This window comes from Papilio machaon, chromosome 1 (genome assembly GCF_912999745.1).
Source record: "Papilio machaon chromosome 1, ilPapMach1.1, whole genome shotgun sequence".
In the NCBI taxonomy this organism is placed as follows: domain Eukaryota; kingdom Metazoa; phylum Arthropoda; class Insecta; order Lepidoptera; family Papilionidae; genus Papilio; species Papilio machaon.
The window spans coordinates 7,163,081-7,429,255 of NC_059986.1; the positions used below are offsets into that span (position 1 = coordinate 7,163,081).

General features: G+C 34.5%; 24 protein-coding genes across 30 annotated transcripts; 13 read left to right on the forward strand and 11 right to left on the reverse strand.

The window, feature by feature from the left end:
• Window positions 1–5,653: 5,653 nt before the first annotated feature.
• On the reverse strand, window positions 5,654–68,413 carry LOC106719777 (T-box protein H15). Its single transcript, XM_014514220.2, has 6 exons — window positions 68,073–68,413; window positions 62,659–62,820; window positions 61,138–61,297; window positions 30,381–30,654; window positions 15,464–15,699; window positions 5,654–5,957 (listed from the first exon to the last, which is right to left on the reverse strand). Exons 1-6 carry the CDS (start codon window positions 68,212–68,214, stop codon window positions 5,654–5,656), a joined length of 1,278 nt encoding a protein of 425 aa, XP_014369706.2. The 5' UTR covers window positions 68,215–68,413.
• Window positions 68,414–82,486: 14,073 nt separating this feature from the next.
• Window positions 82,487–83,783, forward strand: LOC106719960 (protein tilB). Its single transcript, XM_014514454.2, has one exon. The coding sequence runs from the start codon at window positions 82,500–82,502 to the stop codon at window positions 83,781–83,783; it is 1,284 nt and encodes a 427-aa protein (XP_014369940.2). The 5' UTR covers window positions 82,487–82,499.
• Window positions 83,784–84,630: 847 nt separating this feature from the next.
• LOC106719827 (annulin-like) lies at window positions 84,631–97,799 on the reverse strand. 2 transcript variants are annotated; one of them, XM_045682810.1, is made up of 12 exons: window positions 97,322–97,799; window positions 90,522–90,746; window positions 89,757–90,035; window positions 89,082–89,233; window positions 88,121–88,361; window positions 87,653–87,813; window positions 86,958–87,143; window positions 86,575–86,685; window positions 86,218–86,397; window positions 85,795–85,995; window positions 85,383–85,625; window positions 84,631–85,088 (listed from the first exon to the last, which is right to left on the reverse strand). In XM_045682810.1, the coding sequence occupies exons 1-12, from the start codon at window positions 97,446–97,448 to the stop codon at window positions 84,918–84,920; spliced, it is 2,277 nt and encodes a 758-aa protein (XP_045538766.1). In that variant the 5' UTR covers window positions 97,449–97,799; the 3' UTR covers window positions 84,631–84,917. The 2 variants fall into 2 exon arrangements, with proteins under 2 accessions (XP_045538766.1, XP_045538796.1); XM_045682840.1 differs by lacking the exon at window positions 97,322–97,799 and adding an exon at window positions 91,503–91,736.
• A 4,114-nt stretch (window positions 97,800–101,913) lies between these two features.
• On the reverse strand, window positions 101,914–106,147 carry LOC106720074 (hemocyte protein-glutamine gamma-glutamyltransferase). Its single transcript, XM_014514657.2, has 10 exons — window positions 106,070–106,147; window positions 105,371–105,990; window positions 104,432–105,285; window positions 104,158–104,353; window positions 103,898–104,086; window positions 103,596–103,815; window positions 103,176–103,440; window positions 102,805–103,089; window positions 102,600–102,725; window positions 101,914–102,453 (listed from the first exon to the last, which is right to left on the reverse strand). The coding sequence occupies exons 2-10, from the start codon at window positions 105,981–105,983 to the stop codon at window positions 102,301–102,303; spliced, it is 2,901 nt and encodes a 966-aa protein (XP_014370143.2). The 5' UTR covers window positions 105,984–105,990; window positions 106,070–106,147; the 3' UTR covers window positions 101,914–102,300.
• A 1,114-nt stretch (window positions 106,148–107,261) lies between these two features.
• Window positions 107,262–109,034, forward strand: LOC106719776 (transmembrane protein 231-like). The gene is made up of 5 exons (XM_045679348.1): window positions 107,262–107,400; window positions 107,685–107,851; window positions 107,919–108,047; window positions 108,326–108,551; window positions 108,623–109,034. Exons 1-5 carry the CDS (start codon window positions 107,262–107,264, stop codon window positions 108,871–108,873), a joined length of 912 nt encoding a protein of 303 aa, XP_045535304.1. The 3' UTR covers window positions 108,874–109,034.
• A 195-nt stretch (window positions 109,035–109,229) lies between these two features.
• Window positions 109,230–110,147, reverse strand: LOC106719849 (mitochondrial import inner membrane translocase subunit Tim21). The gene is made up of 3 exons (XM_014514308.2): window positions 109,751–110,147; window positions 109,491–109,673; window positions 109,230–109,414 (listed from the first exon to the last, which is right to left on the reverse strand). The coding sequence occupies exons 1-3, from the start codon at window positions 110,087–110,089 to the stop codon at window positions 109,262–109,264; spliced, it is 675 nt and encodes a 224-aa protein (XP_014369794.2). The 5' UTR covers window positions 110,090–110,147; the 3' UTR covers window positions 109,230–109,261.
• A 498-nt stretch (window positions 110,148–110,645) lies between these two features.
• On the forward strand, window positions 110,646–114,471 carry LOC106719848 (solute carrier family 66 member 2). 3 transcript variants are annotated; one of them, XM_014514305.2, is made up of 6 exons: window positions 110,646–110,921; window positions 111,415–111,551; window positions 111,847–111,969; window positions 113,197–113,413; window positions 113,807–113,939; window positions 114,277–114,471. In XM_014514305.2, the coding sequence occupies exons 1-6, from the start codon at window positions 110,719–110,721 to the stop codon at window positions 114,331–114,333; spliced, it is 870 nt and encodes a 289-aa protein (XP_014369791.1). In that variant the 5' UTR covers window positions 110,646–110,718; the 3' UTR covers window positions 114,334–114,471. The 3 variants fall into 3 exon arrangements, with proteins under 3 accessions (XP_014369791.1, XP_014369792.1, XP_014369793.1); XM_014514306.2 differs by having other exon boundaries at window positions 111,895–111,969; XM_014514307.2 differs by lacking the exon at window positions 111,847–111,969.
• Window positions 114,472–118,135: 3,664 nt separating this feature from the next.
• Window positions 118,136–150,943, forward strand: LOC106719874 (ubiquitin-conjugating enzyme E2Q-like protein CG4502). The gene is made up of 5 exons (XM_014514346.2): window positions 118,136–118,210; window positions 138,369–138,909; window positions 149,086–149,281; window positions 150,101–150,302; window positions 150,492–150,943. Exons 2-5 carry the CDS (start codon window positions 138,779–138,781, stop codon window positions 150,725–150,727), a joined length of 765 nt encoding a protein of 254 aa, XP_014369832.1. The 5' UTR covers window positions 118,136–118,210; window positions 138,369–138,778; the 3' UTR covers window positions 150,728–150,943.
• Window positions 150,901–158,521, forward strand: LOC106719894 (transport and Golgi organization protein 6 homolog; the record flags this gene model as incomplete). The annotated part of the gene is given in 5 exon segments (XM_045680140.1): window positions 150,901–150,964; window positions 154,059–156,028; window positions 156,346–156,568; window positions 156,865–157,016; window positions 158,165–158,521. Coding segments are annotated over 5 exon segments (2,727 nt in total), but the record flags the coding sequence as incomplete, so codon positions are not given.
• Window positions 152,607–153,515, reverse strand: LOC106719938 (NEDD8). Its single transcript, XM_014514428.2, has 3 exons — window positions 153,415–153,515; window positions 153,208–153,338; window positions 152,607–152,757 (listed from the first exon to the last, which is right to left on the reverse strand). Exons 1-3 carry the CDS (start codon window positions 153,430–153,432, stop codon window positions 152,673–152,675), a joined length of 234 nt encoding a protein of 77 aa, XP_014369914.1. The 5' UTR covers window positions 153,433–153,515; the 3' UTR covers window positions 152,607–152,672.
• A 269-nt stretch (window positions 158,522–158,790) lies between the features above and the next one.
• LOC106719926 lies at window positions 158,791–173,501 on the reverse strand. Its single transcript, XM_014514414.2, has 6 exons — window positions 173,261–173,501; window positions 161,234–161,379; window positions 160,382–160,607; window positions 159,856–160,120; window positions 159,587–159,783; window positions 158,791–159,451 (listed from the first exon to the last, which is right to left on the reverse strand). The coding sequence occupies exons 1-6, from the start codon at window positions 173,346–173,348 to the stop codon at window positions 159,192–159,194; spliced, it is 1,182 nt and encodes a 393-aa protein (XP_014369900.2). The 5' UTR covers window positions 173,349–173,501; the 3' UTR covers window positions 158,791–159,191.
• A 467-nt stretch (window positions 173,502–173,968) lies between these two features.
• LOC106719955 (tetraspanin-7) lies at window positions 173,969–176,824 on the forward strand. Its single transcript, XM_045678870.1, has 5 exons — window positions 173,969–174,141; window positions 175,135–175,323; window positions 175,403–175,564; window positions 176,019–176,147; window positions 176,412–176,824. The coding sequence occupies exons 1-5, from the start codon at window positions 174,016–174,018 to the stop codon at window positions 176,586–176,588; spliced, it is 783 nt and encodes a 260-aa protein (XP_045534826.1). The 5' UTR covers window positions 173,969–174,015; the 3' UTR covers window positions 176,589–176,824.
• Window positions 176,825–177,723: 899 nt separating this feature from the next.
• Window positions 177,724–180,000, reverse strand: LOC106719918 (general transcription factor IIF subunit 2). Its single transcript, XM_014514405.2, has 4 exons — window positions 179,382–180,000; window positions 179,005–179,216; window positions 178,690–178,815; window positions 177,724–178,046 (listed from the first exon to the last, which is right to left on the reverse strand). Exons 1-4 carry the CDS (start codon window positions 179,686–179,688, stop codon window positions 177,876–177,878), a joined length of 816 nt encoding a protein of 271 aa, XP_014369891.2. The 5' UTR covers window positions 179,689–180,000; the 3' UTR covers window positions 177,724–177,875.
• A 139-nt stretch (window positions 180,001–180,139) lies between these two features.
• On the forward strand, window positions 180,140–185,291 carry LOC106720058. The gene is made up of 7 exons (XM_014514623.2): window positions 180,140–180,339; window positions 180,529–180,734; window positions 181,062–181,284; window positions 181,593–181,774; window positions 182,020–182,158; window positions 182,598–182,728; window positions 182,924–185,291. Exons 1-7 carry the CDS (start codon window positions 180,298–180,300, stop codon window positions 185,217–185,219), a joined length of 3,219 nt encoding a protein of 1,072 aa, XP_014370109.2. The 5' UTR covers window positions 180,140–180,297; the 3' UTR covers window positions 185,220–185,291.
• A 921-nt stretch (window positions 185,292–186,212) lies between these two features.
• Window positions 186,213–190,170, reverse strand: LOC106719855 (growth hormone-inducible transmembrane protein). The gene is made up of 8 exons (XM_014514316.2): window positions 189,986–190,170; window positions 189,660–189,856; window positions 189,268–189,373; window positions 187,675–187,816; window positions 187,413–187,588; window positions 186,984–187,144; window positions 186,645–186,777; window positions 186,213–186,557 (listed from the first exon to the last, which is right to left on the reverse strand). Exons 2-8 carry the CDS (start codon window positions 189,847–189,849, stop codon window positions 186,470–186,472), a joined length of 996 nt encoding a protein of 331 aa, XP_014369802.1. The 5' UTR covers window positions 189,850–189,856; window positions 189,986–190,170; the 3' UTR covers window positions 186,213–186,469.
• Window positions 190,171–190,467: 297 nt separating this feature from the next.
• On the forward strand, window positions 190,468–193,536 carry LOC106719975 (nucleolar complex protein 2 homolog). The gene is made up of 6 exons (XM_014514471.2): window positions 190,468–190,672; window positions 190,764–190,981; window positions 191,116–191,299; window positions 191,538–192,367; window positions 192,458–192,673; window positions 192,985–193,536. Exons 1-6 carry the CDS (start codon window positions 190,612–190,614, stop codon window positions 193,534–193,536), a joined length of 2,061 nt encoding a protein of 686 aa, XP_014369957.2. The 5' UTR covers window positions 190,468–190,611.
• An 80-nt stretch (window positions 193,537–193,616) lies between these two features.
• On the reverse strand, window positions 193,617–225,010 carry LOC106719775 (hydrocephalus-inducing protein homolog). Its single transcript, XM_045680146.1, is given in 75 exon segments — window positions 193,617–193,748; window positions 195,599–195,779; window positions 196,037–196,182; window positions 196,422–196,643; window positions 196,909–197,133; window positions 197,495–197,662; window positions 197,796–197,948; window positions 198,104–198,239; window positions 198,635–198,780; window positions 199,137–199,269; window positions 199,604–199,773; window positions 199,947–200,127; window positions 200,271–200,514; window positions 200,599–200,786; window positions 200,991–201,157; window positions 201,482–201,703; window positions 201,866–202,058; window positions 202,250–202,542; window positions 202,645–202,813; window positions 202,916–203,102; window positions 203,174–203,365; window positions 203,444–203,534; window positions 203,602–203,715; window positions 203,804–203,981; window positions 204,058–204,167; window positions 204,297–204,487; window positions 204,559–204,731; window positions 204,797–204,897; window positions 204,976–205,118; window positions 205,198–205,519; window positions 205,914–206,205; window positions 206,282–206,461; window positions 206,542–206,784; window positions 206,929–207,128; window positions 207,200–207,426; window positions 207,689–207,857; window positions 207,932–208,055; window positions 208,329–208,460; window positions 208,595–208,760; window positions 209,028–209,151; window positions 210,299–210,498; window positions 210,662–210,732; window positions 210,803–210,847; window positions 210,923–211,084; window positions 211,533–211,765; window positions 212,072–212,253; window positions 212,429–212,656; window positions 212,724–212,885; window positions 213,096–213,178; window positions 213,959–214,176; window positions 214,266–214,407; window positions 214,625–214,764; window positions 214,914–215,123; window positions 215,304–215,486; window positions 215,585–215,755; window positions 216,022–216,794; window positions 216,875–216,938; window positions 217,140–217,325; window positions 217,467–217,909; window positions 218,188–218,453; window positions 218,611–218,804; window positions 219,178–219,327; window positions 219,534–219,720; window positions 219,978–220,096; window positions 220,378–220,611; window positions 221,077–221,297; window positions 221,393–221,460; window positions 221,640–221,844; window positions 222,069–222,306; window positions 222,509–222,717; window positions 222,964–223,146; window positions 223,240–223,364; window positions 224,211–224,389; window positions 224,476–224,694; window positions 224,915–225,010. Coding segments are annotated over 75 exon segments (13,917 nt in total).
• A 513-nt stretch (window positions 225,011–225,523) lies between these two features.
• Window positions 225,524–239,450, forward strand: LOC106719973 (E3 ubiquitin-protein ligase lubel). Of its 4 annotated transcripts, XM_045678024.1 has the most exons (22): window positions 225,524–225,913; window positions 227,912–228,101; window positions 228,443–228,591; window positions 229,390–229,476; window positions 229,573–229,899; window positions 230,222–230,555; window positions 230,703–231,137; window positions 231,222–231,724; window positions 231,837–231,971; window positions 232,258–232,506; window positions 232,655–233,011; window positions 233,083–233,197; window positions 233,289–235,259; window positions 235,344–235,840; window positions 235,929–236,126; window positions 236,201–236,428; window positions 236,567–236,707; window positions 236,812–236,963; window positions 237,157–237,352; window positions 237,441–237,583; window positions 237,738–237,906; window positions 239,257–239,450. In XM_045678024.1, the coding sequence occupies exons 2-22, from the start codon at window positions 227,912–227,914 to the stop codon at window positions 239,284–239,286; spliced, it is 6,606 nt and encodes a 2,201-aa protein (XP_045533980.1). In that variant the 5' UTR covers window positions 225,524–225,913; the 3' UTR covers window positions 239,287–239,450. The 4 variants fall into 4 exon arrangements, with proteins under 4 accessions (XP_045533980.1, XP_045533969.1, XP_045533977.1 ...); XM_045678013.1 differs by having other exon boundaries at window positions 233,289–235,840; XM_045678021.1 differs by having other exon boundaries at window positions 231,228–231,724; window positions 233,289–235,840.
• Window positions 239,451–239,543: 93 nt separating this feature from the next.
• On the reverse strand, window positions 239,544–241,789 carry LOC106719976 (pre-mRNA-splicing factor CWC25 homolog). The gene is made up of 4 exons (XM_014514472.2): window positions 241,631–241,789; window positions 241,345–241,557; window positions 240,632–240,919; window positions 239,544–240,379 (listed from the first exon to the last, which is right to left on the reverse strand). Exons 1-4 carry the CDS (start codon window positions 241,646–241,648, stop codon window positions 239,573–239,575), a joined length of 1,326 nt encoding a protein of 441 aa, XP_014369958.2. The 5' UTR covers window positions 241,649–241,789; the 3' UTR covers window positions 239,544–239,572.
• A 7,310-nt stretch (window positions 241,790–249,099) lies between these two features.
• On the forward strand, window positions 249,100–251,240 carry LOC106720034 (Krueppel homolog 1). Its single transcript, XM_014514586.2, has 2 exons — window positions 249,100–249,176; window positions 249,899–251,240. The coding sequence occupies exons 1-2, from the start codon at window positions 249,170–249,172 to the stop codon at window positions 251,020–251,022; spliced, it is 1,131 nt and encodes a 376-aa protein (XP_014370072.2). The 5' UTR covers window positions 249,100–249,169; the 3' UTR covers window positions 251,023–251,240.
• A 3,175-nt stretch (window positions 251,241–254,415) lies between these two features.
• Window positions 254,416–255,765, forward strand: LOC106719774 (putative nuclease HARBI1). The gene is given in 7 exon segments (XM_045680148.1): window positions 254,416–254,612; window positions 254,728–254,779; window positions 254,782–254,917; window positions 255,021–255,120; window positions 255,205–255,254; window positions 255,256–255,290; window positions 255,377–255,765. Coding segments are annotated over 7 exon segments (951 nt in total). The 5' UTR covers window positions 254,416–254,423.
• Window positions 255,766–255,872: 107 nt separating this feature from the next.
• On the reverse strand, window positions 255,873–256,640 carry LOC123720996. Its single transcript, XM_045677909.1, has 2 exons — window positions 256,442–256,640; window positions 255,873–256,220 (listed from the first exon to the last, which is right to left on the reverse strand). Exons 1-2 carry the CDS (start codon window positions 256,560–256,562, stop codon window positions 255,919–255,921), a joined length of 423 nt encoding a protein of 140 aa, XP_045533865.1. The 5' UTR covers window positions 256,563–256,640; the 3' UTR covers window positions 255,873–255,918.
• A 1,198-nt stretch (window positions 256,641–257,838) lies between these two features.
• LOC106713325 lies at window positions 257,839–263,831 on the forward strand. The gene is made up of 3 exons (XM_014506111.2): window positions 257,839–257,857; window positions 257,950–258,781; window positions 258,884–263,831. Exons 2-3 carry the CDS (start codon window positions 258,149–258,151, stop codon window positions 261,692–261,694), a joined length of 3,444 nt encoding a protein of 1,147 aa, XP_014361597.2. The 5' UTR covers window positions 257,839–257,857; window positions 257,950–258,148; the 3' UTR covers window positions 261,695–263,831.
• A 521-nt stretch (window positions 263,832–264,352) lies between these two features.
• Window positions 264,353–265,312, forward strand: LOC106713304 (small nuclear ribonucleoprotein-associated protein B). Its single transcript, XM_014506072.2, has 2 exons — window positions 264,353–264,504; window positions 264,679–265,312. The coding sequence occupies exons 1-2, from the start codon at window positions 264,502–264,504 to the stop codon at window positions 265,240–265,242; spliced, it is 567 nt and encodes a 188-aa protein (XP_014361558.1). The 5' UTR covers window positions 264,353–264,501; the 3' UTR covers window positions 265,243–265,312.
• Window positions 265,313–266,175: the final 863 nt, after the last annotated feature.

Sequence of the window (266,175 nt, forward strand, 5' to 3'; positions counted from 1 at the left end):
CACTATTTAGAACCTTCTTTTGATTTTGTCCTGTTGGTCACGTCTTTCCCGGACGCTCTGATGCATCACACTTGCACGCGAACTTCACATATATCAATTATCAACTCGTTCGTTCAGCATTCGAGTCGCCGACAGTCGTCCAACAAAGTTGAACTTACGAGCGTGGCGTGGCACGTAATTTAAACAAAATGATAGCACGTCTACAAGTTTCTAATTTAACGATTAACGGACTTTTATTAACGGAAGTTGAGTTTAACGGAAGTTAACGAAAGCGTTAACACTTTTTGAAGTTAACTTAAAAGTTAATCCGTTAAGCAAAATGTTAACTTCGTTAATTAACGATTAACGGATTAACGAGTTAATGCCCAGCTCTGCCAATTATTGTTAATAAATTAAAATCCTTTCTAAGTGCCAGAGACTTGGCTAATAAGACAATAATTTTTAACCTCGTCAAATTATCTGTGGTATAGATAATTTTATACTACTCTCAATCTAGTATACGTATACGTGCTCGCGATCTTTATTCAGTATCCATTCGCACTCACAGAACATTAAATCCTTCGGAGCTTTCTTCGAACCAATGTTTCCCTTGAAAACTAATCAGCGACGGCCATTATGGGCCCGGCCGGGGCGCGTCTTTACGTCCGCTAATATATCTCGAACGCTCCTCGGGCGAGGAGAGCGCACGTCCCCGAGAAATTAGCCCCGACAACTCTACAATAGTCCATAATTATGAAATGTGTTGTGATTCTGAAAGGATGTGCAATTTTTCTCTGGCGGTGAACAATGCGGGACGGTAATGAAAGGAGTCAATCAGTGGGCCGCGAGACGCGTCTGCGTTAATTTATGCACTGCAGTTCGACGGCTCGACAACTCGGCGGTTCAGCGAGTGCGCGGCCCTTGCCCACTAATGTTCCTGCCGCGCGGACAAAGGCCAATCAACTTAAAAGTGACAAAAATCTTTCAGTTTTTTTTTTGTATTAAACATCCTAGCGAGACAAATACGCACGGCATGAAATCCATTTTAACTATCGTATAATATTTCTCAACAGTAATATTATACGATATTATCGTATAATATCGTATAATATTACTCTACCATTATTAAAAAGTTGTTCAGAAGTTTCACTATAACTTATACTAATGATTTTTTCTTAAATTAAGAAAAAATCCAAAAGTTGATTCACGACTTATTGTACAATGCGGTCGAACAGGTGACAAACGGGACTTAGTTTCTGAAAATAATATTTAAATGCATTAAAAATGATGTTCGCTGTACATACTAGAATTATACGCACAATTTGCGTGGCTGTCACAGGGCGCGGTATAATTTCGCGATGGCTACAAATCCATCAATACCCGCCTCGGGCCACGGACGCTTTCAATTTGTAGGCCGCTTACATCGCCAATTACCGACAGACGGAAGGCTGATCATCATCGATATACGCTTAATAATGCCTAATGATACTTAATAAAGACGGGATATAAAAGTGTGACGATTATTTATTGTGCGTCTCGTAAATTTTAATGGTCCAACGCGTCAAGAAATTCCCGTGGGTACTTTATTTATCCTTACATTCGCGAGTTTCCCTTTTTCTGTTTTAATTATAGAATAATATGGTATATTTCAAATTTATGTGTTATTCGTTTTTACTACGAATAAGTTGAAGGATAGGTCACAATATGAATATTAATTCCTGCACCTTATTTATTCATTTAGTATTCAGAATATTATGCGTATATTAACTTTTTTAGGTATACACGTGCCTAAAAATTATATATAGGTATATTATTTATAACTGTATGGCAAAGAATAAGCGACGTTTAGTCTTTCAGGTTTCATTTAATTAATAATATTTAATTAATAGGTATTATTATAGACTAACCAATAACATGAAAATTATGCGTGGGGGCGTTGCATTCGGTTTTTTATAACATCATTTTCTAAAGTACGCAATGAAATTAGTTCCATTTCTTTCTGTAATATGACGAGCTATTTTATATTCCTGGTCTGACTATAATTAATGTAATTTATGCCCAAATTATATTCTTTTCATTGTTTAACTAATATATTAATATTAATGGTGTTACAATAATGCACAGTTATGGTTAACCTTTACGTATCAACGTGTCATTTTTCTACGGAAAAGATAAATGTTTATAGATGTGCCATTAAATCATTTTAGCTTTGTTTATTAGGGCCCATTCTGTAGAGGAGGGATCACTTTCGTTCGCTCGTAATATACCTACTTTATGTTTTTTTCGAAGTCCATAATATTTTTTCTAATCAGTGACGCGTCAAAAAATGTTTCACGTGCCATTGGTTCGCCAACCCTGCACTAGTTCATTTGTTACTAGGGTCTCATAACTCACGGGAGGTTACACATTCTGAAACTTTAAACAGGAAAACTCAAAATATTAGTTTCTCCCAATATTGGCTAATCGTTCTTCTTAGTTGGTATCTATTTAATAGTTCTATTTATAATACTTTGAGAAGTGTAAATTGATAAATAGTTTTGAATATATTTTAAGTCTATTAACCAATAGAAAATATTCAATTGTTGAACCCATTCTTCTTCTAAAGACTCTTTAACCATGATCTATTTCATATTTTGGCGCATCATAAATTTTATCCTACGTATTTATTTACTACGTCTAGAAGAGGGTTTTTTCTCTATTATTATTATACATAAGACTTTTTTCTTTAAAAAAAAAAGAAAGGACGTATATACAAGCTAAATAATAAAATAAAAGTAAAGTTATTAAATTGGTGCATGATTCTTTTTTCAATTTTTTGCGCGCTCTTTTTTTGTTTTTATTTTCATAAGAGAGGTAAAGCGCCTATTATATTTTGGAGGATATATTTTCAGGTACATTACTGGAGATTAATTGGATATTTCAAGTATTAACATATAAAATAAAACAACAATACAATTTCATTTTGTTTATTAACACGTAAGGCGACACCCTGATATGTGACACTACACTCACGCTCTGCTCACAATATACTGGTAAATAACAATACATATATAAAAGATAACCTCAAAAGATAACCAAATTATTTAAAAAATGATTTTACCAAACAAATACATGTCAGTTTTATTGATTGGGAATTTAATAAGCAATATTTTCTAATTAAATTATGACAATTCGGAAAAACGTCTACTCTTTTAATCAGAAGCTAACACTAATTTTCCTTCGATTTCAATGTTTACTTTCAGGAAATTTACCTACAAATAAATATTAAACATACAATAAAACAATAATTACTGATCATTTTAATAAACAACAATAAAAACATGTGAAGAAATACAAACACTATTGTAATGTTATCGCTGCTTAATGATTTAATTTTATTCTAAAATGTAAGTAGTTGGAAATGAAGCTTAAAAAAGAATTCGTCAAATACTATATTTTTCAATAAACATATGACATTCATCTGTGGAAAATCGTTAGAAAAATATTCATATAAATTAGTATTTATATTTGAAACAAACTATAGTATCAGTGAAACTAACAGTTACCAGATAAACCACACATGTAACATACAATGAATTTTTAATATTAATATAAAACACAAAATATCTTGTCTGTCTTGAGGTCTTGAATAAAACACGATAGTAATAGAATTACAAAATCATTCTTTGAATAATAGATATACATTTTTGTATACTATTTTAATATATATTTTTAATGGAGCAGCGACTACGATTTATATATCTACTTAACATATACCATCTCAATATATCTTATACATTACAAACCACTACGTGCCTATTTACAGTGCTTATTCTAAAAAAATAATTTAGTCGTCTACTATACAATACATACATCTTGTAACTCTATACACTAATGGAATATAAATAATCTTAAATACTACAATATACACACAAATACATTGTAACGCTGTATATTATATCACTTGGATTGGATTGCTTTATAAGTACAATATTTCGGACATACAGGATCAAAACTGGTTAAGTCCACTACATTTTTTTTTCACTTTTAATTAAAATTATATTTTAGGAATGCTTAGAAATTTTAAGTTAATTTCCAATAATATATAGGTTAATAACTTTTAATTTGATATATTTGATTTTGCATTTTATTTGCAAAATATACCTCTATACTGTTTTGAATGGATATAACCAGTTTTGGTCCTATTATTTTATTTTCTGCATGAATCACTAATTACTTGATAAACATTAAAATTAATTTCATTTAATCCCATTTATTCCATGGCCTTAACACAAAAAAGAGTAAGTGTTGTCACAGATTATAAATAATATCGATTTTATTTCGTCAGTTATTATATCAACCACATAACAAAGTTATAGAAAGTTTCCACGGCAGAATTAAATGTACAGTCAGGGTCTTTACAGTTTCCACTTACAGAAAATTGCCGTGTTCCTTGCAAAGAGATAAACTCCGCTCCTTTTTAAAAAATAAGCAATTAGATAGCAGTAAGTTGCGGAAACGGTGTCATAATAGTAAAAAGCAATCATTCGTATACCACTGACCGAACTTTTTTCGTACAGTCACATTTAAAAGCTACATCCTATTGGTTCTAAGTATACTCGTCGTCGGCTCAATGCTTACGAAACGTTCAAACGATTGTCGCTTTTAATATAGAATACCTCCAGATTGCCTGATAGTACATAAACAGTGTGTCTTTTTCTGCAATGAAAACTAATGCTTTAACAAAATCAATAACGTTTACATTATGTTTTTAGCTGTCCATGTCTTTCTTATTGTAGGTTTAGGTCGCCGTGACACTTGTATTTGCACATATTATTGTCTCTGTTCTTTCACAGATAATGCAAGGGATGGCAGTTTGTTTTAATACAAGTACCAGTGCAGTTGGATTCTGCGGTTAACATTAGGGAAAAGGTTTATTGTGAAATTAATAACGATTTTAATTTTTTTATGGATATGGAATGTATATGTTAAAGCAAAAAAATGGTTACATTATATTTTAGCAGTACAAATCTTACGTACGAAAATGTTTTATTCCATATCATGGTAATTTGATATAATAAAAAAAAAGTTATCATAAAACATGGATTTTACATAGTGAAAAATATAGAATTAATAAATAAAATTCTAGTAAAATAATCACGTTTTCAATATTTATAATTATCCATCACTTTTCACACATTATATTATCACTTGCATAAAATTGTTAGTAGGTAAAGTGTAAACGATTATTCTTTGGTTAATTATAATCTTCATTCTACCAAGTTAATTGTGAATCCGAGTAAATTATAGCAAGTCATTTATATGATGAAAACATGATATTCAAAAGATTCCCAAGGTTAAAGATCATGAACCAGGTAACTGTTGTTTAAATTGATCTAACTATACAATTAAAATTATTATTTTCTTGGGTAGGAACATTGAAATTACGCCTTACATTACTATCATTTAAATCAATTAATGACAATTTTCTATTACATTGCTACGTTAACTACGTTAAATACAATATGTTATAATACTTGTAGGATACCACATCCAATGGTCACTTACACCAATACCCATTGAATATGGACACACAGTCAGTATAGTCACAGCACTTTGATAGTTCATATAGTTCAATGACTTATATCTTCTTTCAATAACTTAGTTACAATCCTGGATAATGTCTTTTAAGAGCTCACAGAGGATGTCGTGGTGAAGGCGAGTGGTCTGGTCGTGGGTGCGTGGGGGGCGGGTAGGGGCAGTACCTGAGCGGGGCGGGGGGTTTCTGCATCCAGAGGTCGGGGGGCAGGGCGAGAGGCTGCGGCCAGGCGGGCCAGGCGCGGCCGCCAAGCGCGAGCAGCTGCAAAGCGGGCGGCGTGCGCGCCCAGGCCGCCCGCTTCTCCTCTTCCTCAGCGGCGCTGCCTGTCCCCGGCCCTGAGTACAGCCGCAACGGAGAACGCAGCAGCTGCTGCTCCATCAGCATCAGCTCCATTGGGTCTCTGAGAAAGTAGAAAAGTACAACATCAGATACAGGCGCTCATATCGGCTTTATTTTACTAATTGAGTTATGTCTCTTTATATCTACAATATCATCTGCCCATGCAGTTAAAACTGTAGAAGATTATAACAATTCAACAAAAACGGTTTTTCGCTACGAAGTTATATACTAGCTAATATACATTTACACCTATTAATAGTGCAGAAAGTGTATTTTACGGCGTTGAAGACGGAATTACTTTCTAGACTTAAATCACGCGATAAAACTTAAACCGAGCCAATTTCATTTGCTATAAGGCGTATGTATGAAAACAGAAATTATTAGAATTACACTTAAGAATCACTTGAACTACTACACATACCGACTGGCAAAAGGCTTAGCTAATGGCCTCAGTTCTCTGCAATTAGTATCGAGGCGAACGAAATTAAATTACACGTTAGCGACGCGACACGCCACGACGGACGTGCGCTCGACAACCTCATGCAACACCTCGAACTGCTTAGTGATACAGACAGACTGACGTAATGTCACGACTCGTATACATCGTGGAGAAGGCACGACTTGTAAATACTACGAAAGGTTTTCCGATATTAAGTCAACTCATTTCAGATAACTTATAACGAGTGTGGCATAACAGCTATAATGTAGCCAGAAAATTTCAATTTGAGAATACAGAAACAGAAATATAATATGATTATGTATCCTCTAAGCTGGTGTTCCGGAACGGGAAGTCGTGTCTGTGAGATAGTAATAACACGTATTTGGGTAAGAGTGCTGGACAGAATGTGCGCCTGCAAACTCGAGGTGGATTCCACGAAGCCCGTGCTGCGTGGCTGTACATTGGTTCTCAGCGGCCCGTAGCCTATAAACCCGGCTTCTGGGAACGAAGCGCCCGCCGGCGGGACACATGATGTTTTCAAATATCGTAAAACGTTATTACGGCGTATGGCTTGGTGGTATTATTGTTGTCATAGACATGACAATTACTCAGTCTTATATAGGCTGATATATATATAATATTTTCTTAGGGGCAACCAAGTGTATGAATTATAAAGTGGATACTCTGAAGAGAAGTAGAAGCAACTATTGTTGGTAGTCGTCGGTCGGATACATAAACTTTCATAGAATGGAATTCATATGTAGGAAAAAGAATTGTGACACCTGATTCAGAACCATAGACTATAAGATGTAGAATGTGGTGAAATACGTGTCTGGAGAAAAGAGTTCGAAATTTAAATATATTTAACTGGATTTTACGCATCAAGCAGCAATAGTTTAAATCTATAAGTTGGTCAGTTCGCGACTATTGTTTCGTCGAATCAGATTTACGAGTGCACACAGTTTGCCGTTAACGAGGCGAGCGGCGCAGGCGAGTAGCGCAGGCGAGCGGCGAGCGGCGGCGCGACTCGGCGGTTTTATAGCGACGCAGTGGCTGATGGCCTTTATCGGTTCCCGGAGGTCGCGCGACCGCCGGGGAGCACGCTTCCCGCTAACTCGCTATTTTCGACTCTCTACGAAATAATCGTCCGGCGCACGCGTGCAATATGAATCTTGCACGCCCGCTCTATAGAATTCGTTAGTTAGCGACGGCCGGTTTTGCACGAGTTGAACTGAGTGGTTATTAACGTGTGTCTTGAAATACGAGCGTCGACGGGCGCGGGCTAAACGAGCGTGACGATGCTCCGGAGCGAACGCGAGTCGATCGGCGTGACGTCTCGAGATGCCGTGACGAATTTAATCTATCACCGGGCGAGAGCCGCGGGCGCCGGCGGCGGCGGCCCGGCAACACAGGTAGTGCCCCGCTAGTCGCCCGCCGTCCGCCGCTCGCCGCTCGGTGCCCACACACGCCAACCGAAACATAGATTTTTTATCAGGTGCTTAATTTCCACAAAAACGTAATGGTCGGCACATTATCATCGTAACCGTGTATTATCTCACGAATATCTCGACGTCAAAACAACTTCACACGGTCGATTCAATTTGATTATTATGTTATTAGTTGAAAAAGCGTGTTCCGTTTATTATAAATCGGAGATGGCCTACCATTTTAACGGAGATTGCGTCGCAGCTGAGACTCTAATGTGTGAAATAGTTAATATCCACAACGAGGCAATAAACCAGAACAAATCTTAATATGCATCAGGTGTCTGCATGTGACTAAGCTTTGACTTTCAAGGTTCCACTTTACGGTTTTATAGATAATGACAGTGTTAATTCGAAGAAGTATTGTGATAATTAATTTTCTTACAGCTGTGCTAGAAAATTATATTGGAACGTTTTATATTGTAGAGGTTATAAACATCACCACTCATAAATATTAATACTTTATTATTGAAGTCGGTCCTTCTGTAATTATTGGGTATTAAAATAACTCCATCATCTCAAAGTATACGGTACAAGTTTACAACCTAAAGGTGTACTAATGGGGTCATCAAAGCTCACTGCTTACCACTAAAGTCTTGAAATCTTACTTAAATTATAAATGCGAATGTACATATGAATGGATTGATGTTTGTAATTGTATATCTCCAGAACGGCTTCATAAATCATAATGCAACTTGGTATAGATGCAGGACACAGTTTGGAAGAATACATAGGCACCCTAAATCCTTAAATTATATACGGTTTCCGAGAGATATACCGTTTTTTACATATTAACTCGAAAACTCCGCAAAGGGTTAGTCTATATATCTTCTATCTGTACAATTATTAAAATTGATGAGTCTGTATGTAATATTAAAATGTCATAGGTATATTACTTATGAAAAAAAAACAAATTTCAAAATTCGTGTCTGTCTGTCCACAAATCCACATTTCTAATCTTCGAAACGGCTGCACCGATTTTAACGGGACGTTTAGGTATTGGACGGTAGCATAAGTGTGCTTTAGTTTAGACGAAATCGCGGGAAACCGCTAGTTTGTCATAAATATGGTAAACTTTGTAGTAGGTACATATGTACGTATGTATGTATGTTAGCGTTTTCATTAGGACATACGATATTTATTGGTTAAAAAAGTTTTAGATGAATGCAATTCACTCAACTTTACCGACGCATCATATAAAATTCCCCCTATATTTTGAATCTTATACAAAAAATCTTAAAACTCTATATGCAAATTCCTTACAACACTGAGATTCTTCTAATAACATAAATAACAATTCCTTACGTATCGATGGTGGTGCGATACAAGGCGTTATACCGGGTGGTTATGTCGTTTCGGGTGCTGCGGGGGCGTTAATGGCGTATTTATTATGATCTCGGTATCAGCAGTAATAGCCAACACTCTGCGCCGGCAAATTACAGGGCGGCAGTTCTAAGAGGCCTGCGCTAGACGCGCGCCCACCAGTTATCGATGTTACGATTGCCGATCAAATCGAATACGCGAGCACCTCGGGTATCGATATTACAATACGATTGCTGATCGAATATGAATATCGATGAACGAGCGCACGATGCATTCGTTCATCAGATAACTTTGAAACATGATTTCCTTTTCACGATACACAACATGATTTACTCGTACAATCGACTATTTTATTCAATACAAAAAATATACCTTACTACGAACTAGTAGAGAATGCTTAGAGTAATGTATAATTATGATTCTACCATGATTCAAAGATGTGCAAAAAACAAAGGAACACATCCTAAAATACGCATGGTATTATTCAATTACATTTATTTTATAATACCTATTATATACGAATGTTAAATATCGATATATTAATTAAAACATCGACAGGTTGGTCCATCCCTAGCAATAACACTCACATACCGGACAGATTAGCAGGCATGTAAGGAGATAAAAAATTTTAATGGTTGTTCTCATGTCCCTTTAACAATATTTTAGCAAAGTGTATATTTATATTTTTACACTTAATCATTCCGAAGTTTTATAACATGGATAAATTATCACATAGGTAGTAGCCGTGGCTATTAATAATAATAATAATTTTCGTAGATTAAAGTGACTTGTGACTTCATGGGTGTAGTTTGTAAGAATAGAGAAATGTTTTTGGAACGAAGTTCCTTATCGCGCGTTGTGAAAGGGGACTAGACGGAAAAAATTCTTACGAAAAGTTGTCACGACACTTTTTCCTATATCACCATGGCAACGACTTGACAATATATAACGAAAATTCAATAGAATAAACATTGGTTCCTTCACTAATTAATTGAAAGGAACTTCGTTCCATCCGGGTGTCCCTTGACACCTCTCAAGTTTTTTATTACTACCGAAGCGACTGCTACCATAGACATCCGAAATTGCAGATGCCTTAATCGACGGAGGAAGGGACGGACAGCAAGAGAATACTACTTTCTATGCGTCCCCTCCTCAGTTAAATCTACTGCCCCTTAAAATTCTGGTAAGGGAAAGATAACTTAAATTAGTCCTCCAGCACCGCACTCATTACTTCAACTTCACGCTTGTCTTCTGTGTGGTCGCGGCCGCATCGGTCGTGCCGACCCATTCGTGCAACAGATGTTGTGCTGGCGTGTACCATTGTTAAAAAGTTTTTGTTTACACATGTTATATCAACATATCGGTTTCGACCTAATAACTCGGTTATAATACCAGTGTCAATTCGAAATGATTGGTCAAATATTCCAAGAATAGAGATAAAGACGAGAGAAAATCTATCAGCGTACCTTGTCATATTGAAGTTTCACTAAAATTTCTGACTGTAGAGTATAAATTACATTCGAATAATAGATAGAGGTATAGTCAAATTAACCAGTTGTATATCAGCTACGAACAATTGTCAAAAAAAAATCCAACTAGCGGGAAAGTTAATCGCAGGTAATCAAGGCGGAGGTGCGGCGAGGCATAAATATAACACGTCCTAAACAACTCGGATTGAGAGCGGTCGCGGTGGGTTGCGGGGGTCGCGAGAGCGCGGAGGGGGCAGGGGGCGGTGTTGTATTAATTAATGGATGCAACCGCTATGCCGTGCTAATAACACCGTCCTCTGATTCCCACACGCCGCCGATTTATCATACTTATTGTCTGGCGATTTCGGACGTCAGCAAAGGAAGTCATTAAGACTCTACTACATTAGTTGAAGCGTTTATACTTACTTGTGTGTGGAAGTAAACTAAAGCGGTGATTAGTTTTCTACTTTCGGACTCTTTACTACTTCAAAATTGTAATTGTCGTTGAATTCGATCTTTAAAAAAGTTCTTGTAGTTTTTGAAGATTATACTTGATCTATATTCAGTGCGTATATTCAAGCTATGTTAAAGGTTGTAGGTATCTGTTTTGAACACTTAAAAATAGAAGAAGTAGTGTTAAAAAACTACGTAATGAAGCTTTTGAACGATGAAATTACCGTGTGGCATAGTGATTAAAGTATACATCTATGGGATATATAGGATTCGAATTTCCACATACAAACTTTTACTTTATCTACCATAAGAAGAAAATTTGACAATGAATAGTAAATCTATCTTCAAATTCTAGTGCTTAAGATGAAATAAATTGTCAACTATCTTGTTTGGAATGGAACCATCCATGACTTATCATTGGTTTCTGAGACCAAAATCCTTGTATAGAAACATTTGGTCTAAAAAACCAGCGATTACTTATATACTTAGAAGAAACACAATCGGCGATAAGTGCTAAATACCCAGCATGAGAATAAACAACTTGTAATCCGTCTCTACTTATTACATTTAATTTTATATTAAAATATTAGTGGACCGGTTTCTTAAATCTTGACATTCGAGGAGCGGACGGTAAACGATGTGACAGATGTTAAGTGTGGTCACTTCGTGAGATAACATCGTATTCGTTGAACTGAATTTGATCGACACTTGAGTTCGGTAGCCGATGCTGACATCTATATACGAAAGAGAGTGGCCATAATTTCTAAATTATTATCGAACACGTGGAGTTACTTGTTTGAATATCATCAAAGTAGTAGTACGTACAAAGTAGTACAAAATATTTCCATTTTGTATTATCCGCAATTCAATTCTTTTGTCTATCCCTTTTTGTATAGACTGATACCGAAGTTAATTTTTTTGTTGCAGATAGCAGTTTTCACAAATGGGATAACCCATTTATCGCTCTTCTTAATAAAATAACCATTATATTAAAAGGCGTGTTTGAGTTGCGAGGTGAGGCATGCGGGAAGCGGGACGAGAGGCGGCCAGCTAATTGCCTTGATAACATCTGGAATTAGCCTTCAATCACTCGGCGCTAGACAATCAACGCCGCTTCCTACTACGCCGACACCGACACTGATGCCGACACCGACTACTATCAATTAATACAAATCGGTAGCCGTGTACTGACGCGTTCCCAGATTGAATTATTAATAGATTCGATAATTTTTCCCATCACGTTAGCTACGGATGTAGCGTGACTCAGCCTGTAATCGGGTTGAAATCAATGTTTGTAATATTATTGAAGTAATATTAAGGCGATGAGAGACAAAGACGTAAAATTCTGATATGTCACTAATACTGTCGTTAATAAATAACTATCTTGGCATTGGACATTTTAATTATGTACTAAATATGTTTATTACTAATAACGACGAATGTATTAAACAAATAAAACAAATCATTTCAATACGAACTATAAAAGTCACCGTAATTATTTAGCTATGCAGATAACAGATAAAGCGATGTAATTAAATACACAGCAATATCAAAATGTTATTCGTAGTGCAACCTAACTGTGAATTAATATTTCGAATAGTCAATAAATAAATTATACTAGTCTGTATCCACATTCCTGACAAATAAACAAACACCTGATAATTATATCAACGGATATAACTAAAGGCAATTTAACACGTCATTGAAGGCTCGTCGAAAATTACCATGAGTTTTCGACACTCGACGATCGAAGCGAGAATAATTCGAGTTGAGCGTGTTGGCAAGATGGCCGCAGGCGAGCGGTCCGAGGCATCGCACCGATGGCCGGATAATAGAAATGCGCTTTAATTTGTCGTTTAGGGCATAATGAGCGCGGGCCCTGTGATTACGCGCCGACGCCGCGGGCTCGCACCTCCGACCGCCCCGCCTCGCCGTGCCCCGCACTGCCCCGCGACCAAGCCGAGACGTGTCCGGCGAAATATAGCGCCCAACCTTAAATTAAAATTCACACAACCATCGTCCGTCATGAATGCGCTGACTTATTTTGGGAAGTTAGTCTTTTATTTAGTTATCGGTACTCATAAAAACCAAACTATGTCTTTTGCATGTTATACATTTATATTTTCGTCCATAGTAAATTTCGATAAGTGTTCATGTAATATTAAAAAATTAAGCGCTTGTTACCACTTTTTAGTATTCCTAAATATTTACGCAATATCTGTTTTTATTTTTATTTTTTTAGAATTTAATGGTTGATAAAATTAAGCGCCAGTTGCATGTTAATGTTTTTTTTTACTTGACTAGTCTATCGTAGTAGTGGTAAGTGTTTGTAAAACGGCTAGCGGCAATCTCTCGCCTCTAGACCTCGACCACCTTTACATTTAATATGTAGAAAACGGTATTTTGCTACATTATTCTGCACTTGTAACTTGCATATTATTGAGCAAAGAAAACAACCAACAACCTATCAATTACCTTACGCATGAAAATAATATATCCGTAATTTGTATAATGTTGTACCGTTTTCGATTTACCTAACAAATAACAAATAATCGTTCGTAGTAAAAACTAAAATCGTTTATCTAATAACATTCGTAATAGTTATAATTAGAGGATATAACTTTACGGGGCAGATAATTTAATCAAAAATTTGCCGTCAATATAAAAAAAATCCAAATTTTGTTACATTTTTACTTTCTAACATTACGTAAAGAAATGAGAGATAGGAGTCAAAATTAAAGAAAAAAAACATTTGTTCGTTTTATATTGTAGTCTATAACTGTATCTTAATCTTTAATTTTGTAAGTCCATCAAGGCTTTCAATGGTTAAGAGTTACCGTTTAACCAAAACTACGCTACAGTAGCGTTGCATTGCTGTGCTATCACCGACGTCATTTCAACCGCTCACCTCAAACGACGTATTGGACACACATTTTATTAAAAGCTTAGGACAGAGAAAACCACTATAACTACTTATTTTAAAGTGGTGGGTTTCATTTTACTCTTACTAATATTATAAATGCAAGTGTTTAGATGGATGGATGGATGGATGGATGAATGTTTGTTACAAGACATCTCTCCAAAACGGCTTAACGGATCAAATAGAAATTTGTCATAGGTATAGAGCATAGTCTGGAAGAACTCATAGGCTAGTAATTGAGTTTTTCCTAATCCCTTGCGGACGGAGTCGCGGCCGACAGCTAGTTTTTAATAATTTGGGGGATATCATATACTACTGTTACATTAAGACACTCATAAACGGGATAAATAGTTCAAATAAAAAAATAATATGAAGAAAAAATATACCGATTAATGTATTTAATGCGTACGGTAAAATATGTATTATTTTAATAAAATCTATATCTATATATATAAAAGAAAGTTGTGTTAGTTACACCATTTATAACTCAAGAACGGCTGAATCGATTTGACTGAAAATTGGTGGGCAGGTAGCTTAGAACCAGGAATAGGACATAGGATAATTTTTACCCCGTTTTCTTTTCTTTTTTTTTTTTTTTTATTCCGCGCGGACGGAGTCGCGGGTGAAAGCTAGTATTTAATGTTTTTGTATGTTTTTGCCCGATTACAGTTAAAGTTACATTCTAATATTACTTTGTAAACTATACGCTTCATTAGACGTTATCTGTTATTGGTTTGCAAGTTGTGGTTGTTGTGGTTTGAAAAATTGTATAACAATACTTTGATGTCTTTGTGCTAATTGACATGATATGTTAAGATTTAATTGTAATTATATTTTAACAATCTTAACTATAATATTAATTAATATAGATTTATAATAATCATAAGCTCCTAACGATAGTAATTAGGGATCATTTAACTATTTTGTTTTCTTTAAACACATGCATTAACATTTTACAAAGAAGTAACGCTATAAAACTTTTATGTCATTGGCATTTCAATGCATTTATCGTTTTAATAAAATACACAAGATAATTAAGTATATCATAACAACCAGTAATAAAGTATGCATCTATTTAACAAATTAATAAGAGAATAACATTGTATTAAGTTAAAGGTCATAGGGCTTTTCTTACGACTGTGTGAATATTATGTCCTGTGATCAGTTAAGAGTTTACTGTTATTTCTATGAACGATTTAAATTACGATTGAATCATTTATCTCTAAGTTAATCATTGTTTAACATAATTTAGGTTAGTTGGCATCGTAAGTTAATCAGATAATTTAACGATTATTACGGTTAAATTAATAGCAGTATTAGTTGAACAAAAATAATTTCAAATAAACACAATTCAGTCCGGACAAATGCAAATAAAATCGTTTAAATGTACCAAAATTAAGTGGACTAGGTATACGTTTGTGGAGTAGGTATACCTACGTTGGTAGAATAGAGTTTTCTAAAATTATATTCAATGTTTACCTGTCGAAATCGGTGAGCCGAGAGGAATCTCTGAACCCTTTGGCGAACGGATTGGAGTCTATCTTGAGTTTGGTGATAAGCTGGTTCTGGTAAGCGGTAACGGCGGTGAACACCGTCTCTGGGAACACGAAAGTTCTGTGCTGCTCGCGGGACAGGTCCGTGATAGGTCCTCCGCCCTCTCGCACCTTCACCAAGTGGATGCGAGGCTGGTAACGATGCATTGAGTTCAATACGATCTGTGGAATGTTAAATAGTGTTAGAATTTAATGTTTAATTTGCGGTATGCCATGGAAAGGAGGTTATTGAAAAGAAGAAATGCGTTCCGGAGGCCTATTTTAGTCCCCTTTTCCTTACCACCTTTTTCTTATAAGGAATGGATGGGAAGGGGAAGTAGATTTGACGGAGGAGGGGAGGCATCGTAAGGGAAAATATCCTCTTTCTGTGCGTACCCTCCTCCGTTAATTAAAGGTAGGCAACAAGTATGAAATTGCGGATGCCAATGGGCATGGTCGCTTTGCTATTTCGGCATATTTAGGTGGCCTTTGCTCGTTTGAGACCTTATTTCATAAAAAAAACGTTATTGATACCGTACTTTTAAAGACTATTATTATACTTTCAGTTTATTATTAATTTAGTACCTATGAAAGAGTAAATATCATATTTAATTATTCCTCAGTACAGTCGCACTCAGCAGTGCATTAGTACAGGCACAAGTACAGGTGAGTACTGGCATGTGGCCAATTAATTACACAAATGTGCGCACAGGTAACTATTATAATGATATCGTCGGTGATTTCTCATCATATTGTTGTAATGAATTGTCGGCTGGGAGATGAGACGAGCCGATACGCCACTTCTCGCCGCTGATGATATAATTAACCTACCATAATTAATTCTCATTTTTAAATACGTACCAGTGTTAATTTCGCCGGCTTCCCTTTTTGGATCGTCTTGTCGGATGAGATAGATAATTAACTATATTATAACTATACAAGGTGCAGTTACAGTAGTAAGTGCCCATATAAAATTTTAATTATTTTTTATAGTTAAATCAAATTAATTTAAATATTGTTAAAAGTGGAATTCTTAAGTAAGGTTTATTTTGAAATGTAGAGTAAAAATAATGATTTTATAATTGTAAAATTAATGGAAAGTTTTATCGAATCTATTTGCGGAATTTGCAAAAAAATTAGATACCTATTTGTTTTGCTTGTGAAATGTTTATATGTAATGTAAATACATTTAAAAATGAATTGTTTTGGCATCAGAGAACATAAATAATAATATGATTTATTTATAGAATTAAAACCGTACACAAATCCGATCTGGCTTTTCACGCCCTAAGGTTTCATCAGTGCATTAGTAAAACAAGATTTGCCTTGTTGTGTGCATTGTATGAGTTTACACGTAGGTATTGGCAGGTGATTACACGGCAAAAGGCTCGTTTACGTATCGATAACTCCTTGCTGTGTAATAAGGCATGTTTTAAAAATAAAATAAAGTAGATTATACCAGTTCTATTTGGTAGTGTACAACTTAGAATGTTGAGTTCAAGGGTAATAAAATGATGTAACATAACATGTAAATAAATATGTAATAAATATTTGAAGCCTTAGTTCTTGTTGACTAACTAAAGTTATGGAAATAATTTTTGGATGTATCATGACGTAGAGGGTTCATAGAAACGTTGTCATGCATATTGTCACACCGAACACGTTTGTCGATCACGAACCATTTTGGTTTTTTCAAAATGTGTTTTGTATACATTTGGTTCACACAATTTAATACCAGACTATAACTATCTAAAGATAAAGAGAGATATATATTAAACAATTTTTTTATATAGAGGTGGCTTGTAAAGTCTATGTGATGTCGTCTTGCAGTACATAAATTTTAAAACTTTCGTTTTTTTCTTTTATGAGGATTCCATTAGCGGTCACGCTTCGCGGATTGTCGGTCGCGGTAATCAGACACCCGCACATACTAAAGCTGCTCAACACTAGCACTACAATACAATCAGTTCAATTAAACTCACATTACACAATATGTTAACACTTTGTATGTAAAACTGATGAAAAGGTGAAAACTGAGAATTGTCGTCGTTTAGATATTTATGTTAATACATGTTCATTAAATATGTAATGTTGAATACGAGTTTTGAATCGATTATAGCTGTGGTACCATTGTATTTTAGTTATGCTAGTCTGTTCTGACTAGAATCTGAGAATGTGAACTGCCACGCACTGCGTCGTCAAATGATTACTAAGGCCCTCTTCTCTTGGTGTAGATTTCTATGGAACATCTAGGTACACTAAGGCACTGTTTAGTAACCAAATAACTCTGAGTTTAGCAGGAAAAGATACTTGGAGATATTTTCTCGGATAATCCTAAAAGACAAAAAGGGACAACTCCATCGTGTTACTTATTCGCTCTTTTGTATTTAAAAAATCAGATTTTTTTTTATTAAATAAGATCTTAACACCTAAATGTAATCCACAAGCTAAATACATCCCAAATACTATTTTCGATAATGTATAGATATACATATTTTGTGTATGAGTGCAGCGCGGCCGAGGATTCGAACGAGTGCGGGGCGTGTCCATCGTCATTACCGCGCCTTTCTAATTTCAGCACCTGCGCCTAATGAATTATCACACGCGCTGGGAGTCTCGTCTCTTGGTTTATTTTTAATATTCGTAATTACCACCTTGATGATCATCTAAATTACTTACTGATAAGGTTCATACGATCAGTGTTAATGTGTTAATAAAGATTTTTTTGTCTATTCAGGATTTCATGCTTAGATCGAAAGCAATTAACAAATATCGATAGGTACGTGTAAGTAGTTAAGTTGTATGTTAATTAACTCGTTAGATCATTTAATAACATTATTGAAGTTAAATAATTTGGAAAATCTTAAAGCAATGAAATAAAATTTAATACTTATTAGCAGATGCAAATGAATTTCACATGGGTGAATAATAATATTTACTTATATTTATACGTAGGTATCGTTGATTGGAAGTCTTTTATTAGTCCCAGGCTAGTTAGGACTTGCTACTTATTGCTACAGAGTTAATGCGGTATAACTTGGATGAACTTATTTGATGAAATATTAAAAGAACTAGGTACCTACTGAGCGATGACACGGCTCTGTAAAGGGATGAGTACAACCCACAAAGCTCCCTCTTGACAAAGTAATTAATGGAATGTAATCTTTAAAAACTTAGACATAAGATAACATATGGCTTGATGATGTTAGGTCGTTCATAGACTTGGTGCGGTGGGGGCGTTGGGTGTGACGTAGGGAGGAGCGGAACATGGCCGACGGTGGGGCCAGTCGGCTCCCGACCGTTGGACTGTTTACACGTCTTGCACGATTCTCTTCACGACAATCATTTTTTTAATTAAAAAGTAAATGAAATTGCTTCTCGAATAACTCTGACAGTACCAGTTTAGTGCTATTTATCAATAGTCCAATATCTTTGATTGTTCATTATTCAGAAGGAAGTCTACAAAAATAATTAAATAAAAAAAAACATGGTTCTAAATATTACATGTTTTTTAGTCTATATAATTAATCATATCTTATATCCACCCTTATCCTGATACGTTACCATGTGAAGACTTATTTTTAAAAGTAAACTGCAAACAAATATATTCAACTACATTTACCACAATTTGGTTTAGGTAATCATTGCGAAACAATGTTTAGACAGGCCTTGTTGGGTTTTCGCAGCGATAGAGTTTTGACGGGCTTAAACAGGTATTTGTAAACGGCCACCAAGCGACGGACGAACGGACGGACGGCTCGTCAATAAGCCCCGTGGATGTTTCGATTAGCGCGCCGGCCGCGGATTACGAAGGATTTTCGCCTGCGCGCCGACAAATTGCCCCCCATTTGTAGCCACCACGCGACGTGTTACCATCCTCTATAGCTAAAACACTGAATAAACTTTCCATTAATTTAGATACATATTTTTCGTTCCATTTCAAAGTCGTGTGTCCATTTCAAATTAACGTGACTACACCTACTTATTCTAGATACCTGTTTGTCTACTCACTTAATAATTAATTATAATATACAAGATAAATAATCAATGCTGTTTTATAAATTTAACTCTTAATTATTTATACCGCAAATTTTTCGTTGAAGTTAAAGATAAAATCAAATTTATCGATATCGTTAATCAGTGGAATAATAATTGAAATCTGACTGTCGCTTACCTACCTATTAATAAATGTTATACAAACAGCGCCTTGCTTGTGTTCTACATGTCGACGACACGCGGCGGCTGCGGACTGCGGGGGCGAGCGAGGACACTCGCGCACGTAAAACTCAACATTTATTGGCAAAAGAAACATCATTCTTTACACTGATTTGTTCTTTACTATCAATATCTCACAAACCCTATTAATCAATCTTTTAAGCGTAAATAAAATTGTATCTATGTTTAAAATTATAATTCTTTAAAATGTAAGTAATGTTTTCAATAAAATGTATGCTATAAAATACATTCAGCAGTAAATATCCAAAAAAATTACAATTTCAGATATAATAAGCGAACCGAAATAGCCACAAACCATTATCAAATTAAATTGTGTCATAATTTTATACCACAATACAGTCAAGATCAAAATATTTTGATCGTCAAAAGGATTAGTAATATGTGGGCAAGCTTGCATTTAATTTAGCTAAATAAAATATTATCTGGAATTTATCTCTTAATACACGTCGTGCGCGACTGTCCCTGTCATTGACTAAGTCAACATCATCGGTAAACGATGAGAAACGATGTCTTAAAGTAGCGGATTTCTCGCCTTTATTCCTCCGTTGGATGAGATTGCAAGTGTAAGACATCGACGACATAAGTACCAAAAATATTATCCTTTAAGCAAATAATAAGGATATATTTTATGGTATATTTTGCCATTTTTGTTTCTCAGTTATACTCGCAATGTACTTGTATGATGTTTCATTTATCCAACTTATTTTTAAAGTGTAAAACTGTGAATTTGTATACTCTTTTATTTTTTGTTTATATATTGTAGTATAAAATGATAGACATTTTATTTAGCTCTGGTTTACAATCATGTGTGAATCGCAAATTCAAAGATTTCTAAGAGCTGTAAATTCTTTTATAACTAAATTGGATCCGAACTATGTAACTTAGTAAAAACTTAAATGGAACAAATAAAACATTTACTTTTATTGGGTGGTCGCCTTATTCTGGAGAGCGCGTATAAAATCCCGCTTTTGCGCTAGGTTTTTTTTTTTTCAGAAGTTAGGAGGGATAAAATAACGTAGCGGTAGGTAAGCCACATGTTAGGACTTTATTTCTAAAATGGCCGGATGAAAATTAAATTGAAAAATAAATCGTTTAACGAGTAATTCTCTCTAACAAGTCAAGTATTATTATTGCATGATTTTTTAACGAAATTTAAATAGTAATTGGTAGTCTATTGTTAAAAATAACTACGTGTCATCAGCTTTTTTTTAGCAAAGTGTATCTATAGATAAAGAGAGAAAATTACGGTCGATATCATACTGCATAGACTTCGTTAGCCGAAGATTTAGTCTAGTCTAGGGGAGGAATTCTTATTTTATAAAACTAGTTCTATTCTGAGATACATGTAAAATATAACAAAGAATCTATTTTTAGATGTTAATTGTAATAATAATCTAAATCTAATTTAGAATATTCTAACTTGAATAAAAACATTTAACGAATTCTAACAACGACGTTTTTATGATAACTCACATAACGGTTCACATAACTCTGAAACATCGTAAATACTCGCATACAATTTATAAATAACCCCACGAACGGTAACCTTTAATTTTATATTTAATACCATTTTATTATTTAACTTCCAATAAAATCTCAAAGAAAAGAAGCGAGTGGCGGGTAAACGTTCATCATAACCTAGCTAACGATAAAGTAAATACAAATAAAATAGTAAGTCGTAAACAGAGTGACGCGGGCAATGAAACGAAGACCTGGACACGACTGCGTCACCCAGGGTGCCGCGATAAACGTCACTTAAGAATGAAAAGAAAAAAAAAAAAGAACGAATGGTTATAAAAAAATTATAACCGACACCCGATCGGAATGAATGAGACGAGAAAGAGAGAAACAAACAGGGCCACAAATTGAAGTGAGAAATGCGTTGTCGCTGCAGCGGCGCGGCGCCCCGCGGGCCGTCCGCTCGCATTACGGCCTCGTGGCGTCTTAAGGTATCATTACAGCGTTTGATTAATACACAAACGCCTATCATGCCATCGCGTCATACCACCGCGCAGCGACCATAACTCGGCGCGATCACTTCTCCAACTTAAAGACATTTATTTGCATACAATACAGAACTTAACGAGACCAGTGATCAAACCGAACCGTATTCCATCATCATGTCCATTGCCCGATACAGTTTACGTTAACATTAGGCTTCAACTTTTGTATTAAACTATGACCATACAATAGTCTAAGCTCGAAGAGATGAAACTTGTATCACTTATATATTTACTTTATTATATATTTGAAATGTTTTTTACATATTTACCACAAAAAAAAACTGTAGTCAATGCCGGTAGTACACTCATAAATTGGCATAATATATCTGATAACTTTGTAGCAAGCGCATAAATAATAAGATAATTTATCATCAAGGAAACTGCGTATTATATAAATAGAACTATAAGTTGTACAAACATGTTTGCTTAGATAAATATTGAGTACGAATGAATGATTTGTGGGTCAGTGTTTTGTCGTGAAGTAACGACTTGTCATTTCCCCGTGGGCCTCAATAAACAGTGATACTTTAGTACACGAGCGCCGACAATGGAGGTGACAACAGACTGACTCGTAAACAAGGAGATGTACGTGCACAAAACAAACAAACATAACTCAAACGAGACTTAACAATATTCATAAGTCGGACGAAGATGAGGTTCTATTATAACCGCGACCGCCACGACCGTCGCTTAAACTGGATTTGAATGAAAGCGAGACCTCAATGGTAGCGGCTGATTTGATATTATTTTATATTAATATTATTCAAATATTTTGTTTCAATCATACTTTGTTTTCATAACGAAAAAGTAAATGATGGCTGTTTGGTTTATTTGTTATGACTGATAATGATTTTATTACTGTATAAGATATTTTATGTTTTAAATTCTCTAATGTAATAATAAAATTGTAATACAATAATAAACTACGAATTAGGAAATAAATTGCTAAGTAATCTATTCATATTTATGAAGAATCTATATTAGCCCGTAAAAGGAACGATTAAAACGTTACTAATTTTCGAATTTGTCTCTCTTTATCATCTTTCCCTAACAATCAATGTCATAATGCACTTCAACTTTTTTAATTTTTTTTCCGTTTTAAGGGAGTAAGTTCATTAGTCGATAACTAGATCTTTATCCCCGAGTCCCGCATAACTAATGAAAATGATCGATCGGCGATAAAGAAAACTAGAGACGTAACGACTAATAAAATCGGTTTTCGCATCCGAGCTCTATGGCATGCGTCAACAGGAAATTTCTAGCACCACGCATGCGGGCGATAACGGCTAATGAAACTGCACCCTAATGACGATAGTTGCTTATACGTTTGTATTATTTGCAGCTTTTAAATTTTATACCACACTATACGTTTAAGTACAACCACAAATTAGTACGTTTTCTTAGTCTAAGGCTCTCGCTCTATGATTAGGAGTCATCCGCCGCAATACGCTCGTCCGACTAATAACAAAGCTTGCAACGATGAGAAATCATGAATGCTCAGTAAATACGAGAAATTATCCAGTTTGTGCATCGAGTTGGTTGTTGTGAGTCGTATAGTCAACTTGTGACTGAAGTTTCAATAAAATTTATCAATATTTTGTTGTTACTTGTAATAAAGTTCTTCATAAATAACTTTCCGAATGTCTAAAAAATATTTTATTCTTTTGAATTAAGTTAAACTTTTGGTATAGCTTAACTTTTTTCTCTTACGTATCTAATTTATTATTTTAGTCACCTGTTAAGCTGTATTAAAGTTATACAACCAATAAAAAATTTCATTATAAAGTTAATATTGTTTTCATTATTACAATCAATTTGTCTCTAAAAGAGTTAATCATTAATCTTACATCGTATCATTTAAAAACAATGGTTGCATGGTGCGTAATTATGGCGAAGTAAACGGTTTTATAAATAAGTTTCCAGGTGTCGAAGGCCGTTATTCTGGTAACGAGCGCCTGTACGATCACAGTGCGATCACTCTGCGGCCTTATAAAAACTAAAGCAACGCTCTCGATCGCACGTAAATGATCAATTATAAGCAATAAAACCACTGAACATAACTGTGCGCAAACATTTCCATAGCCACACGGTAAAATTTAATACGGATATTTTTTTTCTTTCTATTCTAATTAAATTACGAATTATGTTTATTTTATACAAGGCTAACATCTTGCCTGCGCAGTATATTTTAATTTTTAGAACTAAATACATAAATAATAAGTTCATAAATTCAAATTTCTATCTACCGAGCTTAACTTTGAGTATGTTTTTTAAAAATTCATACAAAATCTTTAATACATTTTTCTAAGTAACGGCAATGAATTAAACTACATGTAAAATTTGATTTCAAAACTTAATAGAATCAGTTGAAATAATCTCACGTATTTTATTAGTTTAATTTCTTATTCAACATCAACCCTCACCACCAACTATTAAGTTCATTATACCGAGGGATATATAAACATTTGGTCACCCCAGTAAATGAGCACCGGCCGCTTCCGCCGCGGCCCCACAGTATCCCATCCGATTGCCCTTATTATGACATAAAAATAATTCATGGGATCCTCTTCCCACAATGTATTAACAGCCGTTAACCGTGTTTGAGTTGCAAGGCACCGCCGCGTTCGTGTCCGTACCGACTTTTGTTCATTACGATACATTGTTATAAACTATAACTTGAATCAACCGCATGAATAATAACATATTCTTCAAGATTGTATTAAGCCCGATACACACCCTCAATTTTACAGTACGTATGTAGGCATAAAAGTTACAGTTAAAACTGAACGCCTATAGCGAGCTTTTTGCTTTACATTAAGTGTTTCGGCATTAACATTTAGTGAAAATCTAAGTTAATTCAGTGTATTAGTGTTACATAACTTGGTGTTTAAAGTCAAAATTAAATTTGATACAAAAATTGACTTTTTCCACGAGGGCGATAGTATGTTAAGGTTTAGTAAGTGATTTATAACCACTTTTTATGTTACTTATCAACTTAGGAAAAAACTAAATTCTAACTATATTGCAATATACGACATTTTCTAAAAAACAAATAATGCAATGATTTATTAATAAAAAAAATATTAGGATTCGTAAAGAAATTCCTGGAGTGGATACTTAGAGGCTTTAATAATAAAACGCAATATCCTGTAATGTGGTAATTTGTCGGACTTTGGCCACCAGGCGGCGTCGCCATCGCCGCTAGAAGTAAACCTGATGACACGTAAACACGGGTTATTAAGCCCACTTTACTATTGCTGCAAATGATCGGCTCACATACATTACATCTTAGTACTTTACACTTAAGTACCACTGCAACAAATTGTTTTGAAAGTTGTTTTTGTAATTTTCAAAGAAAACAAGCATTAGATTATTTAAACGTGCATTTCCACTGCCGAAACACTTGTTCAAAAATATATCGTCATCGAAGCGATCGACTGTACCTATATATGTTTTTGTACAGGTGTATCGCCAGTGGAACTGCACTGTCAAAAAGAAAAACCGCCGTTTTTGAGCAATAAATGCAACTTCACTTTCGAGCTAATTCATAAATAAAGTTTCATTAGACATATAATAAACATAAAATTCAACAATAATAATGGCAACAAATCTCCTTTTCTTCAACCAAATCAGGCCTAATTATTTTGGTTTTTGTCGATGTTACTAGTTAACAGAATGTGAGTTTACTATTTCTCCGCTTTTTACAAGAAAAGTCAACACAAGACCTAAGTTGGAATTGGAAGCAAAGTCTTAACACAACTGTGATCATAATATTGAACACAAATATTATAAAATATTTTCATAATCCCAAAACAAGTTCTATCGAAGGTGATCAAATTATTATAAATAAATATATACGATGTGTATGACATGCAGCGATTATAAAACGACAGTAAAAGCGGGTCCATAAGCGGCTGCGGGGGCGGAATCCAAGCGATAATTGGTGTAAGGTAAGCGCAGTCGCCGCGGGAGGCCAAACAACGGGATAACTTATTAATTTATATTACGCTTCTAGACTTATTCACTACCAACAATCACCTGCCTTTATTTGTTTTTATAATCTTTGTACGAGTTAACGACGTGAAAATATCAGCGGCGATAATTAAAAATATAAACGATCGGTACGAATCGTTTATTAAGTCGCGAGTTGGGACGCTTTTAATTTCAATGAGCATTGAGAGCCGTGTTGCCGTAATGATTGCGATACGGTGATGTGATAAAATTATTGCAAATGTGATTACATTGTAAGTTAAATCGATTAATATTTTATTGTATACTATGTATAATGTATATATATATATATATTGTATATAAGATAGGTACTACTGTTTTATTTTTAACTTAGATTGGATCTCTGTTTGAAAGAATCTAGTAAAGACTTTTCATACAAATTTTTGGTATCCTGTTATTGTTTTTTTCTTCGGTAAATAAAAATTATGAATAAAAAGATTTTTTATCAAATTCATTTAGCAATTTTAACGTCGTAACTTATAACAATCTATTTGCTCGTTTATATAAACTTTTACGCTTATATCAGTAAGAGTTATCAAGAAGTCATCAACATTTTTTATCTTACATTAAACATGAAATAAAAAATTGAATAATGCTCCCCCGCCCCCATGTTTATTTCAACGTCTTTAATTATTTTAATAAACGGTCGAAAAGCTTTCATAAATCATCGCAACAGTTAGTCATTAGTATCTGGCCGCGAATAAAACCAACAATTAACATATTTTCATTAATTTTAATATGGGGTACAATGTACGGAGCACTTAATGTAAATACATTTGAACAGAAACGAATATGTTAATAATCGCAGGTTAAATTGTTGCATAACTTGTTTATACCTTAGCCTCGGTTTCCACTACTGTTTTTCACTATCTTGTTATTATGCTCTTGCTTCGAAATTAAAAATTCAACGTTAAAATTGTCAACGAATCTATCAAGTTAAAACTTTTAAGGATAGAGATGTGTTTTATGTACATTTTTTGAAATTGTTCTTAAAACGCGAAAAAATTGCATTTTACATTTTAAAGCATATGAATTCATATATCATTCAAATACTTACCGGAAACAGATAATAAAAGTTTTATGAGGAAAAAATAACTTAAAACTTAAATATTAAAGTAATTTGTTTCAAAGTTGTAAAAGTGTGCTCGCTACGCTGAACATGAAATATATATTTATTCTCAAATTATGACATAAGAAATCATAAAAATTAGATGTACAGATTAACCACTACTTCGTTTTTTTTTAGAAAATTTAATGTCTTATAAAACATGTAATATTGCCATGATTTTTTTAATAGAATTGTCGAGAAAATAAAAAGATTTTTATTTTTCGATGTCACAGCAACTATTTTTTTATTTTAAAACATACATATATCATGCGCAGTCTACTTGTGAGATACTGATGAAACTTGAGACATCAACTTGGTCAGTGGCTTGAGGCATTTCTTCGAAACTGCTAAAAGTCAAACGAGGGAACAAAAGGTTACAATGTTGACGAAAGTTAGTGAACAATACTTTCATTTTTTTGAACAAAGTGTTAAACAAAATACGCTGCAAAGTCAATTTAAGGTTAATTCTTATTAAAAATAAGTATTATCGTACTATATTTGCCTGTACAATACAGGGCCGTCGTCGCGGCGCTTTCGTGAGAGTTGTCGTGAATTGTTCCGCTCTGACCCTCAAGTAATCGCACGAATACTATTAGCTAGGTTTCATTTAACCCGACAATATGAAAAATGGCCCCACTTTATATCAATCATTCGCCGCGACTAGCCCTCTTTCTTTTAATACAATAATTGGCAGCGTTAGACGCATTACCGTACAGTCGAATTAATAACTTTGTTAGGCCTTGTGATGGTTTCTGACAAATATAGTATGCAATTAAAGATACTCTTACTGAAGGATTCAGAGAAGAAAATCTACACTAAGGTAACCCTTGACTAGTTACAACACTGAATGAGACTGTCATTCTTATTTTTAACATGAATAGTGTTAAAGTCTTCAAATTTTAAATAGATTATTTCATTTAAAATCGAGTTATAATTTAGGTTTATTTACCACAGAAATAAAAAATAATAACTACGTAATTCAATTGCATTGATAAATAAATCATACGACTAATAAAAAGCACTTCGAAGTAAGATCTAGGCATATATTATTGAAAGTTATAATCCAATAAGATCATAAAATGAATCTCAATTTAATGCTGTCGATAATAAATATTTGATTGTGTGTTTAAATTACTGTTAATTTAATATTCGAGCACGGGGGGAGTCTTGAAACTAATTTATAAATGATTAGCATTTTAATATAAAAGGTACGACGTATCATCAATAGGTGCTTTTAATTTTAAATATTAGTCAAATTCCATTATGAGTTTTCATTATAGTAAAAAAACCTACGTTCATTCACGCTGGTGAATAGTAATTGGAATAAGATTTACTTTAGTTGAAAGATGATTGACATTTTATTAAGTATAATTAAGGGTTGTTTATCTAATTTTCATAATTAACTCTCTTAAAGACGATAAATTGTAACGATGCTCTAAGCGAGAACTCTCTGGGTTTCGGTAACAACTAATGAGAATTCAGTTTAAGAGTCTTGTGTTGTATTACACAGTTAATGAATGTGGTGCTTATTTTGGTATTCGTTTATGTTACCCGGTTAGTGATTAATACCTCGCTTTCATGAAGTTTTAGTTGAACAATTAGAACGCGAGTGCGTGTGTTAGCTACTCGCGTGAACTTGTTCTATACGATTTAAACTAGTGAACGAACCTCGAAACCTTGCCCATTTATTTATTGTTAATTAGACATTCAGTATATAAATTTTCGGGTACCTTTTCGACACTTTATGGCGGAAAATTAGTTATAACTAACGCGAGGTTATTAAATTCTTTAAATAGAATGAAAATGATTAATTTTTGTATTAATTTGATATTTCATAAGTTACGTTTCTAAAAATTTATGTTCTTTTTTTAATATAATAGTTCCTGCTACAATAATTGTTTTCTCAATTTAAGTAGGTTCAAATAATAAAATTATACGTCGTTAAGAAGTTAAGATGTTAATGGTAAGAAAATTATAGTTTTTAATTAATTTTGAACATTATGCCAATTTCAAATGTTAACATTAGTTTATGTAAATATATTCCTTGATTTAATTTTCTCATTAAGTCACCAGTATTTTTCTTAGAAATATTGAGATTCAGTTAATGTGTCTAATAGTAATCTGAGATCCAAGGATTTATTCAACTAGCTGTTTCCGTGCGTAGCTGTTCCGTCCATTCGCGTGAAATTACATAAACTTTTGTAACGGAGAAGAACTTTGCTTTATTGTTACATTGTGTAAAACCATCTTTGCTGTTACTGGTTTCCATATAATAGCCAAAAGCGTGTCATAAGTATAGGGCTTTTTAATACAAAAATAATTGTTCAAATATATGCCGTGATTGCGACAATCCTGCGTTATAAAGAAGTGTATGTTTACTCTATAATTTATTAGTATAGATGAAAAATTAACAACGATGGCTACCTCTATCTATTAAAATGGAATAAAACTATTACGTGAATAATTATTCTTACTCATCATTACGAAATGCATAAATCAAACGTATCGGACGTTATCATAAATGCCATAATCTCATTTCGATAGTTATTAACCAGTGTTACAGCATACGTGGTTAATGAGGCATGAATTACTTCGTGCTCATACATCGAGAGGTCAACGTAGACTGGTCGGCGTGACATTTGCACGGCAAGCACACCTGCGCTGCGCCGGAGCAGGTAGCCGCCGGCTGTGCGACATGTGCGACTAATTTGTCGGCAACGCGTCCGTCACCGCCCCGCGACGCCCGAAGTGTCCACCAAAGCCGACAATTTCACCCGTAATTCTATAAAATTACCACACGCAAGATTGGTGTGGCGGCATTATGATGTACGGATATGAAGATGTCACGATTTCGAAAGTGCGCTCTTTAATGTGAGAGTTATAATGTTTTTTAGTTATTAGATACGCTTGTACGGTAGAGGCGTCATCTTACCCACACGTGAATCAAGACCTTTATTAACAAATGACATTCGAAGCAAAACGTATCCAGTTTCTATACTTGTAATATATGTACATAAAATTAATTATAATTAAGCTGATTGTAATGAAAACATTGTCTCATATCTTTCAGTAAATCTAAAATACGTAGTTTGCAACTGATGAAAAACAAAATAATTTCACATAAAATGCGGCAGCGATTGCTATCTTCAATCGGGTTTATGGTCATATTAAATTAACTTCTTTTTTTTAAATAATACGCATTCTTACGAGTAATTTAAGAAAGACGTATCGTACACGATATCGCATCATCGACTTGACGAGGTGTCCATTCGTTTAATTAAGTTTTGACGCATGCTTTATGAAGTTGACTATAAAATAATAGATCAATGAATAATGTTAATCACGCCTACTGTAATAAGAAAATTTTATACGTAATTATGATTGATATAAAATGATTTATCGGAACATAATTAACTGCAGTATGTCTGCAATTGTTACAACTACCTGCTTATCTTCTTATTACGGTTAATCAATAACCGATATCGTTTTTTTTAATATGTACTGACCTGTCCGTTTTTGTCCATTTCGTTGTTGGTGAGCTTGACCTTCTCGAAGGATACGACCTGCTTGCGCAGCTGGTCGCCGGCGAAGGGCGAGTCGGGGTGCGGGTAAAGGCGCGCCGGCGCGGGCGGGTCCGCTTTGCCGGCCACCAGCCATGAGGAGCGGTGGTATGCGTAGCGGTAGCGCTTGCCATCCACCGGTACCACGTCTAGTAGCACGGCGTAGCGCGCCTCCGCGCGGCAGCCCGCAAATGACACACGCACTGTCGGGAACATACGTCTGCAACAACAATAACATAGTAGTTGTGAATAACTCAGATAAAATTGATGACCTGTAAATCAGTTCACAGTTTGTCACTCATACAATTGGTCACTCTGCGACTTGCCGGCTGACTCGCAGCTCGTCGTACATCGCGTTGAGCCGTGAGCTTCTAATTTAGTTATTGAGCGGCAGCTCAACGGTTCAAGCCTATGTGAGCAGAACCGGTTCAGACCTGATCTACAAACATACATTACACTGCCGTTGCTACAGTGCCTGATATAAGTCTCCCACATAAATCGCAACAGAGATTCTTTGCCGCTTTTCTTAATACAATAATTGCTTCCCACGCATTTTTCACTGTTGAGGTAAACTACAGTCGATCCATAGGTTCTTCTTGATCCCTAACAAATGCAAGTCCCATTGTAAGTACCACGGATTTTATGTAGAGTTTTTACTAATATTTATTAGGTACTCAAAAACAGAAACTTTAACTGTTTATTATAAAAGAGAGCCGTAAAGCACCAAAAGATTTATAGATGTTGTAAAACATTATGACGTCGTCGCTAAGAAAGTTTAACCTCGTTGCGACGAATTGTACGAAAACAAATTCGACTTTCGGTCATAATACGCTACTGACCCGAGCGAGTGACTCAACGCACTAATGACCCCGAGGACCGGGCGAAAACCAAATTAGATATAAAGACACAAAAAGCTTATAACCTTCGAAAGTGTTTTACGAGGCCAAAACATATGCGCATAATAAAAAAAAAATGATTAATGCACACTGACAAGAAACCACCGATGATCCCGAATACGGACGGTGACTTGTATAATTACAGGGTGAAACGCGAACTAGGAAATCAAACAAATATGATGTATTCGATTTTAATGCACCCCTAAATGGGTCGGAGCGCTTCCTGCCCGTCGCACCGCGATACCATCGCCTCGCCTCGCCTCGCCGCCATTTATAACTTCGCCTTTCTTAATACCAATTTTTTTTTCGTACATTTTAAACGGCAGTTTCATAATTTTGATAACCAAACAACTAATAGATAAGATAATCTCGAGCAGCAATTTGTCCGGTCGCCGGTTGAGGCCGGACCTCATTCGTAACGCTACAGTTGCTCCTATTATATTTCCAAACATGTTAAATGATATACACGAGTTGGTAGGCGCGTAACGATCGTTAGGGATTTATTACGGAATGCCTTTAGTAATAAAACGCGGGAGTGAAAGAAAGAAATATTGGCGTCAATAAAACACGGGCGCAGTGTCAACCTTCCTATAACACCGGTATGATAATAATAAATACATGAGATCTATAAAATTCTCGGAGGTCGAGCGCAAAGGTAACGATAAACTCGGGTCCGGAGTTAAGCACATACCATAAATAAATCGTATTAAGGTGTGTGTTTGAACGGTCGAGTATCGTGCGCGGGGGATCTCGGACAGTCGACAATAACTGAGGCCCGAGCGCAGTGTGCGCAGAGATGTATGTCGCGTGTGCGCGTGCGCGTCGTCTGCTGTAATGAGCTGCATCCTTCAAGGACGACAGCCGATCGACCACCGATCCCATCACCAGCTCGTCGTTGACAGCCTCTATAAATTACTCATATTATCTGCATAAAAATGGCTGCATACCACGGACGGTGTTCCCAATATCGGGACAAAAATCATCACAACATAAACAACACAAATTTTCTAAGTTAAAAATTGACATGACTTATTAAAAGAAAACTAAAATACGTTTTTGAAACGTATTCAAGATAAGACCTGCATGGGTAGGCAAATAGGTTAAATAATTGTTATATATTACCTATATATAACAATTATTTAACCCATTATAATATAAATAAATATTTTTACTCGATGCTCTAATAAAGTACAAAAGAATTCTTTATTCCATTAAATTTGAAACAAAGTTTCTTGAAGTTAAAATATGTTCGCGTATAGAAATTAACTTATTACTAAGTACATACTAATTTTCTTTAACTAAAAATGCAGCTATAAAGTTTAATACCAACATATTTTGTAATAAATATGCGCTAAGCTCACGATCGCGTTAGCATTTTTACTCCGCGAAATATATTAAATTTCATGCAACTTACGTCACTTGCACCTGCCACTGGTGTCTTATTAATGAGCCTTAGATGTGTTGATAGGTTAAAACCAGGGTTGTCCAAAGCGCGAAAAAAAATCTTCAAGATTTTATAACTCTACGACATATTGCAGCTTGTAATTTAAGTGTTATAATTGTCATAATTTCGGTCGTGCAATTTTGAAAAATTATTTAATTATAAATACCATAGCTATAATTCAAAATTACACTCAATTAACTTATTATAATAAATGGTCGATTATATTTTATAACCGCAACGAAATAAGCATGATGATCAGCTGTTTATAAATTGAGTATTTTGCCTTCCAATAAATAAGCAATATATAAAAAAAAAATCGTATTTTTGGATACATTAATTTTGACGAATATACGAATACAGCAATATTAAGTCAATATGACATTAGACTTTGAATAAGTTTTGTATAGTATAACAATATAAAATATTACTAATTTATTTATCAATAAATACTTGATGATCAACCGCTCCATATTAATACAACCGTTTAGCAAAACATATAAAATAAACATTTCAAAAACATCCGTTGCATTCCGGACGTCTTCCTAAAGAATTAGCTCCATTAATTTGAGTGAATAATTAAACATGCCGACATAAAGGTAACAATAATATATTAATGCATTTCACGTGTAATAAAGTCGGCAGAGTTATCCGCGAATGGCCATATTTGCATAATTCATTAATACAAGTCCGCGATGCATTCGATAACTTGAATACTGAACGTTATCTAACACACACGTCTAACATTTCTATCTCTCAGTCACTACTGCTACTGACAATAAAACAGGAATATAGCCTTATAAAGAAGGTTTCTGCGAATCAATATTTAACACTAATAAAATGTTAACTGGACTAACTATAGATTATTTGCTCTATGTTGTTCAGAGATCAATTCATGATAAGCAATTCCACATCGCTTTGTACTAGGAAAATATAACCTAAAGCGTATTACGGTAAACGGTAATTATCAGGTACTAAATGATCATGTAATAACAATTTACATATAAAACAGCCTCTACAATGTACTTTAATTAATTATTTACATTCCTTCGATATCATTGCTATGTCCTTATATGATTTCAAATACAATAACGACAAAGTATAAGTGACGACAATAAAACTTTACGGGGACCGACATATTAAAAGATACACACGAATAATAATGAATAACTAACTTATGTATTATTTACATTTACTATTTTGTTACCAGTAATAAATATGCATGGTTGAAAACCGCAAGTGGAATAAAAAATGAATGGATTATATTTTCTGTTGTAAGAAGACTGCAATTACGGTCAACCACATTGAGGGAAGGCGCGAACTTACTTCGTCTTTGTTAACTAAAAATAAGCTTTTGTATATAAAAAACAACGAAAAGAGAAAGTTCAAATTTAAATTTAGATGTAAAATATTTTAACAATATTCAATATATCGACAGATTTAGAGATATTTTGTAACATTATGTAGAAGGTTTCTATAGAGTGTCGGAAAACCGAATTATCTTGAAGTTAAAATTTAATTAAAATATTTGTCGAGAATGAATGAATGTCAATAATCCTTTGAAACATCATTAAGATAATTTTAAAACATGTTCGTCTTTTACCTAGAGACAAAACGGTGCTCTGAACTGAGGAGCTAAAAATAACAACTTTAATGAGAGAATTAAAGTTTTTGTTAAAATTAAATTGTGACCTTTACGATAATTTCGATAAAATAAGAAACTTTTCGAATATTTTATATACAACATGGTTAACAATGTCATTTTGACAGGGATGTTAAGAAGTTTGGGTTTTTTTTATAAAACATTGTGAAACCTTAATTAAAGTGCGTTTAAAGGAATGACTCGTTAAAGAAAGTTTTTGCAAAAAAAAACAACGAAATGCGTAAATAATAAATTCTTTAGATACTTTCTAAAATATCAAGAACATCATTATCATTTGCTTCGAAGATAAATATTTATACTCTTGCAATTATTCCGCTACCATATTTTAATATTTTATTCTTTTATAATATTTATTTAAGTAATCGTAAAAGTCATCAAAGGCAGAAGTTGAATTAAAAAAATGACCGGGATATTTCTTTGTTCCATACGGTTTCCATATCAATGGTTCAGTACATTAAGCAAATTTCCCTATAATATTCTGAATTGTGTGAGTGTTAATTCATGAAAGTATTGAGTGGGCTCCTCGTTGAAATGATAATGATGAATATTTCAGGCAATCCTTTTCCTTGGATTATTATCATAGATATAATGATAAACAAAACAACTGCGAAATAAAACGAGAATGGTTATACACAGTACCATGCTGTACATATTTTTAGTAGGAAACTAATGTTTATTCCCTAATTACATGATATGGTATTATTATTGGCATATTATGAGGAGCGAAGAATCGCAAGTGACAAGGAGAAGTTTAATTATGAGTGTGGAGAGATATACTGTTAGAGATATGCCTAGGAAGAGATGAATAGATGCATAAAATGTGACAATCAAAAATGGAGTGACGACATAAATGACAGAATATGACTGAAGAACCCTGGTGTACGCGAGTGGGATAAGGAAGATGATTATGAGTTACATTAAATTACAACAAATACCAATCATTAAAAATAATGAATTATATCAAGGAATTATTGTTATACGATCGTCTTTCACTTAGGCCAAAAATTGTGATGAACTGTGAAGGAAAAAAAACATCGAACTTAAATTTCACCTTTAATTATGACCTTTACGTTAATTGCCAGAAAATAAAGTTTTGAAAATATACAATAAGCATCGTTATTTTGACAGGGACGTATAATAGCTGGTTTAAATGTGCTCAGAGGAACTTAATTAAAGTCTTGTATAAAGGACACATAATAAAGAAAGTAAACTCTAAGAATATCGAAATGTATAAATAATAAGTAGCTATTAAATTATTCGAATATTTTTCAAAATAACAAGCACGTCATTATCACTTCCAATCTAAGATAAATATTTATGGATATTGTTTAAATTATTCCATTCCTTTCTTTGATAGTTTATTCTTATAGTGATGTTTCTTTTCGTCTTAAGATGAAATTTTTAAAGTTGTCACTCGATATTCATTATGTACCTACCTAAGTCTACGACATGTTCAAGATAATTTGTTTTTTATTTTTCAATATTATGAAGCGATCGTGTACTTATTCTGTTATTTCCGTTTTCAAATAATTTAATTAGTACCTTTATAAATATAATTAATAATAGTGTTGTCGATAACAGAAAAAAAAACATTTTGTGCCATCCCTATGAAAATCATATGTAACTTAAACAAGAAGCGCAAACAAATGTAACTATCGAATGTCAAGCCGGCTATAAAATTAAAGTAAAGCGACAAATATTTATTGTGTATTATAAATGAAAGCATGTTGGAGGAATGCTAACAGGTCTAGCGACTGAGCGGGGTTCCGTGAAATGGCAGCCGGCAGCGGCGCGGGCGCACGCGAGTCATTCGAACCCCAAGTATGTTCTCGTAGTTACTGAATATCGTTTACACTTATTAAAGCCTTTTAACCTTTTAACCACTGTAACAAAAATATTTGATGTCTTAATTTCACTTAAACGTTTGCCAAATTGCAATGAAAAGTTGACTAATCTATGGTTTCTGAGCAAAACATAGCGTCATTATCTGACATTATCTTTGACAAAACAGAGATAATAATACATTTTAAACTGTTATTTTGGTCTCAGAAACCCACGAATAGTGCTAGTTGATAATTAGAGTTTAAAGGCACCTTTGTATAAATGTTTATGATATCTTGTCAGTTCTTATAACGCTGCGCAGAACACAATTTTAAGTTTAGCGAGGCGTAATGGGATGCTGGAGGAGGACATTGCGCAGCGCGCTGATGACTTTGAGCTGTCACGATATTTGAAAATAGTTATAAAAGTAAACAACATATAGAAAAGTAGTTTAGCATTGTTGAAATACGAAACCTAACACATACTATCTCAATACCAATACAACGGGTATATTCTGGTGAAACAACGCGTAAAATAGTATTTAATCCTTACGTCACGTGTCGCGTCAGCCGTCTGTCGTCCCGGTCTCGTTACGTCGCCACGCGTCGTCCTCAGAATAATCCCGCCATTAGACACTACGAGCCAACGTCAGATCGGGCCAACACAGTTGCCAGTAACAAGGCATCGGTATTACATTACAAACAACATTGGTTTGGTTGACAAATGAGGGACCTTCCAAATTATTTTTAACAAATATCTTTTTAATTTTTATTTAGTGTATTTACAAAACTAAAATGTTCTTTAAATACAAAAGTTGTACGATCGATGCAAAAACATGTTTAGAAGTTGTCATTTATGGGTTTAAGCAAGCTGTTGCAATATCTTCAATAAAATGACAAGTATCCATAGTAAGTAGAATTTTAATGCTTAATGAAGAACCTAATAACATAAAATTATTCAAAATGGATAATTGTATTAAAATACAATTTGAAATGAGCTAAAATATCATATTGCAAAACTAATAAAAAGAAATGGGATCATTCCGCACGATTACCCGGGAGACGACAAAACATGTCAATTGTCAATTTGTATAATTTAACGCGGGAATTAAAATAGCGGTCTGACAGAACAGATGACAGTTGATATGACGGCGGGTCCTCTGCCGAGAAATAAACAATTAAAGTGGCTTGACTTAGTTGAACTTAAATATTGGCTTTTGTTATTTAATAATGTTATAATGTTACTTAAACAATTACTAGCATCAGAATAATACACAATATTATAAACATATCGCTACTCCTTGCAACATTTAAATATCTAAACCCGAATAGGGTTCTTTATCTCACTCTCTAAAAACCATTGCCTCACTACTTAATTTACACAATTATTCCGTTTTGTACTGTTTGTACGGTGAACCCATTACAAGTTGTTGTTTAACTACAGTTACATATTTTCAAATATCTGGCTAATATGAATCATTTTCAGTCGCCTAATACATCACCACAAAGTAACAGCTATCAGCAAATAAATATTTTACGATGTAGTTACATATGAAAAATAATGGAGACATAAATATAGGAGAAAAGTGACGTTTTGTTAACGAGGCGCGCGCAACGTGCGTAAAGTGGCAGCGCCGCGGGGTGCCCACTAGCGCCATAGTTACGAAGACTCGGCGCTAATTAAAAATATACTTGAGTTTTTGCTCCCAGATCGTAGTTGAGCGAGAAATATTTAATTATAACGACATTGAACTTGTAACCTGGTAGTCAAGGTACTTAGTTGTGGAACGAGAAAACACGCTAGTGTTTCTGACCTTAATAACAATTAGTGCGTAAACATTTGCAACTGTAGAAAGAAGGAAACAAATAACGTATTTGGACTTTGAAAACGTTTTATTTTGTAAAATCGCAGTAATTTGTGGCCATGTTTTTATAGATCTTTGTACCATAACGTACATATGACGTACGTACGGTGAAACTTAAAATCAAGTTGACGTCCATAATACCAATCAGCGGCGGTCAGAGTTCAAACGCGTGTTCAAATAAATCATTTCTAACTAATTATTTTGGGGTAATACAGATATTGTTTAAAAGGTATAACGCTTTTTGAACCATGGATAAAATATGTCTAGATGGAGTGTTTCATATATGTTTAAAATTTAATCGTAAGACGAATTTCGAAATGCCATTAATGTGCATAACGCAAAAGTATAACAGTTTATTATGAATCTTGTTAAAGTTGAACATGAGCAAATATTTTTTATCCCATTGTTTTTATTGTATGACCCTTCTTTTATCACTTATTCTACTAATCTACTTCTAAAGACTATGAATGAGGCTTTGAAAATTGAAACAAGTCAACTTCATCATAATATTTAATAAACGTCGATACACAAATTTTCAAGTTTCATTCTTGCAGGACATTCACCGACAACGAAAAAGTCGTAAATTTAACAAATACATTGACGTTTTAGCACCGCTCTACACCAGCCGATAAATTCTAATAAAATATTACGGACAGAAAACGACTTATTTACACTTCGCTTGTTCAACATTTTTAAAATGCAATCGTAATGGCTGCATATTACATGAAGTTTCATTTACATGCATAGTGGCAACATTAGCACTGTAATAAAATTATATTAGTAGCGGTGAAAAAGAAAATTGTAAGCCAAATAATAAAATAAAAAAAAAACTTGAGAGGTGTCAAGGGACACCCGGATGGAACGAAGTTCCTTTCAATTAATTAGTGAAGGAACCAATGTTTATTCTATGCATAAAAAACTTAAGTCTTCACAAGAAGTACATTTAATTTCTATGAATTTTCGTTATATATTGTCACGTCGTTGCCATGGTGATATAGCAAAAAGTATCGTGACAATTTTCGTAAGAATTTTTTCCGTCTAGCCCCCTTTCACAACGCGCGATAAGGAACTTCGTTCCAAAAATATGACTAATTTTAGTCGCCATTGTAAGGCTCTTACACAAAGTTTTGAAACCCGACAATTTTAGTCGACAGGCGACTTATTCAAATTAATGTCATAGATGTAAACTTTATGTTCTTTAGTCGCCAAAATTAATCGCTGGTATCCAAGATCGTCGTCAGAAAAGCTGCTGCGATTTTCAAGATGGCGGAACAAATCTATGTTTCAAAATCTACAGTAGACACACATTCGCTATGCCTGTACCTACTGACCGAATAGACGCCTCGCGTTGACATTACAACCTTGTGTACAAGGAGCGCTTGCAACGCGATATTCGCGACGCCAGGATACAATATCAGTTACGAATATTTACGTTGCCTTTTATTTATGAAGGGGTTAAAAGTTAATCATAACGTATTACCTCAACAAATACATCAAGCTTTTATCTTATAGAAGTGTCAAAACACCATCGTAAAAATACATTTAATTAGTGTAAGTTAGTTTAAAATCTTAGTAATCCAATAACTAAAAACTCTCAAACATTACATCTTTAATTTTCAGCAAGATCAGTGGATGTGGCTAATTAACGTCAAGCAGCTATTATAAAGCAGTTAATATTAACAAGGTGCTCTTTAATTGTTTATAGTCGGAGCGAGGTGGCTGGCGAGGTCGGTTTATACTTCCGGTGACCGCTCCTCGTAAACCTTAACCCGTATAGCCTATTGTTAATAAGCAACATTCAGCGCTATAAATCATTCGGGTTATGTTCGAATTTGACGGCGTAACTTTGAACGAATCAGATAGCGTCGGCAATAAAATGCGAACAACGCATTCCTGTACCTAGTATGATCGTATTACTTGGCGCTATAGGAATATTAACCTAGAATTATATTTTATTTCATAAAGTTAGCATATAAGTATCACGACTGCTTTAATTTTATTAAAAACAAATGAATGGTTATCCACCAGATTGCGCATTAGATGAATTTACTTTAGGCAAAGGTGGATTTTTTTTCGAAATTCCTTAATATTTTTGTGACCACATTTATAAGCAATAGAGATAATTGATTCACTAAACTTTAAAAAAGTCCTACATATAAAAACGCAAAGCTATCCATATTTGAGACTATAGGCTGATACAGAAACAATGGCAGAAACGTTTCGTAAGGGAAACGAGTAATTTTATATATTGCCCAAACTTTTCAAGAATAAAACAAATAATAGCAAAGAATTCTCACATGTTTTATATAAAAAATTTATGAATTAAAAATCATTAATTGTGGTGAAGTTGAGGAATTGTTACAAGCGCAACATTCCGGGCTAACATGCCACCGTAATAGAAACAAACGAAGACAAATTACATCGGGACACGGAGCCCATATTAAGTCTTTACAATCGAAGTATGGCAATATTTAAATATAAATATTAATATTCTAACAACACTAAGATTTATGAAGTCGTATTGAAATAAATGATATCGTATGGAGAAATAAACGTTGAAATGTTCAAAAATATCAATCAACACCTTCCCAAATGCCAATCAACATGACGTGTGCATACAGTTAACATATTTCTTTAAAAATATTTTAATGTAAAGGATTATTTATGACTAATCGTGGGTTTCTAAGACCTTATCTCTGTTTTTCCAAAAATAATGACAGGAATGACGATATGTTTTATACAGAGATTATGGTCTCAAAAACCAATCTCGTTTATATGATGTTCAGTAAAATTAGGTTTAGATGCACTAATATTAAGTCTTAAATCTATATACATATTGTGTATTACAATTGTACCGACGGGCGTACCTATATTGTACGTTAGTTAAAAAAAACAAACCATCTGTCGATATGCTAGTTAATTTAAGTAGACGTTAGGAAGTTGGTTTCAGTAACATTAATGTAATGGAACGTGATTAAACTTGTGTTCTTTAACTTTTGTAAGTTTATAATAACTTTGTTTACTATTTTTACATTATGAACTTTCAATAGCTTGAATCAAGGATCATAAGTTTGCCTACGCATATTACTGGCAAGTTTACTAAATTCATTACATCGGAGCCGACAAACAGGTGTAGCGAAAATGAAATCACATATTTCAAGTATCTTCGGTCGAATCGAATTATATTTTATCATCATTAAAGTAGAGAGTGGGGAGTCGATGGCGGCCGCGTGAGAGTCGGCGACTCCTCGAGACGAGATTACTCCGCTGTAATTAACTGTTTTACACGCTCTTAATGGCTTCATTTCGCTAATGACCGCCCCGTCTCGACCTTTTTGCTTCTATCTTAACCCTTTATTACATCACAAGCTATTTTAAACTTTACCCCATCTATATTAAGCACAAATTTACTTTAAACAGCTATATTAATTTAGGAACGTTTACTATATAGTAGTAATTTTAGATTGATTACATCAATTTTGCCGGAGATAATAATAATTGTTTGGGAAACGGGAGAACATCGATAAGGGGAACTTGTGCGTTAATCAGTTCCTTGGAATCGCGTAGAGTTTTATTGAAAGCGACGTGCTATAAAATTTATGCGGTGAAATTGTCTGGGTACTGTCGGCGGCTGTAATTATCACATCAACGTAGACAGGACTTGCCCGATGTTATCTCGGCCAATCATTACTGCATTAGCGAGGCCAAAGATACTGTATTAAGACCTTGGCATTTTATGATAATTATGTTAGTAAAATTAATTTTAATGTTAATAAACACTAACATATTAGTCCTAGATTTAATAGTTGTCTAATAAACTTTACCTTAGTCTGTAAAAAACTATTAATAGGACTAAAAATTCAAATATCCCCTGGCAACATTGGATTATCGGAATGAGCTGAATATTCAAGAAGAAATTGAACGTAAATTTTTGTAATAATTTTGATTTTCTTTTAAATAAAGTAACATATCTACTTACATTGAGATAAAACAACACTTAAAAATTTAATACGCTGTAAATGTGTAATTTAAATCGATAAAATTATGAGCGAAATAAAACGACGACTCGTTTTACGATTTTGTCGCGGTGAAATGACCATTTACAAAATTTACTGACGCCCTATTGAAAGCTGAAATTGTTCATAAATACCTATTAAAATGATATTGACATACTTTTTACATTATTATAAGAATTTAAGACAAAAATGTTTAATTAATATTATTATCTCTATATATATAAAAGAAAGTCGTGTTAGTTACACTATTTATAACTCAAGATCGGTCGAACTGATTTAGCTGAAAATTGATGGGGAGGTAGCTTAGAACTAGGAGACGGACATAGGAACTTTTTTATCTTGTGTGCATTTTTTTTATTCCGCGCGGACGGAGTCGCGGATAAAAGATAGTTTTACATAATTTATATATTAAATAAAATAACAATAAAATTAACTCGAAATCCATGTTATATATAAAAATTGTATTCTATATTTGTAAATATTACAATAACCATAGTTTCATATTAAAAACCACAGTAAAGATTTAAATCAATTACGCATAACGAAAGTATTTTCTCTTATTCATAACGCTATTAATTTATATTCCTTAATTATAGTTTATTACAAGCTTTACCGTGATGATTATTTTCTTTTCTTTCAGTATTTTACCTAATTATAAGCGTGGAGCATTTTGTTAGCTACAAGTTACAAGTTAAGTGAGTTAAGATTGATATCTGCACTTAGCTGCATTCAGCTGCTGATGTAATTAGCGTCTCACTTAAGGTGTATGTCTTGGAGCTCGTTTTTACATCAGCTGGTCATGATTATTGAATGTGTGGAAAATTGCAAGTTCATCGTATCCATAACATGTTACAACTGTTTCATTGATGGAACCACAGTTCACAATATTGTCTTAAAAAGATGTGAAATTTCTTAGTAACATCTATCTGTTGAGCTTAAGTTTTTACTGATCTTATCTGTCAATACGACCGATTTATAATCATAATTAAAGATATTCTTGAACCATTAAAAGAAAAATCCGTCAAAGCTGAAATAGAATTGCTAAATCTTGAAGCTAGTTAAAATTTGTTTAATAGATAATTCAATGTATCAATTGGGAGTCTGAGTGGTGTGTACGGAGGTGTGCGGATGTGTGCGGAGGTGAACCGCTCGGACGGTAGAAGTCGTTAGTGCGCCATTACTGATGATCGATGAGCAGCCACGGCGCCGCGCCGACACCCGACAAATTTAATTTAGACCACTAATGTCCTGCGAGCATCGATTCATCTACATAAATACAAATTACACTTCTTGTAACACATTACTTGGCAAAATGCTAGTCTCTAGTATCCAAAGTATCGTAATGAATTAAAAAATGCGATTTCTTCGCGTTTATTAAAATATCAAGTAATCGAAACTAGCCAGTTTTAGGTTCGATTTTCAAAACAAAATAATATAAGTAAACGAGCTTTTGCCCGCGAATTCGTACGCGCGGAATTTAAAAAAAACTTTATAGGTTGCCCATGTGTTTTTTCAGACTATGTTCTACATCTTTGCCAAATTTCATCAAAATCCGTTGAGCCGTTCCAGAGATACCTTCAAACAAACATCCATCCATCTTGATCAATCTTACTAATATTATAAGTGCGAATGTTAATATGGATGGATGGATGGATGGATATTTGTTTGAAGGTGTCTCTAGTAAGTTTCAACTTCGAATAGTTAATGTTAGCGAAAACTTGGTTTAAGCAATCTATATATAGAACATTATCTGTAGCCCTATTCTGTTTATTATATCGTGAGACGTTTCATGATTACAAAAACATAATTCCGAGCGTATAAAATGTTAATTATTCACGAGTGTATTACAAAAGTGTATAAATCTATTTTTTATTAAGACAATAACTATCGTTGCGTAGTACTTCGTTTTGTAGGAAACATTCCATGGTAATAGCAACACAATGTTTGGTAATACTTCAAGCATTAACGCGGCTACATCGTACGCACATTAAATTTATAATGTAATTCCGTTTTTAATGAGCACAAACAACATTTACAGGTCGCTCGCGAAGTGATTTAAACTGCTTTAATTGTAGCAATCAGAATGAGCTCTTCGAAATGCTATCAACATAGCCAACAAAACATGGAATGTTTCATGAAATTTCGACAATATCTGCTTGTTAATAAAGATATTATATCCTATATGTATACGTTACCGTTATGATTACATGAGAATATATAATATTACTAAACAGGTTGAAGTAAAAGAGTCGTGACAGAACGTATAAAAACGTAAATTCCTAATTTCTTCAGACAATTTATAAAGCTTTAGATTTAGATGGTTTTGGTTATGTATTTTGAGTGTTTATCACAACTTTCATTTCGTTTTGTTTCAAAAAATTGCAGAAATATGTTGAGGGTTAGAATAGATGTTGGACAGGTGGGAGGGAATATGACAGGGGAGGCGGGTGGTAAATGCAGTCGGTCGGGGCGCTAACGTGCGCGGGGTGCTGCGCGGGTGGACGGGCGGGAGATACGGGGTGCAGGGTGGCGAGCGGGGAGCAGACGTCGTCGAGGAGCGTCGGAGGCTGCGATCGATGAAGCGCGGACACGCCTCGCGCACGCCACGCCGCCCCAACCCCTCGCTCATTGCTCATTCAGCCGCCGTCTCCGCTCAAACTTGCGCCTTACATGTAAGCTCCTCGGACTGCTCCAGCTTCCACTTGTTCTAGAAGACTTACTTCGTTATTGTATCCGCCAGAGAACAGCTAAATTCTATTTGAGGATACAGTTGCACTATAACGTTTAAACAAAGCTTCAAGGCGTTAAGTTAGTTTTTTTACATTTTATTACAACCAGTAAGTAAATCTTGAAAGCTTCTTTTCTCAAAATTTATATTTAGCACGATGCTCCTCTTCATATACATTTCATTTCTAAACCTCTACACCATATCGCCTTTGACGCTGCATATTTACTTCATGCCGTTAAAATTCTATCAATCTTCAGTGTCGTGGCTACCATCAAACTAAGCCACGTTCCGATGATCAGCTCATTGTTCGGATTGTGAAGGTAAGTTCACACGACGCCCAAAACGAATCTTAACGCGACGTCAGACGAAGCTGTCAGGGGATCATCCAAATGCGACGAGCGTGTTAAACGGAGGTATTGTGCCGAGCTGTCACTGTGAGGTCGGTGCCTTTGACCCGCGTCGGAGATGTTATCGCGCCTGCAATAGGAAGCGTCAGATACGATGCCATCTTAAGATGTTTAGAACTTGACTATCGATCATAATCCTTTTATCAATATTAAGAAGGTAAAGTGTAACTAAAAAGGTTAGGATTACAGTTCATAATAATATTTGTTTTTCATAATCGCTGTGCACATAAAAAAATAGCAACCTAATAATAAAGGATAGTCGAAATGTCAAAGAAAAAATTGCGTATTTATATGTTTCAGACGCGGCAAAGAAACTTTAAGTAACAAAAATTAATAAGAAATTAAGTAGTGGTATGGTATTACGTTATCGCTACATCGAAAATCTTGTCAAAACGGTTAGCTAAGCGCGGGATTAGGCGACGAGGACAAAACGACCAACTTGTCACGCGCGAGCGAACTGACGCATCACGCATAAACCGATAAAATTAAATATAACTACTATAAGAAACCATAAGAAGTACCACATAGGGTTGGAAATTCAATAATGCTCACGTGAAGTGGTGTACGAACTATTGGAAGATCTAATTCGAATTCCATTTGATTTCAAAGGGCTTGTGATCTGTCGCCGATAACGGCCCAGCAGCGACTGGTGACAACTCGGATGTCCACTTGTAATCCGTGAAAGCAGACCCACAAAAAATATTAATTGCTCAATTCTGATAGATACGATCAGTTTTTAATAGCAGCATTTACACGATCTTGTAACCAGAAAAAATATCCTCAAAACTTACTGCCACCGTTTTAACTCTTGTAACAGCCTAATATTATTTAATATACATATTCTATTAAGAAGTCCCTGTGATTTTTTTTTGCGAAATAATAAAAAGTTTTTATGATTAAATATAAATAATGATTATATAATTCTTGTTTTAAACAGAAAAACCGTGTTCTGATCTTTAAGCCAGTCTGTATCTGCGCGAAGTACCGGCTCGCACGCGACAGCATAAAAACTTATCGTCAAACTCATAGTTAATTAGGTCCCTACTAATTCTACTTTATAGTGGTACAATAAAAACACGTCGCCATCACCACTGAGTACATATTTTAACACGAATTAAAAACGTTACCTCTTTTTTAAATTAGATATTTTCAGTACTTTTTTTTTGTTTTTGACATTATTAATTGTTATTTTTATATAAGAACTTAAATTTGGCAAACTCTGTGGCGATGTGGAAAAAAAATCCACAATTTTTATTAAAAATAATATAATTTACAGTTTTTGTTTTGTTTTCTACCTCAAAATTTAAATTTCACTTTTTAAGTTTATTATAACACTTTACAATTTAACAAAAAAGCGCCACTTTATCATCCCTTGTTCGATATGTTAACAACCTTATAAAGTCAAAAATAATGATTAGTATTAACGAGTGAAACTGTTGTCTAATTACATGTTTTTTAAGCTACCAGTCGCAACAAAACAAGATAGTATCAAGACGTCAAAATTCCCAATAGACGAGACATTCACCTGTTCAATATCCAAACGTTCTATTTGGGCCAAATGTAAATGAATCGTTCCGAATTCGTAACCTGAGTCCGCACCTGTCCTGATATGAAATAATTTTTATTTACGAAGACCGCCGGAGATTATGATTATTTGGTAGATATCGGAACCATCGGAGCGCGTATTATGTTACGGAATAATCTATGACCCTTCTATTATTTACGTGGAGGGTCCTTCTATCAAAAGTATTTTAGTACATATTTCGCTACTGGATTTATATGGAAATGCTTTTAACTTGGTGAATTAGCTTGAATTTGCACTTTCTTGTGTGTACAAGTGTAATTTATACACAGTCTGCGAACATTTTAAAAGAGCTAAAAACAGGAAGTAGGCACTATATATTTTTTTCTCTTTTTGTGAAATTGTTTATATTATTTTGTCGACACTTCATCATTTTCATATCGCTGATTAATAATAGCACAGCAAAAGCAATAACTTAACGAGCATATAACATTCAAGTAGAATTCATACCGACATGGAGGCGTACGTAAGACATTTTTAGACACGGTATTATTCACGGCGCATGATGAGTGTCGGGCTGGCGAGGCGGCCGGAGCTGCGCGGCGGAGGCTACGCCATCAATCACGAGCCTTCGCCCTTACCCCTGCACCCCCCGCGCTGCGCCCGCGGCGCCCCGTGACGAATGCCAAGCCAAACACCATTGTGGCCAATGCCACACACGACCTGCCCGCGAATACGAATTTAGCGCAGGTGATTTCTGTTATATTTCCATGCGTAAAAAATGTTACAGAAATTTTATGGTTAAAATCAACTTTCGATGCCTGTCTCACATATTTTTCGATTAAGTTTAGATTGTAGGTATGATTTATTTATAATATTAGTTCCTATGAATAACTTATAATAGGTTATCCGCGTTAATATTTTAGTAAACTGCACGCTACAAGTATTTATGGTAAAGTAAAATTGCCCAAAATCGTTTCAATTATCACTAACATTATAATTTATTCCTCCAATATCATTCAGTTTTATACTCGTACCAAAAGAACAATAAATGCAACCAAACAATCAAGGATCTTTAATAACAAAAATATTTGCACAAAAAACATTAATCACATGCAAACAGGAAACGCGAAAAGACGTACCCAGAAAACACTTGCTAATGTTGCATAATGATAATTTCGCGATTAAAAAAATATATATTGTTAAATGTTAACAATATCCTTCCAACGACCACAACAAAGCTATTGTATTTATAACTAATGGTCAGGTCTGCAGGTCGCTTTCTCAGAAGACCCCTGCGGAGATGGAATAACGACTGAAAATTTAAAACCTGTAAATAGATGAAACCCATTCACATAAGTACCACACACGACGTGCCAGTATGTGCAATACTTAGGAATTCTTTGAAACTACAAATATTCTTACATTCCAGTACAATTTAAAGTATAACAATAATAATTAAAAAACAAATAAACGGAATAGGAACGTTCGTATTCTCTGCACTCTTTACTCAGTATTAAATGATACAAATTACCCCACTTATTTAAAAGACCTCTTCAAATTCCTGTGTGAAAATCACGAGCTTTCTTCTCTTCTTCGGTCCTCTGATAATCTTTTACTATCCACGCCTATTCATCACTCGTCCTTCTTGGATAAATCCTTCTCTGTGACAGCTGTTAGACTGTGGAACGATCTTTCACCTAACATTAAAACAGCCTCCTCCAAGAATATTTTCAAGCGTCTGATTCGGCATCATTATGTTATGAGACTCCATTCATAAGAAGCCTTCTCGCTATTATTGTACTTATTAATCTAGAGTTTGTATTTATCTTATTCTCTTTCTTTTACATATACAATATTTACAAATTTAAACTTACTTTTTTTCTAATATATTTTTGTATTACATAATATCTGTATTGGTAAAATAGTATCTTCAATTCATAACTGCCCTGCACATAATTAAACTTTCCTCTCATATACCGGATGACTGGTAGAGAAATCCTTTAGGCATTAAGTCCTCCTTGTACTTATAAAAGTGCTAAAGAATAAATAAATAAATAAATAAATAAATAAACTTGTTAAAAACAAGCTTTTACTATGTCCTCGGTAATTAAAAACTGAAAATCTAAAAAAGACAAACTATTCATCAAGACGATTTTAATAAGCCCAAATTTGATGAGTTTGTGTAATTTCTTTGCAAAGTTCCTATGGCCAACTTCCAGCTCCATCATCAGATCAGAACCATGTCATCATAATATTACATTATCATGCAATTTACACATGATTGCAAAATTTCAGCCCAATCAATAACTGGGAAGTGGATCAAATTTAATTTGCAAGATTTGATGACAACCATCGGAACAGGTGATACCAAATAAAAGCTTATAATGATTCTGCATATAAAAACATGATACATGATATATATAATCAAGAATAGAAAAGTACCTAAATGTTTTACTTTTCTGGTAAACATATCGTCAATAATTTAATAAAGTAAAACACACGAACTTAGCTAAGAAAAGAAAATGCTAGATTGGACGAACCGAGTGTCTGCCATACACAGCATCTCAAAAATAGCAGTCTTTGTTACTTGCCTACTTTTATATTAGACATGTTCATTTGATTGCCATATTATTTCCTAAAATTGTCACAATTCGCTACCGCAATATAAATTAACTCATATAATTAAGCGACAGTAATTTCCAATGCGTTGTATATTTGTGTCGATTGAATCGTAACACACAGCGCAGCGCGAGTAGCACACCTCTGGGAGCGGACGCATGTGCAATTAATTGGCTTATCGTACCGGCTTATTGATTCGGTAAGGCGATCCGTTTTAATTACCGTCATCGCTCATTTGCTGCCGATTGGAGAACGCAGCGATATGCTAATGCAGTCAACTATTTCTCAATTCGATTTATTCGAGTATATTCTATGTTATTGATAACATTATTGAAGATTACGTAAAGTAAATCATTCCTTTTGCAAAAAAAAAACAATTATAACATTGATTTTGTAATATATTTGTATCGAAAATAATAACATTGGTACATATCAGAAGATAGTCATAACTAAGCGTAGATGCGCTTTCCGTTGAGACATACTGGATAAAAATAAGACTGACTGCACAGGTAGTGAGAGTCATTCTCTCGCTGAGCATATGTCGCAGGGAGCTATTACCTCTAATTGACAGACGGCACACGCGCTACGACGCTATTGAATTTGTCACTCGGTCGCACTAATCACACCCTACGCCTCGATACAACACAACCCATTCAAAATAAACAAAGACGCTCTTATGACAAACATATGTTTTACTCCATCCAAATGTTATGATGGCCTGGTAATCGATTTGCAATATGTCGTGTTCTTTAAAACTGCTAAGAAACCTGACAGCAGGTCACATCGCTATTTCATTTCTGACGTATTATAAGAAAATAGGCCTTTCTAACAATAGTGAAGTTTAAGTAATCCTAGCACAGGTTGTAGATTCATCAACAAGGCTTATGCCGATATCAAATACGCAGTGTATACGATAGTCATACCCAGAGTTAATACCTATATATTCAAGATGTTTTGACAACCAAAGAATCAAAAACAAATAGGTTTATCGTTACATTAACTATGATATTTCATTGGAACTATCGATACCCGGCGTGACAACTGACATAATAAATGTAACGTCCCCGCTCTAGCTACCGTGTCCGACTTCACCAAACAAAGTTATCAATAATCACGATTTCGTTAATCGCCCGGAGCGGCCGGCGGGTTCACTAGTCTCATAATAAAGATATAATATCGCCGGCGGCGCTCTCCCGAGGGTGACGAATCGCTCTGCCGATTAACTCTTAAACGACAAATAGAGGAACTCCCTTCCCGCGACCCTCACGCGGGGGAAACTAAGCCACGACTTCCGCTAATTATTCGGGGGAGCGGTTCCGCAAACATCGCCGTCCCCCTCGCACTCCGCGTTCCGATGCACATCTCCGCAAAAACTCAGTGAAAACCGAAAATTTTCCCTTCTCCCGGAGGGTGGCCATATTTCTTCCCTCTCGCTCCCATTAAGCGGGCCGTAAACGCTTTCCTTTTTTCACGCCCTCGCTCTAATAGAAAGGCAAATTACGAGCTTACGGGCGCGGACGGGTGGCGATGTACGAAACCGCCGCGGCGCGTCTCGCGTCCCGCTTGCTCCCGCTTGCCCTGGCTCACTCCCTCTCGCTCGGGAGTGTGGGGGTCGCTATGTGAACTTTCAGGTCATATGTTCCGTACCTACCCGGCTCCGACCGCCGCCACAACACACCGAGTAGATAAATGTTCCAGCCCGTCTTTGCTGCCCTTACAATACAACAATATAAGACTTGCATATAACTCGACTTCACAAAATAACAGTATGTCTTACGTTGGTTTAGAGATAACAAAAAACTGGTAGACACCCCCTAAACATTATTGATAATAACAGAAATAGAGATATATAACAAGTAATCAAAGACAACCTAACAAGTAACATATAAAAAATAAAAGTTGATAATTAGGATTGGCGTATAGCATGTTATTCGGCATTAAACAGGCATGTCTGTCCCTGAGTGAGTTGTAAGGAAGTCGCATCGGACACGGCTGACGAGCGGCTCGCGTGACGTGACGTGTGACGTCACCGCCGCCCTAGCGGTGACGGAGCTTAATTAAATAATAATACATGTATAAGTGCTACTAATTACACACTCGTAAAGATAAAGTATAGTTATAAAGATAATTTAATGAATTCTTTGAAGTTATAAGTACAATAAAGATATTGAATACATCAGTTTACAACGAAACAATTTTATTCGCTTTAAAGATTTTTTTCCTACATCTTTGAGTTATTAGCACCAGTTAAAGGCTAAGATAAAATGACTGCATAGTAATAAAAAGTGCCTTTATTTACTAACATACTAAGGCTTCTATTTTTTAGTTAAATATTAGGAAAATTTTATTCACTTTCTATATTTCTTGTTATTACTATAGTTAAATTATGACTTACCATTAATTGATTATCGATGTTACTTGTAATTAATATCTTGCAACATAAAATGAATTAATTAGAGAAAAAATTGGTAAACGAAGAAGGCGGTTAAAGGTGGTTTGATATTAACGGGAGTCATTTTCGAGTTATCGACTCACCCCCGTCAAGGAAATGGTAATAATGACTTTATTGCTGGTCGCTACTAAATCAAATTTAGATGCATTAGTCGCTATTGTAAGGAAACTTTGTATCGAGCCTATTACGTCATTTTACTCGTTCCGTTTTACGTAATTTCTTTGTTTGGTTACAATAATAAATGATAGTTAAGCAACGACTGTAAAATTACTATGAAATAATCGTTTTAATTAAATTAAGTTACTAGAATTACATTATTGCATTATAGTAATTTAAAAGAAATTGACCATTACTCTTGGATATTAAGTTTAAAAAAAATTTCAATTCATCAAAGCATCCTGTATAGTAATAATTTTTAATTTCTATATTTGTATGGCCGAATTTTAATAGACTATTTAAATTCGGCTTTGATTGCTACAAGAAATTTAAGCAATTTCAATCAACATATAAAATTTTTACAAAAAAAGCTTAATTACAACTAATAAAATAATAAAAAGTTACCAACGATATGTCATAAAAAGTGGTAGAAGCAACAACATCTGCTGATAGTTTATTAAACTCGAACGAGTCTTAACCAGCCCTCACTTCCGCGAGCTACGTCAAATGAGTGACTTTTTTTTACATCAACTACCGACACGGCCACCCACAATTCACATAAATATAATTTATCCTACCCGACGTGTAATACTACCCGAAAAAAATCACACCCTATGACTAAATCTAAGCGTTTTATCCCTTTCTAATTGGTAGCAAAAGAGTGAGAATGTAATAGAGTTCTTCTTGGGATCGCTTTTACATGTAGCAGTTGTTACAATTAAAAAAAGTCACGGTACAACTGTACTGTTATAGCTATCATAAGTTTGCGTTAATGAACCAGAGAGTTAATTAAGAAATAGATAAGCTCACAATAAAAATTGTGATATTAAATAAATCTCAATGTAACAAATAAAGTATGGAATTTTATCTTAATATCTCCATATAGAAAGAACAAGATACAACTTTTCTACCTTTATAAAAGATACCGATACTAAAATATTTTTATGCATATAATAATAAAACAAAAAAAAAATTGCTACATGTTACCTCAAGGCGTTACATTTTAAGATTCAAAAGCCGTACTTGAGAGACATGATCCAACAATTTTTGTCCCCACCTAGATTTTGTCAGTAAACCAGCATGGCGTATAAAAGTGCGTATAAACTTTGCAATAGAAACGTTTTGAACCTTTTGATTCTTACTAATATTATATATGTGAAAGTTTAGGTGGATGGATATTTATTAAAATGGCTAAAGAGATCTCTCTGAAAATTAGCATTGATGAAAAACATAGGCTACTAATTAAGTTTTTTTAGTCCTGTACGGACGGAATCGCGGGCGACAGCTAGTTAGGAAATAAGAAGAAGAGTGAAGGATGTAGAGAGTAGAAATGGCAACGGATTGCTAACGAGATTTCCGGAGTGTAGAGTAAGGTCGGAACGTTCAGTAACGAGCCAAGGGTCGCGGGCGCAACAATGGCTCGTTTGGGTATAGTGTACACCGCGCCCCCTCTCGGTCCCTCACGGTCCCTGCAGTCCACTTCATTACGCGCATTGTGCGATGGATAGTCGCGGCCTAGCAACCTACGTTTGGATGTCTCCTGTTTAAACATACCTACGTCACTTTGGCAAAGTGACAGTCTTTTGTTTTATGAAAAAAAGGTTGCGACGATTTGGGATTGGCTTTTACAAATCTATTGTAGCGAAATAATTACTATAATCAAGATCTATGTTTCACAACCTGATCTATGTTTGACACAGGATTCGCTTCCTTTAGAATTTAGATAAATATGTCTGTAAAATTTGTTATTTTATTAAATGGACTGCAATAATTTTATAAATGGGATGTCATTTATAATAAATTAATGCACAAAGATGTTCAGTGTAAACCGGTCTGAAAATGCGTATTCAATTATGAAATCTTAAAACTATTTAGAATCATATAAACGTATAAAATTAATCTCGACTATAAATTAAATTCGATTTCGATAACATTAATCACTATCAAGCCCGTATGCGAATAGGCACGTTGTTATTCATTAATATATAAAATTAATTATCTACGCGACCTATTATTAAGACAGCATTCGAATTGAATAAACAGCTACTAGTATTAGTTACGATAATACAAACGATACGAAGCAATCAATCACAGTTAGTCGATTCCGAACGAAGCTAACGGTTATTAAATGATTATTTGAACATCGAACGTTGGGCTAATAGTGGAGATAACATCGTTGAACCGTGCGAGCGCAGATCACAATGGGCGTAGGTGTAAACCAACACGGTGCGCCCGCGCATTACTTCGCTCGGCTCACAATAGCAGGCTAATTGTGCCGACAGCGCGGATAGAATCCCCCTTGTTAGTAACAATACCACCGGCCGGCTAGCGCGGACACTATTTTATACGCGAACTTGGTGGCCGACGCCTCCTTTCACCGATTACGAAAGCTAAAATCGTTCAAACGTAATATTGATTTGATACCTGTTTATTTCCACGGCCGCTGGCTAATCTAAATGCGTTGTCGACGAGCTGTAAAATAGATGATGATTGCTCTCTATGAGGTTCCCGAAACCCTCTGATCTCCATGATTACACAATTAATCTCCGTCGAGGCCTCGCCGTCAGCCTTTCATCGAGCGCGTGCGCACCGCACTCTGTTCAATGGTCTTTTGTAAACTTTTTACCTTAATTATTTAACATTCTGTATTGTACTTCAGTAATAAAAATGAAATTAATTATGATATAAAATTAACAGAATAATGGCGTGTGTGAGAACATATTGTTCGCTTTACACACTTTTAAGTTTTAATTTAGAAACGAATGCCCTTACTAATAATATGCTGAAAAGAAACCCTTTACTTTTTTTATTTATTATTATATAATACGGGATACCGCTGTATAACCTTGAAGAAATATGTTGAAATTTAGTATCTTTTTATTTAATTCTTTAAACGGAAGCGTGTTGATAGATAAAACTATTTCCATGTAGTCATCTTAGATAGCTGGTTGCAATAAGAAATGAAATTAGCGATATATGATACTTGTACAAATACTATACAAGACAAACTTTTTGGTGCACTGTATAACGTTGTATTAAAGTTTAAATTCGCAATGTTTATTATCGGTGTACGGTAGCAGATGGTGTCAGGAGTGGCGAGGCGATGCGACACAGCGGCGTGGGCGCGTCCTTTGTACGCCACAATTCACTCGCTCATTGCGCCGACGCCGACGCTGAAGGCAACGCACGGTAGCGACTTGTACCTACATTAATCATTGTGAAGCCTCAATGGTGGTTTTGTTATGCGAATAAATCAAAATATTATCATGTTTACCTATAATTTGTGTTTATTATAAACACCTTCTTTTAGTTCAAGTAACATTCAGATGTTAAAACTGTTTTAAGTTACAGTTAAAGAAAACAAGCAGTAAATAATTTGAGTGTATTATTAGCGGTTCAATTTTTTTCAGAAAATTTTACAAAAGAAGCTCAATCACTTGCGTATATTAAGAACTATTTATTTATTAATATAAAGTTATGTGATCGCAGTCCATATACTCAGCAACGACGAACTCCAAGTACCAATTATGTCCAAGCATTGAGGTACAATAACATTTTGTGCTTTAAAATGCTAAGCGTATTTTCGTTAATGCATTGCGAAATATATACACTAAAATAATAATAAATCACATTGATGAAATAAAATATTATGTAGGTTAATATTAATATTTCATATACTTGGGAACAAATTTTATTTAATAACTTAACTTTAGTTCTAAGGTTGATACGCAATTTTATTTGAAAAGCAGTGTTAACGTTCATCAATAAAGCTTTAAGCTCGTGACGCGCGTTGAACTCTTTATTATGAAGCATTGCGCGGGAGTAGCGCAGTTGTCCGCTTGAAAGCTGCAGTAATGCGAAGTAACACGTAGCCACGAAAATTTCAATTAACTGTATGCACATGTCGGTCTCCCCTCTACCCCCTTTGTTTCCCCTGTCCTACCGCATCCTACATAACCCCGAGAACGATTCATTAAAATCGTTCGAACAAGGCGGACGAACCGGATTCGCGGTTTTTATTGATATTTTATTGATTATGAATATATAGTAAACAAATCTAACCATTGAAAGTTTAGTTTTGCCTCCTTTGTCCTTTCTTTCTATTTGAACATTACTTATGTTAGTTTAAGCCGTCTATATTAAAAGACGAAAAACCAATTGTTAAAATTTTTATATGCATATCTGTCAATATATCTGTCAGCAAGGCCGCATTTGTTCCCAGTACCTAATCTGCGGATCGGCTGAACTGATTTTAATGGGAAGTTAGCTGATTCACACGGACATGCTAACGAAGTTGCGATCCGCTAATAGTTAATAAAATTCTTCATAAAAAACAAGGTGTCAGTGCCGGCTGGGATTTAAACTCCAGCTGAGATATTACCATTACCTATATGAGCCACAACAAGACCAGACATATAACGATTGAAGTAAATGTACACGCACGTAATATTTCCATGGTGTAATCCAATGAGTTACTACTCAATTTCACGTATACGCGACACCTGTTGCCCTCCTCGAGAAAAACCTGCATATTAATAACTAATAATTATCAGTTATGATTATCATTGCCTATCATAACTGTCAAATAGCACTAAATATTATTTGTTAAATGTCATATTTTTTATAATATTTTTGTAACGGACACCTTTGACGGGTTACAAAGGAGCGAACACGGCCAAGATGGGCCAGGTGCCCCTAATTAATGTTACATTTAACAATTTATGAGACCGGTGTGTAAAATAATCAAATTATATTAATAAAAATATGCTGCCAATAACTGATGTCAGTAATCGCAGAAGTTATAGATTTAACACGGACATTGAAAGTTATTAACTTTATAACGTTAGAAAGTGAAAAGCGTTGAAAGGTATTTTTATGTGAACGAATTCATTTTGCAAACTACGAGCAATTTTTATCACTTCTTTATATTTATATTTGAGTATTTAGAATACATATAAACTACATTTATTGTACTAGAGCCCCATCAAACTAAAAAGCTTCCGTTGAGAATATTCACCAACAACTTTTCCGAATGTAGTATTAAAAATACCTTTTTTAACGCAAATAGGAAGTTATATTAACCCTGATTTAATCCATACTTCTCAAGCTTAGTTCTTTAAAACACCTAAGTGAAAGTGATAGATTTAGTTAGTTTCATTACAAATCAAAACTGTGTTATTCTTTTTAACAAGAATTGTATTTCGTTCATTTTGTGTTACACGAATCGATTACGCCAAGACGACCTAAATATTTCTAAACTTGTTGTAAACGTCACACCAAACGGATGAACAGTCGACGCATAAAAAGCGCTCGTTATGACAGCCTCCAAACATACCGGACGGACTCATTGTCCGGAAAGGTCAACCGTACATAAATCGTCCGCCAGTTAGTTGCCTCTAACAAAGTCCACTTGGCAGTAAAGTGGCTGCTTGTAAATCAAAACGACGAATCGAATAAAAAAAAAAGTATAAACACGCCGAGACGGACCGACATCGCACACCAGTCGGCGATAGTGACGTCAACCGCTTAATGTATCGATAAAATCAAAATGTTAACTTTGAACACAGATTTACATAAGAAAAAAGAATAAACTATAATAATTAAATGCTGATACATGAATTTTAAGTAAATCTTTGTTATTAACACAATTGTGGGACAACACAAGACATCCCATGGAATACTGTACCAGTATGCAATGTATTTTGCAATGTATTGTACTAATTTTGCTATTGTACGTCCCCTTATATTTTATCAATTTGCGCTTCATCGTCTGCTGTTATTCCGCTACTGGACATAGGCATTAGAAAATGCCTTTCTCAGTATTATCGCTTGATTTTAAACAACTGTTTAAGAGCCTGGGAAATTATAAAAAAAAATAAGTTGCATGCAATCTACATAACACGAAACCTTCGAATTTAGAACATCTAATATAAAATATTAACATAACAATCCCACCATCAGCCAATGGTATACTCATATTATTCTTAAAATTTTATAAGCATTGAATACTTTTATCGATATAAAGAGTAAAGTTGTCTCTACATGACTGGAGCAAAGTATAAAGGATTCTGCAGAGCAATAAAAAAAGATAAGGCGTATTACGGTACGTCCGAAGATAAAGAGTCGCTTTATGTTTTCATATTAACTTCGATGTAAAACGAACGGAATAACTGACAAGTGCCAATGGACGTGTGTGAAGTTTTACTAATCTCTGCACTCGACGGTGAATTTTAAATTCAAAGATATTGCGACAACTAAGAAAAAGGTAGGATAAACAAAAGCAAAGCAAGTTAATTTCCAGGCACTATTATAAAATAACTCAATAGTGCAAACGTTTAAACGCGTTCTTTCAAGGTTAATCAATATAAATTTAAATCCGCAATCTTCGTATATTCGTGTAATAATTATTAAATGTTATTGCAGAAAAAAATAAAACCGCTAAGGTTTTTTTGCAATCCACAATTCTTAATTTTAATGCTTAGCACTATTAACGAGTAATATTAAGAATGCTTGCAGAAAATAAGATTATGCAAAATAAGCTTCTATTTTTCAATGTAATACACGCCTCATAAACATCGTATTTAAAAAAAAAAGCAATTTAAGAACTGAAATTAGTAAAAGATAAGGTGTTTATGTTTAACTGCATTCAGAGTTGTTAAAATGTTTCCCTTAGTGAAGTTTTAGTACGAGAAGGCTACAATAAGGGTTTCCCTAAATGACTTATTAAGAACTCCAAATGCGGCGTAGTGGTTTATACTAGGTCTGATATAAAAAGCATAGGATATGAAGCCTTTATAAAAAGAGTTATCAAAAAATTAATAGAGAATGCATTGTAAAGCAATTTAAGCGCACGCTCCGCCGCCCACCCTACAATAAAATTTGTCCCTGATATCCCATTTTGATTGGACGCCTTGATTTATCTCTTGTTTAGGTTTTTATGTGGCGATCATGTAATGTTGATACTTTTTTTTAATATTAAGAATTTATATAAACACAACATTTATTTTTCGTTATTGGTATTAATTTGAAATTTGCAACTGGCTCTGATTCAATCATTTCACTTACATTTTGATGGTAAATTCAAAGAACATTGTAACATTATGTTAGAGACAAAACAAAAATGTAGACATTTCGATGGTTTTCAATGAGTCATTGTAAGCATAAAGCCCCGCATACAGGATGTCCTTTATTTAGTGCACTTGTGAGGCTTCTCAGCCCGATTACATTGAAACAAACCGTACCAAGTTTGACTAAATGCATACATTGTTTATGCAAAAAATATAAGTTTCCAACGCAACACAATATAACCTATAAGATAATATGCTATTGTAGTAGACGTCTGTAATTAAATTACACTCAACATTGTCATCTTCAATTAATATCGCAATAATTCCTAGATAAATCACAACAATATAATATACTAATATAAATTTAGGTACTAATAGTCTTAATATTTTTAGTCTGTGTCACTTGAAGCAAGAAACAATAGTATCTTTTGATCAACGTATCAAAACGGCTCAGTCGTACAACAATGTGGAACAACAGAAACATGTCCCCCGGGACAAAATCCTAGGAGCGCAGTGATTTAGAATAAGTTCACTTGTTGCGATAGACTGGGGTCTGTAACGCTTGACATGGGATTAATATGTCGATTACAAGTACTCGTGTTGTTTTAAATTGAAATTACCCACGTCGTGAAACAAATATGTTAGTTGTTCTAGAAAGTACTATGACGACAATAATAAAGATATTAGCTGTTGCCCGCGAATCCGTCCGTAACAAGAAGCCTTGTTTTCTTCCAGATTATGTTCTACATCTGTGCCAAATTTCATCAAGATCTGTTGAGCCGTTCCGGAGATACCTTCAAACAAATATCCATCCATCTAAACATTCTCATTTGTAATGTTAGTAAGAAGTAAGGTGGGAAAAGAGTTATGTGAGTAAAGTCGGAGCTTCTTAACCTATAAAATTTACTTGCGAAATATAAACAAGAAATTATGAGGTATTAAGGCAATACATTATGCTTTTATCAACAATACATTTATTGAGGTTTAGCAGTAGCATCTTTGTAATATTAACCTAAAATCGTTTATGGCAGTTTAATTTTTAATTTTAATTATAGAAACTTAATAATTATTTTTAACACAAATAACAATTAATTCTTTGGACCTTTGCAATTATCAAAGGACATCAAGTAATTACAATTTTTTTTCTTTCATTACATCACTACAGTACATGTCTGAAGGTGGAATAGAACGTCAACACGCAAACAAATCATAAATTTTAGCAAAATAAAGGTTATTCTACACATTTGTTTTCAAATACGTAAAAAAATGAAATAATACTAACGGATTACTTCAACGATTTCTTTTTTAATTTAGACATCTATTTAAGTTTAAATTCTATCAAAAAAAATGAAAAATCATAAAAAATCATTTACAATTTTTTTTTTTAAGTTTAGGGACGATTTAGCGTAAATGTCAATGTTGTGTTCGCGTTGTAAAGAGGGTCGACAGACATGACAAAGTGCAGCGGGGGCGAAGCGGAGGGCCCCTCTCTACAGAATGCCAATTTTCCGCTCACCGCCACCGACTGCGCAATTATTTAGATAAACCTCTCTGCGTGACTATAAAAACATCTTCCCCTCCCCCAACGGCGTTTGTTGTCTTTGGGGCTTTGTTAATTTATTGCCCGGAGTTAACCGGGACGGGACACGGAAAAAATGTACTTTTAATTTATCTCGTTAAAGGGTTGAAGGACGAGCGGGTTCGCGAAGTAATTATTCCGAAATTGGCCACTTTGGCTGATGAATCCATTCCGTTGAACCCCTTTTTTCGGAGGGCGATCGTAGAGTGAATTAATTCCTCGGCGATTTCGGCGAAGTGAAAGATTAAGTTTCGGAAGATGAGACTCGACGTAATTAGACGCAAATAAGTTGTAAGCTCGTCGCTTCTTTAACTGCTTTTGTATTACCAAGTTTACTACGCAAAGTTACTTTTAAATCTAATTGTAATTGTTATAAAAATACTGTTATTTCTTTACATCAACTTTGTTTTCCTACAAACAGTTAGAGTTAATCATCCACCTTAAAAAATATTGCCAACTTTTCTCTTACCTGCCAGTCTTGGTGATAATCATCTCGGTGCCGAGGTCGTGGAACTTATCCCACAGCTCCTTGGTTTCGAGCTGACAGTCCACAGTCAGCAGCTCCTCGCAATTGCAGGAAATGGCTGGTAATGGTCGTGCCGGAGACGGCGTGTCTCTCTCACCCAACTCTGCAAGTATACATCTACCTTAACAATTTGATAAGTTATAGTCGAATTTAAGGGAAATGAGAAATTATAATAAACCTATATAAACATTCTACTTTTATACGAGTAGGTAAGACTGTGATCACAAGGTTACTAAAAACAGACATGTTTGCATCACAAATTAGAACGTTGAAAGGTTCATTAATAATTCCATAGACAATAAATCGATGGCTCCTACGAATAAGGGTCAATATGCAAATAGACAACTTTACAGGAGAAAGAGGCTCTCAAAAAATCAACCATATAGGAAAATATGCCGCATAGGCCCTTTTACTTTAGCAAAAATCAAGTTTACAGCTGTATATGTGCATTTATGTTTAGTGCATATTGTTAACTTAAGTAAGAGGTAGCTTTTAACATAAAAAAGTAAAAAATTATTTGTTACTTCGGCCCTTATACATAGGACCCATCGAAATGACATTGTCAGCTAGTAACATATGTAAATATAATGTCTCATTTCCATTGACCATACAAATCTACATTATCTTTCTTTTGGATAATATGTGAATAAAGATTACCTTCAGTTTTTTAACAAACTATTAATGAGTGAACAACTAACCACCAGAAACATATAACAGACTATAATCACTTATCTGGATTATGTTCATGAATCGCCTATAACTCGTACTAAGTTTTGTTTTAGAATCCAACATAGTGCCTACACTTAAAATAAACTGCGTTAAAAATCAAGTTTGTAACACAATTGAACATATTTCCCATAGATTCAGAACTACATCATAATAACTAAGTTCTTACAGTTAGAATAGTTATGTCAATGCTATAGTTACGTATGTTATTTAAACGTAACCTTTATGAAGACAGTTATTCGAAACAGTTATTAGTTATTAATGTTACACTAAGATCCCGACATTAGTCGCCTGCTCACGTGCAGTCGATGTGAGAACGCAATGTCTGAGAAAGTTTATTTAGTATGATAATTATCCAGTCAGTAATTATGACTTCAATTTACTTTTTACCTCGCGATAGTACTACCAAGGTATTGTGTGTCAGATACCTTATGCAGTTACAGCAATATATCTTCGTGTACAATACTTACTTAATACTTGAGGCGATAATTAAAATGTGTAGTAGTGAAAACTCTTATAACTGTTTAACCTATCCGAGTCCATGGACCTATTTGTGCCGTAAGTTGCTACCGTATTTTGGCGTTAAGTCTGGTCACATTATATCAAATATTATCAGGTCGTGTTACATCTCATATAATAAAGGCAAAGGCCTCTGGAGGTTTTCAAATCTTTCTCAGGCAGACTAAGAACACTGCTTCGTGTTCGATCGGATCGCTGGGCGCTGGGCGCTGGACATACCTGAGGACGGCGCCGGCGAAGGCACGGCGTGGTCGGAGGCATCTCGCTCGCCGTCTGAGCACTGCTCCACGTCTACCTCAACGTCTTCGTCAGGCGCTGGGCTGCGGCAACTGGACGCCGCAGAGCTCAACGACGCCGGCGAGCTCTGTCGCGACGACACACCTGATGATTATAGTCATTCATTTACGGAAACGTTTTTAATACTAATTCATGCTTCACATAAGGACAAAACAAGGAAGCACAGTATAAGACGGTGCAGTACTGCTTTTTTTACCGCCTAATCAGTTAACGTTTCGAAAAGAGTTTAATGGTAAAATTTTCAATAAAAAATGAAGTTCACCCAACAATATAAACAAAAAATTATAAAATATAAAAATAGTTTGTACGTTTTACGACTCAGAAAGGAATAAAAACAGCAATTAATAATACAGAGAATGTTACAATTAAAGTATAAAATGAAATATAACTGCATGCTAACAAAGTCGCCATCTAAAACGCAATAAAAATATAGTTCAATATAAAGGTGTAAGTGTAAGGGCCAGGCGAGCGGTGGGCCGGTGTCGAATATGCTCGGTTCCGCACAATTAATCCTAAATAACGAACGCGGCCGCAACCCGACGCCTGCGCCCGCGCAAACCACTCCAATTAGTATTTGGAACCCCCACTTTTACCCGCCAACGGTCACGCTTAAGGAAAATTTTGATTTCCACATGTTTTAAGAGAGTTACACAGAAAATAATACTCGAACAACTTTAAGGTTCACTTTATCTTTCTTGGCGTATTAAAGGTAAATATTTTTACCAAAAATCTCAAACATGGTCCCAATATTTACCCTATGACGTAGGTACAAAGTGGGGAAAACCTTACTTACATAGATAAGCAATAACTATCACAATGTTGTAACAAAACCGTTAATTTTATTATTATTTTAGTTCGGAAAACAACATAAACCCAAAATATTATGCACAAGCGTAGCGGTTGTTGACAGTAGCCACTACTATTGTAAGTTTTCAAGTAAACAGAGGTATGTCAAATGTCACACTTGGCGGCCATTTTATTGATATATGACTTTTTAGGTATTTTGTAAAAATTGTGAGATCATATGAAGTGATATTGTTAAATATGAGTAGGTAATGTTAAATAGTTAATTGTTATGTTATAAAGTGTTTTTCCCAAAATATTTCGTAAATATCATACGAATTTTAGCTTGCTACGTAAATTTTAATTTTCTATGGTTTTGGAATGGAATCTGGTATATTATGTGATAAAGTTTCCGCAAATAATTTAGAATTCACAAAGGTTAGTGACGAATAACATAGAACTTTACCGGAAGCAGTTTTGGTGATACATATTTAAGGGTAAAACGAACGTTTTATAATCACATTGACGTTCATAATCATCAAAAGGTTAATACACGTGTTTAACTATTATAAACTAGCTTTTACCCGCGACTCCGTCCGGGCGGTTTAAAAAAAGAAAACAGGGTAAAAATTATCCTATGTCCGTTTCCTGGTTCTAAGCTACCTGCCCACCAATTTTCAGTCAAATCGATTCAGCCGTTCTTGAGTTATAAATAGTGTAACTAACATGACTTTCTTTTATTTATATAGATAGGAGAGTCGTGACTGTATTTTTGGAGTAATACAGTAGGTCTTATGTTGAAATTAACCATAGCTGTTTTAAATGTTGAAAGACGTGCATTCTTTTTTTGTCGTTTTGTTCATTTAGTCTGCAATTAGTAACACCCTGCAGCACTTTATACCATAAAAGAATAAAAGTACAGACAGGCACATAACTTTATAGTGAAATGTCGTGACAGAGTTTAACACGAAGGCAGATATGTCTATCGTGCGCGACTGTACAATATAATATTAACCTACACCCGAAATGGCAGAACTGACTACAAAAAAAAACATGAAATATAGTTAAAATCGCGTTTTAATTGAACGCATCAAAGAAAAATGACAATTCCCGTACGTAAATTGCCATTTATTCATCTAATATTTTGAAGAGGAAAGATTTGTATTTTTAAATGTAACGTATAAACTCAAAAACTATTGGACCGATTTCAGAAATTCTGTTGCCATTAGAAAGCTATGTTATCATAAACATTGGGTACATTTATAACTAAAGTTTAGTAAATATGAATAAACGTCATATTTCTGTACACCTTAAAATTTGTCTATTTTGGCTTACGTAGACTCAATCGTTAGATTTATAAAAAATGGTGTATGAGACTTGTAAATCCCAAAAAGTGCTACAAAAAAGACGGAATTGCCATATTCATCTATCTTTTACGGTTTTCACACAATATAAATTTTTTGCTTTGAAAAACGCTAATTAAAATCACACTTTATTTACGGCGGTGGTATACCAACTATATTTTATATATTACTAGCTGTCGCCCGCGACTCTGTCCGCGCGCAGTTAAAAAATGGGGGGGGGGTTATGAAAAATAGAAGTTGGCCGATTCTCAGACCTACTGAAAATGCTCACAAAATTTCATGAGAATCGGTCAAGCCGTTTCGGAGGAGTAGGTACGGTGACGAAAACTGTGACACGAGAATTTTATATATTAGATATTTTGCAATTTGTTTTTTAGTTTTAGGTTCTTTATTCATATACAATTTAAATAATAATAATAATATTATTGACATCTGATCTTTTTCTATGATATTTCGTATAAAGAAAAGTAAAGTTTGTAAGGCCTGAATTGGACAATTTTTTTGCTGTAAAAATATTGTTACAACTCTGGATTATTGGATTTTACTCTGGATTATTACTCTGGATTATTGGAATACTTACGTACTACTATACATTACAATTTAATTGTTTACAATTACAATTGAGACGACGCGGTGTAGAAAATAAAGTTAACATTTAACAACGGCAAATAAATTATATTCACGACATTTTTGTTTAAAAATTAATGTCTGGCTGATGTTTAATATTCAGAATATTAAAATTAAACATAAATATGCATGAATGTTCATCTTCTAACAATTATAGATGATGATAGCATCTTAATGTAGTTTAAATTTCCGTGTAGACGAATAATAACATATTTATTGCGAATAGAATAAGTAGGTACTAAATCAAAAAAAAAAAACTTCGTATATTTAAAAGATTTACAAATCCTTATTTTAATTAAGAATTAAAATACCTACTTTGACTAACTGCCCATGTTAGTTTATAATCGAGCTGTAATCAATTTTATCATACCAAAATATTAGTAAATTTTATTTCTTAATTAATTTTATGCCACGCTGTTATCCGACACTACAAAAGATCCAAAGTTCTCATAGTGAATTTTCGCCCATTTTGGACAGCTTTTGCCCGCGATTCCGACCGCCCGGCACCAAAAAAACTTTGTATGTATATAGTCTATGTGTTCCCCCAGACATATCTATACCAAATTTTATCCAGATCCATGCAACCATTCCGGAGGTACTTTGTAACAAACATCTGGCGATCTAAACTTTCCCATTTACTCGTATAATATTAGTAAGGAATATCTATAATTTGGCTAGGCAAACATATTTATCCAATTCGATTCGATTACCACGTCCAAATAATTTATCAGGTTTATTATTTACTAGCTGTCGCCTACGACTCTGTCCGCGCGGAATTAAAAAAAAACGTAATAAGTGGCCTATGTGTTCTTCCAGACTATGATGCTACTATGACTTTGTATACATCTGTGAAAAGTTTCATCTAGATCCGTTGAGCCGTTTCGTAGATACCTTCAAACAAACATCCATCCATCCATATTTACATACGCATTTTTAAAATTAGTAACATAATAGTAACAGGGAGACACAACAACTGAAGCTGTTATGAGCTATTCAGCGCATAACTTCACGAAAAGCAATTTTAGTTCAACACATTCTAATGATACAAATAAAACGTATTTTTTCTTATCACAGTGATTAGATGAACAGGTATATAAATTGCACCGTAAAATAAAAAACAATATTAAAGATTTTGGTTCCACTTACCGACTTCTTCCGACAAGACAACCTAAAGATTAATCATGAATGATCAGAAATTGAACGCATGGAGCGCATTCATTTTTATTTATAGACTAGCTGTCGCCCGCGACTCCGTCCGCGCGCAGGAAAAAAAAACTTAATAGCGGTATGAATTTTTTCTCGCCTATTTTTTTAAACCTTCCCTAGACCTCCACGAACATTTCAAGACTAAGATAAGATAAATCCGTTCAGCCGTTCTCGAGTTTTAGTGAGACTAACGAACAGCAATTCATTTTTATATATATAGATATATTACAAATTGCGAGTTAACTACAACGCACTTATATTACGAGTACATCTAATGATTATTAACATTAACAGTAGATTAATTCTAATAAGAAATGTTCTTGTTAGAAAAAACTAGCTGCAATTTTTTGGTGTTTTGTTGGACATTTTAACTTGATGTAAATTTCCATTGATGTTCATTTTAATTAATAAAAAGTAAATCATTGTAACAATTTAGTAGAAAAGATATTCCATCTCTTAAATTCCAATTAGGCTTTTTTTTAATTTTCATACTTCACTTGTAAAATTTATAAATATTATTAAGCAAAGACAAATGTTGATTACGACGGCTGTTGATTTAACCGTTTGGTTAAATCAACAGCCGTCGGTCGGCAAGTGTATTATAAGATATTTTTTTATTAAATAGTATTTTTTTTTACTTTAGATTAATAAAAGTTTTAACTGGCAGTATAAAAAATTATAACAATTTATTTTGTCTTCTTATGAAGCTCCTGCTTCTATAAAATGACTAGGACATTTAAGACATCTAGGAGACTTGAAGCGATAGGTACCTATTATGCGTCTGTTTTTTTATCACGGTGGTAAAATTATCATTGTCATATGACAGGCATCATTTGAAAACAATTTTCTTATCTTTTATTCGCTAACTAAAGATCGCTGGCGGATTTATTGAAAATAAAATAAATGTAGGTAATTAACCTTTATTAATTTATATCCTAAATAACAGTAGATTCTGAAAGCATTAAATCCACATCTATCTAGGTTTTTAAAAAAAAATTAATGTTAGTTAAATTAATAAAATTTTGTAGAAATTATAAATAAATATAAATATAAAATTTTATACTCATCTATCTGAAGTAATTTAGTGATTCCGTGATAAATTTAAAAAATAATTCCAATTTCAAATTGTAAACATAGTCAAAATAAAACAAATATAGCTGCTATTAGTGCCGATAACTTCTTAAGTTAACATTATATTCATGCTTAAGTTAGGCCTAACACAATTAGACTTAAATAGAATTCACGTAAGTCCCAGAAATTCTACCTTTTCAAGTGTCCCAGGATAATGTCACAGCTGAAGAAGAGAAAAGTAGGAAAATTCCTAATATTAGGTAATAAAATTTAGGCCTATCTAACCGTTGTGAGTGGGCGAGCTCGCGCCCGGGCTCCGGGGCTCCGCAGCACTGCGCGCCATGATGGCCGCGATGGAGAAGTCCGTGGCCCTCGTGCGGCCCTCCTCAGCCAGCATCCTGCCGGGCCGCGCGCCTGCCACCGCCATCAGCAGCGCCCGCAGCCCGCGAACACCACCAACGTCCGACACATCCCGGACGGCCACTAGACGGATATATTACAGTTTCCACACAAGATCACTATGTTCCGACGAGGACCCGAAAAGGAGCCTATTCGTACTAGGGTCGGTATGAGCGCGTAGTGCGTGCCGATGCCGAGCAAGTGCATGCGCGATGCGTTGCGGTGCGGCGGCCGGGCGCGGACTGAGCGCGGCGCGGGCGCGGCGGGCGCGCGCGGGGCGGAGCGCGGGCGGGGCGGCGCGCGCCCAGTACCGGCCCGGCCCGCTGTCGCCGCGCCCCGCTGCACCCCGCACGAACCCCGCACGAACCCCGCACACCCCGCACACACCCGCTCACCCCAACTAAGCTCATAACAATATCGCATTATTATTTAATTTGTATTCCATATCATATCGCTCATTTTTGATGGAGTCTAGTTGGCTTACGCACCCGAAACGTTTACTTCTCCACCCCTTATATTTGTGAAAACGATTACTATTATTAAACAAGAAAACATTACATGGTTTAGATTTTGCTTTAGATTCTATCAGTCCTACTAATTCCCAAGTGAAGCTTAACAACTTGCTTTAAATATCCTTCTACATGCTTGCTTTTAATATACAATTTGCATCTAGTCTGTTTAGTTTTAGATTAGTATTTTTACATTTTTATTAGAATATCAATTGGCTGAATTTGTTATACGTGCGCCCGCGCATTCGTACCGCCCATTATAAGAGATCAGTAGATTAGAGCGAGAGAACGCTATATAAACGAATCAAACATCCTAACGCCCGAAAGAGATCAACCGATGTCGCGGTACTCTTATTGAAATCAAATGAGATGTGATATTTAACGGAAAATTCAGCGCCAGAGACGACACAACTAAGCAACGCGTTGATTTGTTAAACAATTCGCTCGGTTGCACGCTAATACATCATGTCTAAAGCAATAACAACATTCATCATCAACTACGAATTGGGTGCTTTCAGACAATAATTAGATGCTTTGCATTAATATACAAAAAAGTATAAAACAAAAGAAGTTACCTTACAATGTGTCCTATAACTGTGGGATATTATTATCGAAACACTGGTATAAAATAATTTGTCATCATTTTAAATCTCTTTGAAAAAAAGAGACATCTATATGTTCCAATACAAGTATCGCGTCAGTGGAATACCGTATACTACCTAATAAAGCTAATCGTATTATTACGTAATCGTAATCGTAATCAGACATTTATTAAATTTAAAATGTTAAGTGTTCAGTCTGTCGATAACTGAAAATGTTCTATCCTTTAAACAGTTTTTCCATTCCATTCCAACTCCATTATATATTTTGGGGAATTTTCGGTACTTATATACAGGTCTATCTACATTATTTTCACCAACTTCAGTTAGGAAAAAGACATTTCATATTGGTGAGTTTTGAGTGCTCTTCGCATCGCATTTGTTACTAAGTCTTCTATTTATTATATTTAATAATTTACGAAGCGTTTGTTGAGCATCTTCAGATATTTAATAATTCACTGCCTTTTAGGTGAAATGAGAGAAAAAACTTTGTGAGCGTTCACGTATTGAACGTGTCTAAGAAATATTGCGAAGCCACCCTTGCTTCTATATCATCTCACTTCACTGACTAAATGAACCACAAAATACAAAACAACATCTCAAGATAATCATTAACTATGTCAAATAATTACTGTTTAAAAAATAATATCTATTAAACTTTGTTTGTGTAAAATAAATGCGACTTAACAACTACCATTTCAAGTTGATACCGGAAACCAAGACGTATTTAAAGAGTCAAAACATTTTACAACAAATCGGAACACATATAATTCATTCGTAAAGTCAACAATACTATAAAAAATAAAGCATAGACGAATAATACTGTGAATAGGAACACAAAGTGTAAAGCATTGTTACTTTAAGTAAAGTCGCGTTTAGACGCAAAACGCACGCCATATTCGATATTGGCGCCCACTTTTTCTTTATGTAGGTGTAAAAAAAAATCGGTCGACAAAACTTCAATGAGGCATCGACAAATATTTGTTGGAAACGGAACGCACGTGGCGTGGCCACACAGGACGCCGTGTCGTGCCGTGTCGCATCGTGTCCCGCATTGTGCAATATTAGAAAGCTGAAAGTTACGACTTTTCGTTTTAAATCTTACGGTAATCAAATCAGCGAGAGATCGGTCACACGTCGACCGTGAAATGAGGTGTTCGCTTTGAATGTTGCTTCAGAAATCAATTTTCTAACGTAACACGCGAATACCCGAAGCGGAAACAATCGAGAACATTCCATCTGATTACCAGTTATGATTGCTGATTTATCAACGATTTTCTTACACCGTTATCCTGTACACCATACACGATTTGAACCATAATTTATATTTTGTTCAATGCACATAAACTTACGTACAAAATGCACTGAACAATTTTTAAATCTTTACTACTACTCTCTTAAGCTATTGGAAATGAAAATCCACGAATTCTGAACAATGACTATGATACGGAATCTTTTATCCATATATCAAAGATGCATGATGTCTTAGCCAATTTAATTTTATGTTAGTTAACACAACATGCCGAGTGTAGTCGCACTTCAAACATACAAAGCTCGCTACGCACCATATAACCGCTCATTCATCTCGCTGCTGTAGCCATAAAATGTCATAAAAAATATTGCGAAAGCGAAAGGAACGTTGAATATTTGAATAAAGAATAAGTGAACATAAAAAAGCTCGGCTGGCTGTACGGGTACGGCTGTAGTGAGGAGCAACAAATCGCGCGCATTATAAATGACAAATGTAAGCGGCGGAGCGCGGTGTCGTGTTGCGCCCACCCGCGCGCCGGATTAGTTTCAACTTACTTCCCGCTCTACACCGCGCGGGCTGCGCAGGCGCACCAAAATAGAGTGCGCCCTTTGCCCTGCGCGCACGCCTCGCAGCCACCGATACCAACCTTACTAGCTTTAAATAGAATGCTTATTAAAACTCAACCAAAATAGAGTACTCCTTCCGAAATAACCACTTTAATACATACGTAAATAGCTTAATTATCATGGATAGTTGTAAAATCAATAAATAATATCAAGGACATATGCCCCTGTTACTATTTCAGCACATTTTAATAAGGAGTCAAATCCAGTTAATCCGAATGGTTATGTTATCTCTAGGAACCACATAGTAAGCTCTTCACCTTTTATTTATGCATGGCCGTGATTATGTGCTCACAACAGAAACAATACCGTTTTCTTTGCAGTTTATTGATCGTTAATAAAGTACTTAAAATTTGATTGTAGCACTTGGAAATAGAACATTTTATTGTGACTGTCGTATAGTATGTTGTTGTTAAATGTAGTTAATTACAACTTATCTGTTATATACATTCGGTCATTGTCGATTACATGGAGTAACTTCATAAATGACATCGCGTAAGATTATAAAGGCAGTAAGAAGCGCGGTCCGCCTCCGCGTTGCGTCGTTGCGGCTGCCGGTATGCCAGTAGCAGCCACAATACAGTCTCAACAACGCATTCAAAGCTGTTCATTGAATAATTTCCAGTTAAGAGTATTTAAGCTTTTATCGAGGCACGGCCATAAATCGCTGCGCGGGCGCATAATCCCCGCCCGCGCCCCGCCGCCGGCCATAAACAGAAGTCAACGTGTCGGACTTATAAATCGTGCTCTTTACTATTGTATCTCACGCCACAATAATGAAGTTAGCTCGTCCGGGAAGAATTACGGGCCCCACGTGGGTGGCCGTCTCGTTCCGAAGCGAATCTTTACAGATTATTGCGTACGAATGTGTTTAGATGTTTTTTTTCTGAGTAAGTTGGAAGCGGGCCGTCGGTCGTCTATATCCGAGGTCTCACAGCCGGTGAAAGGTCACTGAAAAAACAAACCTCGGTCCCGTAGCGGTGTGTCACTAACGCGGTGTCGGTTTACCACGCCTTCGATTTATGTGTTCTTTACGAGTAGACCCGTCTGAGGTCGCATCGATCCGAAGCAATAAATCATTTCCTCGATACCAACTAGACGTCACTCGTTATGTGCGACCATAAACGTTTATGAAGAAACTCACGCCAAAATGTCTTCGAAAGCAATAGATTTAGCATGGCGAAGGTTCGTACCAGGAACGCATTACAGTTGAAGCTGGGTATCATTTTGTATTTCGTAATAATATTTAGCTTTGAATAAAATACCTTCTGCAGAAAACAAAACGATTGACAGAACTATACGACACATTAGCATCACTTTCCGTTGTGTGTTTGCGAAATTGTCTTGAAAACCACTATATTACTTAGTTTACTTTTGTAACCTTTACTTTGTTGGATTTTCTCACATGGCAACTGCCCCCATAGTCCCAAAAACGAACTTACAAGCCCCCGTTTACACGATGTATAATTGTACAATTTCTTTAAAATAAAAAAAGGTAAGTATAACATTAATCGCATAGATAACAAATACAGTTTAAGCTCTATAATAATATTGTTGAGTGAGCGTTTCTAATCCACCATATAAACAAACATTCCATCTGAGCACTAAAAAACTGATATATTTCAACAAACTTTTATATCCGTTCGCTCTAACTTAAAATATATTACTTTTCTTTAGCACCTTTTGTATCTTTTAGTGCGTTGTCCCCACTTTTATGGGTGCGAGGCGGTCCGTAAATCATTGTAGTGGAAGTAGTGTAACTGGTAGACAATGCACGCGCCGCGGGGCACGGACGCGGCCATGTGTCCCCAGCCTAACGCTGTGACGTTTTACGCTAGACAAATTCCTTTCAAGCCTATTTAAATTTAATTTCAAGTATATTAATTAGACCGGTATTTGTTGGCAGTTAACCCTAAAATATAAAAGCTGGTTTTCAGATTGGCATATCCTGAATGTTAGCACAATTTGTTTTTAAATAAAAACATATGTCCTACTATTAGTGGTCTATGTATGGATATAAAAAGGTCCTACTGTAAGACAGTTTCCTTCTAGTAGTGGTTTACGTCAAAAGGAACTTTTCGTTTTTGTTTGTATTTCTTTACCTGTATTTCTGATATCGTAGAACCTAGGTTCCTTAACTTATCAAAGTGCCATTTATATAAAGAAATATTTAATGAGGTCACTAACATACCATCAAATAATTGTGATTTTGTGATTATAGAGAACATTAGCGAAGGAATTACTTGTGTTCTTTTCACATTTACAGCTACTTCACACTTTTTGTTAGTAGTATATAATGAATTTTGTAATTAGTGACGTGTCTAAAATGTTGAGTCGCTTGCTATTGGTTCGCCATTCTTATCTTAAAAAAAATCTTTATTTTTTATAAAAATTATTGATTAGAGATGGAGAATCTTCACGCGATATATGTGACATTGAATGTACAGGGAATATAGATACATGAACATTAAGAAATAAAATAATAATTATTATTATTTGTACAATGAAAACAATTTTCACTTCGGAGCTGAATGTGGACATTAAATTACCGATAACAGTTAATCTGAGACGCGCCAGCGTTGTAAATTAAACTTTATATCATTTTTAACGAGCACCTCGAATTGTGTTTTGATTGCAGCGGTCCGGAGGCGTCGACAACTCGACATGACGATAACACGACATCGGACAGTTGCCGCGGCACAAAAAACGCGCGTTTTATGGCCACACTCGCGCCGAGCCTCGCCGACCACGCGACACCAACGTTTTATGTAGATGCCTACATCACAACACACTTCCATTTTACGAGGCGCACACGCATCGACCCTACGTTACGTGGCCATCAATATTTTTAAGAGACATCGTTAATTGTTTATAAAACTAAATAAATCCCTTGTAAGTACTTCTCACATTTAAAAGGTACAAAAATTTCAAATAACGATACAAACGGAAAAGGCAAAAAAAAGCTTTCACAAAAATAGATTTTTGTGCTATTTTCACGCTATATTTCTTCCTGATTTAGTTTAATTCCTTCAAGTAGTTAGTAATTATTCAAGAAATGTGACAAAGTCTGTAATACCATACCGTATCGAATAATTATTTTCTATTATGTTTCTGTTATTTAATTATAAGGCAAAAAATTTGTCAAATAATAACCCACAACTAATTTGTTTAATTTTTTGTTAGTTTGTCTTATTCAAAGCAATTATGACTCGGATTGGTTTGTCTTTGTTGTCATTATATTATCATTATGCACTGATTTAACGCTCATCGATGTTTAATCAGCTTTATGTGCCGTGAAACGAGGCCACAAAACACGTAAAGAGCGTCGAGTGATAACAAAAAGGGGCCATTAATCTCGTATTGTGTTGCTTCGTGACGCTTCGGGTTTGTTTGCGGACTGGTCCCGTCTAGCTTTTGTGGCAAACTATCGGGTGTGAGCTCATACAATACAACAAAATGCCATTCAAATTATATTTTGACTATTCGTAAGTTATATACACATCGTAAATTATGATGAATTGAACTAACGATTTTGTATTTTTTTAATATACTTTTATAATAAAATAAAAAATTAAAAACATTTAGGCGTCGAGGCGAATCCAAAGTAAGAATTAAATAGCGAATTTTTGACGTGCGAGTCTTAAGATTTTTGTTATGATTGAATTAGTTAGCTAGCTAACTAAAATACTAGAGTTTTGTAGCAAGCCAAAGCAGTCCTTGACCTCCAACTAAGTACAAAGATGTATGTACACTGGAGCATTTTTCAAGCATTTCTATGTTATGTAACGTAGTTGTTGTAGTTTCCAAAGGACGTCAGTTTTGTGAATGGGTAATAGAACATATCATAGAGCAGTTCCTTGTTCTGTTACAAGTAAATGCTCTAGTCTTTACCCACCTTAACACTTTAACGCAGCCTTGAAGGAAGAGAGATACACTTTTGGTGACGGAACGCAAAGCTATATGAAAATTCCTAGGACTATTGAGATGAATCGACGACTTCTGACCTATCAGTAATAATGAAGAAATTCTATAACTAGTTACTTTACCTATCCATAGCTCTAGTATTTATTCATGCCTTGTAATAACTTGTACGTTTACAATTTTTTTTTTCGAATTCGTTTTACAATGTAAGCTGAACGGCGGCAACAATTAATCTCAAAGCACTTAAGCTGCCGGTGTTTACCATAACGAATGTAACGTGCGTCAGGAGAGCGATCGTTCATCTGCTAAACAACACGAATTTGTTCGTACGAACGTTTCTTTTGAATCGTTTACATCGAACGCTCGTCCCCAGAGTACGTGCTAAGTTCACCATCAGTGAGGAGCTTAGAGGGATAGTCCATAATTTGATAGAAAATTGTATTCATAATCATTACAGGTCATATGCAAGTATGAATTAATGAAATTAGTTTTGATTGAGAGACCATATTTCAATTTTGATAGAGTTACAATTATATGAGCATAGTTTAAGAATAAACGGAGAGAAGTAAAAAGAAAATTTTTAAAACAATTTATAAATTATAAAACAAAAATAGCAAACTAATTAATTTTATTTTGTATTGAAAACTTTTTTTCTGTTAATAGATAGATAAACACACAAGATATAGATATATCTGAACAGGTGTAATGTACTGTAGACAATATGTCGACAATAATCAACATCTTATACTTGATCATTAGTTTCATGCATATTGACATTTCTTATCCCATAACAATTTATCCCTAAATTTATATTTGACCATGGTATCACTATCCCGAGCCCGCTTCTCATGCTCCGTTTGACAGCGGCTGACGTGTGACGTCCATTGTCACTCTGACATGTTGACACTGTCAAAACTTGACTTCTGTCCGGATTCCGCATGTAAATCGTAAATACGGAAACATGAGCCGATCAATGGCAACCATCTGCACAATGGAACTACAAATTAAATAATAGAATAATATAGTGGACTTTTCGCATGTTACCGCTACGTTACAGCTGCCGTCAATACTTATTATTTCTTAGTAGATGTTCATTTATCAATAAATATAAAACAAAATACGCATCCACTCCAACCTTTGGTACATTGATTGAATCAAAATTAGCGTGTTTCAACGACAATGTTTGGGTCCAAATTTTGATCTTTTAGCTATCGTTTAAGATAAGGCAAAACGAAATTGTTGTCATCGCTTATTTATAATGCAAAAGAAGTTTTTAAGATAATTTTCGAGGAGACACAAAGGATAGAGTGACCCCTGGTGGGCACCCCTGGCACCGCAGACCCAGTCTCCAGCGGCGATTCTTTCACTCAAACATGGTGACAAAGTGACAATTCAAACATTCATTCCTTAATGTTGTTTAGGAACATTGTATGGTCGAACGTTTAGATTTATTTATGATCCTCTTGTCAGACCATGGTGGGCGTGCAGTGCTGCTCTACAAGCTGTATCATTTCCGGACTTAAAATTGCTCGTAGTTCGTAGGTAATTACGTAGGTGTCTTTGCCAATAATTTAAGCTAAGTTTTGTGGTAAAAATAACCTTACATTTAAAGTATGTATTATTTTAAATCAATGGTGTCCTTAAATATTTTAACGTAGATTTTAAACGAAACTTAAAAAAACTCTCAATTCTTATTAAGATATATTATTATTATATATTAAAAACACAATTGGAATTCTGCAGAGCAACAATTTTGTGTCGGTTCTCTACAATCTTTCCAGCAAATGTGTTGTTTAAATCATAAAGAGAGCTATATGATTTAAACAACACATTTGCTGGAATCAATTCAATGAATTTACGCTATGCCAAAAAAATTCCAATTCGTTAACAATAAATTATTGTCTTGAATGAAAAACGAGACATTTTCAAACGCATTTTGGGGCTGAGACACGAACAATTCGAAATAAGTTACAATAGTAAGCTCCGTCTCGAGTTAGTGTTACTTTAAATCCCTCGTAAGTCACACAATTATTGCATGTGTATTGGGGCTTGGGGCCCGCCCCTACCATTAGCTCGAGTCGCGACTCACCCCTCAGTCCGCGGCTAATCCGGTGGGGAAGTGACTAAATATCTTGTGCAAATAAACATTCGGTCCGCGTATTGTGATCACAGCGAGCGAGCTGTAACCGATCGGATTATGTGGCTCTCGCTATCAAATCATTCCCGTAATGAGCTCCAACAATACAAGATTTGCGACGCAATCTGCGGCCATGTGCTGCTCATATTTTAATGCCGTGTTGTGATTGCTTTATTTGTTCTAGTAGTTTGTTTTGAGGGTGTAGATGTATTGTACATTTTGTGGAATGAAACCCACTTATTTGTTCATTTTACGACAATTTATGTAAATGTGTGTTCTTCCAGACTATGGTCTACATCTTTACCAAATTTCACCAAGATCCGTTGAGTCGTTCCGAAGATACCTTCAAACAAAAATCCATCTAAACTTTCCCATTATAATATAAGCAAGATATAGGCGATTAAATACAGAGTGGACAATTATAAGTTCAAATAATGTTTAATGTAGTGAAGCGTAATATTGAAAAACAATAGGTAGCTGTCACAAACTGTGGAAAACAAACACGTGTTCGAGAGGTCTGTAGTCACAGCCTCATAGCCTCACAGCCTCACGCCCACGCAGCGAACAATACCAGTCTATTATCATTGATAGACAGATCCACGCCCCCTACGTCTTGCCTACCATACCTTATTATGGTAATATTAATTCTTGTTGTATTACTAGCATATTGCAGACAAATTATGCATATTAATGGCAAAGAATTTTTATTTTAATTTTAAGTATTCCTTTAGCAGTAATACTCTTACTCAATTCCTTGTAAACAAAATCTATAAGCTTAAAAATATAACAATGTGGCGAAGGAACAAAATGTTGGGTGACTTTGGCAAAAGAAGTAAACTTCATGATAGAACATGATACCTATAACGACAATACAATTGCTTAAAGATTATAAATTAAAAACAAGATTGCTAAAATTGTTTTTAATTTTTTTATCACAATTAATTTTCATATCCTTCCTTTAAATTAATTTTAAATTATGTGTATTCTTGACGAAAAATTTCTGTATAACATGCATTTCAAACATGGATACAATGGTACGGCTAAAGGCAAACGGTAACACATTAATTCCGATCCGTTGAGCACAAAAGGGGGTGGCATAGCGCTATATTAGCATAAAACGTGTTGTTTTCGGAGGCCCAATCTGGAGTGACGATGCAGTCCGCAGCGGAGCCGACATGACTATTCATGAACCCCGGCCCCGGCTGCACCTCAAATTTGAATAAATACAATTAACTTGTTTGTTTAACTTACTAACGTTACATTCCTGAACTACCTAATGTGTGCATGACCTTCCAATATGCTAAATTCGGTTGAAATCATTAAAACACCACACAATCTTACTATTATTATAAATGCAATTGTTTGGATGGATGGATGAATATTTGTTACAAGGTATCTCTAGAACGGCTGCCTAGATTTCGAATAAGTACACACGCTAGGTTTGATTCACATATTTACACTATAATTCCGCAATGGTTCAACACATCTTATTGAAATTTGGCACATATATAGAACATAGTCTCCAGTAAAACACAAAATACAGCAGACGAAGTCGTAGGCAAAAGGTACTAAACAATAATTATCTTAAAACAGTCATAATCAACTCGTCATATCAGTCTTCTGGACTGTGGCCTGATCTTACCTTTCATAAAATGTCCTTTGCCTCACGAATTAACTGTCGTGTTCACGTGAAAATTCAGGTGGCAAATGAGCAAGCAGCTATCTGAATTCACCGTAATAGCGAAGTGACCGCTGCTCATGGATTTAATCAGCGGAGGAGGGGACGCACAGAAATAGGACCCTCTTCTGCCAAATCCACTTCCTCTTCCCATCATTTCCTAATAAAAAAAGGGTGGGACGAGAAAATGGACTTATATGAGGCCTTTCGGCACACACAATCTAAATATAAAACTTGAAATTGGTTCCACTTCACGCCTGTCTTCTGTATGGTCATAGTAGTGACTCGGCCCATTCGTGCATCCAACAACTATTGTTGTTGCGGGATCTACCACTGTTCTTGTTCTTCTTTTACACGGCTGATTGTTGTTACTTATTGGAATTGAGATGATGAAAAACAGTCGTTTGATATAAATTTTCATTTCACTAATCTCATTTCATTGTAAATTGTAATAAGTAAAATGAATCTTTTTAAAAAGAATAACTCTTAGCAAAACAACATGGAGCTTAATGATCCCGATCTCATGCGAAATTGAAAACTATTTCGCGGACGTATTCAAATTGCAGTCGATAGATAATATTCGGCGGCGGCGGCGGCGGCGGCATAAAGGTGAGTCCGGCCCTGTTATTACCTCAACACCATCGCGCTCTCATCTAACATATTCCTTTTTTAGCAGACGCCTCTCTCTCCCTCTGACAGGTCTCGGAAGAGAGAGAGCCTCGCTCGTTTACACTAAACTCGTCTTAAGGGCGTTCCCTCGACGATTTATCATTTAGCGTCGCCTACAGACATTATTTGAAAGGCATTAAAATTGCGCTTGTGGAAAATTTGTCGGCATCGAAATTAGTACTGCGGCGGCGAGTGAATAATTTATCGCTTAGACCTCGCACCCCCCCCCCTCTCCCCCCGCTACCAGACCCCGAGCCGGCTAATTACAATCACATCGACGTTGATGATGGTCTCACTAATAAATCGACCTCATTAACGTCCTCCCATCTGTTGTACGAATTAACCAGAATTAAACAATTATAACAAAATAAAATGCACAAATAAAATCCACAAACAATTAAAATACCTTCATATATTTTTTAAATACTAGCTGTCGCCCGCGACTCTGTCCGCGCGGAGTAAAAAATAATAATAAGTAGCCTATGTGTTCTTCTAGACTAGACTATGTTCTACATCTATATCAAATTTCAGTAAGATTTAAAATAGTCTCTTTGCCTCGTTTCCTTATTCGAAGATAATTCGCTTTTCAATAATTGTGTTCGTATTATGTTTTTGAAATCAAAAAATTAATAAAAATTTAATTCAATAATTTCGATCAATTGCAAATCAATTTATTTACGTTATATCAACTTTTGATATCGTAAAAATAGTTCCAACAACGAAACAAGCATTAAAATAAGCATCAATTGTCTTCGAGGTGCGCTAGGTTTGCTGAGGAAGCTGTGAGGCGGCACGGTGATGAGTAGGTTCGGAGCACGGAGCCCGCGCGCCTTGTAATTTGACCTCCGACGGTAATTATTTACGTGAGAGTGCTCCGCGCCGCCGAAACGAATCGTTGATTGCACGCGTGCTTCGATGCCGCGACCAGATTGCACCTCACGCTCCGCCAGTCGGACATAGAACGTTCAAAATTCAAAAAACGAATGTCGGATTTCTAAAAGCGAACATTGAACATTGTGAGTCAAAATGTTGAACATTGATGGTTCACTGTCAACTCTCGTCATTTCTAAAGATTATGCCGAAGAACTCTTATAATGTAAGAAAATGAATGAACGTTGAACACTTAGCCAATTGAAGATCTTAGAATTAATACGTACTTTACGTAATTTTATTAACAATAAAACAGATGATAACTTTAAGGTTTTTACTCTTGCAAACATAGAATCCAAAGAAAGGATGAATAACAAAACAAAAACATAAGTGTAACAAAATTCTGCAGCACATCATTATAAATTAACACATTAGCAAACGCTAATTGCACGATATTGATCCAACAGTTCCCACAAGTAACGTGAATAAACGAAAAAAACTCATTTCATATTCCCTCAGATATTGCGGAGTATAAAGTTACTGAGAAATAAAAACATGCGAATAAAACGGATAAATCACATCTTATTAGCACGGCAATTTAACACAAGATAAGAAATAAGTCGAACGCAGCAGCGACTACTTATGAGAAAACTTTTTTTTTCAGTACTATAGTGTCGGAGTGACGACGGTTGTTTTGACTTGGCCTGACACTTTCGCGTGCAGCCACTGGATCGCTCTGCCCGCATTCGGAGCCGGACGACGGCGGCCGCGGCCTAGCAGACCGCAAAAAATCGCCAAAGTATCGTAAAGATTTCTGTCACGATTAGCGCCATCATGTTTACCGAATCAAATTATTCGGAAAAGATTAAATGACTTACTCGAGCGGTTAGGAAAATCAAACGAATGTGTTTTTCAAATAAAACTTTTTATTTTACGTCTTCAACTGAAGTTAAAGTACGACATGTAACGCCATCTGTTGGTTAGATGATGAAACATGAAGATGTCTATGGTCCGAAAGAAACGTTTTAATGCGCATACCTGTATGAGAATGCGGACACATTACATCGCACGATTTTATTTGACTATATTAATACAAGTTAATAAATTATGAATTTATTTTCAATAATCTCGTAGGCCACTTACGGTTGGGTGTTTGTTTAAACAACAAAATGTTAAATTGGGCGCTTTCAATAAGTGTGCGCTGCGGGTGTGTGCGGCGGCGGCGTCCCGCAGCGCCCCGTTGCTGGGCCCACCGGCCTAAACACACGCAGACCGCGGGGCGCCTCGCCTCGCTCACTAATAACACCGTCTTTCCCTCTGTCATGCCTTATTTCATCTCGACGTGTCTCGTTTTTTCCACGGCACGGTTTTTTCCCCGTCCCGCTAACCGACCCCGAACAATAACAATAAAACGAATCGCTGATGATAGTAATCCTTCATCCTCATTGTCTTTTGGCAGTTTCGTGGAATAAAATATGTTGCGCTCTCGCGACTTGATATCTGAACGTCATATTATAAATGGCGTCGTTTAAAATATTTTAATACCCGCTACGGCAGGGCGATATTAATTTAGTACGGTCGAGTTGAGCGGCTTCGCTGCCACTGCTGTGCTGGAATGTTAAATGACGGATTACCGACCTCCGAGATCGGGAGATAAGCGCTGCCGGACATCTTACAGATTCTATCGCTATCCTCCGCTTTCCATCACACTCTACATCTATCCTCTATTTACACAAAATTCCATATATGAACTGGTTGAAATCAACTATCTAATTACCTTTTAAACCTTTTCAAAAGGATCTGATGTAAGCTGTACAAATTTTGCTGAATTTTGTCTTAACATGCAGGATTTTCCCTTCAAACGTGCACTTGTATGTATCTATATGTACTCTATTATTTAAGTCATAAACAAAAGATGACACGGTCTCATTAAACATCTCTCTTTTTAATCTGCATTATATATGACAGTCGTTGCTAAGAGACTGTTATTTCAATATTTGCCTCAACGTTACCAAAAGTCGAAAGCGTTTTGGAAACCAAAGTGAACTAAGTAAAATGGTGAAAATAAGTGTAGAAATGGTGCGAAAGAAAGCGGAACATCATGACCGATTGTTAGCTCCTCTAGAAGAAATTTCTTTACATCAAGAAAACATTGAGAAGATCGAGTTTATTCAAGACTGGTGTCCAAAACTGAAAATACTTCTCTTGCAAAGCAATTTAATCGCAAAGATAGAAAATCTGAATAAACTCAAACACCTACAATATCTAAATTTAGCGCTTAATAATATTGAAGTTATAGAAAACTTGGACAGATGCGAATCTTTAAATAAACTAGACTTAACTTTAAATTTTATCGGCAAAATTGTGAGCATCGAATCACTGGTTGGGAACTACAACTTGCAGAATTTATACTTGACTGGAAATCCTTGTACTGACTTCGACAATTACCGTGATTTTGTTATTGGAACTTTACCCCAGCTTGCTACGCTTGATGGTGTTGAAATCGATCGATCGAATCGCATAATGGCGCTACAAAACCTTCCTCTTATAAGATCTGATATATTATTCGAACAACAAAATTATATATGCCAACGTCAAAAGCAAAAGACGAGACTACAAAATGATATTACAAATAAATGGGAAAACGAATACAAGGACATGGATCCGGAAGAAAGGAACAAAAAATTTTGGGCTGAGAAATGTGAACATGCACCTGAAGTTAGATATGAAATAGAACACATGCGGCAACTAAAACTAAAGAGTGAGGAACCCGAAAAAAAGGAAGAAAAAAGGCCCATTAAGTTATTTGCTCCCGATGGCAGACCCTTTAACATAAATCAAGCGAAAATAAAATTTTTGTTTAGCGATGCGGAGCCTGATAAATTTATATTAGATTTGGCCGTTTACAAGCATTTAGATAGTAGTCTTCTTGATATTGACGTCCAAGCGAATTACGTTCGGGTCACTCTCAAGGGGAAAATTTTTCAACTCCATCTACCGGAAGAAGTTGAAACTACCAACTCCATAGCTGAACGTTCACAAACAACTGGCCACTTGGTCGTGACGATGCCCAAAGTTAATGGCTCCTTGAAATCAAAGATGGCGCTGAAATCAAATTCGAAAACTCAAATAGACCAACAATGCAAAGAAAATCAAACCGCTATTACAGGACAAAGTAAAAGGGAATTTCTGGAGATTGGACCAGCTGAAGATGTTCTTGACTTTACTAAGATTACTAAAAAGACAAATCCTACATACATAGACACGCGATTAACACTGGATGAAAAGAAACCGTCACACAACTTTGTTGATGATCCTGAAGTTCCACCACTTATTTAAAGAAATAAAACAAATTAAATAAATATTAATTTAAAAAAGATTGGTGATTAATTAAAATACATTCTAAAACATATAATACTTTTTAATAAATAATTTAATAGTTTTTATACATGTAATTATATAAAAGCTTTGTCGTGGTTTAAATCAACTCAAAGAGTAAATTCATTACAGACAAGCATATATAAATAATTTCTTATAATCTACATATGTTATTTACAAGGTTCAAATGAAATTATTTTAATTAACAATAGGGGCAGTAAACACATTCGTTGTCTTGGTTGTCACAGTTTGTTTCCGAACTGAACGACTTATTTCCTATCGTATAACGAGCGAAATTTTCTAAACTCTAACATACAGGTTTCCGAATTTGGAAAGTTTCAGTAACAAGGAAAAACGAATGTGGGGTCGGCCTAAGGTGAGATAGAATAGAACGGCTTTACATTAAAAACTTAATGTGAAGTAGGTAACCTCAAACTATGCGAGTTAACAAATTACGCATATGAAACATAATTATAAGCATTCATCATATCCTTATTCAAGATTTCAAATTCTGTAACCCTTATTTTCAGCTAGCATAACACTAAAATTTTGGTTATAAAGTTATATTCATCTAAGTAGGACTTCAAGTAGCTTTTGTAATAATCTAGATATCGATGGATCCTATATAAGGGCCAAAGTAACAAATTGATGATTTTTTCTTTTTTTATATTAAAAGCTACATCTTAGTCTAGTTAACAATATGCACTAAACACATATACACATTGACAGGTGTGAACGTGTTTTTATATTGTTATAACAGGGCCTATGTGGCATCTTTTCCTATATGGTTGAAACTTTGAGAGCCTCTCCTGTAAAGTTGTCAATTTGCACATTGACCCTTATTTGTAGGAGCCATCGATATATAGCATAATCCTATCCAGCACATCTGGCAGATTACCTTTAGCGGACAAAATACTTGATAAAAACAGATACCTGTTATTGCAGTAAAAGCTCAAGGCACTAAAACTTGGCTTTTAAACATAAAATTCAGATTTTAACAAATCAAGTTTGGACCGTTTCGAATCAATATAGTAATTATCAAAATTTGGGTTCAAATTGAAGCTAAAATTCTATATATTTAGTTATTAAATTCGGTTATGCTGATGTTATTCCGTTTAGTTCCGCCGGTGCCGCGACTATGAATGTTTTGAAGCCGTCAATATCTCTTATCTCCTTGGACGTGAACTTGGCCGATATCTGGTGCCGTCCGCCCCAAGGTGGTGTGAGCTTGAACTGAGCTGTCGCGTATTCACCTGGAGCCACATTCTGCAGAAAAACAAAATTATATTAGCACCTAACCAGTTCAAGTTTTGCTAAAAGTTTATTAGTTAACTTAATACAGAAAGATTAATAAAGTTACTTCATGATTTCGAGAAGTCGTTTGGATTGGAAACAAATACAATATTATACTACAGTTTTAAAAACAACGTTCCATGATATATCTCGAATTGTATTACGCATAAGCGTACAATGTACAGATGTACCTTTCAAGAGGGCCTAACACTGATACTGTTTAATTCACTTACTTAACGTTGTCTTATGTTAATAAGTTTTATTTACCTCATTTAACTCAATCTTAAGCTGTTGATCTAATCCGGGGCCTTGTATGTAGAACTTTCCGTTTTTCAGCGGTATCGGCAAAGGGTTTTCGACTTTAACGGTTACGTTCATCTCTTGATGAGAAATCGGTTTTCCATCAATCTCAATCTTTATATCAGGATTTCGTACTCTGAAGTCGTCTTGTGCGAAATAGTCAAACTGCTTATCGACTATTGTCGCTAAGCACGCAATGTTGAATGAAGCCTATAATTTAATATAAAAAAACATTATATCATTAAATGAAATGACTGAACTGAACTTATGATCTAATTTGATTAAGAATTAACGAATTTTCATTTAAATACATAATTTTTCTCGCTGTCAAATTTTATCATACAGTATTTGAAATATACATTATTAGAATGCCACTAACCTGATCTACAAGCTTCTTGAAGTAGTCATCAAAAGTGACCATTAATGTAACGACTTCTTTAGCCTCAGGCGACAAGTTGAATTCAAACTCTTTCCTTTTGACGCCGTCTCCTGTTTTCCCAGTGTATGTGACCGTGTCCACTCGCAGCACACCCTTCACCTGGTGTGGAGTCACCATCGAACGATTGTGTATATGCAACACCTGTAATTATAAAAAAAGTAGAGTCAATAGGGTAGTGACACCGTTATTGATAACCTCGGTAATGAATTATAATTGTGATTCTAATCAAACGTTGATTAAATGATGAAAACGTTGATCTTTTTATTTAAAGACTTTAAAATATAGGTTATGTTTCAAAATGTGATAAAAAAAAACAATCATTTATTTCTTTGTGCATTATATATACAAATTTAAAATACTTACGACACTAAAATCTTGACCAATTTTAATGTCATCTCTCAATTCGAAGTCGAAAAGTACGTCGTTAAAGGCATCGTTGAGGTAATATCTTGCAAAAATACTTTCAGATTTTCGAAGAGCCTTCTCCATCGTCTCCCTCTCCTCCCACGTTCGCTCAGGGTATTTATATGAGTCTGTAATATCCTGGAATTGTAAATCTTCAACGTTAAACAGGCCATAAATCACAAAACGCCTGCAAGATTTTAAGAGTAAATTTTATTGAAATTACATTTTAAAATATTACGTATTATGTTACGTATTTGAGGATTCCTCATCTCAGATCAAGAGCTGTGGGCAAATAGAGTAAAAATGTATGCTTACTTCACGTTCCATAGTTCCAACAGCCTTGGTAGATATGTACTGGCCAATCGACGTCGTATCTCGGGCCATTAACTTCAAAGGTTGAATCTCACCAGAGTATTTCCATAACACCTGTGATAAAAAAACATTAAGATAATATTCGTTTTTAATAACTGAAAAAAATATCTCCGTAACCGGGTAAACTTTTTAAAGAATAGCTCTCATTTGAACACGAAATTTTATGTCTATCAGCTGTATGCAACCTAACAGAGCTACTTTATTCCTTTGAATAAATAAATCTTTCTTCTTCAGTACTCTCTATTACTCACTCTCCATCTCTCTCTGTCCCTCTACCCACTCTCTCTCTTTGACGAACTGAGAATCGTTAAAAAAAACATTCGTACCTTATCAGCGTTGACTTGGGCGAAGACATACGACACGTCATAGGGTCGCTGTAATTCAGCCTCTCGCACTGCGCGGAGTGACGCTGGCCCCAGCCGGTAGATGTCTTCCGACGTCTCTTGCGGTGTAGAGTCGATGGCTTGCCATCCACTGTACTCAGGTCCTAAGTCTGGTCGCTCCATCCATACCTTGGAAAAAACAGATTAGGTGATAATATAGTAACCTTTAATGGTCGTTTAAAAAGTGGATGCGTCGAAATCTATGTCTGACTCAAGAAAACAATGTCAAATACACAGCAAAGGTGGGAAAGATACACAAAAAAGTTTACGCATTGCACCTACCACGTAACATCCGTTGTCTTATCGAGAAAAATCTGGTTTCAAGGTTGACTGTCCAAATTTGACGTGGCATATTTTGCAACATATACATATTTATATGTTTTATTAGATAAATATAGTTTTCGTCTATCAAGTGACCTTATGAGGTCAAATGACCATCACATACATATTCGTAAATATGTAAGTGCTTTGCATATTTGTCTCAATTTGACTAATAGTAAAGCTTTGTAGATGTACTCGTATTTTTACTAGCATGCGCTATACCAGATGTTCGAATAAAATACGAACTTGATTTCAGTATATTAAAGAGTTTTACAGCCCATTTAGAAGTGAAAATAGATTTAAGTAGGACAATATACCTCATTCCAGACATGATAATTCCAAACGGAGTCTCTGGTAAATTCTTCCAGCGTGTTACCATCCTCATCTTTGATTATATCAATGGTAAGGCTTCCCTGACTATCGTGTGCTGCGTCATAACCGGTTACAGGTCTGCAGGGAATGCCAAGAGCTCTGCAAACTGAAAGGACGTAAGTATTATTAGTAAATTAGTAATCGTACGTATATAACAATGTAGAGAAGAAAGCTATCAAGGAACAATTCCGTTCGGAGACGATTATTTCTAATCATTCAGAACCCTTGAGTACAAACTTTTTGTTTTTCTGAGTGAGAGATTATTTTCGTCTCCGAATTTCCTTCCTTTATCTTTCGTAGAATAACACTGTTGCATTTGTATGAAAAAGTATTTATAGTCAAGTAGTCATTAAACATCATAAGATCCAATTATTTATTAACTTTAAACTGCTATTAAGACCCAAAAGACTTACTCGTTGTCAAAACACCAGCGTAAACCCAACACTGCGCATATTTGACAGGTTTTTTCTTTTCATAGAACTTTTGCAGGATGGACAGGGAGCCAACCCACTTAAGAGGATGTGTGCCTCCATTGTAGTCGCTAAGCTCCGAGCCCCAGTTGCCGAACAGTACTCCATTGTCGTCTTGTACGTTGATGGCCGCGGAGAGAGCTCGCACAGTTCTGATCGGATCGCCTCTCGCACGACCTTTGACCTTCATTTGCATAAGTACATTCAGTTAGCATGTTGGATGACGTTACTCATACTTGATGACTAATTGTCAAAATAGCCTTCTTTAAAGAATTTTTGGATTTGCATACGTTGATATTAAATCTTAGTAATATTATAAACTAGCTTTTACCCGCGACTCCGTCCGCGCGGAATAAAAAAAAAAAACTGGGTAAAAATTATTCTATGTCCTATTCCTGGTTCTAAGCTACATGCTCACCAATTTTCAGTCAAATCGATTCAGCCGTTCTTGAGTTATAAATGGTGTAACTAACACGACTTTCTTTTATATATATAAGAGAAGAGATAGATTTTAATTCCGCGCTGACAGAGTCGCGAGCGAAAGCTATTTTTTACATAAAATTTCGATGTAATAATGAACGTAATTAATTGTACAAAATATTCCAGTCAAACTTAGTTTGCTTATAATACACGTAACTCTGAATTACAAAACCTTGTGTGGGAACGTTCGTACTATTTAAAAATATTCTACGTTAACATAATGCTGTAAATTAGCTAACAACTAGTATCAAAAACACTTGTAATATGTGTATCTATGTGCTTACGTAATAAAGGAATAACTTAGACATATATAAATCGCTTGTACATTGATGGAATCCAATCCTCCTACATGCAATTGCATTCAAGGTACAAATGTTAATATTAATCTATTAAGATAACCATTTTCTATACAAACAATACCAACCTTACCAACTTCCCTGACTAGATACAAAGCACAGTCTAGAATATCCTTTTCATACTGGGCGTAGTTCCAGGGCGAGGGCTTGATGCGATTGTACACACCTCTGTACATCAAACCGCCGTCTTCCTGCACGTATTCCTCGCGGTGATTTGGACCTAAATAATATAGAAAGCTATGAAGTAAATTAATTATGTCATAAACAATAGATCGCAAACATGAGACTTGCCCGTGATGACGTCATAACGAAGTAGGTTTACAGTGCACAAAAAAGTTTAAGTAAAATATAATAATAAAAATAAAAAATAAGAATATACTGCACTCTGAAGGCAGAACGGCAAGTAATATATAAGGCTTTTTATGTTGCCCGTTGCTTATTTAATTGTTTGATCAAATATAAATGATGTGCAAAGAAAAATTTAATTTCAGGGTTTTTTGTTAATAATATCAACAATTTTAGCCAAAAATAACGCAAGTATTTATATTATTTTAATTAATTAGATAAATACTTGATATGTAGCATATTTTAAATAGCATATTTAGGTACTTACTTGAGATTTAATTGTGTAGTATTAGTGTAGTACATAAGGACCAGTGCAATCTAACTTTTTTCAGTTTAATTAGGATGACGAGGAATATTGAGTTAGTTGTCCTATAGTTCGAAAATTTTATTTGACTTACCCGGCATGTATACACTGTCGTTCAAGCACCAAGGATTGAAGAGGATGTACACTGGCTGTGGATGCGTGTAACTCAGTGACTCTCCGGTGACAAGCTTTGTATCGACGTCGATCTTCCACGCGGCGACAATGCAGTCCACGGCTGGGGTGACAACTACCATCAAGTGGGAGTCCACCTGACCCTCGTAGACTGCGCTCCACGAGCCTAAAGTCTCCGAACCCTTCTCCAGCAAGGCCACTGCTGCTGATGTGTCGTCTGACGGCCCACGCTTCTCTACATCTGTTCGGAAAGTTGTATTGAAAGTGAACGAACGACCGTAGAAAGGATGTCGAAGATGAAATTGTAAACACGTTGCCAGATTTATTCTATTTCCATTCTAAATCAACCTGTACTTGCACGTGGTGTAAAACAGAATTATTTTAACCCTCAACTTCCTGTTTTATATCCATTTACCTAAGTCTTTCCTCTCGCCTTTTTCTCGGATAAATAAATAAGCGTAATTTATTTCCCCGCCAAAAATAAAAACGCCTCTAAATAATTATTACACCATTGGCGCTTCACTTGATAAAGATTACCATGAAAAGTTAGAACACAACATTATTTTTAGCAATTAACATTTGTTTCCCCTTGAATTAGATTCTCAGTATAGAATACTTAATATTTTAGCTCAGAAGAATATTGGTGGAATCTATCAAACTCTATCTTTATATCTTCGGTTATTACATTAGAAAAGAAAAATCTCGCATAACAATGCAAATACCATACCTCCCACGTAGAATATGAAGGAAATAGCATCTCGAGTCGCATCGTACGGTCTGTTCATTAATATGTCGAGTTTGAAGGCCTGTCCTCGTCTGACAACCAGACATCTGTCAACATTCCTTGTCATCAAATTGAACTTGCTGGTATGATGGTTTTCCCCGTTCGTCTCTATGCAGAAGTCTATCCCTTGCACCGCGAGCACGCCTTGTCTAGTTCCGCTGATGACATCTGAATAAACAAACAGGTACAGTTTTAATGTATACGTAATATACGAGGTAGTATACAAAACAAAATAACACAAAACAATTGAACATCAGTTCTTAAGTTATTAAAAATATGTGAGTTTTTTATTAACATTGTATCTTAATGTAAGGTAATTGTTTCATCCGCTTTATTTTTTAGTAAATAGTATAATAATAATATCATGCAAATATCAGACGTCTACATTTTTATAGACTTAAAAACTAGTAAAAATATCTTAAGAGAGTTCAATGATATATAATCTACATAATCTCTCTTTAAATAGCTTTAAATGTTGACTCACTAACTAACTATAAATAGGTATAGTTGGTACTTATGCCACTTAGGCATTTCATTTTTTTTTTATATTCTATTTTAAATTAATTTAACAATCAGTTAATGCCTATTTAAAGCTTACAGTAATATTACGAAGTATTAACAAAATTTAACCCTTAGTGAAAGATCAACCTAATTTTATTTTTTATAATATTCGTAATAAGTATGTTAAAATTGAATTTACTTATCAATAACATTCGAGATTACAAGTGAATAAAAGTTTGTAGTCAAGAATAAGGAAGCAAAAAATTTCATTCATTGCTAAATCAACGGTTAGGAATTTTTGCGCCTCGTAGTTGGCCTCCTGCCAACTTATTGCGCCTCAAAATACCATTTTTTTATACAATCTTTATCCCTAAAAGGCAATAAAATACGATCCGAAAAATTTAATAAATAAAATAAACAGACCTGGCTGGAACGGTACAATAATGTACTTCTGTTTCCTTCCGAAATAATATCTCCATAAATTTTTAAAATACTCCATGATTGGACACTGTTTTAAATCCTAAACACTTCCTAAACTAATTTCATTACACGAGCAACATATCTGTACGACTATAAATCGAATATTTTAAAGACTGGTCGAACTCCTACTTTGAGGAGATGCTAATTGTGTGAGCAAACGTGCTGTTCTTTTTGTATGCCGTCATATACTGTGTTTCCCGCCTTCGGAGTCGGATATAGTATACTTGCTATATCTAAGTCTATCGGTGATCTCATAACATCAACATAGTGGAACCAATTCCTCAGTTAAATTGACGAGGGATAGTTATCATTTCAAACTTATTACACATAAAACATACTAATAAAGATCTAAATTTTATTATCAACATATCTATGTTTACGTTCGAGTTAAAAAAAAAAAAAGATTTATGTCCATGAATGATATTATTTATTTAACCTCCAAATAAAAATACATTTAACGTAATATGTCAAAGTGTATTCTCAGTAATGTATGAGCAATTCTACACTTGGCGACTTATTCTGGTTCAGGGACAATGACTAGTAATCGAATGACTGCATTCTCTATGTAATTTAAGAAGTGTTAATGGCAATAGATGACGCTTTAGTCGTGAGTCCTTTATCCTTAAAGTGTTCACTACTATTAATGAATTGATTTGTAAAAAATTATTAAGATCTAAAAAAATAGTTCTTTTTATTGTTTAAAATATCAAATGCTTACGATCAATCAAATAAGAAAACGTTAAACCTTACGTGAGTGCGTATTACGGTATCAATTATATCACGTTCTTGACAATAAATTATAAGGTCAATTAATTGTTACCGTTCCCAATATGACAATTACTCGCTCTAGGACCCTGTATATGAATTGATATTCAAACATGTATCCTCACTTTTTTAAATTCGGTTATTGTTTGGGTTGCAAGAGGTCACAATGGGACGGACATTCATACATACTACACATTCATTTATTCACAGTACATACTTTATTACAAACTGCATCACTTGTGCATTACTTAATGCGTTACCTTCTCGTCAATCAAGTAGAAAACATTTCCAAAATATCTTTATCAAACAGCTAATTACTATGTAGGTAGCGTTACAAGGAAAAGTTTTTGCTTTAAGCTACCATTTTTTTCGGAATTCCACTGGATAACACACTTGGTCAGTACAAATACCTTATACAAATATCGAATTTGAGGGCGCATGCGTCAGCGTTTCTCAATATAACCTCTTACGGCGCACTCAGAACTACCATAGTATTAGAACGAGAGTTATTTAGAGCTGCGTCTGAGAAAATGTTTTTCAATCACAGTACAGTTGGATATTTCATCATGAGAACAACGAGGGAAAAAAATTGCGTCTACATTTATGTCCGCTATACGTTTTCTTTACTTTCTTTAATATTCTACATAATTTACCTAACAGTAACTACTTAAATATTACCAAAATAAAGCTTAGGCGTCCTATTCGTTTCGATTTTGGCATTCCAAACAGCGAAAATTATAGGTTAGGCTTGAGACTTTCGTGGTATTAACTAATATACTGTTTCAGCTCAAATAGCTTAATTGTGGTAAGAATCCCGTTTCTTACGAACAGTATATTAGGTTAGGCTCATTTTACGATTCAATAGAGTTCTGTTGCTTAAATGAAAATCAATGTATGAAATATAAATAAATACTATTCGTGGTAATATAGAAGGAAGGGCACAGACAAACAAGGAGATCAGATCAGTAATTATTAATGTCCATAAATAAGAAACTGATATATGCTTACAATTTATTCTATCTCCATCTTTTATAGATAGAAACAATTATGGCGGTAAATCTTTTGAAATCACTTGATTATGTAGTTTTTAACAAAAATGGCATTAATTAGTGTAGTGGGTGAGAGGTTTAACTATAACGAGATCTAACATGGCCTTCAAATGTTTTCCCACACAGACAACGCGTAGGTTTCTCTGCAAATATATGGTCATCTTAAACGCAATCGCATCGAGTACACAATCATTCCTCACTGTCAGTCACGGTGCTTTTCATTCATTTACTTCTGTTTGTCATCAGTTTTATATTTAAAAGAGCCAATTACTAATACCAATAGTTTTAAAGTTGTGTGGCATATCTCTGCCTTCATTTGTAACTTGGCGATAGATCACAGATTGACATAACCTAATTATACAATCATATAAAAAAAGAAATAATAAATGTCAAAATTTATATGTAAGTTTACTTTGATAGTATCCAATTTATTAGATAAAATTTTTCTAATAATATATATGCGAAAGTTTGGATGGCTGTTTGTTAATACAACGACTTAACTAATCTCGATGAATTTTGGCACATACGCAGAACACAGTCTGGAAGAATGCATAAACTACTTACTTAGTTTTTTTATTCCTCACGGACGAATTTGCAGGTAAAGGCTAGTACCTAATGAAGCCAAAAAACCATGAATTTCAAATGTCTTTACACTGGTAGAATCTCTAGCTATCTCTGTTTATTTTTTGCTATCTTTATCCTTTTTTTTAAAGGTGACAATATTATAATACAAGTGTTAGGACATTTATCAAAGAACACCGTTAAGGTCAAACGACCTTATATTTGTCTGTCTTATTCATGTTTTCCTCATCGCTCATTGATATAGACGTATAAAAAACAAATTGCCATTCATTTTAAATGCTATGAGATTTAATTCGAATGTGAATTAAATCATTTATTACTTTAACATTTTGTCATTACAATTTTATTTCTATCTAATCTTTTTAATATTGTAAATGCGAAAGTTTAAGGCTCCGAACAGCTCGGTGGGAACGTATAGTGAGCTGATGATAATGATGAAGATGATGATGATGATGATGGATGACGGATGGATATCTGATAGACGTTATCTCCAGAACAGCTGCGTGGAACTAGATGATAATTTGGTATAGATATAGAACATTGTCTGGAAGAAATGATATAAAGAGTTTTTTTTTTACTCCGAGGATGAAGTCGCGGGTTAAAAATGGTGGATAAAATAAAAAATTATGAATATATAAAGTAGGTACTTAGTTAGTAAAAAGTACTTGCTTATGTACACTATGTTTCATTTCATACTCTGAAATCGAATCTAGGATTTACGGAAAGTCAATTTACCTCTACGCTATCAGGTCTTTTCATTATTGTTTGCATGTTACATATATATTGGTAATTTAAATAAACAATCTTACTACGATAAAAAGTAAATTCTCGTCCATTGTCCTTTTATTACAAAACTTATGTAATTGTGATACAGAGTTATTGACGATATCAATTAGTATCAAATTATTGTAAAGGTCATTCCACACTGACTTTAATCTTATTATGATTCAATTCTTAATTTCCTTGCTTTTGGTTTTTATTAAGAATTGTATTATTTTGTACTCAAAGGTTAAAAAATATAGAGTAACTACTATTGAGAAAACAAGTTACAGCTACTTAAAAGTATTAATCTGTAAATTGTATGTTTGCTAAAATATTATCTAGTTTGAACCACTTCTCAAATAATTAATTTTTAAATGAAGATCAACTAAGCTAGTTAATTTCTGAAGAAAAATATGATAAAATATGTAGAGACTTTACTAGTGTTTAGTATCTGTAATAATGTGACACTAGTTTGCCTTGAATATTGAACGGATACTGTAAAACCTCTCAGCTGCTTATCTGTTGTTTTTATTTGTTATACAAAACGTAATCTACAAGACTTACTTTGATGTAAAACCAATAAACTATGCTACAAAATCATCTATGATGAATTCTATACAAAATGTTGAATATTTTTACTAGAGAGGGAAAAAGACTTAATTTAATTTAAGAGGACTTTTATGAGCTAATTGTAACGAACATCATTTAATAACAACGCAACAAAAACGCTTTTTTTAATTCCGAACATAGTCGCGAGTATCAACTAGTTATTACTATTACAAAACTATCGTTTTCATAATCTACTTGTCTTTTACTCTGAAACGACACATCATTATTTATGTCGATGTGCGCTTGAAATTAATGACATACAAACAAAACAGATTATTTTGTCTGCACAGTTGTTAGAGATAAATTAACAGCAAGATATTGTACAGCACATGTCTCATTCCTCATAACAATTCTAAAAATGACTAAAGAAGTTATATCAAAAAGATTCTCATGTCAATTTTTCTTTGTTTCATTTCAAAAACTTTTGAAAAAAACATGAAAAACTTAATATTTTACATAAATTTACATAATATTTACTATATATTAATTACTATAATATTTCGGACTAAGATTGAGCCTGGCCATTCAACGGGGAAATGCCGGCAGCCTCTTGGGCACTCTACCCTGCGAGCACAGTGATTTGGGGTCGATTTTTTACATTATCTATTTTTATTTTTAGTTTGGTATAAGTATAGGTATATAGTTTATTTAGTAGTTTTACCATATTATTTATAGTTTTTAAATAAAGCTGTCTATGCCGTTAAAAAAATTGCTATTTATCCCATTTATATAACAGCGTAATAATTCCAAGACACTATTAATAAAGTTTATAAATAAAGGGAACACGTTACACTAGTATTTAATTTATTTATAGCAATATGTGTAACATGTAATGAGTCATTTAGTGACAAGCACGGGGAATCCTCTTCCCACGCAATTCAGATTTCAGTGCCTGACTTAAATACATTACAATAGTTTTACGATTGATAGAAATAATGAAAAGGGATAGAATTTTTATTGTAGATATGTATGGTAGATGGATGAATGGATGGATTTTTATTTGAAGGTATCTCCAGAACGGCTCAACGGATCTTGCTGAAAGTTGGCTTAGATGTAGAACATAGTCTAAACGAACACATTAGCTACTAATTATATATTTTTTTTAAAGACGGAATCGCAGGCGACACCTAGTTTTATAATATATTTAAGAAAAAATAAACCCGCAAGCCGGCTGAACCGATTTTGAAGTAGAAGTAGTTTAATTTATATTCTTCCTCGGTTTATCGGTGTTCAGTCACGTCTGTTGGTTTTATAAATCGATAGTTGATGCAATTTGACTAAGCTATAATTAATAAGTACTGATCAACCTGCACTTGACTATCGAAGGCTGGACCGGTTTATATCTTACGCAACAGTTTGCATTCCTAAAGCGGTAGCATAAATAAATATGGAAACAGTAACGCCATCTTTGAAAAGACTTTTATTTTTAAATTACTTGTGAAGGAAGTAAGTTCATAAATTTCGTTAATGTTTGTAAGTTTCTTTATTCTCTAAACTTTATGAATTAATTTGGAGCGTGTTTTTTTTCTAAATCTATATAGGTATTTATACATCGAAAATTAACTGACTTCGTGATAACAGAAGATCTTGAATAATACGTAACATTGTTTCTCTTAGTATTTTTTCACATATTTTGTTGGTTTCAGGATTTATTTTTCCTAATTTGTTTTAAATTTTGAGGTAAACATTACTTTAAATTAATAAATAACAATGAAAAGGAAATACTTAATTTAAGTTTTTTTATTCTCAAATGTATATGTAAGTTGCATTGGTTACGTTCCAATTAACAAAGATAATCGGTTTTTAACGAGATATCATTAAATAAACCAATAAAACGCTAATTACAGATTTTAGGGTTAAAGGATATAAAGAAATAAAATTGTTTGTTATTGTTTTTGTACAGTTGTTTCGGCAGTGGAAACCCAAGTAATACCTTGCAGTTACTAAAATAAATTACTTATTATCATTATTAATTAACATGTGACCTTGACCTACCATTTGATGTATCAAGTAGCGGCGGCCGTGGTAGTTTCTTGAGGTCCCAGGAATCTGACTTACTGTCCAGACAACAAACGCATCGAGGGGGACAGCACCCATCCAGCTTACTTTTCATCGCGCCCATCTTCAACACTCACTAACAGTCATAAACGAACAAACACAAGCTCTAAACACAAGATCCACTTAACAATCAATTATCGCACTAGAAATTCAAACGCCGAACGATTTCAAAAATCTCTCGTTTGTTTACACAGTCTGCCGCTAGGTAAACAGTACGGGCGCCTTACTTCTTAAATTAGAGGTTCACCAGATCTTAAGATGAACCGTATACAATTACGTAACCCACTCACACACCAAAGAATAAATGATTTCCGATTTACTATTTTAACAAAAAAAAAATCTGCGCGTGCGCACCACACAGCGACTACAATTCGTCTAATGTAAGCGCGCGTTCGCGTTTCCCTATAGGGGAGATGATACGTGACCTCTTATCAGACTCGCAAAAACCCAGGACACTTCGATCACTAAGCGGTACATCACCCTAATGAATAACTAATGAATCACTTACGTTTAAATTACTCACAATTCTGATGGATACAATGTTAAATATTAATAGTGTCCTACTTACGTACTATTCTTGTTAATATAACACATTTTATTAATAATCATACGTAACATTACTTAAAACTTACATTAAGGATAATTATAAAGAAAACAGTTTAAATCTTTGTGTTCAACTCTTCCAAAATCTTGTGTATTGCAAGACCTGACAGTTGATAACCTTTAAGCACTATATTTTATCAATAATCATCCGAAAAAGTATTCAATACGTAATAATTCTGATCAAAATGTTTATATCTTAGTCATTTCATCGAACAATTTCCTGTCGTATCTAAAAAAATACGGATGATGTTAGTAAATATTGTAGTAACACCGGTTTTTGAAATATCTCAGTGCGCATTAGTTATCTAATACATTATAACCTAAAGTTTGTAAACAAATTGCACTTATCGTTGGTTTCCGAGACCAACATTTCTGTAAAAAAATGTCGATATTCCTCTTATTATCTTTGACATAACAGATATAACTTTATGTTTTGTACAGGGATTTTGGTCTCAGAAACCAACGATTATAATAATTTAGTGAAATGTGGTAATTTGATAATCTACTATTTGTAGATGGCTGAAAAAACATGAGTATCACATAATAAAAGTGAAAATATTTAACCCATTATTAAACCCATCTGTCAATTTAACCCATCTGTTAACATTGACACAGCTGGTTTATAATTTGTATGCTTAAATAGGTATTTTAAGAATACAGTATCTTAAGATACAAGACCTCGGTGCTATTTCTAGATAAAGCAAAATCTATTCTATTATTCAACTCATGGAGGCGGCAAACACTTACATTCTTATGATGTTAGTAAGATGCATTCTTTGGCCCCGGGATGATGGAAAACTTCATTACCCGAAATTAACGAGATTGTGTATAATGTGTGAAACGTCATGTTATGTGACTCTTATGACATTTAACGTTTTGTTTTTTAGATTATTTCGCCGTCTTATCTTGTACCTAATTGACAAGCCATGAAAAGGATCTCAACGGGTCTTTAACTAGTCGGTACCCAAACAGGGACTCTATACGTGAGTCAAGTCGTGATTAGAAATTACTGTACTGTAATGTCTCACGAAAGATTTAATAACTTTTTGTCTACCCATTTACGTTACCGTCGTAAATGTTTAATAGTAAAACAAAGTACATTTTCCAGTCAGCCCTCATTCATTCATCTGTCTTTTCAAGGACGAAACACACTGACGATATCGTAGAAAGTTATTTTTTTTAATATGAAAATTTACTCTGACCTCTAGATCCTGTGACATTGACCTAAAAAGATTTCGTTATAAAGTAAAAATGATGTATTAAAGAACATCATTTTTTTAAGTCAATTGTAAGGTCACTTGCTATGTAACTATCTACTGCTAAAATAGTTTTCACTAACCATAAGACTACGTTTTAATTTGAATGACAAAGTCTCAAAATAAAGGCATCTACAGCGGTTATACGCTTGATCAAACATTTACGTCGCTACAGCCTTCGTATCACGCCTTATAAATTAACATCTTAACAAAACACTGTTACGTAGAATACGATTATGATAATATAGAACGTGTGACATCATGCGTAGTACTCGTATAATAAACGGCACAAATCCTTTTGATATCTGAAGTTAGTAGTCGAACTGACGTGAGAAACAACATTATCTTTCCTCGTTAAACATATGGCTGTCGTATAACATCATCTCGCTCACTCAACGTAAAATGCAATGTTCGTACGCAAACTTCACATTATCATAGATTTGCTACGAATTTTATACTTGGTACAGACTTAGATTCAGTCTGATAGTGTCAATGGCAAATTGCGTGAGTCGAAGGTCTTCCACTTTACGACATTTTTTCCTTTGCTTTATACGTCAATGAGTCTGTTATTAAACAATTGAATTGTATGTAACATTCTTAGAAACATAATAGTGACTTCAGTGGTCGAGTGATGAATTATATACTTTGAAATAATTGTTTAAATTGTGACATATATAGATCATTAAATCCTTGGAAAGACTTTTTAATCTTATTGTTCTATAGTCGGCTTTAGACTATTTATAAGAAGCCAGTATTCAAAGAGTTTACAAAGTTATGTAAAGCTCACGACATGTTTAACCTTCACGACTCCATATTTCGGATCTGTGTTGGCCAAGGCACGTACAGCTTGTATTGTTTGTTAAACCAAAAATATTCTGATTGAACATAAACAGTATTAAATTGCAATTTTTTCCATAAAATCGGATATGTGTAAGTTTCAGACAACATGCATTTATTAACAAATGTATTATGCCATAAATATATAAAAGTAATCCAAAAATACATATCAATTAGTAAGATCTAAATAATTCAGAGGTTTGAAAGTAACTTCAAGAAGAACTACGATTGCATTTATTTTTGTATCAGAACGGAATTAAACAACACTGTTTTATGGTTAGTATGTCATGGTCATTCGTTTGGGTTTTCTCCAAAACGCATCATATTGATTCTAAGTATTAATGCGTAAACATTTGAACTGTATATATACGTCACTTCCACAAATACCACAAAAATGTACGGAGAAGTCAATCACATCCCATTACGGAACGGAACTTTTTAGACAAAAAACTCTGTATTTGATAACATAGATGAAATTATAATTGTAAAAAAGTACCTAAGCACTGTGTAATATTAGAAGCGCCTAGCGTTAATATCCTTATGGTTATGGATACGAACCTACATGATCCTAGGTTTAATTACATTACACATTTATTGCGAATGAACATAAGCTTAGAACTTAGTTGGAATGGTTAACAATTTGCTTATAAGTATAAAAAAAAACTTGAGAGGTGTCAAGGGACACCCGGATGGAACGATGTTCCTTTCTATTAATTAGTGAAGGAACCAACGTTTATTCTATGAATAAAAAACTTAAGTCTTCACAAGAAGTACATTTTATTTCTATGAATTTTCATTATATATTGTCACGTCGTTGCCATGGTGAAGTAGCGAAAAGTGTCGTGACAACTTTTCGTAAGAATTTTTTCCGTCTAGCCCCCTTTCACAACGCGCGATAATGAACTTCGTTCCAAAAAATTGAAAACTCCTAATGTGTCTGAAGGAAATTATCTTTTGACGTCGTTATTCTGGATTTTTTTTGCGAATGACATCATATTTTTAAGGTTATTTTATAACCTATTTTATTGAGAGCACTGAGATTATTGACCTATTGAAAAAGCCCCAACCACATCCACTCATCGCATAAGTAGGGATGGACAATGAACAATTGATTTGTGGCAGAAAATGTATAATTGATTTAAAATCTAAGTATGACCAATAGATCTCTACGATATTCGACATGCAATGTCAAATTATGAGCCTCTTGAAAATAACCTATCTATCCCTACTAAGATTCATAATAGAAGGAGGAATTTTCAGCGTGTTTAAGGTAATAATCCTTACCAATATAGTAAATGCGAAAGTAACTCTGTTTGTTACGTTTTCACGCCAAAACTACTGGATTGATTAAAATAAATTTTGGCACACAGTCTAGAGCCTGAGAAAGGACATAATGCTATTAATATAAGGCAAACAAAGGGTTTGTAAGATTTCAAGTTGTTGTTATTTTGGTCAAATGCATTGCCGATCAATGGAGCATGTATTCCCGTTTTCAATTTAAATCGAAAACAGTATAACAACGAAACAAAGCAACTAAATCTATAAAAATATTTCACCTTTTTTACTACGGATGTATTTCAAAGGGGCTCGGAACCTCCCCAAGTTAGGGGTGTTAAAAATTTAATATATCTTTCGGTATTCGAATCAAATAATACACTTTTTCATATGCAATGTTTTATTATTTTTGAGATCCCAAAAACACACAAACACAGTGCATCACACTTTTATATAACTTCATAACAACAATAATGGAATAAAAAATATAAAACTTATTATATACCTTAACGCTATAGTCATAAAAAAAGACCTCAAAAATAGTAAATGGCACAGGAAGCCGCGGTTTGGTCCTTACAACGCTAATAATAGTTTAAAACACACGTGCAAAAAGTGATTGTTATTTTTTTTTATTTTTATATTAATTAATTAACTAAGTAATACTCAATCCGTTCAGAAAAGCCAAGTCGTCGTCGTTGATTTGTCCGTTGTAAGATATTTAAAAAAATAATATTTGCTCACCCCGCTAATGAATTTTGAAGACAATTAGAATTATAATGTTTTCATAATGAAGAATTCTTCCTCTTGTATATACAAGCGTTTTTCGGGCAACAGATAGGATACGTAGGAGTGGTCGACTTGTAAGGCGGGTGGCGGCGAGGGCGCGCGCGGGACGTGGGCGGGCGCCGGGCGGGAGCGCGGGGACGCCCGGGGCCCGGGGGCTAGCTAGCCGCGCACGCTCACCGCCGCGCACCCGAATATCTCGTCCATTTGTCGCGAAGAGAACGTCGCCACGATGTGCCGCTCGCCAGCGCGTCGCGGCGTCATCTTGTCTTGGAAGTTCACGAACTCGCCTGGCTTCACGTCGCGGAAACGAATCTGCCCAAGAAAATTATCATCATTATATTCAACGAATGGGACGGCAAACAATAAAATAGAAGAAAAGGAGAAGACCTAAAACATCACGACGATTTCTTCTCCATTTTCGAAAGGCAATCAAATAAAAGAAAGTTCGTTGTCCCTACCTGACGCGGTCTTTGTATACCAGGTCCTTCAACCGTAAAGTAACAGTCGGTGAGATGCACGGTCAATGGATTCTGGAAGCCGAAGGTCACGCTACATTCCTGGCCCACACAAGGTTGGCTTCTCACCTGTGTACAAAATCAATGCATAATATGTTACCTCGATTGTTGTGAATTACGAATACAACTTACATGTGCATGATTGTACCTGCACTTGCATCCTTGGTTTATTGAGCGGGAAGTCGTCCTCTTCAGACCAAGCCTGGCGTGTCTGCTTGACGTAAGCCATGGCGTGCACCTTCACCATCGAGTGATCAACCAGCTTGTCCATGTACTCTTGCGGAGTTACGTGCAGCTTGAGTACCTCACGCTGTCCGGCGCGCACAATAAACTCGCCCTGAGCTCGACGTAGCCTGGACGCTATGGCACCAGTGTAGTAACACGCGGATGCAGTCAGCACACATAATATCGTACGGTCTTCGTGAGATTTGTTCTAAAAGGAAGTTAGTAAAATTCACACCTATTTTCCCATTATACGAGGCATGGGCCTAAGTTTACTATAGTAGTAAAAACATTTACCTGAATGTTCATGGTACAATCGAACGGTTGACCGTAAGGTACGACATCGATGTCCATTAGATCGAAGTAGACGTCATCGAAGTTACGATCAGGGTACTCGTAGTATTGCTGCAAACGTTGGTAGCCGCGACACGAGGCGATCACAGTGCCACGGTCAGGGCCCGAACTGTCCACGCTCTTGTACTCGTGGGTGATCTCCAGCAAGTCGCCTTCACCCTCATCATCATCACGACTAGGGTTCTTGGTTAGGATCTTGCGACCCACTCTGAAAACATGGCCAAGGAACCATCGTAATTTTAATTTGAACACATGAAAATCCAATTTTTTTTTTCGGTTTTCAATGGAAATCATAATTTTCCTTATTTCTGTTTTAAAGAAATAATAATAACACAGCCTCATGGTTGATTCTAATTTACTTACTGGCATTGATTGGACGCCATCCTAATAAAGCCCCAGTCGGAATTCTCTTCTTCTTGGAAGTGACAGAGCTCAGAATTGAGCTGGCCATACATGAACGGCGTGTCGTACTGGAAGCCAACCTCCCCACGGCGCACGGCCTCCACGCTGGCGGGGCCACAATGGTACACTGCCTCAGCCTCCTCTTGAGGCGTTGCATCGATAATTTGCCATCCACTGTATCCTGATGTATACAAAAATGATATTTTAAAAACTTTTAGGCCAATATCGTGTAAGCATACTTAATAAACATTTTTTAATTTTACCTTGCGGCAAATCCGGTCTCTGCATCCAAACATCATTCCAAACATGGAAGTTCCAGCACGAGTCAAAACAATCCTCGTCAGGGCCATTGGGCACCTCATTACCGTCTCGGTCGAAGTATTTGTCGACGGTAAACGTGCGGTTTGTATCATGCGCCGATACATAGTTGGTTACGGAGCGACAAGGTATTCCTAGAATAAGATGAATCGTTCAGCTACGAGTTAAAATACCAAAGACAACAAAAAAGGTAAAACCTAATTACCTAGAGCTCGACAAATTGTTACGACCAATCCCGAGAAAACCCAACATTGGCCGTATTCCACTGGGCGACCGCCGTTAGTCAGATAACGTTCCAAGATGGCTACCGAACCAGTCCAAGCATGAGGCGATACTCCATCTTTATATTCCCCGTCGTATCGTCCCACCATGAGACCGTCATCGTCTGCATTAGCATTAATCTATGCAAAAAATATATAAATATGTATATTGACTAAAAAAAATAGTAATAAATTCACATTGAATAACACCCAACTTACAATCGATGAAATAGCGCGACAGACACGAACTGGATTACCGCGCTCCGAATGCTCGAGTCCACTGCGTTCCAAGAGGTACATGCACGCCGGCAGCACAACGTCATCGAATTGGCCGTAGATCCATTTGCGTCCTTTGGGCTGGCGCCACGTACCGCACCAAATCTTACCCTGCTCATTTAGCACGTATTCTTTTCTGAAAGCGTCATTGTCCATGTACACAGAGTCCTCGCGACACCAGGGATTGAATAAAATGTAGATATCCTCATCACATTTGTAATCGTGACGATTGTCGCGCTGGCCGGTGCGGTTCGTTTGCACCCAGCAGTTCCACACCCCCACGGGAGCAGTAGCCGGGACGTGCACTTGGAATGTTATAGTATTGCCATCTTGGCGTTGGACGCTTACGTCCCATTTATCCATTTCGTGGGTCATGGAGGTAAGATTTTGCGAGGAGCCATGGCGGGATCCGTGCCGCGAGCCGTAACTGCGGCCAAAAGATGGATGCTGCGCCGTAGCGCTGAATCGCTCGATCGCCGGCCGGTCCATGGGTCCGGGTGGGCTAAGCGGACTGTGCTGCAGAGGCATCGTTTCGTTCCCAAAAGAGCTGCGTCGCACACCGTACGTAGTGGTTTCACGCATGCCGCTCATAGGGCCCATGGTGCCTATTGTGCTCACCGTCGTCATCGTGCCCATAGTTCCGATGGTCCCTATTGGTGCTATGGTCGTGGTAGCTTCTTGCATCCGTGCCATCCCCAATCCCATCATATCACGGGAATGTTGAAAGACCCCCTGCTGTGTGTTCAAGTTCACAGACAAAACCACTCGTGTCCCTTTCGTTACGCTTGGCTTCGGACCTGCAAAAATTATTTTAATTTACATATTATTGTACAATCAAAATGTTCGTATTTCATTATTTCCATCCATCTTATAAAAACTTACCGAAGCAAAATACGATGCGGATTACATCCTGCTGCTTGTCGTACGTCCTATCGAAGCGAACTGCAAAGAAAAAGTTCTGTCCCCTGCGCAACACGGGATTCGGCAAGATGTTGTCGTTCACGAGCTCGTACTGATCCGTATGATGATCCTTTGCATTGTCTCTAGAATAGAATTCAGTTAATTCCACTTTAAGCGGCTGCTGGGAATAGTAGCTCTGCGGTATCAACTCCATGGTGTCGTGGCGTCGCCGACGTTCATTTTGATCGGCCAACTTGCAGATGAGATTATGAGTATACTGGTTGTTTGGACTGTTGCGTGATGAATGCTTCATGCGGTGCAATGCTCCGGTGCTGTGCGAGCGCCCCGGTCGATGCTGGGCTGAAGGTCCTGGCCGCTGCATTGCACAGCGGCGCGTAAGTCCCGGCCGGTGGCAGAAACTCGAGATATTATAGGACGCCGATAGTCCCGGAACATAATTAGACGGCATCCCACCAATCGTTATTTGCTGTTCTCTAACACAACTCAACGTACTCATCCCGGAGGTCAATCCCGTGATGCCTCCGAGTCCCATCCCGGTCATACTAGACGTCATGCTCGATGACATTCTGTCCATACTGGATCTGCAAACACGTAGAAAAATTAGAAAATTACAATTAAATAAAATAGAATCTTTACTACGTATAGTAGATAATTAAATACCACAGTTTGCTCTATGCCGACGACACCAGAGCGAATGATGGTGCTTATTTCCAACAAAGTTTATATAGTGATCCTGTAGGAGAGAGATCGTTGTCGGATGCGGTGTCAGGTGTCACGCCAGGCGCCACACTCGCTGGTTTCGGGCGCGTCATTGTACTTGCTCGCTGACTCGAAGACGTCGGGGCACGTGCCATTGTCTCACATATTGTGAACTGCTAACAGTAACTTAACCGCGTTTATGAATAGAACGTACAAAATAATTAAACACTTTTTCATCCATTTTAGCAGTTTTTTTATTGTATTGTTACATAATGTTAGGCGAAGTTATAAAAGCTTACAGCCAACGCTTAATATAGTATAACTAAGTCTATTATTTTCTGCAAAATTTTCCCCAAAACACCGAAGGCTTGTGAAAGCACCAGTAGCTTGTTTCATCATCATAAACGTTAACTAAATTAGAGGTCAACTAAACGAAAACTCTTTATATTTTTAACTATTTTGTATAAAAGGAAGGATATTTCTATTTCTTTTCTACGTATTAAACTTAAGTGATACTATGCAGTTCATTGTTAACGCTTACTAACACTGCAAATGCATACAATACCGAGCCTTTTGTTTTAGTTCTTTGCTCCTTCACTTAGTGAGTAGTTAAGCACGTTGATATGGACCTAGAAAACTATCGCATCACAACTTGAATTCGTAGTATTAAAACTGTAAAACAAACAATAAATGCTATATCCAAAATTATTACACGTAAAGTAATAAATGGTAATATTCGCTAACGAAGCTAATCCCATAGTTTACTTTTTAAAAACTTTAATCAAATGAAAAATTAGTTTCATTTTCCTTATCTTTTTAAAAATCACAAAATTTGTGTAACGTCATTTTATTCAAACGTGGGATTTACTATAGCTTCAAAACATACATTTTGTTTTAACCCATAATTAAAGTTGTTCGTAAGTTTGTTTATGAGATAACAAGAATGAAATAATCGACTAACAATAGTACGACAGTTTTCTGTTCGAAAATCAAGTTGCTAAGCAACGAAATATGATAGTAAACAAAGGCATTGCAACTTCAGCTATTGCGAATATTAAGTTCAAATAAATTTTAATCTGAAGTGAAAAAGTACCAAAATATTAATTAATAAATATATAAAACTTGATCCATAGTCTGCCTTCAGCTTTGAACAATGGGACTTTATCATTTATATAGTCACAGTGTTGAGATAAAATACAAAAGTTATTTTCTATCAAAAGCGACTCTATTCACATTACTCATTACGGCTTTGAATATAATTTTACCGTTTATTGTGGCTTATAGGAGTAGAGGTAATAACTTATTTTAAATATTTTATCAATGTATATTTAAAATGTATGTAGTTGTCATGACAATCAATCTCTGTTCTATATCTTTATTTCATCTATCTCTTTTCAATATGGAGCCGCAAACTCTGCGTTTCATTTTCGTTTTTATGTGATACTGGTGTTCGCTTGGCTAAGGTTCCGCTTTGCTTCTGCGGGTTCATGCTGTAGCATATTTAAGAACCTGTGAAAATAATAGCAATATTTAACATGAAGATTTTGAAAAGATATTTAGGAGATTTCTTTTTCAGGATTTTGGCTCAAGTCACATAGTTTTTATGAACAGCCAGTTGTACGTCCTACATATGAGTACTTATTGGTAGCCACAACCCTGGATCCCAGTGAATTCATTATTTGTGGTGATGCTACGAACTTAAAACTGGAAAAATGGAATGATGACAACTGTGCGGAAACTCAAGTATATTATTTTTTTTATATTTTTTTTTGTATAAGATGTATTATGGGTAATATGACTTTCCTTACAGATCCAAGATTATGATTATAATGCTGATGGTAGACCAGATATGCTACATTTTCAGTTTGCCCTTAATGTGCCACCAAAATATGTAATAACATCAATTGTTTTAATTTTAGGAATAGATTTACAGTTACAGGTAAATACACACTTGATTTCACAATCTTTCTTGTACTTAAATTAAGAGGACGGGTAAAATTAGCTGTTTTCCATATTTATGTTATTGCTATTTAAAAGCTACAGGGGTGTTGATTCTTTTTAAGCAAAAGGAGGAATATTTTATATCCTTCAATTCTCATAATGCTATATGGCAATAAATACACTAAAACATATTATTATGTTTTGGGAGGCAACTGCAGGAAAGCATTCATTCATGTTCATTGGTATCTTTAATTTGTTTACTCTATTTTTTTTTAGACAACTTGTGAAATGCACATGCAAGCATTAGCAACAATAAATAGGCAATTTACAATACCACCATCTAGATTTTACTATATTGGAGACCTAGAATTTTATCAAAAATCACATCTACCATGCCTAAAAAATGTTATAGATACAAGTTATAATACCTCATTATTTAACATTCCTTATAAGCAAGGCGATTTTATAGAGTACACATTGCAAAAATACTTCAAAAGAACAGGTAACTAACAACTGAAATAAATAAATTGAATGTAACAAGAAAATAATTATAAAAATATTTGTTTTTTTTAGCAATAACACAGGTGAAAACACTATTTTCCAACAGTCATACTGGCAACACTGAGGTCTTAAATATAATTATCAATTTAGAAGTACCTGAGATGAACATCAGATATCAACCAAGTATAATGCAAGAATTAAAATGGGCTTGGCCACAATATCTTTCGCTTGTGGCAATATTTTACTGGTTATTCAATCAAGTAAAGAAGTTTGTATTCAACAAGCGTCTATTAATGGCATGGGAAGTTGTGCCATGGAAATAAAGATAAGAAGATTGATTAGTATAATTATGAGCTATCTACATAGTCATGACCTAATTAAATCTGTAAACAGAATGATGGACAAGGTAACAAGCTCAGTACCACTGACTCAACTACCAAATTTGACAAAGAACATATTGATTTACTTCACCATACAATGAAGTAATGCAGGCTTGATTAACATTCCAACTTCCAAGCTACCATTTTAATAATAGAATTATAAACCAAATAAAGCTTCAAGAGATTCCAGTAAAAAATAGTATTTGGTTAAGTAGATGTTAATATGCCTTAATAGCATATATTTAACTTTTTTATGAGAAATAAAAGAAAATTAAAACTTGAAATACTTTAATCTACATTTCTATTTACAATTAACTTTAAAACAACACAATTATTGTGTCAAAGTAAGGGTGGGCAGTTGGCTTCCGAAATCTGATTTTTGATGGTCTAACTCAGCTCTGTTATCTTCTACAATAAATGTTCTTCCAGTGAAGTCATCTAATTGTACCAATAGATAGCGACACATGTAGTTCCCATATTCATTCTGAAACAAGTTAACATACAGTAATAACGAGACACAAGCTTTATCAAGCTGTTAAATAACTAACAAGTTTTATTACCTGTTTCATATCCAATTCAACAATGCCTTTGTTCCTAATGCCTTTAATATAAAACCTCATCCTCATGTGCTTAACCCCATCCTTTTCGTAAACAGCATGGCTAACATGTGTTCGCCGTCTTCTTGTTGTTTCCTCACCATAACCTTTAATAGGAGCGCCTAAAGCATCTTCAATTCTAGGATCCTGTAAATTTTAGATTGTTTTGGTTTCATTTTATGGTGAATTTTGTTAAGTATTACATGTTTGTACTGTATACCTACATTCTTACACTTTTCGAGAGCTACTGAATATATACTGTTAGGGCTATTGCTGGAAAATAGCTCACGAAATACATAGTAGAATATAACGCCGGTTACTCCGATACCGGCTAAAATAACACCTGTGTATGAAACAGTTTTTGTAGTTTCTTTTATCTTTTCTCCTAGAGGTCGAACATCTGTAGAAACATCAGCTCTTTCTTGGCTTTTGGTTAAACCGCTTCCTTTATCAGTCGAATAACAACGGATATAATTAGAATTCGAAAGATTAACTGTCGTAGGAATTATTTCTATACACTTAGAAACTCGTAGAACTGGGTAAATCTTAGATAAAATAGACATATTACAATTAACCTTAACGTTATATAGAAAAGTCGGAATTTTCCGAAAAAACTTCAATTTGACAACTCAAAGTTAAACAAATGTAAAATGTAATGTGTCAAAATCATCTGTTATTATAGAATAACAAAAAATCATTTAATAGACATTGTATTCAATTAAGGTCATTGATTTTTATTTATAAAAATTAAAGGATTTTTGTAAGATATGCTTAAACTTTAATAACTCTATCTAAATCAATTCAATTCAATTTCCAAGCAGTGGCTTTTAGGCGTGTCAGCGCTTTATCTACCTATTTTTAATTTTTTTATGCGAACAATTTTAGGAATAGCATTTTGTTAGTTGGCAATTTGGTAATTTCTTGTCATCTTAATGTCAAAATGTTGGCAGTTCGCACTTCAGCAAATGTCATTTTGATTTGTCATTCAATTGTCATTTTGTGATCGTGATGATTGATTGAAGTGTGTTTTATTGTCGTCATCATTGGTTTGTTATTTTCTTGCTTTATTTCGATTAGAATAATTTTTTTGTAAATATGAATATAGTTGTAAAATACCACTTGAATTTTACATACAAAATATACGTGTGAAATTTATATTACAAATACAAAGGAAGAAAATACAATCTTAAAAATGGATTGGATAATATCAGATGAGTTGGGTTTAACGGTGGGCCATTTAGTCGGTTGGGGTGCAGCTGGTGCCATGATTATAGGTGGAGTGGCCCCTTACATTCCGCAGTACAGGCAAATTAAGAGAACACAAGATGCAGAGGGTTTTTCTCTTTATGTTTGCTTAACACTTCTAATAGCCAATACATTACGTATTTTATTTTGGTACGTATTATCTTTTATTACTTTTAAATTTTATTATAATCTTTACTACAATGTTAACCCAAAATCATCGTATTGTTACACATCGCTTTTATGTGAAGGTTTTTATTTTCATGTTTACACACTCACAGCTGTTTTGTTCCCATATGTTTTAGTATGCAAATATATTATATACTGTTTAAGAAAACATTAGGTAGTCTAATGAAATGGAATGAAGATAAAAACTGTGTGGTATCAAGGTCGTATTTGTTAAAGCAATATTAGCAGTAATCATTTTGTAATTTCATTAAATACTTTTAAGAAAAGCACTGACCATCTCTATTACAACACAATGTCACCAAGTTCAATGTTGTAATAGACTTAGACTGGTTGTGGTCATAACCTAGGTTTCATCAAAACTTGGGTGTTGGTTTAGAAACTAAGAAGAAAGATTATAGTACAATCATTAATATTTATTTATTTAGGAAAATATTTATTGTATATTTATTCATTCCAGGTTTGGCAAACGATATGAACTGCCTCTTTTAATTCAAAGTATTGTAATGAACATTACAATGTTTGTAATGATCCATCTATGTGTTACTGTTCGTAAAAAAAATCAAATTATAAGAGCAAGGGAAAGAATATTCACAGGTTTGTATCACATTTACCACCAACATATACAGTAGCTTATAAATTTTATACTCACTTTTATTAATAATTATAATAACTTTCTTCTTATTGTATTTCTATTATTACATAGCAATTTCATTCTTTCAATTTTATGTTATTATTTTTGTATTAGTACAATTTCTTTTTTATTTGATTTTACTATTAGCTGTATTTGGTATAACTTATTATTTTATTTTGTTACTAATTTTATTTTTCTTTTTATATTTTAACATTATTTTATGTTTTGTTTGGTGGTCGGTGTTATTGGTGGCATTAGGTGCAATATTCATGTTATATATACTATTGTGTTGTGTGAATGGATCAGCTCAGCCTGACGATACGGCGCGCTGGCTGGACCAACGCAGCAACGTAGGCAGGGAGAAGCCACGACGCTTCTATGGTGAGTCAACGTTGGATGACGTTGGTTATATTGTGACAGTTTGAACACTCGGGCTATTTTGTTGGCATTGTTTGTGTTGCTGTGATCAGTTTGTTTTCTGCTTATCATTTTGGATTATTTTGATATATTTTTCAAGTCATTTTATATTATAGGATGCACCTTATATTTTCATGGTATTACTATTATTGTATAATTTACCTCTACATTAGTTTAATTTTCTTATTTTAACACATTATTGATTTTTTATCATTTAATATCAACATAATATATGTTATTTCTAAAAATTTAATAAACATAATTGTTAACACATAGTATTCTAGGCTAAGTAATAACCAGATAATGTTATGTTAGATAAATTTTACGATGGTATGTGATAATTTTGCTTTTGCTTTAGTCACAAGAATGAATTTGTAAATTTTTTTTTCATCAATGAAAATATTTAATCTTCATAGCCTGTAATTTTTTTTTGTTATCTTTTTGGCAAAGGTTTTATAATTAGGATTACGTAAAATTTTCAAGAGCATGTGATTACGTCATCATACATATTTCGTCATTACATTTTAATATAAAGAAATATGAACTAATTCAGTTGTTTTCAACTTTGTCTTGTTTAAATTTTATAATTAGAGAATAGCTTGAGTTAGTTATCTTTCTTTATATTACTAAAATGGTTCATTGGCCCTTGTTATCATAACTTGACCATTATGATTGAGTTAAACACATTAATTTTATTTATCTCATCTCTGGAGCAATGCTGGGGTCATGAGTATTTGTACTTTTGTTATCTAATCATGTCAATTCATTTATATATTGTATAAGATTTCCTACTAATAGTGTTATTTATTAAACATAATCATATATGGGTTAAATATATGTTATATATTATTATTAGGTTAAAGATGATATTGAAATATGGTAAATAGCAAGTATTACTAGGGTTTTCCATATTTGAACTTTTGTGTCCAACAAAATTTGATACCTTTTGAATTTTAAAAATATAACTTTGATGGTATTAAGTAAATATGCTGATGTGATTGTTTTATGAAGGTTATTCATGAGCTTCATTTGTACAGTCAACAGCTTATGTAAAGTTTATAATTGTGCCTTTTATTTGAATGTTATGTGTTTTTTATTTTAAACAAAAATCGCCAGAAACATATTTCCAGACCAGAAATTTCATGACTTGTGCAGTTGGAACTAAGAGTGGCGTGTGTTTTTCTTTTTCAGACATGGACAGAAAGTATTTTTGGGCATGGACCGACTTCCAGAGTTATTTGGACTGTATGCTAGTATTCTCAGTATTGGGTGCGGCGATAACCTATCTATTGATAGAGTTCTCACCATTTGTAGAACTAATTGGCTTCCTAGCTGTGTTCACTGAGGCGATGCTCGGAGCGCCACAGATAGCTAAGAACTATCAGAACAAAAGTACAGAAGGAATGAGGTAAATCAATTGCATTTTTGAAATAGACAAACTTGTACTTACAACGCATATGCACACACTAAATCTAATATATAGATATAACCTATAGATTAAGTGTTTCACAATTTTGACGTCTAATCGAGGGGCGATTTTCGAAATGTCTTTTTGTATTGTAAATGACACTACTAAGGTGTATTAACCCAGTAAAAGGCCTCTGGAGGCCTCTTTTTCGCCTCACTATTGCGCTCCGAATATGATATATACCTAACTATAGGTTATATATCTGCTTTTCAGATTCACCATGTTTTCTAATACTGAAAAACTTGTACAAAAAATATTACTATTGTTTTTCTCTCGTGAGATGACAATATGTATAATTTAGACATCAGTTTACTAATATTTTTTATTTGCCAGTTTGAGTATGGTGATTATGTGGACGTGTGGTGACATATTCAAGACTGCATACTTCGTGATCCGCGAAGCGCCTTCGCAGTTTTGGGTGTGCGGTGGACTTCAGGTCTCATTAGATATTATTATTCTATTCCAAGTAAGTTATAATGGTTTATATCACGCGTATATGCTGTCTTATTGCTAACGTGGTTTTTAGAAGTGGGCAAAGTTATTCGAAAAGTTATCTTCGTTAATTGTCAATTCGTTAATCAAAAAGTTTACCTTGTTAATCGTTAATGCATTAAACACTCGAAAATTTAATCTTTAAAAGTTAACCATACCAAAATTGTTTCATAACTGGGCATAGATAATAACACGTAGTGTCTTTATTAAGACTGCTTAGGACTGTGATTTGATGAAACTTAAATCAGTGAAATTATGCATATGACCCTTAATTATTATTTGTAGAAAATAGTTGATGTAATACTTTTCAGGTGTGGTTGTACCATGACAACACTGCGGCGGCTCGGCGATTGCGTAGAGGTGACTAGCAGTGGTCCGAGACCGACTTATAGCGCTCGCCTCGCGCAACTCGCGCGCGCCGCCTGTTGCTGCCACGAACCTGCCTCAGATATTTATCATGATGTTTAAATATCTGCAAGAGGCTCTGACTACACTGGTTAACTTACATATCCTTTACGATTTGTACTCTGTACAATCTGTATACATTTGTAGAAATTTTGTTTTGTTATAATCTACATTGTTGAGTAGGCAATTTGACGTTTGGATATTATAACCTAAAAACGTCATTATTGAAATGATTGTGTGCTATTTGTACATTAGGTAATTTTGACATTTATAGTGGCAAATAAAAGTGATGTCTTTAGTGTTGCCTTTTGGTGGAGATTATCGATGCTAAAATTAATAGGAAATCAATAACTGAAAATGCAATAGTGATGTAATATGAAAATCGATGTTGCCCAATGTGCACAGTTAACTCGTTCATACTTTTTAATGCGAATAATTAGTTTGAACAAGGTCAAATAATCTGACTTAAACTAGTGTAGATACATATCCCAATTCTATCATCGTTTTTAATTTGGAACCATGTCTAGGATAGAATTTTTTATATATTTGTGACAACACTGATGATAGTAGAACATACATATAGATGTGCGATTTTCACACGTAAGGTGCTACTGGCTGAATGTAACAGCCAAAGAGGCTAATGTTTTTTAATCATAGATTTATAGAGTTATGAATAAATAAAGTAATTTAGTTATCGTTTAGCTTCCATATTTTATAACAATATCTTAGGTATGTTTATGAACCGATTTTTAAATTGACGGTTAAATTAAAAGGGATTGTAGAACGGATTGGATAAATTTTATAGTAATTAACCTTTTTATTTATAATTTATAAATTTTGGTAAACATTCAAAGTAAATACTAGTAAATTGTTGTTCATATGGGGCCAAAACTTTCAAAGTAAATATATGAATGTATTCTTAATACTCATATGAAGTGTAAAATACGGCCAAAGTATTTTGAAAATTAAAAAAAAATTAAAATGTATCTAACAATTATTTTGAAATTGAAACTTTAAATTAGAAAAGATAAAAGAAAACGATAGAATGAGTCTGTGATAGAGCATTTAACTTTTATAACGTAACAACTGTTAATAAAACTTCCCTTCTACTAAAAAATCCTGTATAATTAATATTTATTTAGTCTAAATACAAAAGTAACGCACCTATATTTAGTAGTTTCTAACGCACCATTATTCAGTATTCATACCAGATAAAAGGCATTACAAGATTCAAACTTTATGACGGTTTGACGTCATCGGTAATGTTAAAAACCACGCGGAGAAGTGTGCGTATATAAAAATGTGTTCTGCACAGTGTCTTATACGAAATAACGAGCCGCCGTAAAGTTTGGACGGCATTATACAATTGTTGTTATACGCGTCAGTTAGATTCTTTACAATATTAAGTTTTAACATAAAAGATGCAAGTGAAGCTAGTCAGGGATAATTATGATCGATTGTACTGGTTAAGAAATTTTATAAGATAAGTTATAATGTGAAATAATTATAACTAAACATATTAAATTGAAATACAAAGCAATTTAATATTATATTAGAAAGAAATCAAATTGTTTTGCTTGTGAGGGAGATAAACGAATACACACATATAGAGGAACAAAAAAAAACATGTTTCTCTAATGTCTCTGTATACCTTCGTTTGTATCAGTTTTTAGTATTTAAATGTGATAATTTAATATAATAAAGATTCTAAATATTACATCTATATGTTCAAATAATCTTTAGCCTAATTTTGTTGACTCGTGTAGCTATAGAAAACTTTTTCGAAGTTTTAAATTTTATAAATGGTGCTAAATACATCAGATGCACGTTGTGGGATATATTAATCTAGTCTTAAACCTCTAAAAGTTGTTAATTTAGATAATTAGTAAATTAATTAGTTGTTAAATAGTTAACAAAATGGGTTTTGTCGGAAATTTGTGAATAGAACATATTTAACTTTGTATTAAGTAAGGTTTAATTTTTAAACTTTGATTGTCATTGTGAATTTGAGTATTCCATATTATTTTAATTTTTATTTACTGTTAACTTCGAAGATTCCATCGTATAAGTCTTTCAGCTAAAAGTGGTTGTAAATTTTGTCTAAGCTAGCTATTTCTAATTTAAATATTACTTTTAAACCAAAAAAAAATCACGACTGCAGTACAAATGTATGAACTGTTATTGTGCCAATATTTCTTTTTAAGTAAACGCTATTTTAAAGAATTATTTTATTGCAAGTAGATTATATTTTGAAATGCATAATTTTAATGTACAAATATCTTATTTTTGTATTCGTATTTTTTTAAAGAAGCTTTAACAGTTCTATATTAATCTGTTGTTGAATGAGTAACTGTGGGTTATGACTGCAGTAACACTTATTTAAATATAGTTGTCTCAATTTCGTCAAAGTGAACGAAAGAGATGACAGTATGTGTCAATTGTGTTACTACAATCAAAACCCTCAGTAAACCCTCAATCGTACGGGCGTTTTTTTTATCGCGCGTTAAAAAACATTCAAAAAGAAAGAATGTGTTTCCATGTGTCTGTTCATACAGCAGCGTTTTTTAATATGAGCGCTGAACGAAAAAATAGTAATTTTAAAGCGTCTCTCAAGCGCCGTCTAACTGGCGTAGTTTTAACTTTGCGTTTAAAAAACGCCCGTGCGATTGAGACTAAGAGATACCGATGTTACAGTATTTAGTAATTATGTACAATAATTGTTGTGTAGTCATTTTTGTGTACATATTATTCCAATAATCATTTATTTAGTAACAAATATAGAAAAGAGTTATCTGATATATTCTGAGCAGAAATAGCTAATGTTACGAGTTTTTTTAACTACCTAGTTTAATGTAAGGCTTCCAATAGGGGTTTTGTTTTGTTATTTCCTTATATATTTTTCTAATGTATTTTTTTCTCTATCGTGGTTGTTTATTTATTATATATTTTAACATCAATTTTCGATTCAATATATTATTTTTTTTATAATTGTGACATTAAATCGAATGTTTGAAATTTTTGCTTTATTAATAATATAAATTCAGTTTTTTTTAAATTTTATTTTTGTGATAAAAATATCACGTTCGTAAACTGACAAATAAAATTGACATTGTCAATTATGGATACAACCCTTTGAAGTGTATAATGTGATTAACCATTTCGTATACAAAATAAAATTATATTGTTCGTTTAAAATATTGTTTTAATCTATATAAATCAGACTCTATGGCAGATTAAGCAATTTTTTATTAAGACAAGGAGAGGACTAACAAAAAGGAGAAGTCTACTTTTTCTATCCATCCCCGTCCCCTGTCAAATCCACTTTATTACAATTGGGTGTTGAAAGATTATAATTGGGCCTGTTGGAATAGTTTCCAGCTCTTCTGTCCACTATATATATTAAATGTATTTGAATACAAGTAGCCTAATGTATAATAACTCTTCAGAAAAAAGCCGCAGGTGAGCGTTTGTTATAAAACAGATGGAACAAAATATTCTGTTACTATATCTTGTAAGTTAAAACTTAATTGGATTTATGCGTATACTTAAAAGCTTTAACATTACTAAGCTACGCAATTTACTTCATAGAGATTGCTGTCGGAAAATTCTTCAGACAACGAATTTAATACAAGCGAATATAAACCTTATGACTTTATAAATAAAGTTCAATATATATGTAGGAGGTGGTGTAAGGGTGGATCGATGGATGTAGGAGCTTTTTCGTTGTGTATGCCCTCTGGTGGCTCTCGGCGGCTTTTGTCAGTGCGCGGGGTTCGCGGAGATCGCGCGGTTGTGTGTCAAACATTACGGTATTCCGCAGCCTCCGATATTGGGAGCGAGGTAATGTATCTTTTATTATTATTATTATATTTAAACAATTACATCCCATAGACATCACTGCTAAATTGTCTGGTTTAACAATGTTTTTGTTTTTTCTTTTTGAGTGGTGAATTTAAAGCACAAATAATTATCTTTTCAAACTATCTTACCATTATTTATGAATAAAGTCACAGAAGCTTTTAAGTTTAGGATACGATGGTATTTTAATTTGGACCGATCGAATGTAAAATATAACTTGAATGTAGAAATTGTCTTTCTTACCGTGGGTTTCTGAGACTAAAATATCCGTTTAAAACACATTGTTATCTCTGTTTTGTCAAATATAATGACAGGGATGACGATATGTTTTATACAGAAATTTTGGTCTCAGAAACCCACGGTTAATGCGTCTTTTTAGATAAGTTACTTTTTCGAATAAGAAACTCTTTTGTTTTGTTTTTTCTATTATATATAAATCGTAATATCCTAGGTTAAAAACAGTAACAGTAGTTAATAAAGGAAACAACTTTGTCGTATTCATTAATTTTACTTGTTATTTAAATAAATTAGGAATTTAAAATAGAAATTAAATTGACTCTATCATAATTACTTTTAAAAATAAATAAATTGATGCTAAAACAACAATAATAAAACGTTTCTTCGTTATTTTCCATATGCAATGTTGTTGATCAAGGCCTATTTTCTTTGTATATGTCGTCCAATGGCTTGGCATCTAAAGCTTGTAGTTGAGGTCGTGTTCTTGCACTGCACAGGGCACACTAGAATGCAGTTCAGTTTCAAGGTGACCGCGCTACTCCAGTGACGCACCAATCGAACTCGCTTCCTGTAAACTAGTACACTAACAATAACATTTATATATATATCCAGTCTGGTCTAGGATTAAGTTATCGCTGGGATTATAACAAATTAAAAGAGTACACAATATTTTATAGTTAAACAAAAAACTGTAACAATGGTGGGTGAATTTTTTATACAATTAATTACTTCATAAGTATGACTTACAATTATCAAATGATGACCTGAATACCAAAATACACTCATTCGCCACCATAAATCTCCAATGAAATGCCACAAAGGTAGTGTGCATCGAACGGAATGTCAAGTAGGTACTATCGGTACTATATCTTGAGTGTGTACGAACTGTGAGTGCGTAAAATATTGTTTTTTTTTAGACCAAACAACTAAACTTTATACCAAGGCAACCAAGCTTATGTTGCGTTACGTCACTTAAAACGCATTCAAGTATTAAGATTGGAATAAACATATTTTAATTAGAACTGTGTTCTTGTGATCTATTAATTAATTGATTTTTATACGTTACAAACTCGCTTGCGTTCGATATTTAATATCAGTGAAATTTAACTATATAATAATTAATAGACCACGTTTTAAACATAACACAATGAAATGGCGATTTGTAATTCCGTTTAATATGTTCATGATAAAGTTGTCTTTTGTACTAAGTTTGTACAACACATGCGCACTACCTAAGCACACTACAAACATCGAAATAACATCTTGAAAAACAAGCATATAAACATGGGGCCGCTGTCAGCTGAAGACAAACGACGCGGCTCTTGGCGACCCACTTGACTTTCAGATTGCTAGTTTAAAATCAAAGCTCTGAATGAAATTTAATTCATGTCGGTGAGTGTCTCTTGCCCCTCACCCCGCACGCTATTCATATTATATTCCTCGAATGGCATGACCAGTTAAGAAACTTGCTAATTTAACTTTTTGTTTATCTGATTATTTCGGTACATACATGCAACAGATCATGCCATCCAATAATTATACTTTCAATTAACAATCCGCGATATTTTTGTAAAAAATTACATAGTTTGTCAATGTTACTTCCTGATAGTACAGCTTTGTATTGCTGGCAAATTTTTTTAAACCGGCTCAGCATATTTTGAGTTTTTCCAGTATAAATAAATAATCAAACAATTTGTATCTTAGCAACCAAATAACACACGGCAAATATGAAACTGCACTTAAGTAAGCATCTCACATCTATTGGATCTCAGGGGGGAGTGAGGCATTAAGCCGGGGTCCATGCTCTGGGCGGCAAGTTCAGGGGCGTCAAAATTATCAGTTTACAGAATAATCTGAACTGATAATTTACTTCACTTTCATCATATAATAAAGGTAAAAGTAAAATAAATGGGCGGGGGCGATATTTATAGTTTTTGCCTCGCCTAAAAAATTGTAGATCGGGGGCTGGAATCAAAAAAATTACATCGAGTAAGGAATGTAAAATTTTATCCATTTTGAGTCATTCGGTTGACTCAATACGCAACATGTCTCGAATGGAATCTGGAATAACGGAACTCGTGTATTGCTTTAGTATGTTGAATCTTGTCTTGCCTTGTCGAACTAAGTCGGTTATGAGTCATCTGCATTTTTGCTGAATTTATAACAGCTACTAACTGCACAAGTATCCATAAATTAAGCTTCAAAAAATTTAATTTCGATGTCGTGTGTTGAGGACGAACATAAAAAAATTAATTACATAAAACAAAATTTGTTAACGACAAAATATTCTCATTTAAGCGGGTTCCCACTCAATTGATACTTGTTATCGAATTCTTTTTATTTATTTGAATCTTTTGAAAAGATCTTTCATTACAATTGTTGTTAATTAAATTTAATTTCCGTTTCAATTCTCTAGCAAACTTTTACGCCTTGAAACTGTAAACTACGGTTCGATACTTTCGTTCATAAGTTTGCCAATTTAACTTGTCTAAAAAGTTTCATTTAGTTATTGTACTAACTCTTGTCTTGTGTTTCGCCTATAATATTTGTTACAATCAAGTAAAACTATTTTTGATTTGTCCATTTTACTGTATATTATGGTCTCTAAGAAATCCTTTGAGATTTTTCTTTCAAATAACCTTAAAAAGTTCCGCCTAACCTAAAACAATATTTTAGACATATACATAGATTAAAAAACGTTTTGGCATTACATCACTAATAGCTGTTGACCGCGACTCCGTACGCACGGGATTAACAAACTTAAAAGTAGCCTATGTGTTGTGCAGTGCATGTGTGTTATGCCAGAATATGTTCTACATATGTGACAAATTTCATTAAGACCCGGTCAGTTGTTACGCATATACCTTCTTACAAACATCCACCTATCCATCCATCCATCCATCTAAACTTTCAGATTTATATTATTAAGATTTTATCTGTATGTCAACAAGCTTCAGTAAAATTAAATCTGCGAAATGACGTTAACCGTTAAAGCGTCACACTGTCAGTACAACACACCACTCCATATGGCAAGTAAGTAGTTGAACAGGAAGCGAACGCTCGCAGGTGGTTAATTTGAACGCAACGTGATTAGATACCTTTATATGCGTAGAATAACTTGTATTATTAATAAGGAAAAAATTACAAATTCCAACGTGACAAAAAGTCAGCCTTGTAATTAGGAATTCGTTCACATTCACAACAAATAGTGTAAAGACTTCTTTAGTTTTATTTAGCCAGTCGGCTAAAGAAATCTCTATAACCGACTGGCTAAACAGAAAATCTTGCATTACAAAACATATTAAAATACATGACAACTCTTATGTTGATGATTTATCAAAATTACGAAGCGATTGTACAGCAAAGTATGTATATGAGCATGGTAGTAACACTATTAATGTCATATCTAATTTAAAAGTCTAGTCATGGTTTGTAGACTTTTTATGAAGATTACCTAACTACTTCCATTTAAAATATGGTGTCGTAAGTTGTTTTCCTAAGCATGTCACATACGTTATTCATTTTGTACTTAAATCCTTAATTTATTATGATAATAGGTACAATTCGCGAAAAAGAAAGCAAGCCAAAAATTCTCTAATCGTAACAATAATAACTTCTTCATCTACTGGATTGTAACTTGATATAATAATCTTATTTAGAATCTTTCATATAATAAACTCAAAATCTACTAGTCTTCAAGTTACTTATAAAAAATTAAAAAAATGGGACCCATCTGCAAGCACTACCTTGCGATTAAAATAATTTTTATCAAAATCGGAGCACCAGGAGCGGAGCTTCGCGGTAACACACAAAAAAATACAGTCGAATTGATAACCTCCTTCTTTTTGAAGTCGGCTTAAAATAGATCTACATATATAGTGTTTTTCAATCACTTTCACATACTTATAAGCTCAAGGTGAGCTTTCTATAAGATACGAACTTAAATAGGCTACAAAAGAAGCTTGGGTGATCATCTGGAAGACACTTTGTTACGCGCTACTGGACACCCGCCTCAAGGTCGGACGTGACACAAATAGATATCACCATATAAATACTCACTTTTATATCATCTTATATGCTTTTTTATTAGTAACTGCTTGAAACTAGTGAGGATAATTAAAATGAATAATGTTCACTATTGAATCGTCCCGACTTCACACGGGAAAGTCCAAGTCAGATGATTCGGGTGAAACGCAAGCTTGTATTTTTTTTCTTTATTATCGAACAACTTCCAAATACATGTTTTTATTTTTTAAATATGTTAATTGCCATTAAAATCATAATATACATGACAACAAACAATCTGACTAACATGAATGCGAATGTTTAGATTGATGGATGGATGGGCGTTTGTTTGAAGGTATCTTCGGTACGGTTCAACGTATCTTGATAAAATTAGGCACAGTTGTAGAACATAGTCTGGAAGAACACATAGGCTAATTACTAACTTTTTTTAATTTAGCGCGGACGAAGTCGCGGGCGACAGCTAGTCAAACATAAAAGAACAAATAAAATAGTTTTCGTCTTCTCTTTCCTTATTCATGCTTTAACATTAAAAAACACAAATAATTAATTACCTTAATTTTGAAGTCGATAAAAAAGCTGCAGTATGAAATAAAAAACAAAGTTAAAATATTGGGCATGTAATGTCTGACAGTTCAAATAATTAATTACAACACTGAAACATTTGACTATAAATAAATTAACACTTTTATATTTCTACATCTGCTTACAAAATGTTTTACACTTTATTTCTATAATTACGAGTATGCATACTGAAATAAAACTTATATCAACCCTCATTGCAGTGTGAACATTTTAATGCAGACTTACTGTCGTACTAAGTGGTATAAGACTGCTGTGACTTCTTTATGGATACATATTTTCATCCCTCTCGTTCTGTTTGAAAAACAAAGACAAAAATAATTTAATACAAATGTCGCGGCAGTTCATATTATTTTATATGACTAAAGTAGTCATTACTGCAGTACTAGCTAGACTCCGTCCGCGCGGAATTAAAAAAAAACAACTTAATAAGTAGCCTATGTGTTCTTCGAGACTATGTTCTACATCTGTGCCAAATTTCATCAAGATCCGTTGAGCCGTTCCGGAGATACCTTCGAACAAACATCCATCCATCCATCTAAACATTCGCATTTATAACATTAGTAAGATAGATGGAGTGTTTCATACAACTTTGACGTCTAATCCGTAGTCGATTTTCAAAATGTCATTTTATAAATGTAAATGGCATACGGTGGGAATTTTCCCCTACAAAAGGCTTTCGGATTCATTTTTGCCTCACTTTTATGCTCCTGGTAAGGTTTTTTTCAGTTGTAGGTATATATTATATGGATGACTAGTACAGAATATATTTTTCTAATAAATATAAAACATGAGAGTAAAAGTAACTTTAACGACCATTCTAGAATCTACTTGAACATTAGTTTATAGTTTCCAAAAATAATTTGTTAATCTTATCATAAATTAAATTTATTGTTTGCTGCGGGCAATCAATAATTTGTTAATTATACTAAAGTATCATTATGAGTCAATTACACAATGATACTGTATATCAGGACCACACAAAACTACATCAATAATAATAATGAAATTTTACCTGTTAATAAAATTTGTATTATGTTTCCTGAGATGTCCGAAGTCCTTTATGAGAGAGTACATCGCTTCATTCCTTCCGGTGCGCCCCAACTCACGTCACGTGACAGTTCCGCCAGCGCCACTGCCGACATCAGCGCCTCTAGCGGACCTAACCTGCAACTCCAAAACCCGGGAGTACGCCACCACCTTGTCATTGTTCGACTCATAACCGAATTATTTTGGTGGAATAACCACCAGAAAGCCCTTGTCTGGACTTCGGACATCTCAGGAAACATAATACAAATTTTATTAACAGGTAAAATTTCATTATTATGTGTTCCGTTCGATGTCCGAAGTCCTTTATGAGAGATCTGTTTGTTATCTTCTGGTGGCTTGTGAAATAAGAACGCAACAATGTGATAAAAACACTTAATTTTTGTTAAAAAGATCGTTAGAGGTATTTTGATCACTAATCGCAATTTAATCGATTCGGATGATTTGTATTACTAACCCGAAAAAAAAGAATATCTTGATACAAGTAATTGAAAAAGCGATTGCTCCCGGCTATGTAGTACACATATGCTTAGCCTTTTCGTGGCATCATCTTCATTCTTGGGCTCGGTGCCCACCGTAAACTAGGGACGACTATGCCACAGTCAACCGCCTGGCCCAGTTCGGCTTAGTTGACTTCACGCTATCTTTGAAATTCTATGCAGATTTTCGTGGCATCGAATTTCCGTTATGCAGTTGCCAGCACTATTTTCATTACATAAATAAACAGAAAACGTCAAAGTACTATCAGATGCAATTTAACTTACACCAAGATAAACGTGTGAAGCTGTGAAGCTCTTTCGACATATTTAGCAAGATAAGTGGTCCTGAATCAGTCTTTATAATATATTATGACTTAACATGACAAAAAGAAAAGAGAGAACAAAATAAGATTTTGCAATGTTTAAAAGTCAACTGATTTGACTTATATCCCCGTTTTGATTATCTGTTCAAAGAGTAGAATAAACTAACTACATTCCAACTGTTAGACGGGGAATTACAAGATTGTCGGTACTTAGCATAATTTGTATTATGAACAAAAAATTAATTTCAAGTTAAGCGATTTAGGACATTCCACTTTCAGTTAGCTTATTTTAGGTAATGAAACGGCTAAAAAGCAATGAAAACATCTTATCAATATAAGAACACCTACGTGTATGTTTTCTTATATGTACTATATATGTATTTCTTATATGAGATCATATCACAAAATAAAACGACGTTCAATCTATGAATCTATCAAACGTTACAGCCCTTCTAGGGGCTAGGTTGGCTCATGACAGTGTGTCGGTGAAACTGACCCAGAGGGCAAACCATCGAAAATCTTTTCTTCTTCGGATGCTTGAAAGGTTTCCATCCAGAGGAGTGCCACAACATATAATTTTTTTTTCCGTCACTGTCAAGTGTGTTAACGTATGGTATAAATGGCAGCAGGGAAAGCAAAACTTTTCCTGACGAAGTCGTATTCCAAAATCTATTGAAAGAGTCGCGACAACATCTATTCGAGTGTAATAAGTCGGCTGTATTAAAATTTGTTAAGTAGCGAACCGTTATTACCGCATCAGCTTTGCTGTTGTTAAGCTTAACATGCCCTGCGGAGCCTTATTGGTCTGGTGAGCGGTGAGGAGCCGTGAAGTACTGTTCAACTTTGAGGGACAAGTACGATGTCTAAAACTTTTTGCTAGAACCGGAAAATACTTTGTCAATCCTGAAGGCTCTACAATTGTACTGTCCTGTTTGAGGGAGCAATACGTGCTATCAGGCCGTTCACCAGTGCAATTACACTTGTCAATCTCTGAAGGTATACATAACGTAATACTGTCCCAGTTTGGGGGAGCAGAACAATATCTAAAGCAGTTCACTCGTGCCAGAAGTACGCTTGTCAATCTAAGACACCTTAAAGTCATACTGTCCTAGCTTAAGAGAGCAGTAGGAGCTTCGAGGTGCTTGACTAGTGCCTGAAGTAAGCTTTTCAATCGCCGAAACGTCGCGAATACTACTGTCTGGGATTGGGTACTGTCCCAGTTTGAGGAAGCAGTATGAGTTTCCATGCTTTCTTTAAGGAAAAACAAGCGTCTGTCGCGCTGCGGTTATTGGCAATGCAACTTTCCCCGTGGGGTGATGAAAGTCGCAGAATTGAACATCCTAAGAGGCAGGGCCAGCTCAAGAAGTCAATTGCCAAATGCTAAGTGATCCCATCTCATCTTGTCCGCGGGCAAACATTTTGGAAGTCTTGACTTGTTTTACGCGTCTACCGAAACACCGTAATCGTTTTAAATGAGATTGGCTAATGTTCTTCTATAACTGTCAAAGGCGACGAGCTTAGGCTACAGAGATATTAAAGCTACTATCGTGTAAAAGCGCTTGAGCTTGCAGCGATACGCGTACGTTATGTAAAACTCTGCGTTTATTCACAATCAAGAAGTCGTTCAGGTATTTTAGTTGACGTAAACCGTGGTTGCGAAAACGGACGACCGGCAAAATTGACAGATGTACACAGCATCGGTACAACTGCAGACACGTCATTCGCTAACATATGTGACGTAAAGGATTAGCAGAAACGAAGGTCAAGCTTCAATGACAAACGTATGTCACCCATATACAACCGCAATGCACAGTACAAGTTCATTACAACGTGATCTTAAAATATTCACCTTAAAAGCCGAAGTGTGCAGTCTGCGCGACCTTAGCGCCATGAAAATATCGAGCCATCGATAGGCGACAATAAATTTGTAGATATCGAGCATATCTGTAAGGAACCCGAATACTTAGTACCACAAACTATTTCGTATCAAAATAAAACTAAAGGTTGAAACTCGATTAATTGACAACATAGTATTATGATAATGTTCGCTTTGTCTGTTGTTCTCTGCTACTGAGTGTACGGGTAATAGCGGGTACTTATAAAATTGGAGCTACAATGGCATGACTATCGCTCCATATTTTTTTTTTTTTTTTTTTTTTTTTATATTTAATTCTTACACAAATGTGTTCTAAAACTAGTTGATATGATTGTATCACTTCTAGTACAAAGAAAAATCTATATATATATATATATATATATATATATATAAAGGAAAGTCGTGTTAGTCACACCATTTACAACTCAAGAAAGGCCGAACCGATTTGACTGAAAATTGGTGGGCTTAGAACCAGGAAACGGACATAGGATAACCCTCACCCAGCCCTCTACTTTTCACTCCGCGCGGACGGAGTCGCGGGTAAATGCTAATAAAAAATTTATTAAAGGTGATTAATAAATAAAAGGTAATTAACTATGGTTGTTATTAAAACTCTGGATTTTACATGGTGAGATTGCGCCAGACAGCCACCACAAATAACCTATAGTCACCTTGTTTTATCCTAATCCTATTTATTGCCCCTCCCCCTCTTTCTTTTTCAATAATGTCAATATTCGCGACTGTTTTGAGTTTCACACTTGGTACGATTTAGAACAATAACTTCTGAAAGGGGGGTCCAATGACAGCCATTAAAGGAATTTTCATGCAGCCATTCTTAGCAACACTAAACCGGGTGGCGACTCATTGCATGGCATAGACGTACAAATAACTTATTTACGAAGGTTAATAATTTGACCGCACTTTGCTAAAGTTATTACTATGCCTCTGTATCAGGCGTATGAATCATTAGACAGAAATCTATTTAACAATACGAACAGCACGTACGCGGTACGAGTTTAAACAGCTACAATGACAAGAATGTGTAGCGAACCTAAGAGGGCGTGTCGTGGTGAGCACTGCCAAAAAGGTATCTTGACACACTATTCTATAGCTTCGTATATCGTAGCACTTAAGGTTGAGTGTAATCGACGTACTAAAATTCGTCCAGCACAGTAAGGATTATCAATTTGAAATAAATGTATTTCAATAAATTAACATCTTGGAAACATATGGCACGTAGAATATATTTAAAAAACAAAAGACATGTTAACGATCTTGGTTCATTACAAATTTCGTTATTAGACGATTATTACACATGTACCTTGTAATTTTCTTTTTATTTATTTATTTATTTTTTGCTAAGACGGTGTATACTTTTTCGGTTTGAACAAAAGAAACACTATGAAATAGCCTTTTCGATTAAGATTATACTGTAAAAACCAAGAGAACAGTGAACATTTTTACTTGTAATGACATTTATTTAACTAACTATTCTATAATATATATCGAACTATTTGCGAGGTAGTTGGCTTCGAATTCGGCAATTCGTACGGAGTTTGACACGTCCCAACGATTTCCCGATTGTTACAATACGCTTCAGTAATCTCATAATGTACTAATTGACACGTACGCAACATAAAAATAATGGAAGTATTTCAAATAGGTCAATGAACTAGCGTTCCGTAATGTGTAACGTCAACATAAGTATGTAAAACGACATCGATAACGATATAAAATTTCCATTTCCTCCATGATCTTTAATATGGAGATAGCGAAGCTGAAGCCGCAGCTCACGCAAGGTTCGAGCATCGCTATCGTTAATGCTCGAGCTGCATTTGGGTCTTCGAACCGCACAAACGTCTCGAGGCTCCATCAGAACTTACTCGTTTCGTCCATTTGTTCTGCAGCATTCGGCAACGACGACTTTCCCCGTAGGGTGATGAAAGTCGCCAAGTTGAATACCCTAAGTGGCTGGGCCAGCTAGAGGGTTCAACAGCCGGCTGTTAACGCTGTTATACTCACGACCGTCGAAGTTTTCTTGTAGACTCTTCTAATATCACGTGACGCACTTCTTCAAAATGTTTTAACTTATAAGTTTGTAATAAAGAACTTTTTAAAGAACTATTTGTTTGAAAACCTAGGGACGACCGTTCGGTTTGAAAAACGACGCAACAATGACAAGGTGGTGGCGTACTCCCGGGTTTTGGAGTTGCAGGTTAGGTCCGCTAGAGGCGCTGATGTCGGCAGTGGCGCTGGCGGAACTGTCACGTGACGTGAGTTGGGGCGCACCGGAAGGAATGAAGCGATGTACTCTCTCATAAAGGACTTCGGACATCGAACGGAACACATAATATAACACTTTTAAATTTAATCTTTCCTTATTTCGTTTCATGCTGAGCATATTTTTAACATTGGTGTTAAGTATCAATTGAAAAAAGAACAAAATCATTTTCCTTTATATTAATATTGACTAAAGTAATAAACTATTCTACACCTACACCTAAAGACAAAGTTGTGACGTCACAGAAACCGAGCTTACAAGCTAATTTCGCGAATTAGTTGTCCGAACTATAATTGAATGAAACTTGATCCTTGTTAAATGAAAGCAGTGGACGGACGATCTTGATCCGTCTTTGTTAGCGTACTTCAGACAATGGCAGCAGCGAACAAAGGAGTCTAAATATCATCAGTTAGTTAATGTTATAATGCATCACTTTTCTTTGTTACACCATCGCTAATAGCTTGGATAATGCACTCCCGCGCTATAATGAAGGTACGTCTTTATTACAGTGTTAATTTTCTAAGATATAATCCATCTCTGTAGAGAAAGCGGCATTGTTCAAAATAGTGTGGGCGAAAAATGCGTTACAATAAAATTAAAATCAAAGAGTATACACGTTGTAGATAGTACAAAGACTACTTTCTATTTTACAATCACTTGCGATCTTAAATTATCTACTCTGTGGTTGTGACGGATAAATTTTGTACCAATTCCATAAAACATTATTTATTTCCTCGGCCCTAATTTTCGTAATGAAAATGATATTGCTTGGTATAGTAATTAATTAATTATTAACATAATTACAATATCTAAGAATAACATTAAAAATAATATTCAATGCAAATGCTATCTGCATTTCAAAATTTATTTTTAATTAAATATAACCTCAAATCGAGGTGAAGACTAGGCTTTGACCAGCCCCCGTATCACCTGTGGCCCTGAAATATTAAAAAAATACTTTTGAGTCTGGGCACATTGAAATTAACATTTTTATCGTCCTAAATACATATAAAATATACATATTTTTGTTTTGATCTTTAGTATTTTTAAATGATTTTGTAAATTCGACCTTTATAAAGAGGTAAAAGTATTTGTTATAACTTTGGAGCATAAAGATTTAAATGTGGTCTTGATAAGGTAAGGTAAGCCCAAAAATATAGACCAAGTTATCACGCAGTTAAATAGAATAAAACATAACATTATGTCCACAGGTGGGCACAGTTAATCAAAAAGTTAACTTCGTTAATCGTTAATTCGTTAATTAAAAAGTTAACTTCGTTAATCGTTAAAGCGTTAAAATCTCGAAAATTTAACGCAAGTTAAAGTTAATCGTTAACAGTTAACCATACCTACTACATAATACAATTATACATACTAATTTCACACTTATTGTGGCGACACTTGTTTAAAATTACACATTAGTATTAGAGACAAGTATGAATGCATTATAGTATATTTCACTACGAGTGCGGAAAGCCTGTTATTGCAAAGAGTTCCGACTAATGTCTACAAGTTGACAGTTGGAACAAGTTGTAATGACAGTTTCTCACGTGTACTAAACAACTATTTTTGATACAGTTGCGAAAAAATGAAGCAATTTAATAGAATAATAAAAACACAATAAACTCAAATAACTAAAATGTTTGGAAAATGGCGCCAACCGTAAAATAATACTAACAGAGATTTTTTTTTGTTTACCCATTCTGGGTAGGCAAAGGGAACTATGCCCAAACAACCAAGTCTTCAGTAGATTATTTTTATTGATATGAAATTTAATGAGATGAAATAAAATGAAAACTAACCTAATTCATTGAATCAAATCATTAAATCTGATATTGTAACAAATTAGGAGCTTATTTTTAGAAATATTTGCATGAATCATAAAAACTTCAATTATTTTTTTTTGTAAAAAATTCGTGGTTGGTTTTTCTTTTTAACAGACATTATTTTGACAGTTGGGAAAGATAACGCAGGAGTTTGGAAAAGCTAAAAAAAAAAGCACAAGTAAAAAAATGTTTTAATACAGTTGCTCAAAAAGTGGCGTATTGCAGGGACGGAGAGCGTTCTGAATGTGGGCTATTATATACTCGTAATGAAATATACTATTTCGAACCTTCTATTGATTTTGTCCTGTTGGTCACGTCTTTCCCGGACGCTCTGATGCATCACACTTGCACGCGAACTTCACATATATCAGTTATCAACTCTTTCGTTCACCATTCGAGTCGCCGACAGTCGCCCAACATGGCTGAACTTACGAGCGTGGCGTGGCACGTAATTTAAACAAAATTACAGCACGTCTCCAAGTTTCTAATTTAACGATTAACGGACTTTTATTAACGGAAGTTGAGTTTAACGGAAGTTAACAAAAGCGTTAACACTTTTTGAAGTTAACTTAAAAGTTAATCCGTTAAGCAAAATGTTAACTTCGTTAATTAACGATTAACGGATTAACGAGTTAATGCCCAGCTCTGATTATGTCACATATTTAGGTCTTTCAGTAAAATGGTGTTATCGTAATATTTATAAATGAAACAGTAAAATATAATGATTATTGATTATTATTTCAGTAAAAGGTAAATGTGATAATTCTGGCCAGAGACAGAAAAGTAGGGCTCTATAAGAGGCTTCTTCTGATCGGCATCTGCAGTCATCGCATCTGCAGTCCGACTGGTGTAGCGGATGTCCACACGCGTCGATGATCACCTGGGCTTTCCCACCACTCGTTTCAACCTTTCTCTTATTAAAAAAAATGGGTAAACATTAGTTTGAAAGAAGAATTATGGAACATAACCTGCTTGTAGTGTGAGCAAGTATAGGTACATGTAGGTCGTTTAGAATTTTGATGGACTATATGCAAACTTACGGTTCTTTGTGTACAATATGAAATGGGACATAAATGTGTATATTTTATTATAATTAATGGAATAAAAAAATTCAAATATGAACTTTGCCGTCCCTTAAAGCTGGCTCCGTTTGATGCGAGGGCGACCGCACGATTTGCATAAAACATCCCCTCAGTTAGATGGGCTCCAATTACTTTTGCGAAATTTAATTATAAATACGGTTGTTTTACATTAAATGTTGACGATGTTCTTTGTTGATGTTCTTTGTATTTTTTAATTTAACAAAACAATGTATCAAGGGTAAATCCTTTATAAATTTACATCATTACAGTAATCATGCGCAATGTAATCAGTTCATATCTTGTCTATATTTACTGGCGATGCGTGTGTCAAAACATATGACAATTGCAGCAGTTAGCAATGAACCGTTCAGATTAGTCACCAAGCATAAAGTGAAAACATTATTCCAACGCATAAAAACATTTACGCGTATGAAAATCATCTAAGTATTACCATTTTTTTTTTTTTTTTTTTTTTTTATAGTCAGGAAATGCGTTTACGCACGCCTACGCCGGGCTGTGCAATGGCGTAGGGAGTGTGGGACTCGCCGGCCACAGAAGGTGACCGGAATACCCACTAAAACCTGACTGCCCTCTAACGCATTATGGCGGGCGCCACGGGAACGCTTTTGCTTTCTTCCGTGACCCCGCCTGATCTAAGTATTACCAGGTTTAGGATACACTCCTAAACAATTATAGATGAAAGACACAACAATTTATAATTTTAAGTTAGTTTTTTTTTATTAATGTTGCCACTTTAATAAAAAAACAAAGTTTACAATGAATCATAGAACATTTCTCTAATTTTTTAACGTCGTTACAATCCAATTCTTCACAGAATCACTTTAGAAAATGCTGTTCTAAGCTATGAGTAGCTAGATTTTTTTTTGTTTAAAATGATAAAGTGATGTAATGTATAAGTGGTCATTGTATAAACCGGAAGTTAATCATTAATAGTGCATCATGACGTCTATCAGTTCCCTCTTATGAAGCGGAAGCAATTAAAAGTACCACTTTGAACCCCCACACACTGAAAACACTATAAAACGTATGCATAAATTTTACTAGTTTTTTCTCGTTGTTTTCCTATCTCTAAGAAACAGTTTTTTTTTTTCGAATAATTTATAAACATTGTCGTAATTTATACATCAAACAATGTGATTGAAAAATTTCACGATGATTGATCGATATGATGTGAATGTATAATATACAAAACCTTCGCATTGTTTAATATCAAAGTTTTTATTTAAGTAATAATTAATGTGTAAACAATATCTGACAATAGAGATTGCTTGGTAATACATACACATAATTATAGTAAAAATGTTTATCACTTCTATAATGTTTTTCCCGTACAGAATGCCGGCAACACCATACTTACACAATCAATAAAAAGCTAGGAATGTAAATATATTTGTAACTATAGAAATAACTAAGGACTTCTTTTTTATATACGAAGATTTTCTCTTTGTTCATCAGATTCGCTTAAACAAAAAAGGGATGCGAAGCGTTTTTCTTCAATCCATTGAATCAGACATTTTAATCGTATCAATGATTCTAAATACATTTTTTAAAAAGATAAAACCAAACGTGTAATGTAATTTCGCGCTCGTAGCTTTTCCTCTTGTACGAATTAAATGGTTAGGGGAATAAACAGGTTCGAAAATGACCGTGGCGAGGTCAGAATGCGCAATGAAGCGAGCGCCCTAGCCCACTGGCTCATTACAGTCGACCCACACGCTTCAGTAAATACCTCATCCCTAATGCTTTTATACAAACATTTTATGTTTCCCTCCAGATAAAAATATATTTAGAACAAAGTAATATTGAACGATAAACCTGAATGTGAACTGAAAAGTTATGGATTACGCGAAAATGGCGTGCGTGTCTCTTGAAGTAACAAATTTTCAAATAGAAAAATATTCTGAAACATACTCAAGGAAAACATTAAAAACATTATTGTACCGAGCGAGTCTAAATAAATTGGGATCATTGTAGAGAGATGATAAATCCCTGAAGCGGTAGACCCTTTTTGTCAGTACAGTTATTATTTTTGTATTAATTTTAATTATTATCATACGGTTAGGCAATTCTCGCCTGGCCGACCTTCGCTACGGAATGTGAACTATGAATAAATTAATTTGATTACTTGTATTTGTTTAACTGTTGATAGATTTAAATGTAGATTTACTATAAATTGAATATTTTGTTTTGTTACAAATAAAATTAATAAAACGTTTAATACTACCATAGTAATAAGCACAACAATAATTGCACAATCCATCCAAATAAGAACTTCGAGAACAACCTATAGTCAAGACTACATTTTATTACAATTGTTAAATTGCAGCAAATTAGATGCAGAAATATTCCATTCTTTCTTAACCATAGATCAGCTGATATACTTTTGCAACCTTAAATATTATTCATAGAAATATCCTTCGTAATTCTTGTAACATTCTTAGAAACGGAGAACTTTCTGTTTGACTATCAGGTTGTTTGTTCAAAATAGTGGTACTCAGCGTTTCTAGTTTCTACTGCGTACCAATTTCTCAGTAGCTTGAAACTGACACCAGATGTTTTATGTGATAACGCTCATGTAATGTAATACAATTGTGTTCCACGTTAATGGACTTTGGAACGGTTAGACAAAAGAAGAAAATAACTTTCCTTGAATGAACTACTTTTCTTTCTTCTTAGCAAAAGGTATTGATTAGTTGCATTAGCTGTTTATAATTTAGTTTACTTTTTAGTAACATGAGTGATTCTAGCTGCGACAGTTACCCCTAGTTAGTCCCAAAGATCATAGCGTGATCGTTAGATAGCTTATAAAAATTGTCACTAATTAGACCGTGAGATATAAAAAGAACTATTAAAATTCTATTGGCGGTTCTTGACGTTAATAAACTATGCATTACTATAATGTTTATTTTATGAATAATCTAATAAATGTAGTCGACAAATTGTGGTTACTGAATTAATCGTTCAGTTTTTGTCATAACATCGTATGAATAAATACATAGAAATGTAAATTGGTCATTATCTACGCAGAGAGGACAATTTTCATAAATGTAAATTGCTTGTATATCGTTATTTCCGCGTGGGGGCGCAGGCGAGACTGTGACGTCACAAAGAGGGTCACCCTCACAAACCACCCGCAACATCTCTTTGTAAACACCCCAAGCTGTTACTTCAATGTAAAATTTATTAAACGAGATGTTTACATATTTTAAGGAAATATTTTTATACGTCCTTAGATTCTACAGAGGTAAGATTTATTCGTTCTTATTATGTGAACTTTATAACTACATTGAAATTTCTTTAGTATTCCAAATTTTCATGATAAAAAGTGACATGGACTAAATTTTTCGTCGGATGCAAGCAGATAATGTAGAGTCCATAAACATTGTCTTTTTTGATGTCACATAAGTTACATAAGCTATAATATTACCTTTGATACGTATTATATTTATTTTGAGATCTATATCATTTAACTAAAACTTGTTCATAGAAACAAGAACATTTTGAATACATTATAAAATAAATTTTATTTGCATTATGTCTTTGTTCCATTTATAGTCGTGGTCTAATGTTCCTCTTTCATTCTAAGTTTTATCTATAGACATTTCTGTAGGTTTAAGTCAATACTATGGATGTAAGTTCCTACACTCTGTTGTATAGGTAAATAATAAATCAAGCTTTTGTACTCTTAATAAAATTAGTTAGTACTTGCACTTTAAATTGTTTGCACTTTTCAATAAGTGCAAAGTTCGGGGACATTTAATTATAAATTTTATTTGAAAGAACCCCTAAATTGGTTGTTTGAAATTGCAAAGAATTAGAAGTTGTTAGTTTTTATAAAAAACTTATAACTTTTATCATAAGATCCATAATCTGTGCCTAATTATCTCAAAAAAAAAACTTTCGCAAACGCAGGCCGCGTCGGGGCGTAATTATAAAGTTTCGTAGAGCTTTTTATAAAGCTTTCATCTTTCCGTATAAGCGGCGACCGCATTAATTTTCAACGCCGAGAAATATAAAACGAGGATCCTTCAGGAAAGCCAACGTTTCTCAATTACACCGCCTTTCAAGTCTTTTTACCGCCACTATTTAAAAAAAAAGAAAATTTATTTTTAATTTGGCACAGGTGAGTCTATGTATTATTCAGCTCTTAAATAACAACATGTTCAAAATTAAATTTTAAATTTATACATCGTCAATTATGTCAAAATTAGTATGAAATTTTTGGTATACTTCACACCTGGTTGCACAAAGGCGAAGGCGACTGTCACAAATATTCGTGCTAGGCCCACTGTAGTCTGTCTCTAAAAATAGAACATGTATTATACTTATCTTACAGATTAAAATATATGATAATTTATATCATGAATCATAACAAAAATATATTATTAGTGATAAAATAAAGCGATCATGATTAATGTTTGAGACGCGACGCCGACCACTTGATGAGATAAGCGCTAAGAAACTCATCAAACTGTAATTTTCTAGTCTCTTCTTTAACCCAATTTATAATATTAAGGTTATTTCAAAGATAAAAAAATTCAAACTTTTATAATGTTTTTAAAGTTTAAATAATTCAAATACAACATCAGTGTAAATAATTTTTTGACCTCAAAATTAGGGTTGTCAACCTCTTGAATAAAATAAATAACACAAACGTTTCATTACATTTCTTTAGTGAAAGCTACATCAAAAAATAAATTTCCTCTGAGAATTATGATTATAGGAAGACATTGGCAAACGTGTCGATATGTAATATTATAAGGAAAAACCGGATAAGAGGGTAGTGGTGAGTCGTAGGGGATGTATATAACTTTGTTAGCTATCGGGCAATTTGCCAGCCCGTGTTCGCTTTGCACTCACTCGTCCTTCGTCGTCAATATCATATCAAGGTCACAGGACGGTAACCTTATTAAGTATTCATCTTGTACAGCTCCAACTAAATTGTCATCGTGATCATATTGCTTTCTCAAGATTAATTTTGCATGATCACAAATACACTTTATTGATAATAAAGTAGTTTTGTTTTTTGAATAAAAATTATTACATAAATTGCATTCATTAATACAACAAATAAATTAAACCACCGCCACGTCCACGTGCCGAATTGTCTGTCATACAAGTCTATCTATATATGCAGATGTATCCGAGCAAATGTGATGTGGTTAATGTTTTGTAAAACATTGTACAGGTGTAAGCATTACACCTGTACAATAGAGGGGCCATTGCGATGACGTACAAACCACTTTATAATATTTGCATCTCGCCTCCGCAATCACGATTAAGCAATCGCACGGCTGCAACCTGCAACATTGGCGGGAAACGGTTTGTTGAATGATTTAATAACATACTCTTGTATTACAAATATTATTTTTATTTATTCTTTAATAATAGCAACTTATCTTCAGCTTTGAAAAATAAATTATCTATTGTAATATTTCTGATCGTAAAATGGACTTTAGTTTTCTTAAATTGTTTTGTTAAATTGTTCCTAATAGAATAGTAGACGAAATAGCTCGTCTAGACAAAATATTGCGATAGCGTTTGTTTTAAACTCTAAAATGTATTGACCTGACCATAAGTTTTCTAAGTAACTAGAGACACCGCGTCAAGGAGGATACCTCAAAAAAGAATATGTTGATAAGTGCATTCCAAAGTATTATTGTCGGACTAAATTATATTTATTTCAGCTCATTGACTTTCTCAAAAGTCGAGCATAGCTCTGCGTAAAAATTATTCATTTCGATATCACAGAGGAATTTAAAAGATAATTTATTAACTCAACCACTATATTTCTTGATTACTTCACATTTGGTTATATTTAGTTATTATACAAGAGTCGGATACTCTAATAAAAACTATATAATGGTGTTTGATGCATAATGGTGTGTACTTAACTAAAAACATTCATACATAATGGTTATACAAACTACATATTTAGTAATTGAATATTTCTTTAGCACATATTTGTTAACACAGGTTGACCCACTTTCGTGTTCGGTCAACATCAGTTTTCTAGGTTACCGACGATACTAGTGACAATAATAATTTTTAAGCGGGAAGTTTTTATCTCTGTTTCAAATTTTTTTAGACAACATTGACACTTTCAGGCCCGGTTAAATTGTAATTTCCGTTTCTACCAATATTTTAGTGCGGAAAATTACGTTTCTTTCAATAAACGCATTTACAGCATCAGCTCACTTAGGGGCTCGGAGCCTACGGAGCACTGCTGTTAAACGCATTTGTTATAATTTATTTAATGATAGTTTAATGTGTTCAATGAAGTCATCGGTCATTTAAAAATGAAGAGTTTATAATCTGTTGTAATTATAAAGTGAGTACTAAATTAGTGTTCTTTTGTTGCAGTGCGGAGCCGTCAATTGGTTCTGCGTACGGACTGGTTTCTAGGGCTCAGCTCGGTTCATTCACACGCGAGCCGGCGCGACGGAGAGACGGCTGCGTATGTGCGCGCTGTCATGACTGACACATTCCTTTCCTCACCAGCCGCTACGCATCCGAAGTGCGATAACCTAGTGAGCAGCGTGCCAAGTTTCGATTTCATCGTCGCAACGGCTGCGTGAGCGACCACACGTGTTCTCCAGTGATGCAAATGCGACCCGGCAACGAACAACACTAAAGTTCCAAACTCAAATTTGACGTTCCCGTCGATATGACAGCTGACGCGCGAATGTAAATAAATAGTTGAGCACGTAAACATTTTGTGAAAAATTGAAAAGTTTAGTGTTCAGAACCAAGTGCAGATAAAAAGGTGGAAAATGACGTCCCGCTCGAAGGAAAAAGTCGCTGCCGCTTTTCGGAAACTGTTCCGGTCTCCAGAGAAGCTCGATAACGACGGCGCTGGGCCGAGTGGCTCGCCCGCCAGGAGGGGACTCCTGCGTCGACACAGGTATTCAGAATGTCTTAGCAAATGAGATTTTAATTGATGAAAGGTCAGGATGACTCGATACAAATGTCTTCTTACTAAGGTTTATTCTTTAAAAGATTCAATCCTTTAAACAATAATGTTTTTGCTGTGGCAGGAGTAACAATAATACTGTATATATCGCAACCTATTGCAAGAATCGCGTAACGTCACCTCTTCGATAATTCTGTACACATGACAATTAATAAAGCAAATAATTAAACTCGATTATGTTATCTGAACGGTCTCCTTTCTCATAAACTGTTAGGTGAAATTATTTCATACATACTTCTGTTCTATGAAATTAACATTGTCGTGTCGTAAATTTTTACTGCATATAGGTAAAGCATAATGATTAATGTACAGATTGTGAAACGTCTACTTTCCGAATTCACTTTATAACTTACGTCTTCGCCTTTGGGTTATGGGTTATGTGTAAATAAGCAATTTCTTTATTTAAGAAAAAATATATTTTCAAATTGGCTGAGAGGTTGGATTCTGTTCAGAAACAAAATAAAATATAATCTAAATTAATTAAAATCGACAAGTGTACGTAAATTTTAAGGACAAGGGATCTCAGGCGTAAAGTTACCTCTAACATCAGTTACATATGAAGGCATCGACCATGAAAATAGAACATAACCTTACATAATTAATTTAACTTAACCTTGCATTGAGTTGCATTCAAATATTATCACACGATATTCATAATTAATTTTACCTTTGCTTAAAATAGTTTTCTTACGTGAATTATAATTTTATTTTCAACTAGCTTTTACCCGCGACTCCGTCTGCGCGGGGTAAAAATTATCCTATGTCCGTTTCCTGGTTCTAAGCTACCTGCCCACCAATTTTCAGTCAATTCGATTCAGCCGTTCTTGAGTTATAAATGGTGTAACTAACACAACTTTCTTTTATATATATAGATTTAAATGATATCTTTTAACTAATCATTGTATGTAACGTACGTAAATTGTGGAGTTTATTCAGAATAACTAGAATATACGAACGTCCTATACTTACATATAAACAAACAAATCAAGTTCAAGGCATTCCAATCGTTACTTTCCTATAAGTAAGATATATTGATTCATTAGCAAAGATACTTATAAAGTAAGTTACTTTAAAATTTGCCGGATAAAATGTATGTAACAAAAGATGTATGTAGTAGAAATAGTATCTAATTATAAACGAAATTAACGCACTAATAGAAACTCTATCGATATGGTTATCGAGTCTGAGAAAGCATATGCTGCTAATATCACAACTTGCGTGCAGTAGCACGTTCCTATATATTCTTACTAAGATTTTTCATTATAGGAAAACCTTGAAAACGTATAGTTATCTCTTTTTTTCTCGAAGGGAATTATAGGGATGACAAGTTTTTGTACAGGTTATTCGACATTGGAAACTAAAAGTTATATGTGTCATTGCAAATTGAAATATTTAGAGTTCATTTTTATATCGTGTAATACATCTTTGTTCTAAATTTCAACTAGATCCGTTCGGCCTACTTACACCTATCTGTGAAGAAATGTAAAGATATGTATAATGTCAACCAACCCGCACTGGGCCAGCGCGGTGGACTAAGGCCTAGTCACCTCTAAGTTAGGGTAGGCTCTGAGCTCCGTGTGGAATCACCGTCCTCAAATCCGTGTTTCAAAATATATTGCATATTTATTTTTTATTTCTTCGCGTCGAAATATTTTAATATGCTTATATTAATACACTTTACCTATTTTATAAGCATCTGCAACCTATTATTTCTTCCATATTATGTCCTCGGGCACAAGCCACTTCGCTATATTAGCGAAGTCCACTGCCTCTTGCTCGTATGCCATCTTACACCTGATATGAAAATACAAATGTGAAACTTGGAGATAGTAATGCAAACTACGATAATTATAACTTAGCAAGTTTGCTCGGAATGTGAGAGTTCTCGGAATACGTAGGAAATGAAAGTCCTGAATATCCGCCTATGGCCTTGAAAGCGCCTAGCTTTTATTTATAAAGATCTTCCATCTAAAACAAGAGAAAAAGAACAAAGACAAATCAGTATTTTTACCCTGTTTGTAACAAGTTTTATATAATTACAACTTGTTTTATGGTAACGTTTCGGCATACGAACTTACCGTTGTAAAAACAGATTAAGTAACTCGAAACGTAACCAATTATGTTGTTTGTTATTCATTGTTTTCGATGCATTGGTGTGTAACTCGCGTTCGTCGATTTTCAATATAATTTGTATCGATGTAGAGTGGTCATGTTTTGACCCCGCGCACAAAGACATTGTTTACTTTGAGCGGAGTTAAACAGCGCGGCCGCAATTTGATAAAACGAAGTGATCGGTGTATAGGGCTGCAAATTCTTCGGGTTTGACCCTACCTCTCTGGGTTTGCGCGGTGTATATTCGTGCAACCGGTTAGGATCCATACTGGTCGGAGTAGTTTGTGTGAAACAAGTCACTATAAGTATATTTTTCGTTGTCCGTTATACATCAAAGGTTTCAATCAAGGCAAAGGAATTTCTTCCTGTTGTATGGGGTTCTATGTTTATTCAAACTTAGCAGCCCTGCTGGCAGTCACAAATATCGGCGCGGCCGAGACGTCTGCAGCGACAGTATGACACACTTTATCTACATATATGTCAAAGTTATACACAAGCGTTTAATGTTTTATCCGCAGCCTCTCCGTCAATCTTACAGCTACATCTGCGTATATAAGTACTAGCTTATCATAACGGACTTAGTCGTCCGTATTGAATATTTTCTATTACTATAAAATAAGAATTACTAATTTAAATTTGAATAACGTAGTCTTTCATTATTTTAGAATAGGTATCTAGAATAAATAACTATCGATTTGCATTCTTATTTCATCATCATAACCTCACTATACGTCCCCACTGAGGGGCTCGGAACCTAACCCAAGTTAGGGGTGACTAGGCCATACCATAGTCAACCACGCTGGCCCAGTGCGGATTGGTTGACTTCACACATATCTTTGAATTTCTTCTCAGATATATTGCAGGTTACATCACGATGTTTTCCTTAACCATAAGAACGTCGGATAAATGTACATATGTAAATCGAGAATCGAAAAAGACATTGTAACATGGCGGGATTCGAACACAGGACCTGCAAATTGCAAGTCAAGTGCTTAACCACTGAGTCACCGACGCTCTCAGTCTTATTTAATACATATAATTAATTAATATAATTAATTATTTAATATATTTTATTCCATTTACAAGTATAATCAAACTAATTTTCTGGTATGATTTTAAATTAAGCCAACGAATAGCCAATAATAATGTTTTTGTAGTCCTGTAATGTTTTTATTCTTACAAACGTTTATGTTATTCTCCAGCTATTGTATTTAAATAACAAAGAGCATATTTATATAATAAAAATTTTGGACACTACATCTCTTCTTATGTTTGTAATTGATAAATCAAAATATAACAAATAATTTGTATAAAATAATACCAGATGTTACACTATAGCAACATAGTTCTATTATCCCGTTGTGGATGAATATTTTTAATCTTAGTTTCGAAAACATATACATATTTTTCATTTGAGTGCATTATATATATTAATACATTAGAATTATTATTTAAAAATATTATAAAAATTGTAAATTCTATACAATATGGTTTTGGTATTGAAAATTTACAGCAACTTTACGTAATAAAGGGACAATGAAACTTGCGAATGGGTGAACGTGATTTTATCAATGTATCAAGACTATTTTGCAACATTGTCGTATTATACCCAGCTCTTAAGTTGGCACGTCGGGCCAAAAAGTACGCTAGTTCTCCACGTGCCAAATCAAATAACGGCTACCATTCACGGCTAAATTTGGCTACTGTTGAAATAGTTTGACATATTAGTGCTCATGACGTGTTTTATTACGTATTGCATTTTTAAGTTTCATTTTCTAATCAATTATAAAACTTATCAATTGGCAAGTGTTTTATCTAATTCAATTACTTTCTGTTGAGATTTCTTATCGAAAATGAAGTATTGCGAAGCGAAATAAACTGTAAAAGTTTATTGATCCCCATTCTTTATTTTACTATGTAACTCGAGTCACATTGACTCGTTTAATTCGATAAAACAATATTTTTATACAAATAAAAAACATATCAGAGTGATTCATTTTGTACAGACATGAGTTTGTACGGACAGCGATAACGGGATAAAAGACATTATATCGATAACTTTAAAAAGAGAAATTAATCTTTCTATTATTTTATACTAGCTGTCATCCGCGACTCCGTTTGCGTGGAATAAAAAAAAAAGCAACGTAATAAGTAGCTTATGTGTTCTTCCAGACTATGTTTTACATCTGTGCCAAATTTCAATCAAGTCGTTGAGCCGTTCCGGAGATACCTTCAAACAAACATCCATCCATCCATCTAAACATTCGCATTTATAATATTAGTAAGATAGTCACCTTCCAAGCCCTAAATTGAAAACAAAATATTTTAACATGCAGCCGTACAATGCTTTTGCATTTGTGTACTTGATCAGCGTTTACTATTTAAAAAGTTTTCAATTCCTAAGATTCCTCCGGTGGGATTTTTATAAATTAAAGCGAATATTACCATGAATAATTGTGTTTATTATTCTCTTATAGCAGTTATAAATAATCATCGCTGTGGCGCAGTCAATAAACATATTATATAAAACATGCGGTCTGTACTGATAGAGAGGTCGCGACAAGCCGGCTGCTCCGCACGTGGACATACACGGACAAACCGCAACAATCATATATTTATACTATATTGGACATTCACTGCACTAACATCCCAAAACTACTCCTTATTTTATAGCTGACATTGGAGGCAATGTTATGATCGATCAAGCATTAAACGTATAATTTTTTCAAATTATATTTATTCCAAACATGCTCCGATAAGCTGTAATTTAAGCTAAAATATTTAGATAGCCACAATATATAGATAGGCAGACAGTGTCAATTAAATAGATAGAAGTTAAAGGTTTTACGGTTCGCACTACTATTTGTGAGGAAGAATGAAGTCAAAATTTAGCCAGAACAATACGAAACAGCTGGTCAGAGTACAAGGTGCTATTTATTATTAAATCATTGAATGCATGTTAGATGCGGACGCGGCTTAGTGCTCTCAATTCTTTTATTCGACCGGTCAGACCGTAGACGTTCCCTCTGATAGATAAATTGGATATATCCTCATTGATTATATTAGTGGAAGGAAGCGGTATTGTAACGCCTTACGAACTCACTTAACGAATAATTGTTCTGCCGTTGTTATTGTTACATAATTTGATTTTCAAATATAAGAAACTAGCTTTTACCTGCGACTCCGTCCGCGCGGAATAAAAAATAGAAAACGAGGTAAAAATTATCCTATGTCCGTTTCCTGGTTCTAAGCTACCTGCCCACCAATTTTCAGTCAAATCGATTCAGCCGTTCTTGAGTTATAAATAGTGTAACTAACACGACTTTCTTTTATATATATAGATAAGATGAGGTTCGATTGATAAGTAGTACTTGGCAGCAAAGTGGTTTTTATTCTTTTCGATGGAATCTATGACACGTCTTTATATTATTGATTTTGCAGAACTGCATTAATTTCAGATTACCTTTCCCTTTTTACTTACTTGCTTTATTTGGTCTGACAATTTGCGCTTTATTTCTAAACATCCCAATAATTTTGACGATATTGGCCGAAAATTTAATAAAATAAATCTTTTGAAATATATGAATTCTTACACTAAAATAATATTACATTTATTATTTATTTATTTTTTCTTAATCGCATAGAAACCAGAAGTAACGCAATTGATGTGGAAAAAATAAGGCCAATGATCGGTCAAGCATTTATTGCACCTTGTTTTCTTTGTTCTAAACAAAATGAAAAAAATCATATCTATAGTATAGTATAGAATATGCGTAACATTACCTTATGCGATATGAAATAGAAGTTTATATTCCCGACAGTGCAGTGACGTGAATCCTTTGTTCTTGTAAAAAGCTACTGCGTACATATTTTGTCCTTGCCATATGTCTTCTTATATAAAATGTATCTAGAAAGTACTGATTAAAAGGAATCTTAAAGTACACTCGACTGACCTTTGCTTTCTTATTCATTTATAAATATAACACAACAGATTTCTGATGATACAATTAATTTTCTAAAAGTACTTTCCACCATTTTAACTAAAGCGCATTTTCGGTATGGTCTATAACAACAACATTCTAATAGCATATTCTTCATGCTTCGTAGTTCATAAATTTAGGAGCAAATCACGTATATTCTTTGCCAAACTAAAATCTGCAAAAAACAGCAAGCAAACATAAGCCTAGCAAAAAACAGTACCTAAAGGTAACTGTTTTTTTGCTAGGCTTATTTTTACGCATTAAAACTTTATAACTGACTAATTATTTAATAATTATCCCATTTAAGTTTACTTGAAGTGCAACTTGTTTTGAAAAGAAATTAAGGTCATGCTTGAATAATTACAGAAGGGAATCATTAATGTAAACTCCGAAGGTTTTACGTCAGCAAATTGTTTTTTTTGCGTATTAATGCTGACGAAATCATCTACTACTAACGTAAACGGTCTTGTGAAACTTGATGTGTTACTTACCCAGCATCAGTCACGTTAACTCAGCAAAGGTCACGCCATAATCGGATGTTAATTATATTGAATGCATTCCTAAGCAAGATGCCACATGAGCTTCGTCGCGCCGCCGCCGAGAACGGCGAATGGTACTCTGCAGACAGAAGTAAAACCTCACATCTTCGGCAATTCGGCAACATGTCATGTTTCGTTTTCACCAGCGATGGAGAATAGCTGTAGTTTTATCACAAACCTTATAATTTTAATTCCAAATAATATTGATTTACTGTTTTTCTACTTTCGCAGTAAAGCTAGCTGTACGGCGCCGCCATTGTTGCTTCACTTAGTCATAATCTCGCGGCTGTTACTCACCTGACAGTCTCATATGTGACGCATCATCCCTCGACACTTAGCCGTTATGTCACCTACGTCCTTGTCCATTCATACCACTCCCAATATTGCACTCCTTTCTTATATTTCAAACAACGGTAAACAATGGACTCTAGAAATTTCTAGTCTCTCCTTTTGTTCTGAGCTTTTTTAACAATAGTAAATCTAGATAGCTTTGTCATAAGTATTGAATAAGATCGGTAGATGAAATATTTAAAACTACACAATAATTCATAACAATAATACTTTTAACAATAATGTTATGTTGTTCAAAGCTCTTAATAAATTAATTTCTGATAGAAAGTTTATTAGTTATGGTTCTGTGTATGTTAGAAAGTTTTCGAGAATTCAATATTCAAGTTTTTATAACTATTAAAATAAATTTATCTCTATATATATAAAAGAAAGTCGTGTTAGTTACACCATTTATAACTCAAGAACGGCTGAATCGATTTGACTGAAAATTGGTGGGCAGGTATCTTAGAACCAGGAAACGGACGTAGGATAATTTTTACCCCGTTTTCTATTTTTTATTCCGCGCGGACGGAGTCGCGAGTAAAAGCTAGTAATAAATACAAAAAACGGTAAAAGTTTAATCGTACAGTTAAATTTCTATCACGGAAATTGTACATTTTTATAGGCATTCGTTTATAGCCTAGCATTATAACCCGTTGATTGAACGTAAGTTACGTTTACATTTGCTATATACGTAATCTGTTACGTCATGTTTCAATGAAAAAAAACGCATGCGTATATTGATACATTGTAAGTTGTAACTGAGACTCAGAGCGATTCTCACCACCTTTATTACAATACTAATCGTTGGTTTCTAAAATCAAAATCTCTGTATAATATATATCGTCATCCATGTTATTATGTACGACAAAACACATATGTTTTAAACTGGGACTTTAGTCTCAGAAACCTTCGATAACTAATGTGATAGCTGTTATTTTTAATATTTTTTTAAAATACAATTATACTTAATTCTACCCACATTAATGACTATCGTAATAACTTTGAAAAATCTTTGTTAGTGGTAGAAAAGAAATATTCTCTGATTAAAAACCCCTAGATCATACGGTAACAGTGATACTCGACATTTCAATAGCCAATTAATAAGAAATGTAAATTTTTACTAACCTCACACTTAACTTCAACCACGAAATATGACATCTCCGTTAGATTTCAACTAATAAACTTATGTAACATATCCCTTAGATTTTAAGCGAACATGGCAATATTAAATCGGAGACAACGGTTCCCTAAAAGGTTATATTACTCGATACAAAACGAATTCGAATACAAAACAAACGATTCACAATACATAAAAAATATACTATGAAATTCAACCTGATGCCAGCAAAAGTATGAACGATGATATCCACTTCCCTTGAGGATGTTGTGACTTATGATGACGGTTTTTAATTACGAGAAAGGAGTATGCGAAAAATGATATACGTAACGGATAGATGAAAATCTATCTATATATATAAAAGAAAGTCGTGTTAGTTACACTATTTATAACTCAAGAACGGCTGAATCGATTTGACTGAAAATTGGTGGGCAGGTAGCTTAGAACCAGGAAACGGACATAGGATAATTTTTACCCCGTTTTCTATTTTTTATTCCGCGCGAACGGAGTCGCGGGTAAAAGCTAGTATTAGATAAACAAAATACAAACGTTATTAAAAACAGGTATTAAAAATTGTACGCGACAAGCAAAAATTGTGTTGACTATATATTTAAGAATTTTTATTTGATTTTTTTTTATTTCAAAACTATATGTTGATTTTTGTTGTGTAAACTAAAAAAAATACAGAATCTATCTTTAATCGAGTTGAAATATCTTCTATTATATTATAACCCGGTCTATGTTACTTTTTACATCTTTATCTGTACCCAAGAGAGTTTGGGACGATTTGACTAGCAATAAAATAAATGCAATATATTTTTAAACGTATTTCAGATTCAAATCTTTGTGTTTAGCAAACACGTTTCATATAAATTGCTATATTATCTTCGTCTGCAAATACATGTAGGGCTATTATCATAAAAGCTCACAGACACGAATCCCAGTCATTTTGTAATGCGTAGACACGGCGCGGCGTGGTACGAAGGTTACGAAAATAACAAAGAAACTAATGTTTAAATATTAAATCGTGGCGTGTGTGAAACGACTACGATTTGATTACAACTCAGTATTCCATATTTCTGACAACGTATTTTATGTTTTTTATATTAAACTACTCCGACGGATCTATAATTACTTCACTTGAACAACGATCACCCCAATGTTGTAGTAGTAGGTAAAATTTGCAATATTGTAATGGCGACTTACGGGCTCCTCAATAAAGATCTAACTTGGTTAGTGGTATCTTTTTAGATACTTCCTAAGATATATGTATACTTGTACTTCGTAAGACGCAAAATATTTACGATGAATTAGAGAATGCCGACGTATTAAGAGTTCAAATACAATGTTTCAAAAGATGTTTTATTTCGAAAAGTGAAGGGGATTTGTTTTAACATAAACATTTACAAGCGTAAGCAATGTAATCCATCATAAAATAAAATATGTTGATCAATTGTTCAAAAGTTATTTATTATAATATGGAAATAATATTACGATGTCTGGAACTTGCATTAAACAGTTGTACCCAAAATAACTTTTGATTTTAATCATTTTTATTGATGTAAGGACACGTTTTCGGTGTTTTATTCGCAAAGGTCAACGGGCACACATCAATAATACATAACAAAACAATGACTTTAACATAAACGTGATAGCTTAAATGAACAGACCCACGTGAATGGTCTACGATGTGACATGCATGTTTAATAACTTGCGATTTATACAAGTAGGTAACCTTATAACTTATAATTATTTTAAAATTATCTAAGGTTCCTTAATCTTCATCTTTGAAATGACCAAATTTACATTAATTTTTAATTATATTCCTATATAAAATATTCCTGACTTTTTTTTTCGTTTTTTATAAACTGCCAAAACACATTTCAATCAAAGTAAAATGTGACAAAATTATTTATAAACTCTGTCGCTGCACGCAATTTCCTTTTTTCCCTGAGTTCTTAGTATGTCTTGTTTTACTACTTGGTGTCGTTTACTTCAAGGCATTAAATGATAATAAAATCCACAGAGACGGCGTAAGCCCTGCAGAGGCGGCGGCGAGCTTGCCCTCGAGTCCCGGTGCCACGTCCCTTGTGAAGAAGAAGGGTGGCGCGGGTGCGGGCGAGGTTCGAGAGCGCGCCGCAGCCGTACGCACGCGCAGACTCATGAAAGAACTCAAGGAGATACAGCGACTGCAGGAGAACAGACCTGACCCTATCTTCACGGTAAAACACCTCTCTTTATCTTAGTATTCCTAGCTTTTATCCCATATGGTGGTGGAGTCTACTTTGCTAGTTTCTTTTACTTCGCTTTGTTCGTCATTATATTTAGATAAACAATTCTCAATTTGTTGTATGAAGAAATTAAGCTTTTTGTATATAATTTTGGCCGAATTTCCGCTTTCATCAATCTTTGAAGATAAGAAAAAATTGTAAAATGTAATTTCTGGTAGTATATGTACTATACTCAAACTTAAAAGCTAACCGTAAAAGAACATAAAAAATGCTTAGTTTTGATACAAAATCTTCAAATATATCATAGAGGAAATAAACTGAATCAATTTAAATGACATAATATGTGAATCTGAACAAATCTTTAGAGAAGTTAAATCTTGTTCTATTTTTAATGTGGATTTTTTGTAAACGGTCGTTCATCGGGTTAGTCGACCTACTTTCTAAACATATATAAGTAGAATAGAGATTTTATTTTCAGTAATTATCGTCACTAAAAAGTAAGTCAGGGTGTCGCGCTGTTGACCTTGTTTCCGGGTCTTTAAGTTTAAGGAAATGTTATTATTTCTGGTGTTACATTCATATGTGGACGAATGATACAAACACGGTTAAATAAAATGAATATAAATCATTAATGCTACAGTGAACAAAAGAAAAAGTTAACGTTATTTTTCACAACTTATCTGAGCGTACTCAAGCATGGTCATGGAATATAGGTGCGTTTGTTTGTGTCAAATAACTAACTCACTCTAAATATCGATAAAAATTAAAATTTTGTTGATCAGTTGACTTAGTATTCCGATATGATTTCAGGTGGAACTGGTGAACGACAACCTGTTCGAATGGCATGTGCGCCTGCACCAGATCGACCCGGAGAGCGAGCTGGCGGGGGACCTGCGCGAACTGCACATACCCAATATCCTGCTGCACCTCATCTTCCCGGAGAATTTCCCCTTCGCGCCGCCCTTCATGAGGGTCATCGAGCCGAGGATAGAAAAGGGTTTCGTAATGGAAGGTCAGTGTGGGCGACATAATTACTGTTCACATAGAAATAAACAACGTAACTGTGATGTTACGAACGAACGTAATAACTTAGTTTGATCTTTATACTTCGAATACAATAAATTCGCCAGTTTAGCAGTTTAACTCTTTCTGTTTTAAAAATGGATACTGGATTTATCGGTGTGATCTGTTTGTGTAACAGGCGGAGCGATATGTATGGAACTGCTAACACCTCGCGGCTGGGCCTCCGCGTACACTGTAGAGGCGGTGGTGATGCAGTTCGCCGCCTCCGTGGTGAAGGGTCAGGGGCGAGTGGCGCGCGCGCCGCCCCGCCACTCGAGGGAGTTCTCCCGCCGCCGCGCGGAGGAAGCTTTCCGCTCCCTTGTCAAAACACACGACAAGTACGGCTGGGTCACACCCGCTCTCTCAGATGGTTGAAACATCGTAAACCCTGCGCGGTCAAACGCCAATGTATAACTCTTAAATACTCTAATTCCGAAGGTAGTGTATGTGTTGTGAATATGTGCATGTGCCATCCTCAAATATAGTTTTAAAGTTTTAAGAATAGATTATAATATAAAGCTTTCGGATTTTGTTAAACGTTTCACAATAACGAAAAGTACTTGTAATCTGACATTCCAGATAAAATTTGTTCCCCTAATATGAAATATTTGTGTCTCTGATGTTTTTATAACAATTTCGCTTCTTTGTAAAGCAACTTTTATTGCAACGTCTATTGTAAAACAAAATAAAAGATATGTGAAATATCTTTAAACATATGTGTTTGTGCACATAGATTTTTGAAATGTACTTAGTTTAGTGGAATGGACATCGTGGATGTTGTATGCAATAGGTTATTTTTACAATTTATTAATGTAGTAAGTGACATCTACATTATTTTAATATATTTGTCTACATTTATTTCTTATCGAATGTGTACTTTACCATAATATATGTAAATTAGGACTTGCATATTTTAGTATTAAACCAACTTTGTGAAAGTATTTGTGCCAAAAATGCTCATTTCTCTAGGCATTTTTACCATTCGCTATATTTACTTATATCGTGATTTTTTTAAGATTTGTCTAATTTTTTTTGCAAGATTGCTCCTTGAGTTATAAATAGTCCAATTTCTTTTTTATTAATTTTATTCAATCTCGATTTTTAAAAGGAATATATTTCCGTCCCAAAGTCATTTAAATCATTTTAATAATATGTAAATACATATATGTATAACATAGTGTATTATGACAATGTTTTGTATAAAAATGTCATAATTAGAAAATGCAATTGTGTCATCTCTTTTATTATTTGTTTTTAAATTAATTGAAACTTGCGCTTGTTTTAGACGCATGCGCATAGTTAATTTATACGATTCAAAGAGTATAAAAATGCTCAATTTATTAGATAATTGTAAAAGGCTTGTGGCAACATTTAAATATAAAATAATCGATATTAAATATAAGTAATTTAGTGACTCGATGTTGTTGATTTGTTCGGTAAACCAAAGATGTTTATTTTTATGTAATTTCTGAATTCAGTGCAAAATGTGTATTTATACCTGAATTTAATGTACAATGTTATTGATGTAATAAATTACCTGCTCAAATATTACCTTTGATTCATTCATTAAAAGTACCCAAAATTACTATGAAATTCGAAATATCTATACTATTAGTAAAACTGGAGTATCTGTACCTAATGTCGAAAAAAAACACAGATTCCTCGTATGTGGTCTATTTGCAATACATTTTCGTTTCATGTATCGCAAATACACTATATTCGAGAAATATGATTTTTTTTTCAATCCATTTTTAAATTTTCTGCAAACATACCCTAGATCGATTTTTAAAGGACTCGGACTGGAAAATAGCTGAAGTGCTACCTTTCTTACTTTTAATCTGCGTTGAAAAGGCGCGGCGACCGCTAGTTAAAAATAAACATAATCTCTGGTAATGGACCTTGTGTAACAAAGTTGAAATCGGATTTTAAAAACTTGGGCGAGATGTGGCAGATAATAGGTAATAAGATTTTTCACATTATATGGGACTAAGTACGAAATATCTACCTGCTATAACATCGACTTTTGGAGTGTCTACCAAAATCTCATCACAATTTGTCTAGTGCTTTTATTTTTATATAGGAGATTAACAATAGCGAAAATTTGAACTAATTATTAATACATGTACTGTTGTTTTTCTTTATTCAGTCTTTACAATAAACATAGCAAGGGACAACAGTGGATTTATAAAAAAACTTATCAGCTTCATTTAATTTGCATTTAAACAAACAATTATTTTTATTTATGTAATTGTGTTTATTTTATACACAAAATGAGAAATAAAATTAAGCAATTATAAATATGAGACAATGATCACAGAATTCACTCTCCCCCTCGCAGAGCTAACACCAAATGCAGCACTGATCCACCTTGTACTTTGTAATCTTGCGCTGTTTTCTCATCATTCCTGTAACCAAGAATGTGCTCTATTAAGCCAGTATCCTTGAAATTAAACATGAAAGAGGTCAATCAACATGAGAAATTCCACTGTAGTTCCACTTGAATATAAGCATTTTAGTCTATAATCACAAAACGAAAAGGAATAAAATCTGTGTTTTGTTCATTTAAATGGAATTAGGCCATATAGAGGTAAATTATTGACTCCTAAATATACTAAATATTAAAAAAAAAAACGTGTCATGGTCGTGTCTAAATTTGAACATTTTAGAAAAATAATGAATCTAGGCTCTGTGTAACATCCCACTATACAATCAATATACTGAGAACTATTTACAAAATAGTCCATACATCACACTAAGTTAATAGTAAGGCGCGCAATTTGCTAATTACACGATATAAAATAACGGTTTGAAGAGCATAGATGTGTTGGTGTACAATAGTTAAAACAGATACCTACATTTGTTTACCGGAAAAAATAAGCCGCTGTTGTTGCGGTGGAATGCCTTCTTTTTCTTCAACCCTTTCTTTAATCCTCTCCACTTTATCTGTTGGTTCTATGTCTATTTCAATCTCTTTGCCTGTGAGTGTCTATAACAAAAATAGGTTATGTACAAAGAAATCTAATGCAATTATCTTAGAACTGATCTTAGAACAGTAAACATACCTTGACCTTGATAAGCATGATGAAAACTTAGTGAAATAACAGCTATAATCAAAATCTTAATCGAGTTTTTCTTAAAGTAAATCCAAAATTCGGTGATTTCATGTATCGGAATACTAACTGTCACTGTCATTAATTGACATTTTTTCAGTTTTCCACAGACAGTTATTTTTGTTTTTGACGCCCGAGAATCAGTCAAAAGCTAGATAGAGCCATTGAGGTTTTTTTATGATCACAAAAGGAATTTAAATAATGATAACAACTTGAAAATAAATTGAGTAACTTGTAATTTTCAATTAATTAAAACATGAAACTTTAATTCTAATGTTTTAGGGTGTCGCACTTCCTTTAGCTTAAATTGTGTTCGGATTTTCTTTGTTATGTTCTGTCACTGTCAGTGTCAAAAAACTGTAAAACATAAAACACAAGAAGTAGAAGGTTAGGATTGGTTGTTTTTTAATATTATAATATTAGAAAAAAAAGTTAATTACTAAATTAAACATTAAAATATAAAATATTTTGAAAAGTTATGGAACAAATTAATGTTATATTTGAAAGAATAGAAAAAATTACAAAAATTGGTGGGTAAACAGCTATTAACATTGTTTTTCATTTTATATTATTCTATAACAAAACCTTACTTTCAGATGATTCTGGGTCCGTTCTAATGTTACTATACAATGTCGATACAAATAGTAAAGATAAGTATACCATTTTTATCTCCAAAAAGACTTTTCTTCATAAAATTTTTAAGGAAATAGATGATTTAGCATCTTATATTAAAAACGATGATACTGTGCTTATTAGTGTGAAGAATCAAAAGCTATTGAGAACTTGCTTTCAGCTAATTGTTTCTCTTGGCATTTCACCATGTTTGGTGCCCGGATTGGGTATCAGTTTATCTAAAAGATCAACATTAGCAGCCACATTACCTGCTACTGATTTATCAGATGAGCAAAAGTATGAATTACTAACCGAGTGTACAGATTTCTTTGTAAGAAGTTATTCTATACCAGTTTTAAAGAATATAATAATCAGTTTTCATTTATCAGACTACTTAGCTGCATTAATTCAGCTTTCTTTTGCTCCATTAAAAAAGCCAGGAGTTTATACAAATTTTACAATGACACGAGAAATGTATGACAAATTAAATTTAGATAGAAAGAAATATATCAAAGTCTACGATCATTTAGTGAGCAATTGCTTTCAACCTATACTTATGAAGGAACTTTTAGTGTTACAAAATGTAACAGATAAGACACCTCCTGCATTTGTTAAAAGAATTATCACAAAAGAGTTGAGTTGTCGGCTTATTGCACCTGGAGGTTTGCTAAGTCTAATCAGATGTTTTATGGATAGTTTAGAAATTGACTCAGGAATAGAATGGAAAAAAATTGACATAATTTGCAAATTGATTGCAACAAAACATGGTGACATTTGCAACGATGAATATGTACAAAATATTTGTAACCAATTAAAGCAAATTCTTGTATTAAATAATACAAAATACTTGACAACTGCAATAGCCTGTCTAATAACTTTAATAGAAAAGTATCCGGAATCAGGAGCAGTTACAGCTTTAACAAAAGATGTTTTTGATTCATTTAATTTTGAAAATGTATCTGAATCATATTTACCAGGAACAATAATATTTACAACACAACAAATAGAACACAAAATACAAACATATCATTCTGCTTTAAGTTTATCAAATCAAGAAATTATAATAAAACTTATTACTCCAAATATACCTGTATTATTTCTAATTGGTATGAAATGTACCAATGAAGGAATAAAAAATAAATTAAATGAGATTTTAACTAAATGTATGGAGAAAATGGATGAAAATGAAATACCTGCATTTCTGAAATTGCTTTTATTTGGTGATACAACTTTATCAAAGGTTACAGTTGAAGAATTTCAAGCAGGTTTAATTTTAAAAGCAATAAATAATAATACTTATCCTCTAGATGATGCACTTTTTTACTTTATAGAATTATTCAAAAAGACATCTGATTATAATTTTAATCAAGCTGTTTTAGAAACATCTTTACAAATGGTAATTGAGTTTAGTGTGAGGAGAAATGAAGTAATGGAACCTCTTTTAGCACCAGAAGATGAACCAATTTTACTAAGTGATTTAAACAGACAATATATTAATATTCTTCAATTGTTATCTGTGATATCGGAATCATCAAAAATAAATGAATGTTTGAAAAAATCACCTCAAACTGTTTTCAATTTTATAGAATATTTTCTTCAGGAAAATAAAAATAATAGTGAATGTGAAACCATTGCTTTGATTCTGTTGAACACAATTTTACCAAACATTAATGATTTGAAATTAACTATTAGATTAAAAAAATTAATTCCAATATTAGAAAAAATATCTAATGATGAGTTAAACACTAACAGTATTTTATATAACGAAGCAATATTACTAATAAATGGTGGTAGGATTAATAAAAGTAATTCAGCTTATGAAAAAGCCGTGTCAAATGCTTTTGACAATTTATTACCTACAAGAGGTCATGGTATTATAGAACTCACAAAATTAATTGATAAACAAGATGTGGAAACAATATCCAAACGTCATTTGGTTTTTTGTTTATTTCAGGTAATCTCATTTAAAATATACCAATGTTATAAACAGAAAAAAAAATCGAATGCAGCAGATGGACTTTGTTTTTTTTTTATAATATAAGGTTGCAAACAATAAAAAGGCCATCTGCTTACTTTATTTTCCTAACTAACCAAACAAAACTGCATTGAATAAATTATGAACGGCTTAACTGACGTGTGATCGTCCGGTGCCATCACCGTTCTTAATTAATTTATTATTATGTTGAATCAAAAGTTTAAACAATTTAAAAACTACATTGTTTTAGTAATAAAATTTAAATGAATTTTACGTAACTAATTGCAAAATTTCAGGAACATTTGAAAGATGCAGATTCATATATATACTTGGCTGCAATAAATGGTATCGCCTCGTTAGCTATGCATTGCTCTGAAGATGTACTAAATGTGTTATGCAAAGAATTTCTTAATATTTCCACTACATTTGGAGGTATCGAAACCAGAAAAATGCAAAATAAAACACAAGAGATGAGATTAAAAATAGGTGATATAATTGTGAAGGTAACTAAAAGACTTGGTAAGTTTTCTGATGTATATATAGGTATATTTTTTACAAATTAACACGTAATTGTACTGTGTAAATAATAATTAAAATATTAATAACCTTTATCTATAAGTCTTTGAAACCATCATTCTGTGCAATGCCAAATTAAAAAGAAAACAAATCAAGTATAAAAAGAATACAAATATAGTAATAATGATTCAAGCATGTGGTAAAAACAAACATTGAATTTTAAAATTTAAATTACCTTGTAATTAGTAATTGTTGAATCCATTAATGTACTTAGTTTTATATAAATTATATATTTGCAGGAGATATGAGTATAGTTCATAAAACAATTCTATTGAATACAATGTTGACGGCGTGCAGAGATCACGATCCCTTGATTAGGGCATCTGCGTTATCCAACTTAGCTGAGATAGCTTTGGTTTTGCATTATAGGATTGGCTCCATCATTTATGAGGTAAGTTACATAGTTAATCATAAAAAGTTAGGTTACCTTACCACAAAGTTTCCAAACCTTAATGTTTTTTTCTTTTTAAACATATAAAATAGTAGCAGTATCGAATAATTTTAATTTAAAAAATGTGTATTTTACTGGGTTAAAGCAATTAATAATAAACAAATAAAAACCATTTGTTGGAAATAAACTTCAATTAAAAATATCCTTCGATATTATAAATGATCTTATTATTTTGGTGTACATTTAGTTGATTAGAAAGTGTTTATATATTTTTCATTGCTATTCTTTTCTACTTGTAAATTTATTTAACTACTAGTTATCGCCCGCGACTTCGTCGGCGCCAAATAGAAAAACACGTAATAAGTAGCCTATTTTTTTCTTCCTAACTTTATTCTATAACATTCCCAAATTTCATCAAGATCCGTTTAGCCGTACCGTAGATACCTTCAAACAAACATCCATCCATCCATCTAAACATCTTCAATATCAATACATCTTTAAAACTACGCAACGGATTTTGACGCGGTTTTTTTTAATAGATAGAGTGATTCTTAAGGAAGGTTTGTATGTATAATAAATGCATAATATAGTAGAGAAACACTGATAAATTTAAAGTTTTCTAATGTGATGTCGTAAATAAGCACGTTTTTTTGCGCTTATATTGCAAACGCTGGCTGAACCCTACGAGATAGACCAAAATAATGTACTACAGTATTGTTCACCTTAAAAAGTTCAACAAAAAAGTCGGCGATGGTATATGTCTATCTCTTAGGGATAACCCAGCATAACCATTTTTATTCTTTTACGAAGTGATTTTAAACAATACAGCATTAATCCTTATCCATTTAAGTACCTTAAATAAATTGTGCATTTATTCTGTAGTAGGTATATTTTGCATTGCACCCGTGCGAAGCCGGGGCGGGTCGCTAGTATATATATAAAAGAAAGTCGTGTTAGTTACATTATTTATAACCCAAGATCGGTCGAACTGATTTAGCTGAAAATTGATGAGGAGGTAGCTTAGAACCAGGAAACGGACATAGGATAATTTTTATCCCGTTTTCTATTTTTTTTTCCGCGCGGACGGAGTCGCGGGTAAAAACTAGTTTATAATATTAGTAAGATATAGTAAGATAAATGTTTTCCAGGTTTTGCTTTGCATTGTGAGCATAATAGAGACAGACAGAGCTATGGAATGCAGGAGGGCGGCTGTTGTGGTCATATCAAGTTTACTTAAAGGCCTGGGGAAGGAAACATTGATCGAATTGAAAGAACACTTGCTCCCTCTATACAGGACATTAAATAAACTATATAAAGACCCGAATGAAGATCATGCAGTGAAACTTCACGCACAAACTGCTCTTGAAGAACTCAATGATATTGTTTATCAGTTTTTACTTCCTAATATTGATATGGAGAAACCATTTTCACTTTTAGATGAGCCAAAAGAAATTATTTACAAATAAAGTTACTGTATATGTTAATTTTTTTTATTTTTCACTCATATTTTCTTATCCTAAACTATAATTTAAAATATAATCTTTGTATGGCCATTATAGCATCGCAGTGCAAGTGTCCAATTATCTAGAACCAAGAATAAAATTAATTTGAGACCATAACACTCTACAACCTTTCTTTCTAATACTCTGTACATTCACTACTTCTTGCTACACTCATACAACAAAATTGCTCAAGAAGCGAGCGTATCACCATCTCAAAGGCCGGCAACGCATTTGCGATTCCTCTGGTATTGCAGATGTCCAAGGGCGTCGATGAACACCTTGGTGTTCCCGCTGCTCGTTTGCCCCCTTCTCTTATAAAAAAATATATTTATCAACCATAAAGTAGTCCAGTCAAATTAGCACACAAAATATTATGTCTGTTTTTACGTATATTCGAATATAACTAAAAAAATGAGAATCATCCTAGGATTACATTTAAATAAAAATAATGAAGCATAATTTTGCATGTTTTGCTTTAAGTTTTCTTGTCACTTGATGATTGATATCTTTTGGGTCAACACCCAGGATCAAAGGAGACTTTCACCTATAACGGTATTCCTGGCGTCAACAATATCAATTCGCCAGAATTTACGTAAGCTACTTTGACCGACTTACATCACAATATAAAACAACACAACACGTGCAAGTAATAAATAAATCTTATTCAGTAAATTCACGCCTCAGACGTATTATCTCCTTCATTACTTTTCTTCGTTCCTTCTTTTTCTGACAATGTTATTGAGTATACAGAACTTCTATCGGAAAATCTATCCCTGTTCCGTCTTCCGAATATACTACTGCGCATCGATGACATTGTTGTAATAGAAACATTGTCTTTGTCCGTCTGTGGTACCATCTTCCATATCAATAGCGCAATGCCACCAAACGCAGCGACTACCAAGAACATCACTAATAACACTTCGCCGAATGCACCTGAAAAATTAACAACTTTAGTAACTTTGAATCGTTCAAGCTGCAGTCGTTCAATGGTGAATCAAACTTCTTCATATACATCACATTTACAACCATCATTAATGCTAATAATTGTACGTTTTGTACATAACATACTTTGTTGACTTTCCTCCTTGCGCGCTTCAAGCCTGGCCGGTTGAAGGTCATTGTAGTCCATGTCCTGGTTGTCATATGGTTCCACGGAGCCAATTGGCTTTGTCTGATGCAGCACGTCCCCTGGGTCGGCTTTAGGTAAATTAATGCCAGCTCTGACGGTAAGAGTTTCTGGTTTATATGTACATAAAACCAAAAATCTGCAAAGAAAAATTCAATTATATTACTCGATCGCTTTAAAAGGTATATTACATACTTAACGATATACATACCGGCGTGTGCTATGCGTCAATATGGGAAGATTCTCTTGAACGATGACGTAGGTAGCGACGGTGGTGTCGTTGACTTCGGAGCCGCACTCCCGGTGGTGTATCCTGAGGATGTAGGCGTCCTGTGCACTGCGCGGGTTTCCTTGCAGCGCGCACCGCTCGGGCCCGCCATCCGCCGCCTCTACAGCTATGCGCCCGCCGAAGTACGGCCCCGTCGATACTTCTACTTCGCTCGCGTGTGGCAGGCATTGCGTCGCACGCGCTGAAACTGTTAATATTCAATTTAGATAAGGTCATAATGGAATATAAATTACTATTATTTTTCTGTCGTTCGAGCAACAAAAAATAAAATACATATAGTTTTAAAGTAACAAGTCTAGTCTTAGTACCAGTTGCTTAAGCAAAGTGCTGACCTAAGCTTAAGAAGCTTTCGTTGTAAATTTTTGAAATCGGTACAGTACTTTTTTGCGGAAGCATAGAACAAACACAACCAAATCTTTACGTTATGACTGTAGATTAGGGAACATACATCCTTTAGTAGGTACAATGATGATCTTGGACCCGATAGATTGTGGGTCCGCTAGGTCGCGTGCGTCTCTCCTCACAGGGCGGACCTCGAAGGAATACGTGGTAGCCATACGCAGGCCGGAGATGTGAGCGCTGTACGCACGCCCGCGACGACCGCTCGGCGTTGTCGTTGATATGTCGCCAGCCCGGCTGCGACCCGCCTTTTCGCTTTCATCATTTTCTACTACCTAGGATAAATACTTAAATAACTTAATAAGTGTGGTAGAGTTACGTTTTTATGTATTATAGAGAAAGGAGGAATTTGATAATCATGAAAAAGTCAGATAATACTCTACGTTAGGTACTTTTTTATCTTTTTGGAAGCAATAACTATTCAGTTAAGTCGATGTTTTCTCATGAGTACTTCGAGGTCGTTATCTTGGATCAAACTTTATACTAGTAATCCCATTGAAGTTTTTATAGATAATATATACATCATTTCACTAAGATTATGGTAATTTATATTTTACCTTAAGAAAAAACACTAAAGATAAATCATTAAACCAGCAATAAATCTTCTGACCGCTTATTTTACAGCGCAGTAAAGCACCTGAATGTAATAACGAGCATTAGGGCGGCGGCGGATTGTGGCGTCACGGTCACGCCTTGCTCCGACACCGCCATTATATCCCGTTCTATGCCAGATACAGAACCAGGCCGACCCTACTGATTCCAATTCAGATATTTTAATATATTTAATATTCAAACTGCTTTCTTATAAGCATTTTGAAACTACTAAATTCACCGAAGCTTTCGCCACTCCTTACAAGGCGATTGTCAATTACGATTATCATTTTTTTTCCTTTGAACTCACTTTGGTGCGACACCTGTACTGTCCCCAGGCCTGCAGTTCACAGTAGTGCACCTGAAAGGCGAGCAGCTGCCGCTGTTCCTCGCTGCCGTACTCCCAGCGCAATCGCACGTCGCGGAAGTCCGGCTCGCCGATCAAATGCAGCACCTCTGCACAAAACAACATACATTAGATAACTATTAGTGCACATTACTTCCTTCACGGTATACCGGCACATATCTACGAAGAAATTCAAACAAGTGTGTGGAATCAAGCAATTCATACTGTGCCAGCATGGTTAACCAAGGTCTAGTCATCCCAAACATAAATAGAGCTTCGGTGGGGAGTACAGGTGCATTAGGAACCGTCGAACGCAATGGTACGCGCGTTTTCATAGCGCCCAATGTGTACTAGGAATAAACACTTCCATTTTCACGCTCCAACACTTCGTTTTCTAAAGCGATTTGTGTAATTGACTTCCTCAGTCTACCGAGACGCTCGAATGCGTCGGCGATGTAGTGACCCGATCGCTCTATTGACCTAGAGACTTCGCTACAGAGATTTAAATTATATTCACTACACTCTGGTAATAAGCACGTATGTTAGATGCAGTACGCCAATCACAGAACTTAAACGATACATATAAATTAAAATTATACATTTGAAAATGAAAACATCTAATGAAACTTTAATTTTTACTATGGACGCAAAATAAGAAAAGCGGTTTTAGAAAAAATTCTACTTGTAAAACTTCTTCTCTATTCTATTTAAAACATTTGTTTTTGCTTGACATTTGTAGCAATAGATGTCGTTGATGTCTTTTGTCTGTAGAATATTGTAATGTAAAGATGGATTTTCGGTATGATTAATGCGACGTGGTATGAAAAATATCTATTGAACCTGTCTTAGAAAGTCTTGAGAGGTATCTATAATTTAATTAACGTTTAATATTAGTGAAAACTAGCACATCGTTCAGATTGACATATCGCGCTACCGGCCGCCCAGCTCAGCCTCCACTGCCCACTAACCACTGCTGCACTGTAATGAGCAAATTATCTAAGTAGCACAATAAACAGATACATTGCGAACACTACTAGGGGTGCGATCACTTACACCAGTTAAAAAAAACTATTAGTAAGTTATCCTTAATAGACTTCGGACTAAAGTAGGTTGGATTTACCCAGCATTTTTTAGTATTTTTGTGTATCTGTTACCTTAAATTTCGTTTAATATTTTACAAGTAAGAGATTTAATTATTAGTCAGTAATACTTACTACACTATCATAATTAACAAATCTATAAAAAATAATAACTGACACTCGACAAAAATATGGAACCATTCGGTTGACTAATTGCGCAGCGACCAAAGGATTTAGCTCGCACAGATTAAAAAATATCTACATGATAAAAAAATATTTTATGTACAAAGATGACAAGTTGAAGTTATCTATCTAAATAGAAAGCGTTGCAAAACAAAGTCTTTGGGTTATTTGCATAAGTCTCGAAGAGTGTCCACTCCCTCACATTGACATTGACCAAATACAATTTACATATAAAGATGAATGAAACGGCACTGAATTTCACTTGTTTTAATGTAATAGTTACTCAAAATAATAAAGGATCAAGAAGAGGTGAGCTTACCCGAGAATAAATATTACCCATTTCGAAATAACTAATGTAAACGCAACCCTGTTGAAAATTTATGTTCCTATTATAAGTTTCTCGCGGGCGCTAATCCATATTCATTTAATAGCGTTGATCAGGTTATAGATAAAGATGTCTCGATGTCTCCTAGTTTATTTAAAACTGACATCAGCTATCTAATGCTATATTGAACGGTTTTACAAATTTTGTTTGAACTTTTATACAAGAGATTTATTTTTCCGGGTTAATATTCGAAAAAACGACAGTTTGACTTCTGTCCCCACTTATAATAAATATATTATAACTCTTGTCATTTAATAATTTCCTGCAAAAAATCTAACACATCATTTCCAATTAAAGCAAACTGCAAATCCACGCTTTTAAAACACGTCTTAATAATTTTGCAATACTTTTGAGTTAAATTTGAAATCAACTTTCAATTTTAACTAAAAGTCGAAGGAAGTGTTAGAACGGTATCATAAATATTACAATTTCGCCGACCTAACGGATAGCAATTTATGCCAATGGGCTTGGCCCGGTGCCAAATTAATATCGAGGTTAGAATGACCTTGTTTGTCCTTTGACTTATTCGTTATTAATTTATAAATATATAAAATTTATTTTTATTTAGGCATAGGGAAACAAAACAAGCAAAAACAAAAAATAACGATACTAAATTCATTTATTGCACAATAACAAAAATCTAAGTAAGTAATCTAGAATTAAAGTAAAGAATCAAAGGACACACGGAAATAAAGATTTAATTACGTTGACCTTCTTGATAACCTCCTTGCTGGCTTCTTCATTTCTTGATATGAAACCTTCTTTTATAGTAAAAATATTTTAAGTATACGTTACTTCCAAAAATATTCTTTATTTAGTACACTTACATAGTAAAATAACAGTACACTAGTACATAAGCTCTGATGTTCTAAACTACTTAGAATTGGATAATCTGATAGAAAAGTGAAAATATTCATTTCAAATTTTAAGAATGTGTACCGATATGAGTACATATTTCAACTCACTTTATATGTCAATCACTGAGATTTTGAAAATTGGCATGTTATTAATTTCAAACTTGTAACATTTCAATTAAGATTAAATTAAAGTTAAGATAGTTTCTTAATAATTCGGAACAAAGAAATAAGTTTAGATAATCTAAATACACGACTAAACTTTCCTTTAGTCAGTTTAATTAACTTTTTACTCTTGACATTCTTGACTCTGTACATCTTGTAAATCGTCTTACCAATAACGAAGAAAGTGAAAGCTGTCTATTCTGTAACTTTAGTAATAGCTACATGAAACCATTTAATACTGAGATTAGGCTACGGTTATAAGGCGTAATAAATCAACACTAAATTATAACGTACAAGTACAAATCAAACTTGAATTCTCTTCTTTAGCAACGCTGTACAAGTTTGATTTGATAATTAACAGGCTTGTTTATTGCATTTGTTTATTGATTTTGACAGTATGTTTTCATTGAAGCAATAAATGTTCATAAAAAACACATTGTTATCTCTTTGTTTCAAAGTAATTGAGAGAGATGACAGTTTGTTTTTAAACAGGTGTTTTGGCAATGGAATTTGGCAGTGAAATACAAAATTTTGCGGAGGTAAAGGTACATCAAGTTATTACGCGTCCTATTAGTATTCCATTGATGGACAGAATACGTTTATGATTAATAATATCGAAACAAACTAGTAATCTGATCCGATATAATTAAGAAATAATACATTAGGTAGTAAATTATAAAGCAAGGCCTTTGCGTGGTCATTAGTTAAATCAGACAGCTACATGATATATAACAAACATAAAAACGGATGTTACGAGCAAATATAATAATTGTAGTCATCATACGAAATTCCTTTATATTCGCATAAAAATAAAGTTGAATTTGCCAATGTTAATGCTAAGTTGTATTTACGTGACTCATACAAAACGGATGTGGATGTTCCATGCGACGATTTTCAAGAGGAAGTAACTAAAACCAGTGCTATTTCGACACGGTTCACGAGCCTGCAAATTTAACAATACAAGAACAATTGACATTGCTATAGGTACAATAATAGATATCATTGAATCTTCAGTATTGTAATATAATATCAGATACGGTTCCGATACAATAATTGTAAGGTCTTCTAATACAATAAGCAATAACACATGATGGACAGACGGACCTTGTCAAGATAACGGAAGTATATTAATGAAGGATGTCGAAGGAGGAATCTTTGTAGGCGACATACACATCTTACCTTATTCTTTCAGTATTTGATGTCTTATTTTTAAGCTAAGGATAATAGGTGCTTTAACCATTTGGAATAAATTATTTTATTTGTTCTTATAATCATGAGTACGATTGCTTTGAATGCAAGTCATCTGACTTCATAGATTAGCTAGGAAATAAAGCTTTCACTTTTTCGACTGGTTATTCTTTATACGCTACGTAAATACACCTTATCAATCACAAACTGTCTTCATCTCATGGTGGTTACTGTTAGAAATGCAGAAACGGTGGGCGCGTCTTGTGGACACTTGAGGCAATAAATCATAATACACGGAGCAAATGACTTTTCAAGTGGCAATCATAAAAGTATTGACTCGTTCGAAATAGACTTGAATACCGTTAACTGCCATCAAAAGGCCGTAAGAAACTAATGCCTTATATGCACTAGAGTGCAACGATTACTAGATTTACCATAATTGTAATCATTACATTATGATTGCCAAGTCAAGACGACTTGCTCCTCAAGCATCACTCAACTACGCTCTAGTTTTTTTTATGATGTATCATTTCTAATTACAATGCGTAATCGTTTCATAACAAGTCCATAAAAAATATATCATTCACTAGACATCTACTGTTGTTTGTTGGAATTATCACTCGTTTTATCATAAAAAGGGCTTCATCCCCTTTTTAAAAAAAGGTTTTTATATTACCTCTTTCATAGAAAAATATGTAAAATATTATGGAGAACGTATTGTCGGTTCTAAGAATTTTATAGTCATTTAACAGTTATGTTATTACACCAGTCTATGTTTGTGTTGTAAATTACACAAAGTAGGCTGTATGTAGGTATAGCACGGTATTTGAAAATGATCCAAAGTGTGATTTTATGAAGTTAACAAGGTCGAAAATAATATTTATGTTAAAGTTTTCACCCGATTGACAGGATTGGTTATTTATAATAATTGTACTGGGAATTAACGTTACTCTGTCAATTCCAAAATACCTTTTTTTAGCTATCTATAAACGCGTCGGCTAGAGCGATTTTATGTGTTTTTTTATTTGTATTATTTTCCGTCTTAGTTTTTTAAATTAGTACTTTTTTTAATTAGACATCAGTTTTTTTGTTATATTTTTAAAGTACCTACTTTATAGAATATGCGTGTTTATTGTAATGGGTGAGTGATGCGAAACGGCTACATACATAACAACAAAAGAGCTTCACGCGCCGCTCTTCCTGTGATCGCTTTATGAGGCCATCTGATTTCATACAGTCATTTGAACACACATTTAACACGGCCTCTGTTCCAGGAACAAACACGAGCCGCTCTGTTACTTGGTGCGGCTGACAAACCACAGTTACATCATTATACATAGATATTATATATGTATCCGACATAATAATCGCATTATAATTATTGTATAACAGTTATTTGTTCCATCGTTCGTTCTATCGAATCTCATGAGGTAATATTCATACTCACAATCGTTTTATCATTAAGTATTGAATGGAAAATACAAAGGAAATAGACCCATCTACAAACCTCAATAAATCACAATAACAAATCTTCAGGAATCAATACTTGAATTGTATCACCGGGTTATGGTCAGAACAAAGTAGTGCACAAAAAGTTTTACAATGTACAACTTCAAATGTGGACTCTAAATACGTAAAAAGCAGAAGAGCTTGTAAATCCAAATCTCATTGTCAGTTAGCCGTGCGTGTATAATCACCGTTTCTGTCGAATTCAATTAAAAATTGACCTACTGCGGCCAGCGAGTTAGCAGACAGTGTCTTTGTATCTTCCGACTTTACGTACAGCACGTCAACAACGAAAAATTGTTCATGCTGTGCTGATGGTATGTGGGACGTTCACAACTGGCTCACGGTTTAATTTTGAGACGTCGTCTCATAAAGTAATTAGATTAAACGGTTGTTAGATACCAACACATTGTACACAAATAACATTGCGTATTTCGTACGCGGCGCGAATCACTAATGATGCTTGCTGAACTAAATTCTTTTCTCAAAAGATGTCGTTTAGTTTAGAGTAACAGTGCAGTAAAGTAAAATTTAAATTGTTTACAGTCGCTTAATGTAGATTTTTCATACTAAATCTACACTAAGCAGCTTGCTTAATGATCATCAAACGACATTCAGTGTACATGAAAACGTCTATAACCAAAAAATTGGTTAGATATTTTTGTTATTCACATCTCTATTAGTTACACTGACCAATAACTAGCCTATAACAGACTATAGTTACCGTTTGTTTCTGAGACCAACATTTCTGTATAAGACATATTGTCATTCCTGTCATTATCTTTGACAAAACTGACATCACACTATGTTTTAAACGGGGATTTTGGTCTTAGAAACCCACGGTTACAGTTAAACAGCACCAGTTAGGCCAGCTTTATAAAATTGTATCATGATATTAGAACATCAAAAAGCTTGTTAAGATTTCCACGATCATCACAAAAGCCGTTAATGACACCGCGCTTGCGTAACTTCAAGTAAGACCTGTCACACTGTAATTTAGAAGAATAGGAGATATATGAGGAAAATACAAAGAATTACAGAACAGAACCAAGAAGCTTACACTAACAAAATTGAAACTCTTTTTAATGAATTAAAATCTTACTTATTTTAAAAAATTATTAATTAAATAAATTTAAAAAATAATTTAAAAGAAATGATTAATAATACATGACTTTATCTAATTTTGTGTATGTAAGTAAATGAAAGAAGAAGAATATTTTTTCCACTTGGAGTTACATCTTAAAAGTGGAATAGAAATTAGTTAAAACTAAAAACGGAACAATGAGTCACTTTAGAAACGTTACGATCTTAAAATTTTATAAGGCAATTTAGTGTGGGCACGGTACATAAATGAAAATGGCAAATTCGAAAAAGTTCATCGAACCGTTACTGGAGTCGTTTGCCATTCTATAAATAGTTAGGATAAAAGACAATAAAAATGTCATAAGAAAAATGATACGTCCCATAAATATCAACGTATGTGATCAATATTTGTTAACGGCGGAGAAAAAGTGTCTGAATTAATTAACAAAAACGTGCACAATTTAATTCGCTGGAATTTAAAAGACCACAGTAAAAGTAAAAAATTGTTCGTGACTCATTTACAGATAATCTTTAATCGCGTTGCTTAATTTTTATTTTTGCAATATAAACAAGAATTCTTGTTTAAAACGCTTTTACCTCTTTAACTGAAAGTTGATTTTAAGGTGGACATTACGTTGCTTGTTGTGATATCAGTTACCGTTTTGATATAAATGAACCGTTCATGAAACAGTAGAATGCATAAAAAGTAAACGTAAAATTCTGCCTGGGATATTTTTGGAGCTAAAAGTTTTTTTATGAAACGAGTCTGAAATCTCACGAAATCAAGCAGTTAATAGGATACAGTTAATAAGTAAGCAAAGTATGTTTGCTTTTATTTCAACTTACAAGATGTAAGTTACACATGTTGTGATATGAATCATCATCTCTCTTAGGCCTCATCCCAATCACGTGGAGTCAGCGCATGATACGATACGAGTACGGGAGAAAATTCCATATCTTTGGTTTCGGATGAGTTTTTAATGTCCTAAATAGAATTAGTCGATTATCGTCAATGGGACATAATTTTTCTACCTTTATACCCGTTGTTCTAAATATTTCTTATATAACTCAATGCAGAACGGATCGAAATCTTTTATATCGGCCTTTATACTCAGACGGTTTGACAGTTGACATCTGTCAGTTTAATAAATAAAAACTATCAGTTGATTAGTGGCATGAATTGAAGCGCGTCAAGTGAAAGCATAGTTTCACACATGTCCTATTTAGCGCGCAACGAGAGCAAAACGAAGCATCATATCTGTATCAATCGGCTTAGCATTATCTATGCAAATTTACGTATTATTGAATCCGATGAATATTAGAACAGCATTAATATTGGCAATGTAGGGTGTCTCGCCGCAAGTGCCGGCAACCGTTACCGCATGCATAATGCTAACCGCGCGCTGCCGCTGGCCCACTGACGTAATGACATGCAGACAACTTCCTCAGGCCACGGCCGCGTCTACACAGATAACATTTAAAAAAAACATAAGATACAAACAAACCGGGTCAACGTCAGTAGCTGTACAATACTGAACGTACCGAATATCGGCGACGCGTGGTCGTGTTTACTAAATATTCGCACATTTAGTTCAAGCAGGTATGTTAACGTTACATCGACGGAGAATGTGGTTCAACGCGCGTTTGTCCCAAATGTTTTTTTTTTTTACACAAATGCTGCAGCACAACACTGTTGCTTTCTAACTTTAACGTTCAATTTAAGTCCATTTTATTTATACTGCTGTAATAGAATAAAAAATTGTGACGAATTTATATTCTTATGGAGCTATATAAATATTTTTTGATCGCATCGTTTCTCTAAACATTATTAGAAAAACGGTCAAGTTTAGTTCGTTAAACTCTTTTCGTTGAAGTTAATTTTCAGAAATCAAAATCAAAGCCAAAAGATAATCAGTTGAGAAACGCCTATGTAGTACGAAGTGTAAGTACCAATATGACTAACGTCAGTACGGTACTGCTTAGAATTTTTTTATTTCAAAATCCTGTATAGCACCGTAATGTCAAAATTAGACGACAACATCAGGTGAATGTCCTGTCCGTTTCGTCGCCTGATGATAAAAAATACGAAACTTTAACACCTCATACAGTTGACTGGAATGTTGATTGAAAAACAATTATAAGAGATACCAACCTGCAACTACAGTTCGAAGCGATATAAGAATTCTGAACATAGCAACTTTTCCACTCGATTTATTCGTACTAAATTATTTATTAAGTAAATACGTAAAACAACAGTTTAGAGTTCTCAATTGGTATATAATTCAATTTTAAATGCGTCAAAATGTAGTACGTGTAGTGTGCATATATGTATATATTTATATATTTTTACTTGTTATCATGTTTAAGCTCTTACATTACCTACAAATAACATAGGTAATCCGTCAATGTACTGATGGGCGAACATTACGAGTACTGTATCTGTCAGCAGCCTTCCGGCGCTGCTATTGACTTGTCGCTGTACTCTGTACACAATAGGTACACATTTATCATCGTGTACACTGCACAACAAATTATTTTCATGTATCACAAAGGTTAAACGTGAGGTTATTTTTTTTGTAACTAGAACAAAAAGAAATTATTCCGCTCACGCACAATATTATATGACCTGTAACATTTTTTAATACATTTCAAAGTGTCAATAAACATGGAATTTCTCAAACACATGAACAATACAGGTGGTGCTTAAAAATGTTGAAATAATTAGATTAAAGACATATCTTAAAGTTTATCAATCACCTACTAGGAAATATTTAAAAATGTGTGTAATTTAAAATAATCATCTGTAGCTCATTTTAATCAGAAAATAAGTACTAAAGCCGTTTGATCTTAAGTATAACGACAATTTTTATGTTGTTTGACCTCACAATTTAGTTAGACTAATGTGAACTCGTTAGAGAAATGCACGATATTTTACCGTACTTTATTAACTGTCTATAAAAAAGGACGTTCGAATCATATTCTAAGTTTCATGAATTTTGTTTTTTGATGATAAATGAGAGAAAAACAAATAAAATTAATCAAGTAAATCAATTGAAATCGTACAATAGCGTAGCAATGAAATGGAGAAGATGATCTTGTTTTGTTATTTGTATAAATCATGAGGACTGAAGTATTCACATTAAATGGGGACAGCACGATCGTTCCTAAACGGGGCATTGTTTAGAGAAATATACTCAGTTAATTTGATCAAACCATTCACAATGATCGTAAGATTTGTCGTGGAGATATAGTTAAGTCGGACTTAGATTCCACAATTGTGATAAGGAATACAGATAATGTATCTACGTTACTAGTTAAGCCATACCTTGACTACGCTGTTGGTGGTCTTAAGGGAAATGAGGTAACCGTTACTTTAGCCTGAAGGCAGCCATATATAATCTACTAAACGTCGCCCGCGACTCCGTCCGCACGGAATTAAAAAAATAGGAGTAATAAGTAGCCTATGCGTTCTACGTAGATACGATAGCTTGTATGCAATATGATTTAATTTTTTATTTTAATAATTATTGTAAGCGTAGGAACGGTAAAACGGAGTCATGTTTTTCTGAATCAGTTATTCCAAAGGTCATTTTCCGTTCCAAAGCACAAAGTTCAATTCATTCATCATCAGAAATTTATTCATCAAAATGTTAGTCGAAATTGGTAAAAATAATAAAACTTTTACTAACATTAATTGTAACAAAATTACTTGTTTTATAAATCGAAATCATATTTATTCACAGTTAGTGAGCTGTCGTCAAAAACCGAAATTTTTTCGAATTCTTTGCAATTCAAGCTAACTGCCCCGCTTACACTCATTTAGTGGTCTGTTAAGTATTCCTTAAGATTTTTTTTTATATTTCTCATACTAAGCAGCACCAGTTAAAAAAAGGAAGAAAATAGAATATGTAATCATTTGTCAACTCTACTGCCATAGTAAAATGTGTATAATGAAGTGCGAAAGCGCCGCAATCGAAGTCGCAGTTAGCAACATTGATAACGCCGCGATGAGCCGTTAGTTTGATGTAATCTGGCAAAACCGCACGCCTCCGTGTCACATTGACTTGCGGTAAAAAAGCTTTGTTGTGCCTTCTAGATCAACATTGCGTAAACGAGGTGCGTGCGCCACTATCGAGATGCTCTTAAACCGGACATTTTCAAATCAAACTTTTTTTTTATACACAGTTTCTTTGTTCGTCGATCTGCCGTTAATTAACATTATCTTATTGTAAACAAGCTGACCTAATTAAAATAAAACATTAATATAATTAAATATTGGATTTTTACTAAGTAAACGAAATATATATAAAAAATGTTATTGCACTTTTCTTTTTTCCTTATAACTTACTGACATTAAGAGTACCCGAAACCGACGTAATACCATATCCATAGATGTATGATTTTTGAAAAAGCGAGAGGTGTGTGGACCGCGCTAAATGGTGGTCCAGTGCTAATGGTCCGTGGTCTCTGTCTATCCCTCTGAAATACGGTCGTGAGTTGTTGTTGTTGGCTGACATCAACATTCGCAATTGTATCAACTTGCAATATGTTAGAGAATTTTGTATAAAACATAATAAGGTTGAAATATTTTTATAGCTACTGCATCACGAAATACGACGAAAGAATTAGTATACGCTAATAACTTATCCAACACAGTCTTGACATCTTCAGCATATGCTGCATATTATGTTTCTAATTTATTTTTTCTTGACTTAAATTAGGAGAGATTAGGCAGACAACTATGCAGGCCCGGTGCTTGATACACATCTTTGCCTTAAGTCGCAGGTATTACAAGTTTTCTCACGATCTTTTTCTTTATCGTAAAAACGTCGAATATAATAGTAAATTCGAAGACATTAGTAGAGGGGATCTAACCCAGGACTTCTAGACAAGCACAGTGCTTAACCGTGTGTGCAATTTCATAATTACTTTATCTCATTCTATTTGGAAACGCAGAGAATATAATTTTTCTATATGTATATACGGGTGTGTTGGCAGTGGAAGCCGACGTTAATTATGTATTATGAGATTATATAACGCGGTATCTGTTAAAAAAAACAAATGAAGTCGACATCATACGTTTCGTTAATTTCGTATGCACCTAGATAAAAAAATAGCTTTTAGTACCGTTACAAATAAAAAGAGGATCTACTTTGGTTATTAATTATTATCATTCACAAGGGAGCGTTAAATGCGTTTAATGTAAGAATTATCAGATACAAATCCACTTCCATAAATCTACAATTAATTGACAGGTCTGAAATCTTATTATTTAGTAAGTATATCATGGAATTTTAAATGAAAATTTAGCAGTACTAAAGTACTGCTAAAATTTCATACCCAAAGCTTCCTGAAGCTAATAAAGCTATGAAAAATGTAACGTTGAAAAAATTTCATAATAAATCAACATTATAATTTTTTCATATTTATATAACGACGGACGTAAGTCTTTATTTTTGATAGAATAAAATAATATAATTAAAGTAATTGATATATTGACCGTATAAATAAATCGATTAGTTATATTGTTATAATTAAATCATCTCACCGTCGTCCGCTTCTATTTCATCGATCGGGGACACGGATGCAATTCGGCATAAAAGTCCAATCAGAAATAAATTCAGGCGATAAAACATTATGAGAAAATTAAATTAAAAATTGATACACAATTACGTTATATAACTTAGTTGAATTTTTAAAAATTGTTGTAATAAAAAAAAAAATTTGCGTATTTACGTAAAATTATATCGGAACGCGTTCGGGCGGCGTTTGTAAACGTCGCGCTTATATTGCGGTCTTCAAACGACTGACGAACGGACGATGTGATAAAGTGCAGCCATAGAGCTTGGAACTGGCTAGGCTATTACACGAGCATACACACAGTTAAAACTTCAATGCAGTCGACAGTAATCAATTTTTAAGACAAATTGAATCCTAATTTCTTAATTTAGTATAGGTTTTGCTCCTATGATTTATATATTAACACGTATAGCGAAAATTTTGGATGATTTCTTACGGAAATTGCGGGAAAGGATGAACGTGAATTTTGACACAAATATAGTTGCTTAAAAGAAGTACAAAAAGCTATTTTTTATAAAAAAAAAAGCTTTGATTATGAATTATCGTCGAATTTCAACCATTGGGCGACCACTAGTTTAATTTTAAGGTCTTAGTACACTGTATCCTGTTATAGATTCGTTGATATTTATAAATGTAACGATCGCGCATGCGTTGCTACTTGCGACCCTGACGCGCATCTCAGCTAGTACATTTCGCTTTCCCAGACCCAGTGGAACACCAAATATGTTGGAAACAAAAGAAGATTTGAAAACTGACAACGAAGGTTCTTTCATGGAAATTTTGGACCGTAAGGATTTGGCCGTACCAGCGCTACAATGGACCCTTACATGCTTTACTATTTTTTACTGGGTTCGTATACAAATATTATATCTAGGATAACGTAAATGTGCGGAATGACAATTTTGAAAATGATATTTATTCAAGGTTAGGTGTCCTACTATTTACCTCCTCAGTATCCCCCGTGATTTATATACCTACAAACATTTTGAAAGCGTGATTAAAGTTACGTGTTTTTATAGTAAAAGGTTGCAAACGACAAATCAACCATTTTGTTTTGATCCAGGTTAGTGCAAAGGAGTCAACTGAAAACCGCCGCAGGAATGGTTTAATCTGTCCCTGCATACGCTGATTTTATTTATTTATTTATAAAATACACACAACAGCTAAAATAATCATATATTTCTACAGAAAAAAGTATACCTACACAAAACAGATAATTTTGCAAGCAACAGGTATTCACCACAGTAGCTATCTTTTCCCATATTTTTGTTCTTTTGTTACTTAAGAATAAGTTGGTATGTAGGTACATAATAATGTAATTTTTTATCTTTTTTGTCTCAATAAATATTTTTACTTTCTTCCTTATTTTCTTCAAGCGGTCACCTGAAATAGCAAAATGGCCGCTGCACATAAATAGAAAAAGTTAAAAAATTTAAAATGCAAAGGATTAGAATTTGGCCTGCGGTACACACACTCATCAGTCGTAACGCTGGATTACTTCCATATTACAACTGTTCTCTGTGGAATCTGTGTGGTCCAACGTCATTCGTTTTCACGAGTGCACAACGCATTTAATCGAAACTTATAAAATCTTTCGTGGGTGGTGGTTTTGCAGGCATTGTATTTTGAGATAATAGGCATCTCCTGTATAGTAACATAGTGCTCGTAGATAACTGATTGACTGATACCATATTTATAAAAAAAATATTTCTACTCTTAACAGTGCAATTGCAAGTCCATTTATGTACGTAATAAATGTAAGCGTTATTCAATTTATTTTTTTGAAATGTAAAGATGAAAATAATATTACTTTTAAATTTATCTCATAAGTTTTATTTTCAGGTGATGGGGATAGCGATGGTGTGCGGGGCACTGTGGGGGATACTTGAACTGCAAAAGTACGTGGATTTGCCGTCAGACATGTCCGGAAATGCTCCGTATCTGTTGATGGGCCTCGGGGTATTCACGTTAATCATCAGCTCTTTCGCCTTCTCCTGCATCTACAGGGAACAAACGCTGTTGATTTACATTGTAAGAAAACTTGTATTGCATATTAAAACATATGTAACATATATCGATTTGAATGTACGATTCTGTTATAAATTTTCAGTATGCAGGTTGTTTAGCCTGCGTGTTCGTGATAAACATAGGACTGATGGTATCGGTGGTCTGCTACAAGAACGCGTTGTATAAAGGCCTCTTCGACGGACTCACGCGGACCATTCATAATTACAATCCAGACACAACCAATTTTGACTTTGCTCAATCAACGGTATTGAAAAACATTTTATTTTTAACTATTTTTTTTTTTGTTTTTTGATGACACTAAGGCGCGGAGTTTGGGTTGAATCTGTTATTTAGATTAAATAAAGTGCTGATTTTAGTTATAGCCTTGCAACGTCAATGCCCAAGGCGATCATTATATACGAATTTTTAACCAAAAACTCAACAAATTCCATCGAGTGACTTATTCACCAGATTTGGTTTCAGCTGACTTTGACCATGCAATTTTGTTTATGACTTTCAAACTCATATTTCGTATGTTATTGAACTTTTCCCGTTACTTTCTTGACACAGTTGTATATTAAATTATTTGAAGAAAAGTGCTTATTATTATTATTACTGTGGTGGTTTTATTAATGCCTTTTTATTACTTTATGTTTTTGTACTACTGTTTCGACCGTGAAAATCTACGGTTACAAAATAACATACGTTTTAACAAACAGTTCCAGTGCTGTGGTGTTACAAATTACACGGATTGGATAAAATCGTCGCCAACGAAGGTGATCCCGACATCCTGCTGTGTCGACCCAACCAACTGCGTCACCGCCAACTACGGCGATGTATACACCAAGGTAATACTTTACTTTGACGTTCTATTGTCAAACTAGTGCAATTACAGTAATTACATTGAATTAACATTTTGAATGGCATTTCATGGCGGCTCGCCATATCAAACTGTACGAATCCGATTACTAACAAAGATATTGCACTACTAGATTCTTACCTCAATCGTACCTTTATTTGGAGCGTTTACCTTAACACTGTTGACACACTTTTAACGTACGACAGTCGATGCAATCTCTTATATGCTTTCACTCATTATTTTTTAATTGCAGGGTTGTTACGCCTTGATAAAGGAATACATAGAGAGAAACATGCCCACAATAACGGTTGCGACGGGGGGTTTGAGCACGATGCCGGTCATAGGCAGTCAAATTGCCTTCGCACTCGCCCAGTACACCTCTCACAGCAAGATGTACACTGACGCGCAATATGCAGCATATTTCACCTAATTCTCTAAGTCTTGTACAACAAAAATGTCTTTTTAAATAATTAGTTGCCGCCTTCAAATTACACTTCAACTATGTTAATCTCCTCCTCTAGGCGTATTGCTCATGCCTGATGTTCATGGCCATCACTATCATCTCTACCTAAAGTCTACATAAGTTTAACCAAATCTATAATCTTCCAAACATTTGTTTTTTTTATTTATGTCTAATTGAAATAATATTTTCACTCCTCTCCTTCACTTTAATAAAACTGAAACAATACTGTGCGTGTGAAGTGGAAATTCATAGAAATATTGTACATAGTTTAGTCTGTAACATAACCATGCGAGCTAATTTGTGGGCGACAACTATTATCGAATAGATATATGAAGTTATCTGATATGTTACATTTCCTTTTAATATTTTTAAATTAAATATGGTATTCAGGTTTTCAAATATCTTGATGACTCGTAACATCGTAAGAGTTGTTGCGCAGACCACAATGTTTTGTGTTAGGGCGTAGAGATGCGGGGGGAGAGAATTGCGCAGCGCGCAGTTGATTTTGGGTTGCCACTATATTTGAAAACACGTATAATCACAATGTTAATACCTATATATATAGTTTATTAAATGTATACTTTATCAATTTTAATCTGTATAACTTTTTTGCTCTTATTGTATTGTAGTTTATAGTATTTAGTTGGTAGTGTGTCTGAAGAATAAAAACAGACGTTAATAAAATGCGAACATATATATGAAGTTTTTCTATTTACCTACTAGCTTTTAACCGCGACTCCGTCCGCGCGGAATAAAAAAAAGAAAACAGGGTAAAAATTATCCTATGTTCGTTTCCTGGTTCTAAGCTACCTGCCCACCAATTTTCAGTCAAATCGATTCAGCCGTTCTTGAGTTATAAATAGTGTAACTAACACGACTTTCTTTTATATATATAGATATATCATCCGTCAACTGACAATAGAAGACTTACAAACGGACAATGGTCACAATCACATTGTGTTTTTTAAACATCATCACATTCATTAGTAATGGGATCAGTCATTTTTAAAAATAAAAGGTCTTTTTTTGTTAACAAATCATGTTGTCATTATTATATCAAAAAAATTATTACACTTTTAACATAATAAAGAGGAAACGGTTTCACAATACAAAATTCCACTATTTTGTCGTGTCTCAACTGAAACTATACAATAATATATTGTCATCCTTTTTTTTACTCTTTGTAAACAGAGAGACAAACAATAAATTTTTGTACAAGTGATATTGTATTAAGACTACAATATAAAGTCTTTGCTAGTCACTGTCCGAGCTGTTTTTGTCGGCTTTTGGTTCAACGGGCACCTCTTGCTTATAATGTCTGTATTCTGGTTTCAGTTCCCACATATTTTTGTGTGGATTTTTCAAATTATAATTGCATACCTCTTTCAGTATATCCTTTAAGTACACTATTGGTTGTTTGGTTATCTGAAATATAAATAATTTCTGTGAGTTTTTACTGTTGACATACTTGTAAAAACATTATCATCTCTACAGACAGCAGGAAATTCATATTTATTAATATAGTATAGTTAATTATTTTTTATTATAAAATACAACTTCCTAGATTAATCTCATATCTGACAAATATTATAAACTAGCTTTTACCCGCGACTCCGTCCGCGCGGAATAAAAAAATACAAAACGGGGTAAAAATTATCCTATGTCCTATTCCTGGTTCTAAGCTACCTGCCCATCAATTTTCAGTCAAATCGATTCAGCCGTTCTTGAGTTATAAATAGTGTAACTAACACGACTTTCTATTATATATATAGATAGATGCGAATGTTTGAATGGATGGATGTTTGTTAGAAGGTATCTCCAGAACACCTCAACTCAACTCAACAGATCTTGATGAAATTTGGCATAGATGTGGAACATAGACTGGAAGAACACATAGGCTATTTATTACGTTTTTTTTAATTCCATGCAGAGTGTCTGTTGTGAAAGCTAGTACAACATAATTCTAATGTCTATTACATCATAAATAAACCTTTTGATGTATACATATGGTGGTATATGACTATACATTCAATCATATATTTAATAACTATTATGTGTCAATCATTACCTTTTGCAAATCCTTAATATTATAATACTGATGTTTTTCAAAAGCAGCAAACAGCATATTGAGGACAACATCCTTGTCATCACGAGCTTTCTTACCCTCTGCTTTCTTTTTCTCCAGAAAGTCAATCTGAGTGAAAAAAAATATCATTAATATTTTACTTAAATCATGATTCACAAATAAATTATCAAAATTACTCAAAAGTAAAAAGATTAAAACAATATCTAAATTTACAATCAATCACAGTGCATGGCCCACCTTCATTACATTCGTAGAAACTAAAAATAAACCATAGATAATTATAAATTAAAAACTCACATTATGTTTGTGATCAGAGACTGGCTTAAAGTTCTGCACAATTCTATCGAGCTGCTGAACTTGCCTTTGAGGCATGGACGCTTTCCGTATTGACTCTGACTTCAGCTTATAATATGTATTGTCAGCGTATGGCCTACATTCTAACTTCTGAACTATTCTACCTTCCATATAAAGTTTTTCAGATTCAGGAACCACAGCATCTGAAGTAGCAGCTAAAATACAAGAAAAAGTAAATGATATAGCTAGCGATTTTTGGATTTAATAAATATTAAGAATATGACGATATTTTAACATCATAATAATCACGAGCAATGTATGAATAACAAAACATAGCTTCTACGACACAAAAAGGGTTACAAACCTAGTGGCGTACTTACGAACAACATGCGAGAAAACACCCAATGACTGATGAGTAACATTGTACACGTCAAGACGATGAACTTTTGGAATGTTTTGTTCACCAGGCTCTTTAAGGCAAAGAACTCCTTCCGAAAGATAAAGTTGTACTTGTGTTTTTTGCCCCGGTGCACGCGAAATTTTCAGTTTTCCAACATCAATATTACCAGGAGCTTTCTCCCATTTATTGGCTATGTATTTAGGAACTTTAACAAGCCAGACTCCTCTTCCAGAGTTTGATAAATCCAACTCCCTATCGATGTGAGGATGAGCGTTTGGAGTTGTCATTTTAACGTCGTTAATATTATAACAATTAAAATTCTTTAACTTTGCAACGAAACAAAAAGTTTGTTTCAGTCAACAGGCAGTACAGTACCGCACGTCAAATGTCGATGTCAAATCAAATGTCATTTCTAAATCGCTTGTGGTCGTTAAAGAGAAGACAAAACTCATCACATCTCAGCCAGCTGGTTATCAAATTATTGTGGACAACTTTTGTCACTATTATTCGATGTATGAACAGATTTCAGATGTATGACCAGAATATTCCTTAACTGTAAATTTTCTATTTAATTTGCTTAAAATGTTTAACCCTCGGTTGAAAAACAGCTTTTAAAACCAATCATCACCGTCAGAGAAAAAACTACCACACTCCAACCACTTTAACTAAATCAGAGAGAATAGTTTTTCTTCTATCAGTGGTAGTCAATGTCACTGTCAGTGAGACTTTTATCGCCAGTTTTTGCAACTTGATTTGCTTTAGCAGCAATTACTCGAAGAATCGTGTGTTTGGTTTTGTGATATATTTCAATTAATTATGTCGGTTTCTGTATTCACGAATACGTAACACATTATCCATTCATTGTAATAACTGAGGGTTATTAGTAATGAGTAAAGATGTTTGGCTATAGCAAAGAAGCAGTTAGAGTGAAAGTCAAGGTTTGTATTGTTTCGATTCATAGCATATTATTAAACGATGAATTTTACTGAAATGCTTGCTAAATGAAGGGTCAATCTTGATCTGTAGTGCAGCTTATTTTTCTGTATATGACATTTATTTTTATTCATAGTTTTACGTATCTAATTTTTTATGTCAAACGTATACTTAGAACCTATTGTTTTTGGCAGAAATGTGAAGGGAAACTCCAACCGGAACTAAGAAAATTTTCTGTGGATCCACAGATAACTTCATTAGAAGTTTTACAGAGCATTTTAATTAAAGCATTTGATATTAAGTCTGATTTTACACTGTCATATAGAACCTTGGATGATTATGGACAAGATATTTATTTACCACTTCTTTCTGATTGGGATCTTGATGCAGCTTTTCTCAAGTAAGTAATTGAGTGGTCGTTAATTTTTTAACAAAAATCATTAACATTTTACATTGAATTGAAATAAGCTTGAAATAATTAATTTAATCTGGTTAAAGAAAAGTAAAACTTCATTTCAGTCCAGATTTTTAGATGCACATGTCATCCTAATCATCCTATATATCTTAACTATAAGATTAGGTCAAATTCCTGTCATCTTTTTTTTTAATTAGCTTTTTGTTCAAATTTCTTTAATTTCTGATTGAGTACTTGATACTTTCACCATTGTATCAGTTTATTTACAGAATGCGAGTCATTAGTAATTGTTTTTTTTTTTTTAATAAATAGGGCTCATAATATAGCTCAAAGTCAGAGATCAGAGCCATGTGTTCAACTCAAAGTTGACATGAAACCATTTGCGGAAGCATCGGAAGATTGGGAGCCCCCTAGTATTAGTCCAACATCTATAGCTCCACAACCAAACAAAGAACAACCATCTGTTTGTCCAGCACCACAACAAATTGATAAACAAGAATCACAAACCGGATTTCAAGGATTAATTATGAATCAGGTATTTCTACTATAAATAATACAACATATTAGCTGTAAGTTTCAAAACACTTATTCTCTTAAAAAATGTTTTTTTTAAAATTGGTAAGCCCAATGGGAAACACCCAATATAACACAAACCCAACAGTGTATTATACTTGTTTGTGTTTTTATGAAAACTCTTCCAAGTGGCAACATTGAGTATGTTAAAACCTTACACTCTACATTATTTTTTCTATACCTATTTAAAAAATGATTATTAGATGATAATTTGTAGCAGATTTAGAAGCTTTTACTAGCAAATTATATAATTTGTAATGTAATTAATAGGTAGAAAAAACATTCAACATAGTATCAAGGGCATTGAATTTATATGAGGATCCTAACACACCACCTCGGGCACCTCTGAATGACATTGAGTTCAGGTCATTCCTGGATGCAGTGGGTCAAATAACAAATACTTCAAAGCTACGAGAGGTTATATACTGCGGAGGGATTGAACCAAGCTTGAGGTATTTATTTTATAGCTGTAAATCTGCATTTTGTAAAGAAAGATTATCTCAATATTTGAGAATGTTGAGGTACAGGAAAAAAAGATTACAAAAATGAAAAAGCCATGAGATCAAAACCAACAATATGAACGATTCTACTGCTGATAACAATTTGATGAGCTGAATTACGTTATTTGGATGACTTAGTTTATTAATCTTGCAAATAGTATCAAATGCATAATTGAAGATGAAATATTTAATTTCAGAAAGGTTGTCTGGAAACATATTTTAAATGTGTATCCCGAAGGTATGACTGGGAGGGAAAGGATGGATTATATTAAGAGAAAAGCCAATGAATATTATGCACTTAGAGCTCGGTGGAAAGACTGCATTCAGAGAGGAAAGGTAATATAAAATTATATACATAGCGACTAAAACTTCAATTAACTAATTATGCTGTGCTATAATGAATACAGGTTTTGTATTAATTTTTGAGAGCGTCGGTGACTCAGTGATTAAAAACTTGACTTGTAATCTGCAGGCCCTGGGTTCGAATCCCGCCATGTACTAATGTGTTTTTCGATTTACATATTTACATTTATCGGATGTTCTTACGGAGAAGGAGAACATCGTGATGCATCCTTAAGGTAGGTTCCGAGCCCCTCAGTTTGGACATATAGTGAGCTGATGATGAATTAGTTGTAAATTAACTCTGAAATTTTGAAATAATTCCATAAAAACATATATGTGAACCGATATTATTTATAAGTACACTATGATGATGCATAGCCTGCCATAAATGGCTATAATTTATTTAATTGTTTGAACATGACAATTTTTGTAGGTGGACGCTGACTTAGCTTATGTTACGAGTATGGTGAGGAAAGATGTGTTACGTACAGACAGACATCACAACTTCTATGCCGGCAGTGACGATAATCAAAATATTGCATCACTTTTCAACATTTTGACGACGTAAGTTCTTACTTTACAGATTTTTTAAATTATGTTTCAATCTAATTTTTTGATATTTGTTTAAAAAAATAAGTGTTAGCATTTTGCACAAAAAAAAAACGATAATTATCTATATCTAGATTTGCAGGTAAATGTTGGTACCACTATTTGTCTTACTCAATTAAAAAAAAAACTAGTTTATTGTACATTTTACAGGTACGCATTATATCATCCTACGGTGAGCTACTGTCAAGGTATGTCAGACCTGGCCTCGCCGCTGCTGGTGACTATGGGTGATGAGGCCCACGCCTACATCTGTCTCTGCGCTCTCATGACCAGGCTCTATCCTAACTTTCTCTTAGATGGCGAAGCGATGACCTTGAAATTTAGTCATTTAACTGAATCGTTACAAGTATACGATCCCGATTTCTACAATTACTTAAAATCTCAACAAGCGGACGATCTTTTGTTCTGCTATAGATGGTTACTACTAGAAATGAAAAGAGAATTTGCTTTCGACGACGCTCTCAGAATGCTGGAGGTTCTGTGGGCTTCGTTACCGCAAAAAACGCCGTCATTTGAATTACCTCTCAAAGAAAAGGACTTTAATCCGGAAATAGAAGAAGAAATAAACCCGCCTCCTTTGAGTCCTATGGTCAAAGCTCCTCGAGAAAATGCTTACACCAAAGTTTGTGCGATAAGAAGACAGAGCTCTAGCTTCAGTTTAGCTAATATAAAAGCGCCCAAACTAGTCACGATCAAGCAAACGAATCATAGCTTAGATGAAAACTTCACTCGTAAAGTTTTAAACAACACGTCACTACAACATGCCAAGGAATTTCAAAGTCTAGACGACGCCATACTGCACACTCGGAAACCACAAAATGAACATCTTGAAAGTATTAAAGATGAATGTAAAGAGCAAAGTTTAAGCAAAGACGTAAAATTGACCGTTAACCGAAATATGTCTAGTGTACCTGAACATGTCAAGTGTTCGGACAAACAAAACCCAGGAGTTTCGGATTGGTCGAGCGCTGAGAACTTAGTGAACGGCACCTCACATACAGATGTCAAGGAAACTCCGCTGGGAAGTCAAATAAGATTACTACGTGATAAAATTTCTATTCACAACAACCGGTTCTTTTCATCATTAGATAAACTTGACGACACAACTGTCACGGATGTAAATAAACCTAAGATTAAGATGATAAAAAATTTGAACGAATTTCTAAACTTCGCTACCGGAACTAAACCTGGAAACTTTAAACAAGAAAAGCTTCAACGAACTCAATCCACCATAGATAATACAACTTCCAAAGACTGTCCAAGAATTACTTTAACGAAGACGTCTTTTGATGAGAACGATCTAAAGAGTCACAGAGGCCACAAATCATCTAAACCTTTTCAATTAGATACAAACGACGGGAGCAGCCCTGACGACTCCCAAGAATACTATCCCATGACGACCTCTATGACGAGGGAACTGAGACTGGAGCTGGAACATTTAGATCGTCAGGTCTTCGGATCATCATACGTAAACAGACGAAGTATGATTAGTGACTCTCCCTCTGACTCTACAAGCTCCGAAGAGAGACCAACTAACAACTATACCGAGTTAAAGTCTGAATGCATCACCGCCTTAGAGATACAAACGGAAAATGTTGAAGCATACGAAACAACGAAGAAATCGCCAGTGTTTGAAACTATTAAATCGAACGCAAGGAGTGCAGAGGATATTTATCTATGGGAAAATCCTCTTCATAGAAACACCCCCACGACTCGCACCACCGCCAGCTGTCCGCAGACTCCCGATGAACAAGCGGAATTAGATTTCGATGGAGATACTGGGGAAATTTTCGAAGAACATTCCGGTAAAAAATCAGTGACACCGATACGACTATTGCGAAAGAATCATTCCTTAGAAGCACAGGACGTATGTCGTGACAATAATAAACATTCCGAAGGACATTCCAGCGAGACAGATTCCTCCGAGGGAGACGGTGTCGAGTCCACCAACACTGGTACTCTCAAGGATAGCGATAAAGAAACAACCCCCAATTCTAAATCGCATAAATTCTTCTCCAACATGTCACATGAACTGGAAAATGCGAAAAGAAATTGTGAATCGATTTTGATCGCTAAGCAGTCCAATTTACATAGCGTAGCGTCGACCATTAATAACTTTCAGAAAAAATATGAAGTATTTAAGCCGCCGGTTCAAAAACCGGTCATATATTCTGGAAGCGGGGAGAGTTCTGCGAAGATAAGCATCGGCAACCTGCCGGCCCCGACTGTGTTCGGTGGCGGGAATCCCTTCCTCATGTACCTCTGTCTGACAGTTCTGCTGCAGCACAGGGACTACGTGATGAGGAACCGCATGGATTACAACGAACTGGCGATGCATTTCGACAAGATGGTTCGCAAACACAACGTAAACAGGGTATTGAATCAGGCGCGACAAATGTACGCTATATATTTGAAACAACAAGCGCAAAAGACTGCCGACACTTGATTAGTATTATTATTTTAAGCACCGAGATCTCTTCAATTTGCTCATAAGAACGTAATATTGTAATAATTATAACACCAGTAGAGTATAAGATTACTTATCTACTAATATCTTTAGAATTACCTTCATTAATCAATACTTGCTTACTATATTTTACAGTATTCAACTATGTTATTTCTTGTCTAAAATTATTATTTTAAGATAAACCTCTCTACTAGTTATATATTATAAAAGAATAGGCCCGTCGACAGCCATCTCAAACATAAACATTAATTTGAACAAGGACTAACTCGAGAATTTCTGGTAATAACCACGTCTACGAACCTATTCTGAGTCCTGAAATTGAATTGCGACAGTCGCTTCTTAAACCGCCGTGTATTGGAGATTTACGTAGCCTTGTCTAAGAAAGGCCTTATTCTATTTAAAGAAAAACTAAGATAACAATGTTTGTATAGCCAGTAGAAACGCACCCTTATACATGACAAATTTTAACTTCAGTTCATACCCCCAAAGATTATAATTGTGATATTACCTGCATTTTTTATTTACAATTTTAATTATATATAATTTATTTAAAAAAAGTAACATGTACAATATAATTATAGCACAATCCTAAGTAATATTACGAAATCATTTGAATATTATTTTTAAACGATGCTTATATTGTTATATTTAATTGTAAAGTATTATTTATTAAATCTAGATAATCATTATACTCTTCAAGAATAAAAAAAAAATTGAAAATAAATAATATAAGCTTGCGAGGCTTTACAGTTAATATTTAAGCCAGCGCGTATCTTTTCAAACTAGTTCCATATAAAATAGTACCTTTGTAAATAAATGAATTAACACAAATGTTTGTTTTTTATCTTGAAAAAAAGCTATCATGTTGAAATTTCTAGAATAATGTGTATTACATTATGTATTGTAGTTTGAATTTGACAGCTATTTAATTTCTTCAGAAAATTAGGAAGGTAGAACAAAAAAAACAAAGTTTATTTGGGATGATGTATTTCCACAAATACTATTAATTTAATAGATCTCAAACCTCGACCAACTAAAACTTAAACAAACTTAACATCAAATCTATCTTATATATATTACAGTACCGTATCACATTACTTCACAATTTTAACTCGAAATAAGATACTAGAATTTTGTAGTTAACATATACAACGCTATAAACAATAACGCGACTAAAGTTGTTGAACATAAGCGAATAATTTAAATATATGGATATATTATTGTGTTATTTACTTCCTCCTGTTGCCACCGGAGCCAGACAGGATCATAGCAATGCGCATGAAGATGTTCAGAACGTCCAAGTACACTGAAATGGCCCTGTTCATAGGAAAAAAAATATTAGTTTAGAATTACAAAGCCAATCAGAGATAAAAAATCACTACCAATGATAAATACTTTACTTACGAGTTTATTGGGTCATAAGGCTGGAATCCGTACATAGGATGAGTCTCGGCGCGCTTGATTATAGCCTGCGTGTCGTACAGCAGGAAGCCGCTGAACAGTATCAAGCCACCGTACAGGCTGAGCGAATATAACCCTGAGGCAATACCATAAAATAAGAAAATAACCTATTTGTAACTAGCTAAAATTAACATATTTTTGCTCCACAAACAAATATAAGAACTAATATTTAGATTACAAAAATATAACTTCCATAAATATTAAAATACTATCACATTTTTATGTTCAATTCAAAATTACTAGAGCTTTTAAAGATAACAAATTAATTTGTATTCATATTACCTGCTCCGAGTGCAGTAGTGGGTGGCAGGAACATGCTACCGAGCGAGGCAGCGAACACGGCGCCCAGACCCATCGCGAGCGGCGCACGCATGTTCAGAAACTCACCAGACGGCGCGCACAGAGCAATAGTACTCAGACCTCCAACCACACCAGCTGTGTACCTAGGTTCATAATAAGCATTCATGTAGTATACAAAAGTAAATACAAAAAAATCTAATTCAAATAAAACAAGTATAAAAACATTGTCATGCACCTGCACCTATGTGTGAAGAAATTCAAATATGTGTGTGAAGTCAACCAATGGAAACTGAGCTAGCATGGTTGACTAAGGCCTAGTCAGCTCTCACCTGTGGTAGCCTTGAGCCCCTCGGTAGGGACATGTCTGAGCTGATGACGACAATGCATAAAAATATTTGTTGTTATACTTACATAGCAGCACGGGTCAGTATAGGGCCACCAAGGAAGCACATTGGTGCTATTACTGCACCCATAATACCGGTGTGCACAATCCAGGCTAGCTGCTTGGGTCCAAATCCTGGCTTGTACTCCATGCCACGTACCACCATTCCAGACCCAATCATAAGGCCAAGTGTGATTATGATAGACTGAAACATACATATTTTTCAGTTTATAAAATTTTGCATTTTTATGTGAAACCAAAGTATTTTTAGAAAAATAATGTAGTACATACCATCCATCCATTACGTGCCACTAAATTAAGTAATGCCGGGGTTCTAAACACTGTGATAGCACTACCAGCAGTCAAAACTAGAGAGCCAGCAATATAACCATATGTTGTCTTGATGCGATCTTTCACATATTGCGGCCAGAGACTAAAAAATTAAACATATCAAGTTATTGTTAAGTAAGTGGAGGGAAAATCAAACATTCTGGCGGCTTGAAACATTGCACAAGTTGCTGCGCAGAACTAGCACTGATAGCATAGCTGATGAACCACCAAAAGTATTTATGTAATTATAATATTAATTCTATATGACTTCTCACAAATTTAATTATCTTATTTTTTATTATTGTTGATTTAATTTACAATATATTTTCAATATCAATTTAGTTACTTTTTTGGTTGAAATATACATTATTGACGGTCGAGTTGGCGATTGTAGCTTTTATGGCGAACACAATTATATCTAAGGACTTACTATCCAAAGTTAAAAGTTGCGGAGACTGGTAGTTTTTAATAAATAAAATCGTACTTAGGTTAGTTATTTTCACTACTTTTGACGTAACTTTGACAGTTTTATTTTATAAGTGGTCAAAGGTTTGTATTTTATACAGCCATAAGTCATGTATGCTACTAAAATAAATTAAAAAAAAAATAACAAAAAAAAACATATGAAATAGGCAGAATTTGATTTGATTGAGAAAGAAATTTGCAACGTCTCCGGCGCTATGGGATGAGCAGCCCCTCCGCCCTAGCGTAACAAGGCGCGGGTGCCTATACTCGCCTCGCTCCCCCTCCGCGCCTCCGGCTTTTCATAAACACTCTAGGGGTAGGGCAGAAAGTACCACGTGGTGTCGGGGTTGACTGATTCGGTTCTGTGACTCATATCCAACCTTACAATACAAATTTACAAAGAATTTAATACCACAATGACGCCACGCAACTGAAAAACCGTTAATAGATAATGCCAAAGAGTATGTAAACATTTCGCTAGTATACTATGAAATGGTTACATACTCTTTGCTACTTCGTAGTTTTGCGTTCCGTGTCTTCAAAATTATGAAATAATTAAACAATGTCAATGTCAGATTTTTATTATTTTTAATCAATTTAAGATACATTTCGCAATAAAAATTAAAATAAATAATACGTTTGGTTTAAAAAACTTTAATCGAATTAAATAGAGTATTTTTTTTAATTTATTTTGGTAGCATACATAACTTACGGCTGTATAAAATAAAAACCTTTGACCACTTATAAAATAAAACTGTGAAAGTTACATCAAAAGTAGTGAAAATAACTAACCTAAGTACGATTTTATTTAATAAAAACTCCTCTCTCCGCAACTTTAAACTCTGGATAGTAAGTCCTTAGATATAATTGTGTTCCCCATAAAAGCTACAATCGCCAACTCGACCGTCAATAATGTATATTTTATCCACTTTTTTTAACATAAAGTCTAAAGGTGCCATTCAGATCAGTAATATTTTAAATATCTCTAACGAGGTGTAAATAACCTACAACTTTATCTAATAGTTATGCAAACAAATATCAATCAAAAAAATCAGTACATTTGGACATTGTTAGAAAACATTGACTCACTGTGACTCCTGCAATGTGCCAGGTTTGACTCCAGATCCATAGTAGCAAAGAGCAACAATACCCACGGCTGAGGCACCCGCCAGTGCACCTTTACCTAAGCTGAATGCTGCAAAGTGAAACTTGATTAACACTTTCCATGCCACTATGATTCTTTCATATGAAAGTACTCTTCTGTGTTGAATAATACAGAAATTGTATTATGGTAGAGCATAATTATTGATTTTTAATATACTTTATACCTACTGCCAAATTGAAAAACAGTTTAAAGTAATGCATAGTTGACAAAACTTGAACTTGGATTATAAGCCCCTAGAATCTTATAGCTTTTTAAAATTACGTCATACAATTAATAAGCGATAAAAGGAACAAAATAAGTTATATATGGATCATACCATTAGGGCCAGCTGGTGCCATCAACCTTTCCCATAGGGTTGGTTGTGATCTAGTGCTAACACGGGTACGGGTATCACGTGCGTAATTCCTAATGACATAATTTTTTGGAACAAACTTAGTTGGTATCGGAGTTCTTAATGTTTGTTGTACATTTATTGTCGAACGAAGAACGCACATTCGGGACAGCATGATGCAACTGAAAGAAATAACGTTACAATATATATAAACGACTTTTCTTTATTCCCGTAAAAATATGTTCAATAACCGTAGAAACAACAGAAAAACAATACTTTTCCACAAATAAGTTTGTTTTACTCTCACTTACATATTTCGATTTTCACCAGATTACGAAATGCAAAGTTCACCGGTTAATGTAAAAATACTGCTGCCTATCTTGCCAGAGGACGTAATAGATGTTAAACTGCGCAAATTTAATTTCGGTGCAACAGAATTCGATACTGTTCTATTATATTCTTGTTGTTCTGGAAAATATTTTTTTTTATTTGATTAAAAATGTAGTCTTCTATACTCTATGATTGGATTTAAGTGCAGGCATAGACAAATTGTTAAATGTTTTAAAAAATAAAAACCAAATTCTGGGGTATTTAAACAGATGATGCCGGAAATCGGAAAATCGAGTTTCAATACAACTGCAATATTCAAGAACGTAAAGAAGACAGTTTATGAAATAATAAAAATCAAAATTCATAGATTGAAAGGTAAAGTTTTTAGGAAAAATTGGTTGTGGACTGCATATTTTTTTGACAGATTTGCGTAATTTATGGTTTATGTCATTGTCAATGTCAATTGTCATAACACCGATTCACGTGGGGTTGTTTCCCATGCGGTATTAAATTATTAAACAATACTGTTAAATACATTATACAGCTAGGAAGCGAAAACGAGAGATACAGCTTCAAAAGACCAAGCTTTTTTGGTTTTACTAAAAAAATGAAAATGAAGAAATCCAAAAAACCACCACAAAAATCTGAAGAGCCCCATGATGATTTAGGTAACATTTATTTAACATTTGTATTTATTAATTTCAATTATTGTCTTAGATATAAGCTTAACTTAAATTATTTCATTATTAATCGTTTCAGATTCAGAAGAAGAATTATCCCCAGAGGAGCACAAAAAATCTTTAGAGAAATTGAAAAAGATTGATCCTGATTTTTACAATTTTCTTGAAGAAAACGATGAGAATTTGTTGAACTTCGGTGAAGATTCTGATGATAATGGCTCTGAAGGTGAAGAAGATGAAGAGAAAGTACATGAGCCAGGTCCTCTCAAAGGTGATAGTGATGAGAGTGATTTTGAGGTAGTTATAATTTTCATAAATTTCAAACAATCTTTTAATCCTTATCCTTGTATGACCCAATAATTTGTCTAAGGTTTATAATAAAATAATATCTTAGAATTCAATAGAACAATAAACTATATTATTTTTTTTAGGATGAGGATGCAAAACCAGCTGTAGGGAAAGTGAACCTTAAATTAGTTAGTCAGTGGCAAGCAGAACTGCAGAGTGAAGGAAAAATAAAGCTTCCCACATTGACTACTGTGATAAAAGCATTTAATGCAGCCATGTTGAGAGTGGCAGGTGATGAAAGTTCACAGGGAGAGTTCAAAGTTGAAGGTAGGAAATTCATTTACAATTGTAGTAATAAGCAGCTAAGATATTATCACCATCATCATCATCAGCCTGTGTCAGTCCACTGCTGGCCATGATGACACACTGACAGTTTATTTGTGCTTGTTTCAATATAATTAGTGAGATTTAAAATATTTAAAGAAGTTATTTGAATTAGATAATTGTTTCAAATTTTTGATTTGTGATATTTCATTTACAATTTAAATAACTTTTTTCTTTTTAGGGTCTTCTGTATTCAATGCAGTCATACAAATGTGTGTTTTATATTTACCTGGTGCTATCAAGAAATACCTAGGTATGGAGCAATCTGGAAAAGATCCACAGAAGTGTAAACACTTCATAAAGATCAAGGGCCCATTAATGTCATATCTAAAAGATGTATTGAAACTTCTGAGTGGAGTTACATCTGAGAATATTTTGACAGTGCTTCTCAAGCACTTGCATCAAATGTCTGTATATGTTGCATGCTTCAGTCGTATATCTAAACAATCTTTAAAAAAACTTATAACTTTGTGGAGCACTGGTGAAGAGACTGTGAGGGTGTTATCATTTTTGTGCATTCTACGAATAACGAGAAATCAGCAAACAGCTCTACTGGATTTAGTACTAAAAGCGATGTATATGACTTATGTAAAAAATTCTAAATTTGTAAGTCCATCAACCTGGCCCGGAATAAACTTTATGCGAAGGTCTCTAGTGGAAATGTTTTCTTTGGATTTGAATGCTGCATATCAACATGTGTTCCTCTACATAAGGCAGCTGGCAATACATCTCAGAAATGCAATTGTAGTACAGAAAATAGAGAACAGACAAGCGGTTTACAACTGGCAATATATAAACTCTCTACATCTATGGGCTGATTTGATAGCGGCAACATCTAATAAACCTCAACTCCAACCATTACTGTATCCTTTAGTGATGGTTATTACAAACACAATAAAGTTAGTCCCAACGCACCAGTACTATCCACTTAGATTTCATTGTGTTGAAATCTTAATAAATCTTTCTAAGGAATCTAATACATTTATTCCTGTCCTGCCATTCTTAGTTGAGGTAAGTTAATATTCATTCAGTTCATTTATTTGTATTAAGGGTAATCTTTAAATAATATTACACTTAACATACTATTTTTAATTTTTTTAGGTGCTAACAACATATGACTTCAACAAAAAACACAAGAAAGTTTCAATGAAACCTTTAGATTTTTCTTGTATCTTGAGATTGGCAAAGTCTCAATTGTCCGAGAATGGTTTTAAAGACTCAGTTATTGAGAGGGTGTATGCACTTTTATTGGAATACACGGCAAATGAATCGCACAACATTGCTTTCCCTGATATTAGCTTACTTGCAGTTTTACAGGTAATTCCTAATTTTGATATTTTTGTCAAAATTGATCAAGATAAAAATCCTTTGCATTTTATACTTCTGGTCCTTTCACATTTATATAGGATCCCAAATAACATAAGATCTGTTTAGTTCTGGAATCTCTTTTTCACAATCTTTTTTTTTTTAATTTTTGCAAAATTATGTTTTGCATTTTTAACTTTGGGTCTTCTCGTTTCGTTGCAAAAATCTAAATCGGATGTAATTAATGCCATAACCAATTTAATGTGTATTTGTATTCTTTTCGTTTTATTTATAAAAAAATGTATTTAATTTTCTGTGTTCAGATAAAGCAGTTTTTAAAGACATGTAATGTGTCAAATTATACAAAGAAAATGCGACAGTTGATGGAAAAAATTGAAGAAAACTCCCGATTTATTGATCGCGAACGTTCGAAAATCAGTTTCGCCTTAAACGACGAAAAGATGGTGACCGCCTGGGAATCTAATATTAAAGCAAAAGGAACTCCATTGTACACCTTCTTTGAGAATTGGTCAAAAATCAATAAAATTCAGAAACGTAAGAAGGTCTCTAAGAATGATGAAACAGGTGTCGAACTGCCAATGATAAAGAGACCCAAAATACTTGATAGTGATGAATTAAAAACAAACAAAGACAAAGACACTGGCCCTATGGAGTTATTCCCATCTGACAGTGAGGATGACACTGCCAACTTTAAAGTGTCAGATGAAGAAAATGAAACAAGACCTAAAGAAAAGAAATTAAAGAAAAAGAAGAAAAACAAAAATAAAACAAAGTCTTCTAAAGAGTCTGTACAAGAAGAAGACATAGTAGACAAAGAGGATGTTGTTCAAGATTTTAGTGTCAGTGATTGGTAATAAAACACGTTTTTGACATGATTTATTGGTTTTTATTTGAATAAATTACAAAAAAATCATAACCTTATGGATTTAAACATTTAAGGTACGCCTTGTAGGAAGAAAGTCCACTGAACTTTTGGTTCGCTCGGCTCATGGGTCTCTATGGTGAGACATCCAGTAGGAACTTCGTCATCTGGTGTTTGAATAAGGTAAACTGGCATATATAACTCCTGTCAAATACAACAAGTAAAAAATAAGTACTCGCTGATAAAAGGCGTCATGTTCACCAATAAAAGCTAAATATGACATGGGTAGTGTATTTTTAGCGGACTTCAAAAAGAAGGAGGTTATCAATCCGACTCATTTTTTTATATGTGATTAATTCTGTCGCGTACTTTAATATTCACATCTGCAATAATCAAAATTATTACTGACTAGCTATTGCCCGCGGCTACGTCCGCGCGGATAAAAAAATCGTTATAAGCCTATGTGTTCTTCCAGACTATGTTCTACATCTGTGCCAAATTTCATCAAGATCAGTTGAGCCGTTTTGGAGATACCTTGAAACAAACATCCATTCATCCATCTAAACATTCGCATTTATAATATTTGTAAGACATGTTAACTATGTTACTAAAATAAAAGTGAAAGAGGGAACAGCGAGATGTGATAATTAGATGGGAACTTTTTTCATGAAATCAAAAATATAAAGTAAGAAATGTAAAATTACCACAGGTGGGCACAGTTAATCGAAAAGTTAACTTCGTTAATCGTTAATTCGTTAATTAAAAAATTAACTTCGTTAATCGTTAAAGCGTTAAATTCTCGAAAATTTAACGCAAGTTAAAGTTAATCGTTAACAGTTAACCATACCAAAATTATACATACTAATGTCACACTTATTGTGGCGACACTTGTTTGAAATACGAGTAAAAAAAATGTGAGCCGTCATGGGACGCCTGGCAGATGTGAAACATCGTATGTGTACAAGTAATATCCATAAAATATTAAATATTATCATCATCAACTTGCCCTTATCCCTATGGAGGGTCGGCACAGTATGTACTACTCCTCCATACATCTCTATCAGCCGTCATATCTGAATTTACCGCCTTCTTACGCATATCCTCTTTCACACAATCCTTCCATACTTTCTTTGGTCTTCCTCTACCTTTATAGCCATCCACATTCAATCTCATTACTTTTTTGTTTATATGATTATCATCCCTCTGCATAACATGTCCAAACCACGCTAACCTTCTGCTCCTCAATTTCTCGATAACTGGCGCTACTTTCAAACTTCCTCTGATATGCACATTCTTAACTTTATCTTTTCTTGTACACCACACATCCATCTTATCAAATATTATAATTAAATAAATAAAAAAAAATAAAAAAAATGTGTGTCGTCATGGGACGGTGTGGTTATATGTGGTTAAATATTATAATTAATTAAATAAATATATAAATAAATAATAATAATAATTTATGTATGTATAGTGTGTAATTTAGGTATTATATATATGTATTTATCGTAAATACGTAATTTTTTGGCAACTGTATTAAAATAGTTGTTCAGTACACGTGCGGAACCATCATTGCAACTTGTACCGACTGTCAACCCTCGCTTTCGGCTGCGCCTCGAGTCGGGTAGACAATTGTCGGAACTCCTTGCAATGATAGGCTTTCCACACTCGTAATGAATTAAACTATTTCGAACTTATTTTGATCTTGTCCTGTTGGTCCCTTCTTTTCCGGATGCTCTGATGCATCACACTTGCACGCGAATTTCACATATATCAACTTGTTCGTTCACCATTAGAGTCGCCGACAGTCGCCCAAAATAGTTGAACTTACGAGCGTGGCGTGGCGCGTAATTTTAACAAAATGACAGCACGTCTCCAAGTATCTAATGTAACGATTAACGGACTTAATTAACGGAAGTTGAGTTTAACGGAAGTTAACAAAAGCGTTAACACTTTTTGAAGTTAACTTAAAAGTTAATCCGTTAAGCAAAATGTTAACTTCGTTAATTAACGATTAACGGATTAACGAGTTAATGCCCAGCTCTGAAAATTACCTTCTTTGGTTTCACAGTTTCGTATACTGATTTTAAATAAAATTCTTCTTGATCGACACTAAATTTGAAAGTTCTCGTGTCCATAAAGACGTTTTTGAACGTAATTGTCGTGAAATCACCTCTTTTCACCAAGTACGGCCCTTGAGGTTTCGGTTTCGTGCCAATACCTTTTATATTGTACCTGCGATATTTTAAAGTAGCTATAATTTACTAGCTTTAGCATAATAAAATAATGTTTAATTACAGTTTTTTATTGAATTTATCTTTTAGCTAATACTTGTTGAAAACTTTTTGTACCCTGGAATATTTTCTCAAATATCTGTGACGGTATTATTTTGCAATTTTTCTTTTATCACATAGGATGCGATATCCCGTACACTCATCATGTTCGACATGTCGTATAATGTATGGGATGTTAATAAATCATAATCTACTTACACAAATTCCCCTGCAGTAGGTGAGTTCAAAGAAACCCTGCAATCTTGGCAGCCAATTTCAATTGGCTCGAACCAAGCCTGGACTTTACCTTTCTCAAAGGGACCAAGTGCGTATTTTTCATCAATTATAATCGAAGGATGGGAAACCTAAAATGCAAAGTCTTAAATCAGGTGTCATAATAATTTGAACCTAATATTCTTATGACACTTAGGAGAAAAATACGAATCGAATTAAGATCTCGATCCTTAAAATTCGTCGAGCCCTTTATCTTAAAGGAAGTCACTAAGGATCGATCTTATATTGTTTTCGGAAGAATAATGAAAGTGGTCAGTCGACAGTGATTATTGATGATTTAGTATTATATCAGTAACTATTGTTTCCCTACCGTAATATTAAACTCCGTTTTGAGATCTGTCTTATTCTGCACCCTTAACCTAAGAGGGACGGAGGATCCAATTGACGTCGTAAATTCTAAATTCTTTTCCTTAGCTGGCAAACATATTAGCGTCACTTTGTACATATAAGCGCCGACTAGTGGGTTAAAAACTTGTAGGTATTCCTCCGTTTCACCCACCACAAGTGGAGCGTACGTCAAAGTTATAGGCGCCTAGAAGAGTGGTAAACAATAATCAGACTATAGGGTATCTTAAAAAAATGAGATCAGTTGAGTCAATTCAATAGTTAAGAATACGAAGTACGAAAAGGTTGTCTTAACTTGAATTAGTTGAGTTTAGGCTAACTGTTAGGGGCTAAGACACATTTCTAGTCGTTGCCTCACTCTAGTTAGTTAAAATTAAAAATACTCACATGAGCGAACTAATATTAATGCGAAATAAATGATTAAAAGCGTGTAAATGAATAGAAACACTTACTTTAGAATTCCTGTTAATCTTAATCACTTCACAGCTATCTAAATTTTCACAATGAATGTTGAACTCAGCCTCTGTACTAAGAGGGTTGAAGATCGACAGCTCTTTCTGCACAGACTCCCGCGCGCGAGACTCAAATATCATGGTTCCCTTGATTCCACTAGGTATCACTGTTATTGTAATGTTATAGAATTGATATTCGCGTGTTTCTTCGTTTGTAAATGTAACCTACCAATACAAAGTTTAATGTAAATTCGCAATTTTCGATTAGTTTATAAAAACACGCATTTGCAATTTGCATCACATTAAAAAATTAGTTGTAAAGAAGTTATCCAATTAAATTTATTAATATAGTCTTAGAAAAATGTGTAAGCCGTAAGAGATAGTCTATAGACTAACACCATAGCAGTTTTTTTTAAACAAGCTAGCGGCCACCTGATTTAGCTGAAATAGATTCGACCGCTGCCAAGCATCTATTAGAAGTTAAAACTTTGCAGATGAGCTGTCTACCTTTATTAGATAGAGAAGGAAACTTGCAGGCTATAAGTAAAAATTTAAATAGAGAAGTGAAATCAGAAGTACATAGTACCTTTGCCTCCATTTCGCATTGTTCATAACAAACAAAGGACCAGCGGCAGATCGCCGTCGCCTCGCCCCACACCTTGATGGTGTCCGGATGTTTTATCTCATAGTAGCCCTCGTACTTATCCGGAAAAATCTTTACAATTTCCGACGTAACAATGTACGATTCGGGAAACTAAAATAGAAAAGTTTCTTTGGATTTAAATAACACATGATTGGGTTAAAAATCAATACTACGAGTACTACGAGATCAAAATTCTTCTGAACCGTTTTATTACTCTTAAAACAATGGGTAAATATCAACTTACCTCTGTAATATTATAAACTAACAATTCTTCAGTATGCACATCCTTTTCCTTGACAATAAGTGATAGATTCCCGTTGGGGTTCGGATGTGTGGCGATACCGATGAGATTGATAAAGAGAGCGCTTTCTCCAAGAGGTGAGTACAAAACTTGACCCTGAAGAATTAATACGTAAAAAGGATTTGGTATAAATTGCAAAGTTTCGTAATTAATTTCATTTACAGAGTGATTTTACTAAATTAAAAAATAAAACATGTATCGATATAGACAAACAAGATAATTTGAAATTAAAAAATATCATCACCATTCACCTCATGTTTCCCGAAATATTTGGGCTTGAAGTAAATAGGTATATCGAATGTCGTGTTAGCTTCAACATTAAACTCTTTAAGCGTGGTAAATGCATCCCCTGTCACTTCCGACAACACCAGCCACATTTCATCCGTTCTAAGCAACAAAAATATAAACATTTTAAATGTTAAAGCTTATCAATGTATTGAAAATATATTTTACATAGGAATTATTTAATCGACTTAAACTCGGGGTCTAGCGCGAAAAATAAAATTAAATTTGTCGCCAGGCGCAAAGTGCAACAACAAATCTCATACAAGTTTCGACAAAATTTGTCGATGTCGTTACGAATATTTTCTCGTACATCTTTGGGCTAGGTCTCTGCTGTCCGTTCCATTAACTACCGTATATGTATATACATAAGTCTGTCATTTGATTTGTAGCGTTCTTCAAAATGTAAAAGGGCCAAAGAGTTTATTCATTTTAATATTATATATGTAATAGTTAGGCCATTAATAAATGATGCATCAACAATGCTAATGTATACATACGGGTTAGTGACCACAAGATGTTCAGTCTGTATTTCTCTGACGGGACATTCCATGATGATAGTCTTATTCTGCACGGCTCCGGCGTCAATGCACGTCGCGTACAGAGCTAGCTCTAAAGGCTTGTAATTTTCAATGTTGCAACTAGCCTATACATTTTATAAAGATTAAATTAATATTGAAACTAGAACTAGCTTGACTACTTAGAAAGAGGACTAAAATTAGGCCTCCGGCACCACGCTTATCAGACTATACGCGGAATTACTTCCACTTCACGTCAGTCTTCTGTGTGGTCGTGGTATTTCACCGGACGAGCTGGCCAAATTCGTCCAACAGATGTTGTTGTTGCTGGCGTCTACCATCGGTTTATTGAACGGATCGGTTTATTGAAATGTTAAAAGCCTTAAATCATTGATTAATCTGTTTTTTACATTAAGTTCGTTAACAAATTAAGCCAAAAATAATTTAGTAAGTGTAGATAATATAATTAATTTCAAAATCTTACCCAAACTTTAATAAACGGATTATTGTTTGCCGGCCTGAAGGTAACAGTGAAGGTAACATCAGTGCGCGCGGCGATGTTACCTTCTATGGGAGATATCGTGAATTCGGCTGTTTTCAGTGGCTGCCACCAGAACCTTATATTATAATAGGTTTTATTATTCAATTCATAAACTTACAAACTTACCCTCATAATGGTCCATACAATTCTTTTGAACTTAATTGTGCAAAACTTACACTTAAAATGTATCAAATTAACGGTTGGGATTCAATTTTTCACTTTCTAAACTTTATAATTTGTAAATAGGTGGCGATCTTAGTCCACTCCGATTTGTAAAAATTTACATATTTTTGTCTTCTTTTCAAACCATGTATAATATACCGTAAAATATTGATTACTTTAGTTTCAAATACTAAAAAACTAAACTAAAATAAACCTAAAGAACAAATTAAAATTTCACTACATCTAACCGAGCGCTAAAATCTCCTTTATTCTGTAACATGACTTTCAATATTTTGCAGCCTCGTTTACGAACGCGGCCGAATTGTAAAGAGTTCTGACTGAGGCAAAGGCTCATGCCCGTCGCACTGCCGCTCAGTTGTACCAAAGGACGTTCGAAATGAAACACTTTCATCATTAACTGGAAACAAATAATATAAAAAAAATAGTGATTCCTATCTAGGTCATAAAAAACCTTTATTACTATTAAATGTAGTCTCTAGTAGGAAAAAACAAACTCAAAACAACTCAAAAATTATAACTTAAATATTGAAGAAAGTGAAGTAATGGATAAGAAATAAAATAAATTAATACCTGAACGTTCAATTTAGTCATAATCCCAACAGGCTTGAATTGTATCTTCAAAGGAACCTTATGGTAAGGTTGTATGGTGCATTTATTTGGTATAACTTTTAATGATGAGAGTGCATTCTGGATATCTAAAGCTATTTGCTCTTGAATTTTATCCTCCTTGTAAGCTTTTAGCATTTCATCCCTGTGACCATACATGAAATATCAAAAAATATTATTTTATATATATGTATCTAATCTGGACAGGACTGGGCATTATTAATATTTTCGATACTGGATTAACAAAATTGTCAAGATGTCAAATTAACGAAAAAAAAATTCCCAAACCTATCATGGCCAGGATCGCTTCCTTGAACACTGGCTCTGAATCCTAAACAAATGCTTGTCGCCTCAGACTTAGTCGTATCGTCGACTAAAGCGTACGTGTCTTTAAAAGAGAAGCTCGCATCTATCGGCACTTTACTATGATTCATTACTTCTATTTGACGCACTATCTTATCACCAACTTTAACAGGGCCCAAGTCAAAGCTTTTCTGACAGCCATCGTATAAATCAAACAGCAACGGTACGCCTGAATCATCAAAGAAACAATTTGAAAATGATAAATAATATAAGTATTTCTTTTAAGACACCAAAAAAAATTTTTTCGGTCTACCTTCTCCTCTAATGGTAACAATTTCTTCACATAACGTATTCACCCAGAATTGTAATTTGAATTCATACACTTTGACTTCTTTGGGACGGAAGTAAATAGATATTTTCATACGTCCTCTAGGCTCTACCGCGTACTCTTTGTTATACTGCACGTACAGCTCCGGTAAGTTTGCAAAGTTTAGGTCAATGCTGTAAGAAAATTTAAGTACTAGTAGAAATTATGTTTTAAATAAACACAATTGATATATAACGAATAGCCAAGTATGTATATTATATTCGCAGTGGGTGGTTGATTAAGGCTTAGTCACCCCTAACTTAGGGTAGGCTCAAAGACCTCGATGAATATAATGAGCAGACGACGAACATGTTTAAGTCAATTAATTAATATCATACGTTAAAGGTACTTCATCAGAATTTTCAAAAGCAATATTTTTCTTATACGTAGTCTCCGGGGCATTTACTATACATTTTCCAAAATCAAATTCCATACACGAAAAATGATATTTAGGCTTTTCAATTTCCGCATGAAGATAAATTTCGTATTCTGGACCGTCTACTATCTAAAAAATTAAGAAAAATCTCATCTAAAATTCAAATAACATTTCAAATCAACGAACGTGCACTTTAAATTCAACAAACAAGTGCAAAAATAATCTTATATATATAAAAGAAAGTCGTGTTAGTTACACTATTTATAACTCAAGATCGGTCGAACTGATTTAGCTGAAAATTGATAGGGGGGGTAGCTTAGAACTAGGAGACGGACATAGGAACTTTTTTATCTTGTGTGCATTTTTTTTATTCCGGGTAAAAGCTAATTACAAATATAAAAGAATAGTATTGTACCTACATACTTATGATAACGAAAGGTGTCAAAGACTTACAGACAATGTAACAGGGAAAGCATGCACAGGCACTTGTTTAAGATTAAAATGCAGAATGCACTCGACTTGGTTCCCGGGCGTGACGTGACCGATGCTCGGTTCTATGTCAACTTTCAAATACTTCTTGACCGGCGTACTGGAGTAATGCCACTCGAAGAAAAATGTCGCGGAACCATCGTTTTTTATCACGAACGGAACTGTTCTTTCATAGGTTGATGCAGTCTAGTTATTAATACAGTTATAAAGTTAAAGAACATATTGAGAATATAGAAGTAACGAACAGGAAGAAAGAAATTAATGGAAAGCAATGATCACTATCTTGGCCTTGGTTGAACCGTTTACAAATATAAAGATATATATCAAAAAGGCGATTGTTATACTTACTTTATCCAAATGAATATTCGTAACAGCTTCACTCTTAAGCGTGTGCTCATTACCAATAAGGTAATACGTAACTATAGGTTTTATAGAGTAGCTTAGAGCATTAACACACAATGTCAAGACTTTCGTCAAATGTTTTATACTGCAGAAAATCTTAAACGATAACGGACCATCGTATATCGGAGTATAAATAATACTGAAAACATTAGAAAACACGCGTAGTTGTCAACTTTGTGGTAGCTAAAACTCAAGAAGATTTTGTTTATAATAAAATAGATGAATAACAAATAGAAAAGAATCGTGAATATAAAAATATATGCAAAAATAAGCAAAACTATGAAGTTTGATATTAAATACTTTTAGATTCAGTAGTAAATTTTTACTGACTTGATCGGTGTTTCAGAGTGTGGTTTTAATATTCCACGTTCGGGCATTATCACCACAGGCGTTTCTCCGGATTCATCACAGAGCGAATTCCCTTTAAATTCGAACGTTAGACATTCGTCCTCGTTATTCTTTAATTTAACCACGTTTTCACTTGTAAATCCAACCAGAGAATTTCTTATCAATAAAATCGTGGGTACGAATACAACATTCGATTCCCTTACAAAACCTACAACTAGTAAATTTATTACCAGCGAATGGATAGGAATTATAAATTTCCATTGGGATTCGTAAACCTGAAATTATTAAATAAGTATGAAATTTCGATATTATAAACGTTACTTCTAATACTTATATAATAAAGGAAAATATGAATGTGTTATTTGTATGTATAATACCCCAGGTGCTGGCGGCGAAAATGAAAATACTACGTCAGTGGATGTACCGCCCTCCACATAACCTTTCAATTTATTGCAATGGACGGGAACAAATTCTTGCGCCTCCGACATCACAACTTCGAATATGAATTCATACGATTGGCTTGTAGGATTAATTACACTAAACGATCTGCAGGGAAAAAAATCTATGAATCAAGTTAAGTGAGAAAGAGATAAAAAAAAATAGGAGCGATGACAAATCTAAATAATCAACTTAAAAACAAATCGTTACTTTTTATAGCATCCTGGTCCAAGGACTTTAAATTCTAACACCATTGTATTTGCGGGTAACGCTCCGGTCGCCTTTCTTTTCCCCGATGTTAAGTAATCACTTTCTTCAATATCCAGATGTACGTAAGGGATAAACGATCTAGCTGTCATTTTGCAGGTTATATTTTGATCATATGGATCTAAATTATCTGAAAATTTACTCTGAATTATAATACCCTAAGACTTTTGTACGTTACTATAGATTTATTATGGTACTTACCTATAGTGCTTTGTAATCTAACTTTAAATAAAAATGCATCTTGCGGTGAAAAAGTTACTTTGAAGATTTGATTTTCGTTAGGATTCAAACATGCTTTTTCAGGTTCTATGTGGAACGGTAAATCAACTTCGAACCAAGTATCCACACTGTCCCTGCTTAAACTACCGCTAAATAATGTCATCTTGCTAGGATCTGATAGAGCAATAAAAATTCATTTACGGATAAGGAATTACGCTATTGAAAATAATATATCTGAGTATGTATAATTACCATTATTAATATGTTCAAAAACTTTTTCTACAACACCTGTGTCTGTTTCATTCGTTATGTGTAAACTTTCAGAAGACCCTGTCGTAGCATCCTAAAAAAATACCTCATTTAATATGCTATTTACTTTCTTTGCTAATACGGATATATTTAAATCATACCATCAAGGCAGACTTCTTGATTCTAACAGGAAATTCGTCATCTACAATGAAATTCCATAAAATTTTCATAGCCACTCTTCCTATGTTTTCCACTTTGAAATCAAAACTTCTTTTCTATAAATGATAAAAATGAATGGAAAGTTATAATACAATTAAGAAATAAAAATAAAACAAAATAGAAAAAAACCGAACGCTAATTAACCTGGTAAATAAAAGTGTCTTTTAAAGTTTTTTCTTCTTCTAAATCACATTTATATTTTGTATACTCAGTTTTGACTGAATAAATAATAACTATTGTTATATTTCCGCTTAATTCGTTTGCTATTGAAGAAGTTTGATCTTCTATTATTGTGTCACATCGTTCATTTATTTGTGCATCTCTAAAAAGTAACGATTATTAAGGTTTCGTACGTACATATATTTGTACATACATTTGTATATTAATTTCACTATTACCTGTTACGATTAAATATCGTAATAGTTTGTCTATTATCCCATGTTAGTTCTCTTAAATCAGCCGTCAGAAAATCATCACTGACTACTGTTAACGAACAAGTCACAATCTCCTGAAATTGTCAATAACTACATTAATAATTAGATACACGGAGATATAGTAGGCCAATAAAAGCATAAAGAACCAAGCGACGAACAATGACCAAGTCATAATTCATGTTATAATAAATTAGACTAGTTACCTTTTCAAGATCAATCGGTTGAGAAGAATAGAAAATAACTTCCAAGTCTTTCTCTTCGCCTGGAGAAATGTATCCCGTAGATGGTCTTACAATAACATAGTCGCAATCAACCCAAATAAATTTGTATACTTTTTCGGAATTGTTCACCATTATTATTGACCTCTTTTGTGTAAAACATAATTGACAGCCACCTAATTTTAAACGGTATAATTTTTTATTAGTACTTAAATATTTTAGGCAATTTAATGTTAGATAAACATACCTAAGTCCAAAAGATATTTAAGAACAGGAGTTTCTGCAAAAGATTCAGTTTCACTATGTTTAATAGATGCTTGAGAAACTTTTTTACTTTTCTTCGGGTCGCTAAATTTCAATTTCTTTTTATCTGACGAAGATTTGCTTCGGCGCCTCGTATCCGTTGTGGATACTGTTGATCTGGAAAAATCATGGTTTTAATTTGGTCTTAAATTATATTTATCTCTGTAAAATTTTTGTTCTACCTTTCTGAATATTTATATGTTTCTAGGTCGATGTCCATCGAAAGCATTTCGAGTCCCATTAGTATGACATCTTCCATAAATGCTTCAGCTTCACATAATATCTGTCGGTAGAGCGTTAAATATGTTATATTTTATTATTGAATAAGTTCTATTTTGTTTCCACATATTTGAATTATTACCGTATACTTTTCAAATGGATTATTAACAACGGAAAGCACGATATCACAATGCGTTTTCCCTTTTTGTAGCGGACTGAAATGCACGTAAAGTGTTACAATTTCATTCGGTTTTATTGATATTTTCAAACTGACATTCACATTATCTGTAAAAAATCACAGAGTTAAAACATCTATTTAAATTTATATTTAATTTTGATTTTAATACTACATTGTTCCCGTTACCATTGTTTCCGTCGAGGACTACAAAATGTGTATCAGGTGCCGCTGTAAGCCAAAACAATGGCCGCCCTTCATCAATTGACGAAATAATATCTGCAATAACTGTGGCATTCACAGGACTTATATTCTTAAACGATACATGTCGACAAGTGACAGAACCCAAGCATGTAACTGGAAATTGCAGTGTCGTAAATCTGTTACTTTTTACTTTAGGCGTCACTAGTTGTATTCTAGGTATAACCCCTTCTCCAATTATGCATATCCTAAAGCTTTGATTTTGGCCCTCCAGCTTCTTTAAATTTACTTCCAATACTGCTCTGTAATCCTTTAGAAATAAAAGAAGTAATTAAATACATACTACAATTTATATTCGAATGTCACAATTTTTAATGGTAATTTTTTACCTCTAAAGCTTTCGGATTGAATATAATGTTCAGTTTTTTGTGCATCAATGGTTCAATGTGAGTTTCATATTTGTCTAAGTAAAAAATTTCTTGGTTGGTATTCTTTTGGTAATGTAATTTCATAGTTAAAGCGCAAGGCACTAAGCCACTGTTATACAAGTCCAGAGCTCCGGTGTGACTTGTGTTCACGACAACGCCATAGAAATATAATGTAACAATGTCTTCAACAAAAACACAATGAGGTGACGGCTGAAATACATTAATAACATTAGTTAACATTTTCAGAACCTATTAAAATTACGATTCTAATATTACCTCTGGGACTGGATACTCTGATAGATTTTTAACAATCATATGTTCTCTAAATGTCGTTTCCAAATTCCAAAAATCGAGTATTGGTAGAGCTCCAGTTCCTACTAATCTTAACGGAACTCCATTGGCTTCTGCGGGGCAAGTATCGCTGACAACGAAATGTATGGTTTCTACAAATTTCTTTGGCGCCGTCGCTAAAAACTGTATTTGAATAACTCTGCTCGTGGAAGGAGCGAGAAGATTGTCTTCGTTCATTATTACAAAGTTTCCGCATCTCAGAGGTGGATTTTTTATTCTGTGAATAGAAATTTTGTACTTAATCTATTGAATTAACAGATATAGAATCACATACTTGAATTATCTAGAATTACTTGTTATCTTTTAATTTTGGTTGCACTGCGGAATCGGGATCCACTTGATATTCAGGTGGCAAAATAATTTCATAAATGAACGGACATTTGCTGGTATTGTTGAGAATGACGTCTCTTTTTACACCCTCTCCAACTGGTAGAACATGGAAATTCAATTCACCCAATGGAAAAAGGGTAAAACTGAAAACGATGAATAAAATAACAAAGAATCTTTTATTAAATTATTTCAACATCTTACTTACGCAGTAAATATTACTTACGTGTTATAAAAGGATGCAATTGTAACACAGATAGGGAATTTAGCGACAATCATTTGAGTTTTGCTACCATCTAACAATGTACAAGTGTAGGCAGGAACATTAACTAAATTCAATGAAGCTGTAGGCGTGCATTCAAATTCTACAGTAACCAGTTTAGTTGCAGCGGGTAACATTCCACTTTCAGGATTAGCTTCAAAAGACTTCAACAGAGCTGGTTCCGGGAAGTTCTTTACTTTCTTCAACCTTCAAAATTTAATAGACTTTAATAAACATGATGGTTATAATTATTATAGATCATGTAAACATACATATATAATATCTTGTGTTGATGTCTTTAGTATTCATAAATAATTGCAGGCTTTTACCAGCTATAATCTTGAAACTTACTTGTAAAAAATATTGTATTTCCCGCGGTTGAATAGATACATTTCACGCGCAACTGTCGAATTGACTTTAACATTTCCAAAGTTGAGAAAACTTTCTGCTACATTTTCGTAAGCGCAGTCTACCATCACGTCGTAGCATTCGGCCGAGAGATATAAGGAATCCACGATCATTGGGTCGCCACGCCCTTCTGAATCATATATCTAAAGAAATACAAAGTATTTTAAAAAGTACCATATTTCTAAATTTAAATCCATACTATTCGAATACTTACATCGACAGTCAACATCTTGTGTGATATGACTCCAACTTGGCAAGCGATGTAAGTTACAGGCACTACTTGATTATCATATCTAGGTATGATACCAGACGTTTGAGATATTATAAAATCTTCCAGGAAATCGTCAGCGTTCCTTATTTTCCATTTTATTGGTAAAATGGAATCGTTCTTGACAATAAATCTGTCATCTTTGCGACGGTAAAGTAAATGTTTACCGTAATCTGCGAAATTGAGTTGTTGTAAATGTTTATGTTTGGTTCACACATCTGTTCATACATAACTATCATTGTTATTTTCAATGTTAAACTCATTAATTTTACAGAAAATACGATTAACACTGCCGCTTATTCTGTATGGTATAGCTAAATTTATGATTAGCCGAGAAATTTTACTTACGATCTAGGTAATCTAAGTACCATAGAAAATAATCGTAGTTCAATGAGACTTAAAAACGTAACATCACCAATGCAAACAATACTTTACCAATAATTTTGGTACTCGGCAATACTTCAACTATTGGGATAACTCCGCTACAAGCTATGTTTACTGTGACAATCTCCGGATTGTTCTTGACACAAAACATGAGAACGTTCTTATGCTCTCCCACCTCCGCCGGCGCAGCTGATATTGTTAATTTTCCTCGACTTTCAGGCTAAAATCGTTTTTTATTGGTACGAAAAACTAAGAAAAGGAAACTGCAATTTGTAACCTAATAAATTGTGTTACCTCTAACGTTAAACGGCGCTGGTCGAAAAGGAAAACATCAGTTTCCCCCAAAAATTCCACCTCAACATAAGCGGTGATCAAGGAAGAATTCTTCAAATCAATTGAATACGTTTCTTCGTATATTCTAAACGGGAAAAAAATTCAAAACTGCATAAGTGAGTTATCCAGTAGCAGCGTTTACAGAATATTATCTTAGTGATTGTAAATATGGGCGTCTATAGTTATATAGAGTGACCGTTAAGTTATACTTTGTTTTAAATTTAAATGGTTATTTAAATTGCATTCATTTTATGATGTATGTTAAAATAGAATCGAGGTAAGTTTTTACTTAGGGTATGCCATTAAATATTTTACTAGAAGCTTTGCGCAACATAGCAACATAAAAGGAAATATTAACCGATTATTGCCTGTGAAGATTGGACCAAATTGAAATATTTTTGCATCATCTAAATATGTTACTTTATATATCTTATCTTCTACTGTTCTCCTGACAAAATCTTTAAACATTTTTTTCGGGCGACTGTCCAATCTGTAAAATTTAATTATACACTCAAAAAATTTTAAGGATAAACAACGCTATAGTTTCAAAAACTAAAATGCGTTAAAATTAATGTTTTATTTCTGAATGATTAAAAACAAATATTTGGTATTAAAATATCCGACCTTGGTACATCACAAATGCCGCTAACAGTAATCACTACTTGAGATGCCGGCCATCCTTTAACTTCAACATATCGTTTTAAATTAAAATTCCCTTCAACTCTTGGGCTAAAGGTATATTTACACCTTACTAAATCACCTGGTTGTAATATAATGCGATGATCTCGATCTAAAATAAAAATAAATGAATAAGGGTTACCATAAGATGGATACAAATACGGATAATATCGAACACGCCACTGATTAAAGCGGCTACGTAGGAGAATTGCGTAGCATGGCGGTAAATCTCGTAGCATAGCGTTTAATAGCGTAGCATAACGACAAGTCGCGTAGCATGACATTAAACTGCGTCCCGCCGCGTTGCCACGTTTAAAAGACAATGAATTAAATTAAAAATTATTCATACACATGAAAATATGATAAAGAGTGAACTGACCAGTAGTTGATTTAACTTTTCCCAAAGGTAAAGGATAAAATACATCTATATCGCTTTTGTCTGTGGATATTCGTGTTGATGATGTAAACGGTATCTCAGTTGTAGATGTTTGAGATGAAGTCACCTAGGTTATTACAAATTGTTTTTTTTATTAATTAATCTTTGACTTTGTACAAGAAATAGATCGTAAAAATCCGACTACATTAAATTAATCCCATATATTTATTATTTCGAGACTCATTTGTTTGCAATGTCTTTATTTTTTTACTATTACCTTTTTACCACAAGTGCAGTGCCATTTTGATAGTATATTTAAAACATTATCTTGACATAAATCATCTATCATACTGAGATCATTGATAAGATTGCATTCACATTTTTTTATCTGGAATTAAAATTAATTTCGAGTATAAGCAGATTTTTATTTGTTGCCATATCTCCCGATACAAAGACTCGTGGATTTGATAAATTATATATTTTAGTAATAGAACATGGAGATCAATATTCACTATTTATTATTTATTAAATCAGTAAAGAATTATTGAGCGTTATAGGCTCAGGGGTTAAGCTCCTGACTTGCAATCTGCAGGTTCTGGTTTCGAATCCCGCCATGTACTAGTGTGTTTTTCTACTTCCGATTTACATATGTACATTTATCCGACGCGACGTTCTTACGGTGTAGTTCAAAAGATATGTGTGAAGTCAACCAACACGCACTGGGGCAGCGTGGTTGACTATGGCCTAGTCACCCCTAACTTAGGGTAGGCTCCAAGCCCCTCAGTGGAGACTTATAGTGAGCTGATGATGATGAAAAGCATTATTATTCAGATTAAGGATTAATTCAGTCATTCCTTGTAATTCTATGAGGTAGGACGTATGTGGACAATTTTTCTAAAAAATATAGCTATTTATCAACTTACTGCTAATTCATCTAAATAGCGCCATGTTAACGATTCCTCATGATGAATTGTCGGAAAAGATTTTGGCAATAAAACTGTATATTCCTTTTTCTTAATTGGATATTTAAGAGTATCAATCATTTCTTCTTTCCTTAAAGCCTCTCTCACTGTGTCGGAATTAAGGAACATGTTAATCAGAGCTTGCTTAGACTCTGAACAAGGACACATAAGTATCGTCAGTGGGAATCCTCGTCCAGTGAATGATTCTTCTGATGTCTGTAAAAGTGAACTATTTGAATGAAATTTTTGTCCCTATTGAACTTGGAACAAAAAGTATTTTACAAATTCATTTTTATATAGGAATTCAAATACCTGAATTAACAATTCAGATTTCTTTTTTATTTTCTTTTGGCTCGATTGTACGACCTGTCCGTTAAGGCCAATCAGTGGGTATCCCATGTCGCACTGATCTACTATCCAGTTATTTGCGATATTGAATAAATTGTCGTAGACATTTTTATTATATTCATTGTATTTGACATTCATTGCCATATATTCGCTGTTCGGTTTTACTGTAACAATGGAATACAGTCAACTTCCAATTTCAATTCCTACCCCATTTTTTTCTTCTATTTTAACTTGCTCATCGACTATATTTGTTTTTTCACGTTCCACAAAATTTGTTAAGGATGAAGGTAAGGGTAGAAGTTGTTGACTGTTATGTACTGGGCTTACCTTTTACATCTTCCTTTTTTGCTTTCTTCTTTGCCTCGTCGCCACTCATCGTAGCTAATAGAGATCTGGCACTACGATCTGTATAATATTTTATTATTTTTATATAAACATATGTAAATAAATACAAACACGTAGTAAAACTAACCTTTTCCATCTTTATCTTTCTTGATAATTTCATCAGAGGTTCTGTAATTAAATTAATAATTATGATAAAAAAGAAGTAACGTTTCACGACCACAAGTCAAATATAATTTTACTTGCCCTATTTTTAACAAATACTTTTTACGTCTCTCTTCCAAGCCATAGGTAATGTAAACAGATTTTAATTCATCGCTCGCATTCTCATATTCATCATAACTCATATTTTCAAATTCTTCCACTATTTCTTTTATTTCCTCTTCGGTATATACTTTTGGTACATTTCTAAAACAATAAAACATTTTCTTATTTTACTTATTGATGTAAAATTCAATATATATTACATATTGAATGTGGATGGCTATAAAGGTAGAGGAATACCAAAGAAAGTATGGATGGATTGTGTGAAAGAGGATACGCGTAAGAAGGAGGTAAATTCAGATATGACGGCTGATAGAAATGTATGGAGGAGTAGTACATACTGTGCCGACCCTCCATAGGGATAAGGGCAGGTTGATGATGATGATGTAAAATTAAATATCCTTGTTTATTTATTTAAGCACGAACTGAATTTGACTATTGAAGTATCGTTACTTGCTACATTGGACTAAGTGAACCGAAAATTACGAGTAACAATTATGATTTACAAAACAGATGAAAATCCAGTCTAAAACTACAATGCAATGGTTGGGTGCAACAACATCTAGAGAGCCTACTTATAGATACGACTCACTCCTCCAATAAATCTTCTTCTTTTTGCGACTCTTCAAATAGCTGAGCCCATTTGGTAAAGGTAGAGTGACATAGCACCAAGTGTATATCCGCTATTGAAGACTTGCATTTAAGAACGGTTGTGAGCACAACCGGAGGACTTTTGAATATAAAACTTGTTAATGAGTCAATAACAAAACCTCGATTGAATCTAGGCTGATTAAAATAGTCAGTCATTAGTTCTTGAATTAATTCCTGAAAATTATAAGTTATAATACAAAAGCCTTCTTAAATCATAGTTTATTTATGTTAGAGCACTAAATGAAAAGAAATGTTTTGTTATGAACATAATAAATTCATAATAAATAACTGATTTAAGCCAAGGCGGGTTGGCGACAGCCAGGCGAGGTCGTAAAAACTTAAGCCCAAACTTTAAGGTTTATAAAACCTTATGTGCCGACGCAACGTGAGTGGGAAAAGGCCAGTGAGATGATGAACTGATTAAAGCCCACACAAATCAATGAGTAATTTAGTTAGTGGATAAAAGAGTAAACGTAATACCAAATTAAACATCGTAGTAGATCCCATGGCGTCCAGTAAGGTTTGCGACACAAAAGACGAGGCTGACCTCTTCTTCTTTTTGTCACTGACTTTTGATTTTGGAGTTGCAATTGATTTACTATTTGTTATAACGTCAAGCTTTTTTAATAACGTTTCAAATTCATCACCGGTGTCAAAAAATTCTTTAACAAAAAAATATATAAACAGACAATGTCGTCACTATGTAAGTATCAACTAACTATGTATAATATAATTACGTTTCTTAATCATTTCAAGGTTTAAAATCTAGCTATTGAAAGTTAAATACTTGAATGAGATGCAAGTACTTCTACGTTACGATGAAAAATATATTTATACCTTCCATATCCATTTCTGTTTCCCCTCCATCTTCTTTCCTCATTCCCATTCTAGAAATCTCATACATTTCATCAATAACCTTAACCAAAATCTCTTTGACTGACGTATTGCTGATGCAAAGAGCCTCAACAAAACACATATCAATACTTATCGTAGGTAATTTGAGGTGTTTTCCCACTGAATATGCAATTTCTTGACATTGTCCTTCTAAAATTATAATAATAACATCTTAACATTAATAAATAGTTGATGTACGACTCGTTTAATGGTCACTTAAGAAGTCGCTTAGTTACACTATGACATCAGTGCCACAATAATTCACCTTCGGCTGGAGATCCGTGGAAGAAAACAATAAGGCCTTTAGTCTGTCTTTCAGTTTGCGTATCCTTCGCAGTATGTTCATGTAAACACTCTTTTAGTGGATCTATTTTATTTTCTTTCATTGAACGTAGCTCGTCTAAAAAAAACTTAATAATTCACATTGAATCTAAAACGGTTTTGCAAATTTTATCGTGGTACAAAGTAAATTCCAAACGTCAAAATAATAACTATCAATAAATGCGGAAAAGTCCGTCAAATAAGCTCAATTCGCGTTCCCGTAACATTTGTAATAATAACAGTGAAGTTAAATAATTCAATGATCACAAGATGAAATAAGTTTACGAACCTGCCATCACTTCAGCTTCGGTCCTTTGGCGTTTTGGAGATGGGTCGTTTTGTCGAAGTGCTTTTTTCGGACTTTTTATTTTTCTAAGGTAAAAACATAGGAGAGAATATTTTTTTGATTTGTTTTAATAATTTAAAACAAAAAAAAACAAAGTTTAAAATATTGTTCGCTGTGGGACCACGAAATATTTAAGTTTGATATTGGATAGAAAAACAAAACATAAAAAAAAATGTACTTAGCCGAAACTGCCTTGACTCCGGCCGATTTGGAACCCGTAGCTTCCTCGTCTAGATATCTGAAAATTTATTTCAATTAAAAGTAAATAGTTATCAAAAAATACTCTTGTTAAATTTAATCATACTTTTTCACTTGTTCTTTGACTTTCTTATAGAAGTTTAGTATTTCCCAAGGCAGCTCAGCGCCGGGTCTCATTGCGGGAACGAGCATCTCGTCCGGTTTGTTGTAATATCTTTCTAACATCTGATAAACTTCCTCTTCTTCTCGCCATTTTCTGCAAAAATATTATAAAAGAATTCTTATATAGGTAAACATGTACATTTTCTCTTAAAGACCACTATTTACAATTATTATTTACAGCTTTCCACCAACTATGCATAACACGTATTATGGGAATATGATTTATTCGGAAGAAAGTGAACTCGCAAGGGCAAGTCGGTGACATTGAAATATAACCTTTTTCTATTCTATTGTGTGGACTCTTGGAGTTAAACTAACAGCATGCACATTACTAGATTGCCATTTATCCTTCCCTAAGATTTCCCTTTATGTAAGACCAGAAGACGTTTCTTATACGTAATCTATTCATCTTTTCTAATGTACTAATTTTATTATTATTAACTCACATATCGCTATGAGCTATAATAAGTTCAATCGGAAACGGACAAGGATTCGTAAGACCAAAGAAATGTTCCGTAGTTTCAGCCCACGGTAACGTTGGCGGAAAACTTATATTCGGTCCGATAACATGGACCTGCGGCATCACACCATTGCCTATGAAAGGTATTGTCATACGTTTTGGATTCATATGGAATCTAAAGATTATTAAACCTTCGAATGTCATCTGAAATATTATAAAATATAGAATATTTTAATATTATACAACACAGTATTATATTATGCACTTTTAATAATATTATATTAAAAACAAACCTCCACTGTGGGCTTAAAAGCAATACTGAACCAACCGCTCTCTCCGGGTTCGTATTTCCCCGAAGTGTCCAATATTGTTATAGGATTGATCCCGGGGGTTTTGAGCTTTAGTGTAGCGTACCATATGCATACAGGCTTCCCTCTGTGATAAACCAAAAATATATTTTATATCACATTGGTGTACGTACTTATTCATATAAGTAATAAGAAATATAGTTCAATAAACCCATCAATTTCAGGAATACGTATTTGGTATTCATAAGATATATAACCACAGTATATTTTCGTTCAGAAAATTGCGAATTGTTTTTATATATACGATAATTAATTGATAATTAAATATAGGTTAATCAACTTACACGTTTTTCAAAGGTATTGAATAAATAACTTTATTGCCACATTTAACAGAACCAAAATCTATTGATTGAATACTGGTTACCAAATAAGGAACTGCGCATAGTGCCTTGAACTTCACTGGAATCGTAACACCGTACGGTACCTACAATTAAATTATTGTATTTTTAGTTTTGGTAGCGAGCCGAAAACTGGCTCAAATAAATCAAAATTAAGTAAGTATGCGAAAAATCACTCATTTTTATCTCACATTTTTTATAAAAAAAATTATTAAATATTACGTAAATTAGGTACCTCCAAGTTAATCGAAACTTCAACATTCTGTTCCGGTTCAGGAAAATGTTCACTGTCAGAGTTAAAAGTTATATCAATATATCCGACTTCGCCCGGACTTAATTTTCCACATAATTTCAAAATTAACCAATCGGGAACGATAGTGTTCTTGCTCAAATGCAGTTTGGTGACCAAAGGTCCGTAGTTAAATACTTCAATAGTGTACTCAACCTGGTGATGTTACGTACAAGAAATCAGATGAAAACTTAGATTCTGTTGTTGCCAGTCAAAATTGTAAATTATTAGACTTACTTTTAACTACTACACATGAAAGAAATTAAAACATTAAAAATGGATAGTAACATTTTTATCGCATGTTTTTCGTATATAGTACCGTAACGTGTTACTTACCGTACATCCAGTAATAACTACACCGTAATCAATAACGTAAGGAACAGTGTTAAATCCTGCGATCGGCCTGGTTTTACTAGAAGACGTGTGCGCGGCGAGTACTTCTGGGTGCAACCTTAGATAATTCATTACTAATATCCTTTCTATTGCCATTTCTATATCCATTATAGATGGATACGCGTCCTGGAATTATTCAGATTTTGTTATAATCTGAACCCTGGTGAGAGCGACTGGAGCGGATTCTTATAGCACGACTACAGTTTCACGATTGTTTAACTAACCAATATAGAGCACAAATGCCAGTCTTGTGTAAATATGGGATCTTCAAAACATCTCTCAATCAATGGTGAGTTTAAATGTTCAGATATGGGTTTCTTAAACATTGCATTAAGAGACTCGAGATATCCATCTGTCAACATGGCGATTGCGATGTAGCCCAACTCCGGATCGGCCTGACAAAATCAAACGTTCTTCATTATTTGTTCACCCAAAATGTATCAAAAATTATCAGCAATGCCATATTAGATTCTATTCAAACTTTCGTGAGACATTATCACTAACTTATATAGAAGAAAGAATCTGATGAAGGGCCCCCGAAGGGCTCGAAACTAGTCGGTGACGACACCGGATATATATACGTGAGTGTTTTAGCCGTTTCTATATAAGTTAATATTAGATTCTGTTATAATAACAATATTTACAGCAATATAATACTTACTTCACTTAAGAAAGGTCTCGGGATTGTCAAATAAATTTGCGGTATGACACCCCAACCGTAAACTTTTATTGGAATCACAGGCAAATGACCTATTTCCAATAAAAACTGTCTCTTAAAATATCCCAGTACTCCAGGTCTGGTAAATACTTTTAAATCGGTCGTTTCTTCCGACTGTAATAAATTATCCGCGGGAACGATATCCAAAATCGTACCGTATAGATCGTTTTCGAATTTCGGCTCATTCAAATAAGTTTTAAATTCAAAAGGCAAAAGTGCTTTATTCATAATACGCAAGTATTCAAATGCATTTTCGTGGAATGATCTTATTTTCATATTTATTTTTGTAGTACTAAGAGTGTACATTAAATACGACGATTGTCCAGTCACGGTTATATATTCCGTCGGTCCTCCTAAGACTTGGCATTCTATTACAGCTCTGACGTTCATGTTGATCATCGGTCGGAACATTACATTTATATACTGTACTTCATTCGGCTTCAATTTACCCCTATGAGGTATCAAAGTCAATATATTGTTAATAAGGTCACCTTCTATCTCATTCGTTTCAGGAAATTTGTGTAGCCATTTAAACTTCGGTTCTAATTGTTCATCTAACATTGGTAAAACTGTTTTCATAAGGTTCTCTTTAAGTTTCATAGTGAGTTTTGGTTCTGTTTCTGTTTGTATTGTTGTGGCAATTGAACTATTAGTATTATTTATTTCATAAGAAAATATTTCAGATCGATAAGGTAAGTATGTACTGGAAATTGACGCTGGAATAACAGAATATATTTATTGAATATTTTTGAATAATTAATAACATAAATGCTACATATATCTATTTTAAACTTACGGCTTAATTCAGTTTTTATTGGTATACCATCAACTTCGTGTAAATTAGTTGGTCGAGTCATTGCCTATAAAATTCATATTTTTGATTACTTATTAATTTACATTTAAAGGTTGTATAAAAAATAGCATTTACAGTAAATAAGAAACTTGTACAGTGGGTGATTCAAGACGAAATATTTAAAATAGCTAGATATAAAACAACTTTGGTGAGTTCCTAAATTATGAAACAAATTATGATTGAATTATGAATAACTTTGAATACTTACAGATGCAAACGGTGTTATTAGGATCTTTTTCCAACTCAACTGATAACAAGCGATCAGTGGAGTTACGTTTTGTATTTTTATTGTCTTACCCTCAATGTAGTCGTTTAGTAAACATTGAAAATCAATTCTCGGTGTTAAAACAAGTATATTGGGGAAATTTATTTTTCCCACAACTTTTACAGAGTCCTGTAATAATTTTATCTATATTAATATAACTCATTCTCAAATAAAAGATTCAATCACATAAAGATGCTCGTTGTTGATCTTTGTTATAAGTAAGTATTTTTCATTAGTTTTGTTCTAGAACTCTAGTATCTATAGCCTAACCTTATTTTTGTGACCCTTGAACTTTATTTTGATAGCGTCACTATAGATTCGAGCCTTCAACGTCGCGTGTTTCGTTGTATCAAATAAAGCTTGGACTTTCATCATTTCTTGATCCTCCAAGTGTTCTTCAATGACATGAGTCAAATTGAAAATACGTTTTATTTTATGAATGTCTTCAAAAAACTGCAAGCTTCCCTGACGCAATGGATAAACTGGTTGCAGTGTCAAGAAATCTATCAATTTAATTGTCTCTTCCCGGCTATTGTCGGCTGTTATATTACATAATTTTAAATCAGACTCCGTATAAGTTATACAGTGACAAAAATCTTCTTCACCCGATATAATTTTATATGAACTCTGCTTTTGTATTAGAGCAAATGGTGGTTTGATAGTAATCTCTAAATCCAGTGGCAGTGTTGATACATTTTTTATTATGAGAATGTCTGAAAATAGAATATATAATGTCATTCCGTCATTATAATAAGCCCTATTAGAAATTAAAAAAACGAATAAAAGTCGCATAAGTTTAAAAATGTCATAATTTGCAATTCAAAAATTATTCCAACACCATCAGATTCCACAACATTTTCTGATGATTTCCCGGTTATTTGATATCCGATTGTAGGTCGTAACATCCATAATTAAGTTGCATTACCAACATTCAATCAGCTTTCTATTACTACATAAAATATTTTAAATTAAAAAAAATACATTTATATACCTGTTAATCTATAATATTCATTATAAGGACCATTATCATACTGAAAATCCATTGAAGGCGTAGATATTTCTATTTTGGGATCAACAAACTCTGCTGTAATTTTGCATTCCAGCAACAGTTCTTTCTTGTTGACACCTTCGATGCTGCCAACTAAATACCATATCTCTTTCACTACGGTCACTTTGTGCGAGAGACCAGTTATTGTCAAGTCTAATTGTTCACTAGCATTTATTTTAAAAGACCTTGGTTCTAGGTTAAAAAATGCTCTGAAAGTAAAATAAATCGCACATATTTTTTAATACATCAGATAAATACAAATGTGATCGTGCATTTACACCTTCTACCTTCACCTTTAACACTCCAAATAATTTAAATTAGGTTTTTAATACAATTTTGATGGTGGCAAATAAAAGATATACATACACTGCTTGCTGCTTGTTTTTCGGCGTCTTGTAATGTTCGCTCCACTCCAAGGCGTGAAGGCGTGTGCCGCGGTTTTCCATCATTATTTTACAATTCAACGGAATCCTTGTGAAATGGTGACCGAGCTCAATCCTGTCTCCCAAATCTCCTATCACTATGCTTGTACCCACACCCGTTACCGTAACTGGAACCAACTGAAACGTTGTTGATGAGTTAAATCTTCATGATTTTATTTTTAATACAAATTAACACAAATGCAAACACACTAAAAGTAGATTACAGTATTAAAAATAAGCTGAACTACGTAGATTTATAGAAACTATTTATAAAACCATACTACACATTTGTACGTGCAAAAATTAATAGAAACAGTTTGATACAAATGGTTTGTTCATGTCCTAAAGTTTTAAGAGAAGCTAATTGCATTGAAACTCGTATAGGGTTTTTAAAACCTAAAGATATAATTAAAGTGAAACAATTAGCACTGATAATCCTCGTCCTTCTCAAGTTTGAGGCGAAAAGCGCCAACATTTAAAACATAGTAAGTGATAAATGCTTATTACTCACGATATCTTTCATATCTTCCAATTGTATGACCACTTTATTGTTATACGTTTCAGCATCAACCAGAGTCAAACTAACGGTCAGATTTATTTCCGATTCCGCTTCTACTACACCTTCTTCGGGTTCAATTTGCCATTTACACTCGCGGTTAAACTAGAAAATAGTTTTAATAATAAACCGAAAATCGATTTCCACAAAAATGTGTTCAAAAATGTACTGTATTTTAATTATGTATGAATAAATAGATATTATTAAGTTAACGCCACAGATAGGTTGTCACTTGTCGTTTGTAAGTTGGAGGTTTAAGTACCCGCAGATTTATTGACGTATTCAATTTCTCAAAGTTATAGCGTACTTACCCAAGATGTCTTAAAATTTACTTCAACTGGGGAATCGTTGCAAAGAACTAAAGTTTTTTGTGATTTCTTAAGCAGTTTGACTTGGCCCCAATGTAGAAAGGTCGGACTGCAAGTTACTATCGGACTGACGCCGTAACCCGTCACATAACATATTTGAATCGGGTCCGGTACACCGAAAAGACGTAAGCTGACAAAATTATAAACCAATTCATGATTTTAATACAGTTGAATACCAAAGAGATACAATTATTATCACAACATACAGAGTATACATAAATATTAACTCCAAAAACAAGGCTATTAATAAAAATGCAACGCAACATATCTAAAACTATTCCACCTAGACCTCTTTTCGTTATGTTTTATGATGTATTTTTAAAGAATTTAAGTGGGTTAACTGAAAACGACTCTGAACTATTGCAGTAAAAATAGCAAACGACTAACCGGAGAGGAAATTCATGGGATCCGAGAGCAGTAGCCGTTGTCGTAAGCTTAAAACATGTTGTGCTGATCGGTTCTATATAACCTTCCTTTAAATCAATTTTAACGTCAAATATTGATTCCTAGAAACATAAAAGTAATATATAGTAAGTAGTTAAAAACTTGTGTAGTCTAAGGTTTCCAAAATTTATAAATCATTAAACTAACAATAGATAGACGATCGAAAAAGTATTTAAACCTTAAATGTAACAGTTGGTTTCCCTCGACGTTCGTCCAAAAACACATTGTCTTACCTAATATTCTCCTAAAAAAACTGACAGAACTAATATCACTAGTTTCGAAATTCACTATTTAAAAATTCTTACATTCACTAAAGGGGAAAATATCTTTCAGAATATCTTACCTCGGGTTCTTCAACAACAAAGTAGCCTAGGAAATTGTTGGACCGTATGTTTATATCATTAACATATGGGAAGCCTCTAAAACATGCTCTCAAATGTAAATCCGGCGCGGGTATAATCTGTGGCACCATAGCATTGTACGTCACTGGCAACACCATCGGTCTCTTGTCCGACTTCTCAAACTCCAACTCAAATGATGTGTTATTGTTTCTTATCAAATTTGCTGTCAAAGTAATCTAAAAAGATGATCAAAAATTTACTAACAATCACAAAAATGTTGCTCAAAGTTAGTTTAACTGGAAAACATGGAAAATCGGATATAATGACATCGCAGGAACAGGAATTCAGTGGTAATAATCATCAGTCGTTGTATACGATCATACGTCTATATATATAAAAGAAAGTCGTGTTAGTTACACTATTTATAACTCAAGAACGGTTGAACTGATTTAGCTAAAAATTGATGGGGAGGTAGCTTAGAACTAGGAGACGGATATAGGAACTTTTTTATCTTGTGTGCATTTTTTTTATTCCGCGCGGACGGAGTCGCGGGTAAATGCTAGTTATTTATATATCGATATGATATGATAATATTATATATCGTTGAGTCGAGACATTTATTTCGCCTTAATCAATTTTAGTTTAAACCGATGTCGCATACATGCACATATTCACTGGTATAAATACATACAATATCAAACCTTGACTGTAAAAATAGATTCCGGATCAATTATTATTTTCCTAGGTTCGATTTTAAATTCTTTCGGCGTTGTTGGCAACTCCGGTTTTGGGATGTCATTTACAGCGTAATCTGTCAAAGTAATGCTTCTAATTTCCAAGCCGTCTGACGGTATAGAAACGGTACCCGAAACAAGTACATTGGATTCATTTATTATGTCCAGTGATAGAGTTTTAGGAACACCTGGAATAAAAGAAAAATATACAAGTCAAGATGAAGATTGTTAATACATTAATACATAAGTTTAATAATATATTCAATTAAATGTGATAATTTACCTAGACTGACGTCACCAAAGTCCAATGATGGTACACTGAATTTTATTGACGGATAGATAACAGTACCTCTGTAAAATGTCAGTAAATAAATAAATAGAATGTTTCAAAATATAATTATAAGAATTTTTACTTTCTTACACTTATTCTACACTAATGGTGGACCATAACATCCATTAAACAAAACTTAGCGCGGCAGTTAGTTTATATTATGTTTTTTTAAGTTAAAAAATTAAAGACTGTCTCTTACTTTAAGTAAACTTTAAGCTTTACATCTGTGTCGCGTATGACAAAATTAATTTCTTCGAAGAAAGGTCCAGGGTTAGAATTAAAGAAGGAAACGACGAAAATGTCCTTTTCTCCAGGTCTCAAACACCGGTACTCCGGAGTACATGTTATTTTACTTCCGAAGAGTGTTACCACATCTTTGTATGCAATGACGCCATTTATATGACCTATTAAAATAAAAACATTTTATAATAAAGTAATAAAATGTCGTTTTAGTCAGAATAATTGTTTTCTCGTCGTCATCTTATCGACATTGTAATTTAATTAGAGAAAGAAAAATTATGGCAATGCATTAATTTAAACAAAACAATAAAAATGATTCTATGCTGAGTTGCTGGCTGAACTTATATTGTTATTTTTAATTGGAATAATTTTTAATATTAAAACTAACCTTTATTTATTGCAATTATTTCGTAGTTATAGAGTATATTTATATAAACAGAACTCATATCTAGTGTTTCGAGATTCAAATGTATCGTGGGTGGCAACGATGTCCCGGTTATCTTCAACATAACTCGATCACTAACGCCATCTATATCTAGATAAACTAAAGCTTCTAGGTCTCCTATTTGTTTGGGCGCGAATGATAAAACTATTTCTGTAGTTTTATTTGGCCATAGCTGACCTTTCTGCAACGTGAAAAATTTATTAAACCTTTAAAATTTTTGGCTTTATGTTATTGAAAAAGGATGGGAAGGTGAAATAAATTTGGCGGGGGAGGTAATAGTCTCCTCCTCTGTTACAACCTTAAAACTTGTTGCAGATATCTATGGATCGCTACCCAGCGGTCATTTCGTTGTATTCGCGAAATAAAAAAATGGTGTTACTTACGATAGGAGACATTGAGAAATGTGTATTCTGAAATAATAAAGTTTCATCTGCGACAAGAGCTTGTATCTCATCGTAGAATATTCTAGTGTAAACTCTGTCATGCTCGGCGCTGCTCAGGACGTCGTAGCGAACTAACTTTGCACATTTAGCGGCCTCACTCTCTTTCATATTGTAAAAGACAGTCGCAAGTTTGATTTTGTCTTTAAAATCTAAAAATATCATTGTTACATTAATTGATAAAAGACGAAGACAAAGAAACTCTCCGTGTAAGGTATAAGTACTAATGCTTTTTATATTCTACCTAATAATGTTTCTTTCGTCGTTCCGTAACTCTTATTTCCACATAAATGATTTAAACTACAAATACTAGTAACCCTTTAGGTTATGTTTGTTACGAAGTCATTAACATCACAACGTTATCAGTTGTAATAAAAAAAAGAATTGTATAAACATACCATAATAGACGGATTCATTCTTCATACAGACATAAGTAAGAACGTAGTCAGATTTGTTGGTAATTTTGAATGTTTGTTGACGCACCATACCGTTGTATGTATCGGGAAATCTAACTATTTGCTTTTCTAATATTACATTCACAGTATGCGCTGTGCCCGATAATGCTATTTTAAAAACTTCTCCTAAAACAAACAATAACATTAATAATAATTAATAACGTTCATTTAAAAAATGTAAATTCAATTTGGTCACTATTATTATAATTCAATTATTACCTGTTTCAAACATAACGCGCAATGTACCTTCAACATTTCCCAAGTGCATGGTTTTAAAAGAAACTTTAATTTCAATTTTCTCATCACAGTTTAAATATGCTGATTTCGGTTCTACAGAAAAAGGACTGGAACGAATAGAAACAAATGATTTTTATGAACAAAAGCTTTACTTAACGTTAACTTAATTATTTTTCCAAAAAATTTAACCATGTCATTTATTAATCGTTTATTATAAAATAATTTATTTTGCAATCTGACAATAGTACTTTGTAATTAATACTCAAATTAATTTGTCAATACCAATATTTAGTTATATCAAAGTTAACGGGACTGGGTCGGGACGGCGCGGGATCGGAGAAAGTGGAGACTTTTGTTGTCAGAGGCCAAGGCCCACTTCGGATCACTATGTCACCCTAGCTAGTTAGTTTTTTTATCAAAGTTAACTCACCATTTGGCATCTAAAGTAAATCCGGCGGGTACCACACCAATGTTACAAATTGTTAGTAAATAACTACTTTCCACTTTCAAAGGGGCCTGAGGGAGAACTAACTCGTCCGGTAAATTAAGAATAGGCTTAGGACCCATAGCTGTAATTAAAAAATATATATTGTTATTCCATTCCTATTCAATATTTATGTTTTATTAAAACTACCCTTTGTCTTCGACTTATAATGCGCGAAAATGGCAAAACTTTTAAATCGGTCCAGTAGTTTTTGATATTCTTTACATAAAAATATTTCCTATTTATATTATTAGTATATTTTTATTAATATTATATATATATTTTTATTAATATTATACAGTAATTTTATATTTTATGTGAGATTTTTTGAATTTTAGTTCAGTGATTTAAATTGGAACGCAAGTTAAAATGCCCGCTATTACGTAAAGTATTTAAGCTGTTCCTAAGGGCTAATAAAACTTTTTTTTAAATATTTGATATATACAAACCTATCAATGGTAAAACATATTGATCCCTGTCCGTATAAAATACCACCCTGTGAACGTAGTCCTCCATTTGTGTGGGTACAAAAGTGACGACATAAGCAATGTTCATGCCGGGAGCTAGTCTAGATACAGGCTGTTCCCGGTTCAGTTTTATAGAGAAATAAGAAGATTCTTTAAACACCATTTTTAGGTAAGTCGGAGTCTATAAGATGATAAAAATTACATTAAATACTTCATACATTTTTGTGTGATGTTAATAAATTGTAAAATAATTTTGTATTTACGTACAGTGCTAATATTCTTGACGCAGAATTTAGCAATTATTTTTTCGTTTGGCTTAAAATTTTGGAATATTATGATTCTTGGTGTGAATGACAGTATAACGTGCTGTCGTGTTTTCGTATCGTTGTCTGTAACGATGATGTTATCAATCAAAATACTATTTAAGGTTTGCAATCGTTCAGCTGTACTCATCCGCATTTCTCTTTCATACACAGATGGTATAATCTAAAAAATAAAAAACAAAATCAATCTTCAAATCAGCAATCACTGATGTCATTGGATCAATATTAAATTATTAGACAGGGCTTTAAAAATACATTATCTACAATATATCAAGTGTTTCAAAAACCCTCCACCACTCAGAAAACATATTCTATGTTTGTCGTCTTTTCTTTGAATAAGTATACTTTATAAGTTAAAATATGTGCGTAAGTATTAAACATACTGCTTCTGAAGCATCCACAACTCTTTTCTTCTCAAGTAAATGAAACAATTCAGGTGTAAAATATCCATGTTGTTTATATTTTCGCAATATTTCCATATCGTCTCCTTTTCTATCAAATTCAATAAAAATATGTCAATCATTTGACATTTATTTGTTTACATTTTGTTGTTACAGTTACCAGAAAATTCAAATTTAGAATTCGATTATGTTTACATGATTAATTAGGATTGACAGGTCAGCTGATACACTTCCTTCATGTTTTCCATAGATGGCGCAATGTGATAGAAGATAGAAGAGAAAAATATAACAGGATACGCATTTTTAATATTAGTAAGATGATGCCCCCTGTGTATTCATTGCCATTAGCAAATATTTAAAAAATGCCTATAAAATAAAACAACAAAATTTATGTACCTTCTTCAAAAACTAGATACATAGCTAGTAAATAGAAAAGTTATATTTATCTGGTGGTAAAAACTAATGAGCTATAAAGTACTAGTTTTAAAACTATTCACTACATTATATGGCTTAAGATAATTATAGTTCTTGACTGGAGATCGAGTTGGCATTTTGTAAAATGTTACGAGTATATCTAATATAAACTAATTCGCAAGACGCTCAGCGGTGGCGACGGCGGCAAGAGGGCGCAACGAGTCGGTGCGGAAATAGCTACCGATCGTAATTTTAGTGAAATCAGGGCAACGCGGCCGCGGACAGAAATAGAGACTATGGGCGGCGCACGCGTCTTCGCGCTGTCAATTTCGTCCGGATAGGGCGCACGATTAGCACTGCCGTGGACCGTGGCGGAGCGCCCGCTCGGGACCGGAGCCCCCGCCTTCGCGAGTGTTCCTCCAGACCTCTGTTGTTGCGTAATTTTATGGATCCTATTATTGTGTTAATTACTACTCATATGATGTATTGTTTGTGCCAAATTGAAAGTGCATACCACAGTATTTCACAAGTGGAACACCGCTAGAGGACTCGACGTATAAATACAAGGCAAGTATTATGATACCATTTCTTTTCATGTTAATAGAATTGTTAAGAATTAGAATATAGAGAGTTATTAATAAAAAAATACAAGTAACGTATTAATATTGTGTGACCCGGATGAAATATAATAAGTATGTAAATAGTTTCGATATTTTGGGATATGAGAGGCGGAATAAATGGGTCGAAGCGGCGTCGGTGTCGGCAAGTCGACAACGGCCGCCCGCCCGTAAGCCCGGCCACAGCTGCATATTACAATATTTCTGTGCAACTGCTTACTGTGCATAAAACTGTTATTGAAATATATATACACACAGCTTTTCCTGGTTATAAAAATATAGTAAAGCATGAATTAAACAATCAAATATTACTTAAGAAACAAAACAAACAAGTAGTCGATGTTTATCAAGAATTCCTGAAAGAAACATTTTCAAGTTCCTTATGTTCGTTTGTTAAAAAAAAACTGAAGAAAATGATTACTGAAAAAAAAAACATCAATTGTAATTGTAATGTATTTATAATTTTCGAAATCGGTTCTTCCTCTTATGTTAATTACAAAACCTGTACAATAACATATGTTTTTTCAATATAGTTTAGCAAAACATTGTAATTAAGTCAATATGAACTTAGACGTAATAAATAATCAAGAAAAGAGTTTAGTGAGAATTTAGTATTACTAAAATTCGTTTACACTTTAAGTACATGGATTGCTTGATAACTCACTATATCATAAGAACATCTATGATTATTTTATAATTGTAGTGTTAATTATTTTGTACTTTACTATTATAGCTAGACGCAATTATCATTAATCCTTTATGTGCTGCATTATTCAAGATTACGTTTATTTTTGCTTACTTGCGGTCGCCCGTCCCGGAAGCTTCAACAGCGCAGAATTAAAAAAAATAACCTGTAATATTTCCGCGTGCATCAGTTACCTTCCTGTCAAATCCCCGTCAAAATCGGTCCAACCGTTCCGGAGATTACCCGAAACAAATGCAACCTTGAACAGACAGATAAACATAAAATAATTGTTTTTTCGTTTTTAGCAACAAAAATGCATTCATTATATTTACGAAATGTTTTTACACTCTAATTTTATTAATACGTAAAGACTAGCTTTTGCCCGCGACTTCGTCTTAACTATTAAAAAAAAAAAAGGTGAAAAGTATCTCATGTGTTACTGAAAACTATGTTCTACATATATATGTGCCAAATTTCAATAAGATGTGTTGAACCATTGCGGAGTTATCGAATAATAATGTAAATAAAACGTATCGCACGAGAACCGTACAATACGTATACCGCCATAGGTACGTTTTCTTTCAGAAAGTGTTCTACCTCTATATCAAATTACATCAAAATTTCATACCATACAGTCGTTCTGAATCCATACATACATTTTGTTTTTATTAAAACAAACACAATTTCTCGATGTAGCTATTTGTGCATGAAGTATGACAATTGGCACAGTAGTTTAACCTTCATCCATTAATAAAGAACACTTTTTTAATTAGTGAGATATCGCCTATATCTTTTAAACAATAAAAGTGCCGGTGATGAAGAAGAAAAGAATTCTAGAGTTTGTGATATAAATAACTGACCCGTGTTCAATAGAGGACATTGCTCTATATCTTCTGCCGTCAACACCACTACTGACACCCACGGAATGTACACACAGTTTATGTGCAAATAACAAATTAATGACAGACCTATTTACTGAGTAATGAAGGCACCATTAGAAACTTGTAATTCTCAATTTGTTATATTAACATCTTTATTCCGTGAATTAATTAAAAAAGGTAATAATATTATTCTCTTTTCAGTACAACTGAAAATCATCAAATAATTTTTCGCTTTCACTGTTGTGATATTTGCTGAATAAATAATTAGTGGTCAGATTCAATCATCAAGCAGGTCTGGAAATTTTCGAGGTTTTACGAAGAAGAAATTTCAAAGAAATACGCAGTTATTTTGTGTATTCACGTTGTATTTAATTATCTATAGATGTTGAAAGGGCGAGGCCGGGACCCCAGAGCTGCGGTGCCTCCCACGCCGACGATGTCGATCCGCTCGGTGGGTCGGCCGCCACTGGCCAGGCCGGAGCCCGACTACGAAGTGGTGGAGTTCCCTGCCGAGCAGTATGTCAACGCGAAACTCCAGCCCCCGCCCCCACCGCCGCCCAGACCACAGACAGGTGCGGATATTTAAATTAATCTACTCATTTTTAAACTGTTTGCTTCCGAGTATAAAGCGTTCATAGATTATATTTTAGACCCACTCTTCAGCTACAATTTTGATTACTCAAAAACTGTGTTAATTTTTTGTCACTTTACTTTACTTTGTTAAAAATTTTCTCGCTTTGAATCTTTTAGTTATCTCCAATCACTGTTCTTTTCATGTCCATACGTTGCGTTGCCAGATTTCAGATGTGATGTGCAGGGCAGGTCATCCCCTTGTTTATTACATTTCAACTTAGTACGCTGGGAAACTATAGGTTTTCTTGTGTTGAAAATGTTATAAATAATTGTTGATCAGGTCACCCTACGGAGGCGGGCGCGTCGTGCGGCCTGTGCGGCGGCGGAGGGGCGCGCGTGCGCTGCGCGGAGTGCGGCAGGCGCGCGCTCTGCGCCTCCTGCGACGACATGTACCACCGACACCCGAAGCGACGTCACCACCAGCGACAGGTCTCGTAGTGTCACGTGGTGAAGTACAAACTTTACGGCGGCTCGTAAGTTAGCACACCACAATTTTGTGTATCGTCGGGACTTGGAGGATTGTGGGGACGGGGCACAACCCATGTGCAGGGTTGTGCCTTTCACATCCACCTAACTACGAGTAGCCGTAAAATTTGACAATTCACAATACTTTGGCCAATATTACGATTAAGGCTCCTTCAAGATAAACTGTAATAAACAATCATACGCTACATGAGCGCTATGCAAAAATTACTTAGCGAATCTTTTTCTGAATTAATTTATCCAACGCATAAAAGGGGAGGTACCAGTAAAAATGAAATAAAAATGAATGAATACATGTAATATTATACAAACGAGTTAACTTACATGTAAAACAACAAAAGCGCATATTGTATACAATGCAGTGTATAGAATATTGGCTTCACTCCAAGAGTATAAATATTATAGCCATAATGTCGCAAGTAATTGACAAAGTATTTTTAAGGATCAATCGTAATAGTGAAATAATTTAAAGACTTCATGACGTTGGGATTTAGCCAATTCACAAACCCATCTTTAGGACTGATATCAAGAAACATAAAAATATTAATCATGACATCCTAATTAAATTCTCTCTTCATAATTTTTTACAACCGCAAGAAAAATATCCCACCTGTATAAGAACCAATAACTTGTCTGCTGTATGCGAATGAAATACGCATTAAATCATCTTTTTATTGAGCTAATTATAAGTATTGTCACAATAATACCAAAAAGAAAAAAAATAAAGGTGCTTTTACAATACAGGCGTTATCGCAGTCCCAACTTCTTGACGAGCGTCCACCGTTACCGCCGAAGACAGGCCCGCCCGTGCCACCGCCGAGAAAACATAAGGTACATAATGAAAACATACATATAATATGTAGTTCATGCCAGTTAAAAAATTACAAAAAACAAACATCATAATAATGTTTTATTACAACATTCTAGATCTCCGGCGACAGATTGAGCGCAAGCCCTAGATTGGCGACTCCGGATCAGCGTCGTGCCACACTGACATCGATATCAACCAATGATGTTCCCGTCCTGCACGGCCCAGCGGCGGCCAATCCGAACCACTTCACGGCACGAGCGCAGACACACTTGCCCGCGCCGCCGCCGCCGCATCTCGGCAGCATGCCATACCTGTCAGCGACCATGCAACACGCACAAACACCTGTCGCGCCGACACACGAACAATCCAACACACTTGGACACGTTCCTAACGCATGGGGTCGACAACGAACATCCCTTCCGGGATTTGTTCCCCCCAACATGGTACAATATTTTATAATTCTCTACTCATTAAATAAATCAATTTTGGAACTCCAAATCTTTTAGATCCCGATGTCTCAGATGCATAAATAGGAACAAAAACTACTTAGGATGCACGGAAAAAGATAACGATAAATATAGGACAGACAGACAGACTGACAGAAGGAGGTATAAAGTGTTCAGCTGTGGTTTAATATTAGGATTAGGTATTGTACACTCTAGGGGAGGTCTTTGTTTGAAAGAATCGGGCAGAAAGATTTTGAGACATTCTTTGTGACATTTTACGGTTTTGGTACTTATGTTTATAGTCGCTTTAACTTTTTAGGTGCAGCCAATGCCAGTAGGGACATGGGATAATTCAAATGGGCCTAATCCAACACAATCTTGGGGGCGGCCCTTGCGGCGAGGCACCTCCGTGATGGAGCTGGGTGTGGGGCCGCAGGGCGGCCCCGCCGGCCCCTCCTGCGCCGGCTGCCCGCACTGCCTGGCGCAGCCGTGGCGCTACGGCAGCTGCGCCAGCCTCGACCACGCCTGGGCCCCCCACGCCGCCTGGCCACACAACTACTGTCCCCCCACCCACCAACCGCACAACACAGTACACCCTGCATATCCGCACGCCCACCAGCACCCGCCTCAGACTCCTCAGCCATATCGTAGAGGTAAAATTTTTATGTCTACTCTCACCTCTGCTTTCAAATTAAAGATTTTTCGTTATCACCTTCGAGTTCTAAATGTAACATTTGTTACTCTATCGCTTTTTTTCAATGACACAAAATTATAATAAAACTCATTTTTGTGTCCTCTAGCGGAAAGTCGAGCAGTATCGAGGGCGGGATCGCGCGCTGGTTCCCGCGCGCCGTCGCCAGCGATGAGCGTGCGATCCCGCGCCTCACGGCGGCCTAAACACCGCACGCCGTCCCCGCCGCCCCTGCCCTCCAGCGACGCCGACTCGGAGAGCGAGTCGGAGAGCGACCACGGTCCCGCTAAGGAGCAGGAGAGTGAAGAAGACCTGCTAGGCCCGCCGCCCTCGCCGCCCAGCGCCACCTGGCAGTGCGAGCACTGCACCTTCGTCAACGAGCCCGGCGTCCGCGTGTGCGTCGTCTGCTGCCGCACTCCCACAATCAGCCCGAGAATTATCAACCCGGCTACTATACAAAACGACATGAAGAAGCTTAAAATATCCGGTGACAGATCTACATCTGTAGTAGGATCCAATGGAGATGGAAGTATCAGTAAACACGGTGAATATATTAATCGAATGTAATAGTCGAAATACTGCAAATTTTACAAAACTAATAAATGAATATGTAAAATTCATATTTTAGTTACAGCAAAAGAAAAAACGAAAACGAAGAAAGAGCGTACGTCGACAGCTTGTGGACCTTCACCGCCCAGAGAGGATCGAGCGACTCGCAAAGCTGTGAGCCAAGTGGCGACACCGGCGAGAGAGACGAGTTCCGCGGCGCCTGCACGCGCGCGACACGACATGGCGGTCGGGCCCTCTCCTCCTAAAGAAACACAAACAATCCCTAACTTAACACAGACTGCGACAATCCGACCGTCGCCGATGAGAAGTAGCACCCCACGGGAGTATAAAACAGAAAAGCACAGTGTGTCGGTTGGTCCTTCGCCGCCACGCGATGTCAAAGCACCAACACAACAAAACTTGTCACAGAATTCGACAAGCAACCAAAAAAAGTCCACTGGCACGTCCCCTCCGCGGGAAACCCGAATTGACACACCGTCGAGTCTGCTCTATTCTACATCGAGCCGCGCTAACGTCTCTAACACCGGTACTTCCCCGCCGCCGCAGAGTATATCTACGCAGGTAATCATTTAATCATATTTTAGATTAGAATTTGTAGATGACGTACCTGCATGTCAATAATACTTAGTCTTATCAGGATTATTTTGATTATTATAGATGAACAATCTTTCAGACATACGAGGTGCCCTCGGGTCGGGAGTGGGAGCGCGCTCCCTCTGTGCCGGTGTCGCGCGCGCGCCGCCGATACCGCGAGGAGGGCCCGCGGGAGCGCTCGCACAGCCGGCACTCACTCTCTAGTGATACACGAGTAATGCTATTTCAAAAACTATTTTTTTTTTATTTTGAAATTATGAATACACTAACTGTCGCCCGCTACTCCGTCCGCGTGGAATTAAAAAAAAACTTAATAAGTAGCCTATGTGTTCTTCTAGACCAAAGTGCCAGTGCCAAATTTCATCAAGATCCATTGAGCCGTTATACCTTCAAACAAAGATCCATCCATCTATTCATCCATCCATCTAAACATTCGCATTTATAATATTAGTAAGATTTAAGATAGAAAATCTAATGGTTTTATTTAATAATTGGTGTAGGATAGCGAACGCAGCGTGCGAACAAGCGGCGGGGGAGGGGGTGGGGGCGGGGGTGGGGGCACGTTGGGTCCGGGGCGGTGGGAGTGGCGCGACCGCGAGCGTGAGCCGCGCGACAGCAGCCCGGGCGGCGAGTGGAGCGGCAGCGAGCGGCGCCGCAGCACGCGCCTCACGCGCCGCGCCTCGCACCTCGACCTGCGCCGCACGCGACCCTCGCGCCCCTCGCGACGCTCCAGTATATATGGATCTGAGGTTTCATTCATTTTATAATCCACACCATAATGTATTGCGTCTATTTTAGTCACTATTAAGTGATTATAAAATCGCTCAATCTTATCTTTGCTAAAAGCAATAATTCATTTCAAAACAATTCTAATTATTTAATCGTTTTATTGTACAGGCACCGTCTCCTGAACCATTTACCGGGAACAGGGCAGTATCCCTCGAAGCTCTAGCGGGTGCGGGCGCCCGGCGAGAAACCGAAAGAGGGTTAGAACTAGCGAGGCTAATGGGTGAAGCTGAAAAGCTCGGATTTAGTGCGGCGGAAGTGCACGCAGCTTTAGCCCAGAACCCCGCGGCACCCATTGCGTGGCTGAGGGAACGCTGGCCGAGCCTGTGCGCGGGCGTGCGCGCGGCTGCAGTGCGCCTCGCCCCGGGCGCAGTTATCAGCGAGCGCGACGCTAGAACAGCATTGGCCCGCCATCGCGGCGCCATGTGGCCCGCTGTCACCGATTGCGTTGAAAAGTGGCGACGACAGGTAGGCATCTCCATTAATATTAAGATTTTTAGAGCTATCTTAAATCGCTGTAACCGAAACGTTTGTTGCAGACGGAATCGTTAGGTCTGGGAAGTGAAGGTCGTCTGCGAGGACACGTATGGGGTTCACCGACCGGTGTGGAGGACGACGCGGCTCCTCCGATGGACCGCTCACACCGCATTCGCGGTAATCTCATAAAGAAACCAACCTAGTAATTTATCATTGAACCGCCGTTTCGTCTCATGACATCATCATAACCTTCACATTTACATTTCAGCCGAAGAAAGTTCAGATGAATATGAAATCAGCCCAGCCGTGATTCAAGATGACGACTGGATGTATTTACCTCTAGAAAACGTCAATAACAGTTATTATGAAAATTATCCTACAAACGAACAAATAGACTCCCCAAATCCCGAAACAGAAGACATAGCGTTAAAGTTAAAATCCCTCCTAATACAAGCTGGAATTCCTAATATTAATGAGCAACTGTTATTGAAAGGGTTATTGGCGAATCAGAGAAATACTGAAATGGACACGCACTCAAATACACAAAATACCGATAATAATCTAAAACAAAATTCTAACGACTTTGTTCAATCAGAAAATGATTTCATAGATGCTTATAATGCTTTAACTAGATTAAGTCCATTACCTAATATAAGTAAACCAAATGACATTGCACACACTGAACTGGAATCTAATGATAATAAAGATAGTGAAACTGTTTTGAAAGAACAAGTAAATACCCACGACTCCAATAAAAATAACAAACCACGAAAAAACACAAAATCTATACCATCAGAACAAATTTTAAAAACGACACAAAATCATCCACAAACACAACAGTTGACTAAAGACAATCAAAATGAGTCTGTTGAGAAAATTCCACAACACAAACATGTAACCAAAGTCAATTTACAACCAAAAGTAAAAACGTCGAAATCACCGAAAAGAACTACTGCGAAACAAAATCAGCGGGTCAAGAAGAAACTGGAATCCAGTGATAGTGAAACGCACGAAGATGAAGAAAAGCGAAACAATTTAAGTGATATGGTTGATAATACACAGAGGATAATACAACAAATGAAAAAAGAACTAAATTCCGACATGAACTCACTCGATAGCAGAAGTAACAGTAGAAGCGAGAATGATATTAGCTCTAATGATTCTGAATCATCATCAGAGAAAGAGTCGTCATATAATGAGAGATCGGAGAGTGAATCGGAAGACATATCTTCTGATGATAGTGAAGGTGTAACGTCTAAAACAGAAAACAATAATATGGTGAAGGCGACAACGGTTACCCGAACGAGTTCTGAAGATAATGAGCAATTTGAAGAAGCTATTGATCATTTAGAAATTGAAATTGAGAACACAATTCCACAAATTGACAATTTAGAAAATCCACATTTAGACTTTCAACAAAGAAACATAGAAATTTTAGATTCAATAGCAAAAAGTTTGCAAGAAGAATATTCATCGGTGCAAGACCAACACATAAATATGCCTCGAAATGACCATCAAGATTTAAATAATAACTTATTCAATACTGTAAATTCTTTTGAAGAAATTTATGAACAACTAACTGAAAGCAATAATTCAACAAACGGTAATACAGAACAACCAACCAAGTCAATTGAAATTGATAATGCTGCACATTATTCCGTAATTCAGAAATCCTATTACAATAAACAAGAAGTAAAATTTGTTACGTTCAATCCACAAACTGCGAATGCATATTTACTTTCAGATAACAATGTAACGTTACATAATGCAATTATTGAAGATATTAATAACGAAATAGAGATTAATGTCTATGATTCATTAAATAGCACTGTTGCTAGTGAAATATTAGATTCAAATGAATATCAATCTGAAGATAATTCTATGGGACCAAATGAACCAAAAGATAATAACATTATAATAAACCATAACTCAAAAGAACATGAAACTTTTACAGAGAATGTTATGAATTCGAGAACATCTGTAGATAATACATACATATCCACTCCACCTGACAATAATTCTACCCACACAGAGAACATTGAAAAAATAGAAGACTATGAATTAGAACTTAATTCAAACATTAAAGAAAAAAATGAAACTGAAGTAACGGACAAGATAACCAAAAAAGATAGTAAGTTGGATGATTCAGAAAACACAACGGTAAATAATAAAAATATTCCAAATACAAACCCTAGTAAGGATGGGACACGAGTTAAGACCAACTCATCATCAAATAAAGGTATTTTTAACAGATCAAACATACCTAAATTAGTAAAAGCTTTGCAAAATAATAAATTAAAAGTTGAAAAAACTACTCCAAAAGTTTTAGGATCGAAAGTGCCAGTACGACGTACGTCAATTAAACACTATCCTGCACCAGCCCCCCCTAATGGACATTTTGGAAATGTTCAAAATGGAAATGTGAAGCAGTTACAAACTAAATTATTTAATAACAAAGTTCAAAATTCAACAAACATGTCGACTGAGGTAGAAGTGAAGCCATCGACATCAGCAACGTCCACACTTAGTAAGAAAAAGCCAGCTCCGCTGCCACCAACCACCAACCACGTGGAACGCAAACTTGAAACTCCTACGGAAGAAGTGCAGGATAAGGAAAAGGAACATTATTTCCGCGAAACTTGTCGCACAGAAGACGAGTGGACGGACAGTGACGCAGAGGAACCTCAAATACCCGTTTCAAAGGAAAACAACGAACCGGAAGCGGTTCCCGTATCACCACCTCCTCCCATTACAATGCGCCGCGTGTCAGGTCAATTAGTTGACTTAGCTACGATACGGCTACCCGAAGGTTCACCAGAGGTAATATATTGAATAATTGTGTAATATACAAATATTACACAAGAAAATTATTGCGTATAAACGCGTTTTTTTTAAATGTTTTTTTCAGAGGCAAGCACGTATGTTACTGGCAGAAGGAGCAACAGAAAATTGGGAACAAGCTCAATTAGCCGTAGAATTAATAAAGAGAGGGATAAATCCTCCTTCGGCTCTTCTGGCCGCTTTAGAATGTGTCGATCTTGACTCCGCTCTAGCGTACTTACAACAAGATTGTGAATTATGCGCATCGAGATTACCTGAATACGAAGTTAGTATTTTCACTTAAGCAATTCTAATTAATTTTAACTATTTTAGTTGAGTTTTAACTATATTCGTTTTCAGATGGTGTCAATGTTGCGTTGTACTCACAGATGCTGTAGAGAGTGCGCGCGTCATTACTTCACAGTGCAGATAACAGAGCGTAGCATAGCTGACTGCGTGTGTCCGTATTGCAAGGAGCCGGAACTGGAGAACCTGCCTGAAGATGCATGGCTAGAATATTTTGCACATTTGGATATATTGTTAAAGACATTACTTAACACTGATGTACACGAACTATTTCAGAGAAAGGTATACGTTAACTATTTTTTAGAGATACGATGTTGGTTTTTCTTCCAATGAAGGACGACAATATCCTAGTTCTCTTCCTTTCTTGTTTTGCACGGTTTTGTCTCCTATTTGATGTGTAACATCAAAAGCAATTTTCAGCTAAGAGACAGAACTCTCGCTCGTGATCCAAACTTCAAATGGTGCGTGGAATGTTCTTCTGGGTTCTTTGTACATCCGAAACAAAAGAAATTACGATGTCCAGAGTGCAGATCTGTGAGCTGCGCTTCCTGCAGAAAACCGGTGCAGTATTTCAGTTAATTATTTTGTCGGAATACTTTGATTATACGCACACTGCTATTAGTTTTGCTAGGAAAAAAGTGATAAAAATTATATCACTTTTTCAGTGGTCTTCAAATCACGAGGGACTTACGTGTGAACAGTACACAAAGTGGTTGGATGACAACGACCCCGAAAGGTCGGTGGCGGCTGTGCAGCAACATCTCAGAGAAAACGGGCTCGAGTGTCCGCGGTGTCATTTCAAATATTCACTCTCTAGGTATAATGATATTTTATATTTTCCACTTTCAAATATGAAGCAAAAAAACCATAAATTATTGAGTTAAATCACAAATTATAATAGTGAGACAAACCCAAATAAAAATAACAATTTTTAAGTATCGTTGGTTAAATCTCATAAAACGAAGTTGTGCCAGTCGCGTTGTAATTACCGAAATAAAACATTTTTTCAGAGGTGGGTGTATGCACTTCACATGCACGCAATGCAAATACGAATTCTGCTACGGATGTGGCAAGCCGTTCATGATGGGCGCGCGCTGTGGGCTCAGCGAGTACTGCGCCAAGCTGGGTCTGCACGCCCACCATCCTCGTAACTGCCTCTTCTACTTGCGAGACAAAGAACCACACGAACTACAAACTCTGCTACAGGTATTCAAACAAATTATACGTGACTTTTATAAATTTTTACAATGCAAACCACACACGATACTAATATGTGTCTAATGATGGATTGCAGATGAACAACGTTACTTACGAAACAGAACCAGGTCCGGGCAGCACGGGCCGTTGCCCCGTACAATTGCAGAGGGAAACTCCAACTGGCCTCGTTGATGGTGCTTGCGGAAGCGAATCCTCACCGAATAATGCTGGACTTTGCAAGTGAGTACGGTTTCATAGTTTAGCACTGTAAAACACCAATCCACTAAAAATACAACCAATTTAATTACGCATAATAGAGGCCGAATGCTATTGTAAAACTTAGGCGTGTTTACGAAGAGGAGGGAGCGGCGGTGAGCTTCGGATGTGCTTGCAGGAATCATTACTTGGAGTATCTGAGCCGGCTGGTGAGAAGCCGGGAAGTCGACCCGCTGCCCATCCTCGGCGTGGACGATCTCGAAACTCTGGTCCGGCGCGCGGCGTTGCGTCTTCCGCCGCGGCCCTACGGCACACTAGAGGGTCTCTACAAGAGGGGCCTTATCGAGGTGTGTTTACGCCCGCTTTACTTGCAGGATGCACTACGTGGAGTACCTGGCGGGGCTGGCGCGCGCTCTTGACCCTATCCCCATCATGGACGTGAGCGAATTAGTGGCAGAATTGCGCCGGCGCGCGCTGCCACTCCCCGAACGTGGGCCCTGGGATACGGACCCCATTTACGCAGGAATGTGCGCCGAGGTAATGAATACATGTCGATAGAGCCATGGCACTGGACGACATGTCAATGGTTTGGTGTTTTGAAAATATTAAAGCAATGTAACCTGTTCTAATACGCCGTTTAAGATTAAACGCACAAGTGACCACTTGTAAAGTGTCATATTCAAATATGTAGGTAGATCAGGATTAAAAATACCTAATATTGACTTAATTTTTACATTTCGTGACCCTGTCAAGTATAGAAAGTAAATTTGTTTTATCAAGGTCCTAGTTTGCACAACTGATAATTGTTTATAATTATGTATAATTAAATTAACATTATTTTTAACATTTTTAAACTAAATTTCCATAGATTATGGTTATGCCGAATCCATTAAGTCGCTTAAAATATGCTTGTAACAATTCTTATTTGTTATTCGGAAAATTGTTAAAATTAATATAATTGCAAGATTTTAACCAATAATTTTGCGGGTATTATCCAAAGTCATCAAATTTCATTTATAATTAAACATTTTTTATTTGCCTTATGTATTGATGTTATTTAAAAATACCAAATAAGCTAGCATATGCGTATTCCTTAACTCTTTATGAGTAAATAAATCTTGCTAAAATTATAAATGCGAAAGTTTAGATGAAAAAACATGAACATGATCTCCGAAACACCTCAACTGATCTTGATGAAATTTGGCAAAGATGTAGAACATAGTCTGGAAGAACACATAGACATTAAGTTTTCTTTTAAATTCCGCGCGGACGGAGTCGCGGGCGACAGCTAGTATGACTTATTTGTAAAAAAATCCGTTTCCTATTTTATCACTATTTACCATATCGCACTCCTAAATGAAAACTCCTTTAATTCCAAAAAATCTAATTTGGAGTTAATAATCTTTTCAAGTTCCCGTTTCGAATACCTACACATGACTCATGTAATAACTACTGGCAACCGTTTTTACCGCAAGTTTTTAATAGTTAGTAAATAAATAAGTTAATCCAACATGCTCTACAAAAACTTTTGAATATGTATGTGTTATTTTTTTTTCGTTCATAAATATTTAGAAATCAGTTTTTCTCCATTTCCGAAAAAAATGGTTTTTTGAGTTACCAGAGTCTTCAAGCGATATTAACCACCTTTTTCATTTAAAAAATTAAAGATAAAATTAACCAATTTACTTATTTTGCAGATCGTGCGAGAGAAGATTCCCCTCGATTAGAAAAATTATACAAGCCTAAACTTCACATTCGAATTTTGATAAAGTTTTATAAAGAGAAATAAATTATTATGGACTTGAATATTGCATTATAAGCATCCTTACTTTATAGTTATTACAAAAACCTTTTTTACCAACAACATAATGATTAGGAGTGGATTTTTAATTGTAAGCATTTTGTAGATTTTATTTATTACTTTAGCAAAGTACTCATATTTTTAATTAACAAATAAATGTATACTTTACAGAGATTTGTTTTATTTTAGAAATATTAAGGTAACAAGATATGCTACCTTCGAGCAAAGTGTTCATCCATGTGCTTCCGATCACGCTGAATGTAATGTCTGTTAGAATGAATGCGGCTCTCAAGGGAGTCTGGGAGAGCACGCGCTTCATGGCGGGAAGATCGAGGAATATTCGAACTCTTTTCTGAAGCCTCCTTTTCCGCCAACTGTTCAGCGACGCGCCGGCCGCGCTGTAACTCACGCTCCGCCCCCGCAGCGGCCATTTCCGCTAGCTTGGCTGCCTTTTCCTCTGCACTCATACCTACCCGCCCTTTCCCTTTATGATCTTGCCTTTCCCTCTGTTCTCTATGGTTATCTTTATGAGATGATGTACTTTGTTTGGAACTCCTTTTATAGTCTTCGTTGCTTAGATCACGATGTTTCTCTCGGCTATATCTACTATCTATGGTCATATCCCCTCTGTGTTTCTTTGTTTTATGTTGGTCATAATCATCATAGTGTTCAGACTTCCTCTTATGTTGTATTTCATCAAATTTATAATCTTTATCTTGTTTTCTGACATGTCTCAAGTCGTTTTTACTTTCTTTTTCAGATACATCAGAATCAGAATTGTTTTTATTTTTGTTTTGCTTTTTACTTTTCTTCTTCTTCTTTTTCTTTTCCTTTTTCTTTTTATGCTTGCTCTCATCTGATGATGATTCGGAGGAAGAATCATCACCTGAAGCAAGCAAAGTTTTTAAATCAACCCCCTTTTTTGCACCTAATGCATTTAATTTTGCTGCTAAAATATTATCCAGGTCATTGTGTTTCTTCTTCGATTTCTTTTCATCCTTTTTCGTCTTAGACTGATCCTTAAAAAAATAATTAATATAATTATCATTTATTAGTGGTCGACCGCGACTTCAAGCCCAGAATAAAAAAATAGCCAACTTAGTCCCACCTTAAACTTCCAGTATACATCCATGGTTCCCGTGAATGAATTTAATGATGTGCATTTGAATTGAGGTACATTCTTTTTTAGTTAAAAAGTATTGTACAAAGACTTATTAAATTCAGTAATAGGTGAAAGCGTTAGCAAGTCAAATATGATCACAATTACTTACTTGTTCTTTCCTTAACAACTCTGTCAGGCGACGTCGCTGGAGAGGATTGTTCAAAAGTGCTGCCCTCGCAGCTCTTTCTCTCTCTTTTATCAGCAACAAGGGATCTTCTCTAAGTTTCCGAGCTAGATCAACTTGTGTATCACTTGACATGGCCGTCATGCTGGAGCCAACGACTCTCCGAGCCACCGCCGGGATAACATCTTGGTTATCTTTAGCAGTCTGATCATGACTAGTGTCAATAGATTTTCCGAGAAGATAGTCTTCTTGTTGTACCTTTTTATCAGGTTTCTAGAAAGATACAAAAAATATTTTGACATTATTTACAGTTATATTTAAACCCAGAACTTACATAGTTATGTTATAAATTAATAAATTACAATGCTAAAATTCCCATAACTATTTTTAAAGTTTTTATAACTAGAAAAAAAGTTGAAAATGTATTTAGTAATGAATGGACCTTTTATTATTAATGTGTTAAAAAACCTGAGCTAATGATTAAAAAGAATGTGGAAGGACCAATTTAATAAATCACATTTGAAGTGACCTGCTTAAAAATCAATGTTTTTTATTCGATTTTTTTGTAACATTCCTATTGTGTGAAACGAAAACGGTTTCACTAATAGAACATTGTAAATATATATTATCTATTAAAAAGACTTTGCAATAGGTAGATAGACTAAACAAATGATTAGAAAATACAAAAAGGTACACACATCATACATCCAGTGTAAACGATTATCGTTAGGCGAGCTGCCCCCGCCAGCAGTACGTTTGGCTATTTCGTTCAACTGCTCTCTGTCCCTTTCCTCGGCACGTTCCCGCTGCAGTTCCGATATCCGTTTCTTTTCTTGTGCCGCAGCTTGCTCAGCCTTCCAAACACGTTCTTGATTTTTATAATTACTAGGGTGCCAAGCTTTCTTTGTATTCTGCCAATGAAACCAAAAGATATAAGTTATACTGGAGATAATTCATATAGACGTGAACAGTAAATAATTTTACCAAGTCTCCGCCACCCATGATTGTGTGTTTATTGTAAATTGACTTAATCTATAAAAAATCGTGATAAAAATATCTCTGATTTAAAAATTCCACACACAATTAAGCTCAAACACAATTTTTTGTAACCTATTCCTATTTAATTTGACATGAGTTGACACTTGACGATTTGACATTGACACTTGGCGTTTGACAGTTGCGAGTAAATAACTGACACTTTTTTGTCTTCAAAGACAATTGTCTTACTTAAACTTTATGACACTGTAAAAATTGTAAAATAAAAAGTTTAAATAAACATTATTTCAGGGTGTTCGAAATAGTCGTATAGTACAGAAGACAACAAATACTTTGGCCAAAATTATAATGATTGAACCAAACTTATCTCTGTCCAAAGTTGGTTACTTTGGGCGCTAGAGGGCTTCAAAGTTTATTTTGCTTATTTTCAATTTACTTATCTGGAAATTTTTATTCTCTCGTAAAATTTTGATTTGGCGAACTGTTTTATTGCAGAATAATATTTTCGAAATATAGGTATTATACCAATTTTAAGAAGTAGTTGTTATAAATTTTAATCATAAAGCAACTTACGTACCTATGCGTTCTACTTTTAAAGACCCAGGATTTAGGTCTTAATATATTACCTACAATATATTTTGTATTACAGTAAAAAGCGAGGTCGGTCATTCAACCGTCTTGACTCTATTTCGTCTTCCCCGACTAGACTGGCGTGCCGCCTTGACTGTCAGGTCAACGACTCCATTCTTACTTACATAATTTCTTTTATCATAATAAGATATGTAAGTACTACACGACGAAGCTGAAGAGCTAGTGCTGCTGCGGAATAATCACTAATTGATCTTGAGTAAAAAATATGTCACAAGTCATGAAATGAGCAATAAATAGGTTATCGGGACGACGTAGTCAACGACTTTCAATACATCCGTATAAATAACAACGTGTTAAAATATTTTCATTACATGTTCTAGGAAAACAATTTGTTGGATAAGCCTCTATGTTTGTTATTCCTACCCAATCTAACTCGTCGTAAGCTCATGACACCGTCAAGGGCTCTATCCAACTTTAAGTTAGGGTTGACTGTTTCTTACTTCATACTGAATATTATATATACGAAGATTTGAATGGATGTTTGTATCCAGGATATTCTAAAACGGCTGTACCGATATTTATGCACTTAATAAGATGGATAGAATACAGTCTGAAATAACGTATAGGCTAAATATTTTCGTCTCGAATAAATGAAGTTACGGTTTCCGTGAGATAGATTTATTTTTATTTGCCATATATATATAGTAAGATATACCTTTTTTAATTTCGCGCAGACTAAGTCGCAGGCAACAGCTAGTAAAAATATATTTTATTTATGAAAAAGGAAATATATGACATTACGAATACAAATATGTACTTCTGAAATATTTTTAGGTATAGGATACCTACCTATATTACACGAGTTCGACGCTATTTAAAATATTAGGTCCTTACATATGAAATTGGCGTTTTTCGTACTGGCCACTTTAATCACGAATTTCTCCTCTTTGGTAAGGAATTCCAAATTCAAATTTGTACAGCTATAGACTCATGTATTTATGGTTCGATGACCGTCATTCATTTGTTTTTTTTCTTCTGTTTTTTTCTGTTTGCGTCACTCATTTTACAAAATGGAAAACTTAAAATATCGCATTATTTACGAGTACGAGTTCCGCCGTGGCACTAGTGCTGCGGAAACGACTCGAAGGGTGAATGATGTGTATGGCGGTCGTGTTGCAAAAGAAAACACAGTTCGTTTTTGGTTCCAACGTTTTCGTTCTGGAAATTTCGATCTGCAGAACAAGCCCCGTGGACGGCCTGAGACTCAAGTTGATAATGAAGAGTTGAAGGCTATTGTGGAAGCGGATCCATCGCAAACCACGTCCGAGTTAGCTGCAGGCTGCGATGTTAGTGATAAAACTGTTTTAATTCACTTGAAGCAAATTGGGAAGATTAAAAAGCTTGAAAGGTGGGTACCTCACGAATTGACTGAAGCAAACCGGCAAACGCGCGTCGACTGTTGCGTTACATTACTAAACCGGCACAATAATGAAGGTATTTTAAACCGAATCATTACTTGTGATGAAAAATGGGTTCTTTACGATAATCGGAAGCGCTCAGCGCAATTGTTGGATCCTGGCCAGCCAGCCAAATCCTGCCTCAAGCGAAAATTAACCCCAAAAAAGTTACTTGTAAGCGTTTGGTGGACTAGTGCCGGTATTGTTCATTACAGTTTTCTCAAATCTGGCCAGACTATTACGGCTGATGTCTATTGTCAGCAATTGCAAACCATGATGGAAAAGCTAGCGGCTAAACAAACTAGGGTGGTCAATCGCTCCACGCCACTGCTGCTTCACGACAACGCTAGATCACACACTGCGCAACAGACGGCTACTAAATTAGAAGAGCTTCAATTGGAAAGTCTAAGACATCCTCCGTACTCCCCGGACCTTGCTCCAACAGATTAGCATTTTTTTCGAAATTTGGATAACTTCTTGCAAGGGAAAAAATTCAACTCCGATGGGGCAGTCCAAATCGCCTTCAAAGATTTTATTGATTCCCGTCCGACTGGTTTTTTTAGTAAAGGGATCAATGAACTACCTATGATATGGCAAAAGTGCATAGAAAATAATGGTTCATACTTTGATTAATTAAATATATTATATTAAAAAATATTCGACTTTTTGTTCCTCCCATACAAAACGCCAATTTCATATGTAAGGACCTAATATTAAAAAAACTTGCCAAGAAACTTGCATGAAAACCTTGACACCACAATAATTGTGGCATATTATTATTATTGTAGAAGACGCCACGTGTAAATATACAACCAAGTAGTTTTAAGTAATAACTTTTATTTCTCAGCTCTGTAGGTAACTTCATAGCTTTCTAATATTATTTTCTACTAGCTTTTACCCGCGACTCCGTCCGCGCGGAATGAAAAATAGAAAACGGGGTAAAAATTATCCTATGTCCGTTTCCTGGTTCTAAGCTACCTGCCCACCAATTTTCAGTCAAATCGATTCAGCCGTTCTTGAGTTATAAATAGTGTAACTAACACGACTTTCTTTTATATATATAGATGATAGATAATATATAAATATATCCATGATAATCACAATAAATTGTAATAATTAAAAAACATTATTTTAATAATTAAATCTTTTTTACAAATTTTATTTTTACAACAAAAGTTAGTGATCAATCTAGTATGGTTACTGGTGTAATAAAAGAATTTATTTGTGCTTTATAATTATTGTCAATGTAAAATACAGGACGGCGATGCGCGTTGCGCGTTGAGTCGGCGCACGGCTACACGAGTGAGGCGGTGGGGGTCAGCTGCGGTCGCGTTGAGGAAGGTTGAATCGGGCGCACGCGCCGGCGGCCTCCGAACCGCGGTTCCGAACGTTCGCTGACCGAGCCGCGCGTGTCGCCGCCTCGCCCGCACTCCGTCCCGCTGCCGCCGCGCTCCACCTCTCCTCCTCCTCCACTCCACCCCCATTACACAAAGCACCCTACACCCTCCGGCGACGCCCATTTAAACTTTCATATTCTCATTTCCTACCTTACTTAATACTCTATTGTCACTTTATTTAATACCTATAAGAAAAATCTGTAACATTTTATTTACAATTATATTTATATACAATTTAGTTTACGTCTCTATTGAACAAACTCTGCAGAATTAATTATGTAAGTACATAATTTAAAAAAGTCCGATAAAGAGGTGTCATGTATTCTTCTCCGATGTGTCACAATACATAAAACGATACTTTCAGTTCAGTAAAAACACTATCCTTCTGTCAATAGATCAAATAATATATAAATTCTGATTCTGCGTTGATCTCCAGTATTCCCAGTCGGACGTTCTAGGTGTCGCTGCGAGGATAAGGTAGTGATGATCTGCTGAAGCTCTAATCTTGATACTTGTGTAATGTCGGAAGCCAATGCCCACTATTACTCATTAGGTAGTTTGATCAAACCAAGATCAAGATCAAAGAAAAAAAATTACGTTTAAGAAATCTAGTGCTTACTAAATGTATATGTAGGTACCTATGTATTTATGACAATACTGGCCTTGTTCTGATGCAATACCGGCCACGTGTAACACATAAAAATAACGTTAAGCATTTTCATTACATTAAAATTAATACTCTTATATTAATTAGATACCAAAAAAACAAAAAAAATTAGGTATGTAAATTTTGCTAATTATAAAATAACGTTCCGGTTTCTAATAAATTAATAATAATAATAATTAAAGTATTAAATTAATATGTGGAATAATACTTAAAGTTTTTTGTCATTATACTTTTAAATTAATTTTTTAATTGTAAATCTGGAACTCATTTGAATTTTTGGTGACTATAGTAACGGAAATAAACTTTAAATCGTATGTTTATTTTACGCCATCATCCACCGAACTTGAGCATCTTTATATTGTCATACCAAACAACTCTATGACTAGTATATTTAACGAGTCGATATTTATAACCAGTAAAAGTTAGTTTGCAGATAGGTATATCTCAACATACTGTTTCTTCGGAAGCTTCAATTTTTTTTATTCGACTGAAAAGAGTAGTAGGTAATGTTGTTCGCGCCTATATAAGTTTGTTTTTATGTTTTTGTTGTATGTATGTGAATTCCTTCGTGACGACGCAGAGCCTAATAAACGAGTGAATTGGTTTTGACAAGTGAAGTGGCATTCGATTCATGATCTTCCCCGAAGTGTCGTAGGCAATATTACATCGCCACCTTCACATATTTTGGAAGAAGGAAAAATTTAAAAACGACTTCGTATTTCACTATTTTTGCCTTAAAAAAACTTTTTTTTTTCGATTTGTTCGAGTGTATTCTAAAATAGAAAAGTATTTTGTGTAAAATTGAGTTTAGTTGGTTAAATTAAAAAATTGTGAAATCCAAAATTTTGTTTCAAAAAAGACCATAGCGCTATCTTATTAGAACCCGTCACTTAAATTTTCTGACTTGTTAAATTAAGGTCTTGTGTTTTGATATCTTACGAGGACTTTTAATAAATATACATCCAAACAAAGCAAAAACTTAAAACCGGAATCGCAATATTGAACCTATGTTAATTTTCAAATTTTTTGGTTAAAAATCTGATTAAAAAGCAAACATCGTATCAAGACTTCTGCCGACATGTTTTTGGCGTCACGCAAATCTTATATGTACTTACTTATGTATGTACTGCTTGCTAACCGGTGGCTAACACCAATTCAAAACGCAATACCTCCAATCACAACTCCCATTGTAAATAAAACATTCTAAATTATTTTCAACAAGCCTCAAACAAATACTAGAATTATCTCTGATTTTACGCAATATAGGGCTGCCACTTTTTCGAGTTGACCCAAGTCTACTTGTAATACATCGAGCCATGGTTTTAACATAGATGTCTTGGAGGCAGCAAAGCGTTTGTTTTTCATATTCAGCTAAAGGTTAAGGGGGTGTCAAGTCACCGAGTGTTATTTTTTTCGCAGATGCCGTCAATGTCTTTTATTAAATAATTTAATGTTTATATAAGTGCACTATCAGTAGAAATTTCTTTCAGTACTAATTAAACTGGGATGTTTAATGTTTTCTTGTAATCGAGTCGAGTTTTAAATTTTTATCTTTATCATTTGATACTACAATTTTGTGACATCGTTATCAGCTGTTACGGGGAACGTTATGCAATTTAGTTATATAAAACCCGATTAAATTTTGTCGATATTTGTGCAAAAATATACACATACATGTTATCAATTTTATTTCCTTTTATAGGTACTATCTACTATTTTTTTAAAAAGCGCTACTCTATGTTTTAGTTGCATCAAAAAAAAATACAAAGATATTTTCAAACAAAGTTTTTTAAATTTAGTACGAGAATGCCGGGTGACTTATCATGTATCTATAAACATATTTCATATGTATTTTTTTATATTTAATTTTTACAATACGTTATGTTACTCGCAATATAAAAAATATATTACGAACTACGTATTCAAGTAAAGATTACTCTAATAATAATTACGGTATGCGGAGCCGGGCATCATAAGGAATTTTCGTTTGGATCACATCGACCTTTATGCCATATACATTGCCCTAGACAGGCAGACACGAAGTATAAGCACGGGCGAGGCCGGGGCTAGAGGGACAAGAGGGACGGAGGAGTCACGCACGCGCGCTGCTATCGAGAGTTCACACGCGCTGCGAAACCGCGGTGCGCCTCCACGTGGCGCGCCCGCTCGCCCAACCTTCAGCCGCGGCAGTCTGTCGCGTTTACACGTTCCACTATAGCTATACATGCATTATTATTGTTCCTGACCCAACACCAGCGGCTCCGTGTAAAATACTTTTTTAGTATATTATGTTTTTAATACATTTTTTTTTGTTTTATATGATAAAAATATATAACGTATTTGTACAAAGATGATATGTATGTAGGTACCTACTTCTTGATTCTTTTATGTAATTATATAGTTATATATGTAGTTTTTTTATTAATTATTGTCCCCCTTGAAAATATGAAAATTTGTTATTAAAATTAGTAATTAAATCTTATAAAATATACATATTACATACTAGCTGTCGCTTACGACCCCGCCCACGCGGAATTAAAAAAAACATAATAAGTAGCCTATGTGTTCTTCACTATTACATCTATGCCAAATTTAATCGAGATCCGTTGAGCCGTTCCGGAGGTACCTTCAAACAAACATCCATTAATTCATTCAAACATTCGCATTTATAATATTAGTAAGATAAAATTATGATTTAACTTTTTGATTAGCTAAGCCTAGCCTAAGCTATTGATCCTATTGTAATGAAAATTTGCAAAGTATTTTGAGTACTGTTTCTGACCCAAAAAAAAAGAAAAAAAAACAAGTGTGTAGGAAAATACTTTTCTTTTTTGTTTCATTTAAGTATTGCAACAAGGGGCTGGTACAGTCAGAACAGAATGAAGACAACAAACTATAATAAAATCCTGCATTGGAGATAAGTATGAATTGCATTAGATTCAAATGAAAACATATAAGGTACAAAAACATATATATAGGTACACATATAAGTTACAGTTTTCGGTGAAATTCTAGGTAAAGAAGATTTTTTTTACGTTAAACAAACGTATTTTAAAACGATTTGTTGCAAACCTAAGTAATTTATATTATTGGGGCACTGAAGATACTTTTGTGTCGTTAAATTCACCAAAGCTATCAGTGGTCGCTGCACACACAGGCACAGAGCAAGCGTGTCGGTGTCGGCACGAGCAAAGCGTGGTGGAGGCATAGTGCGGCGCGGTGTCCGGCTGTGCCTGTGTGCGCGGCGTAGAGGAGAGCGGAGGACACTTGCGCTGGCTCCGGCTCGCGAATTCCGCATTCGGCCGTGGACCGTCAACGAGTGCGCGCCACCCAGCGTTTGTGTCGTGGTACGCAACCTACACCAACACTGACGCCATTGAACCGCGCTTGACGAATTATCAATAATCATTGCCTAATGATAGGTGAGTTCTTTACTATTGCTTATTATTCTACAGTATATTTTAAAGTTAGTTTATTTTAAGTTATTTTTCTTTTATAATAGGTATAATATTCTGTACTTGCCTTTTTATTTGGTGCTTAATTATGTTGCGAATTTAAAATGTGCCGTGTGTTCTATTTTTAATACATATTTTTACTACACGTTTTACCAACATCTCGTTACTTATCATGTGTTAAAAACATAACTATCATATTTATACTACTATATCCATATAATGTAGATCCAGAGTAGATGTATAAACAGATAACATGAATTAGGAAAACCATACCCATACACTACACATATAATATTAGTGTATTGTACGAGTTCACGAGTAAAACGAAAGTGGGGAGAGTGCGGGGTAGCGGGGGGAGGGGCGGTGCGGATACGGGGTCGGCGGCCCAAACACGTGGAGGCGCGCACCGCGGCTCCGCCGCGCCGAAACCACGGTACCGGCCTCCACGTGCAATCGGAGGACATTCACTCCGCCTCGTTCCTCGCTCCTCTCTACCCGTTCGTGCCCCTTTATGGCCCCGTATGTGCATCCTGATTTTCCTGATCGCCGCATGCCGTACACAACAGACATTGCACTGTGAACGGTCGTCGCGTTTGAACGCAAGCAATAAAATAAATATTGTATAATAGCCGTAGAACAAATAATGAGTTATGCGCAATCTCTTGAAATCGACATTATTCGTTCGGCAGGTGAAGAGGAACGCATGCACCAGTGTGGGGAATGCGGGCTGACGCTGTCAACCCGCAGCGCACTCACCGCCCACGCCCGCTCGCACCGCGTCGCTGCCGATGCCCACCGCTGCGACGTCTGTCACAAGACCTTCGCCGTGCCGGCGCGGCTCGTCCGCCACTACCGGACCCACACGGGCGAAAGACCTTTCGAGTGCGAATACTGCCACAAGATGTTCAGTGTTAAGGAGAATTTGCAAGTTCACCGAAGAATTCATACCAAGGAGCGGCCGTACCGCTGCAGCGTTTGCGGCGCCGCCTTCGAACACTCGGGAAAACTTCATCGTCATGCCCGCATTCACACGGGCGAGAGACCACACGCTTGCCAGCACTGCCATAAAACCTTTATTCAGTCCGGCCAGCTAGTCATTCATATGAGAACGCACACAGGAGAAAAACCATACCGCTGTCCGGCGCCGGGCTGCGGGAAGGGGTTCACGTGTTCGAAGCAGCTCAAGGTGCACTCTCGCACCCACACCGGCGAGCGGCCCTACACTTGCGATATCTGTCTGCGAGACTTTGGATACAACCACGTGCTCAAGTTACACCGCTTTCAGCACTACGGCGAGCGCTGTTACCGATGCACGGTCTGCGACGGTACCTTTAACACGAAGAAGCAAATGGAAGCTCACATATACAAAGAGCACGGAGCGGAAACACCTCGAGCGGCTGCATCGTTATCTACCGTCCCTGTTGCCGGCAACGGCAACCCGATGTGTGACCTCGTGAAGGTGGCCTTGCAGCAGATGCCACCGACGCCGCCGAGCTCGCCGCCGTCGCCGCCTTGCACCATCACGGTCGTTCCTGCTGCCGCCGCCTCGCCGGCCATCGTCCCTGCAGCCGACCCCGCGCCCGCACCCATAGTCACCCCAACCCCAGCCTCCACTCCATCTCCGTCCCCCTCGCCCCCCACGACCAACCTACAATTCACTCTCGCTCCTTCCTCTCTCCCTCCTAGAAAGCGAAAGCTTATTCCTTATCACGATTCGTTGTCCGCGTCCGCGTCCGCGCCGGTGTCGGTGCCCGCGGTGCGCCACACGTCGGTGATACAATTCGCGCCGCCCGCCGCCGCCGGCCTCTCCTAGCATCACTTACGTTTCAATTTGTAATTAAATGTTACATGTTAGTCGTAAGATTTCTAATTGAAGGCTGTATATGAGGATGGTAGTGTTTGTTAATTTGTACTGTTTAGTATGGTGTAAATGTGGTTATTTGCAAATTTTCCAAATATGGTACGTGCAAGAATGGTTGTTTCTATCTATAACTTGGTAAAAGACTAATTAGTTTTTTAATTAGATTAATTGTAACGTCATTGTTTATTAGAATTACTTTTGTATTTATCTTTTATGTGTTTATTCTTAAGTAAAATAATATTACAAAATTGACTTTTCTTAATAAATAATTCCCGATCCTCAAAACTCCCCGAAAACTTTTTTTAACTACGTGATGAGTATTAAAAATAATCATCAGAATCCATTGAAAATGTTTCGTTAAACCGTATCCAATTTTCTTATCGAATAAAAAATATTTGAGTCAACGGAAACACTAGTGGCCAGGTCAGTTGTTAATATACAAATTAACCGCGACATAGAGTGAGGTGTCGTCGTTACCTTTGTTATGTGTTGCACTAGTAACTGCGAATCTAACAGCAGGAAAAAGGAGGTGGATTCCCATGGGGTCCAGGTAGACCTCTGGGGTGCGATTTTGGTAAAATTTAATTCAGCTTTAGAACGCTGGTAAAATTTTGTTCTGGCAAACAACTTGGCCTTTAATAAATGATTATAAGACGACATTCCTTAATAATTTCTATTGAAATTTAGTTATGACCTAGGTAGGTAGTACAAGTAAATATGTTCAGTATATGCTGTTTTTAGGTAAAATTTTACAATTGTGAATCATGACGAATTTTCATAAGATTAATTTTAAACGATAGAAAATGATCTCTTTTACACTATTTGAAGTTTTTTTGGGGTCGTAATTATAATTTCAAAGAAAAGAAAAAAAAATGTTTTTTTTTATAATAGAAACTGGTCTAATCCTTACTTCCTTACTAATATTATAAATGCGAAAGTAACTCTGTCTGTCTGTCTCGCTTTCACGCCAAAACTACTAAACCGATTTAAATGAAATTTTGTACACAGATAGTCTAGAGCCTGAGGATGGACATAGGCTACATTTTAACGCGAAAAAGGGGTTGTAAGGGGTAGAAAGTGGGGGTGAAAGTTTGTATGGAATTATCGTTATTTTTACAGGTAGAAGCTTGAAACTTATTTTCAAGGCTGCTAATTTGATAGAAATAAAATTAAATTAAATTTTTGTAAAAACTTTGCCCCCAAGGGTGCTAAATAACAATAAGGGTTGAAATTTTGTTTGTCAATAGGTGAGGTTTTGGTGAATGTTTTGTTTAATGTTTTGCTGTTACCCTTACCAATATTTAGTCTAGAGCCTGAGTAAGGACATAGGCTACATTTTAACACGAAAAAAAGGGTTGTAAGGGGTTGAAAGTGGGGATGAAAGTTTGTATGGAATTATCGTCATTTTTGCCGTTAGAAGCTTGAAACTTATTTTTAAGGTTGCTAATATGATATAAATAAATATGAAATTGAATGTTTAAAAAAATGTTACCCCCAAGGGTGCTAAATAACAATAAGGGATGAAATTTTGTTTCGGAATATTTTAGATTTTGGTGAATGTTTTGTTTAATACGTTTTGCTGTTACCCTTACTAATATTCAGTCTTGGGCCTCAGAAAGAACGTAGGCTACTTTTTAGCGCGAAAAAAGGTTTGTAAGGGGTTGAAAGTGCGGGTGGTATTTTGTATGTAAGTATCGTCATTTTTACAGTTAGAAGCTTGAAACTTCTTTCTAAGGCTGCTTATTTAATTTGACATAAATAAATAGGACATTTAAAGTTTGTAAAAATTTTACCTCAACGGTGCAATATTATAAAAAGGCATAGGGAATGAAAGTTTGTATGAGAATATATTATGTTTATGTGAATGTTTTGTAAGTTTAATATGTTGCTGTAATTGTTTATAAGTTTAAGTTAAAAACCACCACAACAACAACAAAAGTCACGAGTGTAACCCAGAGGGGTAGGCAGAAACTAAGGACCTATATTTGGCGCGGTCCAGGCACACCTCTCTCTATGGTTTTCTTCATCCATACATCAATGAATAGTACATCGGTTAAGTAAAATAATAAGCCAAAAAATGCTACCCGAAAACAGTATTTCACGCAGACGAAGTCGCGGGCACAGCTAGTTTATAATATACAGAACAAACATTTCCGTTATTGGAACGAAGTTCCTTATCGCGCGTTGTGAAAAAACTAGCTAGACGGAAAAAATTCTTATGAAAAGTTGTCACGACACTTTTTGCTATAGTAAGCTATTGTAAGCTGTGCGGCGTCGCATGTTTCTCTGTCTGTCTCTCTCTCTCTTAGAGAAAGCAAGTCAGATATTTTCATTTCTATTTCGCATTGAACAGTGTGGTGTTGCGACGATTATTTTTGTTGAGTGTATACAGGTTTTTGTAAATAATAAAAAATAAAATAATAATAATGAATCCTGACAGTGTTTCTGCACAAGTTCCGGATATTGCTGATGGAGTTAGGTAAGTAGAGATAATAAAAATGCTTTTGTATTTTTAGCAAGTCGGCACTATAACCTCTCTTTATTATTGTGCTAACCAAGTCATACGCATTATAATCTCCACATTTTGTGTATTTATCAAGTGTACGCGTCATAATTTTAATAAATTCAAAAACAAATCATATTTTAACACGAACATTTTGACGTACGGTAATGTAAATGTATCGAGTTGCCTTTTTGTATGAAAACATGAACAGCGCCTCTATCGAACGTTAAAGGAACTAAATTTGGAAGCACAAACACTTTTAGCTAACTATCGTAATGTAAATGTATCGAGAATGATGTTGTCACATAGTCAAATGTATGAAAATGGAAGCAAGAATCTTTTTTTGACATACGGTCACTTAGATTTTGATGGTGAAAAAAGTTTCGAGAACGTTTGTCTTGACAATTTAAAGTTATTTCATTTGTATTTGAGACGTTATTCGTACAAAAATTATGTTATCTTTATTAAAAAGTCGTCGTGTGCCATTATATTATTATATTTTAAGTGAATTAATTGAAAATATTGACAATGAAGTCATGGGGATACAAGGTAAGGTTATGATTAGTTAATTAACAACTTTTAACTAAATTCAAATTTTTATTCATTCTATGGAGGAGAGTGGGTATATACTTGTGTAGTGAGTTTATAAAATACAAAAGTACTTAAAAACATAAAAATAATTATCTTCGGATATTATTTAAAATATGAATTGGCCTACACAATAATAAATATTATTATTGTTATACAATTAAATAAATTCTAATTAGAATATAATAATTACATAAAATTCTGATTAGAATTAATGAAATCATATTTAAATAGTTCAGTTTCATATAAAATTTTAAAATATATGTACCTCTTTTCTAGGGAAATTACTAGAAGATCTTTAAATAGAAGAAGATTTAACCTTCTAAATCTCAGTGACATAGAGTTTAAGAATAGGTTTCGTCTGAGTAAATCAGCTTTTAAGTTTTTGTGTGCTAAACTCCACCAGAAAACAAGTATAAAATCTACCAAAAAAATTAGCTTAGAAGAAAAGGTACTCCATATATTATTTCTCTAATCACTGTTATTTATCTCTAATTCAAAGCAAACAAAATATTATTTTCTTGCATGCTAATAAAGTTTTATAAAATATTATCTTTTCATTGCAGGTTTTATGTGCTTTGTCTTTTTATGCCACTGGATCATACCAACGACTGGTTGGAGAGGGAAATATTTAGGGCAAACAACTGTTAGTAAATATGTAAGGGAAGTAACAGATGCCCTGACAACTCCTGGATTAATTAATTATTTTATAAAATTCCCAATAACAAGATCACAGAGGGACTTGATAAAAAAGAAGTATGTGATGGCAATATTTTTTTCTTTATTTGATCGTAAACAATCTGATTTGTGTATTCAAAAATCAAAAGAAGTGATGAAATATATATTGTTAATGTTATAGATTTTACACCAAATTGGCATTTCATATATTTTCTCCAAGCAGTGAAATCGAACATCATTTTTACTGTAGAAAACACTTTTACTCTTTAAATGTACAAATGGTAATTAATCAGCTAAACTTACATTTAAATTATACTTTAATTACATTTTAATTATAATTTTTTATATAAACATATTATTTTCAGATTTGTGATAGCGACTGTTGCATACTTAATGTGAATGCTAAGTATGGTGGAGGTACATAGAAACAATGAACAAGTGTGGTTATTAGGTAAAAATAAAATATGTATTAATTATTAGTGATTAAGAATATAATGTTTAAAGTACATAAATAATACTAAAATACTATTTTTTCAGGTGATTCTGGATATTCCCAAAAGCCTTGGTTGATGACATCTGTTACCAATGCTGTTGAAGGGAGTCCTGAAGCAGTCTACACAACTGTTCATGGAAAAGCACGAGTGGTCATTGAAAATACATTTGGGCGACTTAAGAATAGGTGGTGTTGTCTAAGTAAGGATTGCACCCTCCATTATAATCCTGAGAGGTGTGCTATAATCATGGCATGTTGTGTTTTACACAACCTAGCAAATGACTTTTCGGTGCCAGATCCACAAGAAGTTGTTGAGCAAAGTACAAATACATCTGAGGTAGCTCTACAAGAATGTTATGGAGATGATATACTTCGGGGTAGAACTTTTAGAAATGTTCTTATTGATAAAATTAGTAGACTCCATAATATTTAATTTTTTAATTTAACTTTAACTTAATTCTCAATTTATAAACTATTATTAGATGTAATTAATTAATTATAAATTTATGTAATACTAATAAATACTTTTATTCAGTTCATCAAAGAGATCACCTTTCAAAACATTTATGAACATCCATTCCTATCATCATTTATTTCTGTCATCCACAAATTTATTCAACACTTTTAAAATCTCTTTCATTACCTCCAACAATTGAGCTTGCAACTGAAGCTCTACATCACGCTGTCGTATCCTTTCTCTCTCAAGCTCTAACACTAAACTAACTCTTTCATTCTCAGATTCTCTTGCTTTTGCCTCATTCTCACGTAACATTTTCAATAACAATGCAGTCTTGTCCATTTTCGTTTTCTTTTTTGGAGGAGGCTTCCATAGTTTTGGAGAAGGAGCCACCGTGGGTTGCTGACTCGTCCCAGGAACATTCCAATCTTCTGGAAATATTAATTATGTAAAATATATGTGTTAAGAAATTATAAACATGATATATTTTTCTATATATAAAATTCTCGTGTCACAGTTTTCGTCACCGTACTCCTCCGAAACGGTTTGACCGATTCTCATGAAATTTTGTGAGCATATTCAGTAGGTCTGAGAATCGGCCAACATCGGCGACAGCTAGTTTTTATACATAAATCTAGAGAACGTAATTTACCATTTGTAACATCAATTGGAGTGTATTGTAACTGCACATTGTCAGTCAAGCTACAGACCTCTACATCAGAGGATGTAACATTTTTTTTCATTTCTGTTTCATTTTTTTCCTTAAAAAGCATAAAAAGGTGTACATGTGTTAATCCTGGATATTAGCTATATACATTTCAAATTACACTCAAATTAATACAAACATACAAAACCAGAAAAATTCACATTTATATTGTTAGTATTAGTGGATTAACAAGAAGTAAAACAAAAATATTTTAAATTAAATAAACTAACTGAAGTATTGAATCCAAATCCAGCTTCATTTACTGCCATCCCTGTAGCTGCCTGAACTCCAATTATCTGCATTATTCGATTTTCTAAATCTGTTAATGATAATTGAAGTGCAGACCCACCACCCGTAGCTTGAGCAGCCCTATTAATTTTCGCCCATTTCCTTTTTATTATGTGTTTATTCTTAAGTAAAATAATATTACAAAATTGACTTTTCTTAATAAATAATTCCCGATCCTCAAAACTCCCCGAAAACTTTTTTTAACTACGTGAGTATTAAAAAAAATCATCAGAATCCTTTGAAAATGTTTCGTTAAACCGTATCCAATTTTCTTATCGAATAAAAATATTTGAGTCAACGGAAACACTAGTGGCCAGGTCAGTTGTTAATATACAAATAACCGCCACATAGAGTGAGGTGTCGCCGTTACCTTTGTTATCTGTTGCACTAGTAACAGCAAACCTAACAGCAGGAAAAAGGAGGTGGATTCCCATGGGGTCCAGGTAGACCCCTGGGGTGCGATTTTGGTAAAATTTAATTCAGCTTTAGGACACTGGTAAAATTTTGTTCTGGCAAACAACTTGGCCTTTAATAAATGATTATAAGACGTCATTCCTTAATAATTTCTATTGAAACAGAACGTATATATTTAGCAAGCCGTGCGTGTTCTAGCCTATATGTTGTGTTTACAAAGTCGAGAGAGTATATATATGTTATATATATATATATGTAAATATATATAAATGTTTCGGTGTGTGTATGTACATTTTTTTTGCTTTTTTATTTTAATAGCGAATCAACTAAAGCATCGACTACAGAGGTACAAACTATAACATCAAGGAAAAGGAAAAAGACAAATGCACAAAGATGTAGAGAATATCGTGAGAGAAAGAAATTACAAAATACAATGGTACAAAACATAACTGCAGAGAGATCATTCGAATGTAGTAATCAATTACCAGCCAAAAAACCTAAAACTGATGCAGAAAGAAGAAAAAAATATTATGAAGCGCAGAAATTAAAGAAACAAAAAAGTAAAAAAATACCTAAAACTGATAAACAAAGAAATAAAGAATATTACGAAAGGAAAAAGAAATTACAGGCTTTAAAAACTTTAAATCATCATTCAGATGTGTAAGTATGTTTTTTTTTATGTTTCTAAGGTATATTTTTGGAGTAAAATATGATGTCATTTTTATCAATATTTTTTGATTGGTTAATTTTAGATCACGAGATAATTGCAGTGCAAAAATATGTAAACATCCAGAAGAAATACGTAATAATGCAGAAGAAACGCAGCAAAATAATTCAATTCACGTTCCATATCAACAGTTTAGAAACTGTGCACAGCCACAAGGAATCTATTATCAAGATGTCAACATTCCTACAGATGGAAATTGTTTCTTTTTTTCTATAATAAAAATTATGAATCTCTCAATGTCACCTTTACAAATAAGGCAACAACTACTTGCTTCGCCCTTCGTCAACTCATGCATCAATCCAAATGGTGCAAGGTCAATTCTCAGCAGTGAAACAGAGTATGCAGAAATGGATTGTATAGAAATATTTGCTAAAGTGTATAATCAGAATGTTTGTGTACATAATTACTATGTTAACAGTAGAACTAACATAGGAGAAATGCAATTCCTTCATTTCAGAGTCAATGACTTGCAAAATTTCATACATTTACATCTTCGAAACGTACATTTCACACCATTAATTCAAGTTGAAGAAATGAATATTAATAATATAGCAGAAAATCAACGTACAGAAAAAATATCTTCCCTAACATCGTTCGATGATGAACTTAGTGGAGATGATAACGATGAACATGATGCTGATATTGCTACTTTCAACGTAGGAATGAACGACATTAATAATACAGTTCCAAAATATACAAAATATTATGAAGAAATCCTTGGTCATCTGCAATTTTATAATATATTCAAAAAAAATTCTTTTGGTCATTCTTGTGCTGTTTGCGATAGACTTTGGTGGAAAAATGACTTAAAAAGTACTACTGGCGTACATGATGATATTCTACAATTGATATTGCTGGTAATATAATTATTTTATACAACATTCAATAAATTATAACAATGTGCAACATTGCTTAGTTCACTATTGTTGTTATTTGTTAAAATTATTCTATTTTTTCAGAATTACGTACGTGGTACTACTGTCCAAGTATGCTCTACGTGTAAGAAGGCTATGGATAAAGGAAAAATTCCACTACTATCAACGTACAATGGTTTTTCATTTCCGATAATTCCACCACATTTGCCAACATTGAATCTTATTGAGCAGCGACTTATATCACCGAGAATTCCCTTCATGCAAATAAGGAGACTTAGACATGTTAACGGTCAATATGGCATTTACGGACAAATTATTAATGTTCCTGTAGAAGTTGATACAATGGTGAACCAATTGCCAAGACATATTGAAGATGATCACTGTTTTTATGTCCACATTAAGAAGAAATTAATCCACAAAACTAGTTATGTTCATGGACTTATTAATAAAGGACACATTAAACAATGGTTAGATTATCTAGTAACAACTCCACTTTATATTCATGAAAATATAACAATAAACGAAGCAAATCTAAATTCTTATCAAATTGATGCAGAAATGGAAATGGATAATATAAGTGAACATGTTCAAATGGAAGATAATGTCACAGCTCAACAACAAACTCTTATGTGGGACGAGAATAAAATGTTGCACATGGCACATAGTGTTTTGTTTGATAAATATGCCGAAGAGCTTTCATTTCCAAATATTTACGGTGGAAAATTTCGAACGTATAAAGATGGATGCAATGTTACTTCATTTATGCAAGCTACCAGTGAACTTAGGCGTACAGATCGCCGTGCTACTGACCCACAACATCTTCTGTATGTAGCGGCGAAAATCATGAGACAGAGAGTCAGTAGTTCTGTTAGTGTTGCATTTAAACATGTTGGACATGATACTAAAATTACTAAAGAGAATATACAATCTGAAGATTACATTAACAGTTGTTTCGAAAGTAATCTTGCTTTTCTTCGTTGTATACCAAATTCTGCGTGGTATTGGGCAGACAGAAAAAAAGATCTTTTCGCAACGATGAGACAATTTGGAGCTCCAACTGCTTTTATGACACTTAGTGCTAATGAAACAGGATGGACAGATTTGCTTAAATTGTTGTACAAACTAAAAAATAATGGAGTAGAAATTAATGATGAGTCCTTGAAAGACATGTTATATGTACACAAAGCTCAATTAGTAAACGAAGATGCAGTTACTTGTGCAATATACTTTAATAAGTTAGTAAATTCTTTATTGAGAATATTGGAGTCAAAAAAAACAGGAAATCCATTTGGTAAATATAGAGTGAAACATTACTTTAAGAGAATTGAATTCCACCGTGGAAGTCCTCATGCTCATATATTTCTGTGGTTGGATAATGCTCCAGTCAATTTATTAAATAACTCCAAAGATTTTAATGAAATGGTTGAGAAATTAGTTTCAGTATCCGAATCAGACGCATCTGGAAATATTAAACTGCAAACACATAAGCACACATTCACATGCTATAAAAAAATGGATCCTAATAAAAAAGATAACTGTAGATTTGGAGCACCTTTTTTACCGTCACGTAACACAATAACATTAATGCCAATGAAAGACACAGATTCTGATTATTCTGCAGATCAGTTTAAAGAGTATAAAAGACATTACCAGTTACTTAAAACTAATTTAGAAAATTTTGATTACGACAATTTTGAACATTACTATACTCATAATAATATTGTTTCCGATGAACATTATTATAACATTATCCGTGCTGGTATAGTTCGACCGAAGTTGCTTTACCGGAGGACGCCATCTGAAAAATGGCATAATACTTTTAACCCATTTGTATTTTGTTGCTTACAATCTAACATGGATTTTCAAATAATTCAAGACGAATATGCCTGTGCTGCTTATGTAGTTGAATATGTTAATAAACATAATAGAGGCATAAGTAATTTACAACGGATGATTATTCAAACTATGGACGAGAATCCCGAATTTGATATCGTAGATATTACAAAGAAATTAAGTATTGATTTACTTAATGCTGTGGAAATGCCTGCACAAGAAGCAGCTTGGTATTTATTACGCGAACCAATGGCTAAATCATCTGTACCAACAGTTTACATACCAACGATATACCCAACAGAACGTCAGAAAATAATAAAAACCTTAAAAGAGCTAAGTGATTTAGATGATGACTATACAAATATATGGAAGGAAAATTGGTTCGATAAGTACGAAAAAAGGCCTGAAATTCTTGAAAATGTAACATTAGCTCAATTTGTTGCTAATTATAGTATGAGAAAACACGGAGAGTACTACAAAAGAAAAATGTCTAGAGTTATTAGATACCATAACTATGATATGGCTAACAATTTCAACGATTATAGACGAGAAATGGTGTTATTACACATTCCTTTTAGAAGTGAAGATAATGAAGTTCTTGCTGAAAATAAATTCATTCAAATTTATGAAGATAATAAAAACTTGATTTTAGAACGTAGGAAAGAGTTTGAATGTAATTTAGACCTAGAAAAAACACTTGAAATTTGTAGACAGTTAGGTAGAGATGATGACAATGAAGACGAACAGTTGCGAAACGAAGCTAATGTCAAATTTGAAGAAGATCCATATTATGCAAGATTACTACAGGATGTTAATTCTGACGTTAATGCTGATATACGAAATGCTACACTCAGCGAACTTGGTGCTATTGCAATAAAAAGAGAAAATACAATGGATACTCAACAATTCTACGACTTAATGAGGTCGGCTAACAGTGAGCAAAAAGAACTTTTAATGCATATTATATCTAATCTTCAAACACAAAATCAGCAACCATTTCAAGATTTATTTTTTTCACTGGTCCAGCAGGCAGTGGCAAGACTTTTGTTATTAAACTTATAATGGAAATCTACAATAGATATATTGACAATGATGGTTACTGTAATTCGTATATAGTTTGCGCATCTACTGGTAAAGCTGCTGTGGCAATTGATGGTACTACGGTTCATACTGCTCTTAAAATTTCGATTTCTAAACTATTGCCATTATCATCTGAAATGTTACTTTTGTACAGATATCTCTTTTAGATACGTCAAAGTATTGATTATTGATGAAATCAGCATGATCAGCGCAGAACTGTTAGCCAAAATTGATTTGCGCTTAAAACAAATTACTGCAAATCATAATGTTGATTTTGGCGGCATTGGCGTCATTTTAATTGGTGATTTACGCCAGGCTCCACCAGTAAGGGCAACATTTCTCACGCAAAGTACACGCTTGTCGTGGAGTTGCGGAAAACTGAGCCCCTACTACTAACTAAGGGCAACATTGATATATAAACTTATTAAAACGAGAATGGTTGGTCTACATTTATGGCAAGGTCTTACATTTTTTGAACTAACGCAAGTCATGAGACAGGCTAATGCTGCATTTTCATTAATACTTACAAAGATTGGCAATGGCGAAGTTTTGGAACAGTTTCAATTAGAAATTATCGAATCAAGATTTTTCAAAAAAGAACAAACTCGACAATTAAGTCCTCATGGTGTTCGTTTATTTTATACTAATGTCGCTGTAGACAGTTACAACAATTCAATTTTGCAAGAAGCTCCAGATAAGGTCATCTCAATAGCAAAGGATATAATAACTGGAACTAACAATCAACAAGAAGGTTCTTTTAGATTACAACTACACAAAAAATCTGTCATCGATTCTGGGGGATTACCTTACCAAATCACTTTTGTAAAAGGAAAGTATTATCTTATCACAACAAATATTGATGTAAGTGATGGATTAGTTAATGGTGCCGTTGGTAAATGAATTCACCTAGACTTCAATGAGGACAACGTAGTTTGCAGAGTTTGGCTCGAATTCTGTGGATCAGCAAAGGTTGGACAAAAAGCAAGAAAAAAAGCTGCTTTACTAGCTGTCCAAAGCAAAGTTAATAATGCTGCTGTACCTATTGAATGGCGAACATCCAACATAACCATGACAAGGAATAAAGCAGTTACTGTTAAATGTAAACACTTTCCCATAATTTCTGCTTGTGCTATGACTATTCATAAATCACAAGGTGGAGCATTTGATCAAATTGTTTACGAGTATGACAAAATACATCCACAACAACTTGTTTATGGTGCTCTCTCTCGTGTAACAAGCATCGAAGGTTTATTTATCGTAACATTTGATGATGATGTAACTAAATTTCGATTTCATCATAATCGAGTACAAGCTTCATCAACAATATCTCTAATACAAGAGTTTCAGAGATTGTCATTAAATAAGCTTGAAACGAAGGCAAAATCTGTCATTGATTTCATTACTAGAGATAAAGGCATTTCATTGTGTACGTTCAACGTCCAAAGCCTTCGTAAACATTCAGTTGATTTAATAGACTCTGTTACAGAAAAAACGAACATTTTGTTATTATCAGAGACATGGTTGGACAATCGAGAAGAATGTGATATACCGAATTTTAATTGTATAACCCACTTTAAACGTGATTTTGTTCGTTCAGATGGAGATGCGATATATCACAACATAAATGATACGACCAATCTTGTAACACCAAATATGTCGGTCATAATGAACAATATTCAGGACTTGCACGTAAGACGTACAAGTGTTGCAGATTTATGTTCAGCAGAGTGTGTAATGGAAAACGGTGTTACCTTAATCATGGCAGTCATATATGTCTCACCAAATAACAAATTAATAGATATTCAGGAGTTCATTCATCGAGCATTGCTAGAGTATTCTAAAGATGTATCTCGAACGCTTAGCAGATACAACAAAAATTTAGATAAAGGTCCACTCATTTTAGCCGGTGATTTTAACATCAACTTCAGTAATGAAAAATCAAAACCATTGCTACAGATTCTAGAGGAAGAATTTGATTTAAGAATTAACAATAATCCAGCAGAATCAACAACAAAATATAATACTACCATTGATGTAATTTTTTCAAGACATTTAAATAAAATAGAATCCCAAACATATGTTTCCTACTTCAGTTACCACAAGCCAATTATTACAAAAATTGACCCTACTGATTAAGTTTATATAACATTATATCTGTTAATAATAAAAAAAATAATTATTATAACTAAAAAAAAAAAAATTTTATTACAATTCCTTCACTGATTAATCGAAAGGAACTTCGTTCCATCCGGGTGTCCCTTGACATCTCTCAATTTTTTTTTAGCTTTTTTTTCTTTTTATTAAAAATGTTACAAACTTATGTTGTTTGTTATCGATTTAATTTAAAATGTTCCAAACCTAACCTAACCTATGCAGTTTTTACGGTTTTCTACTTTTAACTTCAAATTAAATTACGACCCCCCCCCCAAAAAATCGAAACAATGTAAATGAGATCGAGCTATTATTAAGGCATTAGTTAGATTCACTAATTCTGTGTTTTGAGTATTGCTAGCTAACCATAACCATATTTTTAATAAGTATTATTTTGTTAAATAGTGATCGTTTTTTATTTTATTCAAGTGAATAAAAACATAAAACTAATAGTCATCCAATTTCTAAACATTATAGAACTGCCAACACCGAGCTTGACGCTTATGTTTGGTAACGGCGCCATATTTGTGTTGTAATGTCAAACAAATGAAAAAAGCCGCCGGTTCCATTTCACAATTCTTGTTTTCTCGCTAGTTGTTGCATTTATCTTATTTTAGCGTAATAATCACTATCTAAAAATGGCAAGTATCATTATATTTTACCTTTGTGATGGATCAACAGTATAAAGTGCACTTTATTTTTGATGCCTTGAAGTTATTTTGTTTTTATTATGATATTTGATTTTATAACAAAAACTAATGTATGAGTCTATAATATTAAATTATGAGTTACTATGTTATTTTTTTTTATTCCAGACGATCGGAAAGAACAATAAAATGCAACAGCATATTAACTATAGAGTAAGAGTAATTTTACAAGATTCTAGGACGTTCATAGGAACTTTTAAAGCATTTGATAAACACATGAATTTAATACTCGGGGATTGCGAAGAATTCAGGAAAATTAAGTCCAAAAATAGTAAAACTGCGGACAGAGAAGAAAAGAGAACACTGGGTTTTGTTTTACTGCGAGGAGAAAATATAGTATCTCTTACAATAGAAGGCCCGCCACCACCAGAAGAAGGCTTACCCCGTGTTCCTCTACCAGGTGCTATCGGTGGCCCAGGAGCAGGCCGAGCAGCAGGTCGGGGAGCGGGTCCAGGAGGACCTCCTCCTGGTCTTCAAGGACCAGCGAGAGGAGTCGGTGGCCCGTCACAGCAACATATGGCACCAGGATCGAGAGGACAGCTTTCAGCGCCTCCTCAGATGCGAGGAGGTCCTTTGATGGGAGGCCCTCCACCGGGTATGATGGGAGCACCTCCAGGAATGGGCCGCGGTGGTCCCGGCAGTCGCGGACCACCAGGAATGCGCCGTTACTAGTTCTAAGTGATGTGTATTTTTAGTGTTAAGATTGCAGTGCATTTTGTGAATACACCATAAGCATCAGTAAGTTTGAGTTTAATTATCAAATTTTAGCCACTGACATTGTATGAAAGACAAATATTTTCAAAATATGAGGATGAAAGTATTTGGGGCTTATAAGTTTATTTATAAGAAATATTGATTACTTTAACATTAGGTGTTAATAAATAAAATAAAAATTTTCACTGTGAATTTGCTATCTATTAAATTTCAAGTTTACTTCCAAATATAGTTTCAATAGAATGCCATATATAACCACAAAAAAATTGATTACTGTTGTGGTAAGTTGGTGTGGATTTTAATTTGGCATTTAAAAAATGTGATGAGTTTATCCAGTGTACCAGTTTGTACTATTGATGAGTATTTAATTAAAATTTTTATATCAAGGACAGTTTAGAGTTCAATAGGACCAATAGATTTATTACATGTGTTGTAGCAGTGGAATTTAAACAGTGGTCAATACCTGTCCGCAACATCTATTACATGAATGATCTAGCTCAACCAGTGAAATATCATGAACACACAGAAATGGAAGCAATTCAGTACATCAGGTAAGTATGTGCTGGAGGTTTAATTTTAGTCGTCTTTCCATTCCCACCCCTTTCTTAGATGAGCATAGGAAAATGAATCTCTACTGTGTGTATCCTCAATTATATGTGTATATCAACCCCTTATAATATGGGGTCCTATGATACCACAAAAATGTCGTGTACCATGAACTATCTGCAATTCTTAAAACAAAAAAATGAATAATGCATAAAATACAGTAGTAATAAAACCCATCAAAAACAAGATACATTTTTATATCAGACTAGCTATCTCCAGCAACTTCGTCCATGCGTGATAAAAAAACACTTAATTATTAGCCTGTGTTATTTCAAACTATGTTCT

What these genes read in the sequence shown, in the direction of transcription:
- LOC106719874 (XM_014514346.2), top strand. Translation starts at nt 138,779, where the DNA reads ATGACGTCCCGCTCGAAGGAAAAAGTCGCTGCCGCTTTTCGGAAACTG. An exon ending in GGACTCCTGCGTCGACACAG is followed by an intron (nt 138,910 to 149,085) that starts GTATTCAGAATG and finishes TAAAATCCACAG; the next exon opens with AGACGGCGTAAGCCCTGCAG. An exon ending in AAAGGGTTTCGTAATGGAAG is followed by an intron (nt 150,303 to 150,491) that starts GTCAGTGTGGGC and finishes TTTGTGTAACAG; the next exon opens with GCGGAGCGATATGTATGGAA.
- LOC106719776 (XM_045679348.1), top strand. Translation starts at nt 107,262, where the DNA reads ATGGGACTTTATCATTTATATAGTCACAGTGTTGAGATAAAATACAAA. An exon ending in GAATAGATTTACAGTTACAG is followed by an intron (nt 108,048 to 108,325) that starts GTAAATACACAC and finishes ATTTTTTTTTAG; the next exon opens with ACAACTTGTGAAATGCACAT. An exon ending in AAAATACTTCAAAAGAACAG is followed by an intron (nt 108,552 to 108,622) that starts GTAACTAACAAC and finishes TGTTTTTTTTAG; the next exon opens with CAATAACACAGGTGAAAACA.
- LOC106719973 (XM_045678013.1), top strand. Translation starts at nt 227,912, where the DNA reads ATGTTGAAAGGGCGAGGCCGGGACCCCAGAGCTGCGGTGCCTCCCACG. An exon ending in CGCAGAGTATATCTACGCAG is followed by an intron (nt 231,725 to 231,836) that starts GTAATCATTTAA and finishes ACAATCTTTCAG; the next exon opens with ACATACGAGGTGCCCTCGGG. An exon ending in AATAATGCTGGACTTTGCAA is followed by an intron (nt 237,584 to 237,737) that starts GTGAGTACGGTT and finishes ATGTGCTTGCAG; the next exon opens with GAATCATTACTTGGAGTATC.
- LOC106713325 (XM_014506111.2), top strand. Translation starts at nt 258,149, where the DNA reads ATGAATCTCTCAATGTCACCTTTACAAATAAGGCAACAACTACTTGCT. An exon ending in TTCTACAATTGATATTGCTG is followed by an intron (nt 258,782 to 258,883) that starts GTAATATAATTA and finishes CTATTTTTTCAG; the next exon opens with AATTACGTACGTGGTACTAC.
- LOC106720074 (XM_014514657.2), bottom strand. Translation starts at nt 105,983, where the DNA reads ATGGACAGAATGTCATCGAGCATGACGTCTAGTATGACCGGGATGGGA. An exon ending in AACAATTTGTCGAGCTCTAG is followed by an intron (nt 104,087 to 104,157) that starts GTAATTAGGTTT and finishes ATCTTATTCTAG; the next exon opens with GAATACCTTGTCGCTCCGTA. An exon ending in GAGACCGGATTTGCCGCAAG is followed by an intron (nt 103,816 to 103,897) that starts GTAAAATTAAAA and finishes TGTATACATCAG; the next exon opens with GATACAGTGGATGGCAAATT.
- LOC106719975 (XM_014514471.2), top strand. Translation starts at nt 190,612, where the DNA reads ATGAAAATGAAGAAATCCAAAAAACCACCACAAAAATCTGAAGAGCCC. An exon ending in AGAGCCCCATGATGATTTAG is followed by an intron (nt 190,673 to 190,763) that starts GTAACATTTATT and finishes TAATCGTTTCAG; the next exon opens with ATTCAGAAGAAGAATTATCC. An exon ending in TCCTGCCATTCTTAGTTGAG is followed by an intron (nt 192,368 to 192,457) that starts GTAAGTTAATAT and finishes TAATTTTTTTAG; the next exon opens with GTGCTAACAACATATGACTT.
- LOC106719855 (XM_014514316.2), bottom strand. Translation starts at nt 189,849, where the DNA reads ATGCTGTCCCGAATGTGCGTTCTTCGTTCGACAATAAATGTACAACAA. An exon ending in GGCACCAGCTGGCCCTAATG is followed by an intron (nt 189,374 to 189,659) that starts GTATGATCCATA and finishes TTCACTTTGCAG; the next exon opens with CATTCAGCTTAGGTAAAGGT. An exon ending in GGCACATTGCAGGAGTCACA is followed by an intron (nt 187,817 to 189,267) that starts GTGAGTCAATGT and finishes TTAATTTTTTAG; the next exon opens with TCTCTGGCCGCAATATGTGA.
- LOC106719918 (XM_014514405.2), bottom strand. Translation starts at nt 179,688, where the DNA reads ATGACAACTCCAAACGCTCATCCTCACATCGATAGGGAGTTGGATTTA. An exon ending in TGTTTTCTCGCATGTTGTTC is followed by an intron (nt 179,217 to 179,381) that starts GTAAGTACGCCA and finishes CTTGTATTTTAG; the next exon opens with CTGCTACTTCAGATGCTGTG. An exon ending in TCTCTGATCACAAACATAAT is followed by an intron (nt 178,816 to 179,004) that starts GTGAGTTTTTAA and finishes TTTTTCACTCAG; the next exon opens with ATTGACTTTCTGGAGAAAAA.
- LOC106719926 (XM_014514414.2), bottom strand. Translation starts at nt 173,348, where the DNA reads ATGTTTTATCGCCTGAATTTATTTCTGATTGGACTTTTATGCCGAATT. An exon ending in AGTACAGGTGTCGCACCAAA is followed by an intron (nt 160,608 to 161,233) that starts GTGAGTTCAAAG and finishes TATTTATCCTAG; the next exon opens with GTAGTAGAAAATGATGAAAG. An exon ending in CAAGGAGGAAAGTCAACAAA is followed by an intron (nt 159,452 to 159,586) that starts GTATGTTATGTA and finishes TTAATTTTTCAG; the next exon opens with GTGCATTCGGCGAAGTGTTA.
- LOC106720058 (XM_014514623.2), top strand. Translation starts at nt 180,298, where the DNA reads ATGTTTGGCTATAGCAAAGAAGCAGTTAGAGTGAAAGTCAAG. An exon ending in CTTGATGCAGCTTTTCTCAA is followed by an intron (nt 180,735 to 181,061) that starts GTAAGTAATTGA and finishes TTTAATAAATAG; the next exon opens with GGCTCATAATATAGCTCAAA. An exon ending in ACTGCATTCAGAGAGGAAAG is followed by an intron (nt 182,159 to 182,597) that starts GTAATATAAAAT and finishes CAATTTTTGTAG; the next exon opens with GTGGACGCTGACTTAGCTTA.
- LOC106719960 (XM_014514454.2), top strand. Translation starts at nt 82,500, where the DNA reads ATGGTGAAAATAAGTGTAGAAATGGTGCGAAAGAAAGCGGAACATCAT.
- LOC106719938 (XM_014514428.2), bottom strand. An exon ending in ATTTTTTCCGGTAAACAAAT is followed by an intron (nt 152,758 to 153,207) that starts GTAGGTATCTGT and finishes TCTTGGTTACAG; the next exon opens with GAATGATGAGAAAACAGCGC.
- LOC106719849 (XM_014514308.2), bottom strand. Translation starts at nt 110,089, where the DNA reads ATGTCTATTTTATCTAAGATTTACCCAGTTCTACGAGTTTCTAAGTGT. An exon ending in CTCTCGAAAAGTGTAAGAAT is followed by an intron (nt 109,674 to 109,750) that starts GTAGGTATACAG and finishes TAAAATTTACAG; the next exon opens with GATCCTAGAATTGAAGATGC. An exon ending in TTGAATTGGATATGAAACAG is followed by an intron (nt 109,415 to 109,490) that starts GTAATAAAACTT and finishes AACTTGTTTCAG; the next exon opens with AATGAATATGGGAACTACAT.
- LOC106719777 (XM_014514220.2), bottom strand. Translation starts at nt 68,214, where the DNA reads ATGGCGGTGGCAGGCGCGCGGCCCGGCAGGATGCTGGCTGAGGAGGGC. An exon ending in AAATGGACAAAAACGGACAG is followed by an intron (nt 15,700 to 30,380) that starts GTCAGTACATAT and finishes AACATTCCACAG; the next exon opens with ATCGTATTGAACTCAATGCA. An exon ending in CGGCTCACCGATTTCGACAG is followed by an intron (nt 5,958 to 15,463) that starts GTAAACATTGAA and finishes CTACTTTCTCAG; the next exon opens with AGACCCAATGGAGCTGATGC.
- LOC106719955 (XM_045678870.1), top strand. Translation starts at nt 174,016, where the DNA reads ATGTTGGAAACAAAAGAAGATTTGAAAACTGACAACGAAGGTTCTTTC. An exon ending in GCTTTACTATTTTTTACTGG is followed by an intron (nt 174,142 to 175,134) that starts GTTCGTATACAA and finishes TTTTATTTTCAG; the next exon opens with GTGATGGGGATAGCGATGGT. An exon ending in ACGGCGATGTATACACCAAG is followed by an intron (nt 176,148 to 176,411) that starts GTAATACTTTAC and finishes TTTTAATTGCAG; the next exon opens with GGTTGTTACGCCTTGATAAA.
- LOC106719848 (XM_014514305.2), top strand. Translation starts at nt 110,719, where the DNA reads ATGGATTGGATAATATCAGATGAGTTGGGTTTAACGGTGGGCCATTTA. An exon ending in ACATTACGTATTTTATTTTG is followed by an intron (nt 110,922 to 111,414) that starts GTACGTATTATC and finishes TATTCATTCCAG; the next exon opens with GTTTGGCAAACGATATGAAC. An exon ending in AAGGGAAAGAATATTCACAG is followed by an intron (nt 111,552 to 111,846) that starts GTTTGTATCACA and finishes TGGTGGCATTAG; the next exon opens with GTGCAATATTCATGTTATAT.
- LOC123720996 (XM_045677909.1), bottom strand. Translation starts at nt 256,562, where the DNA reads ATGCTTTTTAAGGAAAAAAATGAAACAGAAATGAAAAAAAATGTTACA. An exon ending in TCCAATTGATGTTACAAATG is followed by an intron (nt 256,221 to 256,441) that starts GTAAATTACGTT and finishes TAATATTTCCAG; the next exon opens with AAGATTGGAATGTTCCTGGG.
- LOC106719976 (XM_014514472.2), bottom strand. An exon ending in GTTTACACTGGATGTATGAT is followed by an intron (nt 240,920 to 241,344) that starts GTGTGTACCTTT and finishes GTATCTTTCTAG; the next exon opens with AAACCTGATAAAAAGGTACA. An exon ending in AGTTGTTAAGGAAAGAACAA is followed by an intron (nt 240,380 to 240,631) that starts GTAAGTAATTGT and finishes TATTTTTTTAAG; the next exon opens with GATCAGTCTAAGACGAAAAA.
- LOC106719827 (XM_045682810.1), bottom strand. Translation starts at nt 97,448, where the DNA reads ATGGGCGCGATGAAAAGTAAGCTGGATGGGTGCTGTCCCCCTCGATGC. An exon ending in TAGTCAGGGAAGTTGGTAAG is followed by an intron (nt 88,362 to 89,081) that starts GTTGGTATTGTT and finishes ATGCAAATGAAG; the next exon opens with GTCAAAGGTCGTGCGAGAGG. An exon ending in TTGGTCAAGATTTTAGTGTC is followed by an intron (nt 85,996 to 86,217) that starts GTAAGTATTTTA and finishes TTATAATTACAG; the next exon opens with GTGTTGCATATACACAATCG.